At 37.7% G+C, this 223,135-nt stretch overlaps 8 protein-coding genes and 1 pseudogene across 29 annotated transcripts in view; 5 read left to right on the top strand and 4 right to left on the bottom strand.

Moving 5' to 3' along the window:
• Nucleotides 1-261: 261 nt before the first annotated feature.
• LOC127443398 (calcium/calmodulin-dependent protein kinase type II delta 2 chain-like) lies at nucleotides 262-56,962 on the bottom strand. Of its 12 annotated transcripts, none has more exons than XM_051701964.1 (22): nucleotides 56,542-56,948; nucleotides 55,137-55,231; nucleotides 40,028-40,087; nucleotides 39,893-39,947; nucleotides 35,498-35,563; nucleotides 34,437-34,509; nucleotides 33,241-33,343; nucleotides 32,486-32,569; nucleotides 31,011-31,105; nucleotides 24,804-24,926; nucleotides 24,612-24,695; nucleotides 24,309-24,351; nucleotides 22,396-22,436; nucleotides 18,548-18,607; nucleotides 12,578-12,622; nucleotides 10,515-10,563; nucleotides 10,099-10,197; nucleotides 7,809-7,829; nucleotides 7,299-7,374; nucleotides 6,857-6,951; nucleotides 1,997-2,225; nucleotides 262-1,770 (listed from the first exon to the last, which is right to left on the bottom strand). In XM_051701964.1, exons 1-22 carry the CDS (start codon nucleotides 56,601-56,603, stop codon nucleotides 1,767-1,769), a joined length of 1,662 nt encoding a protein of 553 aa, XP_051557924.1. In that variant the 5' UTR covers nucleotides 56,604-56,948; the 3' UTR covers nucleotides 262-1,766. The 12 variants fall into 12 exon arrangements, with proteins under 12 accessions (XP_051557924.1, XP_051557926.1, XP_051557927.1 ...); XM_051701966.1 differs by having other exon boundaries at nucleotides 22,396-22,433; XM_051701967.1 differs by lacking the exon at nucleotides 18,548-18,607 and having other exon boundaries at nucleotides 56,542-56,949.
• Nucleotides 56,963-85,192: 28,230 nt separating this feature from the next.
• cxcl8a (chemokine (C-X-C motif) ligand 8a) lies at nucleotides 85,193-86,492 on the top strand. Its single transcript, XM_051701979.1, has 4 exons — nucleotides 85,193-85,438; nucleotides 85,604-85,736; nucleotides 86,042-86,128; nucleotides 86,341-86,492. Exons 1-4 carry the CDS (start codon nucleotides 85,375-85,377, stop codon nucleotides 86,351-86,353), a joined length of 297 nt encoding a protein of 98 aa, XP_051557939.1. The 5' UTR covers nucleotides 85,193-85,374; the 3' UTR covers nucleotides 86,354-86,492.
• A 192-nt stretch (nucleotides 86,493-86,684) lies between these two features.
• On the bottom strand, nucleotides 86,685-111,020 carry LOC127443576 (cGMP-specific 3',5'-cyclic phosphodiesterase-like; annotated as a pseudogene).
• Nucleotides 111,021-123,676: 12,656 nt separating this feature from the next.
• Nucleotides 123,677-140,572, top strand: LOC127444291 (serine/threonine-protein phosphatase 2A 55 kDa regulatory subunit B gamma isoform-like). The gene is made up of 9 exons (XM_051703562.1): nucleotides 123,677-124,525; nucleotides 125,935-126,032; nucleotides 131,806-131,980; nucleotides 132,318-132,430; nucleotides 132,720-132,897; nucleotides 135,752-135,916; nucleotides 136,684-136,853; nucleotides 137,088-137,179; nucleotides 137,404-140,572. The coding sequence occupies exons 1-9, from the start codon at nucleotides 124,462-124,464 to the stop codon at nucleotides 137,693-137,695; spliced, it is 1,347 nt and encodes a 448-aa protein (XP_051559522.1). The 5' UTR covers nucleotides 123,677-124,461; the 3' UTR covers nucleotides 137,696-140,572.
• On the bottom strand, nucleotides 140,495-152,269 carry LOC127444290 (wolframin-like). Of its 2 annotated transcripts, XM_051703561.1 has the most exons (11): nucleotides 152,136-152,269; nucleotides 151,711-151,821; nucleotides 151,207-151,350; nucleotides 150,661-150,737; nucleotides 149,616-149,760; nucleotides 149,275-149,448; nucleotides 148,655-148,732; nucleotides 148,228-148,388; nucleotides 147,769-147,906; nucleotides 146,953-147,641; nucleotides 140,495-146,742 (listed from the first exon to the last, which is right to left on the bottom strand). In XM_051703561.1, the coding sequence occupies exons 1-11, from the start codon at nucleotides 152,137-152,139 to the stop codon at nucleotides 145,563-145,565; spliced, it is 2,901 nt and encodes a 966-aa protein (XP_051559521.1). In that variant the 5' UTR covers nucleotides 152,140-152,269; the 3' UTR covers nucleotides 140,495-145,562. The 2 variants fall into 2 exon arrangements, with proteins under 2 accessions (XP_051559521.1, XP_051559520.1); XM_051703560.1 differs by having other exon boundaries at nucleotides 151,207-151,821.
• Nucleotides 152,270-153,238: 969 nt separating this feature from the next.
• Nucleotides 153,239-177,739, top strand: LOC127444342 (dihydropyrimidinase-related protein 1-like). 5 transcript variants are annotated; one of them, XM_051703644.1, is made up of 15 exons: nucleotides 155,811-155,959; nucleotides 159,931-160,019; nucleotides 161,174-161,262; nucleotides 161,726-161,906; nucleotides 163,882-164,046; nucleotides 164,979-165,040; nucleotides 165,728-165,808; nucleotides 166,012-166,080; nucleotides 166,204-166,324; nucleotides 169,319-169,475; nucleotides 172,865-173,006; nucleotides 173,100-173,270; nucleotides 173,594-173,773; nucleotides 175,879-176,044; nucleotides 176,173-177,739. In XM_051703644.1, exons 2-15 carry the CDS (start codon nucleotides 159,968-159,970, stop codon nucleotides 176,262-176,264), a joined length of 1,728 nt encoding a protein of 575 aa, XP_051559604.1. In that variant the 5' UTR covers nucleotides 155,811-155,959; nucleotides 159,931-159,967; the 3' UTR covers nucleotides 176,265-177,739. The 5 variants fall into 5 exon arrangements, with proteins under 5 accessions (XP_051559605.1, XP_051559601.1, XP_051559604.1 ...); XM_051703643.1 differs by lacking the exon at nucleotides 155,811-155,959 and adding an exon at nucleotides 157,456-157,689; XM_051703645.1 differs by lacking the exons at nucleotides 155,811-155,959; nucleotides 161,174-161,262 and adding an exon at nucleotides 153,239-153,309 and having other exon boundaries at nucleotides 161,722-161,906.
• A 6,501-nt stretch (nucleotides 177,740-184,240) lies between these two features.
• Nucleotides 184,241-199,695, top strand: LOC127443773 (pre-mRNA 3'-end-processing factor FIP1-like). 4 transcript variants are annotated; one of them, XM_051702642.1, is made up of 17 exons: nucleotides 184,241-184,533; nucleotides 186,681-186,738; nucleotides 187,180-187,264; nucleotides 187,904-188,010; nucleotides 188,189-188,253; nucleotides 189,143-189,250; nucleotides 191,231-191,361; nucleotides 191,508-191,623; nucleotides 193,771-193,824; nucleotides 194,175-194,274; nucleotides 194,393-194,546; nucleotides 195,846-195,872; nucleotides 196,571-196,625; nucleotides 196,931-196,986; nucleotides 197,097-197,277; nucleotides 197,522-197,662; nucleotides 199,355-199,695. In XM_051702642.1, the coding sequence occupies exons 1-17, from the start codon at nucleotides 184,455-184,457 to the stop codon at nucleotides 199,494-199,496; spliced, it is 1,659 nt and encodes a 552-aa protein (XP_051558602.1). In that variant the 5' UTR covers nucleotides 184,241-184,454; the 3' UTR covers nucleotides 199,497-199,695. The 4 variants fall into 4 exon arrangements, with proteins under 4 accessions (XP_051558602.1, XP_051558601.1, XP_051558604.1 ...); XM_051702641.1 differs by having other exon boundaries at nucleotides 196,928-196,986; XM_051702644.1 differs by lacking the exon at nucleotides 193,771-193,824.
• A 3,454-nt stretch (nucleotides 199,696-203,149) lies between these two features.
• On the top strand, nucleotides 203,150-214,175 carry LOC127443775 (cysteine-rich hydrophobic domain-containing protein 2-like). The gene is made up of 6 exons (XM_051702648.1): nucleotides 203,150-203,557; nucleotides 204,029-204,083; nucleotides 208,287-208,442; nucleotides 211,320-211,376; nucleotides 211,470-211,529; nucleotides 212,812-214,175. The coding sequence occupies exons 1-6, from the start codon at nucleotides 203,424-203,426 to the stop codon at nucleotides 212,860-212,862; spliced, it is 513 nt and encodes a 170-aa protein (XP_051558608.1). The 5' UTR covers nucleotides 203,150-203,423; the 3' UTR covers nucleotides 212,863-214,175.
• LOC127443774 (OCIA domain-containing protein 1-like) overlaps nucleotides 214,133-223,135 on the bottom strand; it is a 13,614-nt gene continuing 4,611 nt past the window's right edge. For 2 of the 3 annotated variants that reach the window (XM_051702645.1, XM_051702647.1), the window contains 4 exons: nucleotides 218,717-218,846; nucleotides 217,459-217,616; nucleotides 215,940-216,080; nucleotides 214,133-214,670 (listed from right to left, as the gene is read on the bottom strand). In XM_051702645.1, the coding sequence (XP_051558605.1) occupies nucleotides 214,636-214,670; nucleotides 215,940-216,080; nucleotides 217,459-217,616; nucleotides 218,717-218,846 (464 nt within the window). In that variant the 3' untranslated portion in view covers nucleotides 214,133-214,635. The remainder of the gene's footprint in view (nucleotides 214,671-215,939; nucleotides 216,081-217,458; nucleotides 217,617-218,716; nucleotides 218,847-223,135) is intronic. The other variant, XM_051702646.1, reaches the window with a different exon arrangement.

Below are 223,135 nucleotides of genomic sequence, written 5' to 3'. Positions count from 1 at the left end.
TAGCCATTTTACATGCACGTTACCAGGGACGATCATATTTTTTTTATCAAGAAAATTCACGTTAGATCATAATTTCTTTTCTCTAGAAAGACCTTTGATATTAGGCCAAAAATCATATTCTTGATAATAATTTTTGTATTGTTTTCCTTGGATCTAAAAATCCTTAAAACAAGATCAATTTGATTGATCTTGTTTTAGAAACAACACTGCATAAGATAATTAGGTTTTTTTTTAGAGAAAGCTGACTCATGACATTGTAAATACAGTACATATCACACCTTTATTGTATTTTTCATTAAATATGTTGATTTGCTAGCGCCACCATGGCAACATATTATATATTTCACATCCTCGTATTGGCTTTGAAGTTTCTGTAAGTATCAGCAGAGGAAATGTCTTCTTAAGAAAAGAAAAAAGGAAAATGAAAAAATGGAACGTATATAGTGTTGGCATAGTCCAGTAGTGGTGAGGTTTTTCCTCGAGGAAGACCATTCCATTCTGACATCACCCTCTATTGCATCATCTTCCAATTGAGTGGCGCACAGACGCAATGTGGCCACTAGGGGCAGTGTGCATGCTTGAAACTCAGGATCAGCTCACGTTCTCTCTTCTTTCCATTGGCAAAATAATGTCCGGAAAAATATAAAGCACAAATATGCGTGAACATGATACATGTAGTTTCTCATAAGCTACTTATGTTTCTTTTCTCATACAGCCATGATATAAAGTCAAAGGATAATATTTTCACAGCCACTCAATATAGGAAAATTAAGCTACATTACATCTAAAGGTATAGGGTGATAGTTCTAGATATGTTGGGTCATAATGATGATGGTCACTATCATCATTACATTAACTGATCTTTATGATATTGATAGAAATAAAAACAAACATTTTGATAAGGAAACCATGAATTACACAACATAAACAAGAGAAAAAAATAACAGAATATCATGGTCATACAAAATATAGTCCTCCATGCATTAGTCAATGCTTGTCAGCTTGATGTATCATATATGCTACATTCTCTTTTATATCAGTTTTTTTCTCATATTCTATGACATAAAGGTAAACACACAGTCCGTATTAGTATGCTGCAATTCTTGTAAATCATAGAAAGTAAATCGGAATGTTTAAAGAGCCAAACATTGTAAGCTAGCAAATACAAACAAAGCTTTTTGACAGCATTTACTAAAATGTTCAATTTTGCTGTGAGCCAGAATTTAAAGTACGTAGTTTTAAAAGTTTTTTTAAAAGTTTTTTTTTTTTTTTTTTGCTTTTTATTTTATAATTTTTTTATCTGAATGATCACGACATATGTACATCACCAGAACAATAGCAAGCTCAATATTAACATTCTTATCGTTCAAAATGTGATATATTGCACACACATAAATAGACATAAAAATACAGTACAGACTGTAAGGTGATTCTCTTTACATATCTATACATTTAAAATGCATACCAAAAACAGCTTAAAAAAAGAAATAGGAAATAAAATGTTAAAAATACACTCCTTTTAATAATGTCCATATATGCGAATGGCCCACTGGTTTTGGTGTAGGTGATGACCTTTAGCAAAACATTTGAACGCTCTGGTCCATGTGCGATAACATGTAAACGACCCTCAGAGAGGAAGGGGAAAGGGCGTGGTTGTTGGAAAGCAGGTGTGGCTTAGGAGACACGCCTCCAGCTTGACTGACAGACATTTGGGTTTTTGCTGATGGTTTCTCCTCGATGGGGAAAAACTGAAGCTTAATATTCCATTAACTACAAAATATACACAGACAAAGACACATTACTAAACATTAAAGCAACATAGGAATAGGCATAATAATAAATAGCTATAATTCATGTTCTAACTGTCAAATCATTATTATGCCCAGCAAAGCCACTATGAATCATACTGTATCCACTGTATGATTTGAATTAGAGAGTCATTATTGAATTAAATGATTTATCCCTTTAAATAGTTGAGATGGTCTATAAGTCTTACTTGATGGGCACGCTGGGTGCTCCAGAGCGATGGAAGTGAATGTTCAGCCACTTGCCATCTCGGCGGTGCCAGACACGAGTCTCCTCTGATTGCATGGTGCGTGGCATACCGCCTGCATCCATGTACTGGGTGAGACGTATGTACGCAATACATGCCGCGTCCTCCCCGATCAGGTGCACGTGAGGGTTCAGCAGGATCGTGTGGACAGGTTTATTACCTTTGGACAGTGCTAAAGAGAAATAAAGGCAGACTAGATGTGGCAAGAATGTAAGGAAATACTGCTTATTCTTAAAATCAATAAAGTAGGATTTTATTTATATATTAAGTTATTTTGCTAGATATTGTTCTCAGCGGGGTCACATATTATCAAGGACTTGAGGCAAAACTGCCACCAAAAGTGACAAAAATGCTCCAGATATGAAAAAACTCTGAAAATGCCCTCATAAAGAGTGCCTTTGTTGTTGTAATGTGCTGTTTATTATTTTATATATTTCCTACACTCAAAAAAAATATTTTAGCCTATTTCAAGTTCATAACAAATTTCCATAAAATGCAACTGTTTAATCTTTAACAAAAATAAATAAATAATAATAATGTATATAATATATATATATATATATATACACTATATTGCCAAAAGTATTCGCTCATCTGCCTTTAGACGCATATGAACTTAAATGACATCCCATTCTTAATCCATAGGGTTTAATATGACGTCGGCCCACCCTTTGCAGCTATAACAGCTTCAACTCTTCTGGGAAGGCTTTCCACAAGGTTTAGGAGTGTGTTTATGGGAATTTTTGACCATTCTTCCAGAAGCGCATTTGTGAGGTCAGACACTGATGTTGGACGAGAAGGCCTGGCTCCCAGTCTTCGCTCTAATTCATCCCAAAGGTCCTCTATCGGGTTGAGGTCAGGACTCTGTGCAGGCCAGTCAAGTTCTTCCACATAAACTCGCTCATCCATGTCTTTATGGACCTTGCTTTGTGCACTGGTGCGCAGTCATGTTGGAACAGGAAGGGGCCATCCCCAAACTGTTCCCACAAAGTTGGGAGCATGGAATTGTCCAAAATCTCTTGGTATGCTGAAGCATTCAGAGTTCCTTTCACTGGCACTAAGGGGCCAAGCCCAGCTCCTAAAAACAACCCCACACCATAATCCCCCCTCCACCAAACTTCACAGTTGGCACAATGCAGTCAGACATGTACCGTTCTCCTGGCAACCGCCAAACCCAGACTCGACCATCAGATTGCCAGATGGAGAAGCGTGATTCGTCACTCCAGAGAACGCGTCTCACTGCTCTAGAGTCCAGTGGCAGCGTGCTTTACACCACTGCATCCGACGCTTTGCATTGCACTTGGTGATGTATGGCTTGGATGCAGCTGCTCGGCCATGGAAACCCATTCCATGAAGCTCTCTACGCACTGTTCTTGAGCTAATCTGAAGGCCACATGACCTTTGGAGGTCTGTAGCGATTGACTCTGCAGAAAGTTGGCGACCTCTGCGCACTATGCGCCTCAGCATCCGCTGACCCCGCTCTGTCATTTTACATGGCCTACCACTTCGTGGCTGAGTTTCTGTCATTCCCATTCGCTTCCACTTTGTTATAATACCACTGACAGTTGACTGTAGAATATTTAGTAGCGAGGAAATTTCATGACTGGACTTGTTGCACAGGTGGCATCCTACCACAGTACCACGCTGGAATTCACTGAGCTCCTGAGAGCGGCCCATTCTTTCACAAATGTTTGTAGAAGCAGTCTGCATGCCTAGGTGCTTCATTTTATACACCTGTGGCCATGGAAGTGATTGGAACACCTGAATTCAATTATTTGGATGGGTGAGCGAATACTTTTGGCAATATAGTGTATACATAGTACTGTGCAAAAGTCTTAGGCACATAAGATGTTTAACAAAAACATTTGTCTTAAGATGGTTATTTATATTTTCAGCTTTAGTGTGTCAATAGGAAATATACATTTTAGACTCCCAAATATTTCTTTTGCAAATAGAATAGAATAGAAGAACAGGGAGCCCTGCAACAGATGAACAATTATCCCAACAGAGCTCCCCACTGAACATCGAGTCAGTCTGGGATTACATTAAGAGACAGAAGCAATTGAGACAGCCTAAATAGATAGAAGAACTGTGGTGGATTCTCCAAGAAGCTTTGAACATCCTATCTGCCAACAACCAAAAAAAAAAAAAAACTGTATCCATGTGTACCTAGGAGAATTGGTGCTGTTTTGAAGGCAAAGGTGGTCACACCAAATATTGATTTAGCTTTTTTTATGTTTACTGGACTTTGTATGATGTTAATTGATAAATGAAAACTATTTATGGCATTATTTTTGAAGACATCCTCACTATGCAACATTTTTCCCAAGTGCCTAAAACTTTTGCACAGTACTGTATATATATTTTAAATTTGATGGAAATTTGTTATGAAATTGAAAAAAAAAAAATAAATGTTGAGTGTAATATTTAATTCTAGGATATCTTGTAATGGGTTTAGTGCCTCTGCAGAGACTGTAGTGACCTGTACAGATATACAGTTACCTGTACTTACTGTCTCAGTGGTAAGTGTTGTGGAATCTGCAGCTAATATATCATTTTTTATAAAAAATAATAGTACAATTTTGAAACATCAATTACATCAAGATCTAACATGACAATACAAAAAAATTATAATCTGATATAGACCTTATTTCGGCCAATAATTTAAAATGCTGTCTAGCTCGGCATTGATAGTGTTATGACATCTTGAGCATTATTTAGAGCTACTTTTGTACATGACGTTGATTTGATTTTAGTAAATGTCCATAACTTATTCAACTGAGGTATTTGACATACTGTAACAGGATGACACACTGGCTTTATATGGTTAAAAAAAACAACAACCCTCATGAAAGGTATAAAATGCCCCTGTAAATGTTTTCCATGGGCAAATACTTCCCCTTAAAGAGATAGTTCACCCTAAAATTTTAATTCTTTCTTCCATGGGACACAAAAGATGTCAGGCAGAATGTTAGGGACAGCTTTCGTCAACATTCACTTTCAGTGCATCTTTTAATAGAATGAGTACAGTAAATAGTGACTGAAGCTGTCAGTCCCTAAAATTTTTTTGGTGAACTAACCCTTTAGAAAGAATGTGGTAACACTTTACAATAAGGTTCCATTTGTTAACATTAGGTAACACAAACTAACAATGAACGATACTTAATAAGCATTTATTAATCTTAGTCAATGTTGATTTTAACATACAGTAATACATTTTTTAAATCAAAAGTTGTATTTGTTAACATTAGTTAAAGCTGGACTATGTAAGATTTCTTTTTTCTTTTTGGTTACAATTAACAAAAGTTCATTATTAAGTGTGTACATAAAAAATCCATGTTAAAAAAAACCATATCCCGATTCACTACAGTGAACCTACAATAATGATTTTTATTTTGAAGGAATTTGAGCCGTTGGGTTGGATTTGGCATGAAATCGCAGGCATATGTCATTCGTCCTTGCATGTTTACATCACATCCATAAGCTGAGAAAGAAGATCCGGGCCGGCTGTGTCATGAGAAGCGAGTGTGACAGCAATAGCTGTTCAGTCAAACCAGTCGCAGTTTCAGGAGTCAGGACAGCAGCGGAAGTAATATCACTTTCCTAATGAATTTTACAGTTTTTTAACTGTTTTGGCAAAGTTGTTTACCTGCTATCCTGCTTGGATATGTTTTCTGGTAGGGATGTTGAAGCTTATATCATATGTCATGCTTTAATGAATCGAACATTACTCATGTGTACCGTTTTTTTCAGTGATGTTGCTGTTACATATTTACTAATATTCATGACTTCTGGTTCTGACAGTTTCGAGATTCCCAAATCGTGTCTCTAAATGTGTGTAAGTATTATTTTCATGTTCAATAAAGTATTTAATCATTATGAAATCTTTGCTTTGCATTTTTATATTACAGTCTGTTTACAGTGCATAGACCTACTATTGTAGTATGACGTTCACTTGCATGGTCAACTGAGGCTGTAGACTGTAATATAAAAATTGTCTTCAATTTTATTGAGAAGGATATAGTTGCAGGCATTGCTCCAAAAAGGGGCGTGAGCTCCAAACTGCCACTGAAGATACAGGGAGCCCCTAACCTAACCCTTTCCCTAACCTTACCATGAGTGGAAGTGAAGCCCCATTTTGGAGTTGCTGCCAACCCCCATTTGGAGGTCTCAGGCCTGCAGCTATACCTACTTGCTCATATCAGCCATTTCACAAGTTTCACCTCTTAATATAATATGTGTAGTACAATACAAACATTAATGTGTATTGTGTTGTGGATAAAACACTTTAGTAATCATATTAAAATATAATTAAGAGTGTTGTTTATCTTCCTCAAAGTAAGTAATATATCGGTTATACATTTTTAAGCGAATAACATAAAATCGACATGAAAATAGCTCATTGTGACTACGCTTTGCAGGTAATCTCCCAAATCCTCGCTCAAACCATGAGATTAATCCATCAGAAGACCAGTGCTAATCACAACTCATGTAAATATAAGCATGAATGTATGTTCCTCCGCAAGTAACTTGCAGTTTTATGCTTCAACTGTTAGAGGGCTAAAAGTTACATAGTGTATCTTTAATGCACTATGAACTAACAATGAACAATAGTATTTTTATGAACTAACATTAACAAAGATTAATAAATGATGTCAAAAATATATAGTTCATTGTTTGTTCATGATAACTAATGCATAAACTAATGTTAATGAATGGAACCTTATTGTAAAGTGTTACCAAGAAAGTTCATTTCTGGCACTGGTTCTGAGTGTGAAAAGGTTACATTATTGATCTAGATACCGTTCTCAAAGTAGAACCTGTGGAAATCATGCCCCTCCACCAGGTTTCCCAATGCCTCCGGCTCAAAAGAAGTCAGACCAGGGTCGCAAATCTTTCTGTGAGAAAAAAATGAAGCTAAAAGTTTAGTTTTGTGGTTAACAAATATAGTACAAAAGCACCAGGAGCATTCCATTATTGGAATATCAAAAATCAACACTGCATTCTGGGAACATACAGTATGTGGTAGTTAACTTGACTATATGAATTTCTTTGGATCCCTGTCTGCCAATCAAAAGCTGTAACAAAGTGAGGCTTGGTTCTAATTATAGACGGAGCACCTGTTGTGATGAAGACAGGTGACCATTAAATGTAATCTCCGTAATCAAGAGAAAATAAAGCAATGCATCAGTGTTCTTAAGAGGTGCTGTGGTTGTCATAGAGACGGGTCCGTGTGTTCACTCACGCGTAAACCTCAAAGTCGCCGTTGTTGATGGATTCAATCAGCTGCTCGGTCACCTTTATGATCTCCTGCTTACGAGCTGAAACACACAGAGACGCATCTAGCGTGTGAGTCAGCGACCCTCACACCATGACAATCCAAATTATTAATCAACAACCCATTTAATTTCAACACTTTGTTTTAGGTGTCCGAATTTATGCAATCCACAAAATGCAAACGTTTGTTTAGAAAGTACCAGAAAAAAAATCAAAGATTTACAGAGAACATTTATAGCTTATTTTTGGTCATTACTGACTTGCTAAGAAGTTGTTTGAATATTATATCATGGCTATATGCAATTTTGTTTATTCATTTATTATAAGATAAACATTTTCCACTTGTTATACAATGGGCACCTAAAGGAAAGTATATTCCAGAATTCCTACTTGTCTACATTGATTTTAGAATGAGTAGTGTTTACTGGTAGGAAATCACAGGCAACACTTTCATTCAAAGTATTAAAGTTTAAATTACCTTTATTGATAACTTGGCAAGCTAAGGGACAGTAAAGACATGGCTCATAATTGGTCAAAAAGGCAATTTCTTATAAAAGCACCAAATAAAACTAGTGCAATGTATCTACATCTACTGATGATGACAATAATTCCAGCCCACCGGGCAAAAAGACGTTAAATGTCCTTTGTACTTTTAATATTTAACAGTTAATTTAATGTGAATTCTTAATTAGATCATTAAATCACTCATTCTACAGCACTAAGTTTATAGTGTCTGCAAATTAATAAGTGAAAAGAAAAAAAGGAATGGATACGTTTTCTATCTGATGTCTTTCGCCCGGAAGGCACTGAATGACAAATGAGATGGAAAAGGGTTTGCGGCTTTTAAAAAGAGGACTTTACTTTTCTTCAGAAAAGCATTCCATATAATGCTTGCTCTCTCTTACAATAGACATGCTGTGTAACATGGGGCCTTTGACCTTTTTTCAACATCATTTTCATTATCCAGCATAATGCAGCTGTTAGTGTCTCTGGAAACACAGTTTCCTCTGTGTTTCTTAAGATGATCTCCGGCAAATTTCATGAGAACTGTCAAGCAATGTCTGGCTCATATTTCACTCCAAAATCAAAAGAAAAAAAAATATTTATTTTGCATAAAGAATAAATAAAACAAAGCCAGTTTTTAGGATCATTAAGAATTTTTTGCATGACATTATTTTCAAGACAATTAAGATTGTAATGCAAATACCTCTGTATATAAAATGTATTAAATTATAAAGTTCTTAAAGATATCCATCATGGTAGCTTGTGTTGTGTTAAATTTGATTTATGCTGATTTGAATAAAAACAATACAAAATAATTGTGTCATCATCCAGATTTTTAATACTTGTTAAATTATTATAATTTGTATTTTATTTTATTGTATTTTTAATTTTTGCATATAATTATGAGAATGTGCTTAATTGTCGTGGAAATAATGCAAAAATGCATCTCAGTGGTCCCAAAAATCTGCTTTATTTTCTTTATCCAAAATATTTTTTATGTCTTCTGATCTTGGGGCAAAATATGACCTGGACATGTTTTTGTGAGATTCACCAACCTGGATTTCAAAAATGTCTAAAAAACATTTTCAAGTGAGAAAAACACATGAAAACAATAAAATAAACACATTTTACAAATAGGATTAATCACTTTTTGTATATCAAATGCATTTTATCATATGGTAATGTCAACATTAATATTATGTATAACAGAAATACTGAATCTGACGTTGAAAAAAAGTGTATTGTATTCGATACTGGTTTAGGTCCATTCCATATAATGGAGCTTTAACAAATTCAAATAGTTTCTATTGGTTAAATATTACCAACTTTGAATATGCATAAATGAGGCTATTTTGGTGGTAGGGGATTCTAAATAGGAAGAGCAAACATCAGGCTCTCAGGCAGGATTCTGAAGCAAACACACTCCTTGTACAATATGTCTCTCCTTATAAGGAATGTTGGGTGCAGTACAGGACAAAGCAGAATCAAGTCCTAGGATATGGGGTCAAAATGTCAACTGAGCAGTCTTTTCATTAAAAGGCAGCTTTAGCTGGGTCTCTTGAGGTGACTTGTGGTGCAACCGAAAGGTCTCTAGCACTTTCAGAGAGCTGATGGGCATTCAAAGGATTTTTCTGCCAAGAATGAGAGCTCTAAGGGCAAATGATGGTTCTGCCACACAGAGAGGGCATTTGAGACAAAGCGAGAGTGTCTTTTCATGTAGAGCACATTGTCTATACACTTAAAATATATTTTCCCATTTACTCGAGCATCTCTATATTAATTCAGGGATTTTCTTTTAATCCATCAGGCTTTTCCAACACATGCTACACACATCTGTATCCCCCCCTTCCTTCATAGATTGCGTTTTTTTTTTTTTTTTTTATGGGGTGCTTTTCTGCATGCATTTAAACTCATTAAAAGAAATAAAAAATTTGAAATGCTAATCTGGATTAGATTTGGATATTCCTTCTAAAACTACTATAATAGTCACAGAGAACTTGATGATGTTGTACTTCTTGGGCTTGCAAAATCCTAAAATGCACAGCTGCAGCCCATGAAGGAACAGGGCTACACAAACGTGTGTCTGATAGAACAGCTGGGTGGATTAAAATGTTCCGAGCATTGATGAGGAATGAAGAATATCCTTAACAGGTTAGATTTTAGTAACTGAGGGGCCTCTCGTTCATACAAGGGGGGTCGAAGCATTTGAACGACGTTAGGGGAGGAACGGGGTGATTTTTCTCTCCTGCCCATTACGGACTTACTCAGCACCGAGGAGTTGGGCACCTGCTTGGGCTCGCAGTTTTGCGGGTGGACCGCTGGTTGCCAGATTGAATTAATGCTGAGGTTTCCAAAGCGTCTGGCTGTATATCAAACCAATGAGAGGAAGAAACAACAGGAGCAAGACAAACGAAAAAGAAGGCATTTCAAATAGCACACTCGACAAGAAAAACTGCAACAGATGCCCTGAAGCAGGGAACGAACAAGGGATGGAGGGGAGGAGAGTGTGGAGTGGTCAACAATGGGTTTTGAGTAAATACTGGGTGGGGAAGAAATAAATAAGGAGGAGTGTACAGATGATTGAGGAGAAGCACAAATGGGATAGGTACTTAGGAGGGGAAACAGAGGCAAACGGCACATCTACAGACAGACACACGGGCTGAGAGGTGCTGAGTTTTACCTTTAAGGTCCTCGTCCTCGATAGTAGTGTTGGCACTCTCTGTAGATTCCTGTAGAAATATGGAAGAATCTATATGTCACTTTCCATAAATGGTACAAAATAGAGTATACAAGGTTTACAATTTTTGCAACCCTGTTACCAAAAGTTGGGACATTGATATTTTGTATATATATATATATATATATATTTTTTTAAAGCAACAACATTAAATAAACATAAAAAATATAAAAAAAAATGAATAAAAATCGTATTAATAATATTTTATTTTATTTTATATACACATTATACGAATTTATATACAAATGATTTTTAAAATAAAAATAGAATTATTTTAGAAGATAAATAACAAATAAACCACAATTAAATCACAGTTGTTTAATAACAATAAATTATCTTTTTATTTCTACACTTAAAAAATTATACAATATATATATATATATATATATATATATATATATATATATATATATATATATATATATTTAAACAACAGAAGGGTAGCAAGGTTACAAGTAACAGGGTTGCAGATTTAAACTAAGCTAGATCACTTAAATGAATAATTTACCAAAAAATGTAAATTCTCTCATAATTTACTCACCCTCATGCCATCCCAGATGTGTATGACTTTCTTTCTTCCGCAGAACACAAACAAAGATTTTTAGAAGAATGTTTCATCTCTGTAGGTCCTTTCAATGCAAGTGAATGGTGACCAGACCTTTCAAGTTCCAAAAACCACATAAAGGCAGCACAAAAGTAATGCATACGACTCCAGTGGTTTAATATGTCATCTGAAGCGATGCAGTTGCTTTAGGTGAGAAACAGATCAATATTTAAATAATTTTTTACTATGATTCTCCACTTTCACTTTCAGAATGTGAAAGTGAAAGTCAAGATTTATAGTAAAAAATACTTAAACATTGACCTGTTTCTCACCCACACCTATTAAATCTCTTCTAAAGATATAGATTTAACCTCTAGAGTCGTATGGATTACTTTTATGCTGCCTTTATGTGATTTTTGGAGCTTGAAAGGTCTGGTCACCATTCACTTGCATTTTATGGACTTACAGAGCTGTAATAATCTTCTAAAAATCTTAATTTGTTTTCTGCAGAAGAAAGAAAGTCTGGTGAGAGAATTTTCATTTTTGGGTGAACTATCCCTTTAATAGGGGCTAGCTAGCTGGGACTTATTATTTATTAACTTATATCTACAATAAATTAAAGAAAAATATTTTATATATTTTTCTAAAATAACAGGGCTGAAGGTTGAGCTTGACAAATGTTGTCAACACTACAAGTTAGATTATTTACTTGCCTTCACATCATAAAAGTCTAAATTATATGGATTTCCTGGGAGTCACAATTTAATGATTTGTTCCATTTTTAATGGGGGGAAATCATGTGGGGCATGCCAATTTTGGGGCAAAGCTAGACAAAAAAAAAATTCTCTGGTGACTTTAGGAAATATTTAAAAATATTTTTTGTACAATGAATTGACTAAAAAATGAACAGATTATACCAAAATCATGACACTGTATTGTTTTAAGTCAAGAAGGTCAAGACCACTGAGGAGGCACAGCCCAAAATCACCATTTAAAGGCTATGAATTGTGTCATGTATTGCTTGTGTTGTTGTAAACAATGCTTTAATTAATACTTAAATGTGTTTTATATGGTTATTTCACTTTCTTAGTGATATAGTATCTACAGTATATGAACTATTTATTTCACATATCCATTAAATGTTCTTCTGGTAAAAACTAAATGTAAAAACTAAACAAAAACCAAATGTTACGATTCCATGTTGGGAACCCCTAAAAAGTTCTATATAGAACCTTTTCACCTGGCTCAAAGAACCCTTAAAATGGTTCTATATAGAACCTTTTTGGGGTTCCAAATATGAAGCGAGTGATAGAACCCTTTTGGGTTCTATATGGAACCTAAGAGTGTACTCATCATGTTGAACTTGTGACTTTTTGCCTTTATTGTTAAAAAAGTACTTTAATTTAAACCTTATATATGGAAAATGCAGTAAATCAATATAAAGTTAAATACATTATATTACCTTGTTTCTGTCCACTGGGTTGTGGATAACAGTTGTTTGTGGCTCCTGAAGAAGTGAAAAGGAATGAAGAAAAGATTAACAGAGAAAGAGTATTCTTTCTGCACAAAAAAGTGTGAGTAGGCAAAATGGGTGATAATGGTCATGTACAGTACCACACTCAACATACATGAAATTGGCTTTGTTTTAAGGTAGGCTATTGTGAAGAAACTAAAATACGACCAACATAAGGCAGTCAGAACACAGTAAAATGTTAAAAACATCAACCCATCATTAGTGATGTATTCTGTAGTATGTGCTATTATCTGCATGTCTGCATGTCTGTGGTTTCTGTATTAGGGGGTCACAAGACAAAGACTGAACCTTCACCATGGCACCTTCAGCTCAAACACACACAACATTCACCCTATTTCTTTCACTCGCTACAGACAGTGTACCCTCATAACATTGCCTGCCAGAGCTTTAGCAAACACGGCCTATACATAAACCTGGAGTATTTGAGTCCTCTGTGTATGCTCTGTTTGTCCTCTAATATTTTAGAAGTTGAATGATTGGCTATATATTGATCTTTAGAATGGCTCCTTTTCCAGCTCAGCTGGTTGCCTGAGATGTACAATTGGAACCGTCATTTGCACGTTACCCACTAATTATTTAGTCTAACATAAAAACATTTTTAGCAGACAATTTCTAACCAAAGCAACTTGCAATAAAGTGCCCACATCATGCCTATTACCAAAAGCACAAGAAAGCATTTAGCGCTAACTGTACAGATACAGATATCTGATATGTATGGCATGTATTCCATATACAAGATTGCTCATACTGTATACACTGAAATAGTAATTAGATTATTATATTTTCTTCAGAAAATCTAAGATGTGTGTTCACATGCAAAACCCACTGCCATGATAACACTGCCTGGGTGTTGCTATGCGGTTGTTAAGGTATTCTGAACCTTAAGGACATTAATGTGACCAATCTAAACTAAGAAGTAATAGTAATAATAATAGTAATAGAAATAAAAATAGTAAAACAATACAGTTTACTCTTGTAATATGCATTAGATCTTCTTTTTAAAAAAGATTTCACTGGACCACTGCTATGATGTGATTCCTAGGTGCCCCCCCCCCCCCACACACACATGTTGGTGCGGCTATCCTTATGAGGACTCTCCATAGACATAATGATTTTTATACTGTATGAACTATAGATTCTATCCCCTAACCCTAACCCTACCCCTAAACCTACCCTCACAAAAAACTTTCTGCATTTTCACATTTTCAAAAAAACATCGTTTAGTATGTTTTTTAAGGGACACTAGAAATGTCCTCATAAACCACATTTATAGCATAATACCCTTGTAATTACCGGTTTGTAACCTAAAAAAAAAAGTCCTCGTAAATCACCCAAACCTGTACACACACACACACACACAGTGGCGGATACAATGTAATAAATCAGCCTGGTGGTCTGAGTAGGAATAAACTGAATTTATCATAATGTCTTGTCTAATCACCACCAGATTAAAGAAGATTACATACACACACTTGTCATTTGTCTAAGAAACATCACCCTTTGAGGGTGCAAGTGTATGTGTGTGTGTGTAGGGTTGGGGAGTAATGGAATACATGTAATGTGATTACGTATTTAAAATACAAAATATAAGTAACTGTATTCCACTACAGATACAATTTAAATCACTGGTAATTAAAATACAGTTACATTCAAAAAGTATTTTGATTACTGAAGAGATTACTTTACATTTTATTGTCATTTGTTTCATTTAATATTTAGTCCTTTCAGATGGAAAACATTTATACAGTAGCATCTGGACCAATCAGACACACAATTATTCATTATTTAATTAATAATCCAACAGACGTCTCAAGACCGTAACAAGCAAAGGTCCAAATAGGTCCGAGCAGACTCCGAGATGTCTGCTTTCCCACTGATCATTATCAGCTTTTACTCCCCCTTTGCTGACACTGGTCCAGCAACTAGTGGACCTCAGAGACATTCCAGATGGGGGAAGGTAGCCACATGCAAAAGCAAAGGAATGTGGGGAGAAGTAACTCACTCCATTCCCCCATAGGAAAGACACATAAAGCCCATAAAACAGACTTTTCTTCATTAATTTATAGACAAACTGTTCTATAAATGAACATGCATATCCTCAGGACATTGTGTGTATGATTATTACTGTCTCGTATAGTGTCTTTTGTACTGTATACCATTTTGTGCATGCTTTATGACCGCTAGATAATGTAAAATTATTGGTATCATGCTTCCTATCAAATTAATCCTTGTGTGATTCCCTAAACATTGGTGTATAGCACCGCCTTATAGCGTGCATTGTATGCTTGTTATATTAATCAGAGCATAAAGGGGCACAAACTGCCAGCTTACTCCAATCATGCAAATGAGTCAGCTTCCAAACAAAGGAAATTTTCCCGCTGGAAAATTGCACCTTTCTCATTGGTCAAGCCAAACTCGAAAGGAGTGACCTCCCTTAGGAGTTAAAGGGCACTGTCGGAGTGACCTCCCTCTCCTCTCTCTCTCTTCCCTCTCTCTTTCTCCCTTCTGCTCATGGTTGCTGCTCGTGTGCGACCGGAAACACCCAGTCCAACCGCGTGGTCTCAGGCCGGCAGGCCTCAAACACATCACGCCATGTGTAACTTCCTCGACCATAACAGAGTCAAACTAACACCGCAAGTGCATCATCATTTCTTCATTCAACGCGGATGAAATTGATTGCAACTTCAACACCATCAACTCAAGGAACCATCAAGATTTTCTCCTGAGACTGCATCCGGGCGCTCTATCAACCGCCAAGGCATTGCAAGTATCGTACAATTAACTAACTAAACAGAGGTTTAGTATAAGCTGTGAACCCCTTTGTTAACAAAGGTGCTTTGAAGTAAGAAACTGATGGTTCTTTCAGATGGTTAAATGAATATTTTCATAGCTTTATTCCCCTGTTCTGTTCCTGTTTCATTCAATTCACTTTTCCATTTCCCATGTATGCGTGATTTGTGTGTATGTGTTTGTTTAGATTAGTTATGTGTTCGTGATTTAGTTAAATAAAGCTTTTGTGTACATTCTTGCAAGTTGATTCTGGTCTGCTTGTAAATCAACGTCAGTTTAACGATTTGATCACAGCTACATGCTAAGAAAGAGTTATTTTTCTGTGGCCACGAAAAATATCCTTTCTGAGAGCTGATAGACTATCAATACTGAGTGTTCGCTGGAAGAACAGATTAATTAAATGATTAAATGTTCATTCAGCTACATCAAGTTAATTCTATTAACTGATCCAAATGTTTATAATGAATTATAACAAGTTATGATTAATTATTCATATTTCCATTTGAAAGATAATTTAACTGTGGTATATTTTGATAAATAATCTCATCCCTGTTTTTAAAAGATTTAGTTTCAAAGCTGTACCTAAATATGTGTAATATTATTTTCAATAAGCCATGAGAATAATATTACTCCAATAAGTGAATTAATCATAATTCCCTTATTAAAGCTAATTCCTTACAATAGAAATTGTGAGCGGATACAACGAGATGTTGTATTACGATTTTGATGGTGGAGAATTTTATTCAGACAAATATTCTAGTTATTTGTCATTTATCTAATTTATAATGGTTGTCGAACACGACTAATTCCATTATAAATTTCCTTACATAATAATGTAGAATAAGGACAGTCTAATTGAATTCCTATCTCACACCTACTGTTTCCCTACATATAATGGTGGAGGTACGCAGGCACTTTAACCCAACCCGTGTACATTTATACTACCAAATTCGCTACAATACATATAAACAATGCAATCCAAAGTGCATCTGAACAGCGGTGAAACACTTTCTTATGATGTGTTACATTCATATGAGCAGACAGAAAAGTAAGTTTGAAGTAAGTTTGGAACAGAAGAAATAGAAATAAACCTTGTGTAAATTATCAGCTTTACGCTAAGCTAAAATGCTATTTCTAGCCATTTTACAGGCACGTTACCAGGCACGATCATATTTTTTTATCAAGAAAATTCACGTTGGATCATAATTAATTTTTTTCTAGTAAGACCTTTGATATAGGTCAAAAATCATATTCTTGATAATAATTTTTGTATTGTTTTCCTGTAAAAATATCTAAAAATCCTTCAAACAAGAACAATTTGATTTATCTTGTTTTAGAAACAACACTGCATAAGATATTTAGTTTTTTCAGAGAATGTATTTTTAACGTGTATTTTGTCTTACTGTACTGGCAGAGTTTTTATAGTCAAAACAAGTGAAAAAAATCTACCAGTGCTGAAGAAGTAATCCAAAGTATTTAGAATACGTTACTGACCTTGAGTAATCTAACGGAATACATTACAAATGACATTTTACAGCATGTATTCTTTAATCTGTAGTGGAATACATTTCAAAAGTAACCCTCCCAACCCTGTGTGTGTGTGTGTGTGTGTGTGTGTGAGAGAGAGAGAGAGAGAGAGAGAGAGAGAGAGAGAACAAATTTAACTGTTTAAAGTGTGTCAGTTTGAGTGCATCACCGTGTTGTCAGTCCGAGAGACATGCTTGTTTGTGCATGTCTGCATCATTATACAAATCAAACCATGTCAAGCTACAGACAGTTAGAATCTCTAAGCATATGACCCTACCAAAGCAATACCAATACCAGCCATGCACTGCAAAGCATTCACTCCAAGCATTGAAATTATGCCAGAGAACGACACTCAGAGCCTGATTCGACAAGATTTAAATTTAAACTAAAAGGGTAACAATGAATAGGGAAAACATAGCAGGCTAATGGGAATACACCATGACTGTGCAACCAAAACCAGAAGCGTTGTATGCATTTTTGTACTTGAAATGCTGTAAAGCTACAAAACATCAATGAGTAGTAGTTGCTTTTGATGTTTTTTTTCAGAGACAAATTTATTTAATACACCCCTAAATTTCCTGGAATTCAAAGTTCAAATGGAATCATACCACATATGCGATATAAGGTGACAAATGAGAGGGTCATGCAAGGTCTCAGTTTGAACTTTGGGAAATAGAAACACTAACAACGTCAGATTTACAAACCTTTTGTTTTCCTTTGCAAAGCATACCTTGTCTTAAATTTGCTTTGAGTTGACTATATCACTGTGTGTACTGCCACAGTTTTCAGTTCAACTGGATATTAAGAATATTTGTGAGACCCTAAAATAGTTTAAAGCTAAATCTGTTTTTCTTAAGCTCTTTCATGAACATATGGGGTTTAAATCTTAAATATATTTCAAGTAGAATAAGAGATAAAAGTTATTCAATAGGTCTTTTCCTAAAGCTTGTGAATTGCCTACCTAGACAGCATTTTAAGGCATCATAGGCATACTCCAAATGTAAAAGCTGTTCCAAAACGTAGGCAGCAACATTATTTTGCCATCCAAGATGCCTTGTTTTAGCCAAATTCTAAGGCAGCAAGACATGTGTGCTTCATGGATCTGGCAATCCAAGAATGCATTGTGTCAAACAGTGAAAAAATACATTCAAGTAATGTTGACTAAAAATATAGGCCAACTACATCCACTTCATTCAATACTAAAGTAAATCTATTTAAAATGGACTATTTCACACAATTTACATATCTTTTTTTATCCTCTAAAGTGTTGCATTGTTAGCTTAGCAACATGCTAACCAAATCAATTGTGAGTCCTGTCTCTTGTGTGTTTCACATGAGTGGCACTAGTTTGTGTAGCACTGAGTTTCTAACTCTATAGAGAGTTCCAGATCAGTTAATCATGAGATTAGATGCTGCCTTAGAAGGTAGCAGCCTATGTAGGCTGTAGACAACAGGACACCTCGCTACGCTTTGGTATAGAGCTATTATTATGAAAAGGTAAGTAAATCTGGCTCGTTGTTTAGCAAGGGAGGGTCTAGTGGGGTGATGTCATGCAGGGGGCGGGGTCGTTGTCATGGGTACCAATGCTGGGGCAGGGCCTGTGTCTTTGGGGCTGCTGGCTAGGTTGGTTTTGTTGTTAACCTGTAAGTGGGATGAGGAGCAAATCACACATTACCAAATATCTCACCGACAGGGTCTACTATATCAAACTAGGGTTACAAAATTTCACAAGACTGGGAAAAGAAGTGCAGGAGTTCTGTGACAGAAAACATCCACAACTGGAAATACACAGATACGCTGACAGACACAGATATACATGAGGAAACTGATGATGTCAGTTGATGTGATGAATACAACAACAGCTTACACATGTGATGGACACAAGTGTGAACATATACTGTGCCACAAATAATAAAATAATTAGTCAATAAAGTTGTTTAAGTATCTAATTTTTTTTGCCACTAGCGGCACTAAACGGATTTGCAAAAATAATGACTGTTTTCAAACAGGTTTCCAAAACTCCACCATCTTTTTTTCTTTGGCCAAACAGATAGTCTCGCCTCAAACACTATTGTTTGAGCCAATGTTTCACATTAAGTATTTTAACTAGGGCTGTCGATTAAATGTGTTAATTCAGTGTGATTAATTTTATACAAAAAAACGTGTTTAAAAATTACTGCAATTAATCATGTCCCCAGACCGTAATAAGTAAGATTCCTGAGCAATTCAAGCTTGAAGTACCACCTGTTTTCTTCAGGGGCAGTAAGCGAAACTTCAGCTGTATAGGCAATGTGCAGCTTATACAGAGAACAAACCAACCCTTCAGCAGACAGCACAACACGAGGACACGTTCTTGCGTTCAAACACTGCTAGATGGAGTGCAAATCCGAACTTAGAGACCTCAAGATGTGTTTTTCTAAGTATTAAACTACGTTTAACTTGACACAGCGACCTAAAAATTTTATGTTTATGATGCACCAGAAGCATCCATCTGATGCAGGTGTACAATGACACGTCCTTAGACAAGCCCTCATAATAAATCTCGGACTGACTGACAAATTCAATTGGAAAATGGATTGCTGTGAACTGTTAGCCAATAATTGGCTTATGTTCAATAATATGCATATAAACAATACATTGGATTCTAAAGCCATTTTGTATTGTCTTATCAATGCTTCACTCCTCTGCCACAATAATGTAATGCATTTAAATTTTTATTTTAATTACACTATGTAACACAATTTTTGTTCCTGGGTAGTAAGTGTTATTTCCTAATTGCTTATGCCTCAAAAGTATAGAAAATGGTTTTATTCCCCATAAACTTTGCTTTTGTGTCCAGGACAGTGATATTTTGAAATGTACCTATTTCCAATGAGAAAACGGGTGAATTTGTGTTTTTTCGGTCACATAAAGTCAGAAAAAAACAACAACATATGAATCCAAAATTACATGTATTTATACTAAAGTAATACAAAAATGATTACAAAAGATTTAGAAGTGAGTAGTTTTTCGAGATTTACGATTATACTGTAAATCACTTTCATGAATCAGCCCCCAAATGTACTCGGCATACTTCAAGGCGTCCAGCAAGGTCTAGATGCTGTTGTAATCCTCTTTGAGGTGCACCGATTGAGCCAGGGGAAGAGACGGGTACTTGTTACCATTATGGAGCAGCAGGGCTTTGAGGCTCCTGGATGGGCTGTCAAAGAAGAGGCGCCACTCATTCTGGTAACAGGCGATTCTGATTGCCTCGAACAGACTGGTCACATTGTGGCAGAAGCAGAGCCCATCTTGACGGGTGAAGAAGCTGGAAAAAGGTTGGTGATGCTTCCCCTGATCTGCGACTTGCACACTTTCATCCAACAAGTTCCACTGCTTGAGCCTAGACGTCAAAAGCTCGGCATTGGACTTGGTGAGACCAAGATCTCTAATCAAGTCGTTGAGGTCTTTTTAGTTGGGGTAGTATGGGTTTCTCTCCTCAGCTCCACCTCTGAAATTGTCATCTGGATCTACAATGTCTTCCTCGCTCTCTGACTTGCTGCTCTCTTCTAAAGACGGCTGCTCTCTCTCCAGAGGAGGGGGTACGGGGAGCTTATGGCAGTGTGGCACCGGGGCGATGGATGAAGGAAGGTCCAGATACATGATAGCAGGTGCATTCTTGCCAGTCCGATGTTTGGAAGGGTCCACCATGCAGAAGTAGCAGTTGCTTGAGTGGTCAGTGGGTTCCCGCAAAATTCTTGGGATAGCAAACTTCATGGCTCTCTTTTCCCCTCTGTACCATCCTACAAAAATACATTTATTTCACCCATGACTAATGTGTAAGAGATTTCTGCAACATTTTTCATATATGATATATTTTTTCAATAACATTGAAAATTGTAAAACATTTTACAATTAAAAACCTTTACAATTGTAAAAATTTACAAATTTTATAACAAAATTCCGAGCAACAATTGTCCATCTTACCTTCCAGAGTTTTTTTTGCAGTGCTCGCAGGTGAAATGAGGTGCCCAGGGTTTGTCTTGATCCCCGACAGGCATGTCGAAATATGCCTTGTAGGCCTCACACATCTTAGCAGATTCTTCCACGGAGTACTTTTTCACTCTTGTCTTGATAAATTGTCCGCAGACATAGCAAAATGCATCTGCTGGATGCTTGCAGCCTCTTGATGCCATCTCAGAAAAATGCAGATATGTATCCACTTTGGCAGCTGAAACTAACCTGAACTGGTGGGCTTAAGGGCCCTGTATTTACAGTATACTACTATTTATGTTACTGGAAAGTTCTAGAAAGTTCTAGAAGTTACTCCAAGTTTACTCAGCACTGAATCTATCTGGAATGTTCTGGAAAATAGGTAAATTTCAAAATATCACTGTCCTGGTCACAAAAGCAAAGTTTGTGGGGAATAATAGCCATTTTCTATACTTTTGAGGCATAAGCAATTAGGAAATAACACTTACTACCCAGGAACCAAAAAAATAAATAAATAAATAAATAAATAAAATCGTTGCACGGTGTTATTTTATTTTAATTGTTTAATTTAACTGTATTTATTTAAATATAACTATTATAATTATTTCATCATTATATATTGAATTATTGTTATTTGAGGGGCTTTCTTAGCAAATATTTATGTATGCGATTAATTGCAATTAATTCAATTAAATAATCGGCACACCATGTAACTAATTTGATTAAAAATTGTATTCGATTGACAGCCTTAATTTTAACATTGAAAAAATTTACACAAAGCACCATTAAAGTCCTAATTTTTATTATTTTTGGATTAATTCATAAATTATTTTCTTATTTTGGATTATAATATTGACTTTATAAATTAACTTCATTAACATTAACATCTACCATGTAATATGTCCATAATGTTGGAAATATTATAATGACCACATTTATTTCCAATAGCTTGCTCTTCAATTTTTTCTTAAACTTTAATTAAATCTTTTAAAGACCAAAACATGTAACATTAATAGTGTAAAAGTATATTAAATATTTTATGTGACACATCCACAGTATGTACATAAGTAAACAAGACAAAATAAAAGTGAGAATGAATGGTAATTCCATTTAATTTCCAGCAAATTCAGGATATTAACTAAACATTTCAAGGTCCAAATAGATTTTTGTTTCCAAATTTGTATTTTTTCTAAATGGAACCTGAAAATTGGAATTGAAATGGAATTGATTGAAATGCCACACAGCACTCTAATTGCAACTACATTGTTGTTGTTGAATTGGAAATTGATCCAATTAAAAACCTCAGCATTTTTTGAAAAACAACCAACAAACAACAGTATAAACCTGAACGACGCACAATGATCTAATTTTAGATTATTCTAAGGCATTGCCAAGTACATGTATTTTTTAAATCTTGGTTTTGCAAAAAGGATTAACAGGAAACAAATTTAACCCACCTTCACACCATCTGTCTTCTTGTTCAACAAGCTTTTGGCTGCTGTTGAGTGAAAAATAAGAGGGAACCATAAATATGTACATACTAGAACATTATAAATCCATTAAGGAACATGCAGCAGGCATTCTGGGATTATCGTTCTCCTTATTGTGACAAGACCTCAGGCAGGAAAGACTTTAGACTGTCAAACAAATCATTCATGTATAGGATTGGAACTCTATTGTTTGGCACACACAAAGCAAATCTAAGGGATAAAAAAGATTAATACAGGTCACAATCAAAACCATTCATCAAGCAAATCGTTTCTTAGAGGATAAGTGTGTTTGTGATAAAAAAAATTTTTTTTTTAAAAATGTAATTTAATAGTTCAACTGCTTCCAAGTGTAATTTGTTCCTGAGAATATTTTGAATTGGTTTTGAATGAGTGAAAATTTAGGGAAAATATAGCATTCAAAACATTCCAAATGTACACAATTATTTTTCCAATTATTTCATATTTTGGCAGTTTATATGCGTTTTTTTAAAGTTCAACTCATGCTCATAAACACCCAATTGTAAAATTAAAAACTGCGAGAGTGACAAGAATAGAACTTTATAAATAGTGTGGCATAACTAATGAAAATTGTTTTTAAGTGAAAAAAATAAAATAAATCATATAATATAAACAAAATATTCAATTAAACAAACATGAGTTCTTGTACAATTCTCATACAGTTCTCATACATAGAGCACAAGCTGTAAATGTATCTAAATATCTCATACAGATTTAAAAATATGCAGCAAATATATATTTTAGCATACACTTGGCTACTAAAGTTCATGTTGGTGATAGTATATTTTTCACAATATTGCATGCTAAAATAGTTTAAAGTATTGAAACTTAACACATTTGTCCTCAGAGAAAGAGTTGCTTTGAATTCAGCTTATCACAATGACCATAATGCTATTACAGTATGTTGGCTCAAAGCTTTTCTATCATTCCATTGCAACACAATTTATGGCATTTGTGCATTTGTAAACCTTTGCACTATAGCTTATATATAAATGTAACATTCCAGTAAATGAACATATCCAGATGGAAATGTAACCAGAAAATGCGCAAGCACTCAAGATACTTATTTCATGAGCGAGACAGTATACATTTACTCCCTCAGTAAAATGAAACTAGGAATTATTATTGTGGTTACATTCATAACACACCATATATCATTACATTATTCAAAAGTAACATTTCAGTTATGATTCCTGCTTAATGCGTGACTACATAAACGTTTATGTTTTAAAGATCTTGCATTTTGAAAGATTCAATGTAAGACCTAGACAAATATGACATTATGAATGTAACCTTGATCACATGCAAACAAGGGTAATTAGTATCTCATAGCAACAGGGAAGTGTGTCAAACAAGCAAACCAGTTGACAGACTGGTTAGAGTAAAAACACATCCCCTTCTAACATCTAATCAGATTCTTACCTCACGGGACAAACAGGACACCCCCACCCCCCCACCCCAAACACACACACACACACACACACACACACACACACAAAAAGGAGACAAAGCAATGTTGAACAGGAAGGAAATGTTAAATAAAAAGTCAGGAAAAAAGTTCCACCACACTAAAACAACCTTAGTGCAAAAAAATAAACACCAAATTATATATATATATATATATATATATATATATATATATATATATATATATATATATATATATAAAATATATATATTTAAAGAATAATTACTAATAAGATTACTGAAAAAATAAATAAAATACTATTATAAATCCAGAACACCACACTGTTTATTTGTGACAAAATAAAGTTATAGCTGTAGAAGAAATCAAAACCTTATGTTGCAAACACATACATGAACAACCATTCACACATACAGATCAACAGTGCCAGACATACCTGAGAAGTTTCTTGTGACCAGGAGAGTGGTCAAAATTGCACCCTGATTGCATTTTAAGTTTGGAAAGTGAAAGAGAATGGAAAAAAAGCAAGAGAGAAGTGAAAGGGTGAACCATTAAGAAGCAACAGCAGTAAAATGCATACCCTAATTTTCTTTAAAAATTATTTGCAGGATAACTTGCCCACCACTTGACAAGTGCCTAAAAAATCTTGGCCATTGAAAAATCCATATAATTCTAGCACTAGTAAAAAGGCATATGAAAGAGGTTGACGAAGGGGTAAGAAAACCAGACAAAAGCTAACCTTGAGTTTCCTTCTGGCATTGAACTTCTTCAAGCACTCCACAGTTTCCTGTCTGTGCATCATGGAGGCTACAGTGGAGCGTTGCTGGAGAGAGACAGAAAACAATGATTACAAGTGATTAGTGAGGATTAGGAAATTATTTTGTTGTCGAAAAGGAAGAGTGTGTCTATGTATGTGTATTGAAACACATACGCAGATCCAAGGGTGTTTGAGGGCTTCAGCAGCTGTGATGCGTTTAGAAGGATTGATGGTCAACATCTTATTAATCAGATCTTTAGCTTCAGGGGTCACTGTGTCCCACTCAGGAGAGGGAAACTATAAAAAGAGATAAGACGGTTCCTTATCACAACACAAGAATCATTAATGATTATGTATGACTTGTCAGCCTGAGAACCCAAGGAACCAAGATTAATTATGTCAATTTATCATCAGAGATATCAAATAGATTAAACTATTATCAGCAGATTTATAAGAAATCTTATCTGATTTTTTATTCAGAGGTCTACTCATGGAGCGAGATGCAGAAAAAAACAGCAAAATGATCAAAGACCTCCGTCTAGCATATGTTTACATAGACTAACAACTACAAAATAGCGCAGATGGACAGATCCTGTGTGAAAGACCCCTAAGGCAGCATTGTAACCCGAATGGAACCTCAAAAGTCACTGATTTGAAATTAGGTACCATTTTTTTGAGACAGAGTACAAGTACCATTACTTTTTTTTTGGTATTCGCCGATACTGAGTCCGATACCTGTTTTTTTTTTTTTTTTTTTTTCCTGAACTGTATATCAACAGTTTATTTACATTTTATAATCAAAATGGTGTTTAAATAAATAAACTAATTAAAACTTTAATTAAATGAATAAATGTATAATTAATTTTCAACATGATATTGTATTATTTTTTTCAAACGAAGTGCTTTTTTTCAGAACCTCACATCACAATCTAAAATACATTGGACTGGACTGTGTCTGGAGCATCAATGGAGGGAAGTGACTGTAGTTCAGGAAGTGATCCAGAAATGGAAGATAAAACATATGGTGGGAACATGGAGAGAAAGAATGGTGGAAAATAGTTAGTCGGGAAAGGAAAAGGAAGAAAACTTCCAGTCATGGATCGTGTATTGATAGTGGAAAGGAAGATCAATCTGTCAGGAAATATAGGGAAGAGTTTAAGGTAATGTTGAAATTCACAGACACTGATACTATGATAAACCCTTTCAAACTAACTAAAGCCCTGAAAAAAGCTTTGGGAGATATAGAAAGTGCAAGGAAAATGAGGAACGGAAATTTACAAATCTTGTGTAAGGATGAAAAACAGCAAAAAGCTGCATTGGGCATAAAATCGATGCTAGGCCAAAGAGTTTCATGCACTATACTGTATAAGAAAGCTTGGATAAGATGTGTAATCACTGGAATACCAATGGATGTCTCCAATGACAGAATTAAAATTTGTATTGAAGGTGTTAAGGTGATTGAAGCAAAGCGTCTACAGTGTGTAAGAAACAAAGAAAAAATGGATATATTATCCGTAAGAGAATAAAGGGTATGGTTTAAAAAGGCAAATTGGAAAGCATATAAGTATCTTTGTGAGGTAAGGCTACTAGAATTAGAGTTGGAGTTGGAAGAAGGAATAGAGGAGTCTAATGGGAAAATATGTGGGATTTTTGTATAAAATGGCAGAAGAAACTATAGGTAAAAAGAAAAACTATAAAAAGAAAAAACAGTGCCATGGTGGACGGATGAGTGCAGTAATGTGGTACAAAACAAGAATAAAGCATTTAGAAAGATTAGAAGACCTATACATTTGAAGATTTTATTGCATAGAAGAAAGCCCAAGCTGAAGTAAGAAGGGTAATTCGAGCAGCTAAAAAGAAATATTGGAGAGACTGGTGTGGCAAATAGGGGGGGGGGGGGGGGGACATAGACATCAATGAAGTATGGGGTGCAATCAGGAAAATGGCAGGAATTAAAAGAAGAAGGAAGAATAGCAGTGACAGACATTAAAAAAGAAGAAATGTTGGCAGAAGTATTTGTAAAAGTACATAGTAATGATAATATATCAGAAGATATGAAAAGGAATAGAGAATAGATGATGAGGCAGAATCCAGATGTTCTGATTAAAAGGAGTCCTTCTGATGATGCAATGGATGTAGAATACACTATGTATGAGTTAAAAAGAGCTCTTGGAGGAGTTAAACAATCATCTCCTGGCAAGGATGATATATGTTATGCAATGATTCAACATTTATCAGATAGTTCACTGAGTAAAATATTAAGTTTGTATAATAAGGTGTGGAATTCAGGTAAACTCCCCTCTTCATGGAAGCATGGAATTATTGTGCCTGTTGGAAAACCTGGAAAGGACAAATCTAACCCAAATAACTATAGACCTATTGCTTTAACTGCTAATTTGTGTAAACTCATGGAGAGAACGATTATATATAGGTTAAAGTATGTACTTGAACGGAAAGGACTAATCACACCAAATCAGAGTGGATTTCGGACAGGACGTAGTATTAGATGCTATGTTATGTTTGGAAGCAGACATAAAATAATCACAAGCTGAAAAAGAGACCATGGTAGGTGTGTTCTTTGACATAGAAAAGGCATACGACATGCTATGGAAAGAAGGATTATTAATAAAACTTAAAAATATGGCAATTGGAGGGAAATGTATAATTGGGTTATGGACTTTATATTCGAAAGAATGGTACAAGTTAGGGTAGGATAATGGATAATGGAACTAGGGTAGGATAATAGATATGGAACTTACCAGGGAAGTGTTTGTAGTCCAGTATTATTTAATATAATGATAAATTATGTTTTTAACAATGTTAAAGTAGACATTGGAAGATCACTGTATGCTGAAGACGGGGCAATATGGAAAAGAGGATGTAATATAACTTATGTGGAACGGAGCAAACAGGCAGCAGTGGTTGAAGCAGAGAAATGGGCTAATAAGTGGAGTTTCCACTTGTCAGTGATGTGCTTCACAAGAAAGAAAACTGTCCTAAAGTTTAAACTGAAATTATATAATCAGGTACTAGAACAAGTCCCAGTAATAAAATACCTGGGTATATGTTTGGCATCTAGTAACATTTAGAATACATGCTAAGAATCTGATAGAGAAGTGTAAAAAAGCATAAATATATTAAGATGTTTGGCAGGAGTCGAATGGGTAGCTAGAAGAATATCATTAAGAAGAATATATTGTGCAGTAATCAGGTAATCACTGGACTATGGGAGTATAATGTATGGTTATACCTATCATTTAAAAGAAAGAATCAGTCTAGGCTCAATCCCTAAGAATATGCTGTGGTGCTTTTAAGCCATCTCCAATTCCAGCCTTGCAGGTGGAAATGGGGGAAGTACCTTTATATCTTCGTAGGTAGAAATTGTCAATGACATATTGGATTAATTTAAAAGGACATAATGAGAATCATCTGGTTAAGAGGGTGTTGGAAGAATGTTGGGAGCATGGAAATGGAAAGATTAAAAGTTTTGGATGGTCTGCTATCAGAGATGCTCAAATAATGGGAATTACAGAGTATGTAGTCAGCCCTTCTGTGGTAATATCAAATGTGCCACCATGGCTATATCCTATGCCAATAATCGATCTTCAGCTGCAAAATAAAATAAGAACAAATATAATAAATGTGTCCCTAAGAAGCTTATTGTCCAACAACACCTAGATCAGGGGTATGCTTCAATGCTGCATATTTTTATTGATGGATCTAAAGATCCCTCTTCTGGTCGCACAGTTGCTGCTATGCATATTCCAAAAATGTAATACAGTATTAAGGAAAGAACAACTGATCATATAACTGTGTTTTCAGCTGAATTAATTGCTATTCAGTTAGCCTTTCAATGGGTTGAAGATGCTCAGCCTTCAAGTGTAGTAATATGCACAGACTCCTTCACAGCGTTGACAAGCCTTGCAAGTGAACAAAATTCAGTAAGACAGGACATTACCCATGAGGTCCTTGCAAGTCTGTTAAGAATTCATAATATGCAGGTATTAATATCCTTTTCGTGTGTTCCAGCTCATATGGGAGTGGAGGGCAATGAAATTGTTGACAAATTGGCAAAACAGACCCGAAAACACACAGAATTAGATAAACAAGTATCATTGAGCAAGGCTGAAATAAAAGGAAGAATTAATGCATACATTAATGACAAATGGCAAGAAGCATGGAATAGAGAAATTAAGGGCAGACATTTGTATAATATTCAGAAACAAGTAGGAATTGAGAGGATGGATTATAATAGCAGGAAAGAAGACTGAATAATTACTCGACTTCGAATAGGTAATTTTGGATTTAATCACTCACTTTACATTATAGGAAAACATGATAAGGGTTATCACTGTGGTCAAACAGAGACAGTTGAGTATGTTCTGTTAAAGTGTAGTGAATATGGGAAATAAAGAGCAGAGCTTATTAAAAGTTTAAGAGAAATGAGTGACACCACATTTAATTTACATAGCTGCTTAAAAATTCTGGAGGGGAACGAAAAGCATACAATGCTATTTTAAAATATCTTAAAGCAACTGGGTTGGACAAGAGATTTTAATGGCGTGCATGGTTTAATGTAATTAATGTGTATATGTATGTACATATATAATTATTATGATTATCATTATGATTATTATTATTTTTTTTTTTAAACTTCCTATCCGTTGATGCTCCACACTCCAGTCCAGTTGGTGGCGGTAATGCACCAAAGAAGAAGAAAAAGACAGTAGCTTCCCCCTGAAAAGCCGAATGCTACGTGACTCAAACTGATTATTAAACCACAAAAGGCTGCTATTTAAATTTTAAAAATATGTACTCTGTATGTGCCTCATGCTAAAAAGTGAATTTGCTCTCTGTTCACTGTCATCTGCTACAAACAGAGTTCTCGATGCTCATGATGATGTTTTCCCTGTATGAGCCAAGGAGTAGCTTTAAAAGGTACATGCAGTCAGCATCAGCACCACACTGTCTCCACACATGCTCAAGTGCTCACATTTGCAGCGCGCCGCTCATGCAAACTATATATTTATATCATTAAATCACAGCTTTTGTGGTAAAATAATCTCACTAGGACATAACGTGATTTTAATTTGTGCGCTGAATGTTTATGTAATGACATTTTATGACATATGGTATCGGTTTTTGTTATCTGAGCATTTTTACGAGTACAAGTTCAAGTACATAAGCATGGTATTAGACTCAATTCCGATACCAGTATTGTATCGGGACATCCCTATTTGGAATGTTTTACCTAGGCAGCAACTAGTGCAGCACACAAATAGTGCTCCTAATGAGAAGCACACCAGAGACTCGATCCACAATCGATGCCAATAGAGTTTGGTGTTAGCAAATGTTGCTAAGCTAACAGCATAATAGGCATAAAAATACACAGGCTAAACAAATATAGGGTAAAATAATTTTAATTACATTTAACGTTTATCGATACTTTTCAGTATTGAATAAAATTGTTTTTTTAATGTTTTTTTTTTCTCTTGACCCAACTGCCATCTTGGATGTTAATATTTAGGCAGAGGCTATAGCGATAGATGCTATTTACACTAAGTATAAAAAGCAACAAGAAGCATCTTCTTTGCACTAAGTGCAAATAGCGTTAGATGCTATTTGCACTCTAGTGCAAATAGTGGCAGATACTCTTACACCCCTGTTTAAATACTAACATATAGTGGCATCACTGCAGCACCCTATACCAACCCCTACCCCTAACTCTACCTTACAAAAAATAACCATGGTTTTACTACAGTAACCATAGTATCGCCATGGTATTTTTCTAGTAAAATCACTGTAGTAACTGTTACTAGTTACTGTAGTAACACCATGGTTAGTACATCAGAACTATATTGGTCCCGCCAAAACACATGGTTACTACAATATTACTACAGTAAAACCATGGTTAATTTTATCCAGATCAAATCCTTCTCTCAACTCCCCGACCTTCACTGTGACCAAATCACTGTGAGGAATCTCTTTTTTTATTTTGTATTATTTATATATAGTAGTATTATAGGAAATATTAAGAGTAGAGACATGGGAAAAAGTATGTCAAGGGGTGGGATTCAAACCCAGATCTCCAGCATGACAACACATTCACATACCATTGTTACACCCAGAACTACTACAACAGCTTAGATACCTTTTATTTAAAAAAAGGTATCTAACATGGCAGCATAATTTTACCGCTTACTGTTTGGAACAGCTTTTGCATCAGGAGCACGTCTATGATATAGCATAGACATACTTCAAATATTCCCTAGATAGGCATCTCAGCAGGTTTTTGAACAGAGCTTTAGTCTGTCCCTCTCAGTGAACATTCTGCAGTGAAACAGTGTGCAGATCATCAGAAATATAGTTAGCCAGACTCACATCATAGGCACCAGCCTTGATCTGCTGGTAGAGGCGATGCTGGTCTTCATCCCAAAATGGTGGGTATCCAACCAGCAGAATGTAGAGAATCACACCTATATGAAACAGAGCTCCCATTACTGGCACATTCACATCTTTAAAACAAATACTTAAATCTGAACTCCATTGGGCATAAATTCTGCAAGTATGATGGAATCTAGTCAGTTGAGGATGAGCCAAAGGGTGAACATATGTTATCCTCCTGTTATGATTGCTGTCAATTTAGATGAAAAATCTGAATTTCAAACATTTCTTTAATGTCTAAATGGCTATGTGACGACGAGGAGGGCAGGGCCGGGCCGTGACTACGCATACCCGGCCCCCAATCGGGCTAATCAGCAGAGGAGAGGGATAAGTGCAACAGAATGCAGCAGTTCGAAAGAGAGAGAGCCACATGCAGCTGCAGTGTGTGCATTTGTGTTCTGTGTCTTTTTGTTTAAGTTTTCATTAAACCATTATTTTGACAGTTCAGCCGGCTCCCACCTCCTCCTTTCCCATGAAGCTAGTAACCTTGTTACATTGGTGCCGAAACCCGGGAAGGAGGAGGGATGCGCTGTCGTGGAGTTCTCGCCACTACTAGCCAACTGAGGAACAGCCGCACTCCGAAGCACTTATCCCTCTCCTCGGCTGATTAGCCCGATTGGGGGCCGGACGTCCATAGTCATGGCCAGGCCCTGCCCTCCTTATCACAGGCTACTAAATAACTTCCAAAAGTACCTTGGATCTACCATGGTTTTTAGGACATTATAGTACCATGGTATTATTTGAAGTACCTTAGAGTACCATATAAAAGCCATAGTACAAGAGTATAGTAATCATACAGTACCAGTGCAATATATACTGTAAAAGTACCATGGTACCAGGGCTGTTTCTAACTATAAGTGGTATAAGCGGCCGATTAGGGCCCTCGATCCACAAAGTTGCAAGCAAGGTTTTTTTTTTCTTTTCTTTTTTTATAGTTATTTATTGTTATTTATAGTAATTTGTTGTTAATTTGTATAGTTACTTATTGGTAATTTATTGTTAATTTTTTTACAATAAATAACTTGGAGTTTCAAAGTAGGAATTCACTTAGGGCCCCCATAAGATCAGAAACGGCCCTGCATGGTATTATCATCTGCAACTATAACTTTACCATGGTACCACCTAAGTACTTTTTGGTAAGAGGGAAGAATTTATTCCTGAAGTTAATTCTGAATAACTGTGCAATCACCTTTACATCAAGGCTACATTGAAACATTTACTCATCTGCTTGAAATGAACTAGTTTTAAGCTGAAAAACAGAAAGACAATTTACCAGAAACACTCCATTTAGCTGATTAGATTCAACGCAGCTAAAAGGTTGCAATAATCAGTTAATGAGCTTTAACAATGGCATCCATCAAACCTCAGTGATGAGGCTCATATTTGTGTGACCTGCTCAGTCCTGTACTTACCACAGGCCCACATGTCCACAGGTTTGCCATAAGGATCTTTCCTCAAGACTTCTGGGGAGAGATAACCTGGAGTACCAGCAAAACCTGAATAGGAAGTGGGTAAGAGGAATGAATGCACTTTCTACAATTTTAAATTATTGATTTTAGTATTAAAAGCTGTAGTTTGCCAAGCTGGCAAGAAAAATATATTTTCTAGTCATGCAAAATTGTTGGTGTTAACAATATACTGTAGATTTATAGCAGTGGGTCCTACAGAATTCTGTTTTTGCAGCTCTATACTATACTATACCATACTATACTATACTATACTACTTTACTAATGAATACACATTTCATGTTTTTTTAAATGTAATTATGTGTATCTTAATTCTTTTGGGGATCCTGAAAAATTTTATTCCATCCGGCTAGGAATGTCTGTTATTTCGGTATATAATTTTTTCATCAACACTTCTCATATATTTTGACCTTCGTTGAATACAATAAAGCTACATTTTTCATTTCATTGCCTAGTCATTATGGATTTTTCTGCCAACTTGCTGGGTAAAATAACAGTTGGTGGTTCAAGTACTGCTGGCATCCCATCCAGTTTAAATTAATAAGGACAGCCAGATCCTAGAAACCGAATAGCTATGGTGTGATGCTACCCCTTTAGTAAATAATAATTGTAATTCAAAGTCATTTAGACAACTATTTCTTTTCAAACAGTGCTTAAGCTGGTCTTTTCAGCAGAGATGGGTGTATGGTGTGATACTTACCAAACCATGCCTGCTGATCACCTTGGACCTCTATGGCCAAACCAAAGTCAGCAAGTTTAACTGCAGCCCCCTTCATCTTACTGGCCAACAGCAAATTCTCAGGCTTTGAGTATAACACACACACACACACACACACACACACACACACACACACACACACACACACACACACACATGCACACATATATAAATGAATGATTGTAATTCTCTCTTAGTAAATGGGCTTTCTACTTAAAGGGATAGTTCACCCAAAAATGAAAATTATCTCATCATTTACTCACCCTCATGCCATCCCAGGTGTGTATGACTTTCTTTATTCTACTGAACACAAACGAAGACTTTAGAAGAATATTTCAGCTCTGTAGGTCCGCACAATGCAAGTGAATGGGTACCAACATTTTGACGCTCCAAAAGCACATAAAGGCAGCATAAAAGTAAACCATTTGACTCCAGTGTTTAAATCAATGTCTTCAGAAGTGATATGATAGGTGTGGATGAGAAACAGATTAATATTTATCCTTTATTTATTTGTCCTTTTTTTACTATCAATCCCCAATTTCACTTTCACTTCTTCTTTTGTTTTTGGCGATTCACATTCTTTGTGCATATCGCCACTTACTGGGCAGGGAGGAGAATTTATAGTAAAAAAAAAAAGGGCTAAAATATTGATCTGTTTCTCACCCACACGTGTCATATAGTTTCTGAAGAAACTTATGCTGCTTTTATCTGATTTTTTTTACCTTCAAAGTTCTGGCCACCATTCACTTGCATTGGGTGGACCTACAGAGCTGAAATATTCTTCTAAAAATCTTTGTTTGTGTTCAGCAGAGGAAATAAAGTCATATTTTCATTTTGGGGTGAACTATCCCTTTAAATCAGCTATTTAAGAGAATAACTCTTTCAACATGTTGGATGAAGTACAAGACATTTTGGATGAAGTTCAAAACAGCTAAATCTGCCATAAAGTCTGTATTGTTTCCGCACAAATGTAGATTGATTGTCAGTAGCTAAAAGGCTTTAAGAAGACTAAAGGATAAAATATTAGATTCTCAGACACAGCAGTGTGCTTCATAAGGCAATATTCTGTTAGACAATACCAGATCCGGCTACGTCAGACTGTTCTAAATTTGGCACTGGTCTGTGCTACATTGAGCGCCACTGTCTGGAGCTGAGTGTGTGAGTGTGTTTGCTCTGACCTTCAGATCCCTGTGGACGATCCCATTAACATGACAGTGATGAACGCTCTCCAAAATTTGCTGAATACAGTGACTGGAATAGAGAAAGAGAGAAAGGTAAGACAGAGGGGAAGTATAATTGTGAAAGGCAAGAAACACAATCAGTAAAAAGGGGGAACCTATTGAGAAAAATAAGAATGCAGTATGTTGTGGGTGATTGTACATAGAATTACACATTAATCAGAATGCATGCAGTCATTAATCATTTATAAATAACATGCTGCACGTTGCTCTTTCTTTCCATTATGCCCAGCCCCAAAGAAACATGCACATTTTGCTTTACACATGCAAAATTACACTCATACATGGAAGCAAGACTGAAAAAGGAAGCAGTGTGTAATTTATTATCAGTATAAATAACTTCCTTAGAGACACACAGAGAAACAGACTTGATATCTTGGACCTCACAAAAGAGTCATGTGACCTCAAAAGATCTGTCTGAAAGCAGATTTTATGGAGAGAAACGCTGCCAGTATCAAATTTACTAATGAGCAGGGCCACAAGGAAAAGCTCTGTAAACAGAAAGATCTGCAGATTTTCACCCCATTGGCACGCCTGTCAAGTTCTACACATCCCCCACCCCTTGCATATTTGTTTATTCATTATTTTTTACCAATAGTAGTGTCGTACTCTCAGCTCTGTTTAACGTCTGGTGCACACTGTATGATTTTGGCCACAATTTTGCTGTTTGAGAAAACATTTGTGATCATAAATCTTAATTGCCTTTACAATTAATCTTAGCCTCTGACAGTGTATAAAGTTCTTGGGTTGCAATTTTGGGTCACAGCTCATAAGACTGTATTATTGTACAGTCTGACACAGGTGATAGTTGATGTCGCACAGTCTGTCTTGGCTTACAGTATACCCAAGATCTTACTGGGATCTTATCGTACAATCTGACAAAAAAAAAAAAAAAAAAAATCATAAAGGATACAAAAAAAAAAGAATGGATTTTACATGCATTCTGCAGAAATACAAATATTTTTCAACAAACTTAAAAAAAAGTCTGTGTTAATTCTTACCTGGCATCAGCCTCACTGTAGTACTCCCTTGCTACGATATCTTCAAACAGCTCACCTCCAGTAACCCTGAGGATAAAGTGTCAAATTTAAAGTTACAGAGCTCAAAAGTAAGGTTATAGCTAAATTGATTTGTAGGATTAATGTATAAACTTTTCAGGACAGTATAAGGTACTGTAAATATTAGGAATGCACCGATACCACTTTTTCTCTTCTGATCTGATTCCGATAACGGAAATCTCAGTATCAGCTGATACCGATACCGATCCCGATTCCGATCCGATACCAGTGTTGTTTTTTGCATAATCAGTTTAGAATATCTTTACATTATTGTGTGGAACTAATTGGGTGTGCTCTTTAATATGTAAAGAAACACAAACACTCAACTACACATTATTTCAATATAAATGTATAGCTTAAGAACAACTTTGTTAACTAGTATACTGGATAATGTAGCAGCAGAATTAACAGTAATTCGAGTATAAGTCATCAGTAGAAAAGAAGTCGTTTTTTTTTTTTTTTTTTTTTGCAAAATTTTTCAACTTGTATCTGGACTTTAAAAGATTCAGATCTCTTTTTTGTTCAGTTTTGTCATCAGTCCACTTTTCATTCACACAGTTATTTTTTGGAACCCATTCAAATTAAATATTATTATAATTTGTAAACAAATGATAATAATAATAATACATTACAGTAGTAATATATAGTAATATATCTCAATCGTGCACCTTTAACTTTTAAACCCTCACACTTTTATTTTGACATTCTAAACTCCCCAGGAAGTCCTGTATGTGTCTGTCTGTAGGCAAGTTCACAGTAGTTTTATTAGCTTCTTATTCAAATTCTGGTAAAAAAAAGCACCTCCAGTGCCATTCTAAATGCATATTATAAGTGAACCTATTGAGCATCTACATCTGAGATGTTGTTCGTGAGTAGCGCTCAAATATTGCGCACCGTGTGAAGGCTAAAAATAGGTGCACGTGTGTCAACAGAGCAGCGCCATTCATTTTGTGCATTTTATATATTTACTTATAAAACACAGCATTTTATGATTTACAGAGCTATTGCACATCTTCAGGTGGCTTTGAATAAAATGCACGAGTCATATGAATTACTTTAATTGTGTTTTAATGTTTCTTTTATGTCATTTTTTGAGCTTGACAGTAACGAACATGACTAACACACAGTATCGGATTTGGATCGGGCTCATCGGACCGATACCTGATCCGTTTAAAAACGTCAGTATCGGAGCCGATACCAATCCAGGTACCAGATCAGTGCATCCCTAGTAAATATATAATAATAAAGTATAATAAAGGTTGTTAAAAGATGGTACAGTACAGTACAGCTTCCATGAAGCCATTTACTAAAAAATATATATATAAAAAAATAAAAATGCATGTAAAAATATATAAATATGTGTAATTGCCTTACTCCTAGTGAAGTACAACACTACCCACATTTCACCAATCAGAGACGCAGGTTAGCAAACATTAGCTAACTATTTAGCTAGTTGCCTACCTAATTTTAGTTACTATTAATAAAAAACAAATTAATAACAAAAATAATAATCTCTGTCTTGGCTAGTACTTTACTGGTGCTATTGAAACTTTGTAATGCAGCACTTTTCGTGTTAAGCCTGGTTTATACTTTGGAAGAAGCCAAACTTTTTTTCTCCTGGACGAACTAAAGCACCCATCATACTACGCATGATGTTGTTTTAAAATTAGTTAGTTTAGGGTGATGTCACGGTGTTTAACGTTCTGTTCCAGCCACAAATAAAGCCAATATTGCAGGTTTTTTAAATCATGTAAAAAAGTACATTTCCACACAATCTCTGAGAGACGGGCTTCAAAGTTATCCATTTTAACAACAGTAACCTAGGTAACAACTCCTTAGCTGCCTGGCACGCGTGATTGTAAATAAAAAGCGTCACGTCCAAACCACACCCACAAATAGTTTTAACCAATCATCAACGCTCTTCGACCAGCTGAATTCTTTTGGGTCAAAAATTTCAGAGATGTGCAGGAACAGGAGAAATCTCACCAAACGAACACCTTGGCAGAACAAAAATGTCACTGCATTTCATCATCATTTGTAGGCGAACTAAGCGAAGTCTGTTCTCCCAGTAAGTATAAATTAGCGTTTACTGTCTCCTTAAGATGAATCGCTTATGTTGTACCCCCTCATTTTGTAAGTCGCTTTGGATAAAAGCGTCTGCTAAATGAATAAATGTAAATATGGAAGTAGCATGTTGTAGCATTAGAGCATAAAATACAGTAGTTGTGCTTTATGATATGAAAATGCATTAAGAAGACACAAAAAACAGACTTAATTACATAATCTGCAGTTCTTTGTGCAATAAGTAGTTGATTCATTCCCTCATAAAATATGTTAAGTAAACAGGTTTGTATCTAAGTCTTTTTCTCTAATTTCAAAATAGTTAGCTCACAAATATCTGAGCTAGATATCCAGTCAAGGCTTAGAACTCTTTAATAAAGAATTTTCTGAAATGCCTATTTTGACAATGAATGGGAAATAAAGAAGTTGGCAGTCACTGTTGAGCTCTATTCAGAACCCAAAACAAGTTTAATAAAAAAAAAAAAAAAAAAAAAAAAAATGAAAAGTGATTTTACCTCTTGTAAGGGGTTTTGTTAGGCATGCAATGAAGTAAAATGACAAAAACACCTTAAAGGAATAGTTCACCCAAAAATGAAAATTCTCTCATCATTTACTTGCCCTTATGCCATTTCAGATGTGTATGACTTTCTTTCTTAAGCAGAACACAAATGAAGATTTTTAGAAGAATTTTCAGCTCTTTTGGTCCTTACAATGCAAGTGAATGGGTGCCAAAATTTTTAAGCACCAAAAATCACATAAGTCAGCATGAATAGACTCAAGTGGTTAAATCAATGTCTTCAGAGGCGATTTCATAGGCGTGGGTATATCAATTCTTTACTATAAATTCTCCTCCCTGCTCAGTCAATCTCCACTTTAACTTTAACTTTTAAATTCTTCTTCCTGCGTTTTTAGTGATTCACATTCTTCATGCACATCCCCCTATTGGTCAGGGAAAAGAAATTCTAGCAAAAATGGAATTAAATATTGACCCACACTTATTTAAATTCTGAAGATATGGAACCTCTGAAGTTACTTTTATGCTGCATTTATCTGCTTTTTTGTGTGTCAAAATTTTGGCACCCATCTTCTTGTATTGTATGGACATACAGAGTTGAAATATTCTTCTAAAAATCTTAATTTGTGTTCTGCAGGAGAAAGAAAGTTGTTGTAGTTGACTTTTGATAAAGACTTTCGAAAAGTCGTTGTTTAACCGTTGTAAAATCACTGCCATGTTGTATTGCTTTATACAATGGCAGTTACAAATACTAATGTTCAATAAACAGTAACATTTATTCATAATAATAATAATAATTGGAAAAAAGTAATCTAGTTCTATAGCCTAACTGAAGCAATGTCACAAGTGTGTGTTTATCGCCTTACAACAGCTCTGAATACAGCTCATCCAATCAGAATTCTGAGTCAGAACTGTTTTATAAAACAACATTAAATGTTTCTTTATACAAAACCCAACACTGTTAAAAATAACCGTGAGAATTCGGGTCGCAAACTGTAAGTTGGACATTACTGAATATGACAGCTTATGCCTTCTCTTTTTGCTTTTCTGTCTGTCTGTCCTTGTGTTCTCCTCTGTTTACCTCTTTTTCTCTAACCAGCCACGTCAGCTACTACCAGAGCATCTCATAAACCATTTACGACAGGTGACATGTCTTGACGCCATACACTCAGCCGTCAGCACAATCCATGGCCTGCTCTATTTCTTAGAAAAGCTTTTTATTCCATATACGTCAAGTCCATAAAGTAATGTTGAAAGGAGTGGATGGTCTCAGGTGCTCAGAGTTTTGCCATTGGCTGCCCTCTGGGCACTGTCCTGCTATCACATAAATATCAGTAGCACTTTGTAAATGGGGCAGTCTAGTACTAACCACACAGACTCTGAGACTTAAAGACAAATAAGAAGTGTAAAGAAGAAGATGAAACATCAAAGGAGCGATAGAGACAGATAGAGAGATTTTGAAGGAAAACTTCACACCAAAATGAAAATTCTGTCATCATTTACTCACCCTCATGTCGTTCCAAACCTCAAAATAAGGGAGTTATCTACAGTAGCAGAATGTTTAAGCTGCTCTTTTTCATGCAATAGGGCACAATCAATTTTCATTTTATGAAAAAGAGCTGTTAAATAACTCCTTTTGTGTTCCATGGAACAAAGAAAGTAATACAGTCTTGGAACAACATGGTGATGAGTAAATGACAAAAGAATTTTCATTTGTGGGTGAACTATCCCTTTAATGGCAGGTTACATAGTGATGTACTCACAGATCAAAAACTAGGTAATGGAAGCCCTCCTCCGAAATGCTGTCATGGAGTCGCACTATAAAGAGAATTTTTCTCTGTCATTTCCTCATCTTTAGTCAGCATAATACAAATCTCTAAAAGAATGTCTTTCATTACCAATATTTGGGTGTTTCAATAGACGGCAAATCCTGGCCTCTCTCTCCAGCTTCTGGTGATCTGAAATGGAGTTCAAAAACAGATTTGTTGAGATAATACCCGACATGGGCACATTTTAAGCAATGAAAAATCAACTTAATCTAAATTGCAGGCAGATCAGTTCATGAAACAGACCGTTATCACATATATAAGTCTTTCAGTGAGAGTTTAAAGACATAGAAGGAAGAAACAGAACATTCCATCTCATAAACATGTTGATGTTGAGAGTTCTATGCTGAAAAAAATACTGCAGATCTTTGATGAACCACCAGAGGACAGTGTGCTGAAGCCTGTGAGCGTGTATGCTGGGCAGATGGCACCCTGACCTGCAGAAAACTATAAATAACCACATGCCCTCTTCTCTCTTCTGTACTAATCTGATATAAAAACCTACTAAACTTAACTCACAAGCAGAAAAAACTCAATTCTAGTGTAACAAGTGTAAAAAATAAATTTAAAGGATCTGAAATGAAAAAAAAGATTGAATAATTACAGTTTTTCTCAATCGCTTTGGCTCATTTTTTGAAACAGTCTTAACATTCTTTAAACTGTAAATGCAATTGTCACAACTGTTTTATGGGTCTGCAAAATGTAGTAACTCACCCAAAACATTAAATTCATGTTTCAAAACCTACAGTAGTTATTGTGACAGTAAATTGGCCAATGCCACCAAAATGAAAAGTTTTTTTCTTTTGTCATCTGTGAGCCGTACTGGTCAAAATGTTTTTTCACCATGGCAGTCAACCCTGGTTTGTTATATACAAATTTCATTTCTGTTCTACTTTTTTTGTTGACACTGACTGATTACTGTACTATACAAGTATGTTTGTTTTGTCTAGCTGAATGCTATTGTGTATCACACTGAGCTTTTTAGATACCGATTTCAACAGTAGGTAAAAGTGTACTGGGAAAAGTCAATACTGTACAATACTGTAGTACTCAGAAAAAGGATATGCACATTTGTATGTATACAGTAAATGTATTTTTGTAGCAATGTGTTGCATGTAAACAGAAAATTCACATTTGCATGTCCATTTTTACACATTTCTTATATAGTGAACACAAAATTGCCACAAAATAACATCCATGCAAAAAAAAAAAAAAAAACGCAACAATGAAAAAACCTGCGGTAGTTCTGTAAAAAAACAATAAATTGTACGTCCTCACAGTACGTAACACTACAAGTTACCATCTTCTTGGTGGGCATCCTGTCGCTCTTTTTGGTCTAGCCAGAGATTTAGCAGACATCACAAACTTTCCATGTCATAGATATTTATGGAATATACATGTATTTCTGACAGATTTGGTAACTGAATGGATTATTTTGCATGTGACAGCTCACATGATGAAAGAATGTTTAGAAGCTGTGAAGAGTATGGCAGTTTCACTGAGAATCAACTCATCAGTTTTGATCAGCAAGCCATGTGCATTTAGTTATTGTGCAAATTGTAGACAATTGTACTTACTCTTTTGCACACATGTGCCAAAACGTGCAATTGCTTAAATGAATAAGAAATTCAAATCTGGTGTGAACAAGAATCTAATTGTTCAGAGATTTAAACTTATTGTTTTGAAAAAAATAATTCTCATTCGAGAATTGAGCCAAAGCGACTGAGAAAAACTGTAATAATGGCAAAGTAAAGGCAAAAATAATCATAAATAAGAGAGCAAATTTTGTTTCAGGAACTAGGGTTCGCATCGTTGTCTGATCAACCAGTAAGGTTGTTTTTTTTTTTTTTTTTTGGCAATAATAACTGGCTGACTGTACATTTTGGCACTTTTTAAACACAGCTACCCACCCAATAAATAAATAAATGAATGAAAATGAAAAATTGATATAATTTGAAATAATTTTATTATGTAAGACAAGTTAGACAAGAGTCATGAAACAAACATAGCTATGTAGCAAATCGGTTGCTTGAGACAACGGTCAATTATACAGTTTAACGGTAATTACACAAATATATTTGACCACTAAGATGTTTGTTGTACATTGTTGTCACATGATCTCTTGTTGCATGTTAAAGGGGACCTATTATGCAAAATTAACTTTTACATGGTTTTTGAACATAAATGTGAGTCGGCAGTGTGTGTACACAACCACCCTACAATGTTAAAAGTCCACCAACTCCTCTTTCTTATATTTCTATTAATCAAAAACAGTGTCTCAAAATGACTGGTTTTGGTATCCGCTCTAAAGTGACGTCACTTTAGAGCAGCCCTTGCCCACGACTGTGACGGACTCCACCCTATTATCATAGATCCTCCCCTGAGTGATCGACACACAGTCTGCCATTTTTTTCTGTGCTGGAGCAGCTACATTGAAAAGAATAATGTCTCAGCTTCGAAAGCGTCATAAGTGTTCTGTTGTTGGCTGTAAAAGTGAACATAAGAGTCTTCATGTACTCCCGGCATCAGAGCCACTGAAGACGCAGTGGACAAGTTTTGTTTTTGAAAAAAATGTTCCCCAAAACATACCAAAATTCGTGTATGTTTGAGCAAATCATTTTACACTGGACTGCTTTGTGAATGAGAGTCAATATAAAGCAGGCTTTTCTAAATATTTGATTCTCAAGCATGGATCAGTACCAACTGTGCATGTTCCAGCTTTATATCCTGAAGATGTAAGTATCGCACTTTATATTTTGTGAATGTTTGCAAATCGCATGATGCAAGAAAACCCCCTAAAATGTCATGTCTCTTTATAGCACATAGCTAACGTCATTACAGTTTATTTTTGTGTTGCTCATTCATCGTTGCTAAATGGCTGAAAAACACTCCGGTATTTACGGTGTCAGTCATATTGGTTCTGATTTGTTGTTGCTGTAGTATCCGAAGCATGAGCTGTAAAGGCACAGCCCTGTTCCGGAAAGGTGGTGGGGAGCAGCAGCTCATTTGCATTTAAAGAGACACACACAAAAACAGCGTGTTTTTGATTCCACCCAAAAAGAGGCATTACATTATGGTATAATAAATGATCCTTGGGATATTTTGAGCCGAAACTTCACAGACACATTCTGGGGACACCTGAGGCTTATATTACATCTTGTAAAAAGGGGCATAATAGGTCTCCTTTAAATGTAACAAATGCCATCCAATTATCATCTTAGAAATTAAAAAGGTTATTTTGGATTTTAAATCCAATTTTGTGTTAAAACGCCTTAAATCTTGGCAGTTAATCAAAGAATGAGTCAAGAAGGATATATTAAAGAGCAACTATTATGGTTTTTAAACGTGCCTAATTTTGTTTGAAAGGTCTCATACAATAGATTTACATGCATCTAAGGTCAAAAAACACTTTAATTTGCTCATAATTTAAACTGCAGCATTACCTTTTTTTCCCAGTTTCAAAAACGACTCGTTCAATGATCCCTTCTAAAGGATTAATTCTAAACTCCTCCTTTAAGAGAGCCTACTCTGCTCTGATTGGTCAGCTGTCCCAGTCTGTTGTGATTGGTCTACCGCTTAGTGTAGTGTTTGATGGCGGGTCAAAGCTGTTCGCGAGCAGCCAGTGAAGTCCAGAGGTGGGGTTTTTTTGTTACCAAATTACATAGGTTAGTACAGGAATTAAATCTGGAATTACTAATGACTCGTTTCAGGTGTTCAGAATCGGTTCTTTCTTTTGGGAGTCAATAACTCCATTTGTCGTGCACTCTGATTTTTGAAACTTTGCAGACTTTTTTAGATTCACAAACAGCTATATAACATGAAAGGTCATATTTGAAAAACCATAATACATGCTCTTTAAAATTATGGTTAATATTGCTTCCAGCTCATTTGTCACATTGGAAATGGAATGTCAAATCAAGCAGATTATATTGCCCAGTTACATCTGGGAATGCCATGTATAAAGCCAATTTGCATGCTGTGCTAAATATGCATACTGCAAAAATACTAGGTGTAGTATTGTAGTAGGCTATTCCTAATGTAGCCATAGTTAAAGCTGATTTATAGTGAAAAGTGATTCATTTGAATGAGATGTGGAACAAAATTAAACAGCTCATGTCTTTCCAGCCTTAGGCTGCATTCAGTTTCTTCTCTCATTTCTGCTGAGGTTAAGAGAACAAATTAGGTTGGGAGGGCGATGAGGGTTTGAAAAAGTAGTATTCACATTAGCTCAAATCACTCATCTTTGCATTTTTATGAATGTGTCTCTGTATATTTGAGTTCATTGGGTATTAGCTTAGGGTTATCAGTCTATTTTGTTTCATAAGGTTCCTTTTTTCTTCTTACTTTCAGTCCCCCACAACTCTCTCTTTTTATAACTAATAATCTCCCCCCACCACCCCCCAGCTCCACAGGTAGTCCACATACCAACTGGCCAGACATCTGTTGTCTAGCAACTCCTCCACCAATCAGAACTCAAAGGCCTCTCTTCCTCTCTGCAGTGGAACCAGCCCTGCATGCAAATAGCAGAACCCTCTGGATCCCATAGAACCCTTGTACAGCACAACTCTAAAAAGTTCCACACCAAACTTTGACACAATCTTCTGTCACCTTACAGAAGTAACATCACTAATCAATAAATAATTCCTAATGACCCATGACCATTATGGACCATCTAATCATGGTTAAACTATTAACTTTTTTTTCCTAGTGTTTTATATTGAAATATCATATTATTGTTACAAAAGTTTGGGCACAAGTATTGTGGGCAAATGAATGTGTGCATTCCCAAGAAATGCTCAGACCTACACTAAGAAATATTCATACACTGATCAATGTCAATATTAATCTGGCTCTGGACCAATACTTACCAGCATCTAAATAATTACACATTCAATATGGACAACAGCAATGAAACAATAGATGCAATAGCCAGAGATTATAGATTTTTATATTTAAAGTAAACATACCTATAAATACATACACAGACATACTGTAATTATTTGTAATAGTTAGATATTTCATATTTAGGACACTAATGAAAAATCATAAAAATACTATTAACGTTTTGATGCATAAAGAGAAGGCAATGATGGACGGACGGACGGACGGACGGACGGACGGACAGACAGACAGATAGATAGATAGATAGATAGATTTTGATATACAGACTGATTGACTGATATACAGACAGACAGATTGATATGCATGTGCACTGCTATCGTGTCATTGGCACGCACAATTTGTGTTTACAAGGCTAAACACTAGGGCAATCAATCATTGTGTTACTTCAGATATCCTTCTATACCATCAACAATGGTTTGAATACGTGTGACAAACAGGATGACAGCAGTTATGTTTGTACAGTAGTGTATGGTGGACTATATATGAATTAGGCTTGTCAGCAGTACAGCAGTGTGTGCAGTACAGTATGTTTTTAATGCCGCCTGGTCAGTTGCAGGAAAGGCCTACATTTGACAGTCCCGCCTCCTCCCCTCTTTTCTCTGCTGTTCTCTATTTTACTTGCTATCTGAAGCCTTCCGCACTGCAGCAGTGTGTGTGTGTGTGTGTGTGTGTGTGTATGTGTGTGAAGCTGTGTGTGAGAGTATTCCTTCATGTTTTGTGCTGCTTTTCCAGGAGATTAATGAGAGATTTGAGATCATCAGAGAGAGAGAGAGAGAGTAAAAGCAATAAACCTCTAAAATGAATGGCCAGACCTAGTCCTTTGACTTGGCTATAGCAATCATGCTTGATAAATAAATAAATAAATAAAAAGTTCATAATCTTCTGATCTGTACCCAGCTGCCCATTTTCAGACCAAAGAGAACAAATTTACCCAGTAACTTCATCACCAAGATACAACTCGATTTACATGCCGCACCAGTTAGAACAGAACAAACATTAACAATTTATCAACAGCAATGTTGTAGTTAATATGCTATTAATGTGTAATTAAGGTGTATTGTGTAATAGAAGTACAAACCGCACAAATATCAAAAATAATTACTAGTTGTATTTGCAATTGCGTTTACTTGTTTGACACAATTCAGATACAATTGTAAATTGTTGCAGTCACTTAAAAGGTTGAATTTGATGAAGATTTTTATAAGAATTTCTTAGCTCTGTAGGTCCATACAATGCAAGTGTATGGTGATCAGGACTTTGAAGCCAAAAAAGGAGATAAAGTCAGCATAAAAGTAATCCATAAGACTCCAGTGGTTTAATCAATGTCTTCTGAAGCGATCCCGTTGGTTTTGGGTGAGAACAGACCAAAATGTATCTCCTTTTTTCACTGTACATCATGCCATTGCAGTCTCTAAGCACAATCTTGATTTCAAGCTCGATTACACTTCCTACAGTGTCATCTAGCGCTCTGCACATGCGTCAAGCATTAGGAAGTGTAATCAAGCTTGAAATCATATATTTTTAATTTTAATTATACCAATATTTTTAAGATACTTTCAAATACTGTATATTTTCTGAGTGCAGAGATGTGTGCACAAAGCGCCCTCATGCAACTTTTATACAGTACTAAAGTTATCGATAATGTAACATCCACTGATTATTAGATGAATACGTTGCATACATGTGATAACCAATGAGCGCCCGCTTATTTAGGGCAAATGCGCGCCTAAAGGGGCAGAGCTCAAACATCATTGCCAATCACAAGATTGGCGTTATGATACAAGGGCTTCAACTAGGTCATGGAAATAGTTCAGTAATATCAAATTTGCAATTCCTTTGTGGAGTATACTAACATAATAAGCATCAGCACAAAATAATGCCTGAAATACTTTATAGAGCACATTTAAACTGATTAAAATGTAACTGTATGTACCATACCTTGACTGCAGGCACATTAAAGGCATAGTTCACCCAAAAAAAAAAAAAAAATTCTATCATCATTTACATAATTTACCCATTTTACTTTCTTTTGTCTGTGGAACACAAAGAAGATATTTGTCAATTTTACAGCCTCAGTCACTATACACTGTCATTGCATCTTTTTCCATATAATGAAAGTAAATGGTAAGGCTTACATTCTGCCTAGCATCTCCTTATGTGTTCCACAAAAGAAAGAAAGTCGTACAGGTTTGAAACAACATAAGGGTGAGTAAATGATGACATAATTTTAATTTTTGGATTAAATATCCCTTTGAGTACACACATGCAGTGCTCATGCACAGTACAGGATACACCACACTAAGGATGTGCTTCTGCAACTACACAGACAAGAGCATAGAACAGAACATTCAGTTCTACATGGAAGCATAGGACAGGGTGAAACATTACACAGGCTATTCTGCAAATTATGAGGGTGTTTAGTTCCTTTTGTTTAAGTGTCAGTGACAGAGGAAGCAAGACCTCTGGGTCTCTTCAGGCAAGTGACCCTATAACTCCACAAGCCCATAGACTCTCCTGTGAGTTAAAGCCCACAGACATTAGAGAATCTGAAACGCTGGTCAAAGAGCGAGAAAGAGAGGGACAGGAAACTGAGAGAATGTGTCTAATTAAAAGTGGCCTAGCCATCTCTCCTCAGAATTCTATGGCCTAGTTTTTTAAAGTGGGCATTGAGATTTATCTGTGCTTTACAACAGAGTCTGAGCACTGACCTACTAGTTCTGCACACAGCCTAATCAGAGAGAGGGAGAAGGAGCATGGACCAACATATCAGACAACCATCAACTATATACAGTATATAGGTAATCAGGGGGATGCATTCTTCTTGATTCATGCAGTCTTGCAATTGATTTCAATAGAGCTTGGTCAAAGTAAGAAAATTCACTTGGCGGTCATATTTATAATGCCTCCGGCAGCATTTTTCTATTGATAAAGAACACCTACTATCTACTTGAATGGGGAGGAAAGACTGAAATCTCAAAAACAATTAGCCAAGATTACAATCAAATAACACATTTCAAATCAGCAATAAAATGTGACAAAAAAGCTAACGGCATGATACTCTAATAAGCACAAAAATACATAGCACATACAAATGCTGTGTGACAGTTTTCAGCTGTTTTTATCAAAACTTTTCAGAACTTTTTCATACTCTGGATTTTGGAACGTGGAATTTGCAGGGTAAACTTCGACAGCGATGAATGAGAGTAAATGGGAGACCACAGCAAATATTATTTTCACTTACCCATTTGCTCCAAGAGCAAAAGAAAAAAATCCACTGCTACATTTTAATGACTTTCCGGAAGAAAAAATAATAGAGATGCCAAATTTACTGTCACTCTTTAAGCAGCTGTAATCAAAAACCCCTCGCAACTGTGGTAATTCATTTTTTTAAACTAATTCCAGGGTAATATAACACAGAGCATAATATTATAAACTTACACTCAATATTTAAAAAGATTATCATATAAAAATGTTTGCTAGATTTACACTGCTAAATAAGGCGGAAACGCATCATCACGGTCTGTGAAAAAGATCTATATTAGTATTTTTAAAATCAACATTTCTTTTGACTGTTTTTACATTTCATTTAATTTTTGTATGATTTTTTCATCACATCTTGAAATGCATTCTGGTATTGCCTTATCTTTGAAGTATGCATGTGATGCTGCCTAAGATTTTGGCCAAAATGAGATATCTTAGAAGTATCTTTACATACGGTGACCACCTCTGATGCCTTAAAATGCTGTCTAGGAAGACAACTCACTAGGAATTGGAAAAGAGCTAAATTGTGTGTGTGCATGTGTGTGTGTGTGTGTGTGTGTGTGTGTGTGTGTCTATGGAGGCGTATGAGGTGCTGTCTGAGAAGCCAATGAGTTTATTTTTAGCTTTGCAGCACCATAGCCTCACATGTGATTGTATCCTCACTCTCTCAATCTGTCTCGCTCTCTCTCTTCCCAAGAGTGAATGACTCAACATAGGTCAAGGAGATTCAGAGGTAGTGAACATTCTGTGGTGAAAAGCAGTTCTGACAGGGATCATTTGAAGTCTTTGTTAATACAATAGAATATTATAAAATAGTGTGTCTGTATTCTAACTGAAATGTCCAGCCTCATACCTTACTGTGAATCCTTTATTATGAATTAATTATGTGAAAGAATACAAGAACTATTGCATTTGCCTTTGAACAGACTGCTCTGCAATTTAATTCTCTAAGAATGACTCAGACAGAATAAAATACCTTTGAAATGTGAAACAATCTATGTTCTAAAAATGTCCACTGCAAGGCTGGAAAATGTATCATGTTATAAGAAGAAAATCAATTCTAATGGGACTAATGTGAAAGTCTTTATTAAATTCTTTGCAACTCAACCCAATTATCTAAAGCAATGCTGAAGGTATATTAATAGTTGATGCTGATACCGAGAGGCCACAGTGGCCAATGCCCCATATGATGCCAATATATAGCCTATATAATACAGTTTAATAACAGCCAATTATGACTAATTATACACAACATTTACTTTACATTCACATTCACACTCACAAAAAAAAAAAAAAAAAAAAAAAAACAGAAATGTATTCTTCATTGAGTAACTACTGGTAGATTTAGGAATCGACACCAGTTAATCTGCCCTTTTTCAATGTTTTTTTTTTTTTTATTTAATGTTCAAGGTACACATTACACAACAGTACAACATATTCAACGGACTGTACTTCTATCCCTCATAGCCTTGTTTTTATGGATCAAATTACAGCTGAAGTGTCACCAAAAGGGAATTGCAAAAATAAAGATGGTTTTTAAATAGGTTTCCTCAAACGCTCCCCCCACCTTCCTCTGACTGAAAAAAAAAAACAGTCCTTCTCCAAACTCATGCCATTAGTTGAGCCAGTGTTGCAAACAAACCTATGTTTTGATAGCGCCACAGAGCAACAGTGTTTTAGGGGAAATCAGCATACTACTCAATGGCTTACTTACAGTTGTCTCTGCATATTAAGTTGGGAGAAAGTATTTTATCATTACACTTCACCTTTAAATATGACATAGTAAGGCAAATCAATGAGTATAAGCAAGGTACCACTGAGCACAGCATTGCAATGCTCAAGAGTACTGAATGAGGTCAGATGAGAGGTCAGAGAGTGATGTTTTTCTCAGTTATCCGCACTGAAAGACTAAGGTCTTATTAGTAATTAAGCTTCTTCCTTGTAACATTAACCTGTCCAACATTAACATTAACAGTCCATCTTGACATGAACAAAGACTATCTGGTCTTTCAGGTCTACTGCATTTCTGCTTGCTAATTCCTTATCTTATTCTCTTTACCTACCTCCAACACATTCTGTCTTCTTCCATTCTGTATTCTACCCCCAGTGAGTCACCTTTGACTTACTCACTGGGGATCTAAACACAAATATATATATATATATATATATATATATATATATATATATATATATATATATATAGTTGAAGCCAGAAGTTTACATACACCTTAGGCAAATATATTTAAACTCAGTTTTTCACAATTCCTGATATTTAATCATAGAAAATTTTCCCTGTCTTAGGTCAGTTAGCATCACTACTTTATATTAACAATGTGAAAAGTCAGAATAATAGGAGACAGAGTATGATTTATTTCAGCTTTTATTTCTTTCGTCACATACCCAGTGGGTCAGAAGTTTACATACATTTTCTTAGTATTTGGCAGCATTGCTTTTAAATTGTTTAACTTGGGTCAAATGTTTTGGGTAGCCTTCCACAAGCTTCTCACAATAAGTTGCTGGAATTTTGGCCCATTCCTCCTGACAGAACTGGTGTAACTGAGTCAGGTTTGTATGCCTCCTTACTCACACATGCTTTATCAGACTGAGGTTAGCGCTTTGTGATGGCTACTCCAATACCTTGACTTTGTTGTCCTTAAGCCATTTGCCACAACTTTGGAGGTATGCTTGGGGTCATTGGTCATTTGGAAGACCCATTTGTGACCAAGATTTAACTTCCTGGCTGATGTCTTGAGATGTTGCTTCAATATATCCACATCAATTTCCTTCCTCATGATCCCATCTATTTTGTGAAGTGCACCAGTCCCTCCTGCAGCAAAGCACCCCCCCAACATAATGCTGCCACCCTCATGCTTCAGGGTTGGGATGGTGTTCTTCGGCTTGCAAGCCTCACCCTTTTTCCTCCAAACATAATGATGGTCATTATGGCCAAAAGTTTCCATTTTGTTTCATCAGACCAGAGGAAATTTCTCCAAAAAGTAAGATCTTTGTCCCCATGTGCACTTGCAAACTGTAGTCTGACTTTTTATGGCAGTTTTGCAGCATTGGTTCCTTCCTTGCTGAGCAGCTTTTCAGGTTATTTCAATATAGATCTCATTTTACTGTGGATATAGATACTTGTCTACCTGTTTCCTCCAGCATCTTCACAGGATCCTTTGCTGTTGTTCTGGGATTGATTTGCACTTTTTGCACCAAACTACGTTCATCTCTAGGAGACAGAATGCGTCTCCTTCCTGAGTGGTACGATGGCTGCGTGGTCCAATGGTGTTTATACTTGCATACTATTGATTGTACAGATGAACGTGGTACCTTCAGACTTGTAGAGTCCACACATTTTTTTTCTGAGGTCTTGGCTGATTTCTATTGATTTTACCATGACGTCAAACAAAGAGGCACTGAGTTTGAAGGTAGGCCTTAAAATACATCCACAGGTAGACCTCCGATCAGAAGCAAATTGTCTAATTGTCTAAAGGCTTAACATCATTTTCTGGAATTTTCCAAGCTGCTTAAAGGCAAAGTTAACTTGTAGGTAAACTTCTGACCCACTGGTATTGTGAAATAGTCAATTAAAATTGAAACAATCTGTCTGTAAACAATTGTTGGAAAAATTACTAGTGTCATGCACAAAGTAGATGCCCTAAAAGACTTGCCAAAACTATAGTTTGCTAATATTAAATCTGTGGAGTGGTTAAAAAATGAGTTTTAATGACTGCAACCAAAGTGTATGTAAACTTCTGATTTCAACTGTATATTTATATCTATCTATATCTATATCTATATCTATATATATATATATATATATATATATATATATATATATATATATATATATATATATATTATTATTATTATTATATTATTATTATTATTATTATTATTATTTTAAGGTATAATCTACAATCACGTTTTCATCAGACCGCACAATGATGACTCTAAGACATTACAGCACAATATTCTTTAAAGCTGCTTTGAAACGATGTGTGTTGTGAAAAGCGCTATACAAATAAAAATTACTTGACGACTTCTCGTTGTGTTTTTAACTTTTTCATTGCCCTTCCTTTTCTGGGTGGTATTTCCTAACATTAAACACAATCTGTACTGAGCTTGTCTGTTGACCTCTCTTTTGCCTTTTTCTTGTTCCAGTTATCTCATTTACGAACAATCTTAACCTCGGGTGTTTATTCTTTTCCTCTCTCCTCTGTCTATCTATTTTTACACTGAAAAAAAAAAGTTGTTTTGTCTTATTTTCCAGTAAAAGTATCAAAACATCCTTTAAACAATATCATGAGAAGCACAGCTGCATTAGATATTAACACTTATTAGCCTACATGACTCTGTGGAATACTTGATTCTGATTGGTTAATCACAGCATCCAGAAGTAAAATACTGTATTTCTGAATAATCACCATTGTCCTTCACTACACTTTATAACTGACTGCTCATACAGGAAACCTACAGTATAATGCTTGTTTCACTAATATATACCTGTAAAATATATCAACACAAATCAATATTTCATGTACGTGTTTTTATTTATTTGGTAAGAAGCCGCATAATAAGCTAGATAATGTAGAGTCAGCCAGTCATTATGAGAAAATATCCCCCTTCAGTGAGATACAAGATTACCCTGTCAGTTTATTTTGCGAAAAAAGACAGACTGACTGTACATTATCCCTTAAATAATGACTGAATAATTGACCATTGTCCCATGGCAACTGATTTACTACCTGGCTGTACTAATGTCTATTGAACAATTCCACTGTTTCTTTCTCCCTACATAATAAAATAATTATTCATGTTAATTTATTTATTTATTTGGTAAGTAACTGTGCATGAGATAGGGTAAGTATATTTTGTTTTGCACCACTGGCACAAACCTCACTAAATTTAGACAAAAGCAATTGACAACATCTGCCAATGGAACCACACAAAACACTTGTACCCACAATGCAATTTTTTCAGCCTGATCTTATGAAATGTATGTGGCAATGGCAGCATTTTTGCAAACCAAAATTACATGCTTCATTACAGGTTTGGCTGCAGTTTCCCAGTGAACTGTCCAGTGGGGGGCGCCAAAGAGCGGGTGAAATTATGTTGTAATCAGACAAGGTTTTTGTGGTGAATATAAGATGGATGTTTTAATGAGTAAATGTACCTCCCTAACCTAAAACTATAGCCTAAACCTAACCAATAGTGTCCTAAAAGATATATGAGAGGTGAAAAAACAGACATCCTTACCCTTAACCAATGCCTAAACCTAACCGAATAAACATGACAAGCATATTTTCTGAAGCAACCACGTGATTTTGTGTCGCTTCTATGGCACTTTCACTTCACTTATACTACAAGCATCCTTGACTGGGCTCAAGGCTCAGTCTCCAAGTGCAAAGTCAAACACTCTATTAGGTGAGCTAGAGCGGAAACTATTTATGCTGGAATACGTGCGTAAATGTAGGTGGGTCTGTAATACATGCGTTAAAATATATCGTATTTCAAATAATGCATTAGAGTAAAGTGTTTCGATATCATAGCATAACATGTGTGAGTAATAGAGTGAACAATAAGTGTTTATAAAGTCATAAACAGCCATAGTATCTGTGATTTGTGTGAAAGTGAATAAAACGCATAGTTGTTGTAGTGCCTCTAGTGTTCATTTCAAAACGTAGAAAGCGGCATGTAATGTAGTAATAGTAACGTTCCCTCTATGAGACAAGGTTGAATTTTTAATGCAAATTCTCAGGGAAATGTATCTTGTTCTAAGGATGTTAAGTAATTTTTACTGGAATACACGACAAACATACTGATTAAGAATATGATTCATTGCAGTGTGAAAAAAAAAAACTATTTCCTCCTGAAAGGTGCCTCCTGTAGCCTGCCTTAATCTAGGGCTAGGGGTTACGATCCCATCAACATGGGGTGGGTCTCGTGAGCATGTGCCTATATGTGTCTATGTGTAGTGGCATTTATATCTGAGTGCTCACAGAATCACAATTCCTGAGCTTATCCCGGAAAGAGGTTAAGACCATCTCTGACATGGAACAGAATCCAGTGTAGCAGAGCACTGCAGTGCTCACTGTGTATGAGAGATTGAGAGAGAGAGAGAGAGAGAGAGAGAGAAAGAGAGAGAGAGAGAGAGATATGAATACAACATAAACTGCCACACCACCCAATGCTGTATTTTTGGAAACACTTTCCCAGCATTCATCGTTGCAATGATACTGATCCAGGAATCTAGGTGTCCATTTCAACCCCACGGTGAAAAGGGAGGGAGGTGTTATTCAAGCCTGACAATCCATAAAATATCCTCATTTTGGCATTCAAATCCACAACAAGGTAAAAGGATACAGTTGTTTTAGTTAAAAAAGGGCCACATGACTTATATGTTTGGCTCTTAGGAGAAGAGATGCTGTGTGAGAGGAGAAATGATTGGCTGTACTGAGGGTGGGAAGGTAGCCGATTGGTTGTTTTGCCCTATAGCAGCCGAGCCTGCAGGCAAACAGGCCAACAGCAACAATTACACTGACGGATCTGAAAGAACTGGGTCGTTCTATGCCCACACTTTCCAGCAGGGGATAAGACCAGCCAAAGTCTTTGAAAGCACATACATACACATTACCTATCATTGTGCTTTTATGTGTGCACACATACACACTTAAACAGTAAACGTACTAGACACATATACATCCAACCTCATATACAGCCAGACGGATATGTGGCTATTTGTAGTTCTCATAGGGGAATGTACAATCTCTTCACAGCTACACTTAGATGCAAACAAATGTTATGTCAGCGCACACACATTTTGTTCCAGATGAGGCCCAGATGTGGTCTCTTGCATTATCCAGGTCTAACCGGTTGTATAGCTCTTACATCAGCACGTTGCCATCTTTGGCTACACTAGGCACTCCATTAAATGTACTCAGAACCTTTATTTTCAGGACAATCCTGCCTTACACTTGACAGTAGCACATAAAATAAAAATCCTGCGGTTGTGACCTACCCCTGGCTGACAGCTTCTTAGTGTTGATGATTTTGGCCGCATACTCTTGGCCGGATGATATCTTCACGCATCGCCTCACGACAGAGAACGCTCCCCTGAAGAAGTGGGAAAAAAGAGAAGAAAGAGAAACAGTGATGAAAAAAATGGGCATGAGGCCCTAATGCCGAACAGATAGAGCATATGGCACTGAGAGCAGAATCTGTGCCATCATGGAGGCACAGCCTGAGTGCTTCCAAGGTTACACAACTACAGTTTTCATGGCTGTTTGTCCATGTGTGTGTTTGATGAGCATGCGTGGGTGTTTTCAAAATGCTTAGCATATTCACTGGCCGCATGCACACACCAAATCCATCTGTGTATTCAGAGGAAATGAGGGGGTTAATTACACATCACCTTAAATGCCCCCTATGGAGTGTTTGCTTCTCTCTCATACAAAATGATGCATTTTATTCACGCATTCAACCTAAAATATAACGATAATGTGTATTTTGTGAAATAAAAATTTGGTGCAAATAGGTAGGCTAAAACAGGCATACAGTGTACATCATGCGTCCGCGCAGATGGCGCAGAGACGTTTCGGCAACATCATATTTTTGTACGGACTGTGATTCAAGAGATTGCGCGAACGACGTGGAAGAGTGGGATTTTAAAATGTAAGGTCACAGTGGGCTTAAAAACACACTCAATCCGGGTCAGTGTAGATGCATCAGCACGTCCAAATAAATATATCTCATAATGATCGCAGTTCAAATGAACTAGGGCAATGAACCCCGTATGATACAGATCGGGAAAACTGATGTGGCCCCTCCCTCTGCCTTCGCCAGACGCAGCGCAAGGAATCCCCAACGTGATAATTAAGAGCACGGGAATGTGTGTCTGCACGGTTGTCGCATTGCCTAAGTATTTCTGTCTCCTGGGGGAAATTTTCAAGTCCCACCCCCACGCAAGATATATTCAAATCCCCCCCCCCCCCCATTAACCCAGCTGTTCGGAGATCTGACGTGGTGGTCACAATGGCAGCGTCTCCAAGAGCGGTGCCAAGTGCCAACCTAGACAGCCTTTTTGGGTATCACGTTCCGTTCCGTACCAAACGCGCGCCTGTGATGCCCAAAAATGCTATGTGGGTAGGCAGATCCCTAGCCGATGTAACCAAGCGCTCACGGCAAGGTTATTGTAGCCGTTCGCTGCAGTTAAAAGCGGAGCTGTCAAACTGAAGACGCGTCGCAATCTTATCATTCTATTGTGCGTGCAGCGCGTTCCTGATAAACAATGACATTTCGTGTGCAAGGCAACATCAGACGCGCTCTTGGGCAAATCGTGCATATTATATAACAAATGCACAGAAACAAAATGATCCTGCATTAAAAAAAAAAAAATATATAAAATAAAAAAATACAGCACTCACTTTCCGAGCTCCTCAAAGAGCTGATATTCGTCCGTGAATCTGGTGCAAATGGTCAGAGCCATTGTGATGGGGAATCGGCGGCGCGAGGTAGAGGATGATGCGGAGAAGCGCAGTCAGTCTCCTCTCGTCCCTCCTGTACACCGAAACGAGAGCACTTGAACGATGTTTCTTGGATTCTGCTTCGGGTTGTGGTCTTTTGAACTGGGATGCGGCGATCAATGTCAGCTGATCAGATATGTAAACCTAGGGGTCGATCACCAACGGGAGGAAGAAGCGCGTTTACCTCCGATGGGTCCATGGGCTCATCTTTATGCGTGTTGACGTTGCCATCTCTCTCTTGGACGTGTTCAGATACAGCACCTCGCCCCCTTCTCCCCTCCCTTCAAATCCATGCCCCGCCTTCTCAAAGAACACCCACTTGTTTATTTATTGTACAAATTAATTAGCCTATAAATTAAAATATAAGATGGTGGGGCTGTTTGGTTGGAACATGGCGTATAAAATTCTCCCTACTAGTTAAGCTATTTTAAAATTGTTAAAACCATTACAAACGACTGTAAACATTTTACAAAATAAGCATATAGGCCTATATCATATATGTAATATATTAATCAATACAAATAATTGTATAAGACAACTGTGTGTAAGTGATGTTCGTCTTAAATTGACTAGATGTAATTTGTAGAATATCTAGCCTATTTTGTACATTTTCCTTTTTTAAAACTAAAGCCTTTTAACAACGTGCCAGCCAACCCTCTAAAGCATATTTTTAGTCATGACTTTACAAAATTACGAAATATTTTTTGACGTTGAAATTGTCAGGGTTTTTTTTACCCAAAAACTTAAAGGGACAGTTCTCCCAAAAATGAAAATTCTCTCATAAATTAATTACCCTCATTCCATCCTACTGTGTATGTGTATGACTTACTTTCTTCCGCTAAACACAAATAATGATTTTTAGAAGAATATTTCAGCTCTGTAGGTCCTCACAGTGCAAGTGAATAAAGGCAGCATAAAAGTAATCCATAAGACTCCAGTGGTTAAATCCATAGAAGCGATATGATAGGATATGATGAGAAACAGATAAATATTATGTCCTTTTTTTTTTTTACTATAAATTCTTCTCCCTGCCCCATAGGTGGCGATATGCACAAAGAATGTGAATTGCCAAAAACAAAAGAAGAATGTGAAAGTGAAAGAAAAAGTGGAGACTGATAGTAAATAAATGCTTAAATATTGATCTGTTTCTCACCCACACCTATCATATTACTTCTGAAGACATTGATTTAACCACTGGGGACATATGGATTACTTTTATGCCGCTTTTATGTCCTTTTGGAGCTTAAACATTTTGGTACCCATTGACTTGCATTATGAGGACCTACAGAGCTGAAATGTTCTTCTAAAAATCTTTGTTGTGTTCAGCAGAAAAAAGAAAGGACACACATCTGGGATGGCATGAAGGTGAGTAAATGATTTTCATTTCTGAGTGAACTATCCCTTTAAGTTTTCATTTGCACTTAGTTAGGTTATCCTAATGTATATTCAACCAGAAAGAATGAACACATTTAAATTGTTCTAATCAACCTAAATAGTCTGAACCAACAGTACCAAAATAGTACCAAATAGTAAAGTAGTACCATTACCAAATAGTGTGAACCAACCTCATGTGTCTCCCCACATCTTCTCATCCTTTTGTGGTTGAAGCTGATAATCATAATGCAATAGTGTGCAGGGAGGAAACAATGCAGGTGAATGGATCACAAAGGCTACTAGAAATAAGTAATATATATATATATATATATATATATATACACACACACACATGCCCACTCCGAGATTAATGTATGACCATTTGTTAAAGGTTGCACATACTTCACCGACCACAATCGATAACCTCAAAGCGCACATGCCGCTACAGTGCTCCAAAGTATGACGCACATTTACAGCTGGTATTTACGCGCATGCCCACGTGTGGAGTGCAAATCTCTGTGCAGTTCTCTATTTTGACCACACGAGAGCATTGTTGAAAAAGCAATCATTAAAAAATTCATTCAACCTTACTGATAATTCAATAACACAAAATCTCTTCAGATGTCAATTTGGAATAGGCCTAAGCTTTTTGTAGGCTATTCCTATGCCAAAATGTTCTCAGTCGTTCCCTTTTTTTAAATGGTTTGCCTGCTTATAGGTAAACATGTCAACAACTCATTCATGCAACAGTTTTATTTATCTTTGTAAAAATATCCTCTGGTAATCATGGTAAAATATTATCAACTGATATTGCTAATACATTTTTAGAAATGAAAAGTTGCTTTTTTAATTTAATCACATTTTCCCAGCTAAGTGGGCACATGTATCCAGATGAAACAAACTGTATGCCTTTTGATGTTGTTGTTGTTTTGTTGTTGTTTTTTGTTAGTGAGACGTAGTATGACATTTATTCTTGGTCACAACTGTAACCAGTGGGAAACTACAGAGTTAGTTTACTCAGTTGCTCATAGGATCCAATAGAAAATTGCAAACAATGAAGTTACATCATTTATTTGTTTATTTTTATTTGTATTAGAGTTAAAAGCAATTGTGGGGAAAAGGGGAATGATAAACCAAGAATAACTGGACATTTCTTTTAAATTTGGGAATCTGAAATTTTAGAGTCTATCAGTCACGTCTTGAAACATGTGGCTCTGTGTTTTCCCACTGGCCACAGTTGTAACCGCCTACTCATTTATTTGTCCTGTGAGCATGATTTACATGAGACATAGCAATCTTAGTAATAAATCAATAATACACCCTTTAAACACTATTTGTACAAAATATAGCAGTTGTATGTGTATTATTATAGGTTTTACTTGCCTCATTTCATGGAGATTTGACCCAGACATCATCTTTCAGAGGGACACAGTGGAATTAAATGGCTCTGGTCATGTGACACTCATGTAAAAATGTTCACATGAAATAAAAACACTTTCTGCACATTCATTAACTGTATAATTAATAACTCTTTTTAGACCCTTCAAATAATTTAAAACTAAATTTCGGTCACAATTGTAACCAGTGGGTTAAGGGAGTGTGTGTACTCCCTAGGGTGTTCTCCAAAGAGTTCAGACAAGGAAGAGACATGAGAAAAAATTAAGTGAATGGTTTTCTTTTGCCACCAGTCTGTGCTAAAAACATAACTAATATTTACTAAAATCTTGAAGCTCATTATCATCCTCAAATATAAGGTAAAATTAAAATCAGGAGTACAACAGTCTCAATTGAATTAATAGAATTTATGGTTCCGATAAGGATTTGTTAAAGCAGCAGTAAACTCCAGTAAGGGAATTTGCCCTTTGTGAATTTATTTTTAGTTTCAGTATGAATGTGTCATGTCTGGACCACAGACCGCATCTGAGCTTTTTTTTTTTTTCTATGAAGCTTACCGTCATAGCCTCATCGATATATGTCTTAAATACACCATCATCAACAACAAACCAGGAATGTGCTCATTTAAGTTCATTTTATACTGTAGAACAAATACATCCATACAAGGGCAGACTGGCCAAAGGAAGAACCGTGACTTTTCCCCGTGGGCCAGCCACGAAATGGGGCAGAACGGGTGACGATAAGCTGAAACGGGCCACCGCATTACGCCGGACTGGCTGAAGGGGGCCGCAAAATGGCGCCACGATATGCAGAAAAGGACAACAACTTTTGGGCCAGCGCCACCCCATGTAAGAAGCACTAATGGTTTCATAGAATCACATGATGCCCAGTTTCCCGAAAATACACTTTTAAAGCCAGCTGTCCAATAAAGAGTTATCTGTGCTCCACTAAAACCAAGTTGTCTAAACACTTCTTAGCAACTCATCTTAGCTTGGTTTACAAGTGGAGTCTCTTAAAGCTTAATATTGGCCTTGATAAAATAAACATCACTATTTGTGTTTACATGAAATGCTGTTCAGTTTGGTTACATCCAGCATGCTGCAGTTGCAGCATCTGTAATCACCAATCCTCAGAGGATTCAAGAGCAATTGTTATGGACAAATTATATGTTAGACAGTATTATTACGATCACAGTATGATTTTAGGGCTTACTTAAAATGTTCAGTACTTTTCCCATTTTTTTTAGCATTTGGCCATGTCATTGTGAGTGTTGCTGGTGTGCTTACAATTATGGGCAAACTTTGACAATGATTTCATAAAATGAAGCAGGAAATAAGTGTGTGTCAGATTCTGTACAGATCTGGTTGCATCATGTGAAAATTGGATAGGAAATTACACATGCAGAGTCAACAGTGTTACTTTTAAAGAAAGTGCTGAAGTGGCAAAAAGATACTGAACACAGAATTTGAATAAAACATTTATGAAAGTTATTGTATTAGATGACAAAATATTAAACCAAGTAATATTTATTTCACGAAAGATATCAAAAGCATACTTTTCAAGCAAAATGTTTCATAAAAATGTGTTTGTCAAATTATAAATTACAAATTATAAACCAATAAGGGTATCTCCTGCTTGTCAAACTTAGAGGCACATGTCCATATGTTGCATGCATATGTGACATTAATATTCACAAAAAATTACTTTAGATCCAGTTGGTTAAAAGTGTAATATTGTCCGAACAGGGAGCAAACAAGCACATTCTCTTCCTTGTTTAAGTTTAGTTGTGAGAAAAGCTCATATGTTTGCATATTCCATTTGGACTGATATTTTTTTTTTCTAATGCAATTAAATAAATGCATTTTTTAAATGTGGCTGAAGTGTCCAAATACTTTTTGGGGCCAAAAAAAAAAAAAAAAAAAAAAAAAAAAACATAATAGGTTTCATTTTAATGTATTGTGCAACACACAGAGACACAAACAACATGTCATCTTGAAGGATACAGAATACAGAGTAATTCCAAAGTTTCTTTTTTAAATGACACAATTTTATTAGTACGTTATACAGTATATGTAATCGAGGGAAATTTTTCTTTGTAATGTAGGGTATAGCTCCTATATAAGGTCATTGCCCCACTTTGGATAAAAACATCTGCTAAATGACTAAATGTAAAAATGACTAAATGCAAATAAATCTTCCAGGATTTCACAATCTGGATATGCAGTGGAGACCTTAAACAGAGACAGATATTCTTGGCATGACCCCTTGATATTTGTGCTTTATTGTCGTAATTGACTTCATCTGCAAACACATCAGCTCAGGATTCGAAATAGTTTGTCATGTTGTGTTAATATATATTTTTCTGCAGGTATAGGTCAAGTTATTTGTGTACAATTCCACAAGATTCCCTTACATTAGAATATTTTGTCATTTAAGGGGTTATTCTTTCTTGAAAGAATGTGATACATATTTAAGAATGTGTTGTGTATGAGTATATTTCTTGTAAAGCAGGTATCTCTCAGCCAAACATCTGAACCTTACTTCCTGCATTGTAACACCCACTGAAGAGCTCTTACATCAAGACTACATTATTATCAGATCCTTAATGTCAATATGAAATCAGTACTACTACTTACCACATGGTCACATGCTACAAACACACACACACACACACACACACACACACACACTCGTTGGTGTAGCTATCCTTATGAGGACTCTCCATAGACATAATGATTTTTATACTGTACAAACTATAGATTCTATCCCCTAACCCTAAACCTAACCTTCACAAAAACTTTCTTCATTTTTACATTTTCAAAAAAACATAGTTTAGTTTGTTTTTTAAGTAATTTGATTTATGGGGACACTAGAAATGTCCTCATAAACTACATTTATAGCATAATAACCTTGTTATTACCAATTACAAGGGTAACCTACCAGTAACCTAAAAAATGTCCCCATAAACCACCCAAACCCGCCCACACACACCCACACACACACACATTTGTTTTTCTACATTCACTGTTTACCATCCATTACCTCTATCATTATAGGCTGGCTCCTAAATTGTTGGCAAAACCTCGAAAAGTTTTTCCTGAACATTGCAGTTTCGCATTTCCTCTTCTGAGCATTATCCAAACTTGAAAGTCAAACATGGACATTCTCTTCCTTATCTAGTAGCCTAATATCTAACCTAGGTGAAAGATTGATGATAAAAAATCTTCCCATTGAATTAGTTTTGTACATTAAATTCATTGGTCAGAGCTCTTAAAAAGACTATAAAGAATTTAAAGTATTTATTTCTTTATTATATTTATTTGTTATTTATCTCTTAGAGCAATGTGCTATTGTCAAGAATTTACTTCATTGGACACTGAATTCCTTACTTCATGTGTGATATTAGAAGAAGAAGCCTTTTTTGTCACACATTATACATTTTGAACATATACAGTGAAATTCTTTTTTTTTTTTTTTTGGCATATCCCAGCTAATCTAGGTTCAGACCGCAGGGTCAGCCATGATATGGCGCCCCTGGAGCAGATAGGGTCAAGGGCCTTGCTCAAGTGCCCAATGGTGGCATCTTGGCAGTGCTGGGGTTTGAACCCCCGACCTTCTGGTCAGTAACCCAGAGCCTCAACTATGCACTGAGCCACCACTGTGCACAGATGGCGCTGTGCAGAGAGGCTACTTAGAGATTCACCCACTTCTGCACCTCCTCTTCTGGACTTCTGGAAATCTAAGCCAGTGCTTCTCTCTAAACTGTGTTGACTCACATCCTCATTGGTCACAATTGCTTACACAGGGGCAGGCCAGGCTGGTTCAGCCCTACAAACCATGGCTGTCATGCAGGCCTACCATGCAGACCTTCTGAAGTAAATGGATGAACGCGGACTGGAAGCCAGGTCCTTTAAAATGCTGTGTGGATCCATGGATCTGGCATTTCGGGCTACCAAGATCACTGTCTATTGGCAGATCTATGGGTAACCTGGTGTCTATTGAGCATCATCTCTGGCTGAATTTGTCAGAGATATTTGAAAAAGACACGGCCTTTTTGCTCGACTCTCTGGTGTCTCTGCAGGGACTCTTTGGTGATGCCACAGGTGCCACCACTGAGAGGCTCCGGTTGGCCAAGTAGCAGTCAGTCACCTACAAGCACATCATGCCAAGGGCAAGGTGGTGTTGTAGCAGAGCCTATGAAGCAGAGTTCTCCTGAGGCTCTAGTTCTTCCACAGAAGGTGGAGACTAAGCCAATGGTAAAATCGCAATGACCATGGCCAAGAAAGAAAATTGTGCTTTCTGGACCTCGTCCCGAGCAAAGCATTCCTGATTGTCTGTGGCCCTTGAAATGGGGACTAAAGCCTGCAGAACAGTATCCTCCAGGCCTCAAGAAGCCCCGGAAAACCCTTCTGTTTCCCCGAAATAATTATCTCGCCCTTCCTGCTGTTATTTGCAGGAAACAAGAACTTGATTTCAGTCCTAGGACCAGGGCTTGACATTGGTGTCATGTGGCTCACCGGCCACTGTGGCTAGTGGTATTCCAAAGTCACTAGCCCCTCAGAATTTTTCACTAGCCAAAATCCCCTGCCCCACAAAAGTGATAAAACTAACTGGAGACTGTAACTGCATGCATTTGTTTTGGTCATTTTATTTGAACAAGAATTATATGAGATCAGCAGGACACAAGCCTAAACATTTAGGTCATCTCTTAGAATATCTAAAGGTAAACATGGCAGTAGAAGTAGATCTGGCACTACTTTACCCACTCACAAGGTGCATGGACAAAAACAACAGGAATAGCACAGAGAAATCCAGCAACACTTGCTTTATTAAACCTTTATTAAACTCAAAATGAATAACATTAATCAACGCATTTTGGCACATAGGTCTTCATCAGGGTTAAGATAAAAATACATGACATGCTCATTTAAAACAACTCTGACCAATGAAAGCACACTTAAAAAAAACAATCATATTGGGCTCTGGAATTGAATCCCTGCAAATTATTAGGTTAATTAGGGCCATGCATTATCGCAATCATTCAATCAGTGAAGACATTCATCTAATCACAGTGTCAGAATGGTGTATCAAATACATAACAGTTCACTAGTACACCTCACAATTGACTATATTAAAAATACAGATGTAAAAAAATATGTAAAAAAATAAATAAATAAAATGTATAAATTCAGACACAATTTTTCAACACCAAACATAAAAACATCAGAAATCAACAACATAAGAAACATCATGATTAAAAAAAAAATATTGCAAAAAGATCCCAACATCCTCCAGTCAGCTGGAATTGACCCCTGAACAGACTTCTGTGTTGGAATTGGGACTTTTTGTTCCTACCCCATCTGTAAGTGATTTTGAACTATTTTTAGACTTTTTAGAGTTATTCGTATTGGAAAGCATTTTTCATGGTCTCAAATTTTAAGACTGACAAAATGTCAAATAAATTTTATATACAAATTTCATTAAGTAATTAAGTATTTCAGACACAAAAATTGTGTCTGGATTTATACATTTTTGGGGGATTTACACTTTTTTTTTTTTACATCTGTATTTTTAATATGGTCATTTGTGAGGTGTACTAGTGAATTGTTATCTATCCATTCTGACACTGTGATTAGTTCAGTGTCTTGACTGATTGAATTATTGAGATAATGCTCGGTCCTAAATAAACGAATAATTTGCAGGGATTCAATTCCAGAGCCCAATATGATTGTTTTTGTTTAAGTGTGCTGTCATTGGTCAGAGTTGTTTTAAATGAGCGTGTCATGTATTTTTATCTTAACCCTGATGAAGGCCCATGTGCTGAAATGTGTTGGTTAATGATATTCATTTTAAGTTTAATAAAGATTTTCACTGCAAGTGTTGCTGGATTCCTCTGTGCCATTCCAGTTAGAACAGGAGGAAAACTTTGTGAATAATTTGTCCATTTGTCCATGGAAGTCAAAATTTTAACCCCTTTTACCATTCTAATTTAAACTTGCCAATATGAAAGTTTAAAATGTTCTTCAATTTTGTTTTAACAGTGGCTTTGTTATTATAAGGCCATAAGCACAAGTCAGACCATGGATGGCTCCACATTACTGTGGTTAGGCTAATGTAGATAGGCTTTCTAGAGCAATTGTTATGGACAAATTATATGTTAGACAGTATTATTACGATCACAGTATGATTTTAGGGCTTACTTAAAATGTTCAGTACTTTTCCTTTTTTTTAGCATTTGGCCATGTCATTGTGAGTGTTGCTGGTTTGCTTACAATTATGGGCAAACTTTGACAATGATTTCATAAAATGAAGCAGGAAATAAGTGTGTGTCAGATTCTGTACAGATCTGGTTGCATCACGTGAAAGTTGGATAGGAAATTACACATCCAGAGTCAACAGTGTTACTTTTAAAGAAAGTGCTGAAGTGGCAAAAAGATACTGAACACAGAAACTGAAAACATTTATGAATGTCATTGTATTAGATGACAAAATATTAAACCAAGTAATATTTATTTCACGAAAGATATCAAAAGCATACTTTTCAAGCAAAATGTTTCATAAAAATGTGTTTGTCAAATTATAAATTACAAATTATAAACCAATAAGGGTATCTCCTGCTTGTCAAACTTAGAGGCACATGTCCATATGTTGCATGCATATGTGACATTAATATTCACAAAAAATTACTTTAGATCCAGTTGGTTAAAAGTGTAATATTGTCCGAACAGGGAGCAAACAAGCACATTCTCTTCCTTGTTTAAGTTTAGTTGTGAGAAAAGCTCATATGTTTGCATATTCCATTTGGACTGATATTTTTTTTTCTAATGCAATTAAATAAATGCATTTTTTAAATGTGGCTGAAGTGTCCAAATACTTTAAATAGGTTTCATTTTAATGTATTGTGCAACACACAGAGACACAAACTACATGTCATCTTGAAGGATACAGAATACAGAGTAATTCCAAAGTTTCTTTTTTAAATGACACAATTTTATTAGTATGTTATACAGTATATGTAATCGAGGGAAATTTTTCTTTGTAATGTAGGGTATAGCTCCTATATAAGGTCATTGCCCCACTTTGGATAAAAACATCTGCTAAATGACTAAATGTAAAAATGACTAAATGCAAACAAATCTTCCAGGATTTCACAATCTGGATATGCAGTGGAGACCTTAAACAGAGACAGATATTCTTGGCATGACCCCTTGATATTTGTGCTTTATTGTCGTAATTGACTTCATCTGCAAACACATCAGCTCAGGATTCTAAATAGTTTGTCATGTTATGTCAATATATATTTTTCTGCAGGTATAGGTCAAGTTATTTGTGTACAGTTCCACAAGATTCCCTTACATTAGAGTATTTTGTCATTTAAGGGGTTATTCTTTCTTGAAAGAATGTGATACATATTTAAGAATGTGTTGTGTATGAGTATATTTCTTGTAAAGCAGGTATCTCTCAGCCAAACATCCAAACCTTACTTCCTGCATTGTAACACCCACTGAAGAGCTCTTACATCAAGACTACATTATTATCAGATCCTTAATGTCAATATGAAATCAGTACTACTACTTACCACATGGTCACATGCTACAAACACACAAACACACACACACACACACACACACACACACACACACACACACACGCTGGTGTAGCTATCCTTATGAGGACTCTCCATAGACATAATGATTTTTATACTGTACAAACTATAGATTCTATCCCCTAACCCTAAACCTAACCTTCACAAAAACTTTCTTCATTTTTACCTTTTCAAAAAAACATAGTTTAGTTTGTTTTTTAAGTGATTTGATTTATGGGGACACTAGAAATGTCCTCATAAACTACATTTATAGCATAATAACCTTGTTATTACCAATTACAAGGGTAACCTACCAGTAACCTAAAAAATGTCCCCATAAACCACTCAAACCCGCCCACACACACACACACACAAACACACACACACACACACATTTGTTTTTCTGTCATCACTGTTTACCATCCACTACCTCTATCATCGTAGGCTGGCTCCCAAATTGTTGCCAAATCCTTATTTCTTTATTATATTTATTTTTTATTTATCTCTTAGAGCAATGTGCTATTGTCAGTAATTTACTTCATTGGACACTGAATTCTTTACTTCATGTGCGATATAAGAAGAAGAAGCCTTTTTTGTCACACATTATACATTTTGAACATATACAGTGAAATTCTTTTTTTTTTTTTTTTATTTATTTTTTTTTTTTTTGCATATCCCAGCTAAGCTGGGGTCAGAGCACAAGGTCAGCCATGATATGGCGCCCCTGGAGCAGATAGGGTCAAGGGCCTTGCTCAAGTGCCCAATGGTGGCATCTTGGCAGTGCTGGGGTTTGAACCCCTGACCTTCTGGTCAGTAACCCAGAGCCTCAACTATGCATCGAGCCACCACTATGCACAGATGGTGCTGTGCAGAGAGGCTACTTAGAGATTCACCCACTTCTGCACCTCCTCTGCTGGACTTCTGGAAATCTAAGCCAGTGCTTCTCTCTAAACTGTGTCTACTCACATCCTCATTGGTCGCAATTGCTTACACAGGGGCAGGCCAGGCTGGTTCAGCCCTACAAACCATGGCTGTCATGCAGGCCTATCATGCAGACCTTCTGAAGTAAATGGATGAACGCAGACTGGAAGCCAGGTCCTTTAAAATGCTGTGTGGATCCATGGATCTGGCATTTCGGGCTACCAAGATCACTGTCTATTGGCAGATCTATGGGTAACCTGGTGTCTATTGAGCATCATCTCTGGCTGAATTTGTCAGAGATATTCGAAAAAGACACGGCCTTTTTGCTTGACTCTCTGTTGTCTCTGCAGGGACTCTTTGGTGATGCCACAGGTGCCACCACTGAGAGGCTCCGGTTGGCCAAGAAGCAGTCAGTCGCCTACAAGCACATCATGCCAAGGGCAAGGTGGTGTTGTAGCAGAGCCTATGAAGCAGAGTTCTCCTGAGGCTCTAGTTCTTCCACAGAAGGTGGAGACTAAGCCAATGGTAAAATCGCAATGACCATGGCCAAGAAAGAAAATTGTGCTTTCTGGACCTCGTCCCGAGCAAAGCATTCCTGATAGTCTGTGGACCTTGAAATGGGGACTAAAGCCTGTAGAACAGTATTCTCCAGGCCTCAAGAAGCCCCGGAAAACCCTTCTGTGTCCCTGAAATAATTATCTTGCCCTTCCTGCTGTTATTTGCCGGAAACAAGAACTTGATTTCAGTCCTAGGACCAGGGCTTAACATTGGTGTCATGTGGCTCACCGGCCACTGTGGCTAGTGGTATTCCAAAGTCACTAGTCCCTCAGAATTGTTCACTAGCCAAAATCCCCTGCCCCACAAAAATTGATAAAACTAACTGGAGACTGTAACCGCATGCATTTGTTTTGGTCATTTTATTTGAACAAGAATTATATGAGATCAGCAGGACACAAGCCTAAACATTTAAGTCATCTCTTAAAATATCTAAAGGTAAACATGGCAGTAGAAGTAGATCTGGCACTACTTTACCCACTCACAAGGTGCATGGACAAAAACAACAGGAATAGCACAGAGAAATCCAGCAACACTTCCAGTGAAAACCTTTATTAAACTCAAAATGAATAACATTAATCAACGCATTTTGGCACATAGGCCTTCATCAGGGTTAAGATAAAAATACATTACATGCTCATTTAAAACAACTCTGACCAATGAAAGCACACTTAAAAAAAACAATCATATTGGGCTCTGGAATTGAATCCCTGCTAATTATTAGGTTAATTAGGGCCATGCATTATCTCAATCATTCAAGTGTTGCTGGATTCCTCTGTGCCATTCCAGTTAGAACAGGAGGAAAACTTTGTGAATAATTTGTCCATTTGTCCATGGAAGTCAAAATTTTAACCCCTTTTACCATTCTAAATTAAACTTGGCAATATGAAAGTTTAAAATGTTCTTCAATTTTGTTTTAACAGTGGCTTTGTTATTATAAGGCCATAAGCACAAGTCAGATCATGGATGGCTCCACATTACTGTGGTTAGGCTAATGTAGATAGACTTTCTAAAAAAGAAACAGTATTTGTTATGAAACACTAATAGCCTAAACTTGTTAAGAAAAATTTAACTACAACTTTCAGTTAATAGTTAATTAACAGTTAATAATTCCAGAGTACAAAACGAGATGTTAGGTAGAATAAATTCAGTCACCATTCATTTTCATTGCAACTTTTTCCATAAATAGAAAAATTCATGAATCTTTTTTCCAATCATGGAAGAAAGAAAGTTCTATGGGTTTGGATCAAGATAAAGGTGAGTGAATGATGACTCAATATTATCATATTAATAATATAATTATTAATAATAAAAATTAAGTCTTATAGATTCGCCCTAATCGATTTACTATGCCTCTATATAAATTAATGTTACTTCAGTAAAACCTTTAATTTGGATGATGAGGTGTATTTTAAAAACCTTTTAATCGATGTTGATGCATGCCACACTGATGTCTCTTTAACTCGTCAGTTTGAGAGGTTCAACTTCCTCAATATAGCGCATTAAAGTAGATGATTCTCAGTAGAATTCAAATGGGTCACGTAAGTGCTGTGGTCTCCACAGGCCGCTGCAATATCGAGTAAATCCCAACTGAATCAAACAAGTTTTGTTCTGCGCTGTCCCAGAACTCTGACTGTATCTCTGGAGCACGCTGGTGTGCGCTGCAGCGGTTCACGCATAAGCACGCTTCATTCGCCCTGCACAGATGCACAAATAAGTTAAGAGAAGCATATTTAGTGCTTATAAGGTGCTGAATGCAGGATGAATACAATTAAATTTGAATCGGCTGCAGCCACCCGCCAAAGTGGCTAGTAAGGGTGATGGAGTTACCCACCACTGCTGAATTTCTACCCATATTTGGTGGGTGGGCAGGTGTTAATGTCAAGCCCTGACTGTGACTGATTTTTCAATTCAATACGTTCTTGACCTGAGAACTCCACACATTGGGTCGTCTATCACATGAGAATTTGTTACAGGCACAAAAAGGTCAGTTCCGGCTGTATAACAGGGGAGCTCAGCTACGGGAATTTTTCACCAGGAGATAAGGTCCTTGTATTGCTGCCCACATCGAGCTCAAAATTACTCGTAGTAGCAAGAGCCCTTTGAGGTCACATGGCGAGTTGGGGAAGTCGGCTATGAGGTGGTCCGTACAGATAGGAGTGGGGCACGTCAGATTTACCACCTCAACCTCCTTAAACCATGGAGAGAGGTGGTCCCCGTGTCGTTGGCGATGGTAGTTCCAGAGAGGGAGGAGCTCGGACCAGAGGTGAATCTAAAAGCCAATCACTTCACCCCGGTCACTGGATTCTGCATTCCCCTGACTTCTCTCTCCCTTTTGTTTTGCAGACGGATGAATCGGACAGGGGGCTGGGTGCTGTACTGTCCCAGGTGGTAGAGAGGGAGGAGCGCCCAGTGCTGTACATGAGTCGGAAGCTCTCTATGAGAGATACAAAGTACAGCACCATAGAGGAGTGTTTGACCATCAAGTGGGCAGTCCTCACTCTCCGCTACTATTTGATGAGACAAGCATTCACCCTCTGATCGGACCATGCCCCGCTCCAATGGCTCAACCACATGAAGGATGCCAATGCCTGGATCACCCGTTGGTATCTGGCACTCCAGCCATTTGAGTTCAAGGTGGTCCACATGTCGGGGGCGCAGATGGCTGTCACTGACTTCCTTTCCAGAGGGGAGGGGGGGGCGGGGGGGTCACCTGAGATGCTGGTAATTTCAGTTTCTATGTTCACAGTGAGACATGGGGGAAATAAAAGGTGCCAAGTCCATAGAGTGAGAGAGAAACAGATGCCACAAAGCTGTGTGGGTGCATGTGACTGGGAGAGACACCTGAAGCTATTTTGCGTGTTGGCCATTGCCATATTTGACTTACCTTTGAAGCTTCACCGTTATGCCTTATGCGAACGTGTTTATGTTTATGAGAATAAAGAGTGACATACCAGAGTTGGAATTGCCATCTCCTGCTTCCTCATTTATTGAAACTTGTGACAATAGACTATCAATTAATTACCAACAAAAGCCTTCATCAGCCAACTAACAAAGGACAATGCATCTATGTGAACTTCTGCAGTTAATCCAATATGAACTTCAAAAGACATTAGTCATTAATCTTACAGTTCTTACAAAATCTTTGTTTAAACACTGGCCCTTAACACTTACTTAGTTTACTCATTTTAAACCATGACTTGCACTGCACATAAATAAGCAGGGTTGGGGAGTAACGGAATACATGTAACGGGAATATGTATTTAAAATACAAAATATAAGTAACTGTATTCCACTACAGTTACAGTTTAAATCATTGGTAATTATAATTCAGTTACATTTTAAAAGTATTTTGATTACTGAAGAGATTACTTTGCATTTTATTGTCATTTGTTTCATTTAATATTTAGTCCTTTCAGATGGAAAACATTCATACATATAAATGATGTGATCCAAAGTGCATTTGAACAGCGGTGAAACACTTTCTTATGATGTGTTACATTCATCTGAACAGACCTAGAAGTAAGTTTGAAGTTTGGAGCAGAAGAAATAGAAATAAACCTTGTGTAAATTGTCAGCTTTACACTAAGCTAAAATGCTATTTCAAGCCATTTTACATGCACGATCATATTGTTTTATCAAGAAAATTCACATTGGATCATAATTTATTTTTTTCTAGTAAAACATTTGATATTAGGGCAAAAATCGTATTCCTGATAATAATTTTAACATGTGTATTTTGTCATACTGTACTGGCAGAGTTTTTATAGTCAAAACAAGTGAAAAAATCTACCAGTGCTGAAGAAGCAATCCAAAGTATTTAGAATATGTGACTGACCTTGACCAATCTAACGAAATATGTTACAAATTACATTTTACAGCATGTATTCTGTAATCTGTAGTGGAATACATTTCAAAAGTAACCTTGCCAACCCTGTAAATAAGTAATATTGGCATTATATTCATTCTGTTTAGCCAGAGGGGAACTGGACCCCACAGCGAGCCTGGTTTTTCCCAAGGTTATTTTTCTCCATGGAGTTTTGTGTTCCTTGCCAGTCGCGTTCGGCTTGCTCACTGGGGTTCTTAATACAATTATTATTTATTTATTTTTATACACAATTTACAATCATTTTTAATCAAACAATGATGACTAAGACTTTATACAGATTCCTTCTCTGTTAATGCACAATTGTCTGTAAAGCTGCTTTGAAACAATGCGTGTTGTGAAAAGCGCTATACAAATAAAAATGACTTGACTGCAAAGCTCACAGTTGACTCATAAACAAGTCTGATCAAGCATGGATTTTATCCCATATTTTGAAAACCTACCAGTTTTGTTGAAATTTAAAAAACTTTCCCAGATGCCTGGCTGCAATTGTTTTTGTTTTTGCACTATCCTGTATGTTTTTCTGCTTTTCTTTTGTATTCTGGGCTGTTTATTCAACCGGTTCAAATATTTAAAGTCAGATCTGGAAAAGACTCATTCAAGTCTAAATACATTTGCAGCATTTTGCACCATTTATCTATGCAGAAAGCATGCAATAATCGTCAAAACATTACTACCTGAAATTCCAGTACCACAATATTCACAACCTCAGTGCATAAAAACCATGGCCATGGGAGAGTTCACTTGTTTTGAATGCAAAGAATACAAGAAATTAGATGACATGGAAGAGTAAGAAAATGGAGATAAAAAGAGAACATCACTGATAAGATCTGTGCTATTGTCACTGAACTTCTCCATGAGTGAAAAGTACATGACTGAAACAATTGTGAGCTGAAAATCCTTAATAACGATAGACTGTGAGGATGACTTGACTGATAAGGCATGGAAGGCAAGGGTGTATGTTTGGTTTGAAAGTTGGTAGGTACATATTGCAAGGCGGATAATATTCAAAATGTTGGTTTTAAGAAAATACAAGTACATCAGTCTGGTAATATAAGCAAAACAGCATTATTGCCTCATATACCTAAAAAGTCACAATTCCCATTTCTCTGGCCCACCATAATAAATATTAGCCTGCTTTTATGTTAACATGTATTTTATTTAAATTTATTAATTTTTTTTTTTTTTATTATTATTATTTTTTTACACTGCCTGGCTCAAAAAAAGTTGCTGTTTGGATTTAAATAAGCAGATCCTTAAGAACCAATGACTGGGTCATAATCGCAGTCAATAATATGTTTCAGCTGGCAACAATTCTTTTAACCCTAACTGATGCATTGTGTAGCTTCTCATTTCTTAACCATGTCAGAAGACGTATCATGTGGTCGTGGAAAAGATGTTACTATGCTTCAGAATGGGGAAATTATTGGCCTGCATCAAGCAAAGAAAACAACTAAGGAGACTGCTGAAATCACTGGAATTGGGTTAAGAACCGTCCAAAGCTTTATTAAAACCTGGAAGGATAGTGGTGAACCACCAGCTTCGCAGAAGGAATTTGGTCGGAAAATAAATCTTGATCAGAGATCGCTAAAACGCTTGCTAAAGTCACATCGTAAAAAACAGCTATGTTTAATAGTGAAAGTAAGAGCATTTCCACATGCACAATGTGACAAGAACTTAAAGGACTGGGACTAAAAAGCTGTGTGGCCACAAGAAAACCACTTGTTAGTGAGGCTAATTGGAAAAAATGACTTCAACTTGCTAGGGAGCGTAAAGATCGGACTGTGGTGAAATGAAAAAGGTAATGTGGTCTGATGAGTCCAGATTTACCCTATTCCAAAGCGATGAGCGCATCAGGGTAAGAAGGGAAGCACATGAAGCGATGCGCCCATCATGCATAGTGCCCACTGTACAAGCCTCTGGAGGCAGTGTTATGATCTGAGGTTGCTTCAATTGGTCAGGTCTGTACTGAATGACCAGGTTATCTCATCAATGTTTTTTATCTTCCCTGACGGCATGGGAATATTCCAGGACAACAATGCCAAGTTTCATTGGGCTCAAATTGTGAAAGATTGGTTCAGGGAGCATGAGGAATAATTTTCACACATTGAATACACCCCACTGAAAGTCTTTGGGATGTGCTGGAGAAGACTTTATGGAGTGGTTCAACTCTCCCATCATCAGTACAAGATCTCGGCCAAAATGAATGCAACTCTGGATGGAAATAAATGTAGTGACATTGCATAAGGTTGTCGAAACAATGCCACAACGAATGTGTGCCATAATCAAAGCTAAAGGCGGTCCAATGAAATATTAGAGTATGCTACTTTTTTTTTGGCCAGGCAGTGTGAGATATATATACACACACACACACACATATATATATATATATATATATATATATATATATATATATATATATATATATATATATATATATATATATATATATATATATATATATATATATAAGAATAAACAGGTTTAGATTTGACCACTAAAGCTGCACAATATGTCGGAAAAATGCCATATGTGGAAAAACTTGTTGGATTTTATGAAGATAATATGCGATGCGATAAACCTAATGTGTCAAAATCAAATTAAATTGTTTTTTAGTAGATCTACGTTGAGAAAACAATGATATCCAAGGGATATAAAGTGACTTTCTGTATAATGAATTATACAGAATTAAACAAATGGAAATCTAAACAAAAGGTGGGCTAAATTAAAAAGCTACATGTGCAAAATGATATCTCAAGATGGGGATTTGAATTTTCCCCATTTACTTTCCAACTCCCCTCAATCCCACATATTTTACCCCCTTACCTGGCACAGTCATTTAAATTTGAAGGTGTCTTCCTTTAGTGGGCACTTACCGGCAAAATAAATGAATCCTCCATTGGGTCCTGTCTAGAAGGTAACCCCCCAGTAACCTAAAGTCTTGCAAGAGCTGCACTGAATGTTCACACACAGTTTCTTGTGTTTATTTAGAGTCCTACAGAAACCCTACATCTACCCTAAACTTAACCCTAACTTTAACCCTACCACTAAATCTAACCCTAATGTAATGGGTTGTGTTACTCTCAATTTTGGATCAGAAAACAAATCAGATCAGAAGACATCCAGATTCAGGAAGTGAGGTGGTGGCAATTACTGAATTACTGAGAGATGAAAGGAGACGGTATTAGGGTAAGTGTAAATAACTATTTTACTGAATTTTTCCTTTTTTTTTTTTTTTATTAGGCCTTGTTCTTTAGATATGAAGTATCTCAGAAATAAAAGGAAATAAAATACCCAAAAACCATAAAACAACAACGTAAATTACATCAAATAAAATAAAAGCTCAAGCAACATTGAAAGACAATGTATATCACTGTAAATATACCCTCAAGTATAAGAACAATGCACAATAATATTTTGTTCAGTTTAAACCAAACCAAATTTAGTATTCAAAAGTATTGATCCATTTCAGAAAACACAGGTCAAATATCAAAAGGATTGAAGTTAAGTTTCAAAAGGGTTCAAATACTGATATCAGTTCTTTCCTACTCTGTTCAATTTCTGTATTCAAGATTTAGTCCCATATGACAAGGAACATAGTCTTTGCGATGGAATTCCTTTGACTTTTGCAAAGAAACAGAAAACAAGATTCTGTCCTTTACTGTGTGGTTGAAGCCTTATCTTTCTTCCCAGAGTCCGATTTGGGTTGGCTCACCATCAAACCAAGATCAAAATCCAGTTGGACAAAAAAACCTGACCTGTTTAGAAAGCCAGAAAATGCATATATAGTGCATTTAGTCAGATATAAATCATACATTCATCAAACATCCAGACATTCCGGTAAGTAAAACACATACAAAGTAATTATTTTGTTACAATGGCAAATAATACTCAGTTATTAACTATATCTTTCCTTTCCAGGCACATGTAACCTTCTCAGGCACAAGTAACTCCACGTGACTCAATCATGCTACAGGAGTACAACTGTGCTCACAATAACGAATTTCTTTACAGCATCAACTTCAAAATACAATGTACAAATACCACATATAAATATAACAAACAAAATAAACTTCTATTTCTACAAAGAAAAATGTTATATGCTCTCATTTCAATGTAACTCAGTATACACATGAAATGAACTCACCACGTTTGAATATCCACCATTCGGTAACACAAAGATGTGATAAACCCATCGACTGTCCTAAGTACAAAGATATAAAGATATAGTTTATCCTACCGAATGATCTTCTCTTTCAACTGTTTTGAAGAGTTTTAAAGACTATTCTCGAAGTTATATTCACTATTGTCCATCTGCACATTTAGCTTTCAGCTATCGTTTCTCCCATTTGCTCGCTCTTCTGACCTCTTCAGTCTGCTCCTCTGTTAGCTCAACGAGTGGGCAGGACTAACCAACACACATTCCGATTGGTCAGGACATTAGCTCACTCAAGAATTGAGGTACTCAGAGATAAAATTGAGAAATATTTCTGTTACGTATATATATATATATATATATATATATATATATATATATATATATATATATATATATATATATATTCTGTAATGTTGGGTTCAATAGTGTCATCAACTATTAAATTTCAAATTTCATTCCCCAAATGTCATTAATTTACATTAATGAATATTCATTTCTTTTTACCTCAGTAAACTTGGGTTACATCCTCCCCCCCCAACAGTGCATGTCCCGTAGCACATTTAGAGTGGTTTCATACATTGTGCACTGGGGATGTTGCAGGTAATGCATTCAGATCTTCAACACCACCTAACACACTCACAGCTGCGGTGTTTAATCCTTGGAACAGGGATTGTACAACATGTTTAATGGGATTTCCAAGTTGTGGATAGGTAAGTATCTTAGGTTTCTCTCTTTGTTGAGTAAATCGTCGGGTTAAGTTACTTGAAAAGTTTTCATCTTTCATTTCTGTCATCTGATTATTCTCAACACACTCCTCTTCAACATTACTTCCATTAACCGGTAAGTTTCCTCCATTGTCAACCAGAGTTAATTCAGGATCGCTCACTCCAGGACCTTCTGCAACATGAAGTAGGCATCCCATTTGAGCATCAGCAGGTAAGTGTTCTGCTGCATCACTAATAGGCAAGCATTTCTCGGGAGCATTAACAGATAAGTTGTCGTTTTGCTCCATCAAGAGTTCAGCATCTAATAAAGATGAATTAACAGACTCTGTATCGGGAGGATTCTCCTTTGGGTCACTTTGCTTAAAGACATCATGAACAGTGGTAAATCTTGTTTCCAAGACCAGATGATTTCCACATATTGGATCAGAAACTTCATCTTCTGCCTCAGAAACTGAGTTTAGATCATCAGGATCTTGTACACCAGGATTCAGCCGAGTCCTGGGCCTTGGGGTAGGGGTTTTTACAACAGGATCTGAACCCACAGAAACAGGCAAAAACCCACAGGGAAGTAAAAGATCTCTATGGAGAGTCCCATCTATTTGCTAGCTTGTGTTTCCCACAAATTCAGAATTTCTTACAAGAACACAGTCTCCTACATCCAAGGAAGAGTTGATAACATGTTTGTCAAAACTAGTTTTGTTCCTTTCTGCAACCTTTTTTGTATTTCGCAAAGCAACTTCATAACTCTCTTTTAAATGAGTCTTAAGATGTTGAACTTTATCTACCACCCCTGGAGTCGCGAGTTCAAATCCAGGGTGTGCTGACTGACTCCAGCCAGGTCTCCTAAGCAACCAAATTGGCCTGGTTGCTAGGGAGGGTAGAGTCACATGGGGTAACCTCCTCGTGGTCACGATTAGTGGTTCTCGCTCTGTGCGTGGATTACAGAGAGTAGCATGAGCCTCCACATGCGGAGTCTCCGTGGTGTCATGCACAACGAGCCATGTGATAAGATGTGCAGCTTGACGGTCTCAGAAGTGGAGGCAACTGAGACTTGAGGCGAGTAACCGTGCCACCACGAGGACCTACTAAGTAGTGGGAATTGGGCATTCCAAATTGGGAGAAAAAGGGGATAAAAAAAAGATGTTGAACGTATTGCGAATGAAATGTCTGTGAACTAACTTTACCAGGCAATCCAAAAACAAGATCAACAGGCAACAGGTGTTGAAGTCCAAACATCAACTCATACAGAGAAAAGCCTGTGACTTCATGCGTAGTGCAATTGTACGCATGGACCAATGGCTTGATAAAATCCTTCCAATGGCTTTTGTCTTTGTCCTCCAATGTCCCCAGCATATTCAACAAAGTTCTGTTGAAATGTTCTACAGGGTTTCCCCTAGGATAGATCAAACTATGGCACAAAGTTCCTTGATGGTATGTAACTCGAAGTCTGGACCCTGGTCACTATGAAGGCATACCGGGAAACCGTAATGCACGATAAAGTGATCCCAGAGACATTTTGCAACCGTTCTAACTTTTTGATTGGGCGTTGGTATGGCCACAGCATACTTAGTGAAGAAATCTGTAATCACTAGTATATCCCTGGTACTTCTCCTATCAGACTCAAGTGAAAGAAAGTCCATGCAGAAAAGCTCTAAGTTTCTTGTGGCTTGGATGTTAACTAAAGGTGTGCTCTTCTGAGGTAAAGCTTTTCTGCATACACGACCACATGTCTTCACTTTTTGTTCTACTTCGTTTCCTATCTTTGGCCAAAAGAATCTGAAACGAACCAGATCCAGAGTCCTTTCCATGCCCATGTGGCCCATTTGGTCATGTAAGCTACTCACAGCAAAAGCTCTAAGATCCCCTGGAAGCACCAACTGGTAACTAACAGAGCCTTTATCTTGTCGTCTCCTGTAGAGAACTCCGTCCCTCAACTCAAAATGGTCCCATTCTTGAGAGTAGAAAGGGAGATCAGGAAGTTCCTTCCTTAACATAGGTGGAGGTTTCTCACCCAACTCCATGTGTAATATTACCTCACGAATGACTGGATCAGATTTCTGTTTTTCAACTAAATCTTCCTTCGAAAAGTGGTGTACAACAGGTAACCCACTGAAGCTCTTTTCTTGATCATAACAACCTTGCACCACATCTGGATTGAGAGCAAGGGACTTAATCAATGTAACACCTGGTTTGTCATTTTCCACCTGCTGAACAAAATGCTTCTCACAGATGGCTCTGACTACATCATCATCAGTACCTGTTATATGGTACTGTACACATTTTTGGACCCTCTCGTGCTCTTTTAATGGCAAATGGACTTCCATCAACTCCTCTTGTGGTCACCTTGACAAGCTACCTGCATCAATGTTTTGCTTACCAGCCCTATATCGCAGTTTGAACGAGAACGTGGAAAGAGCAGCAAGCCACCTGTAGGTAGTATTATCTAGCTTGGCTGTAGTGAGGAGGTAAGTCAGAAGATTACTATCGGTTATGCCAGTAAACTGGCTGCCATAAAGATAATCATGAAACTTCTCAGTTACTGCCCATTTAAGGGCAAGAAACCCGAGTTTATGTGCTGGATAACGGGATTCACTACATGATAAGCCTCTGCTAGTGAATGCAATAACACACATTTTCCCATCCTGCTCCTGATACAACGCAGCTCCCAGTCCCGTGGTGCTGGCACTTGTATAAAGGATATAAGGATGACTGGGGTTAGTAAAACCCATGACAGGATCTGTAGTAAGCTTATTAATGATGGTTTCAAACTCTTGCTGACAAAGAAGCATCCATCGACCTCCAAAAGGCTCTTTAGGATTGTAGTATTGACCCTCTTTTTCAGTCTCATTGTTACCTCTTCTCTGCGGTGGATACCCAGAGGTTAGGTCATTCAGAGGCCTTACTGTTTATGAGTAATCCTTGATAAACCTACGGTAGTAGCCTGAAAAACCTAGGAATGACCTTAACTCCTTAAGGTTCATTGGGCATGGCCAGGCTTTTATAGCCTCAATTTTTTCAGGATCTGTTTCCACTCGATGCTCCAACACAATGTGCCAAGTACTTGATGGAGGTCTGGAAGAACAGACACTTCTCTGGTGAGAGTTTTAACCCATACTCTTTTAGACGAGTTAGAAAATGTAGCAACTGTCCCTCATGCTCCTCTAGAGTTTCAGAGAATATGATCAGGTCATCCAAGAACACAAGCACTTCCATCAGATTAATGTCTCCCATACACTTTTCCATTAGCCTTTGGAATGTGCTTGGCACATTGGTTACCTCGTGAGGCATTCAGTTGAATTCCCAAAACCCTAATGGACAAACAAAGTCAGTTTTTGGCTTGTCCGACCTCGATCTGGTAATAGCCAGATTTTAAGTCAAGAACAGAAAACCACTGTGAGCCATTTAAAGCTGAAAAGGTTTCTTCAAGCATCCTTCACTGTTTGAAAATTCAGCTTTCTGTAGTCTATACAGAGTCGTACATCACCGTTCTTCTTCCTCACCACCACTACTGCCGATGAAAAGGGGGACTCTTACTCATGTATGACTCCGCTCACACGAAGTTCCTGAAGATGTTTACTAACTGCTCCAATGTCAGATGGGTGTATTGGTCTGGCTCTGTGTTTAAATGGGGTATCATCATGTAATCTGATACTATGTTTAACTTTCTGTGAGTATCTCAAATCCAGATCATTTTAAGCAAAGACCTCTGGCATCTCACTGAGTTTGCTGGTAATTTGATCTTTCCAGTCTTGGAATAGTGGAGACCCACCAAAATTCAAACTCTGGCTCTTTGAATGGTGTGTATTCAGGACTTGGAGAAGTTGACTTAGATGTAACATTGTCAGGTGAAAGCACTGACCACAATGCATGAATTCCAGCAATAACACACCTCTGAGGAATGGTTATATCATGTTCAGTCCCATTTGTGAGAACTACAGGAAGATGGCTAGACTGCCTATAAGGAAGAGTAAGTAGACGATTCTTCACAAGGACTCCTCCAGATAAAGAAGATACAGATGGGTGTTCCACTATTACCCACTTATCAGTTGGCATTCCAGGCACACTGACAGAACCTTCTAGGACAACGGTTTGGCCTGCAGCCATAACTTCAGGCATCCTGCCCCTCAGTCTGACATGGCCAAGAATACCATTTGTGCCACATCTATGTCGCAATCCAAGGGTTTTCAGGACAACCCTGTAGCTGAATGAAGATGGCTGAAAAGCTGGGGGGGTTACTTTCAAGTGTTCCTCATAGAGGGTGTCTAAAGTATTGGTCCCTATCAGAACTAAGGGTGGCGTATGCGACTTTAGGTTTGGAACAAACAAAGCAATGGTGGGGACCTCAATACTTGTACCAATGAACTCAGCAGAAAAGGTCTAGGGCACCAAGAAACCATTCATGCCAGACAATTGATAGGATATTCAGAAAGACACTGTTTGTAAAAAGACAAGTGAATAGTGGTAACTTTTGAACCAGTGTCTGTCAAGCAGTTACACTCCTGCCCTTCAAAATTGACTTGTGCAACACACTTAGCACCAATCAAACCCTTAGGCAATTTAGCATTTTGCCTTTTGGGACACTGACTATTTATAAAGGTTTTGGTTTTAAGGGGACACATCAATACTTCAGTCCGTTTCTCCCGCAACAGGAACTGTTTCGTGTTTAAAGCATCTTTTGTGGAGTTATTCTGAGACTCCCACTGAAGCTGTCTTTCTATCAACAGTTTGCGCTTTTCAGCCACAAGTGTTGGATTTGGCTCTGAGTCACATAGAGATGCAATATGGCCATCCTCCCCACAGTTGAAACAATACCACAGCCTGGGCTTGTCAGTTTGCTTATGGTTTACAGGCATCATGGTCACATCACCCTGTTTACTTGGCTTCTTTTCTGTTACAGGAGCTTTACAAACCCCTGTCTTTGGGACCTCAGCTTTGGTGATAAGTTTTGGCAGCTTAATCTGGAGGGTGGCTATCTGTTTTCTTAACTCTTTGGCCTCTGTTGCAAATGACAACATGTAAGGGGCTGTTGCTTGCTCAGCTTCATCAGATACTCATGCCCTTTAGGAGTGCATCAGTGCACGATTCTTGGAACAACCTAGATGCTGCTTCATACTCATAGCTTTTGCAGCATGTTTATCCTCTTCAGTACGTAGCAAAAAACAGCAACTGTGCAAATGAAGGAGGATCGTTACGCTTCTGTTCCAATTGCAAATTATTGCAAATCTGCTTCACTGAGTGCAATACCACCAGAAAAACAAAAGCTCAAACAACATTGACAATTTATATCACTGTAAATATACCCTCACAGTATAAGAATAATAAATAATAATACTTTGTACAGTTTAAACCAAACCAAATTTAGAATTTAAAAGTACTGATCCATTTCAGATAACACAGGTAATCTGAAACAATTCAAAGATAAATATAAAAATATTTGAGTTCAATATCAAATGGTTCAATATGAGTTCACAATGGATCAGAGTCAAATATCAAAAGGATTGAAGTTTCAAAAGGGTTCATATACTGATATCAGTTCTTTCCCACTCTGTTCAATTTCTGTATTCAAGATTTAGTCCCATATGACAGCAACATAGTCTTTGTGACAGAATTCCTTTGACTTTTTCAAAGAAACAGAAAACAAGTTACTGTCCTTTACTCTGTGGTTGAAGCCTCTTCTTTCTTCCCAGAGTCTGATTTGGGTTGGCTCACCATCAAACCAAGATCAAAATCCAATTGGACAAAGAACCTGACCTGTTTAGAAGGCCAGAAAATGCATTTATAGTGCATTTAGACAGATATAAATCTTACATTCATCAAAAATCCAGACATTCCTGTAAGTAAAACACAAAGTAATTATTTTGTTACAATATCAAATAATACTCTATTATTAACTATATCTTTCCTTTCTAGGCACATGTAACTCGCAGTGATATCCACGTGACACAATCATGCTACATGAGTACAACTGTGCTCACAAAAACAAATTCTTTACAGCATCAACTTCAAAATACAATGTACAAATACACATATAAATATAATAAACAAAATAAACTTCTGTTTCTACAAAGAAAAATTGTATATGCTCTCATTTCAGTATAACTCAGCAAACACATTATATTAAATCATCAGGTCTGAATATCCACCATTCGGTTACGCAAAGATGTGGGAAACCCATCAACTGTCATAAGTACAAAGTTATAGTTTATCCTACCGAACAAACTTCTCTCTCAACTGTTTTGAAGAGTTTTAAAGACTATTCTCGAAGTTATATTCACTATTTTCCATCTGTACGTTTAGATTTCAGCTATCGTTTCTCCTGTTCACTCTGACCTCTGCAGTCTACAGTTCTGTTAGCTCAACAAGTAGGCGGGACTAACCAACACACATTCTGATTGGTCAGAATATTAGCTCACTCAAGAATTGAGACACTCAACAAAATATTTCTGTTACGTATATGTTCTGTAATGTTGTGTTCAATAGTCTCACCAACTATTATATTTCAAATTTAATTCCCCAAATCTCATTCATTTACATTAATGAATATTAATTTATTTTTACCTCAGTTAACTTGGGTTACACTAAACCTAACCTTAGTAACAGCAAATGAGACTCTCCTGAGACTTAGGCTGCTGGAGGTTACCTTCTAGACACAGCCCCTCCATTGGGGCACATGCAAAACTCAGGATGTTTTGCATGTGCCCAATAGAACATTTGTACAAAAAACATTTGTTCACGAAAAGTATGCTTGTTTAAATCTATTAATTTCAAGGATCTGACCTAAAATATAAATGGAAATTCGCCTGTGTAATCTCTTTTAAAAATTATTTAAAAAATCTTTAAGCAATCACAAATGACTGTGATTGGTGCATCCTGAACAGCGCTGAGAAAAGGAATAGGTTCCATGTGACAACACCTTTTCTGTGCTGCTCCAGAAGAGGTGGGACAATAATTTAAACATGAATTATGATACTGAGGATCTTTAATAGTCATTAAAATTAAAATAAAAACATAGTATAAAGTTAAAGTATTTTTTATGTGGTAAAATTAACCATATGTTGGTGGGGACATTTCTGATTTTCTAAAAATTGGTCGGGACATGTCCATACCATCCCTACCGAAATCTACGCATATGATGGGAGGTACATGATTTTTTGCCTAATTACATGCAGTAACATTGCTTATAATGTAGCAGAAATCCTCTTTCCTTACCAAATATAAGCTGCTGATTTAGAATATTTTTTATTACACATCCTTTATACGAACTTTCTCTTACTGTATTAGGTTAAATATTTAGAGATATATTTTTTACATAACTATTCTTATTTAGAATAACAAACTTTTAAAAAAGATGTAATCCAGCATGAAGTATATTTTTGACATGCAACATTCGATTTTTTCTTTCACATCCACTTACAGTGTATTTCCCCAATAGCAAAGACAACTTTCCTCAAAAGAGGCTCCATTTTTATCAAAACTTAACTATAAGTGCAAAAATACAACATCCATATATCCATTTTCTATAGCTGCTTATACTATGTAGGGTCACAGGGAGTGCTGGAACCTAACCCAGCTGTCAAAAAGACAACAGGAATTGTTTAAAACTTATTAATGCTCATTGATTAATGCTGCTCATAGTTATACAGTAAAACAGAACTATGCAATAAAGCGTAATATGTTTTGACCAATTTGGTTGTCAAAAATAATGTAATGTACAATGTTTTACTTTTTCTATAGCTGAAAAATACCATGTTATGCAATAACACACGTCAGTGTGGATCACCTCTAAAATTCCTCAGGTTCATTCAGTCAGCTGTCACTTTTTTATCACTAAAATTGTGACATGCTCATATGCTTCAGTTAATGACATCAGCACAAACTTTCCCAGATTGGTATTGCACAATTCCCTTTGACTCATTTCCAGGATTGAGCTTTAAAAGAGCTGCAAGATCCACACTGTGGCATCTGCAAATCACTTTCACCTCCAGAGACATCACATATCTAGCTGTGCTAGGCACTTCAGGAGCTTCGGTTCTGTACCATTTACAGCAGTCATAAAACAAACAATACTCAGGAGCTAGTGAATCTAGATTCACTTTAATTCTTTATTTGTAAATCTGAGCTTCGCTTTAGCAGAATGAACAGCAAAATTGTCTACCTGTCTATTATTTTGTTCGTGGCATATCTGACCAGCAGTGAAGGTAAGTGAATTACAAAACCAAATGTTGCTTTGAGAAACTTTTTTCACTTGCAATATGTAAAATAAAAAGGTATAAGTCATAAAATAATAAGTCAATTGCAGTTAGGCATGTATGTGATAATAGGACTTGACTAAATAATAACTGATTCCTATGCTTTTCTTTCAGGAATGAATCTGAGAGGTCTGGGTGTAGATCCACGCTGTCGCTGCATTGAAACAGAGAGTCGGCGCATTGGTAAACTAATCGCGAGTGTGGAAATCTTCCCCCCCAGCCCACACTGCAAAGACACAGAGATCATGTTAGTGTTTACTCTCTTGGTTTAGGAATTGTTTATAACATGTATCATCTTTACTCAGTTCAGATTTGGTGTGTCAACAAAAGAAACAATCGAAAATGTACCTGCTATAATGAATCCATCATACATTATTTCTTTTGCCATGTGTTTTTACGTAACAACACGCTGCATCTAAGATCTAACTATGCCTGAACATTGTTTTAGTTTAATTGATGAAATAATTGAAATAAAAAATAAAATTAATGCAAATATTGTGAATATCCAGCTTGTCAAAAACTTACTGGTTTTTGCCCATTTTTCTATCACAGTGCCACTCTGAAGGGCACCATGGAGGAGATCTGTTTGGACCCTACTGCCCCATGGGTTAAGAAGGTTATTGAGAAGTTTCTTGCCAAGTAAGTGTCAATAAACCCTCATACTGTAACATGTGTTTGGTATAATGACTTGTGCTAACATTTGGTGTTATTGATTTTACAATATTATATATTGAAATATAAAATACATCATTCTCTACTGTTCATGTAGTATTATCTAGATTTTTTTCTTACATGTCTTATCATATTTGTCCAAGAAATAATCATGATTCTTGTTCTGTCTCTGTTTGCAGCAAAGCACCATGAATGTGTAAATCATCTGATGTGTTTTTCGATGCAACCTTGAGCAAGAAGACTATATTTAAAACTGTTTGTTTACATGTTTAATGTTACCTATTTATATATTGTTTTAAGTATGTATCTATTTTGTACTGTATTTGAAAATGTATGTTATTTATTTATTTAAAAAAAAAAATTGTAATAAAAAGCAATATTGCACTTCAATTTCACAACATTACTCTGTTTCATTAAGTATTTTTTTTTTTTTAATTCTGCATATTTACATGATACATACAATATTAGTAATGTACATAGTTAGGCCTTTTTAAAAAAAAAATTACATACACATCATGTGTATTTTGCCCCTTACTCTTCATAAGAAATATAAAAGACCTTTTATTTCAAGATTCATGAATAGCTGTTGATCACTTTCCTTCTTGAGATCACTGGTGGCTAATGTTGATACAAGGTCAAATTGTTTTGTGTTATTCTTCATCTTCAACATAATTTTCAGAGATAACTTGGTTTGTGAGGGCATTACTATAAATGCCACATACTTTTATGCTTTTTGAAGGGTTATGCATTGTAAAATGATAGCAGATCAACAAATCACGTACATCCACATATATGCATGAAAATACATGATCAGTGATTTAACTATATGAAAATTCTCAAAACATTTGCTACATCACTGAGTTGTTAAGTAATATATAATATCATGTTTTCAGTGGTATCAGGGAATGTTATCATAAAGTGTTGCATATACAAATTACCTGAGGGGTTTTATCTGTGTTTGAGAATTAACTGTAGTACTCTCAGTCTCACAGAGCATCGCTCTGCAAATATGTACAGTGCAGCGCCTATAGAACAATACACCTGGCAAACTTGTTTATAAACAAGACTACACTTGTTACCACAGATCATGTGCAGACGTATGACCACATCAAGAGAAAACACCATTCTGTTGCACCATGATTCACTCCCCCGTTATCTCTCGTTAATTTAATTGCACTTTAATCTTTTACTGACTGAGGATGAAACATATCTCAATACATTTGATGGCATGCATTCATGGCCAGGGTTGCTTGATTAGCAAGTCAATGTGTAAGTATTTAATTAAATTAATGCATTACTAATATAATATTAGGTTGTTCTTGAAACACAACTGACTAATTTGTATGTTTAATTATCATTTATAAAATAATCTCCACCAACATCTTTTCTAGCTTTTTCATTACAAGTATATACAATGAATGTATTATAAATGGTGCCTTTTTGGGGAAATAACAACATTATAAAGAATCAAATGACCAACACAAAGTTGTCCTTTCTTGCTGTTCATGTGATGAATAGAAAAAAGAAAAAAAAAAGAAAAAAAAGAAAGAGAAACAATGTTCCAACAAAATGTTCAAACAAATATATTATTATTTAAATTAATTTCTAAAAACATTTAACATTTATTCATTATTCAAATAAGCCCAATTAAAATCTAATCTTGAGCAATTTGTGATATATTCCATACAAAGTCAGGTTGGGCTCATTTGAAAATCATGAATGGAGCCATTATGTATAAATGGGTTTGATAAAATAATAATAAATGTCACATTCAACCTATACTTTATAACAGGTCTTTGTTTCATGTTTGTTTGTTTTAGTGTTGACTGACATCTTAATGGAGAGGATTAATTATTACAGAGTGAATAAGAAATGGAGGGCACAATGATTATTATTTTTATCACATCAGAGTGAATTTAAGAATATGTGGGAATAATCTGAATATCAGACACGACTTTCAGTCTTGATCCTTCTTTTGTTTGTCCACTTTATGAGTGGTCTACTGAAAGAGTCCAGCTTTAACTTGTTTCTCCTCTTTTTCTACATCGTTCATCTTTTGTTTGCTTCATTTTCTTCCTCTTCTCTTCCACTATCTACAAGCCATTTCCAGTTCTTTCTGTTCCTTCTGCAGCCTTTTACCAAAGGGGAACAGGGCCTGAGAAAAAAGAGAGGAGTGAGAAAGAGAGAGAGAAACAATGGGTACCTTGTGAAATTGAAAATGTTTCTTGTCTAAGTTGCAAAACAAAGATAAAGCACTGATACAGAAGTAAGTCTCTTACTCACTAAAGACACATTGCACACATTTCTAACAGGATGTGTGCGGGCATGCACTCAACTCTTAGAGTGGTGAGAAACTCCTGTCTACTCTATATACTCCACCTGCATGTGAGGTAAATGTGTGGAGTTGTCACGGTCCATCACATCCTGTCAGAAAGACAAGAATTTAATATCTGGTTGTATCAAATACCTGTACTATTGGTAACAGAGGTAATCATTTGCTTTTTTGGAAAGTAAAAACCTTAATGCCTCCCTCCCTCTTAAGTATACATTTTAAGTTAAGTAAAAAAAGTAAAATAAGTTTACACATAACTCTCAAATTACAATCGGTTGAGATTCTCTCTGTCTCCTTGTGCAAAGAACTCTGTTGCTACAAGTTCAGCAATCTGTTGAGGTAAAGAAAGGAAACTTTGTGTGAATATGAATATAAGTGTTTTTGTGTGTGTGCTTGGATGCACATGTGGTTGTGGTGTGCATACTGTATGTCTGCATGCATATGTCAGAGTGTGTGTGTGTGGGGGGGTGTGCTCACCCGTTTCTGAACTGGCCATAGTTTGGTTATTTCACATGTCACTTGCTGTCATTAGCATTGACCTCTTTAGTTCAACAACATCAGTTAATATGGGGACAGGAAGTGCTCAAGAACAGAAATGTGGTAAGTGTTTCCTGTTCTTGCGATGTACTGCAGTCAGACAAAATGAGAAATCTTTGTAAAGAAGGAAAAATAATTCTGTGGTATGTTATGTTTACAGAAGAGTGTAAAGGTTTATTCAGATTTATTTTTTTTAAATGATGCTTGTTTATTCATACCCCAGCAGTTCCCTATGTCTCTTATCATTCCATAGGCAGCTGTTAATTTGGGAAAGTTCAAAGAACTTAGTTTTTAGACGGACAGATGGATGGATAGGTAATTTGACTGGGTTGGATGGATAGACGGATGGATAGATGGATGAATGGATAGACGGATGGATGGATGAGTCATTTGAATTGGATGGATGGATGGATGGATGGAGGGACAGATGGATGGATGGATGGATGGATGAGTCATTTGACTGGGATGGATGGATGGATAGACAGATGGATGGAAGATGAATGGATGGAAGGATAGACAGATGGATGGATGAGTCATTTGACTGGGATGGATGATAGACAGAAAGATGGATGGATGGATGATGGATAGACGAATGAATGGATGAGTCATTTGTCTGGGATGGATGGATAGACGGATAGATGGATGGATGGATGGACTGATAGATGGATGATGGATGAGTAATTTGACTGGGATGGATGGATGGATAGATGGATGGATGGATGGATGGATGGATGGATAGATGGATGGATGGATGAGTAATTTGACTGGGATGGATGGATGGAAGGATAGATGGATGGATGGATGAATGAGTAATTTGACTGGGATGGATGGATAGACAGATGGATGGATGATGGACAGATGTACAGATGGACAAGTCATTTGGATGGGACAGATGGACGGATGGGCGGACAGATGGATGGATGGATGGATGGATGGATGGACGGATGGATGGATGAGTAATTTACTGGGATGGATGTATAGATGGATGGAGGTATGGATGAGTCATTTGACTGATGTATGGATGAGTCATTTGACTGGGATGGATGGATGGATGGATGAGTCATTTTATTGGGATGGATGGATGGATGGATGGATGGATGAGTAATTTGACAGGGATGGATGGATAGATTGATGGATGGATGAGTCGTTTGACTGGGATGGATGAGTCATTTGACTGGAATGGATGGATGAGTCATTTGATTGGGATGGATGGATAGAGGGACGGATGGATGGATGGATGAGTAATTTACTGGGATGGATGTATAGATGGATGGATGGAGGTATGGATGAGTCATTTGACTGGGATGGATGGATAGATAGATGGGTGGATGGATGAGTCATTTGACTGGGATGGACGGATGGATGGATGGATGAGTCATTTGAATGGGATGGACGGACGGATGGATGGACGAGTCATTTGACTGGGATGGATGGATAGATGGATGGATGGATGGATGAGTCATTTGACTGGGATGGATGGATAGATGGACAGATGGATGAATGAGTAATTTGACTGGGATGGATGGATGGACGGATGTATGGATGGACGAATAAGTCATTTGACTGGGATGGATGGATGGATGGATGGATAGGTCATTTGACTGGGTTGGATGGATAGACGGATGGATAGATGGTTGAATGGATAGACGGATGGATGGATGAGTCATTTGAATTGGATGGATGGATGGATGGATGGATGGAGGGACAGATGGATGGATGGATGGATGAGTCATTTGACTGGGATGGATGGATGGATGGATGGATGGATGATGAATGGATGGATGGATAGACGGATGGATGGATGAGTCATTTGACTGGGATGGATGATAGACAGAAAGATGGATGGATGCATGGATAGACGAATGGATGGATGAGTCATTTGACTGGGATGGATGATAGACAGAAAGATGGATGGATGCATGGATAGACGAATGAATGGATGAGTCATTTGTCTGGGATGGATGGATAGACGGATAGATGGATGGATGGATGGACTGATAGATGGATGATGGATGAGTAATTTGACTGGGATGGATGGATGGATAGATGGATGGATGGATGGATGGATAGATGGATGGATGGATGAGTAATTTGACTGGGATGGATGGATAGACAGATGGATGGATGATGGACAGATGTACAGATGGACAAGTCATTTGGATGGGACAGATGGACGGATGGATGGATGGATGGATGGATGGATGGATGGATGGACGGATGGATGGATGAGTAATTTACTGGGATGGATGTATAGATGGATGGAGGTATGGATGAGTCATTTGACTGTGATGTATGGATGAGTCATTTGACTGGGATGGATGGATGGATGAGTCATTTTATTGGGATGGATGGATGGATGGATGAGTAATTTGACAGGGATGGATGGATAGATTGATGGATGGATGAGTCGTTTGACTGGGATGGATGAGTCATTTGACTGGAATGGATGGATGAGTCATTTGATTGGGATGGATGGATAGAGGGACGGATGGATGGATGGATGAGTAATTTACTGGGATGGATGTATAGATAGATGGATGGATGGAGGTGTGGATGAGTCATTTGACTGGGATGGATGGATAGATAGATGGGTGGATGGATGAGTCATTTGACTGGGATGGATGGATGGACGGATGGATGAGTCATTTGAATGGGATGGACGGACGGATGGATGGATGAGTCATTTGACTGGGATGGATGGATAGATGGATGGATGGATGGATGGATGAGTCATTTGACTGGGATGGATGGATAGATGGACAGATGGATGAATGAGTAATTTGACTGGGATGGATGGATGGACGGATGTATGGATGGACAAATAAGTCATTTGACTGGGATGGATGGATGGATGGATGGATGGACGGACCATTTGACTGGGATGGATGAGTCATTTGACTGGGATGGATGGATGAGTCATTTGACTGGGACATACGGATGAGTCATTTGACTGGGATGGATTGATAAACGGATAGATGGATGGATGTATGGATGAGTCATTTGACTGGGATGGATGAATAGACGGATGGATGGATGAATAAGTCATTTGACTGGGATGGATGGATGGATGGATGGATGGATGGATGGATGGACAGATGGATGGATGAGTCATTTGACTGGGATGGATGGATGGATGAGTCATTTGACTGGGATGGATGGATAGACCGATGTATGGATGAGTAATTTGACTGGGATGGATGTATAAACGGATAGATGGATGGACATATGGATGAGTCATTTGATTGGGATGGATGGATAGAAGGATGGATGGATGGATGGATGGATGGATGAGTCATTTGACTGGGATGGATGGATAGATGGATGGATGAGTAATTTACTGGGATGGATGTATAGATGGATGTATGGATGTATGGATGAGTCATTTGACTGGAATGGATGGTTGAGTCATTTGACTGGGATGGATAGATGGATGGATGGATGAGTCATTTGACTGGGATGGATGGATGAGTCATTTGACTGGGACGGATAGATGGATGGATGGATGAGTCATTTGACTGGGATAGATGGATGAGTCATATGACTGGGATGGATGATGGAGGAGTCATTTGATTGGGATAGATGGACAGACGGATGGATGGATGGATGGATGAGTAATTTACTGGGATGGATGTATAGATGGATAGATGGATGGATGGATGGATGGAGGTGTGGATGAGTCATTTGACTGGGATGGATGGATGAGTCATTTGACTGGGATGGATGGATATATGGATGGATGGATGAGTCATTTGACTGGGATGAATGGATGAGTCATTTGACTAAGATGGATGGATGAATAAATCATTTGACTGGGATGGATGGATGATTCATTTGACTGTTACGGATGGATGAGTCATTTGACTGGGATGGATGGATAGACCAATGTATGGATGAGTCATTTGAATGGGATGGATGTATAAATGGATAGATGGATGGATATATGGATGAGACATTTGACTAGGATGGATGGATAGATGGATGGATGGATGGATGAGTCATTTGACTGGGATGGATGATGGATGAGTCATTTGACAGGGATGGATGGATAGATGGATGGATGAATGAGTAATTTACTGGGATGGATGTACAGATGGATGGATGGATGGATGGATGAGCAATTAACTGGGATGGATGTATGGATGAGACATTTGGCTGGGATGGATGAGTCATTTGGCTGGGATGGATGAGTCATTTGACTGGGATGGATGGATAGATGGATGGATGGATGAGTCATTTGACTGGGATGGATGGATGAATAATTTGACTGGGATGGATGGATGTGTCATTTGTCTGGGTTGGATAGATAGATGGATGAATGGATGGATGAATGAGTCATTTGACTGGGATGGATGGATGAGTCGTTTGACTAGGATGTATGGATGAGTCATTTGACTGGGATGGATGGAAGGACGGACGTATGGATGGTTAGTTTGATTGGAATAGTCGGAGAGACGGATGGATGGATGGCTGAGTCATTTGGTTGGGATGGATGGATGAGTGATGAATGATGGATGAGTGGGTGGGTGTGGATGGTTGGTTGGATTGATGAATGGGACGGATGGATGGATAATAATAATAAAATAATAATAATAATAATAATAATAATAATAATAATAATAATAATAGTAATAATAATAATATGTTTAATTTATATAGTGCCTTTCCAGAGCTAATACATAAACAATGAACAGTCACAAAAACACAGTTCAGATAGTATAGTCACTGAGTGAATACATAACACATTAAGACAAATAACACTGAGAAAACAAAAAAGTTTTAAGTTGAGATTTAAACTCAGAGATAGAAGAGATGCTGTGAAGAGTCAGAGGGAGTGAATTCCATATATTGGGTGCTACTACACTGAATGACCTGCCACCCATAGTAGAGAGGCGAGATCTAGGGACAGAAAGGAGTCCAGACCCAGAAGACCTGAGCGAGTGTATAGGGATGGATGGGTGGGTGGATGAGTGGGTGGGTGGATGGATGGATGAGAGGGTGGGTGGATGTATGGACGAGTGGGTGGGGATGGATGGATGTACAGATGGATGGATGGACATACAGATGGATGGATGGCTGGACAGATGGATGATTCATTTGATTGGGATGGATGGATGAGTCATTTGATTAGGATGGATGGATGAGTCATTTGATTAGGATGGATGGATGAGTCATTTGACTGGGATGGATGGATAGGTCATTTGACTGGGATGGATGGATGAGTCATTTTACTGGGATGGATGGATGGATGGATGGCTGAATCATTTAGTTGGGATGGAGGGATGAGTGATGAATGATGGATGAGTGGGTGGGTGGGTGTGGTTGGTTGGATGGATGGATGAGTCATTGGAATGGGAAGGATGGATGGATGAGTGGGTGGGTGGATGGATGGACAGACAGATGGATGACTGGGTGGGTATGGTTGGTTGGTTGGATGAATGGTTGGTTGAATGGATGGATGGATGAATTAGGAATGATGGTTGAGTGGGTGGTTGGTTGGTTGGGTGGATGGATGGATGGATGAGTCATTTGACTGGAATGGATGGATATATGGATGATGGATGGATGGACAGACAGATGGATGGATAAGTCATTTGACTGGGATGGATGGATAGGTGGATGGATGGAAGAGTCATTTGACTTGGATGGATGGATAGACAGATGGATGGATGGATGGATGGATGGATGGACAGATTGATTAGTCATTTGACTGGGATGTATGGATAGACGATAGATGGATGGATGGATGAGTCATTTGACTGGGATGGATGAGTCATTTGACTGGGATGGATGGATGAGTCATTTGACTTGGATGGATGGATGGATGGATGGATGGATGGATGGATGAGTCATTTGACTGGGATGGATGGATAGATGGATGATGGATGGATGGATAGACAGATGGATGGATAAGTCATTTGACTGGGATGGATGGATAGACGGATGGATGGAAGAGTCATTTGACTTGGATGGATGGATAGACGGATGGATGGATGGATGGATGGATGGATGGACAGATTGATGAGTCATTTGACTGGGATGTATGGATAGACGATAGATGGATGGATGGATGAGTCATTTGACTGGGATGGATGAGTCATTTGACTGGGATGGATGGATGAGTCATTTGACTTGGATGGATGGATGGATGGATGGATGAGTCATTTGACTGGGATGGATGGACAGATGGATGGATGGTTTGTTTGATTGGGATGGGCGGAGAGACGGATGGACGGATGGATGGCTGAGTTGTTTGATTGGGATGGAGGGATGAGTGGTGAATGATGGATGAGTGGGTGGGTGTGGTTGGTTGGTTGGATGGATGTATGAGTAGCTGGAATGGGACTGATAATGGATGGGTGGGTGGATAGATGGATGATGGATGAGTCATTTGACTGGGATGGATGATTGACGGATGAATGGATGGACAGATATTTGGATGGATGGATGAATAATTTGACTGGGATGGATGGATGATGAATGGATGGATGGATAGACAGATGGATGGATGAGTCATTTGACTGGGATGGATGGATAGATGATGGGTGGATGAGTCATTTGACTGGGACGGATGGAGGAGTCATTTGACTGGGATGGATGAGTCACTTGACTGGGATGGATAGATGAGTCATTTGATTAGGATGGATGGATGAGTCCTTTGACTGGGATGGATGGATAGGTCATTTGATTGGGATGGATGGATGAGTCATTTTACTGGGATGGATGGACAGATGGATGGATGGATGGTTCGTTTGATTGGGATGGGCGGAGAGACGGATGGATGGATGGCTGAGTCATTTGGTTGGAATGGAGGGATGAGTGATGAATGATGGATGAGTGGGTGGGTGGGTGGGTGTGGTTGGTTAGTTGGATGGATGTATGAGTTGATGGAATGGGATGGATGGATGGATGGATGTGTGGATGGATGGATGAGTGGGTGGATGGGTGGGTGGATGGATGAATGGATAAGTGGGTGGGTATGCTTGGTTGGTTGGATGAATGAATTAGGAATAATGGATGAATGGGTGGCTGGTTGGTTGGATGGATGGATAGATGAATCATTTGATTGGGATGGAAGGATAGACGGATGAATGGATGAGTCCTTTGGTTGGGATGGACAGATGAATGATGAATGAATGGGTGGGTGGATGTTTGGTTGTCTGGTAGATTGTTGGATGAATCTATGGATGGATGGATAAGTCATTTGAATGAGATAGATGGATGGATGGATGAGTCACTGGAATGGGACTGATGATGGATGGGTGGGTGGATAGATGGATGAGTCATTTGACTGGGATGGATGGATAGACAGATGGATGGATGGATGGACAGATATTTGGATGGATGGATGGATGAGTCATTTGACTGGGATGGATGGATGATGGATGGATGGATAGACAGATGGATGGATTAATTATTTGACTGGGATGGATGGATGAGTCATTTGACTGGGATGGATGGATAGACAGATGGATGGATGAGTCATTTGACTGGGATGGATGGATGAGTCATTTGATTGGATGGATGGATGAATCCTTTGATTGGGATGGACAGATGAATGGGTGGGTGGATGTTTGGTTGTTTGGTAGATTGTTGGATGAATCTATGGATGGATGGATAAATCATTTGAATGAGATAGATGGATGGATGGATGGATGAGTCGCTGGAATGGGACTGATGATGGATGGGTGGGTGGATAGATGGATGATGGATGAGTCATTTGACTGGGATGGATGGATAGACAGATGGATGGATGGATATTTGGATGGATGGATGAGTCATTTGACTGGGATGGATGGATGGATGGATGGATAGACAGATGGATGGATGAATAATTTGACTGGGATGGATGGATGGATGAGTCATTTGACTGGGATGGATGGATAGACAGATGGATGGATGAGGCATTTGACTGGGACGGATGGAGGAGTCATTTGACTGTGATGGATGAGTCATTTGACTGGGATGGATGGATGAGTCATTTGACTGGGATGGATGGATGAGTCATTTGATTAGGATGGATGGATGAGTCATTTGATTAGGATGGATGGATGAGTCATTTGACTGGGATGGATGGATAGGTCATTTGACTGGGATGGATGGATGAGTCATTTTACTGGGATGGATGGACAGACGGACGGATGGATGGATGGATGGATGGACGGTTTGTTTGATTGGGATGGGCGGAGAGACAGGCAGATGGTTGGTTTGTTTGATTGGGATGGTCAGAGAGACAGATGGATGGATGGCTGAGTCTTTTGGATGGGATGGAGGGATGAGTGATGAATGATGGATGAGTGGGTGGGTGGGTGGTTGGGTGGGTGTGGTTGGTTAGTTGGATGGATGTATGAGTCCTTGGAATGGGACGGATGGATAGGTGGATGGATGGATGAGTGGGTGGGTGGGTGGATGGATGGATGGACGAGTGGGTGGGTATGGTTGGTTGGTTGGATGGATGGATGAATGAATTAGGAATAATGGATGAGTGGGTGGCTGGTTGGTTGGATGGATGGATAGATAGATGAGTCATTTGATTGGGATGGAAGGATAGACGGATGGATGGATGAGTCCTTTGGTTGGGATGGACAGATGAATGATGAATGAGTGTGTGGGTGGCTGGGTGGAAGTTTGGTTGTTTGGTAGATTGTTGGATGAATCTATGGATGGATGGATAAGTCATTTGAATGAGATGGATGAATGGATGGATGGAAGGATGGATGGATGGATGGATGGGTGGATGGATGTTGTAGGAGTGTTGGATGGATGGATGGATGGATGGATGGATGGATGGGTGTTGTCAGAGTGTTGGATGAATGGATGGGTGGGTGAGTTGTTTGGGATATATGGATGGATAGATGAATGAATGGGTGGGTGGGTAGTTGGCTGGTTGGACAAATAGATGAATGGATGAGTGAGTAAGTAAGTGAGTGAGTAATTGGGTGGTAGGGTGAGTGAGTGAGTGAGTGGACAGATGGATGGATGGGATGGATAGATCTTACAGGGTTGTTGAGAATGAGAAGGCACAGGTCAGAATGATGGTGCTCCAGAGACAAGTGACCATACAATTGTGCCAGAGGTTTGTTACTTATATGACACAAAAGACAGAGAGTAAGAGAACGCAGAGAGAGATCTAAACATGTGAGACATAGCTTGAATGAATGTAAGTATCAAACTTTAATTTACCAGGTTTGGATAAATATCGAGGTAATATTGACTTTTTGTTATCAAAGTGTTCACATCATAGCTGAATGCCATCATGGATCCTTAGACAAGCACTAAGAATATCAGCATAGTCAGAGGCAGATATTTTATTTAACAGGATGAAGAAGAAACCTTGTAGTCAATACTGAACTCCTGAAGAAGGTTGAGATCAAAGAACATGCGCACAATAGACTGAGTGGTGGCAGTCTGTGACATCTTAAAATCACTAAAGCCAAAATCTAGTAGACAGAGAGCATCTGCTGATGGGATAGTGGCTTCCTGGAAGAGTGGAAAGAGAGAGAAAATTAAATTAATTACAGAAACGAATTGACAAAAATCATTGATTAAATATTTCAGATGATGCATCAAAAAATATCCAGGTTTGACATGGAATAGAGTAAAATAGTAGCCATCAATTTTTTCAGCAGCCTTGGTTTCCAAAGTATTTTTCCTTGCTAATCTTTCTATAGGGATTTTTAAAAAGAATTCCAGACCAACCAGCTCCGAGATGCATCTTCTTTTTTTTGGGGGGGGGGATTTTTCCCCTTTTTCACCCAATTTGGAATGCCCAATTCCCAGTGCGCTTTTAAGTCCTCGTGGTCGCGTAGTGATTCACCTCAATCCAGGTGGTGGAGGATGAATCCCAGTTGCCTCCACGTCTGAGACCATCAACCCGTGCATCTTATCATGTGGCTTGTTGAGTGTGTTGCCACGGAGACATAGCGCATGTGGAGGCTTCTCGCCACCCACCGCGGCAGCTGCGCTCAACTCACCATGCACCTCACCAAGAACGAACCACATTATAGTGACCACGAGGAGGTTACCCCATGTGACTCTACCCTCCCTAGCAACCGGGCCAATTTGGTTGCTTAGGAGACCTGGCTGGAGTCACTCAGCATGCCCTGGGATTCGAACTAGCGAACTAGCAAACTCCAGGGGTGGTAGCCAGCGTCACTGAGCTACCCAGGCCCCTCTGAGATGCATCTTCATGACAGATTTTGATTTGAAGCAAAAAAATAAAATAATAATAATATGAAAATTGAATAAAAGGACAAATGTACAGACTGTGTACTTAAATACTTTTAAGATGGGATGAACTACTCAACTGATGAAGCATTGTGAATGACTTAATCGAATTAAAAAAGACAGTACTATATAAAACTATTGAATTAGTCATTGATTATAAGTAAAAAAACAATATAATTGTATATATTTTTTTGCTAAATATTCAGCACAAATGTATAAGTAGTGTAAAAATGTAGAGATTCGCAATGCTCCATGGGAGTGGGTGGTTGCTGCTGAGCTCTTTTGCCATAAATTTTGTTTCCATGGTAACAGCAACTTGATTGATTGACCTGATTCTCTAATTGGTGGCTCTCTTCTCAAGATCATGGCAGTGGCGAATTCTCAGGGCCAGCAAAGCCTTCTCTGCTGGCCTAACATGACAAATAAATACATATTTTTCATCATTTCATTCTCAATCACCTTTTTGCCTATGTATTTTTAACTGCTTTCCACTCTTAATTAATCTACAAACAAATAGAGAAAAAAGTGTATCCAGTCAAAATGTATTCCTTGGTGCTTACAAGCAAAGTGTGACAACTGTTTCACAAATCGCATGCCTGAAGTAGCACGTGAATCTGATCTCCACCCCCTCAGGCTTTCAGAATTTCTACAGAATCCCTCAACAGTGGAAATGAATGAGCAACTAAAGTCAGATTGACAGATTCATCAGCCAATCAGATTGATTTATTTGTTCTTGGTGGATGTGATCTTTAGGATATGTCCCGGTCGAGGCCTTCTAGCTGGCCTTGAGTGACGCAATCACGCTTTAAGTGATGTACGTAATTTGAAAGCGAAGAGCACAAGATCTTGCTGACGAGTCGGCTGTCACTTCCACATCACCATTGAGAAAGATATCCTTATGGATTTAAAAACAGGAGATGTTCTGCATGACCGTGTGATTGCTTAATTTATTAAACAGGAAAGGGGGACTGATTTTCACTTCAAGCAAATTGGTAAGTGCTTTTTGCATTGTTATAGCAACATCAAGATTTTTCTGAGTGTAAATTAGGCTGCTTGAGAATTCAGTGTCGGATCAAGTTTTGAAAAGTAGTGCTGTGTTCCGTTCAACTTGGAAAGTCAGATTTTACAACTTCCTACTAGGAAAAGTGCAATGGAATGCATCTTTAAGTCAGAATTACAACTTGTAGGCTCCTGCAGAAATTCTCAACTCCGATTTCGCCGAGATGCAGGTGCATGATGTCACAAGTGATAAACATTCACTTTATTAAGTAATATCAATAAATTAGTTTGTTTCCACATTACATGATATTAAAGCTTGTTTAACAAATGCCTGCAGAAACAGGTGTATAAAATAAGATAAATTATAATCTCTTTTGATAATCGTACACCTGAAGCACAAATGCTAGCGCTGCAGCATTGTTTATCAGTTGGGTTGCTAGGAGACATCTCTAATGAGAGTCAAACCCCTGCTAAGCTTAAGGGAGAGTTGCAGTTTTGTTTCCTTACACGTCATCTTCCGAATAACGGGGAATGGAATGTACTTATGGTCGGAGATATCAAGCAGGAATATCCCACATCCAACTTGAATGGAACGCAGCATAACCGTGTACTCTGACGAAACGAAAATTATTGCAAGCAACATTTAAATCGCAAATATTATTAGATAGATTTTTACAGGTACTATAGACCTCCTTGGTAGATTCATATGAAAAATTATGATTTTTGAATGTCTGTTCAGGAGAAGACTGTTTTGTGCAGCATGACTGTCACAAAACAGTCATGCTGCAGTTAAAATTAGGCTTGCTTGAGCATTAAGTGTCGTTTCAGGTTATGGCTTTCATGCGTGGACGTGTTTTTAAAATGTCAACTGGAATTACTAGTTAGCTGCAACATAATGTATGATGCCCAAAGGCATCTGGGTTAAACTTTGTTTTCTTAATGGCATGAATCACACTGTAGGCCTAGACTTTAATGCATGGCCCACCACTGGTTTATGGGTAGTGTATTTCTTCACCTGGAGTTTGGCAATTAAACACCAGAGTAAAAAATCACATTGACTAATGGCTTCTAAAAAAATTTATTTCTCTATGGAGAAAATTAATGGTTTTTACTTCAGGAACAAAACATAGCCTGTTGTGCTCTATCGCCAAACCACAAACACAGGAATAAATTATCCCATCCACAGGAAGTTGCAAGTTCTCTTTATCAGATAAACAATTACAGGTTTTTGTGCTGTTGCACAACACATTTGCAATTAAGCTGCTGAGTCACTTCCTTCAGGGAACTAGGCTTCAAACATGTAAGCTAATTCCATCATGTATAGATGTAGAACTGGAGTAATTGGAGGTACTTTTCACAAAAGATATAAATAAGTGCCAAAAGAAGAGTTTGTGGTCACCTCCAAGGCTTGAATTTCCTCTTTTGAAGCAGAAATTTGATAAGATAAAACCTGTAGATGCAATACACAAGCATACATGTACATACAGTACACAGCAGAATGAAAAAGTTACAGTATGTTTTTTGCAACAACAACAAAAATATAAATAATAATAATAATAATAATAAATTGTCAGTGAATTCCATAGTTAAGTCAGCATTTAAAAGGTTTCTTCATGACTCATGATGTGAGTTATTTCCACTGACGTTCTGTGACTTAAAAGGGAATGCCTTTAGTAACAGCCAGCTTGGCTCTGTTTTTGTCTGCTGTCTGCTGCATGTTGAACATCTGTAGTCCCAAGGCACAAAAAAACCCACAAAGTCCTCCAGGAGGTGCTCATCATCTCTGCTAAAAACTTCTGTCTCAGCAAAGTCCACAGTTCTTTTATTGACTAACTGGCACACACCTATTTGAAGATTTCAGGAAGCAATAACGTCTCTTAAAATTGTTGTGAATTAAAGTCTTATGCATAAATGCTTAAAATGAGTTTTGTAAATAAATAGAAATTGTGCCTACATAATGAATTTCTTTAAACAACTAAGAATTTATTTTATATTAAATTTTGGAGTGGTTGTGTTCAACTGGATAAAGGAAAAGCAGCCAACAAGTGCCCAACATACATAAGAACTATATACTTTGTAGAAAATCATCCAAGATGGATACCTCATGAAGTTGGTTGAAGAAGCTAATTAAATATAGTTTTGATTTTTGAACAATCTTTGGCATAATTCCATTCTTCAATTTGTGTCATTTAATAATTTTGATTTTAATGACACTATTATTCTAAAATGTGGAAATTAGTAATAATAAAGAATGAATAGGCTCGTCATACCATTGTCATTGTTAACCCTTATGTTTCTGTGTACATTCTTGTAATATAAATATTATCTCAACTGATATATCGTGATGACTGAATGCTTTGATCCTATTGGAAAGAATACACCTGAAGTGCATATTTACCTATGACGTTACCTCTCTGTTTGCCTCTCATAGGTGTGCAGATCAAACTTCACATCTGAAAGGCCTCAGAAATCTGGCCCTTGGAAAGTAACACACCCACCTACAAACAGAGCATGTCAGAAAGGAACAGGGAAAATCCTAGATCAGAGGTACTTTTTGTTCATATGATATGGTATGTTTCCTTATAAAGATACAAGACATAATAAAAAGGAAGAGAAAATATGAAAATGTTAACTTTCCAAGTGGACGTATGGTCTTTTAAGGATGTATTATATAATGGTGCTCCAGTTTTTTTGAATAAGAGTACATGAATAAAATCTTGACCATTTGTGGAAACATCAGGTGAACTTACAGGTATGTTGACATGTTGATCTGTGGTCATTTGTCCAGTGAATTTCGCACATGCATGGCATACGTGTAGCTGATGTAATCTGTGTCACAATCCCTGAAGATTACAGTTATAATTGTCATTTTACATTCATCTATCATAAACATGCTTCAACCACTGTATGCATAAATATTAATGTAAATTTTTATTCTTTTTTGTTTACTAAAGTAATAAGGAACAATACTGAACACAATAACAATCAAAATAACTTTTATAGCCACTGTATAAATTAAACAAGCTTACTCAAAAAAAAACTATTATGAGTTAAACAAACCAAAGTTTTTCGTTATCTTGTGTATATCATGATCAAAGTATTTATATGTATTTAAAATCAACCTTGCGGAATACTGGACAGAGCAATTTGTTTCTTTATGTTCCATATGGACCACCCTTGAGAAAGACCCCTGTGAGACAACAATAAACAGAACTATCAGTAACAACTTTAGTATTTATATACTTTTGCATAATAATGTGTCTGTTCTGCTTTCATACTTTTCTAAGCTATTTTGGATTGTTTTGCAGCACTTCTCATGTTATTGCTTTTTACATTACATTTGGAAAAAGGCATCTGCTAAATTTATAAATGTAAATGTAATGTATGGGTGATACCTGGTTATGTTTTCTTTCTTTTTCAGTGCTCTCAAATAGCTGACTGTTTTCCAGGATCAAGTCATACAATGCTATGTGTGATGACAGCACCTAGAAACAAAATTATAGGTCATTATCTTGACCCATTTAATCAATTATTATTCTGTTTATTATAGATATGTGACCTGTTTTTTGTACTATATTTTCTACATTGGAACTTCATTACAAGCTTTCTTGTACTTTGTGACACCACACTCTGGAAAAAAAAAGTAACAAATCAACTACTTAATTTTAGTCAAGAGCTTGAAATTAAATTAAACATGCTGATTACAAGCAAAGTATTTCATCAATAACTGACACCCTGACACCCTTATATTAAATATTGATTAACACTTACATTTTTCATCCTTTTCTGAGAAATAGCAGTCTGAAAAGGGGCATGGTCTTCTTTTATTCATGCACATGACAACACCTATAACCTGTTTTGCCAAAGCACAAGGCACACTGATTAGTACATAGACCAGTTCAAATAAAAAAAATGTTCATAATTGAGATCATATACTGTATAAAACATATTAAATGTATCATTATAACATATTACAAATAGTGACAAAGATTAAGCATATCAACTTAGAGGCAATTCACCCAAAAATGAAAATTCTGTTGTCATTCACTCACCCTCATGTTGTTCCAAACCAGTTTGACATTATTTCTTCAGTGGAACACAAAATATGTTAGGCAGATTGTTAGTCTCAGTCACCGTTTACTTTCATTGCATCTTATTTCCATACAATGACAGTGAATGGTGAATGGCTTACATTCTAACTACAATCTCCTTTTGGGTTCATACAAATTCATACAGGTTTGGAACAACATGAGGGTGAGTAAATGATGACAAAATTTCCATTTTTGTGTGTACTACCCCTTTAAGGTTTTATTGTAGTACCCAGGCAAAGCTGGACATACTGTGTAGTAATAATGGCAAGACTTATTATACAGTGTTAAATAAATAAATACAAATCTAAAACAGTCTGACTTTCTGTAGTTCAGGATGGGCACACACACAGAATGTTCTTAGGACTGTCATCTGCTCCCACATCCACTTCAGTCTGGAATCACGAATCCTATAAAAGCTAAATTTAAAGTTGAAGTGTGTCATTTCTGCTCTGCTAGGGTCACCAAACAGAATTTAAACAATAATGACTGTTTTCAAACAAGTTTCTCAAATGTGGGCAGTTCACTTGACACCATGCGAGAAGCAGACGTGTGAGACATGAGCTCTGCGAACTTTGCTAGTTTTTTAATTATTTTCATGTTATAATCCGGTGAGATTCGATACACCCAGTTACATACTTGCACTTTGAGGTAAACATGGTAAAGAAGTCAAAATCCTCAGACCCTGGAGACATTAAAAGACACTTACGTGTTCAAGCTGAGGCCTCTGACGGGCCTGCGAGCCGGGGACTCGATTTAGATGGCGCGTCGGGAGATGAAATTCAGTGTCAACTGTCCAACATCTCGGTGATGCTGACTAAGGTTGTTGCTGACTTGGAGGATCTCGCTGTAATACGCCGGTAGATTACGGCGATGGAAACAAAATTCTCTGAGTTGTTTACAAGAGTGACAGAAGTTGAAAGACGATTCGATTATCTTGAGTCATCGGAAAGGGAATTATCCGCTAATCTGCCCATGTCCAAAACAGATTTGGAATTAATTTAGGAAAAACTGGAATATTTTGAAAATATGAGCCGAAGGAATAACATACGAGTTGTTGGAATTCCTGAGCATGAAGAGGGCAGAGATATGGTGAAATTCCTGGACGAGCTCTTCCCGAGTCTGCTCGACATAACAGGCCATAAACTGGAAATCGAGCGAGCTCACAGAGTCCCGGCTTGAAGATCTGCTGAGGGAGATAGGCCCCAATTGATTCTGGCCAAATTTCTGAAATCATCCGATAAAGATCTCGTGTTGCACCAGGCGAGGAGTAAAGGGAAGCTTTCTTGGAAGAACCATAATATTTTCTTGTTCCCGGACTTTGTGAATTCAACAAGAGGGAAATGTGATCGGTTCAGGGAATGCAAGAAACTCTTACACCAACAGAAGATCGCTTTTGCCTCGATGTTCCCGGCCAAACTGAGAATAGAAAAGAAGAATGATCGCAAAGTATTTACATGTCCAAAACAGGCACTCTCCTTCATAAATACATTGGAGTAAGCCATTTAATGTTTCTTATATTAGCGGACTGCCTCGCGGTTGAGAAATTATTATCTGAGAAAGCTGGGTGCCATTTTTGTTTATTTTTGCGCTGGCTCCGCCTAGCAGCCGGAGTTTGTTTTGTGGCATGACTCCAAGAAACTTTTGCATTGACGGAAGATTTTTTTTACACTGAAGTTCCCGGTCAGATCGAGAATGGACACAATGGATGACCGCAAAATATCTACATGCTCACATAAAGGACGTCTTTTATAAAGTTGACGGGCTGAGTAAGTTATGGTGTTTTTTTGTTTTGTTTTTTTGCGCAGCCTCCGAGTTAGTTTGGCTCTTGATCATCTGAGGAACCGGGATGCCGGTTTTGTTTTCATGCTGGCTCCGCCTAGCGGCTGGAGCTTGTTTTGTGGAATTACACTACTTTGGGACAGTTGTGGTTAAATCTGTTCATTCTTTATGCTTATGCCTTCTAGTAGAATGATTACCTCATCTGCTGCACTCATAACAGCCGGCTCACTGAACAATTGTTTGTCTGTCCGAGGAAACTGAACGGCTTTATATCAGCTGGAGTTTATTTTGTGGAGGAACACACCTTCGAGACAGTTCTGTGAATGAATCTACATATTTTTTCTGTTATTCTGCCTGTTGGCTGGGGTCTGTTTTACAAAGTATTTTCTGTTATGTAATTTTGCCTCAGAAAATTTGTGCAGAAACACCGGACTTGAATAATCCGATGGCAAAGTTGTTGCGGGGGTTCTCGTAGGCGTACGTGGACTCTTTGAGTTTTGAGGCATTGATGCCGGTTGGTGCTGTTGTGCGCGGGGTTAAGCGCACGTTTTTCTTTTTTCTGTTTGTTTTGTTCAGGGGGAAGTTTGGGGTTTGATTGTTGCATTAATGGGGAATGTGGTCTGTGTAATCTTGTTTTTGACACACAAATATTTTTATTTTTTATTATATCAATATGTCAGTTGTTAATATGAAGAAGTTGTCTCTCTCCACATGGAATGTGAATGGGTTGGGGCACCCTATAAAAAGAAGGAAGGTTATTTCTTTTCTTAAATGTAAGAAATATGATATTGTGTTTCTTCAAGAAACACATCTTTCCCTGCAGGAAGCTGGACATTTTTTTAAGATATGGGGTGGATATGTTTTCTTTAGTGCTGGTTCAAGTAAGAGCAGGGGAGTCATTACAATGATAAATAAGCAACTACAATTCAAATGTCTCAAACATATTAAAGATAAATTAGGAAGAGTCATTGTTGTTTTAGGAGAAATTCAGGGGCAAAGTTTGATTTTGGCTAATATTTACACACCTAACGTTGATGATCAGGGCTTTTTTATAGATCTTGATGGGATGTTGCAAGCTGCTGGCATCTCTCATGACATAATATTGGGAGGAGACTTTAATCTTTTGATGGACCCAGTCCTTGATCATAGTGAAGCAAAAGTGTGTAAGCCCCCTAGAGCAACACTGATGCTTCATAGGATGTGTAAAAATCTTGGTCTTGCAGATATCTGGCGACTTTTGAACCCATCTGATAGGGATTATACATTTTTTTCATCAGTTCATAAGATTTACTCTAGAATAGATTTTTTATATCGAAGTCCCACATTTCATCTGTTGTGGATTGCTCAATTGAAAAAATTTTAGTCTCAGATCACGCCCTGGTGAACTTAGAGATGTTGCCACATACAGAGAAAAAGAAATCATATAGTTGGCGCTTTAATGTATCCCTTTTGTAAAATCCTGATTTCCAACAAATGTTAAAGACTGAAATCAATGTCTATATGGAGACCATCTGGTCCTCAGTATCTTCTGTGGGCGTGGCTTGGGAGGCACTTAAGGTGGTTCTTAGGGGTATGATCATACAGTATGCCTCATTCACCAAAAAATCCAAAGCACGAGAACTCGTGGAGTTGGAAGGAAATATTAAAAGTACCGTGGCAGAGCTGAAGCGCCGAATGTCGTCTGATGGTCTCAGAGAATTAACCCGATTGAAATACAGATATAATACTATTTTGTCGTGGAAAGTGGAGTTTTGGTTGTTCAGGGCAAGACAGTCATACTTTGAGTCAGGGGACAAAGCAGGGAAGCTTTTGGCTAGATATATAAAGCAGAGAGAGTCTTTTTCTACCATTTCCTCAGTGAAATCTGCTGGTGGTGAAATTTTTACCTCAGCCAATGATATTAATATTGCCTTTAAAGAATTCTATCTTGATCTCTATAGTTCCACGTCTTCGTCTACTGATGAAGATATTAGAAACTTTGTGGAACCATTAGAACTCCCTAAACTGACAAATGAGCAAAAAAACTCTCGATTCTGAGATAACCCTGGAGGAACTTGACGAGGTAATTAAGTCCTTACCTACAGGCAAGGCTCCGGGGCCAGATGGTTTTGCCGCTGAATTTTTTAGATCTTATGCTACAGAACTGGCTCCACTTTTGTTAGAAGTCTATTCTGAATCATTAAAGAATGGGAAGCTTCCGCCAACCATGACACAAGCCCGTATCAGTCTGATTCTTAAAAAAGACAAAGATCCAAACGAGTGTAAAAGTTACCGTCCAATTTCCCTGATCCAGCTAGATGTACAAATTTTGGCTAAAATTTTGGCTAACCGATTAAGTAAAGTTATGACATCTCTTACACATATAGATCAGGTGGGGTTTATTCGGGGTCATAGCTCTTCTGATAATATTAGGTGTTTCATCAATATCATGTGGTCAGTGGCGAATGATCAGACTCCGGTCGCTGCCATCTCACTTGACGCCGAAAAGGCATTTGATATGGTAGAATGGGATTATCTTTTTACGATTTTGGAAATGTATGGGTTCGGGAGTACGTTTATTGGTTGGCTTATTGGTTAATTTTTAGACACCCTGTAGCAGTGGTACAAACAAATGGATTAATTTCAGATTATTTTACTCTGGATAGGGGCACCTGTCAGGGTTGCCCTCTTTCCCAATATTGTTCTGTCTTGCCCTGTAACCATTAGCAGCCGCGATAAGAAAGGAGGATGATTTTCCAGGGGTGACAGCGGGAGGCGTGGTGCATAAACTTCTGCTTTATGCAGATGATATTTTATTATTCGTCTCTGACCCTACTAAATTGCAAGGGGGGTTAATTCACTCGGTGATCTTTATGAGAGCAGTGTGATGAGATCCTTTGAAAATTTGGTTCAGTATTTTGGGATCCCCAGATCTCAGTTTTTTAGGTATCTTCAGTTACGCCATTTGCTCTGTGCTATTTTTGGGAATAGCATACACCCCCCTAAAGCAGCAGATACTCTAGGAGAGGTGATTTCTGCTTTTGGAAAGGGCCATGAGGCATCAGTGTATTACTCCTTATTAATTCAGAGTCTGGGGGATGGAGTCTCAACCACTCTCAAGAGATTATGGGAGAAAGGTTTAAACCTGGAATTGGAGGAGAGAGAATGGGCTAGGATTTAAAAAAAACATAAAAACTGCAACGAGAGATGCAAGGGTGCGCCTTATACAATTCAAGATTTCACATCGGTTCTTTTGGCCCCCCTCTAAATTGTATAGGCTTGGTCTTAAAGACACACCCACCTACTGCCGATGCCAATCAGAGGATGGAGACATGGCCCATGTTTTTTGGTGGTGCGCTGAGATTCAGGAATTTTGGTTGAAGGTACAGAGTGTTCTGTGTGACGTGTTGGGCATTCGGATTTCATTTTGCCCCAGACTCTGTGTTTTGGGTGATGGGGCGGTCATCGACGTAGGTGACAAATACATAAACAATTGGGTCCTCACCAGTGCGATGATTGGCAGGTAGATTGTTTTAAGGGGTTGGAAGTCGCTGGGAGCACCCTCAATTCGGGAGTGGTGCGAGGAGATAGGAAGGGTGGCAGCCTTCGAAGAGGTAACATGTAGAAGGCTGGGGATATGGGATTCTTTTATTAGGAAATGGGGTAGATATTTGATGTTTTTGGGGGGCTCTCGCAGTGGGTCTGTGGAGAGAGCGGTATAGTTTAGAGTTGTATGTTTATTATATGTGTATGTGTGTATGTATGTGTGTGTGTGTGTGTGTGTATATATATATATATATATATATATATATATTCTTTTTAGTTTTAGTTTTTGTTTATTAATTTTTTTTTTTATTCTCTGTATATGTGTGTACTTATGTAAGACCACTGGGATGTTTGTTTGGGGTCGGATGGGTTTCTTGATTGGGGAGGGTAGTGGGAGTTAATGTTGAGTCATTGTATATATGTTTTGTTTTTCTTTGTTTTGAAAAATTAATAAAAATTGTAATCACAAAAAAAGTTTCTCAAATGCTCCCCTTGTATGTTCATGGTTGGCCAAACAGATAGTCCCACCCTAAACTCACACCACTGGTCAAGCCACTGTTCCAGTGTCGTATTGGTTGGGTTGCACCAACAAACAGAGTAGTGTTTTAAAAGCTCCAAGCGAGTCACAATACACTTTTCTACGAGCAGTCGCTCTATGAATGACTTAGGGACCATTCACACCAAACACGTTTTTGCACCATTTTTAAATGTTTTTCTATGTTTGAAATGCATTTTGGCAGACTTACAGTACAGGGTTAAGTGCCTTGCTCAAGCACATAATGGTGGTGGCTGTGGGAATTGAACCACCAACCGTCTGCTTACCAGTTTTGTACTTTAGCCCACTACGCCACCACCCTAACCAAGCCATGTGATGCCAAACCTATGGAGCTTTGGATTAATCCTCAATCTATTATCAGGGCAAAGAATTTGATCAGGCCACTCCTGGACTGACTAAAAAGTCTTAGTATTTTCGGTCATATGGGGGAATCCTGGACCAGAGTCCATCAGTGTCCTGAAGTGACTGTGAGGGAATCTATGAATCTAATAATGGCACAATGTGTAGTGGTCAAAGAGTTAAATCCACTGTTGAGATGCTGTCTAGTTGTAGCAGGCTTCTTTGTTATAAATTCTGTGTTCGGCTGTGAGTCATACCTGTGTTCAATGACGGTGAGAGAGGCAAGCAGGCAGCCAGGCAGGCAGCCAGGCAGGCAGCCAGGCAGGCAGCCAGGCAGGCAGCCAGGCGAGCAAGCAGGCGAGCAAGCAGGCAGGCAGGCCGGCAGGCAGGAAAACAGGCAATAGGCAGGCAGAGTGATAGGCAGGCAGGTATGCAGGCGAGCAAGCAGACAGGCAGGTATGCAGGCAGGCGATACATAGCGGAATCAAATCAATTTGCTCAAGTTGCTCAAAAGATAAAATTTCCAAACAAAACAAAACAAAAAAAGATTCCAATGCAGTAAGCCTTCCAATAACAAATTAAAGAGCAACAGAAGCAATAGAATAGAAGCAGTAGAAAACTGTTTGGTCACCAGCATCTTCAGAATCAGAATGAGCTTTATTGCCAAGTATGCTTACACATACAAGGAATTTGCCTTGGTGACAGGAGCTTCCAGTGTACAACTATACAAAAACAATACAAAAGCAGCAGCAAGACATAGATAATAATACAAAATAAAAAATAATTATACACATACGTACAGACACACATACTTACATACACACATACACATGGGTAGTGCAAATCTAATACAATCTGTTATGTACAGTGTAAATACAAATCTGTTATGTACAGTGCAAATGTTTTTTGTTTTTGAATGAAATGGCAGAGGAGGTTGGATGTGTTGGATAAATGTAAGAAAGACTAAACTGTGTATTGCACATAGTTATTGCTCAGTGGGGCAATTTAACTGTTCATGAGATGGATAGCCTGAGGGAAAAAACTGTTCCTGTGCCTGACAGTTCTGGTGCTCAGTGCTCTGAAGCGTCGGCCAGAAGGCAACAGTTCAAAAAGGTAGTGGGCAGGGGTCTAGAGTGATTTTTCCAGCCTTTTTCCTCACTCTGTAAGTGTATAGTTCTTGAAGGGGGGCAGGGGGCAACCAATAATCCTCTCAGCAGTCTGAACTGTCCTTTGTAGTCTTCTGATATCTGATTTCGTAGTTGAACCAAACCAGACAGTTACTGAAGTGCAGAGGACAGACTCAATGACTGCTGAGTAGAACTGTATCAGCAGCTCCTGTGGCAGGTTGAATTTCCTCAACTGGCGAAGGAAGTACAACCTCTGCTGGGTCTTTTTCACAATGGAGTCAATGTGTGTCTCCCACTTCAGGTCCTGTGAGATGGTAGTGCCCAGGAACCTGAATGACTCCACTGCTGCCACAGTGCTGTTTAGAATGGTGAGGGGGGTCAGTGTTGGGGTGTTTCTCCTAAAGTCCACAATGATCTCTACCGTTTTCAGCTCAAGGTTGTTTTGACTGCACCAGACAGCCAGCTGTTTAACCTCCCTTCTGTATGCAGACTCATTGTCATCTTGGATGAGGCCAGTGACAGTGGTGTCATCTGCAAACTTCAGGAGCTTGACAGAGGGGTCCTTGGCGATGCAGTCACTGGTGTAGAGGGAGAAGAGTAGTGGGGAGAGCACACATCCCTGGGGGGCACCAGTGCTGATTGTACAGGTGCCGGACATGAGTTTCCCCTGTCTCACAAGCTGCTGCCTGTCCATCAGAAAGCTGGTAATCCACTGACAGATAGACAAGGGAACAGAGAGTTGGTGTAATTTATTCTGGAGTATAGCTGGGATGATGGTGTTGAAAGCCAAACTGAAGTCCACAAAAAGGATTCTTGCATATGTCCCTGGTCTGTCCAGATGTTGCAGGATATGATGCAATCCCATGTTGACTGCATCATCCACAGACCTGTTTGCTCGATAAGCAAATTGAAGGGGATCTAGAAAGGGTCCAGTGATGTTCTTCAGGTGGGCCAACACCAGTCTCTCAAATGATTTCATGACCACAGATGTCAGGGCGACAGGTCTGTAGTCATTAATCCTGTGATTTTTGGTTTCTTTGGGATGGGGATGATAGTGGAACGTTTGAAGCAGCATGGGACTTCACACTGCTCCAGTGATCTATTGAAGATCTGTGTGAAGATGGGGGCCAGCTGGTTAGCACAGGATCTAAGACATGCAGGCGAAATGCCATCTGGGCCCTGTGCTTTCCTAATCCTTTGTAGTTGAAATACGCGGCTCACATCATCTTCACAGATCTTAAGTGCAGGTTGAGTAGCAGGAGGGGGGAGGAGGGGGGTTGCAAGAGGTGTTGGTGTTTGTGTGAAGTGAAGGTCAGAGTGGGTGTGGGGTGTGAGATTGGGCCTTTCAAATCTACAGTAGAACATATTCAGGTCGCCAGCCAGTTGTTGGTCCACCACAGGGTTGGGGGCAGGAGTCCTGTAATTCGTAAGTTGTTTCATGCCACTCCACACTGATGCAGGGTCGTTAGCTGAAAACTTGTTTTTCAGCTTCTCAGAGTATCTCTTTTTAGCCACTCTGATTCCCTTATTCAGTGTGTTCCTGGCCTGATTATACAAGACTTTATTCCCAACTCTGTAAGCATCCTCTTTGGCCTGACAAAGCTGCCTGAGTTCCACTGTAAACCATGGTTTGTCATTGTTAAATGTTAAATAAGTCCTAGTAGGAATGCACATATCCTCACAAAAACTGATATATGATGTAACAGTATCTGTGAGCTCGTCCAGATTGGTGTCTGCAGCCTCAACAACACTCCAATCAGTGCAGTCAAAGCAGGCTTGTAGTTCCAGCTCTGCTTCGTTGGTCCATCGCTTTACAGTCCTTAATACAGGCTTAGTAGATTTTAATTTCTGTCTGTAGGTTGGAAGAAGATGAACCAGACAGTGATCAGATAGTCCCAAAGCTGCTCTAGGAACAGAGCGATATGCATCATGTATTGTTGTGTAGCAGTGATCCAATATATTTCTGTCTCTGGTTGGGCATGTAATGTGCTGTTTGTATTTGGGCAGTTCACGTGTGAGGTTTGCTTTGTTAAAATCCCCAAGAATAATAATAACTGAGTTCGGGTATTGTTGTTCCATGTCTGTGATTTGATCAGTCAGCTGTTGCAGCGCTGTGTTCAAACAACGCGTTTGGTGCGATATACACACTCACCAGAATAAACAAGGAAAACTCCCACGGTGAGTAGAAAGGCTTACAGTTAATAAAGAGCGCTTCCAAATTAGGACAGCACATCCTCTTTAACGTTGTTACATCTGTACACCAACTTTCACTGATGTAAATGCATGTTCCACCGCCTCTCGTTTTCCCTGTTAACTCCGCGATGCGATCCGCTCTGAACAGCTGAAAGCCTGGCAGATGTAACGCGCTGTCCGGAATGGATTCACTCAGCCAGGTTTCTGTGAAGCACAAGGCAGCAGAGTTTGAAAAGTCCTTGTTTGTGCGGGTGAGGAGATGTAGTTCATCCGTTTTGTTAGGGAGATAGCGGAGATTTGCTAGATGAATGCTCGGCAGCGCTGTTCGAAAGCCGCACCGACGGAGCCTGAGCAGCGCGCCTGCTCGTCTCCCTCGCCTGCGTCTCATAGCACGTTTAAACAACACAGCCGCGCCTCTGACTAGAATGTCAAACAAAACATCTGTATATTAAAAATCCGGGAAAATATTGACTGGTGTATGCTGTCGAATGTTCAGCAGTTCGTCTCTGGTAAAACTGACTGAAAAAAGATTACTAAACACAGGACAAACAAACAAAAATAACAAAACAATAGAAGCGCTCCACACCGAGGCGGCCATCATGATGTATCTTATATCTGTTCCATTGTCTAACTAAGAGAGTCTACCTGAGCTATGGAAGACACCATATTAACTCCCCAGGGGCCGGCTGCACCAGCTGTGCATAAGTTAAAACTTAGCCTATTTGTGGCATAAATGGGCACTAAGTCACAATTTACGTACTACTAAATATTTGAGCGTTGCACCATTAAACTTAGGTAGGACGTAACCCTACGTATAAACTAAATATTTATGGCAGACTCTGACCAGGAGTAACGGATGGAATAAAAAAGCAGACTCATTTAATGACATCAATGAGCTCATGTTTTGGCTGACAGGCATCAATCCTTATCGACATATATGATGGTGTTGGTATTTACACTAGTTTAAATTTACGAGAGAGTAAACTTACTTAACAGCTCTTCAGCATGAAACCGTTCTAACGGTGCAGTTTTTAGGATGCAACGCCCGGTGTCAAGTTTCAACATATACGAAATATATAAGATATTAAAATGAATAAATGTCTATTTGTCCAGCCTGTTGTATTAGTATTTATTTATCACCCCTTATTTATTTTAGATACAGTTCCTATATATAGTTATTTACACAGGGCAAATATGCTATTTATTAAATCTAATTTTGTTACATATCCTATTTTAATGGGGATATAATTTATTACAGCTGACAGCTACGTGAACAAGCAAGGTTTGAACATCAACCGTAACAAGATCAAATTGAAGCTGATGGCTTTTTAACACTTCTGTGTACAAATTTGAAGGCTGTTTATTGGATCAATACAGGTAATCGTCATATTATGCGACTACGCATTACTTTCCGGAGAGCTTATGACCTACTAGTTAAGTCTTGCCTTAAGAATAGGTTGTGCAACCAAATTAAGCACTGACTTAGTTACAAACTAACTAGTAGTTACTAAGCCCTTAGTGTGAACTTTATGTTAGTGTGAACACCCTACCCAGGTGACCTGGGCAAATGTCAAAATAAAAATCTCAAGCCAAAGGCCAATAAATCCAAACCATAAATACATGTCCCAAAAAAAAAAAACACGATTTTAAATTCAAATATGGCTCCTACACAATGCATTTGTGATTCACACATTTATTTGTTACCTCACGAGCATCCCTGTTGTTTAGAGGCCTCTCTGTGCTGACAACATATCCCATTATGCACATGACCCAGACACTTTATACCTGTCTTGTCCACCGTTGTTATGGAGAGAGAACAGCGCTGAGCCTGAGTGATCTCACAAAGGTGCAGCAAGACTTGAAGATGGATGTCTTTACTCTGCAGAAGACTAACACTACCACCAAAGAGCCTCACCATAAACTCACAGGACTCGCCTCTTCTACACAGTCTCAAAGGTCTTGGGGAGCTCTGAGATTGTGGCAAACACTTTGGCCTTGACAACCAAGGTAACTGAGATTACTCTGTTGGAAATTACAAGCATCTAGACTGTGGTGATCACTGAGAACAACCCCCAATCTGGTCCAAGCAAACAGAATCCTCAAACTGATGGACGGAGAGGCACGAGTGTGGTCTTTCCATTGAAGCAGGATGCATATGTCTCTGAGAGGGTCCACACATAGGGTGGGACGCCCTTCGTCTGGTGAGAAAAGTAATTCTGGACATTTGATCATTTTTTAGGTTTTTAACAGCTTGGACTCTTTCTAAACAGCCATTCACCAAGTGTCTAAGAAGAGAAGGGAGAAAATGACAGATTAAACAGGTAGCACTGCAGGCACTTAGGAAAAACTTAGGAAAAACTTTCAAAAAACACTCCTGTTTATTATATTTATGTGTGTCAGTGAGAATTTCATATACTAATACTCACGGCAGTTTGGCCTCTGAGTGAAAAAAAAATTGCTCTCTGCATTTTACTAATTGAGACCTTTCCAATGATATAACATATGGCCATCTCATCATATTTATGTTTTTACCAATCTAACAAATTTGCAAATTATGAGAACAAAGCAATTCTAATTTGTCAGCAAATTAATTGGTAGGACCAAATATGCATTGTAAAGTCCAGATTCTAGGCTTTAAAATTACACATATTTTGTTTAGATCAAGCAAGTGGATATTAATTTATTCCATAATTATTATTATTTAAAAAAATTCTGCAGGGAGTATCCCCCACTGGCTCCCATTATAAGCTCAGTTCAGTGAATCCTTCTGTCAATATTTAGTTTTTTAAATATGTTCAAAAAAGAAGTACAGAACCTGTCATAATTGTTAAAAAAGAAGATGGCAAAAAGATCTAATGCAATATCTTGGGATAATATATGCAATATGAGAGATTTATTAACAATCTAAGTGGGCCGGTCATTTTTGACCGGGAACACAAAAGGCGTAAGCACAAACAAACACAACGCAATGGTTAAATATATAGCACATCATAAGAATTTTATCAACACTCTTTGAGATCAGATACTGCTCACCTTGATGATCTGCTGAATCTGAGTGGTCATCCAGTCATGCCTTCACCCTCTCACTCTCCATTCCAATCCCAAATCCTTGTCTCTGGGTTTTGACCCTTGGGCTCCAGAAAGGTGAGAAGAACCATGCTGCACTGGTGATCATGTTCTGCTGTTTATCGCTTTCCTTACTCTCCACATGTGCACCCTTCTCTCCACTCTTCTCTTTTTTCCCTGTTCTGAATCGGGACCCTTGAGACCCCCTGCGGGCTGATGTATCTCTATACTGGCCCTCAACTGGAAAGGATGGCAGGGACGTGTGCAGACAAGGCATATTTTTTCACTCCCTTCTCTCTCAGAGTGAAAGAGAAGATGCAGATATGCAAGTTGCTGAAGCATCTACCGTCATGAGGGAGAGATAAACCCTGACACAACGGCTAGCATTCAAGGCAGGGCAAAGGATTATTCCTTGCTGCCACCAGCTATACACTAACATCCTAATGCTGCACAGTGGAGGTTGAGGCAAATCTGTTACATAAAATGTAATCCCTGAGATAACACCAGTATTGCGAGGAGGTTCTATTCTGTCCATTCAGGGAACTGGATTAGTGTCCCAGAAAACTATTAATGACTCGGCACTCTCTCAGTCTCACTGTCATTAACCCACTCTACCTGCCAAAAAGCTATTAGGAAATGTCAGGTGGACATGAACAGACCAACTCCACAATATCCAAACCCAGACAAGAGGACATGCTGATTAATAACTGGAACAGAGCACATAATGACATAGACATAGCGGAAATGTTCAGCAAGAATGCATATTAGCATACTAGCCAATATGGAAATATATACACTATATTGCCAAAAGTATTCGCTCATCTGCCTTTAGACGCATATGAACTTAAGTGACATCCCATTCTTAATCCATAGGGTTTAATATGACGTCGGCCCACCCTTTGCAGCTATAACAGCATCAACTCTTCTGGGAAGGCTTTCCACAAGGTTTAGGAGTGTGTTTATGGGAATTTTTGACCATTCTTCCAGAAGCGCATTTGTGAGGTCAGACACTGATGTTGGACAAGAAGGCCTGGCTCGCAGTCTTCGCTCTAATTCATCCCAAAGGTGCTCTATCGGGTTGAGGTCAGGACTCTGTGCAGGCCAGTCAAGTTCTTCCACACCAAACTCGCTCATCCATGTCTTTATGGATCTTGCTTTGTGCACTGGTGCGCAGTCATGTTGGAACAGGAAGGGGCCATCCCCAAACTGTTCCCACAAAGTTGGGAGCATGGAATTGTCCAAAATCTCTTGGTATGCTGAAGCATTCAGAGTTCCTTTCACTGGAACTAAGGGGCCAAGCCCAGCTCCTGAAAAACAACCCCACACCATAATCCCCCCTCCACCAAACTTCACAGTTGGCACAATGCAGTCAGACAAGTACTGTTCTCCTGGCAACCACCAAACCCAGACTCGTCCATCAGATTGCCAGATGGAGACGCGTGATTCGTCACTCCAGAGAACGCGTCTCCACTGCTCTAGAGTCCGGTGGCGGCGTGCTTTACACCACTGCATCCGACGCTTTGCATTGCACTTGGTGATGTATTGCTTGGATGCAGCTGCTCGGCCATGGAAACCCATTCCATGAAGCTCTCTATGCACTGTTCTTGAGCTAATCTGAAGACCACGTGAACTTTGGAGGTCTGTAGCGATTGACTCTGCAGAAAGTTGGCGACCTCTGCGCACTATGCCCCTCAGCATCCGCTGACCCCGCTCTGTCATTTTACGTGGTTACGAGTTGCTGTCATTCCCAATCGCTTCCACTTTGTTATAATACCACTGACAGTTAACTGTGGAATATTTAGTAGCAAGGAAATTTCACAACTGGACTTGTTGCACAGGTGGCATCCTATCACAGTACCACGCTGGAATTCACTGAGCTCCTGAGAGCGGCCCATTCTTTCACAAATGTTTGTAGAAGCAGTCTGCATGCTTAGGTGCTTCATTTTATACACCTGTGGCCATGGAAGTGATTGGAACACCTGAATTCAATTATTTGGATGGGTGAGTGAATACTTTTGGCAATATAGTGTATTTATATACAGCTCTACTGCAAAATTATCACTTTCTCTGGATTAACTATTTATAGGTGGCATATTGGAGTTGTGGTGGCATAGTGGACTAAAGCACTGAATTGGTAAGCAAAAGGTTGATGGTTTAATCCCCACAGCCACCACCATTGTGTCCTTGAGCAAAGTACTTAACTCCAGGTTTCTCCAGGGGGATTGTCCCTGTAATAAGGGCACTGTAAATTGCTTTGGATTAAGCGTCTGCCAAATGTAAATAGGTATGTGTTTGAGTAAAATGAAAATTTTTGTTTTATTCTATAAAGTACTGACAACATTTCTCCCAAATTCCAAATAAAAATATTGTCATTTAGAGCATTTATTTGCACAAAATGACAACTGGTCAAAATAACCTAAAAGATGCAGTGTTTTCAGACCTCGAATAATGCAAAGAAAACAAGTTTATATTCATTATTAAACAACACAGTACTAATGTATTAACTTGTATTAACTAAGGAAGAGTTCAGAAATCAATATTTAGTGGAATAACCCTGATTTTCAATCACAGCTTTCATGCGTCTTGTTATGCTCTCTTCCAGTCTTTCACATTGCTGTTGGGTGACTTTATGCCACTCCTGGCACAAAAAATTCAAGCAGCTCAGCTTTGTTTGATGGCTTGTGGCCATCCATCTTCCTCTTGATCACATTCCAGAGGTTTTCAATGGGGTTCAGGTCTGGAGATTGGGCTGGCCATGACAGGGTCCGGTTGATCCGGTGGTCCTCCATCCACACCTTGATTGACCTTGCTAAAGCACCCCAAGGTCATCACTGATCCTCCACCAAATTTCACAGTGGGTGTGAGACACTGTAGCTTGAAAGCTTCTCCAGGTCTCCGTCTAACCATTAGACAGCCAGGTGGAGGATCGGTGATGATCTGGGGGTGCTTCAGCAAGGCTGGAATCAGGCAGAGTCGTCTTTGTGATGGACGAATGAATCAAGCCACGTACAAAGTTATCCTGGAAGAAAACTTGCTTCCTTCTGCTCTGACAATGTTCCCCAACTCTGAGGATTGTTTTTTCCAGCAGGACAATGCTCTATGCCACACAGCCTGGTCAATCAATGTGTGGATGGAGGACCACCAGATCAAGACCCTGTCATGTCCAGCCCAATCTCCAGACCTGAACCCCATTGATGGAATGTGATCAAGAGGAACATGGATGGTCACAAGCCATCAAACAATACATCAAACTTGTATTTTTGCACCAGGAGTGGCATAGAGTCACCCAAGAGCAATGTGAAAGACTGGAAGAGAGCATGCCAAGACGCATGAAAACTGTGATTGAAAATCAGGGCTATTCCACCAAATATTGATTTCTGAACTCTTCCTAAGTTAAAACATTAGTATTGTGTTGTTTAAAAATGAATATGAACTTGTTTTCTTTGCATTATTCGAGGTCTGAAAACACTGCATCTTTTAGGTTATTTTGACCAGTTGTCATTTTGTGCAAATAAATGCTCTAAATGACAATATTTTTATTTGGAATTTGGGAGAAATATTGTCAGTTCTTTATAGAATAAAACAAAAATGTTCATTTTACTCAAACACATACCTATAAATAGTTAATCCAGAGAAACTGATAATTTTGCAGTGGTCTCTTTCTTTTTTCTTAATACACACACACACACACACACACACACACACACACACACACACTGTATTAACAATTATAAAAAGTTGTAGTTTGTTCACTACAGGGCCACACACAAAATTTAAGTTAAATTCAACTAAATTCACTAGTTTAAGCATTTGTAAAATATTTAATATCATGTATGACAATAGCAAGTGACTGGCACTGAAAAAGAGTTCAGGGAGTCAATATGCATATTATTAACATTTTTTTATTATACATTTATCTATGACGATACTCAGAAACTGTTGTTTGATAGCATTTTTACATTTTATCTGCATAATGTTTTTCAGACGATGTCATCAGCAGGCATTTTCAAGAATGCAGTGGCTGTAGCAAAAAAAAAAAAAAGAAAAAAGAAAAAAAAGAAAAAAAAAGAGGAATCATCTAGAGGCCTTTGTGGAAAAGTTTTTGTTTTAACCACCATTTACTCAAAAGCTCTTCACCTTCCCATTTCATATAATCTGACCTTATGAACAATGCATTTGCGGTTGATGTATGCTTTGTTTTAAGAATTTTTCTAGACATATGGAAATATGGAACTTCCAACCTCTTGTAAGCCTCTACGAATGTGTCAAAACAAAACAAAAAACTAATACAGTGAAACTTGCCAGAACAGCTCCTTATTTGATATCAGTTATATTAATTAGGCTACTCCACCATATTTTATTTTATTTTTAAATCAAGTCTTAGGTCTATTAATATTTTTGATGCTTTTGCATTTGAAACAGTCATGCCAATAAAGCGCTTATAAATGGAAAATTCCATTTATACTAGCGGCCTCTACTGGCGCTCTCGAAAACAACTGCATACAAAACTCAAACGATCATGTGTATTACTCGATCGTACTGGCGTTAAATTTATAAATGATTTCTCAGACCGCAAATAGAGGTGGTAAGTAAGAAAGTACATTTTAAGCTAAGAACACAATAGCACATCAATAGTTCGAGCATAGATACGCATTTAGTTCAGTCACGAGTCCCAGTAAATTAGTAAAAAAAAATATAGAACCGTACACTGACCAGAGAAACATTTTCCCTGTCGTGTGTCCCGCTTTTCTGTCGGCCGTTTTGAAGAGAAACTAACGCCAAACGATTCGCGAATGAATCACTCTTTTGAGTCGGTTCTTTCCAATTAAAAGGTGCAGCGTGTTTGCAAAACGGTCTAAATCGGTTCGCAATTCAGACTGAATCATTCGGACGGCTCACTCATGCGTTGAATCGTTTGGAGCGGTTTTAGTAAGCGGTAACACAGGATAGTTAAAACACAGAGAACAAAAAGAGGATGATGTGGATATGTATCCACACTTAATTGAAACAAATCCAGCAAAAAAATCCTATCGTTTGGCCGCGAAAGGATGTGCAGCTTTGAACGACTCTGTGTTACAGGTAAAGGCATTTTTTCAACTAAAAGTGTATCACAACACTAACAGTAGATGAACGCAACTTTCTGTTTACATTTTTAAGTAGTTCAAATTACCTGAAATGGTTTTTACCTTAATATAGGCTTTTACTTTTCACACTATGCTTAACTGTGTTTCAAGTCTTTTAAACCCCGAGTTAAATGAATATTACAGGTTCAAAGATAAGCTTAATCAACAGGGTTTGTGGCATAATATTGATTACCTCAAAAATGACCTCCTTTTAAAATAATAATAATAATAAAATAATAAATAAATACATTCTGGGTAAAAATAAATCAGTGAGGCTCTTACAATGGAAGTGAATGGAGCCAATCCATAAACGTTAATAGCCTACACACTGTTTCAAAAGCATAGCCACGACACGTAAACAGTATGTGTGTAAACTAAACTTTTCCGTGAATATAGCCAATATTACTTCGTTGTCATTATGATGGAATGTCAACAAACCCTAAAACCACTTTTTGCTTCTTTTTTAAACCATGAATAAATCAACGTTCCACAACGTTATTATGAAATGGAATTTAAGCAATATTTATGGTTCAATAAGTTAAGCTCAATTAACAGGATTTGTGGCATAATGTTGATTACCACAAACAAATTATTTCAACTTGTCCCTCCTTTTCTATAAAAAAGAAAAAAAGAAAGAAAAAAAAAAGGCACTTATAATGGAAGTGAATGGGGCCAGTTCTTGGAGGGTTCAAAGGCACAGATGTAAAGCTTATAATAATAATAATAATAATAATAATAATAATATTAATAATAATAAAATGGATATAACTTTGCACAAAAAAAAGGTTAGTATGCAATTTGATTACACTTGAATCATGTTAACACACATATTGTTTACGTCTTGTGGCTATACTTTTAAAACAGTGAGTATTTTAACCTTTATCGATTGGCCCTATTTACTTCCATTGTAAGTGCTTCACTGGAACCCAGATTTTTTCTTTTTTTAAAGAAAAGTTTAGACAAGTCGAAATAAATGTTTATGGTGATCAACATTATGCCACAAATGCTGTCGATTGAGCTTAACTTGTATTGAACCCGCAATATTCCTTAAAAATAAGATGACTCCGTATTACATTAACCTAGAAAGTCCAGTGATTGTTTACTTTAAAGTAAAAGTGTTTACTTGTATATTTTTATTTGTTGCCAGTTTGGATTTTGGCTGTTAAAAATCCAATCCTTTCCCATCCTGTTGTGCATTAATATTCACAAACACTTGGGGGAGCCACTCATCAAGTTTTAGATAATTTTTAATACCCACTGTTTCATACCCACCTCCCCCGTTTTCTCCATCTTATCTCCTTTAATTCATTCAAATATGTTTTTACATTCATTTACAGCTCTTTCCTCTTACACCTAAGCTTATTTTCATCCCATTTCATAGTTCCCTCCTCCTTCATCCTTCCCCTCTTTGCTCTCCTACCCTTTAAGCTGCTTTCACCTTGCCCAATTCAGATCAGCAGATTGCACTGATACAGTCTCGCGGTCATGCTTCTCACTCCCCTGAATTGCTCTGCATTCCCGATCCACTTCCTTCCATCTCTCTGGTTCCCTCATCTACTCTCCACTCCAGGCTCATTCCTCTTGTCACCTGCAGTGGGAGGGGCAACCGAAGATAGCTGAGCTCCGATTGGCCGAGCAGGGAGGAGGAGGCTTCTGTGACATTGTGATGCTGTGCAGATGCTCAGCAGCAGTGGTAGTCTAGAAAGACAGGCAAGTGGCATCCTCTCTCTTTTTCCCTCTTTCTCTCCCTCCCCCCTCTTTTTCATCTCTCTCTTTTTCTCTCTCCTTTCCCCACGCGCACACACACACACACACACACACACACGCACACGTACGCATACACACGCGTACTCCGTCACACTGCAGCAGAAGGGAGAGGACACACTGTGAAGCTGTGAGGTTGGATCAGGCCTGTCTGTTCATCTCTCCAGTAGAACACAACCTGTCTCTCTCCTCCGCTCTCCTTCAAGGACTACCGCACCCAGGGAGTGCCTGCTGTCTCTACGCTTGGACTTACTGCAGCACGACGGATCTACCTAGAAGGCCTTCCTCTTTTTTTACTCTTCGTTTCTTGTTGCTAGGCAGTGTTGGCTGAGCATCAGGCCCTCATACATGTGTTTAAGCGTTTATGCATGTATGTGAGTGTATGACAGGGTCCTGTTCTCCACCTGTCTGAGTGTGGGACAGTTTTACATCCCAGCTGTCATTCTTTTAATGGTGGCATCCTTTGCGTCCTTATCACTTGCTGCTTTTCTTCCTCCTGACAAAGGCGGACCGTATCCCAGGATGCCGAGCGGCAGGCCACTCTGCTAGGCCGCAGCAGCATGGGCAAAGCACCGGGGGGGTGGGACAGCACGGATTGGACGGCTCTGTTCAGGACGGGCGCGCTTACGCACTCCGCCGCTTCCGATGGGTGAGGACGGCGAGAGCTCCAAAATCAATCACAGCTTCCTCCGAGACTATGTCACTGAAGGTATATACACATACACACTGGCATGAACACACCCTATTACAAAATCCACAAATACAGTCACTCACACCAGGGAACCAATGTCTCCATTCCCTTGAACACACACTCGCATGTATGTAATTTGATCCAGTTCACCTCTCTGAAGTCCTGAATATAACCTTGGTCTCAGTATCTGTGTGGTAAGTGTTCTTATACAGCTGACTCATCAGATTTTGTTCACCTAGTCCCACCACACTCCTTAAAGCATGTAATTAGTGTGGCTGTGTACAGTAAAACACAGTTACTGTGTCTTATTGTTAGTACGGTAAGGCTGCACTGTCATCCATTCAGAATAATGGAATACTATCTATTCATTGATTGGCTCTGTTTGCACATGCATCTTAAAATGTGAGATGATATGTTTTGATTGTGAAGGATACTAGTATATGCTACTAATTCTGTTTGTAAATTGTCTAAGAGTGATGTGGTTCTTTTCCAGGTTTCTTTTTTTTTTTTTCACTATAATCAAGTTAGAGTGCAGAATTGCTTAATCAAAATCAGGCCAGGCTATTTTTATGTAGTGCCATCATTGTGCTGGAAGACGCTTGTGTTATTTATCAACTTAAAGGGTGTGCACAATGTGAAATCGTAGGTCCCAGATGAAACTCTTGACTAAAAGTGTTTGCATTCACAAAATAACAGCCGTGCAGCTTGTGCAGTGCAAGCACATGTCCATGAACTGCTGTTACTTTAAGTAATTAGTACCATCAAAGTTTTTTTGGTTGAGATTTTCAGGCAAGACTGTTAAGTAAAATTATAAGCATTTTGTTCAGAGTATACTGTTATTCTCCACCTATCTCTTAACATTTTTGTAATGTGTAAATATTGCCAGTGAAAGGCAAAAAATGAAACAATGAAACTGGAAAAAATGAAACATTGAAACTTTGTTGCCACCAGCAGTATCCCTAAAGCCCATAAATATGAGTTATTTGGTATTAATAGCTATTAAACACTACACTTAAACCAATTTAAACTGTGAAACTGTGCAAAGTTTTGTCTTGAATTGATTTATGCTTTATGCTAGCATTGTGATAAAAAAAAAATGGCCTGGACTGCTTTACAGAAAACAACAAAAAGCATATAATTAAAAAAAAAAATGTATTTTGTCACTATTACTGAGAAGATAATAATAGTTATAGTAATAATGATAAATAATAAAATTGTTTGTATTAGTATTACTTCTGTTTTTGCTGTTAATTATTTTATATATTTAAATAATAATAGTAGTGATTATTATTATTATTATTACTATTATAAAAAATATATGAAATAATTATTACAACACAAGTGATAGGAATACTAATTAAAATCATTTTATTATTATTATTATTGTCACTGATAGATTAACACTACCCCTCTCTTTTTCTCTCCAGCTGATGTCATTTCTACAGTTGAGTTTAACCAGACTGGGGATCTGCTGGCCACAGGGGATAAGGGAGGGAGAGTGGTCATCTTCCAGCGAGAGACAGAGGTGGGTCAGAGTGTGAGCAAAGCCCTGCAGTGGGGGATTTATAATCGAGTTTTAGGCAGTGTTTTAATAAGCAGCTTGATGAATTACATGGCAAACAGTTTGACTTTGGGGGGAGGGGAATATCAAAGGCAGGGTTCCCGTGGATCATTAAAAAGTCTTAAAATGTCTTATTCAGTTTTCTAAAATGTAAGGTTCCTGTGGATCCTTAAAAAGTCTTAAATATTTTAGATTATACAACAAAAGTCTTAATCATCATTTAAACAGGTCTTAATTTTGGGGGTGGAAAGACAGGAATCGTGACATGACCTAATGTGATTATCTTATGAGTGTTTTCAGCTGTTGCAGAGCAGTTTTAATTCATTAGGCTATATCGGAAATGTATGACAAGTGATCACTAAAGATCACCTGTTGATGATGATGATGTAGTGTTGATGAAATATGACAATGTTTACTTTTAATTGTTTATATTTTAATACGTTGTAGATTATTGTAGGAGTGCACGTTTTATTTTCCTTATCTGTTTGAATGAGCAGCTAGAAGCAGTGAAGTGCATACATTAGAAGATTAGAGGTGTATTTCAGCCTTTAAAGTTAAAAGTTCCAGGCTATTAATAACATAGTTTTTTCCCCTGTTTATTGGTATTTTGGTTGCACCATAAACTGCATCTGGAATTTAAATCAGTTTGGACTCTTAAAGCCTCTGTCTGGTCCTCCCCATCACAGGAAGGAAAGAATAAGAACATTTAATATAGGCTTCCAATTTTAAAGACTATTGGCAGATTCATTGCCTTTCTTTCTTATTGGCAGATTAATTGCCTTTATTGTAGCGCCGACCAGAGGGCAAGTTCGAAGAGGAAGTGTGCTGGGTGAATGGGGTCAAGAGTGATTTTACCAGCACTTTTCATCACTCTGGATGTGTACAGTCCTAGCAGGGTGGGTAGAGGAGTGCCAATAATCCTCTCAGCAGTCTGAACTATCCTTTTGAAGTCTTCTGATGTCTGACTTGGTAGCTGAACCAAACCAGACAGTTATAGAAGTGCAGAGGACAGACTCAATGACTGCTGAGTAGAACTGTATCAGCAGTGCCTGTGGCAGGTTGAACTTCCTCAACTGGTGAAGAAAGTACAACCTCTGCTGGGCCTTTTTCAAAATGGAGTCAATGTGGGTCTCACACTTCAGGTCCTGTGAGACGGTAGTGCCCAGGAACATGAATGACTCCACTGCTGCCACAGTGCTGTTCAGAATGGTGAGCATGTTCCTCCTAAAGTCCACTATCATTTCCACTGTTCTAAGCGTGTTCAGCTCCAGGTTGTTTTGACTGCAGCAGACAGCCAGCTGTTCAACCTCCCTTCTGTATGTAGACTCATCATCATCTTGGATGAGGCCGATGACTGTAGTGTCATCTGCGAACTTCAGGAGCTTAACAGAGGGGTCCTTGGCAGTGCAGTCATTTGTGTAGAGGGAGAAGAGTAGTGGGGAGACCACACATCCCTAGGTGAATTTCCACATTCTCACTAGCTGCTGTCTGTCTGTCAGAAAGCTGGTGATCCACTGACAGATAGAGCCGGGAACAGAGAGCTGGGTTAATTTAGTCCATAAGAGAGCTGGGTTGATGGCGTTAAAAGCTGAACTGAAGTCAACAAATAATATCCTTGCAGAAGTCCCTGGTCTGTCTAGATGTTGAAGTATGTAATGCAGTCCCATATTGACAGCATCATCCACAGACCTGTTTGCTCTATAAGCAAATTGAAAGGGGATCCAGAAAGGGTTCAGTGATGTCCTTCAGGTGGGCCAACACCAGTCTCTCAATGACTTAATGACCACAGATGTCAGAGAGATGGGTCTGTAGTCATTAAGTCCTTTGATCTTGGGTTTCTTTGGGACGGGGATGATTGTGGAGCATTTGAAGCAGCAGGGAACTTCACACTGCTTCAGTGATCTGTTGAAGATCTGTGTGAAGATGGGGGCCAGCTGGTTAGCACAGGATTTTAGACAAGTGGGTGAAACGCCATCTGGGCCCTGTGCTTTACTTGTCTTCTGTTTCCGGAAGACCCGGCACACATCATCTTCACAGATCTTAAGTGCATGTTGAGAAGCAGGAGAGGGGAGTAGGGTGGTGGCAGGAGGTGTACATTTTTGTGTGCTGTGAAGGTCGGAGCGGGTGTGGGTTGTGTGACTGGGCTTTTCAAATCTGCAGTAAAACACATTCAGGTTGTTAGCAAGTTGTTGATTCCCTACAGTGTTGGGTGATGGTGTCTTGTATAGGGATGTGTGAGACTAGTCGACTAAATGGTTCGGATGCTGCTAGTCGACACTGGAATTACTAGTCGGTTAATATTTCCCCCCATTAAACTGACAATAATTTTTATACATTTACGTTTGGCTTTATATTTTTACAGAGGCTGCACTTAAATGACTGTCATATTAATGTTACATATTTTAAATAGAATTAATAATACAAATATTATTTAAAAAAAGAGGATATCTGGAGCAGATACATACAAAGTTTCATTTTGCCTCAGGCTGCGCGTGCTTCTTCCCTCTCTCTCGCAGCGCGCGCAGGAAAATGTCCTCTTACTAGACAAGCAAACTCAGCAAAGTAGTTATGAAATCACTTCGGTGGTGCGGGAATCGGCTTTCCAAATGTTTGAAAGTCCCTAAGGATGTTTTCACATTTGAGTCTTCTTTACATCTGTGCATCTTCCGCTGAGCAGGCTTTTCAAGCGCAGGACAGGCGCCTCAGGTGAGTCAAGTCCTGTCTTTCACCAGACCATGTCGACGTGTTAATTTTACTCATCAAAAAATTATGCTTTTGAGTTAGTAGCCTAGAAAATAACAGTTTTAGACTAGGTATGCAATTTTTTTAATCTGCTGATTAAGAAGGCTATTTTCAACGAGGTGCCGACTGCTTAACGTGTTAAACTATCTTTTATTCTGTGTGCACATCATGTTTAGAATACATTAGGTTTATTGCAGGCTACATCACAGGCCTATTTTTTCTATCGTATAGCTACTTTGAACTGTTATTGGTTAACGTTCTTTACCGAACAGCTGTCATATTAGATCAATGGCTAATGCACGACTGCACTTTTCAGCACATTTTTTTTCTCTCTCATAGATTTGGCTTACCTGTTAATTATTTTCAACAATGTCCTGACTGTTTTAATATGTTAAGTTACTTTTACTTGGTCATTTCCGTTTAGAACAGGCTTTTAATGGTTGTTCGATTGAACCTGCACTATTCATTCAATTGTTTTCAATAAATATGTCTGTTAAATATTTGCTAACTTTGATTCAGTGAATGCGTGTCATGTTCTATATTTAATGTACAGTGATCATAATTCAAGGCGATCATAATTCATTTCAGTGGAATTTAGCATCGGATTTTGAATAGATTAAGAATTTTAAATGGGTCGCATAAAACATATATTTTTTACTGTTTTCTGAAGGTTGGTTTCTCTTTAGACTAGTCGACTAGTCGGTTATAAAACTTCTGTTTAAACGACAGTCAAATTAGTCGTAGCGCACATCCCTAGTCTTGTAGTTGGTAAAGTCTTTCAGGCCTCTCCACACTGATGCAGGGTTGTTAGCTGAAAATTGATTTTCGACTTTTCAGAATAGCTCCTTTTAGCCGCTCTAATCTCCTTTGTCAGTCTGTATTTGGCCTGATTGATTTTATCCCCACTTCTATAAGCATCCTCTTAGGCCTGACGAAGCTGCCTGAGGTTTGTCGTTGTTGTATGTTAAATAAGTCCTAGTAGGAATGCACATGTCCTCACAGAAACTGATATATGATGCCACAATATCTGTGAACTCGTCCAGGTCTGTTTTTGCAGCTTCAAAAACACTCCAATCAGTGCAGTCAAAGCAGGCTTGAAGTTCCAGCTCTGCTTCATTGATCCATCTTTTTACAGTCTTTACTACAGGTTTAGCTGATTTTAGTTTCTGCCTGTAGGATGGAAGATGAAGATAAACCAGGCAGTGATCAGAGAGTCCTAAAGCTGCACGTTTGACAGAGTGATATGCATCCTTTATTGTTGTGTAGCAATGATCCAGTGTATTTCTGTCTCTGGTGGGGCATGTAATGTGCTGTCTGTATTTGGGCAGTTCACGTGAGAGATTTGCCTTGTTAAAATCTCCATGAATAATAATAAGTGAGTCCGGGTGTTGTTGCTCCATGTCTGTGATCTGATCAGCCAGCTGTCGTAGCGCTGCATTCACACACGCGTGTGGAGGAATATAAACACTCAAAAGAATACACAAGGAAAACCCCCGCAGCATGTAGAAAGGCTTACAGTTTATGAAGTGCCTCTAAATTAGGACAGCACATCTTCAGTGTTGTTACATCTGTACACCAATATTCGTTGACGTAAATGCACGCTCCACTGTCTCTCGTTTTCCCCGTTAACTCCACGGTGCGATCCGCTCTGAACAGCTGGAAGCCCGGCAGATGTAATGCGCTGTAGGTGAGGAGAAGTAATTTGTCAGTTTTAAGCAAATTCCTGTTAGGAAGAGAGCGGAGATTCGCTAGCTGAATGCTTGGCAGCGCGGTTCGAAAGCCATGCTGTCGGAACTTGACCAGCGCGCCGGCTCGCTTCCCACGTTTGCGTCTTTTAGCGCGCTTGTACAGCACCGCAGCTGAACGTCCAACAGAACGTCCGAATAATCAAAAACCGGTAAAAGATTGTCTGGCGTGTGCTGCCGAATATTCAGCAGCTCGTCTCTGGAAAAACTGATCGGAAATAAATTACTAAACAAAGGACAAACAAACAAAAGCAGCAAAAGAAATGTAGAGCTCCATACCGAGGCGGCCATCCACAGCGCCATCTTAGATGTATGATGTAGATGTATGATAATGGTACATAAACTAATTTTAATGTAATATAAATGTGGAAAACATGTCTTGAGTATTTTAAACTTGCATATAGCCTACTCTGTTTTACTGATAAGCAATGTTAAGGTCATGCTGAATGTGTACTCTGCCTGTTTAAGTAAGAGTCTTGAGATGGGTTTGTTTTGGTGTGGGGATACAGTATTCATTTTATTTGTTCAGGTCTTTAAAAAGGTCTTAAAAAGTCTTAAATTTGATTTAAAAAACTCTGCAGCAACTTTGCAAAGGTCATAATGATTTAAAAAATGCTGTGTTGCATAAAAATATTGCAATACACTTTGTTTTTGTAGCTCTACTACAGCACAGAAAACTAAATATGCATGAGGTGATTTTAATTGCCCAAAGAGTTCTCTGACAGAATTTAAATGAATCTGAGTTAAATTGCTTCATAAAGCCACAGTACAAGATATTTACTGTGACATAGTGCCATCTGGTTCTCAGATTACTCTCATGCCTTCACTGCGGAATGCTGTCCCAATATTTATCTGCATTTTCTTTGTATTAACCCAGATTGTAACCTAGAACCATTTTATTGCTACAAACAAAACACTGTTATTATGAGACCCCTCATCTGGAGTATCAGCCACCCAAAGAGAAAATTTGACCCCTAGTTTATTTGTTATTTTGGAAGTAATTCAGTAAAACACAGACCAACTAGATTACTGAAAGGAGAATGTTCTACATTTCTCTTTATACAAGGAGAAGTCATCTTTTTATGCATCATATATTACAAAAACTATACTTTGTTTCATAAAGTAGTTATAATATGTACAATATATATATATATATATATATATATATATATATATATATATATATATATATATATACACACACACTGTATTTCTATGTTTATGCATTTGTGTCTTCTTTCTTGAAACAGTCTAAAGGTGAATCTGAGGAGCTGGGTGAATCAGGTGAGTATAATGTCTACAGTACGTTCCAGAGTCATGAACCAGACTTCGACTATCTGAAGAGTTTAGAGATTGAAGAGAAGATCAACAAGATCCGATGGCTGCCACAGCAAAATGCTGCCCACTTTCTCCTCTCAACCAATGGTAAGAAAACTCTGCCTACCCATCAATGTTTAAAACTTGTCTCATATTTGTCTTGGTAGGCTAATCCTCATGATAAGAAAGAGAAAACATCCATCAGAAGGAAATAGTTCTTGGTCTTTTGATTCATCTGTGCTATAGATAAATATAAAACACTGGACGGAGATAGTAGTTGCATTACAAATTTCCAGTAAATGAGCACTAGCATGAATGTACCACTGAATCATAAGATATTATTAATAGCTTCATAAATATATTAAAATCCCTTGCAAGGCCACCAGTTCTTCTCAGTGATAAAAATTAATGGTTGATTATTGCTCTGGTATGTTAACTCCGACAGATAAAACAATAAAGCTATGGAAGGTGAGCGAGAGAGACAAGCGACCAGAGGGCTACAATCTGAAAGACGAAGAAGGGAGAATAAAGGACATTTCCACCGTGACCTCATTACGGGTATTTTCACAGCTGGCATATTGGGTTAACCATTGAGTGATGGATAGCTTATCAGTGTGTGAATGACTGCCGTGATGTAGCATTTGTTTTAGTCATTGATTTTGGTCACACATAATAACTTTCATAATATTGTTATTAGTTACATTATAGTATAATGCTTTACAAATCAGTAGTTAATAAATCATTAAATACATACAATAAAATGTAATGAAACTTTGCTTCATATGTTTTATATTGACTTGTAAACAAACTTCTGACCTTTCATATTGTTTGTTCACAATTTATCAAGGTGCCAGTCTTGAAGCCCACTGACCTGATGGTTGAGGTGCGGCCCAGGAGAATCTTTGCTAATGGCCACACCTACCACGTTAATTCTATCTCAGTCAATAGCGATGGGGAGACCTATCTGTCTGCAGATGATCTCAGAATCAACATGTGGCACCTGGACATCACAGACAGAAGCTTCAGTATCCTTTATGTGGTCTATTAATTTTTTTATTCTGTTTAGATTTACAGGGACAGTGCACATCAATAAACATTTCTGTATATGCACCAGTTTAGCTATTATAACTAATTTTCAACTGTAGTCCCTGGGCAGGTCATCCAAAAAAAAAAAAAAACAGATAAAAATTTAGGACAAATATTACAATAATAAAACTGATTATAATCTGTAAAATTCAAGTGAAAATAAACATTATAAAACAGTATCATTTACAGTATATATACTTAAAAAATTGTAATATTTTAAAAGCATATTTAATTCAGAATTGAAAATTATGGAGTATGATCTTTTAACCATGATTTTAAAGTGTATATGAATGAGCGATATGTTTTACTGGTCCTGATATGAATAGGCAAAATATTACATGTCTGACTTGCCCTGACAGCAAAACTTGACTGACCAAAAGCTGATCTTTGCATGGGTACTTCACAGACCCCTCTAGCAATAGATCTAGTGGATCTGCCTGTTATTTAATAAACTCTGAAAGAGGAGAAGGAGCTAAACCATGCAAGATGTTATATACAAGACCAGAATCTGTTTGTATAATTAAATTATCCCAGCTTTGTGAGGTTCGTGACACAATTTTTAGTCTCAGCCTCCCATGCACACCCACTGTTGACTGACTGATCATATAATGCATATTACGCATAATAGTGGAAAAAGCTGGCTGAAATAACCAGTTCTAATCCAATTGGTTAGTTGCTACACAATTCCTGGGTGTCAGGGTGCACGGGCCACACATTTAACAGTCAGCCTGGAAACAAAGTTGTGTTATAAGGTTCAAGAGTGCTTCTTAGGAAGAACAAATCGGTGGATTTGCCAAAGTTTGTGAGGTTTGTGACAGAATTTTTGAGAAACATTCAGAGTTTTGTTAGAGGCTCTTAGTAGAAAGTAAACTATAAAAAGTATTAACTCTACAAACTGTAATTGGTCACTTTACATATCACACAAAAGATGGTCTTTTCCTGTCTAAGTGGGCCTTTCTTGGCTGCAAAGTAGACCAGGCTTAATGCAGAGAGTCAAAAGTCTGGCTCTGCACAGACACACAGGCACTGAAAAAAAAACAGCCTACTAATTGTGTAGCCATACACTTCATTGGCACCAAAAAAAGACAAGCTACAGCATATAACAAAATAATTGGGACATAAGCTTGAATTTTGCATCCATGAGATCTATTTGATATGAACTAGGAACTTGATTAATTGTTTTGTGCTTGCACTGGACGGCTTGCATTTCCGTGTATTCAGTCTTGCAACTGGGCCGAAGGTCTTTGTGTTCCAGACTGCGAGCAGGGAGTTGACATAGAAATGAAATATCAATGGAAACAATTAAATAATTCACCAAGGAAACACTCTCCTCTAAAACTCATAATAGCTACCTGCAGGAGATATGTTCGTTGTGTGTGCATGCATGTAATGTGAGTGTGGTTGCATGCGTGCACAGAATAATAACTACAACACAACTGAAATCCCTATACTATTGAGGGAGCCGAACTGTCAGTATGTGCTTTCAGTTGTAAACCCTGTGATCTTAGTTTTACATGAAGCTTATTAAACTCCTCCTTGAGGATTTAGTACTGTATAACTGTATTATAATAAAGGGATAGTTCGCCCAAAAATGAGAATTCTCTCATCCTTTACTCACCCTCGTGCCATCCCATATGTGTATGACTTACTTTCTTCTGCTGAACACAAACAAAGATATTTAGAAGAATATCTCCGCTCTGTTGGTCCATACAATGCAAGTCAATGGCGGCCAGAATTTTGAAGATCCAAAAAAGCACGTAAAGGCAGCATAAAAGTAATCCATAAGACTTGGTGGTTAAATCTATATCTTCAGAAGCAACATGAAAGGTATGGGTGAGAAATAGATCAACATTTAAGATCTTTTTTATTATAAATTTTCCTCCCTGCCCAGTAGGTGGCGATATGCACAAAGAATGCGAATCTTCAAAAACAAAAAAGAAGAAAGTGAAAGTGGAGATTTATAGTAAAAAAGGACTGAAATACTGATCTGTTTCTCACCCACACCTATCATATTGCTTCTGAAAATATGGATTTAACCTTATTTAAATCCTTATTTAGTCAGTCTTATGGATTAATTTTAATGCTTCCTTTATATGCTTTTTGGACCTTCAAAGTTCTGGCCACCATTCACTTTCATTGTATGGACCTACAGAGCTGAAATATTCTTCTAAAAATCTTCGTTTGTTTTCATCCGAAGAAAGAAAGTCTGCACTGGGATAGCATGAGGGTAGGTAAATGATGAGACAATTTTTTATTTATTTTTTTTCTATTGGGTAATGTTGTTCTAGTTAAAGATTTGGGCTGCTGTCGGATACATGGCTAGGTAGTACATGTGCTCTGACTCTTGGTTGCACAAGCAAGTTGAGTCTGACTCTTGTCATTTGCTGATTCCATTCAGCTAATTTTTTCCCTTTTGCTTCCTGTTTCCTCAGACTTTTACAATTAGTTAAATGGCAAAAATGCAAAAGATCTGGGCTTATAAACATTGTAGGTTGAAACCCCTTGAATGCACAGTTTCCACAATCCAAGACCACACAGTTATGAGCAGTTATGGTGAAAAATATTTTATTTCCACCCTGCAGCACATGTGATAAACTTACTTTGTTAAATAAGCAAAAAGAAAACTTTTAGCAAAAATCTTTTCTCCTTTTAGGTTTAGGTCTCAGTTTGAAAACATCTACCCTTGAAAGTACAAATTCACTTGTATATATATTAATTTTCATAAGCGCATTCTTTCCTACACGCTTTCAGAACTGTAAATCAGATGCTTCCCTTGACCACTGCCCCTCCCAGATATTTTGGACATTAAGCCAGCCAATATGGAGGACCTGACAGAGGTTATAACGGCAGCAGAGTTCCACCCGCACCACTGTCACTTGTTTGTTTACAGCAGCAGTAAGGGCACGCTACGCCTCTGTGACATGAGAGAGTCTGCACTCTGTGACAAGCACTCCAAAAGTAAGTATACACCTTTTTTGTAAAAGTATGACTCCAGAGTTTGTTACATATATAGCTGTAATATTACTCTGCAGACTCTGTACTCTCTCATTTCATATGTATTAGTGGTGTTTGCTAGGACCATAACCATTTCTAGGGATCAGAATATCATAGAAACATGGGGGTGGACTCTTATGGCTTGGCCCAGTAAGTTAACTCCTAGTTACCATTTAGAACACCCTAGCAAGCGCATAGTAGTCTCATGGCAAGCACAAAGAACACCCTAGCATTGTGATGGCAAGTACCACTCTCATTTTCTTCAGGAAATTTTCAGAATTAATTTTAAAAGTCTAGTATACATTGCAACTATCTCTAAATCCTGCTTCGAGTTTCTTTATGCCCTTGAAATTTAAAAAAGCTTAATTAAAAAGACAGCGGGGAAGCATTGAAATAGAAAACAATTAAAAGAGAACAGCTGCACTAGCTGTTGGGGAAATTAGCACTGTAGCATTTGTAGCAAGATTCACACTTATAACAGCATTAAAAGACAAGCAGACCACAGTGTTAAAGGCTTTTCATTGCCATCATTAAATGTGAAACCATTGAAACTGTTCCCCAACAGAGTTTGATTGCCACAAAATGCCTACTGTTTGAAGGCTAGAGTGTAAATTTTGAAGCTAGGCTCATCATTGCAAAACCGTTGCTCTGAGATGTGAAAAGCTGCCCTATACTAATTATTTCAAGTGAATTTGAACACTGTTTGAATCTGCATCTTTTCTCCACCTCAGTCTTTGAGGAGCCAGAGGACCCAGGCAATCGTTCTTTCTTCTCTGAGATCATTTCATCGGTTTCTGATGTCAAGTTCAGCCATAGTGGACGATATCTGCTCACCAGAGACTACTTAACTGTAAAGGTATGGGACCTCCATATGGAGAAGGGCCCAGTGGAGACCTACCAGGTGAGAAACACAAAGGGTAACATGCAAATTACACCTTATTCGCTATGATGTTTAGTAGTAGTGCATAGTCATATCCTAGCATTTTGGCTGCGACTTTTGCATTTTCAAGCACCACCCATGTTTTTCAAAAAATGTAAACTTCTTGTTGTCCCTTGTAATCTCAATCTAAACAAAAGAAATGTAGGAAATGTAAGAATGAAGGTGAAATGTAATAGCCTGTTCTTCCTTTCTCAGGTTCATGAGTATCTAAGAAGTAAGCTTTGCTCTCTGTATGAAAACGACTGCATCTTCGACAAGTTTGAGTGTGTCTGGAATAGTACAGACAGGTAAGCATTTCTGAGGCTTCAGATGATTATACAGGTATCTTATTCATTATACAATAGGCATATTTCCTGTCTTCTACTCAAAACTTCTTTCTCTTCCTCCCTTGCATTTCTGTTATGTTCTTTATCATCCACTGATCTCCTCATTTGTTGTTGAACTTTTTCATACTCTTTGTCGCTTCATGCACCCATTATATTTTGCTGTCTTTCATTGTACACCTTCCAAGTGTAATCATGACAGGAGCGTATAACAGTTTTTTCCGGATGTTTGATCGAGAGACCGGTCGTGGTGTGACCCTCGAGGCGTGGCGCGAGAGCAGTAAACCGCGAGCCGTGCTGCGGACTCGCCGCATTTACACCGGGGGGCGTCGGCGCCGGGGCGATGTGGGCGTTGACAGTCTGGACTTCAGTAAAAAGATTCTGCACATGGCTTGGCACCCGGCCGAAAACATCATCGCCATAGCAGCCACTAACAACCTCTATATCTTTCAGGACAGGGTCAACCCAGAAAACCAGTGACATAAGAACTCTAAGGGGCAGCAATAGTGATCTTCACAGAGCCACAACACAAACATATATTCAAACAAAACACACACATATATGCACTAAAATGTATCCTTTAAAAACATCAATTACAAAACAAACATATTATTGTCCCTGTGGAGATGGAAATAGTTGCCAAACTCCTATAGTACACATATGGATTTTACGGTTAAACCGTTCCAACAGAAGAGATCTGCAAAGGTGGAGGAGCGTTTATGTATTGCCAGTGACTTTATCCAATATCTCTCTGGTTAATTACAAGGCAAAAATGTTGCAAATGGTACGTGGAATTTACGTGACGTACATCGAATTTATGATTGACTGCATGCTCAGCCAATCCTGGACTCGATTGATAAGTGACTGATGGTGTTGTCAACCAATCCCAGAATGCGCTGATCTGTGACTGACAGCTAACAGGGATGGTGGAAAGGGCGGTGCCTCTAGGCTGAAGACCAAGAAAGAGACGGCTCCAATTCTCCATGTCAGGTTGCCATGGAGACAGGTTACTCAGCTGTGATGGTAACAAGAGTGCTCTAAGCAGTCTTCCTATCATGTGCTTCCCAAAAACCTATCCCACAATGCATCTGCTAAACGAGCACTCATTTTTCTTCATACTGAATTTATCATTTTTGGAGACATGGATGCAGAGAAGACCGAATTACTATACCACTCTTGGAGGAGGTTCAAATTCCAGAACATGTCTTGAATATACACTAATAGATCGAAAGGATTGCTCCTTCAGGACACTCACTACTTCATTGAAACACTGTTTTAACTGGATTACACCTCACAATGTGTTACATCTACACCTGTGTGGTAAGAAAGGATTGACCGATGTTAAAATGTAGTTATAGCCTCTTTATTTTTGATTGTACTGATCCCTCAAATAAAGTTCAATCATTAGCTGTGCGACACAGCAGAAACGATGAAGACATACAAAATATTGCAATTTATAGAAAGTCAGTTGCAAGAGCATAGATTTGTCTTGAACATTGGGGGGTTGCAGCGTGAAGCATTTTCATGTTTCCATTGATCATGGTATAAATACTGGGGGGGTTGTACTTGCTTGTTTTGATTATTTGGGGGGGTTACTCAATTACCGGATCCTATTGTAGGCATATTTGTCACCTATGATTTATTTATTTACCAACCAAAAGTGTCCAGTAATGGAAGGGTTACACAGATAAAGTGAATGGTATTCGACTTGTCATGTGACAACAAGGTGGCAACCATGATGTAAATAAAACATATTTTTCTTTTCTTTTTCTGTTGTGAAAATGCTGATATAACTGGAGTTTTCATCTCATGTGAAAATACATCAGTTCAATCATTTTTTAAAAGTAGAGGTAAAACTTTTTTTTACGGTTTAAAAAGTTACGAAGTGCACATTTAAATGAAAAATGACATGTACAAAGCAGCTGAAACCTGCTATCTTTAAGACCACACAAGTTTACATGTAACATCCTATTCACTGTAGAAAGTACATGGAAAGTTATTGTTCCACTGAGGTGCCATTCACCTAAAGCGTGACTATTTGTTTGGTGTAGATGTGGTAATGAAGAGTTGGGTGTCTGTGTAGCCTTTATGACACAGAGGTCAGTGATTGTTTTTGCTATATGGCAAAGGTTGATTGAATGTAACTGTCAAACACATGCTTTTAATTAATCCATTTTATAGTGTTATGATGTTAATGGGGTGCTTTAAAATTGACGAGCGATCTTGCTTGCTCGCTTTCTCATTTTTCGTGACTTTATCTGATCGTCCCTTTTCTGTCTTTTCCAGTGTCGTTCACGTGTTTCCATGTCCCATTTTTCTAGTGCTCTTTGCTCTACATATACAGAAGCTGTGCCTCTTACAATCAGTCTCTCCATCTCTTTTCCTGTCTTTATCTCCTCTGAGATTTTTTTACGCTTGATACAGTGCTTGCATGGCAGCACTGTATTGATATTTCTCAAACATTCTCATCAGGGGTTTGTTCTAAACCCCCCAAACCCTAAGTATTAAACTTAAGCAGTTCATTCAGCCACTACTGCTTAATGTAGAGACTCCATTCAAACTTTTTGTTGATAATTTCAGCCTTGTGAATGCTAGCTATTTTTGGTTTTATAAACTTAAGAAATCTATGAATAATGTTTGAAAATGTCCCATTGACTTACACTGACAATCTAACTGACAACAATGACATTTTCGTAATATTTTAAAACTGTATTCATATTGGTCTTCTTTCTTCTTTTTCTATTTGCCTACTGAATTGTGATTGGTCTTGTCCTTTGGACAGGAGCCTTTGCAACGCAAAGATTGTGTCGTGTTGATTCTCATACACAGTTAACATAAAACAAGACACAGATTGAGTGTCACAACAACACCAAAGCGGCTCTGATGCGGCATTTCATTTATGCAGAACTAAGGCCTAAAACCTAAGATTGGCTAAAACTTTAACATTACTCTTGTGCTGCCTTGCAAGCACTGGTATTTCCAGTTTCTTTTTTTTTTTTTTTTTTTTTTTACGTTTTTTAATAACTACAGAATGCTGACATCACCTACTAAAGTTCATATAATTTTTGTAGCTTGAGACAATGCATCTCTTCTTTATCTCTCTCACTTTGTTTCTTTCTCTCTCACTAAATATGATGACCATCTGATGTACTGTTACCATGGCGATAGGCCTTCTGCCATTACACATTCTCTCATGCTCTAGTCTCAGACATGAAGTGAAACACACACTTACATTCACAATGCAACCAGGGAATAATGGCTTGAGTTTTTCAGGGCACTCTCTCTCTCTCTCTCTCACACACACACACACACACACACACACACACACACACACACACACACAAACACACATTCACATATATAGGCCTATACATGCAAGTATACACACAGAAAAGCATGTTTATCACTATCCAGTGTTACTAATGTGTATATCTATGATGCCTAGACATATTCTATTGACACTTAATGAAAAAATAAAAGAGCAAATGGAGGAATATGATTATATGACCTCTGTATACCGCTGATTATGTTCTTCTTTAGATTATAATGTTTTCAGTGTCAGAATTGATTTTTATAGTGTTGTTTCTCACTCTTTCTATCTGTCTGTCACTAATACACATGCACACACACCACACATGATTACAATAACTACATGCAGAAATCCAGCCTTTGACCTTACAGATTGTGAACGTTGAAGGCACTTTAATTATTTTTAACAATTTCACAAAAATAGAGAGAATCCCAGATAAAAATAGCTGAATCCCAGAGATCAGCATGGGACTAAGTACACTGTAAAATACTGTAAACAGGTTTTACACCCACTATCAGAGAGGATTTTCAGGAAAACATCTGTGTGGAAATTTTTCCATGTCAGGTTTTTCCGTATCACACATAGAAACAACAAAAAGGAGTAATATGACTGTGTTGGTGTATGTAAATTAGACTATTGAATGATGTAGACTAATATCTGTATACCATCAAAATAATTCCAGCAAAAGCTTAATTTATAAGATTATCTTTACACAAACACTCCATACATAAATATTCAATGCATTCTGTAATCCATGACTAAATGTGATGTCAGTCAAAAGTCAATAAAGCACACAACATATACACATGTACTGTAAATAATAATCCATCGCACATGGGTCATAGCCATAATTTTGTGGGTATCATTTTGGTTTGCAAAGGTCTGGCTAAAAAAAAGAAAAAACGTACCTAAAAATATCAAACACAACCCTAACTTACATTTGCACAGAACAACATTTTTTAATATCAAAACCTCTGTGACACACTAAAATTACCTTTTTTAAAACATCAAAAACTAGCTATTATCACATTTAGCATAGCTATTTAAAAGTAATATATAGAATATAAGAAAATTTATGTCTGCAGTGTAAATGTATACATGGCACAAAAATTATCATTGCAATTCAGGTTGGCATGAAGTTGGGCAGGCTGCACATTTTATGTGCAATGTTGTGCAGTGCTGTGTGTGGCGATACAGTACCATTTCTGATAAAACCTATCAAACAGCTGACTGCCAGTCTTTAAAATGGTCTGTTTGACTACTGAATTTGACCAGCAGTGTCTAGTATTGTACCATCTATTTCACCATTCCACGACAGTCAAATGCGCATCACAGTTTTATCTTTATTCAAATGTCTTGATTTTTGTCATAGAATGTAATTTCAAGCACATGGCCTCTGTCATTAAAAGCATGCTTCCCCATAACACCATGGGGAAAGTCTTCCCTATTTTTTTCCAACAGGATCCATTAACAATATTTCCTTTTTTACAAACTGCCTTTTCAATTAGTTGCATAAAATTAATATAATATATCGCCACACTAGCGCTACTTAATGGAATTGCACAAATAAACAATGTTTTCAAAACAGCTTTCTGAATACCTCCTTTGTCTGCTGTTGTTTAAAGTCAAATAGTCCCGCCCCTAACTCACACCATTGGTAGAGTAATGTTTTTGGGTGGGGTCTAAGCAGGTTGCTCAGAACAAAAACAGGAATTTTTATAACACCAGAGAGACACAGTGTTATACAGTTTTTGAGAAAATTAACCTCTGAATGGCTTACTCATAGTTGTCTCTGCATATTAAGCTGGGATAGAAGAAAGTATTTTAACTAGAGCTGTCTAAGTTAACGTGTTAATAACCTGTTAACGCAATATTCCCAGGGTTGGGAGGGTTACTTTTTAAATGTATTTCACTACAGATTACAGAATACATGCTGTAAAATGTAATTTGTAATGTATTCCGTTAGATTACTCAAGGTCAGTAACGTATTTTAAATATTTTGGATTACTTCTTCAGCACTGGTAGATTTTTTTCACTTGTTTTGACTATAAAAACTCTGCCAGTACAGTAAGACAAAATACACGTTAAAAATACATTCTCTGAAAAAACTAAATATCTTATGCAGTGTTGTTTCTAAAACAAGATAATTCAAACTGATCTTGTTTTAAGGATTGTTTGATATTTTTACAGGAAAACAATACAAAAATTATTATCAAGAATACAATTTTTGCCCTAATATCAAAGGTCTTACTAGAAAAAAGAAATTAAGATCCAACTTGAATTTTCTTGATAAAAAAATATGATCGTGCCTGGTAACGTGTCTGTAAAATGGCTAGAAATTGCATTTTAGCTTAGCGTAAAGCTGACAATTTACACAAGGTTTATTTCTATTTCTTCTGCTCCAAAATTCTCTGTCTGCTCGTATGAATGTAACACATCATAAGAAAATGTTTCACCGCTGTTCAAATGCACTTTGGATCACATCATTTATATGTATAAATGTTTTCCATCTGAAAGGACTAAATATTAAATGAAACAAATGACAATAAAATGCAAAGTAATCTCTTCAGTAATCAAAATACTTTTTGAATGTAACTGTATTCTAAATACCAATTATTTAAATTGTAACTAGTGGAATACAGTTACTTATATTTTGTATTTTAAATACGAATTCCCATTACATGTATTCCGTTACTCCCCAACCCTGAATATTCCTTTAATTCCACTAGTTTTTATAACGCACCTCCTTATATGACCCTTTTAATAAACCATGCATTGTCCATCGTGAAATCGGATGGTGGGAGACCTGTGCCAAGCATTGTAGAAGATCAATGTAGCAAAGCAGGGGAACATTTAGAATGAAGCAAGCACACAAAAAACACAGTTAGTGCTCTTAAAATAATTGCAGCGACATTTGAACATCTGCTTTGCACTGCGCACCAGTTTTAGTGCTGGCCAACGTGTCCAGGAATGATAACGTTTGCAGGATAAATTGGAAAAAATACGCTCATCTCATCTCTAAGCAAGCACATTTGAAGCTCTGTTAATTCGGGTATTACACTAAATTGCTTTGAATTCTGCTCGTAATATCATGTTTGTGCGTAGATTAAATTCAAGTATAATTAAGAGAAACGGTGCGCGTTTTAAGCGCTTTCTTTTTCTTCTTTTACTTTTTGTGCTATATGATGCAATAATACACTGACATATGCCTAATGATTAATGTGTGATTATACCAGAGTCTCTCCCGCGAAATCCAAACACAAGTGGTCAAAAAAAGAAGCATAATATGACCAGTTATAACGGTGATGTGTCTCGCTTGTCCACTTCTGGTTGTCACCCCAAATGGGTGCGAGCTGTTCTTTTATATTGTTTGTTTACATGTTATCATGAATTAACTCTCCCTTTGATTTTGTGCATGAATTTCGGGATCTACTCACCTGTTAATCAAATGATGCACTAAAGGAAGAATTTTAAACTGGCACACGAGACGGGAATAACACAGGCTGCTTTTTAACTTCGCAAACTGTGGGGAAAGTCCTCGGTGGCAGCGCAAACAATTTTTGAATTTGTCGGACATTTCCAGCTAACGGAAACCCTGCTGCGTACAGTCTCCAAGGTTCTGTCACAGTGTCTCTGCATAATAGTGCATTTGATAGTGCACTATACTGTAGAACATCAGAAGATGCTGGAACCCTGCAGGTAATCTACGCTGACATTAGCCCATTTAATCCCACCGAACAGGGTGAAAGGGGTCTAAAAGGAGTTGTTGATGTATTGTACATAGAGTTGTCAACTGTAAATGACAGTGCAGAATTTTTTCAGAATGAGTGGTGCAAATAATCACATGACCAGAGCTATTTAATTCCACTGTGCTCCTCTAAACATTATGTCGGGTAAAACACCATAAAAAGAAGCAAATATGTCCTGTCATAATACACATACCACTATATATACTGTTTATATATACACTACCGGTCAAAAGTTTTGAAACACTTGACTGAAATGTTTCTCATGATCTTAAAAATCTTTTGATCTGAAAGCATATGTTTAAATGTTTGAAATTAGTTTTGTAGACAAAAATATAATTGTGCCACTATATTAATTTATTTCATTATAAAACTGAAATGTAATTTAAAAAAATAAAAATAAAAAAAACGTTTTTGAAATTGATGACTTGGACCAAATAATAAAGAAAAGCAGCCAATAAGTGCCCAACATAGATGGGAACTCCTTCAATACTGTTTAAAAAGCATCCCAGGGTGATACCTCAAGAAGTTGGTTGAGAAAATGTCAAGAGTACACGTCTGCAAATTCTAGGTAAAGGGTGACTACTTTGAAGATGCTAAAATATAACACAGTTTTGATTTATTTTGGATTTTGTTTAGTCACAACATAATTCCCATAGTTCCATTTATGTTATTCCATAGTTTTGATGACTTTACTATTATTCTAAAATGTGAAGAAAAAAAAATTATAATAAAGAATGAGGAAGTGTTTCAAAACTTTTGACCGGTAGTGTATAAATACATGTATATAGTACATATTTTGAATTGCGCTGTGTTCATTTTCTGTTGTACCAACTCTGTTGGTAGGTTGGGTTGTGTGTAAATGACTGAAAAACAATAAATACATCTGAATGAAGCATATTTTGTCCACTTATGAGATACTGCGATTAATCATGATTAACTAAAAGAAAACGTGATTAATTGCAAGTAAAAAAAAAAAAGAATCGTTTGACAGCCCTAATTTTAACACTGAAAAAGTTACAAACTTCAGCTTTAACTCCATACTTTTTTTATTCTAAATGTGTGTAGTAGATGAAAAGAGGAGTTTTGTGTCTGTTCAGTTCATTACTTGGCCATTTGGAGTGGCAAATTCGCACACACCAGTAAAAGACTGTATACACAGGGTCAAGAGTGTGCAGATGGTGCGAACATATTTACGGCAAGTACATTTTTAATACATCCTTATGGGAAGGATTCTTCCTGGGAAATTTTATATGTTTATACATCAGGCCCCAGATCTCTGCATTCTCCATTATACATTGATTCTAGCATAGAGGAAGGGAGCAAAGAAGAAGTCAAATGCAAATTGAATTGCTTCAAGCATGGTCTTTCTCCAGTTGCGCTCAATCTTGACCTGTCGTCCCTCAGGCACCAGGAATGAGCTGCAGTCCAGGCAGTGTATAGCTTTCAGTTCAAATGCAGGTAGCCTGGCACCCAACTTCCCCTCCAGCTTCGTGCTGAATTCTACCATGCTGCCTGGGTCGAGGTTCAGGAGCACCTGTCTAAACTCATGACTTGCCATCAAGATGATGTCACCTGCTGGATCGTCACTTTTCGTGACCCCATCCTCAGGCATGCCTACCGTCACTTCAAAGCGGTAACTGTCAAAGCGTTTGACATGGCATTGGTGTTTAGCAAAAGCTTTTATTCGACAGAGCTCTTCCTCTTCCTGTTGAAGAAACAGCATGGTGGTGTTGACAAGCACTGAGTCACCTTCCGTTACATTTACAACTGGAGATGTATTATTCCGTGGTACACACTTCGGGTAAACCTCACCATAGAGACATCGCAGCCAGTCTCCCATGAACACTGGTAGCATGCTTATAACAGACTGAGCTCCGTTTTCTGTTTCAGCTACGCGAACACGACGAAATATTCCTTTCCAGGTGACACGATGGCCTTCCAAATGGCTGCAGAGGAGCTGTGTTTGAGCCATGCCACGATCCTGCCAGGCATGTGGGCCACATAATGTACCATATTGTGGCCAGGTGAGTGTGGAGTTATAAACTTTCAGACCTTCAGCATTATAGACATAGACTCCACAGAGTAAAATCAACGTAGTGATGCATAGAAGGATCAGTTTTACCGGGCCTCTGTGGGTGATGGAGCGAAAGACTTTGAGAATGGAGAGGCTGAATCGAGTCCAAAGCCGCAGTGTCACTGGCACAGCACACACTGCTAGCGTTACCAGCATTTTAGTCAACTCCAGTTCCAGGAACCACTTAACCAACTGAATCAACAGCATTGCGACCAGACCCATAGCCAAGACAGGTAATGCAAACAGGAAGAGGAAGTAGGCGACACAAGTGCGAATGAGACCAATGGTGGTTGAGTTCCGGAGCAGAACCACAGAGAACTCACACCACATGAAGCAGACCAGGTACGGCACTAGGAAACAGTACGTCCCTCTGAATCCCCTCATACGTGCCATACTATGAAGCACAAAAAAGGTTATAATCAAGAGGAACTATACTGATGCCAGTGTATGCATTGCTTAAATATTTGAAGCAAATTACTACCAATTTGTTTACTTCTCAGTCTACACCATAGCAGTCATTACCTAAAGAACACTGAATGCTGAAAATTGAAAAATAAAAAGTAAAACTTAGCTAAAACAGGACTTGTGCAACTATTCCCATTACCTGAAAAACAGGAAGAGCAGGTAGATGTAAAGCACACAGGGTACACTAAGCTCCAGCACCACTGACTCTCCAAGAGGGATGGTTGCAAAAGTGTTCCCCAGCATCCTGAACATCACCATCTCCTTGGGCAACCTGCTGGTCAGGGCACATAAAGATGACGCCACCTCGATGATCAGTGCCCTTCGTGCATATGCTGCCGCAGATGGGCTCAGACTCATGTAGCTCAGTACTGTGAAGAAGATGGCCACTGTGGAGAGCTCTGAACATGGGATCCAGCCTTTATCTGCTACTGGGAAAGTGAAGATCACAAATAACACTGATATCATGAAGTAGAGATACTGCTCCAGGTTATTCCAACCGAAGTTTGTCTCCGCTTGTTCCATGTCCAGGCTGGGCTCAAAACGTGTGAGGAGGGCAGTTAAGGCACGGAAGTTGTCCCAGCCTTTGCTGCTCTGGAAGACTCTCAGTGTGCAGATGGCCATGGAGGTAAAAGAGAGGTAGAAGATGAAGAGCGGGATGACAAAAGCAAAGAGATCAATGGTGAGATTGGAGATGATGAAAAAGAAAATAAGGGCATTGACATGTTGCGTAGGGATGATTGTGCTCAGCCACTGGACACCAGCACGAGATGCCCAGTCAATTAAATGTTCCTTCATCTCTATAATGATGTGGAGAGGGTACTGCAAACCCTACGAGAAGAGGATGGACATTTACACAAAGCAGAACACATTTGCAGAGGAAATCTGAAATATTGGCTAACAAAATTGTCATTATGTCAATGAGGGCTAAAATTAATAGGTAATTTATGTAGTTTACCAAGAAGTGAGCTTTTATGTCCAGGGCTCTCTTCATTGCACCACTGCGTCTAGTAGCCAGCATCATCCCACTGCCTCCAATTCCCCAGCTTGACTTTCGTAGGCGCTTATGAGAGACCGGAGCCAATTCATTTTTTCCCTTTTAGAAAATATCAACACAATCAACTTTTTATTTTGTGAAGAACTCTTTTGAAAGCATTGAGCAGTCTAGATTTAACATTTTATTTTGATGTATTAGCAAGCTGTCAGATAGCTGCCACTTTTAACAAATTACAGTATGCTTATTACAGGGACTGTCCCGTTGGAGCACCCTGAGATGCCTTGCTCAAGGTGCCTTGCTCAAGGGCAAAATGATGATTTCCAAATTTGGGAAAGTAAAGGAGCTGAGGTTTAAATAACCTAATAAAATAAAATAAAAAATTATCTGAGCTGATCCTGATATTGTTACATAGCACTTCACCATATCAAATCTGGCTCCATCACCAGGACTTTTCCTTAATGTGTCCTCTTCTCTCTTTGGATCGACACCTGAGGTGCTCAGTGTGGGAGTGCACCCAATGCCTTCTGTAAATTGTTTTGTCATCTCCACAAAATCTTCCACATCCACATACTGAGAGCCAGCTGTATAAGAAGCAGAATAGGCATAGTTGCATTTCTTTGGCTAAAATGCCATACAGTATATGACAGCTAAGTTTGGTAGTCAAATTGAGTGAACAAAATCAGTTCTAACAAATATTAAATACACCACTTTCTTTTATCCTTTTTTTTTATCTCAGAATGACGTCCTATAGATTAATTTGTAAACTGGATTTAGACATCTTGCAGACCTACATTCATACACATTCATATATGCACAAACAACATTCGAACATAGCAAATACACTTACACTCGCTAGACACCATGCTTTCCAGGATTTTCCTTTGAGTATGTACTGTGGGTATTATGCCACATACTGCCGGCTCACCTGATAGGAAGGAGTGATTGATAACATAAGAAGAAACATTGAGTTATTACTGCACTACTTAACTGACCCTATTATGTCCTAACCAGGTGCAACACGATCAAGTGATAAAAGCAAAATATCTTCCATGTAAAACTGAGTTTTTGTCCTAACCAGCCTCAACCCCAGCAGAACATTTTTTCAGTTGCTTAGTGTAAATTTGGGTAGACCAACAGTGAAATCTCATTGGTCTAAAATCCCACAATGTTCTGACTGGCCTTGAATATAATTGAGTTGCTTCACACAGCATTATTTTTATTTATTTTTTTTTTATTTTTTTTGTGGGCAGACAAATTGCTTGTTGTGTCTCGCCTGGATAGGACACGGTGTCCCTACTACTAGTATTAGTCATAAACCGCCTTGAATGTCTTAAATGTTAAAAGTCTTAAATCTATATAACTCCACTGAAAGCTTTTTTTTAAAGGCCACAAGACTGAAGCATACTGCTACCGTGAAAAGAAAACTGCCAGATGAGTAAATGCAACCTTGCAGTTTCTGACCATTACCTGGTACAGCATTGACCTGGCTAACATTTTCCAGCATCTCAGACATGGCTACTCTCTTCTTCCTATCGGGATTGAGTTTCCAGTACATCGTCATTGCAGCCCTTCTCACTGCCTGTTCAAACTTACTCTCTGAGGAGAGCCTTCTTGCCTCTTGTGCATTCTCTGCTGTGATGCCTGCCAGTAGAGAATCAGATTTGATCATTTTGTTCAGGTTTTGTTTCAACAGTTTGTGATTATTTCCAATTATTTATTCATTAACATTAACATTTGGGAAACTTAAGGTTATGTACATAAGCTACAATAAAGACAAGTACTCAGAGTTCCACATTCCTTTCCCTCACCTTTCTGTTGGATCCAGCACTTCTGAAGTAGTTTGGCTGCATCTCTCCGTCCTTGCTTTGCTGCCTTCATCAGCCATTCAACAGCTGTATGGTTATTTACCTCTGCATCTTTCTCTTCTCCCAGTTTAAGGTAATATTTACCAAGCTACAGCAAACATATAGATTAAAATACTAAACCACATGATCTAAAAATTAATTGGATCTTTTTGTCCTTTTTATGAGAGTACATTAACTAAAACGTACTTGACTACAGGATAATGGAGAATTGACTACATTACACACCAGCCCTGTGCCATTCTGATAAACAATAACAGCTGGCCTAATATCCCAGAGGCTCAAAGCCAGACTAAGTATCATATAACCATAGCTAATCTTAGCCTTTCTAATGTTAAACTCTAAATTACTTTTCCATGAAAATAGCCATTGAAGTGGTGTTAAGAAACAAACAAACAAATTCTAATTACTAAACTAAAGGAATAGATTTAAAGTGTGCTTTTAAAAGCAATTGCAAAATGAATCATTAACACAGAGGAAGCTATAGTACAACAACTTTGCTGTAAAATGTAAAAGTCAGGAGGGCTCATCTTTCAATGTACTGTATACGTGTGTGTTTATCTGTGTCAACTGGGTCTGTATATCCAGACACGTTTGCTCTGACTGTGAGAGTGTATGTGTGAGAATGTGTTCATGCAGGAGCAGTTGAGTTATATTGCGAGAGTGGGCTCATCTTCCAGAAAGCTAAAATTAGACACTCATGGCCAGGCCAAGATGGACACTCTGTTAACTGCAGGGTCAGAAAACACTAAAGAATTTAATCTGTACTTGATAATACACTGTAGATAGTTTAAAATCTTTAAGCCACAACCACTATTGTGTTATAAACATTTAACGAATAGTCAGCACAAGCATGTTTTGCACTTTTTATGTCATCTATAAACCACAACAATCACACAATGAATTGCATAACTATTAAACAGATCTTCCTTGATTATAATGGCCCATTCTACAAATAATGTGTGTGAAATTCTATATGTAATGGACTCACTCTACTCTGTGCTTTGGGGTCTCCAGCCTCAGCTTTCTCCAGTAGCTCCTCAAAAGGCAGCTCCTCATCAGCATCATCTAGAAGAGGAAATAAACAAAAGGTGATTCAATTTCTATTTCTTCAGATCAACATTAGTTTCCTCAGAGGTGCATGTTGCTGGACATTGGTTTGTGATAAAAATAGGATTTATGTGCTTGTATTACCACACATGTTCCTGGGCATAACACTGCTAGTACACTTTACTGCCTCAACATGTCTCACTGGTGCCTGTCTTTGAGATAAATTCCTGTAGTGTACTACATATTGCTCAGAATATAGAAATAAGAATGTAATGAGACATTTAAATCAATATTATCAAAAAATAAACAACCCAAAGCTAGACAGAATTAAGTCTTGTTTTGCATGGTAAGGAGACTAAAAAAATGTGACATTTAAACATGAACATACAACGGTAATGCAATAACAACATAACAGGCCCATCTCTCAGGAATCCCAAGTGGGCTCAATCTAATTTCTTTTAGCTTTTCTAAGCAAAACTTCTCTTACCAGACTCCTCAGCTTTGTCCTGCTCATCAGCCTTTCTTATTTTCTCCTGTATTATCACCTGCTTGGCTGCAGCCAAGAAGCTTCGTTGACGAGGGAGCTTACTGGTGCCCGCTGCAGGTGCCGTGGTGGTGCAATGTGAACCCTCTGGAAGAGGTGTAGATGAGACATGGTCAGCAGAAATGGTGATGTTGGGTGTTAATGTGTCACTGCGAGAAGATAATATTAATGGTGCTGCAGAGGGTTTAGAAGAAAAGCCTGTCAGCGATGTTGATGATGATGGTGTTGGAGCTGGCATAGCTGGAGTAGTTTTAGAAATATTAAATGATTCAGGGATAGATTTAGGTGTTGTTGGGTTATCGGGTGTTGGTCTGAGCGGAACAGAGGTTTTAACTTTAGTGTGTTTTGATGTAGTATCTTGAGTTGCAGAAGGGGGCAGTTTAGGTGGTTGATCAGCACTGTCAGAGCTGGAAAGAGTAGGACCAGCCGTCTCAGAGAGGTCAGTACCTGGAATGGATTTGGTCAGGGGAACAGGATAGTTTAGATGTTTGCGGGTTGCACCATCCTCCCTGAGAGTCTCTGGGGGTGATGGTGGGTTGGCACTGAGGTCCATCTCACCTAGAGAAAAAGAAACATAACAGGCTTTTATTTATTTATTTTTTTATTAATGCGTTTAATGTAAAATGTATAATAAATGTAATATATATATATATATATATATATATATATATATATATATATATATATATATATATATATATATATATATATATATTAATTTTTTTTTTTTTTTTTGCATGCATGCATGCATGCATGCATGCATACGTTTACTGGCGAATAAAGAGTTTAAAAATAATAGAATATCGAGAACAACTGATCTGAGATTAATTTTACCGCTCAAAATGTAAGAAACCAAAATCGAAACAACTTACTCATTTAGGCAGAATCAAAAGACGGTCTGCAGACATGCTATACGTATGACATGGCACAGCAAAAACAAATTCTTTAAAGTTTTTGTTCCGTCCTCATAACCACCCCGTGAAACCAAAGCCCCAGTGAAGGATCGCAGTTGAAGTCCACACTACCTCCAAGGAACGGAGGTTCAATTGGGTTATTCAAGTGCCAGTCAAACAAAAAACGTGTTATTTGATTGGCTAAGAATGAAAGTAGCGCATGGCATTGCACAGCGGCTTTTTGTCATGGCACTTATTTGGGATTCACATGTCAGAACACATTATAGTTGGCACCTCATAAAGCAGCTGCACGGGACTAATGGGTATACTTAGCATAGACGAAATAAACATTTAACATGTGCAGTTCTTTCTTGTAATCATGATAAAGTCATTATAGAACCAATTAAATCCAGTGAGGGTACCTCGTCATGCAGCCACTAGATGTCAACGGAGTGATACGAGATAGCAGCTTTTTTGACACGCACGGTGGTTTATGCATGACCTTCTGTTTATAGGCAATCATTCATCTGTTAAAACAGAAAACTGTAGCTAACGCACTCTTATTAATTAGTCCAAACGCTACTAATGGGAACACGAATGCGTATTACTCAGACATTGTTTTTCAGTGTCTGGTCGTTTTGTAGTGCTGAAAGACAGCTCCATGTTCAGGCAACACACTAATGTCGTGAAACAAAACTGAAAGAATAGACACCTAAGGGGCCGTTCACACCGAACACGTCCTTGCGCTAAAATAGCTAGACGCAGTGCAAATAGAGCAGATATCTTGTCTCGAGATGCGTTTTTAAAGGGGTCATGAACTGCCTTTTTTTATAATTATTTTGTACTGTTCTCTTAGGTCCACTTATAATGTTATCAAGATTTTTTACATAAAAACCATTATAATTTAGAAGTAATAGGCTATTTTCTGTCCTGCTTTGACCCCCCTCATCGTAACACACCGTTTGAATAGGCGTGGCGGAGTGTAGACTCGGAAGTAAACGCCCACTGGTTTGATTGGCTAACAGTTTTGCATATTTAAAAATTTTCAACGCCGCCGTCAGTACACCTGTGGAATTGTTTTGAAAATGGCCGAATCAGAAGACAACGAACCTGCACCTCAAATGGCAAGGATACTACAGCCTGCGACAGCATGGTAAATAATCATCTTTATTTATATTTATACTTTATGTATTTGTGAGGTAGTTAGCCTATTACATTATATTAGAGTTTAGCCGAAGACGCTACAGAAAGCTGTTTGTGTCGTTGTTTTTTTTAACATTTATGCATATTACACGTTTTATATTTCATTGGTTGTTGCATATAAAGTATAGATACTAGGCGTTAATACAGTTATAGCTGACAAAGGATAATTCGCGTTGCTTCATGTAAACGAACTATAAATGAATGAACCATCGTTTGTCAAGCTGTCCTTCTTATATTCGTCGTCCATCATTTTCATTAAAGTAAAAAACTTGTGCCAGCTGTGCCCACCGATGTAAACTTCTGCATGTATGTTTGACAGCCTACATCCTTCATAGATGGACGCTGCTGTGATTTAGGTTAAAAACGTATAAATATCAAACCATCTCTAGACAAAGCAATAGTGACCACGTAATAAAAACAGTTACTCACACTTGTGTGGTGCGACATTACTGTCAGATCCAATATAGTCGGCACAGCATCTTCTTTTAGTTTCAATCAAGTTCTTACTGATGCGGTCTGGAATTTCATTAAAAATAAAGTTCATCCACTGTTTCCTAATGTTGGGATCAGAAGGAAGGCAATGCAAAGACTGTGTTTTTCCACAACTTGGTAATGCACAGCCTCTTGTTGTCTTCGGAGCTATCTTTATCCTTTGGTTTCTGCGTAGACCTGCATTTGCCTTTCTCGTTATTTACCTACTACATGCGTGAATCGGTGGGCGGGGCTAAACAGGCAGTGATGTAGAAGCAGGCGTTGATCTTCTTCTGCGGCGGTGTTTAGCCACACTATTACGTAACAAAGTGGCACATTCCACATCCTGTCGTTTTGGCAGATTGGCTTCAATATATAAGCTGTTTTTAGACTAATGAGAAAGTTTTGAGTTCTGAAACTTACAGGATGTTTTTATAGTACAATGACCTCTTATGTCAAAAGATCAAGGGAATTTTGATTTCTCAGTTCATGACCCCTTTAAGTCATTTTTAACATGACACGGAGTCTTAAAGGGATAGTTCACCCCAAAACAAAAATGTTCTCATCATTAACTCATCCTCATGCCATCCCAGATGTGTATGACTTTCTTTCTTCTGGTGAACCCAAACGAAGATTTTTAGAAAAATAGTTCAGCTCTGTAGGTCCATACAATGCAAGTGAATGGGTACCAATATTTTGAAGCTCCAAAAATCACATAAAGGCAGCATAAAAGTAATCCATACGACTTTAGTGGTTAAATCTATATCTTTAGAAGCAATATGATAGCTGTGGGTGAGAAACAGTTCAATATTTAAGTCCTTTTTTTATATAAATTCTCCTCCCTGCCCAGTAGGTGGCGATATGCATGAAGAATGTGAATTGCCAAACACAAAAGTAGAAGAATGTGAAAGTGAAAATTGATAGAGGAAAATATATTGATCCGTTTCTCACCCACACTATCATATCACTTCTGAATACATGGATTTATCCACTGGAGTTGTATGAATTACTTTTAAGCTGCCTTTATGTCCTTTTGGGGCTTAACATTTTGGTACCCATTAACTTGCATTGTGAAGACATGCAGAGCTGAAATATTCTTCTAAAAATCTTTGTGTTCAGCAGAAGAAAGTCATACACATCTGGGATGGCATGAGGGTGAGGAAATTGTTCATTTTTGGGTTCACTTTCCATTTAATAATGCGGCGCTCATGCGTGCGCGGGAGACGGTGAAAAAACAGATGTGGCGCAACGACCAAGGATGTCCGTCTAACGCATATTTAGGAAAACATCTGAAAAAACAAACAGACGGACGCCAAAATGCGTTCGGTGTGAACGCCCCCTAAGACCGTAGACTGCATGCATGCGAACAGAGTCAGACCACCAAACTTACTTGCGTTTGCCCAGACTGGTAGTTTTATGCAAGTCAGGGCCGTTCACTGCAGTCTTTTTGCGCATCTTGCACGCACTTTCAGGAGGGGTGGCTATTACTGCGTTGCCTAACTCTTTAACCCAACAAAATGCAGAGAACAAGCTTTGATAAAGTGAAGTATATTTGTTTTAACCTGTGTACATGGAAGTCCAGTTTTGTATGTGGATTTGAGCATGCATTGTTGCTTAACTCGGACTAGCTCATCTGTCTGAAAGTAGATTAACGCATCATTCGCTTTATCAGTGTGCGTGCTGTGACCTCCGCTCTGCATCGTCTGGCAAACCAAGCTTGACCTGGTTTTCAGCACTGGCATATTGCTTCATCACTGTATTTGAGTATCATCCCCCCGCTGTATGTGATGTCGGACTGCAGGCGACAGTGGAACCGGGAAGATGAGCTCCCTGTGTACCTGGCTAAACCCATCTCTGGACCTAACCAGCGGCACAAGTCTCAAGGAATGTTTAGCTCCGTCGAGGGCGCATATGATAGCAAGACTATAGATTTTGATCAGTATGCGGTGGGAAGGAAAGGAAACAGGACGCCACGGAGCTGTAGCAGAGAGTGCATTGTGGATGGGGACATTGGAGCCTATGAGATCGGCGGGGGTTCCCTGATCAGCTCCACGGGCGAGAAAGACTGCGGTTGTATGGATGTCGAAGTCACCGATCAGACTGTAAAATATGGGCAAAACAACGGGAAGGTGGGTTATTTATTTATTCTAAATAATTTTATTTTGTTAATGCTTAAGTGAAAAGGCGTCTGTGGAGGTTTGATTGAGGGAAATCTTGAAGTGCGAATTTATTTTCCTTAAAAATATTTGCTCATAGTAATTAGAACTTCATCTCTTTATTAAGCACAGAGGGAGCAGTTAGGGGCTCTTCAGCTGGAACGCGTTATTTATTTCTACATATAATTAAATGCTCTATATATATCTACTATAATTAAGTACTGCACTAATGTGATGCCTTGTTGTCTATCAACATCTGTGCACCGTTTCTAAAAAAATGATGAAAAATAAAACCAAAAAATAACCATTCGATAACGTTCTGTATACGTTCTTGTTAGGTTGTCACAAAAACCTCCCTGCAATGTTCTGATAAGTCAAATTTATTGTTATCAAAATAAAACCTAAAAATAACTATTAGAGAACGTTCTGTATAAGTTCATGTTAGTTTGTCACACAAAAACTTCCCTGCAACATTCTGGGAATGTTGTTTTATGGTTATAAATAATAGAACCTAAAGTAAACATTCTTAGAACGTTATAATTGGTTCCCAAAAAATAGGCTATCAATTTGGGAATCAAACGCTAATGTTAGCATAATAATATTTCTTGCGCTAAAAAAAGAAAGAAGCTACAAGCAGTGAAATGAATGGAACTGAACGCAGGTGTCTTGAGATGCCTTTCTATTTCTTTTTTTTTTCCTTTTACTTTTTTTGATTTTCTCCCCAGTTTGGAATGCCCAATTCCCAATGCGCTAAGTGCTCGAGGTGGCGTAGCGAATCGCCTCAATCCGGGTGGCGGAGGACGAATCTCATTTGCCTCTGCGTCTGAGACAGTCAATCCGCATCTTATCAAGTGGCTTGTTGAGCACGTTACCGCGGGGACCTAGCGCGTGTGGAGACTTCATGCTATTCTCAGCTGCATCCATGCACAGCTCACTACAGGCCCCACCCAGAGCGAGAACCACATTATAGCGACCATGAGGAGGTTAACTCAACTTGACTCTACCCACCCTAGCAACCGGGCCATTTGGTTGCTTAGGAAGCCTGACTGGATTCACTCAGTAGGCCTTGGATTCAAACTTGCCACTCCAAGTTTGGTAGTCAGCATCTTTGTTTACTGAGCTACCCAGGCTCCCAAGAAGCGTTTTTGTTCCTGTAGCCTGACGGTGCTCCTGCACGAGACGCGGAAAAAACAGCGGAACGCGGCGCAGCGGCCAAATACGTCTATGTTTACCTAGGAAAACGTTCGAAAAACAGCACAAACCCTTAGCATTTGATGGGTTTTTACTTGAACCAGATTTTGCCCATTTATGCAATTACCTATTAATTTAATACACTGTACAACATACAAAACCATCGGTTGACTACACTGTCTTCTCTGCCTCTCTCTCCCTCTCTTTGTTTCACGTGAGGGGGGCGCTCCAACATACAATCCAACACAAAACACGTCTCGCGCAGCCGAACATACGAATACACACGTACACACACACACACACATATATACGCTCAAACACACACCCCTTGGGAGATCCGCTCGCTTATCTTGCTCTAAGGGAGCGCTGGTTCGTTAAGAGGATTGGTTGCACAAAAGTAGCGGGTGACTGCTTATTTTTCATCACTTTGTATCCGTAATTTACTCTGGACTGATAAAGAAGAGATGTCTGGGACGGGTTACCAGGGAAAGAAGAATATCCCGCATTTGACGGTAAGATATTGGCTGCGAGGCGACCCTCCGCTACCCGGTAAATCCCTGCTCATGGAGAAACGAGTAGGGATTAAATTCTTAGTGAGACAACAAAGCATAAACTAAACCCGCTTAGAAGAGCAATCGACCAACGGGAAGGTGACCATTACTGCTACAATGTGTCGAAGGCAGGCGCACATTCCTGCCATGCCTAAAGCGAGGAGGCGTTTCATATAGATGCAGATATAAATAATGAATCAGTGCTTGAATCTGGCTTTGTTGTGCGCGTTTCATTTGACAAATCATAGCGAGTGCATTTGCAGCAACAAGGGCTGTCGACAAGTACAGAGATCTGCCACACTTTTTATGACAATGCACAAAAATTGGAGAAATTCATGCCTTGCTTGTGTTTGTCTTCGCATGTTATGACTAATGGATTACAAGCGTTCCTAATCCTTGTCAAAAGCAATCTTTGCTATCTAAGCCAGTGATTTTAAACATAATCTGGTGCGCATCTAGGAATAGTGTGTAGTAAATGAATGTTGGATTACTATGCCCTTGCTCTGAATTCAGATCCCAGAGACTACCAAGAAAGGCACACTGGTATGTGTCTATCTGACAGTTGGATGCGAGGTTGCCATGGCAACCAAACATTTTCCTACACTGGCCAATGCTCTCTTCATTGAACCCCACCCATTCTCAGAGTGTGAGGCGGAAACCTTGTTTAAAATTATATATATATATATATATAAGTGAAAGGGCAGTTGCTATATTAAAGGAGTAGTTCACCCAAAGATGAAAACTCACCCTTATGCCATCTCAAATGTGTATGACTTTCTTTCTTCTGCAGAACACAATGATTTTTTAGAAGAATATCTCAGCTCTGTTGCTCCAAACAATGCAAGTGAATGGTGATCTAAATTTGAAGCTCCAAAAAGCACATAAAAGCAGCATAAAAGTAATCCATAAGATTCCAGTGGTTTAATCCAAGTCTTCTGAAGCAATCCAATCGTGTTCTGGGTGAGAAGAGACCAAAATGTAACTCCTTTTTCACTATGCATCTTGACATCAGCATACTCTTTAACGATCATGATTTCAAGCTTGATTACACTTCTGAGAGCCATCTAGCGCCAAGCACTAGCTTGAAATCATGATCATGCCTAGAGACTGCAATGGCAAGATGTACAGTGAAAAGGAGTTACATTTTGGTCTGTTCTCACCCAAAATCGATTAGATCACTTCAGAAGACATAAATTAAACCATTAGAGTGATATGGATTACTTTTATGCTGCCTTTATGTGCTTTTCTCTCAAATTTTTGGTCACCATTCACTTGCATTGTATGGACCTACAGAGCTGAAATATTCTGCTATAAATTGTCGTTTATTTTCTGTAGAAGAAAGAAAGTCATACGCATCTGGGATGGCATGAGGGTGAGTAAATTATTGAAGAATTTTTCTTTTGGGTGAACTACTCCTTTAAAGGTGCTATATGTAAGATCAACAACAAGCATTTGAAATGGGCATTGCAGTCCAAATTCAAAATATTGGAGAGTTGTCGGCCCCGCCCCAGACTCGAAGGTCATGCCAGAATGTTTACATGCAAATTAGCCAACTCAGCATCTGTTTTAAAGGATTTCTGAGCTTTAAGCTGTCTCCATCTTCCAAAGGCATCTCCAGTATTTATCCTTTTAGATGGATGGCGAGGCTTTTTAGGTCGGGTGGAATCTGTTATCTCTGATCCAGTTCGTTTGCTGGCTTCCATGGTTGTTTGCCTGCAAACTTGTTCAAATCGGGCAACCCGGCGGTGTCGAAATACTATTGGTGAGTGGGCAGTGGGCGGGATCACACAGGCCAAAACATAAACAGAAATTCCGGCCTGGAATGGAAACTTAAAAGTAGAATATACTGGCTGTAGCATTGTTATCGGAGAAGCCAATATTTCAACTTAGCATGTTTCCTAATTCTCTAATGACATATTATGGTCATTTTATTATTTAGTACATTAAAAATATTACATATAGCACCTTTAAAGAGCCATTTCTGCCCTGCCTGACCATTTACAATTATCTATGATGGTATAACCCAATGTATTCAAGTTGTTTCAGGCATATTAAATCATATTTTTTGGCTTGAAATGAAAGGTAACCACTTGGATCACATTTAGGTTACCTGAGAAAACATTCCACAGTGTATATTTTTTTTCTCTCTTTATCTGTGGTTTTTACATTTCACTGATCTATAAACGTTTTTCTCTTCTTCAGAGTGAGCGGCTGCTGATTAAAGGAGGAAGAGTAGTTAATGACGATCAGTCCCTCTATGCGGATGTCTATGTTGAAGATGGACTTATTAAGTAAGACACCACTCCCAGAGACACACACACAATCAAATGTAATGTTTTACATGCATTAACTATTTAATCAGTAACACTTTGCAATAAGGTTGTATTCGTTAACATAGGTTAAAGCTGAAATATGTAATTTCTGCGACACTATAGTGCCACCGAACAGAATTGAAAAAAATAAACAATGTTTTTAAAACGGCTTTCTGAATACGCCCTTCGTCTTCAGTTGCTCAAACAGTCAGATATTCACTCAAAACAAACACAGGAATTTTTATAGCGCCACAGAGATACAGTGTTTACTGTTTTTGAGAAAATTAACCTATTAATGACTTACCTATAGTTGTCTCTGCATATTAAGCTGGGATTGAAGAATATTTGAACACTGAAAACATTACATACTTCAGATTTAATGCATAAGGTATAATGAACAAACAATGAGCAGTAATGTTTTTACAGCATGTATTAATCTTGGCTAATTTTAGTTTAAAAGTAGTCTACTATTTTTCATTGTTTGTTTTTGTTAGTTCATTATGCATGCAACTAATATTAACGTTTAAAACATTTAATGTAAAAAATGGATTAGTGCGGATGTAACCAGCCTAGAATGGCCTTTTTTACCGCCGTGTTTGCCATGGTAAATGTACTCTAAACAGCTACAGTAAGCAAGTAGGTATAGCTGCAGGCTGGAGACCTCCAAATGGGGGCGGAATCTCCAAAAGAGGGTGGGTTTACTCCAGAAGGGGACATGGTTACTCCAAAAGGGGTTACGCCAACTCCAAAAGGGGGCGTCACTGCCACTCACGGTTAAGGTTAGGGAAAGGGTTAGGTAAGGGGCTCCCTATATCTTTAATGGCAGTATGGAGCTCCCGCCCCTTTTTGGAACAATGCCTGCAGCTATATCCTTCTCACAATAAGTGGCGCTATAACCATACTCTTTCAGGAGGCGGGAGCTGAATGCATCAAGTCTCATTCTTTCGAGAAGCAAACTGTGCATGTTGTTGTTTGCTTTTATAGAAGAAATTTGCTAGTAAATGTAGAAATGAACATTAACCAAGATTAATAAGTGTTGTAAAAATATTGTTCATTGTTAGTGTTAACCGTTCCGTTAACTAATGTTAACAAATACAACTTAATTTTAAAGTGTTTGTTTTTTATGTTTGAAGAAAAAAAAATATTTCTGCTGTTGCACAAGATGAAGACTGAAGATCCACATAACCCACCAATCCCAGTCATATGCCAAGGTTCTTTAATGGTACTTTGCATCACCTTTCTTCAGCAAAGAACCCTCTTCTTTTCAAGAGCCATTTTGTTATATTCTTGATGTTACTGTACATTATGAATTCTTCATTCATTAATGAGAAAAAAAGGGAAATCCTCCTGGGTTATTAGAAACACCAGTAGGCCTAGATAGATGGTTTTCAAAAGAACGATTAATTTAAAACAAGGTTATCCTATGGCCTCATTGGAACTCAGAAACTTTTTAATGTGGCTTCAGGCTGCAAAACACTTTTTGGAACTCTTAAGTGTGTGTATTTTATACCAAAATTAAGATTTTTTTCATTTAATATATTACATTTGTATTGTTGCATAACCTAAACTGAAGGCTATAGGAAGCATAAGTTAATTTGATAACTTTACTCCCAAAAATGTTTTTCTCCTTTTCTTTTCTGACCCTCTCTGCTCTACATCAATCCCTCCATCTTTCCTTCAGACAGGTTGGGGAGAACCTGATTGTGCCGGGGGGTGTGAAGGTAATTGAGACTAATGGGTGTATGGTGATACCTGGAGGCATTGATGTGAACACATGCCTGCTTAAGCCCTACCTGGGCACCCCACCTGTGGATGACTTCTACCAGGGCACCAAAGCTGCACTGGCAGGAGGAACAACAATGATCAGTGAGTTTGGATGGACTGTTAACTTGATGCAAATGTTAAACATAGATATTTATAGTTTGTTGAAAAAAACTTGCACTTAAAATGATAAGGTTGTTTTATTTGATCATTGGTAAGTGTATGTTGAACATTTAGGATACAGTGCCAAATGCTCTGGTTTGGAACATCCTCCCTAACAGGGACTTCACTTGTACTCACTTGTATCTTTCTCTAAAGTAAATCTGTGTCGCAAAGAGCTGTTCATGTAGTAGAATAGAATAGAATAGAATAGAATAGAATGTCTTATTGCCACATGCAGGGTCGGTGGAAACTGTTGTTGGTAAAGCTATGTAACATGCATGGGACAGTGTGTAAAAGTGCAAATGTAAAATACTATAATAATAATAATAATAATAATAATAATAATAATACGCTTAACCTTTGTGTTGTGTCTGTTTGTGCTAACACCTTTTGTCTTCCCGGTCAAAAATGACCAGCCCACTAAAATTGTTAATAAATATATTTATTGCATTTATTATCCCAATATAATGAATTTGATTTTTTTTGTCAACTTTTTTTAGTAATTATGACAGGTTTTGTACTTCTTTTTTGAACATATTTTAAATATATATGTATTTTTGTATTGATAGAAGGATTCATTGAACTGAGCTTATACCAGGTTAATGAGTGGCACTCCCTGCAGAATGTTTTTTTAACAATAATTAATATGTAATAAATGAATAACCACTTGTTTGATCTAAACAAAATAGATGTCATTTTAAAACTTAGAGTCTGGACTTTACAATGCATATAGCTGGTCCTACCAATTCTTAAAAGATTTGCTTACAAAGTAGAACTGTTTTGACCTCATAATTTGCAAATTTGTTATCACAACAATTATATTCAGAGTTGGTAAAAATATAAAAAAGATGCGATAGCCACATGTTATATATCGTTGGAAAGGTCTCAATTAGTAAAATGCAATGAGCAAATTTCACTCAGAGGCCAAAGTGCTGTGAGTATTAGTGTAACGTTTTTCCTTATTACTTCCTGAAAAATACATATAACATAGACAATGACATATTGCAACTTAACAGCAGACTATCCCGATTCAAACGAGCCCAAACACAACATAATATGATAAGTAGATCTTGAAATAATCCTCGAAGAGTGCATATTGTGAAAGACAATACACAAAAGGGCACTCAACACGTGTGTGTGTGTGTGTGTGTGTGTGTGGTGTGTGTGCCCGCACGCACATGTCCGAGGACTTTGTGTGTGCAAACACATATCCACATATGTGCTCATCTAAAGGATTGGGATGCTCCTGAACACTTAATATTTCTGCATTCATTTCTAATGGCCGGTCACTTCAGACCGGGAACATCACAGGTGTAACAAAGTAAAACAAAACCAATAAAGTTTTATGAAAATTATAAAAATAAAAAATGCCCTATGTGAACAAAGTCATGGAATTTTATTCCAACTGGATGAAATAAACTACAGAAAAAAAAGTTAATCGGTCAGTTTTTACCACAAAACAATAGTGCCTTTCCTAAAACTCAATGTCGCTTTACAAGAAGATTACATCATATACAATTGTCAATGACAATTTTACAAACTTGATAAAATATGGTAAATGTTACATGGCACATAGTATTTTACATACAGTATGTTACTATGTAAAATACTATGTACAATGTACACAATAATACAATATATATAAAATTATACAGTATGCAATACACAATAAAATCAAACTATGCAATACAGTGCAAATTACAATACACAAACTGTGAGAGAGTACAGACAGATTAAAGATGGATAAGGGTAACATGTAAAGGGAACAAGATCTATACCTGTGATTTGAGGTTTTGGTGTTCCTATTTTGTTCTTTGACAAGAAAACTTAAAAAGATAAACCTATCAAATCAGAAAAATCCTTGATATTATAGTGTATAGAAAATCACAAGAACATTCTGAACTGTCTTCGGTTTCAGTCGACCATGTGAGTCCACTGCCAGGGGACAGTGTATTGGAGGTCTTTGAGAAGTGGCAGGAAGCAGCCGATAAGAAGTCTTGCTGTGATTATTCACTCCATGTGGATATCCCACAGTGGCATGAAGGTGTAAAGAAAGAGCTTGAGCTGCTGGTACAGGAAAAAGGTAAACATACATGTTGTTTATACATTACTGTGGGTTCGTCTCAATCAGCTTCCTAGTTCACTAGTCAGGGCACTGATCAGGGAGTCGGCCATTGCGAATACGTTTCAGTACACTGAAACGTTCACTCCCTAAAAATTCCCAGAAAGCACTGTAAAAACCAGGGAGCATCATTGCTCACTACAGCATGTTCCCTTATCAGAAACGTCATCATGTCTTCTGAAGTCTTTCAAGTCGTTAGAAGACGAGCACAAGTGTAAAAATGATTTTCTCTTGAAAAGAGATGTTCTTTGTAATGTCTTTCATCCATAACGACCATGAAAGGCAATCAATCTTTTAGATATTAGAGTTGTTAGAAGAAGGTTAAAAATACTCTCCATTATGGTTTAAATATTTTGTCCATCATAACATTATTGTTCTAACAAACTCTAGTCTGTTGTCAAATGCAACTCCTCACATGCCCACAAAATGATGCTTTTTTGCATTTCTATTTCTTTATTTATGTCATTTATTTTTCATAATAACACTGTATGTTTGAATTTCTACCACAAAAACACTCAACAGTGTCATTTATACAGCTAAGTTGTTTATTAATTCCAGTTGCGTTTAAAAGCTCAAACACATACGCATGTGGCAGGTGATTGAGTCATAAGTGTCCCAATGCTCAGTGGATGAACACCCTTGCCAGTGCCCAATTTGTTTACTATATACTGATTCACGACATGTGGAGCTACAGAGCTGATTGAGACACACCCAGAGACATTTATTAATTTCATACATGTGCAAAACTCAAAATATATTTTTCAAGCCTTAATCAGTTCCTTCAGAATCATAATGTTCTTTTACAACTTGACTTTTATATGATTATTAACATGTCTTTGAAAATACTTTCAAAAATGATCAGTTATCTTATTAATGTTATCTTCTTTTGGCAGGAATCAACTCTTTCCAAGTGTACATGGCTTACAAAGATTTATTCCAAATGACTGACTCTCAGGTTAGTTAAAGAAATATCCAGAGTTCAACACGATTTAAGCTCAATTGACAGCATTTATGGTATAATATTGATTACCACAAAAAAATAAAAAATAAGCAAAAATCATGATTAAAGTAAAGCACTTACAATGGAAGTGAATGGGGCCAGTCCAAAAACATTAAAATACACACTGTTTCAAAAGTATAGCCACAAGATGTAAGCATTATGCATGCTAATGTGATTTTAATGTGATAAAGTCACTTATTAAACTTATATGTGTAAAGCTTTGTCCAATATTTCAACTTGTTTGTTGCCATAACGACCCAACGCTGGTAAACCCTATAAGCTATTTTACCACACTAAAATCATGCAGAACAGAGATTTTATCCCTCTAAAATATTTTTAACATGTATATGTTTACATCTTATGACTATAGTTTTGAAATGTTTATGGAATGGCCCCATTAACCTCCATTCTGAGTGCTTTACTCTAACCCATGATTTTTAAATAAACGAGGGACTAGCTGAAAATATTTTCTGTGGTAATCGACAATATGGTACAAATGCTGTCGATTGGGCTTAACGTGTATTGAACCAGGAACTGTAACTATGTAAAAACTATTGTATTGAACAGTAACTATCTTCCTATGTTTCTATGTTCACAGCCATTAAATAACTCATAGGATCTCTCTCTTTCTCACTTCTTCAGTTGTATGAAGTATTTTCATTCCTTAAGGAGCTAGGGGCGGTGGTGCTGGTCCATGCAGAGAATGGAGACCTCATAGCCCAGGTAGCCATCAACATATAAGTGTACTGTCATCCCGTATTCAAAAACACGATCATACAGTATAGTTGTTGTGACTGTGATGTTATGACAGTAACAAAGGCTTCATAATCATTTATAATTAAGTTATTGCAGTTGCAAAGGGAAAACTTTTACTTTTATTATCTGTGCACACAATATGACATTATTGTTACATTATTGTGTTCCAGGAGCAAAGCAAAATTTTGGGAATGGGCATTACTGGTCCAGAGGGCCACCCACTGAGCCGCCCAGAGGAGGTGGTATCGATAAGCAAATTGATTGATGAATTCATTAGAAGAATAACCAGACTAATTGTTTATCCAGTCAGATTCTGATTGGTGAATAAAGTACTCTGAAGTAGCTGGTTGTTTGTTTCTCAGCTGGAGGCGGAGGCTGTTTTCCGTGCCATCACCCTCGGCAACCGAGTCAATTGCCCAGTCTACATCACCAAAGTGATGAGTAAGAGTGCAGCTGAGACTGTGACCCAGGCTCGGAGGAAAGGTGACTCTATGTAATCTGCTTATAAGTTTAATTAAAGGAATATTCCCAGTTCAATACAAGTTAAACTCAATCGACAGCATTTGTGGCTTAATGTTGATTACCAAAGAAAATATTTTCAGCTAGTCTGCAAAGTCAATGGGAAAGGCCATGAAGTTTTGTTATTTTCGTGCAAGCATGCGATAAGTCTAGGCGCAAGTGGGTTTGGCAAAATCACCCGTGCATCACGTAAAAAAGGCGTGACCAATTGCAATTTAATACTGAGGTTCTTCTCTGGTTATTCCAGCCTCTGTGTTCTATTATATAGTCCATTACCTCAAGCACCAATGATTTAAACAAAGACAGCACATTCATAAGATGTTGGTAGTGTAAATGGTCAGGCACATTTCTATAACAGTGATACACGCTCCTTTTATATGCATGGAAAATGCATATACATTTTCTTTCACATTTAAGAGAATGAAAGTATTATTATTATTATTATTATTATTATTATTATTTTTTTCTCCCAATTTGGAATGCCCAATTCCCAATGTGCTTTTTAAGTCCTCGTGGTCGCGTAGTGACTCGCCTCAGTCCGGGTGGCGGAGGACGAATCCCAGTTGCCTCTGCGTCTGAGACTGTCAACCTGTGCATCTTATCACGTGGTTTGTTGAGCGCATTGCCACGGAGACATAGCATGTGTGGAGGCTTCACGCCATCCTCTGCGGCAATCACGCTCAACTCACCACGCGCCCCACCGAGAATGAACCACATTATAGCAACCACAAGGAGGTTACCCCATGTGAATCTACCCTTCCTAGCAACCGGGCCAATTTGGTTGCTTAGGAGACCTGGCTGGAGTCACTCAGCATGCCCTGGGATTCGAACTAGCGAGCTCCAGGGGTGGTAGCCAGCGTGTTTTACCACTGAGCTACCCAGGTCCCGAGAATGAAAGTATTATTAATCATTTTTGTCTGCTGACAACAAATCATGGCAAGTGTTAACCGTGATTGTATCGTGAAATTCACTTCTACCGGTCGATTTTGATTTTGAAAAAATAAATTCATTTATTGAAACATGAACAAATTAAACCAATTATATTTCTAAATTCAAATTACACTTCAAACGAAACAAAAATTTAATCAAAATAACGAAGTGGTCAAAAAAATCATACCAAATCCAAACATTTTACTCTGTCCAACTTGTGCCCCTTTTGCAGTGACCTTAAAAATCACTCCAAAAAATAAATAAAATACCAATATAAATTAGATCATAAATAGAATTGTAAATATAAACATAATGATAATAATTGAAAATAAGTCATGACCGAAAGATAGTTTAACACAATCTCATAATTATAATTTTTTCTCAAAACGGCTACGACATTGATTGTCAGGGACTTAATTTAATGTTCCACTAAATGGAATTTGGACTTTGCACTGAGTTAAGACTTGGTATTGAAACATCTTGGCGCAACAACCAAATTCTTAGGAAAATAGCTAGTTGCACTTTGCGCCGCTTCGTTTACATACAATACACCCACAGTTTGCACGCCTACACCCACAGTAGCGCAAACACTCCCACCCACACCCCTTTGTGCTGGTGCAAAATTGCACTTAGAATTAGCGCTATCACAAAAATTGGATAAGACGTTGTGCACGCTTTGCGCACTCATGAAAATAGAGCCTTACAGCTGTAATAATACACAAGTTTTAACAGAAGAATTAATGCAAATGCTTTTATTAAATTATAAGCTTCACATTTTTGCCTTTAAACCCTCCAAAAATTGGCTTCCATTGCAAGTGCCTCACTGTAACCTCCACTTGAAAATGAGGGACGAGTTAAATTAAGTTTTTGTGGTAATCAGCATTATGTCAGAAATGCTGTTGATTGAGGTTAACTTGTATTGAACCCAGAATATTCCTTTTAGACATTTAAAGTCTAAACTGGAAAAATAAGTGTTGCATGTTGTAATCCTTCCTTTCCATGAATAAATAGATGATATTACATCAAGGTTTACCAAAATCATACCAAAAAACAAATTTATTTTTTATTGACATGTCTAGCATGCCTGTCTATTTTGATCAAACTTCAATACATCATTTCTGTAACTGATTTGAATACAAACAGATTTTTTCTTAAAGGAAGACGAAAATTCCAGACTGATCACACTTTGAATTCGGTAACAGGAGGTCGAAAGTACTACTACTGAAATCTGTCTCAGTTTACCAAAATTCAAACCACTGCCCCCAGTGGTCACATCTGGAATTGTTGTTTAGGTGAAATGTCCACAGGGTGGTGCCAAAAGCGAGTTGTATTTTTGTTGTAAATTATGTAATACAGTCCACAGGAATTCTAGTAAGCCCACCTTCTAACCCAAAACCTGAACCTAAACGTCAGTGGAGTAAAAATGTAATTTTAGAGCCAAAACACAACTGTCCGAATCACACTCACCATTGTTTATGTGAATGCGATTACTACTTTGTTTCTGTGGGTCCAAAACCCTTGTCTCTGAGATTGATTGCACAACGCGCTATCAGTAGTGCGACAGGGGAAGGTGAACACAACTGAATTGAAGCAAAAATGTGTAATGGGGTATACGGTCGATATCAGGGTACATTCAGAAGCAGCAAGCAGATTTCCTGTGTGATTATGTTATCATTGTTTACTCACCCTCATGTCACTCCGAATCTGTATGAATTTCTTTCTTCCATGGAACACAAAGGAGATATTTAGTAGAATGTACAGGCTGCTTGTTCCAATTTTGTCATTGGGGATGTTAAGCTACAAAATGCACAAAGCACCTTAAAAGAGCTGCATATGACTTGTGCACTGCATTCCAAATCTCTTGAAGCTATACAATATCTTTGTGTGAGGCAAAGAGTTGTTATAATCTGAAAACCTTCCCATGTGACATAGCTCTCAAATCTCATTCGGTTTTGTAATGACATGAAGATGAGTAAATAACTGATTTGATTTTGGGATAAATTGTTTCTTTAATTGTTCTGTCTTCAGGCTCTGTTGTTTTTGGTGAGCCAATCACAGCCAGCTTGGCAACAGATGGGTCACATTATTGGAGCAAAAACTGGGCAAAAGCAGCAGCCTATGTGACCTCTCCACCCCTCAGCCCTGACCCAACGACACCTGACCATCTTCACTCTCTACTGGCCAGGTAGAAAACTATTGACTTTAGTTTCACCAGAACACAGAAAATTAAAATTTGTGATTTAATTTTCTGTGTTATGGTGAAAATAATGTCAATAGATTCAAATCTTGATCAAGTATTATTGATTGAAATTAGTAAATATTTTCAAACTCTTGATTAAATGTAAATTATACATTTAAACAGAGTTTGAAAATATTTACTAGTTTAGATCAATCATATTTTGATCAAGATATGAATGAAAATTCAAAAAGGTAACTTTGAGACATGTGTAGGATTTCAGATGCATAAGTATGTAGATTCTACACATTTGGATTGCAATGTAACTAGATGCAGTTTCTGTACAGACTTATTGGGGCCAATGTCTCAATCTAGCAATTTTGTATCTTCTCTCTTCATTACATTGGCTCTGTGCTATACCCTGCACTGCAGACACACCTTTCCCTGGCCCTGTTTCTAAATATAGAGCTGACTTTCATCTCCTGTTGCCATGGTTACAGAGCACACCCTCCTCCCCACCACACACTCTCACTTGTAGACTTGCAGCCAGGCTGTTAGACTATAGGAGAGATGTTACTGTGTTGACATTCACTCTGCAAAGCAGACACACATACTTTCACATGCACACACACCCTCAAATGCACAGAGTTTCTTGCACACAAACGCACACACACACTGCCACACAGGGCCAATCACATACAGACTGGCACAGCTGGAGAGAGGACATTTATTTTTATCATTGATAAATTGATCCATTAAGAGTGTAGAACATCTTTAAAGGCTGAAATGGAAAGAAAAGCTTTAGAGTTATTGTCTAGATGTGTAGTGCTGCATTTTGTGGATTTAAAGCATATTGCTTCAACTGTCTGGACTACTTTTTCTTTTTCTTTTTTTGTGCATCTTTTGGCCACATGACAGCTACACTTAAAATCATTATGGATGTAAAGTGACAAAAAAGGTATGTGAACCCTTTGGAATAAGCAGTTTTTTTTTTTATTTTATTTATTTATTTATTTTTTTGCATTAATTGGATTTATGTGATCTCATCTTCATCAGTGTCACAAGTATAAACAAACACAATGTGCTTAAGGTAAAAACACACAAACAGTTGTAATATTTCACTTCTTTACTGAACACATCCCATTAAACATTAACAGTGCTGTGGAAAAATTAAGTGAACCCTTGGATTTAATAACTGGTCCATCCTCCTTTGGCAGCCATAACCTCAACCAAGCATTATTGTGTTTAGCTGCGGACTAAACATGAACAACGTTCAGAAGGAATTTTGGACCATTCTTCCTTACAGAACTGCTTCAGCTCAGCCATATTCTTAGGATGTCTGGTGTGTACGGCTCTCTTGAGGTCATTCCACAGTATCTCTATTGGGTTAAGGTCTGGCCTCTGACTGGGCCACTCCAAAAGGTGGATTTTCTTTTTTTGAAGCCATTCTGTAGTGGATTTACTTTGATGTTTAAGATCATTGTCCTGTTGCATCACCCAACTTCTACTGAGCTTCACCTGGCACACAGCCACCCAGACATTATCCTGTATGATATCTTGGTAAACTTGGGAATTCATTTTTCCCTCGATGATGGCAAGAGATCCAGGCCCCAGGGCAGCAAAGCAGTCCCAATTCACAATACTCCCTATCGTACTTCACCGTCGGGATGATGTTTTCATGTTGGTACGTGGTGCCATTTTTACGCCATACGTAGTACTGCGTGTTCTTCCAAAACAATTCAAACTTAGATTCATCAGTCCACAAAACATTTTCCCAGTAAATTTCAGGCACGCAGCAATGCTGTTGGAAAGCAGCGGCTTCCTTCGTGGTGTTCTGCCATGGACACCATGCCTATTTAATGTTTTCTGTATAGTAGACTCAATTACAGAGATGTTAACCAGTTCCAATGATTCTTTCAAGTCTTTGGCTGTCACTCTAGGGTTCTTCTTTACCTCATTGAGCATTCTGTGTTGTGCCCTTTGAGTCATTGTGGCTGGACGGCCACTTATAGATAGAGTAGCCACTAGCCACAGTACTATATTTATAGACAATTTGTGTATCTGTGGACAGATGAATATCTAAGCTCTTCGAGATAACTTTGTAACCCTTTCCAGCTTTATGCAAAGCAACAATTTGATCGTAGGTCTTCTGATATATCTATTTTTGCGAGACATGGTCCACGTCAGCAGATTGTTCTTGTGAATACCAAACTCAAACAAAAATTTTGTGCTTTTTATAAGTAAAAGTAGCTCTAACCCAAACCTTCAATCTCGTTTAATTAATTGGATGCCAGGTTTGCCAACTCCTGACTGTATTTAGCTTTTGTTCACGTCATTAGCCTGTGGGTTCAAATACTTTTTCCAACCTACACTGTGAATGTTTGAATTATGTATTCAGTATGTAAAAGAACAATACAATAATTTGTGTGTTATTAGTTAAAACAGATTCTGTTTGTTGATTATTGTAACTTAGATGAAGATCAAACCAGATTTTAAGACAAATTTATACATAAATCCAGGTAATTACAAAGGGTTCACATACTTTTTCTTGCCACTGTATTTATAAATTCTTAATAGTAATTTCTTTGAGTATTATAGTCTGTAATCCATTTGTTCTCTGGCCTGTAATAAGCAAGACTAGTGGCAATCGATGGAAATGCCTCAAGTACTTTACATGTTGAATCTTCATGATCTTCGAGCTGGAAGGTTATGGGATAAAAGAGATATTAGAGGATATGAGCAATTAGCTGGACAAAGAGTTATCACACAGTACCTACCCTTTGAAGTATAATGTAAATGATGCTTGCAAATATAAAGAATTTGAAAAGTGATCAGAAAATGGTAAAGTTAGTCGACTCATCCAACAAGAAGGTACTGATTTTGTTTGTAAGTACATTTCTATGACCATGAAGCATTATGCAACCTTCAAAAATAATAGTCAAAGCCATATCTACAGGAACAGGAGTCAAATAATTGGTTTAGCAGCTGCTTAAAATACTACTTAGCTGAAGACATCTTAGTAATTATATATATATATATATATATATATATATACTAAACATAAAGGGAGTTGTATAAGTAACTCTTGTAAAACTATTAAAAAACAGCTCGGGTCAAAACACTCCACTGTCCAATAGATTGTAAATATTACACCAGTTAAAGACAATAATCATATTTCCAGCCAGGGGAGTTGGCAGGATGGGTGGGCATCAAAATAAATTATTTGACATAGACACCCATTTATAATTTGTTAAATTTATTTTTATACAAAATTGTGTACTGTGATTGGGTAGGCATTAGTGCCGACTCTCCTGACCCCCTGTGGCCTTCACGAGAGACAGGTTATCCATCAGCCCATGAGCTTTTTCAAGAAGTCTAATTTCATTGACTTTCTTTAGTGGGGACCTGCAGGTCGTGGGTAGTGGACATTGTGCTTATAGCACTTCTCAAAAGGCTATAGGGAAGGACAACTTTACCCTTATACCCGAGGGAACCAATGGAGTAGAGGAGAGAATGGGCTTTGTTTGGGACAAAGCTGTGGTAAGTGTATTAGTATGTGTGTTTAAATAAATTGAGGCAAGGGTTACATGTCATTAGTTATAGTTAAGTCACAACTCAATTTACTCTGCACAGGTCATGGGGAAGATGGATGAAAATCAGTTTGTAGCCGTTACCAGCACCAATGCAGCCAAAATCTTTAACCTGTACCCCCGTAAGGGTCGGATAGCAGTGGGTTCAGATGCTGATATTGTCATCTGGGATCCCAACAAGATGAAGACCATCACAGCTAAAGCACAGCAGTCGGTAAGACAGACTCAAAACATCTTTGCTAAACGGTATATTGTTGGATGATCCTATATAGTGCTGATATTTAGTAATACAAGACTGCTTTTTTCACTTTTGTAATGGGTTGTATAATTTTCCATTATGCTTTCACTTTTTTAGTAGCACAGATGTTTTTGCAAAACTTTTGGAAACTTTCAAAATGTTACCTAATCCAAAACAGTAATTGCCATTCTGTCCATAAAATTGCTAACATTGGAATTTGTTTGAAAATATTAGAATACAGCCATAGATACCATGTTTAGAATAATTTTTAGCATGTCTCTCTCTTCTTTTCTTTCTAGGCTCTGGAGTATAATATATTTGAGGGAATGGAGTGTCACGGTGGACCCGTGTATGTGGTCAGTCAGGGCAGGATTGTGTTTGAGGACGGGAAGCTTCAGGTTCAGCAGGGCACTGGACGCTTCATCTCCCGCAAACCCTTCCCTGACCACGCCTACCAGCGCATTAAGATGCGTGACAAGGTCTGACTCTATTTTAAGCTGTAGAAAGCAGCAATGGCTTAGTCCGTAACCGCATGGGACTGTCCCAGCAGTTAGCAAACCAAAAGTTCCTTGGGATGCAAAGCATTTGCAAATTAATTAATAAATTGAAAAAAAAAAAAAAAACTAGACGTGAGTTAGTTCAAGTACAATGCAAAACATGCAAGGACTAGTAAGTAATGAGGTGCATTACTTACATGTGTATATAGTAAATGTAGCAAACATTTGTTTTAACCTCCATTACATTACTAAGTTCTGCATCTTTATTTCATTAAGCTGATAATCAGCTGACCAAGGGCCTATACTGTACCATGAAGCCGGTTTAGGTGGCTAGCCATGTAAGTTTTAGTTTAGTTTGATTCAACCTTGGGTTTTAGGTACCATGAAAGTGGGTCGGCCTTTTCCGGTGTTCATCGCCATAGTAACAGATTGCTAACAGATACTAAACCGATCAGCTGTGAATAAAGTGGCATCTCTGATGCAGTAAAGTCACTCCCCTGTGTCACTTAAAGCACACTTTACAGAAGAAAAATATATATATATATATATATTATATATATATAATATATATTTTTATATATTTATTAGGATTTCTAATATCTATCAAAATATAAAATATCTATCAAAATATAAACATAATAAAATATTAGGATATCTATAAAACATCTAGTAAGATTGATTAATATAATACCTGTAAATAATGATTGATTTTAAAATATTAAAAACTTAATCATGCCACTCAAACCCCTTTATTTCATGGACTAGAGATGAACGTTCAGTATTTAACTTAAAGTTCGAAATAAGTGGTACACAAAATAAAAAAAAAAAAGAGCAAATACATCTTATTATTACATATCAAGAAATGCATACAGTATTTTGAGTGCTCACCTTTTAATTATTTAATGGTAGCCTATATTAATTTGTAATAGTATAAAATTATTATTATTTTTATTCACCCAATTTGGAATGCCCAATTCCCTATGCGCTTTTAAGTCCTCATGGTCGCGTAGTGATTCGCCTTAATCTCAGTTGCCTCTGTGTCTGAGACCGCCAACCCACGCATCTTATCACGTGGCTTGTTGAGCGCGTTGCCACGGACACCGCGGCATCCATGCACAACTCACCAAGCATATAGCGACCACAAGGAGGTTACCCCATGTGACTTTACCCTCCCTAGCAACCGGGCCAATTTGGTTGTCATTCAGCACACCCTGGGATTTGAACTAGCGAACTAGCGAACTCCAGGGGTGGTAGCCAGCGTCTTTTACCACTGAGCTATCCAGGTCCCCTAGTATTAAATTATATTAAGCTTACAGTGTAAATTTATACAAAAGCTATATTTAAACCTCCTGAGCCCCGAGACTGCTGTGTGCATTTTCCATTTCCCTTTTTAATTTGTAACTAGTAGCACCTAATTGACAAGCAAATAAACAACAAAAAAAAACATTCTAGAGCAAATACTTTTCCTAAAAACTGATGTCCACATATGTGTGGACATATGTCAAAGCCTTGCTGTTGTGTCATGTGACTCGGTGCAGCAGAAGTTTAACCCTTAAAAGACAGTCTAGAGTCTTGTAAACAGCATTCAGTCAGTTTAAATTAATTTAAATTATGCATTGCGTATAATGAAGCCAAAATACAACGTACATGCATGTGGATGCGGAGTCGCACGAGGTTAAATAACGTTTTTAAGCTTTTAAAATTAATAAGCCTGTGTGTTCTTGTTGTGGACTGCTAAATACACTTACAGCTGTTTAATATTTTTATCACATTCAGAATTAGTTTCCAGCAGTCCTCTTGAGCTCTCGCAGCAGCCGCTGTGTTTCTTCTTGCTGTGTAAATATCTTTGATTTCTTCATAATTGTACAGTGATCCCTCGTACTGTGTAAATCATGTGTTTCTTCTTTCTCTCAAAAAACTTTATTCCCATTGAAGACCGCAAAAAAAATGCTTTTTTCTCCAGAATATAGTAACAGGCAATGTTATGCTATAGACAATTATAAATCATCAGAAACAGAAAAGATAGTGTGCTTAGTAAAATAGGAGCTGAACAGCACCAAACCTATCCTTTAACTGTCATTTGACAGATGATGAGCAAGCAGGGAGTGTCACGTGGGATGTATGATGGTCCAGTATACGATGTTCCATCAACGCCCAAATACATAACCCCAGCACCCTCAGCCAAAACCTCACCCACTTTACACCAGCCACCACCAATCAGAAACTTGCATCAGTCTAACTTTAGTCTATCAGGTAAGATGAGGTCAGGCTTTCCAATTATTCTGAAATGAGACTATGAAATGATTTTTTTATTTATTTATCTGCATTACAGTAATATACGTATATATTTTTGCTCTTTATTATTTTTTAATGATTTCTAGGGGCACAAGTTGACGACAACATTCCTCGGCGCTCTGGCCATCGCATTGTTGCACCCCCTGGTGGTCGCTCCAACATCACCAGCCTTGGTTGAGCCTTTAGCAGCTCCCAACTGACTTTGAGTGTGTACGTTAGTGTGTGTTTGTGAGACTGTGTGTGTCTGAATTAATAGAGTTGGATCTGTTGACAAACCATCAGTACTCTCCTCACATAGGGCCATGCTATGAACTGATTTTTTAAGCAATTCTTACTCGTGCATGTTAAAAATGGTCCTTAATATATTGGTCACCTTAACTTACCAGTGAAGTAAAACTGATAAAGCATACATAGACTTATACGTAGAGACATGCATAGACAATCACCAAAATATTCTATATCAAAAGCATCTAAACAATGACAAAATAACTGCACAAAAGTTTTGAATTTAATCACTGAGCTTTTTATTCTTCTGATGTAACCCCAGTGTTTGTGAAAGTGTTGAAAATGTCCTATTCTAAAGCCTTGTGATGCTTAGCATTGTCGCCCTCTTTTGCTGGTTGTCCCGCAAAATGGTGCTCCTTCTACTGGACAACTGGCAGGACTACCAGTCACTTAACTGGTAGTGACAATCGGGGTAAAAGTGCTTCAGAATGCATGTCTGAAGTCAGTTTTAGGCACAGTTGTACTGCTAATAATTATTCTAAAGCTGAGCTAAGAGCTGCATTCATAAGCACTTTTGACTCTCCTGTTCTCTGTGCACTGAAATATTTGTTCTGATAATAAATCTGTGTAATCAGTCTCTTTGTGGTAAAGAGTGTGGATAAACTGCATGATTTCACTTGTAGATGTTGGTATTGCTCACATCTGGGTAGTTAACTGAGCTATATACTTAATGTTTCTTATTCTTTATACTTTAAAAGACTGTTTTATTTTTCACCACATCTAAATTAAATAGTTTTAAAACAATGCAATATTTGAGTAATATCACATTTCATTGCTGCATGTGATGTATTAGGTACACTCTCTCAAGCTCTTCCTAGCTGTGTAGATTTTGCTTATTGGCAAAACTAGATGTAGACTAGAGAACCTAAGGTATTCACATTACCTCAATACCACAAATGCAAAATCAGAGAAAAAAAAAACACCTTCTGTATATGCAAGCTGCAATTATTTTTTTTTTAATTATTTTTTTTTGACACATGCACTCGAAGAGCTGTGGTCTTACTGAGTATGCTGGCAATTTTTTTCACCTACTGTGAGATTTTTACAGTATTGCTCCATATGCATCCTGCACTATACCTGTTGCCTAGTCACTGTGTAAGCTGAAAGTCTTAATAATGAACTTCCACTGCTTAAAGGGTGATAGTCCCCGAAGTTCTAGACCAATACACTGCCATTTTCAAGCCTTCTGTATTTCTTTACCTGCCCTTTTGTGATTTTTGTATTGCCTATGGTATTTATAGTGTTTATGATCAATGTCATTTTAGTTTTTGTAGGCTGATATCCACTAATGCACTCATTTGCTGTTATCAATGATATTCACTTTGCTATGGTGAATAAAAATAAAGTCTATGAATTGATGTTGTTGAAGCTGGTGCTGTTTATGACTATTTTTGAATGGAAATGTATTTATAAAATTTACATTACAAACAACTCATTAAAAATTCCAAGACAAATTGAGAAAGTAAAATGCATTCATTTTGACTTTCAAATATGATTAGATCTGGAACAGATACCACTTCTTAGAGAGGGTGTTTTCTACAAAGTTTGGCTGATCATATGTTCCCACCAGCGTCTCTCCTTTGCCTCTTTTTAGGGAAGATACAAGCAAAAGATTCCTTTCAATTTGATTGTTGAGGAAATAATGAATTTAAGTAATAAAACAAATTAATAAAAAAAACTGCCTAGTGAATTAAACCATTGACGTGATAGAAATGAAACAAACATTTTCTCAACACGCATCACTGCCCAGAAAAGTCTGTATCTTATATTTAAACAGTATTAACAGGACCCTATTTTGGAATTCATTTCAAACCTCATTCAAAGTCTCATCCATATGATAAATCTTTCCATATTTGTCCACAACTTTCACCAGCTCAGAGAACAGTGGAGAGCCATGTTGTGGGTGTCTGTTAGCATATTTCCCAGTGAAGAAAATGAAAATGGAATGAATTTAAGGAAGAAATGTTTAGAAATTCTTGCATGCCAAAAGCTCGTAAAGAATTACCTGGTTGAGTACACTATCATTCAATCAGACATTGTGGGTAGTTTTGTCTCAAGGCGGCATGGGGCAGAAAATTCATTTGCATAGAAAGCAAAACTGCGCAACAGTGGAAATGAAATGAATCCTGTGAATATTTATGCAGACACTACAGAGAATATTGCAGTTATCATAAGTTTTGCTTTTATTTAGATTTGTGTACCATCTATTGTTAAAGTATCAGCCTGTATAGTATTTATTTAACATTTAAAGGAATATTTCACTCAAAAATAAAAATGTTGTCCTCATTTACAAACCCTCTTGTTGTTCCAAACCGGTGTGCGTTTCATTCCTCTGATGAACACAAGAGGAGATTAGGCAGAATGTTTGCCTCTGTTTCCTTTTCCTTTTATTGTATGGGGAAAAGATGCAATGGAAAGTGAATGGTGACTGAGACTAACATTCTTACAAAAGGAAAGAATGTCATACAAGTTTGGAACAACATAAAGGTGACTAAATATTGTCCCTTTAACCTTTAAAGTGATAGTTCACCCCAGAATGAAAATTCTCTCATCATTTACTCATGCCGTCCCAGATGTGTGACTTTCTTTCTTCTGCAGAACACAAATGAAGATTTTTAGAAGAATATTTCAATTCAAGTGAATGGTGACCAAAAATATGCAGGTCCAAAAAGCACATAAAAGCAGCATAAAAGTAATCTATAAGACTCCAGTGGTTAAATCCATATCTTCAAAAGCGATATGATAGGTGTGGGTGAGAAACAGATCAGTATTTATGTTCTTTTTATTATAAATCTCCACTTTCACATCAGATTTCTGGCCACCATTCTCCTGCATTGAAAGGACCAACAAAGTTGAGATATTCTTCTACAAATCTTCACTTGTGTTCAGCAGAAGAAAGAAAGTCATGCACATCTGGGATGGCATGAGGGTGATTAATGATGTGAGAATTTTCATTTTTGGGTGAACTATCACGTTTGCTTGCTCACGAAATTTCACTACAAATATTAAAATAAATAACAACATGTCTTAGATTGTTTTATTCCTTTGTCGCACTGTATTGCCAGCAGGCAGCATACCAAAAAAGGCCATGCCAAACATTGTTTTTAGAATCTTATTTTGATTTCAGTTTTCTGATGTTTGATTAATGAGGTCTGGAATGATTTTAATGATTTCCATTTTATGCAAGAAAGGTGAAATGAACATAAAACAAAAAAAACAAAAAACAAAAAAAAAAACAGGCAACCTTTAATACAACTTTAAAATCTGTTGAAAATGCTCAAGTAGATGGTATTGTTTTGGTGGGGGGGGGGGGTTTACACTGGGCGTCTGTTGGCATATACTGGGCTTTTTTCAGGGTACTTTTTAGATGTTCTTTGACATCTTCATGGAATGCTCAAGGAGTGCCAGTGGCTTACATATTGCTCGGATTTCCTCTTTGCTCGTGTTGTGGACAATTTTGGAATTTCATGGTGTGTGCCGCAGTTTTGCGCTTTCCATCACCTGAGAGGAAATGTGACCAACATCTTCATCATGCCTGTGAAATACTAATAAAACAATAAACAAATACTAAAAAAAACAATAGGTACATTCTCCTAAAGTAAAACAAAAAGTATTTTGACACTTTCTGGTTATCAAACCTGGTGGAACATGTCTATAATTAGACTATACAGCATGGACACTGTGTGAACTTGATTGGTACATGAATTCAAACATCCACAACAAATGACACTGGAGCCAGTTGGTTAAAAGTATTTGCAGAAATGGCTTAAAACGTTCTGAGAAAATGTTTAGCATCATTTATTTAATGTAGTGAAATTCATGCACATGTTTTAAGTGTGGCTTAAGTATCTAAATAATTTTTGGGGACCATTGCATATGCATGCTTAGTGAAAAAGAAAGTGTATCTTTCTGTCTGAGTGTGTGGTTATCAAACATTCACAGTAATGCAAGCCTGCACACAGCTCATTGAGTTTCCTGTAACTGGTCAAAGAGGTTAACCTGTACACATAGTGTTAGGAGACCAGTCACCAAGGGAGGAAACACAAACAACACAGGAATCAAGTGTATGATATTTGCATACAACTTTATATATATAGAGGACAAAGAACTTGTTAAATCTTTATTTATTCATATTAATATTAATTTGCCAGGTGGTAAGTGTTTGGGTGAGTATGTTGGGAGAGCACTGATGGTTTAGTGTGTTTCCTAAAAAAATATGTACTTGCATGAAGACATATGCACTCTCCTCAAATTTACACATTTGTTTATTGAAAAGATAGCCACACAGACTGGGAGCAAAACTGTATGTGCAAGTATCAAGTTGCTGAAATACAGCTGGAACTATTACTGAAAAATGCATTTGATCTGAGAACTGGTTAAGGTAATACAGTATGTCACAGTATATATACACTACATGAGACTGTCAGTCAAGCTCCCACACCAAGTGAGATTTCAACTCTAAACTGTCCAGACATGAGCAACCTAACACCGTTCTGAACTGGTAACACATGATGCCTGATTTCAGCATACAAATGATCATTTATATATACGTGTATATATAAATATATATATATATATATATATATATATATATATATATATATATATATATATATGTATGATATACAGAACGTATATCATACATATATATATGTATGATATTGTTTATTAAAAAAGTCCATGGTTAAGCTAACACCTTCCTTCATTCAACATGTATGAAAATGAGATATGAATGTAGTTGTAATCAAAACTTTGAGGTTAATTGCAGGAACTGTGATAAAATAAAGCGTTTGTTGTCATGAGAGAGCATCTAGACCTATTTTAGAATTTATTATTTTTATATCATATTTTCTTTCATCAATTCATATTCTGATATAAAAAATGTCATATTTAAAACATTAATTTCATGGCATTATTCCTGCATTTATGCAGCCTCTGTGTAGCATGAAACGGTGTAATTGCACCTCTTCGTGATATTTATTTATGCTGTTTCAGATACAGGGAGCTCGTGCCCTCCTTAAAATATAGTGGGATCCCACTAGACCTCTGAGCTATTTAGATCACTGACAACAGGTATATTAACATTTTTACACACAATAAAAACTGCTTACTTGGATGTTTTTAATCATTTTTAATTGTATTTCATTTTTGGGCCTTTGACTCTTTATTTTACATTTGTATTAGAAAGAGAATGGAATCGGGACACGTCCAGGGTGGACTCGAACCAGCCTCCGGTGAATGATAGGTAGGGGGGTTGCTGTCCTTTTCTGCATATCACTGTCCCCTTCTGCATAACGCGGCACCGTTTTGTTGTGCATTCTGCATAACGTGGCGGCCCCATTTCGTGGCCGGCCCACTAGGAAAAGTCCCAGTTCTCCCAATGGCCAGTCCACCACTGACCTCCACTTGTGCCCTTAAAAAATGTAAAGGTATTTACTCAGCGAGTGCTTTTTGACACCGAGGACGCTTTGGGCAACAGACTTTTTACCTGTTGCCAGGGGCGGACTAGGACTAAAAAGTGGCCCTGGACTTTCTGACCAAGAGCAGCCCACCAAACCTGGCCCACAACACACCACACCAGCTCACTGATTTCATTTTCTAGTTCAATTTCAAAATTTTGTTTGGAAAACAAATACATGACAACAGGCCCCACCAGTGCAAAAAATGTCAACTTTAAAACATAGGGCCTGGGTAGCTCAGCGAGTACTGATGCTGACTACCACCTGTGGAGTCGCGAGTTTGAATCCAGGGTGTGCTGAGTGACTCCAGCCAGGTCTCCTAAGCAACCAAATTGGCCCGGTTGCTAGGGAGGGTAGAGATCACATGGGGTAACCTCCTCGTGGTCGCAATAAGTGGTTCTGGCTCTCAATGGGGTGCATGGTAAATTGTGCGTGGATCGCAGAGAATAGCATGAGCCTCCACATGCGGAGTTTCCACGGTGTCATGCACAACGGGCCACGTGACAAGATGCTTGCGGATTGACAGTCTCAGAAGCGGAGGCAACTGAGACTTGTCCTCCACCACCTAGTTTGAGGAGAGTAACCACGCCACCACGAGGATGGCTTACAGTTTTTGCCATATACTTTTAGGGCAAAAAAGGAGATTAAGAATAGTACAAAGAAAATCTTGACAAATTCAATAGGGTTCTAGCACCTTTGGTGCTTGGCCCCCTAAAAATAAACATACCTCTTAAAGTGTAGATCTTTGCAGATATTTTGCAGATTAATTGCTCATATTTTCACTCAAAGTGAGTTTGTTGCATCTTTGTATCTGCAGTGTTTTAATTTCTTCCCAAGATTATTCTTGAGAAAAAGTGACAAGCCCATTGCTTTGACAAGCGCTGTTTATGATATCCTTTAAACAAAGTAAGCCTCAAAGCCTCAAATAGCCACAAAGTAATATTTTTTTAAAGACTTATTTTCTGGATTTTTATCATGCATGAGCATTATTTAGCAAGCGGCACTTCTGCTCCCAGTAATGCTTTGCAGTATGAATAAATTATGCAAATGACTATGTACAGCTCATAGCTTTACTGTTTGCAGATTTTATTTACGCTGCTGTTACTTGCAGTTATTTGTCATTTTGTGATTATTCAGAGCTCCTCTTATACTTAATATGTTGTTTTTGGTGATTTGTATGTCAAATAATGAGGTCCACATGAGGTATGGCGTTAATGCGCTGGATGTGTAAGTAATTTCAAAATAAAAGGCATTATATTATTTCAAAATAAAAGTCTTTGTATTGGCTCTATCTTGCAGTGTTTTTTTGAATTTTCACTTTGTTATGTGGTCCGCGCAGGCATGTTGGAGCACAGGGCAGCCACTTATACCACCTGTAGGACAGGCCGGTACTTGTGCAGCAGCGGGTCAGCCCAAATACCCAGCGGCCTGGTGCTCCCGATGGCCAGTCTGCCCCTGCCTGTTGCCATGATGACATCAAGAGCAAACAGTCTATATTTCATTTTATATTTATTTTGAAGTTTCTTTTTATACTGCTACCATGTGTCTCTTTTTTCTTAAATGATATTAGTGATCGTGTGAACATAAATCCAATAGTGTACAGTTTGCCAAGTACTGCTTTGATATTCAGTCAATCAAGTTTTGTTTTTTTATAGGCTTCACGTAACAGCTCATTTGCATATCAAAGATTCTAAATGATATTTTTGGCCATTTTGGTAAAGTTTTGCTTCAGTTCTGTGTTTTTCACAACATTTTGGATCAAGTTATAACCTGTACGTTGCTTCAGACAAAGTCAAAAACCCCGGAACTGACTAGTCTGCCTATGGAATAATAGTTAATAGTAACCAGTGGCATGTGGAGAGCACTTTTTTTTTTTTTTTTTTTTATCATGCATGAACTCACTTTCAGTCTTTACACTTTCATTTTATATATATTTGTAACCTAATGGTGAATGAACAGTTAATGAAGTGTTGTCATATTTGACCATATGTGCAGGGGCAGTTCTAGAGAGGAGGGCCCAGACAGAAGCCTGGCCCCCACTCAAATTGTTTTACATTTATAGTGTAACATTTTTTTTAAAAAAAGTGTTTAATAAAGTAACTTAAAAGTAATTAGTAATGTGATTACTTTTTCAATTAGGTAATCAGTAAAGTCAGTTACCTGATTACAATATCAGAGTAGTTATTAGTCATTTGTAGTGAATTACTTACCAACACTGATTATAGTGCATAAGAGAAACCATTTACTTTACTCTTTAATATAGTACTTGGACCACGCTTTGACATCACTATCCATAAGGATAATGTGCCAGTCATTTTATTTTATTTTATTTTATTTTATTTTATTTTATTTTATTCGCACACTACATTTTTAAAAATAGCAACTTTTATTTTGTACTTCCTCGAACCGGAACTTCTATCGTCAAGTCTGTAAGAACATCCTACAGAGATTGTAGCAAGTGTGTTGAGCTCCTTAATACATCATTTAATAGTTTGGTTCAGTATAGACGAATGTGCGGTTCTGTTCTTCCCACCGAATTATTCTTGCGTCTTTTCGGAACTGGTGGGTTTTGTTCTTGCGCTTTCTTTGGGTTCTGGAGCGAATTTTAGGGCCCAAAGGAGAAGATGTCTGCTGAGGAGGCGGATAAAACCACCACCACTGATGCGAGCGCAGGAGACGAGGAGGAGGAATGGCTGTACGGGGGTCAGTGAGCGCCAGATCTACTCTACGCAAACATATAAAAAACTGTGGTTATTAAAGTGCAGTAGTGTACTAAATGTGGTTATTAGTGTGCAGCAGTATGCTGAGATGGATAATTAGTGCATCGGTGAGGGCCTTTAGACGGCAGTGTTGTATTGTGCCTGTCTTTAGATTCAACGGAGTGGTTTTAGAAGTATTTGTCTTTACGAGAGGACTGAAATGGAATCTGTTCGTTCTATTCGAGATTCTATTTGATTCATTTGGGATGCTATTCGATCCTATTTTATATTCAGTTCTTCACTGCTTTTATAATTTTATGAGGGTAATTTATGTAGAATCTGTTCAAAAATTCTAGTCGATTTCAGATTCTATTCTTTACTACTTTTAAATAATTCTATTTCCGAGGGAAAATTGATGTGTATATATTAGTCATACTTTGGTATGTGTGTGTGTGAGTGTGTGTGTGAGAGAGAGAGAGAGAGAGAGAGAGTGAAGGTAGTTCGTACAGTTGAAGTCAGAAGTTTATATACACTTAGGTTGAAGTAATGAAAACTCATTTGTTAACCACTCCACAGATTTAATATTAGCAAACGTCATTTAGGATATCTACTTTGTGCACGACACAAGTAATTTTTCCAACAATAGTTTACAGACAATACAAAACAGTCACAATTTCAGTGGGTCAGAAGTTTACATACACTAAGTTAACTGTGCCTTTAAGCAGCTTGGAAAATTCCAGAAAATGGTGTTAAGCCTTTAGACAATTAGCTTCTGATAGGAGGTGTACTGAATTGGAGGTGTACCTGTGGATGTATTTTAAGGCCTACCTTCAAACTCAGTGCCTCTTTTCTTGACATCATGGGAAAATCAAAAGAAATCAGCCAAGACCTCAGAAAAACAATTGTGGACCTCAACAAGTCTCGTTCATCCTTGGGAGCAGTTTCTAAATGCCAGAAGGTACCTCGTTCATCTGTACAAACAATAGTACGCAAGTATAAACACCATGGTACCATGCAGCCATCATACCGCTCAGGAAGGAGACACATTATTTCTCCTAGAGATGAACATAGTTTGGTGCAAAAAGTGCAAATCAATCCCAGAACAACAGCAAAGGACCTTGTGAAGATGCTGGAGGAAACAGGTGGACATGTATCTATATCCACAGTAAAACGAGTCCTATATCGACATAATAAGGCTGCTCAGCAAGGAAGAAGACACTGCTCCGAAACCACCATAAAAAAGCCAGACTACAGTTTGCAAGTGCACTTGGGGACAAAGATCTTTCTATTTGTCCTCTGGTTTAATGAAACAAAAATGGAACTGTTTGGCCATAATGACCATTGTTATGTTTGGAGGAAAAAGGGTGAGGCTTGCAAGCTAAAGAACACCATCCAAACCGTGAAGCATGGGGGTGGCAGCATCATATTGTGGGGCTTCTTTGCTGCAGGAGGGACTGGTGCACTTCACAAAACAGATGGCATCATGAGGAAGGAAAATTATGTGGATATATTGAAGCAACATCTCAAGACAACAGCCAGGAAGTTAAAGCTCGGTTGCAAATGGGTCTTCCAAATGGACCCCAAGCATACCACCAAATTTGTGGCAAAATGGCTTAAGAACAAGAAATTCAAGGTATTGGAGTGGCCATCACAAAGCTCTGACCTCAATCCGATAGAAAATTTGTGGGCAGAACTGAAAAAGCGTGTGCGAGCAAGGAGGCCTACAAACCTGACTTAGTTACACCAGTTCTGTCTGGAGGAATGGGCCAAAATTCCAGTAACTTATTGTAAGAAGCTTGTGGAAGGCTACCCAAAATGTTTGACCCAAGTTAAACAATTTAAAGGCAATGCTACCAAATACTGACAAAGTGTATGTAAACTTCTGACCTACTGGGAATGTGATGAAAGAAATAAAAGCTGAAATAAATCATTCTCTCTACTATTATTCTGACATTTCACATTCTTAATATAAAGTAGTGATCCTCACTGACCTAAGAAAGGGAAAGTTTTCTTCGATTAAATGTCAGAAATTGTGAAAAATTGAGATTAAATGTATTTGGCTAAGGTGTATGTAAACTTCTGACTTCATCTGTATGGTAAGGGTCTAGAATGTCACCAGTTTGTAATTCATGAAGAATGTCTTTCTTACAGAGGAGGATGAAAGTAAGGACACTGAAGAAGAAGAGGCCAAATTGACAGAAGCTATCAGGTGAGAGATGATTTGAAGTTGCTCTGTCCTACTGTCAGTGGTGTTTAGATGATCATTAGAAGACGTAAGGTGATGAGTGAAGAAAAATACATTTGTTTATACTTAAAGTCATTTTCTAGAAATAAGCAAGCATCTCTATGTAGGGCAGGGCTTTTCAACTACTGTTTTCCTGGGCTCAGATTACCAGATGAAAATTAATTATTATGTAATAATAATTTTTCAGAGTAATGAATATATTTTAGAAATTTCATTGTAAGTAACATGAGCACCATGTCATCATATACACATGTGCTGATGCATGTATACACTGCTTTGGTTTTTTTGTGTCTTCTGCTAAGTATTTTGCATAAATACACTTGATAGTATATGGGTTGTGCTCCACTGTATTGATCTGCATTTATTATCCTTTTCATTATAATGCTGATCCGTCTATATTTGCAGTGCAACCCCTTCCACTCCTGTTACAGAGGAGGCCCCAACTACTACTGAAAATGGAGAGGCCAGTCAGGTAACAAGCAAGGCCACCGTAAGTATCCTCATTCAGTTTTGATGTCATAAGCAGTCGTTTTATTGTTTAACTGTAAGACCAAGGTTTAAAGGAAATATATGGAAATGTGTGGTTAATAGGGGATAATTTATGGTCTCATCCTAGATTTCCGGTCATCTTATTTTGATAAGATTTAAAATGCTCTTCAGTAAATTTCCATTGAGAAGCAATTTACATTATACTGCATTGATTGTCAGTTTTGTGTGGCAAAAGTTGCAGATATGTGTGTTTTCAGTGACTGATTTGACAAGTATTTTTCTTCCCTCTTTAGGCTTTTCAGTATAGCCACTATTTACAAAATTCCGTAAAATCCCTCTGTTCAAATAAAATAAATTGCTCTGCTCAAAAGCCTAATAATAGTAAAAAAAAAGTAACCAGTTCTCAAGTCAGTCCTATTGTGGAAATAAGCTTGCCAGATCATTAAGTATTTTGATACTCCCACCATATATGCTATCATATCATTTGAAACATTTCTGCTAAATACATTTTTTTTTCTTTTTAAAGTTTTGCTTAAATGTGCAAATTTGAGCTAAATGTTACAGACGTTTGCAACTGTTAGTTGAGGAATAAGATGGCAATTATTGTTATTCATTCTACAAAGTAAGATGTTTGTCTTAGGAGGAAGCACCTGGAGATGATGAAGACAGTGAAAGTGATAGTGATGATGACGATGATGATGTCCGCGTCACCATTGGAGACATCAAAACAGGAGCTCCACAGTACACGTAAGTGTACAGTCATTAAACTGACTTAGTCATCCTCCTGAAGATTGTTGGGTTTGCATTGAGAGTCGGATTAAACAATGGCTGTGTTTCAGGGTGGCTAAACCAATGTGTGTTATTTATTCTAAGACTTTGTCGATGTGTTGATATATAACTGTAGAAATTATGTTTTATTGTGCAGAGCATATGGAGGAGCTCCAGTGAATCTGAACATAAAGACAGCTGGCAGCAGACCATATGGAGCAGGTAAGTCTATGAGTGTTGAAGGACTCAATTTATTCTCAAAACTTGTTGGGTAAATCTCACGAAGAGGAATCCAGGTCACATTGTAGTCCAAAAATCCAAAGAAAAAAAATCTAATATGTTGCATGAAGAAAATAAGTCTTAATTAAAACCATTAAGATTTTTAGCGATGTGACATAATTTATTCAGGACAGTTATGCTCATTTTACATTATTAAAAAAATAAAGTATTTAAAATATGTATACATAAAGGGAAAATTATTTGTACTGCATTTAATTAGAAATATATATATATATATATATATATATATAGATAGATAGATAGATAGATATTTTAATTGCAAAACAAAAATTGTAATACAGTAAAAAAAAACAAAAAAAAGACTGTAAAAATTACTGTATTACAGTTATGAGAATCTTCAATAAAAATGAGAAAGACAATACTACTTGCATAACAGTAATCAGAATTAGGGAGTAAAATATGCTTGGTTGTCCTGAAAATAATGTCACAATGCAAAACCGTTCTAAGGGTAACAATATTAGACAACATTTTCTTTATGCAAAATATTATTTCTTATTTTTAGTTTTGGGGTGAAATGTGACCTGCTCATTTCTTGGCAGGTTTTGCGAGGTTCACCCTCAAATTCACAGAACTGCAGTTAGATAGCTCCTTATAGCTGTGTAGAAGCCTTTTCATCCACTCATTTGAATTCATGAAGTTTCCATATTTAAAGAAACAATGGAACAGTTATTGTAACAAATAGTTATAATTGTCCATCAAGTTAACATCACCTTAAAGAATTGTAAAACATCAATCACCAACTACATTTGACTTTCACCCGCCTGGTCAAGATGATGGGTCTACTGACATAATTTCTGTGAATGTTCTGCAGGAACCAAAGTGAAGGGTGTGGACCTCGAAGCTCCAGGCAGCATCAATGGCGTTCCAGTTCTGGAAGTGGACATGGAGTCCTTTGAGGAGAAACCATGGAGAAAGCCAGGTGTGTATTAACTAGAGGTCGACCGATAGTGGATTTTGCCTATACCAATAACTAAGGTGGTGGAAAAGGTCGATAACCGATTAATCAGCCGATAGTTTTTAAATTTGATTTGAAGAATTTTAAAAAAATTACAATACTATAATGGGCACAGGAGGCCAAAATGAATACAATTCCAGATTCATTGTATTGTTCAACCAAAATCTCAATAATAACAAAAACAAAAAAATTTATATTTGGTGTATAATGTGGGACTTTTAACTGTAAACAAGCCCGAAACACACAAGGGACTCATTTTGCAATGACGGACACTTGGCTCCGTTAAAATGCTCTATATACAAGTATTTACCAAATTAAGCTTTTAAAGCCTATACAGTATATTCACCAGATGAAGAATTTGTATATATACACTGGTGGCCAAAAGTTTGGAATAATTTACAGATTTTGATCTTATGGAAAGAAATTGGTACTTTTATTCACCAAAGTGGCATTCAACTGATCACAATGTATAATAAGGACATTAATAACTTGAAAAATTAAGATTTCAATTTGAAAAAAATGTTCAGAACTTCTTAAACTACTTCAAAGTGTGCTCATCAAAAATGTGCAGCAATGACAGCTTTGTCAGTTTGTCCAGATACTCAGGTGACATTTCACCCCACGCTTCCTGTAGCACTTGCCATAGATGTGGCACGCACCTTACAGTCTAGCTGATCCCACAAAAGCTCAATGGGGTTAAGATCCATAACACTCTTTTCCAATTATCAGTTGTCCAATGTCTGTGTTTCTTTGCCCACTCTAACATTTTGTTTTTCTGTTTCAAAAGTTACTTTTTTTGCAATTCTTCCCATAAGGCCTGCACCCCTGAGTCTTCCCTTTACTCTTGTACATGAAACTGGTGTTGAGCAGGTAGAATTCAATGAAGCTGTCAGCTGAGGACATGTGAGGCATCAATTTCTCAAACTAGAGACTCTGATGTACTTATCCTCTCATTTAGTTGTACATCTGGCCTTCCACATCTCTTTCTGTCCTTGTTAGAGCAGTTGTCCTTTGTCTTTGAAGACTATAGTGTGCACTTTTGTATGAAAGCTTCAGTTTTTTGGCTATTTCAAGCATTGTATAGCCTGCAGTCCTCAAAACAATGATTGACAGACGAGTTTCTAGAGAAAGCTGTTTCTTTTTTTTTTTGCCATTTTTGACCTAATATTGACCTTAAGACATGCCAGTCTATTGCATACTGTGGCAACTCAAAAACAAACACAAAGACAATGTTAAGCTTTATTTAACAAACCAAATAGCTTTCAGCTGTGTTTGATATAATGGCAAGTGATTTTCTAGTACCAAATTAGCAATTTAGCATGATTACTCAAGGATAAGGTGTTGGAGTGATGGCTGCTGGAAATGGGGCCTGTCTAGATTTGATCAATAATTACTTTTTTCAAATAGTGATGGTGCTGTTTTTTACATCAGTAATGTCCTGACTATACTTTGTGATCAGTTGAATGCCACTTTGGTGAATTAAAGTACCAATTTCCTTCTGAAACAGCAAAGTCTGTGCATTATTCCAAACTTTTGGCCGCCAGTGTATATTTCGCCAGATGAGGTTTAATGAGGAATATATTATTCAAGATATGAAGTTGGAGACACAATGTATGTGCTGATAGGGCATGTTTCCATATAGTCAAATTTTTCTTTACATGCCATCGCTTCTATTTAGATTACTTGATTATCTAATCAAAATAGAGCTGACCACAGGGGAACATTGAGGAATAATAAAAAAAACTATCGGTAACTATCAGCATAGATTTTTGCCAATAACCGATAGTTCCAAAAAGCAGCTATCGGCACTGATTAATGGGTAAAACCTAAATATCTGTAGTATTAACATGTGAACGTGTGAACAAGTCTTTTTTTTTGTGGCTTTGGTATCTAATGCTCTGTATATGTTCCTTCAGTTGTTTAGTTGTGCTTGTATGCTTACAGGTGCTGACTTGTCTGACTATTTTAACTATGGTTTTAATGAGGACACATGGAAAGCATACTGTGAAAAGCAGAAGAGGCTGCGCATGGGCCTCGACATTCTCAACATTGGATCCACCACCAGCAAGATCTCTGTAAGCAGTGTCACCAGTTACTAGGGATGGGACAGGGGTCACTTCTAAAAAAAAAACACCTTTATTCAACTAATTACTAGTTAAGTCTGTATTTTAATAAATGCATAATTATTGTCATAATTCCATCATTTTTACCTTTTCTTCAGGTTCAACAGGGTCGCACAGGTAACATTGAGAAGGAGATCACACTACCAGCTCATGCATCTAAAACAGACTTTACCTCTCCATCCACCCTATATAAAACAGGATTGAACCCGGCTAGGTAAATGTTAACACACATTAAACAGGGCAAAAATATAAATGGGAGGTCATTAAAATGACCAGTATAAATGCAGAGAAGGCACTTTGACTCAGGTTGTTAAACGTTCTCTCAAACATTGTCATCTATTAACCTGCTGCAGGTTTATACTAGAGCCCGACCGATATGGAATTTTTGAGACCGTTACCGGTTTTAGAGGGGGAAAATTCACCGATTACCGATATGGTGACCAATATAGCACATTTTTGAGCTGGAATGAAAACAGACCTTTTCTATGTGGATTGTGCACCGATTTTGCACCAATATGACTGTGCAAAGGTACTCAGAAGGCTGGTTTCTTAAACAAATGTTTTTATCAAAGAATATTTTACATTATTATTATACATTGTCAACAAATTCTAGAAATGAACACTGAGAAAATAAAGAATAAATAAAAATACAATAAATAGCTTAAACATCAGTACTGTTAGCACAAGTCAATTGCTGACCATTTAAATAAAGAATAAATAAAATAAAAATCAGTACTGTATGTTAAGTATAAGTCTATGGCTGACCATTAAAATAAAGAATAAATTCAAATAAAATAAATAGCTAAATAAACATCAGTACTGTTTAGTATCAGTCAGTGGCTGACCATTAAAATGAAGAATAAATAAAAATACAATAAATAGCTAAATAAACATCAGGGGCCGGTTGCACGAGCTATATGTACGTTACAACTTAGCCTAGTTGAGGCGTAATTGGGCACTAAGTCAAAATTTATGCACTGCTAAATATTTGAGTGTTGCACCATTAAATTTATGTAGGACGTAACACTACGTATAAACTAAATATATACGGAAGCCTCCGACCAGGAGTAACTGTTGGAATAAAAAAGCAGACTCATTTAATGACATCAATGAGCTCATGTTTTGGTTGACAGGCATCAATCCTTTCAACATATATGATGATGTTGGCATTTACACTCGTGTACATTTACAAGAGAGAAAAAAAAAAATGTACTTTTAAGCGGCTCTTCAGCATGAAACTGATCTAATGGTGCTGTTTTTAGGGTGTGTTGCCCGGTGTCATGTTTCAACACATTCAAAATATATATAATAGGATAGTAAAATGAATAAATGTCTATTTTTCCAGCCTGTTGTATTAGTATTTTTCACCCCTCATTTATTTTAGATACAGTTCCTATATATTATTATTTACACAGGGCAAATATACTATTTATTAAATCTACTTTTATTACGTATCCTATTTTAATGTCTGGAAAACCAGACTTTTAAATATTACATTTTATAAATGCAATGACTGGAATTGTTCGGTTGAAGGGGTACCAAACTGTGAATCCTGAACAAAACAGTTTGGTGAATACATGTTTACATGCTGACAACAATGAAAGTAGCTACGTGATTAACTAGTTAGCTGTAACCTCGTTGCCATGGAGAATAAATGATGGACTTTATTTACTTTCCGGCATTGCGTCTCACCAACTAGGTAACAGCGAAGCGTGAAATCAACATTCAGTGCACACAATCCATCACCGCACCGTTGTCTGCTGAGCTGCAAAAAGACGCACTGATGTTTACCTTTCAATCTGCTACATTACTGAGTGCACTGACAAACTATAGCTGGCTAACAGAAAACAGATGTGATAAACAGGAGTGACATGGTTGTCAGGGAAAAGGTTAACGTTATATTAGTTATATAAAATGATGGGGTCATTTTTTAATTAACTTTCCAGTATGTATTTCACAAACTAGTTAGCAGTTTAACGAGAAGAGACCGCTCAAATCCGCAACATTTAACTCCGCCCTGTCTACAGAACCACCGTCAGTTTAGAGTCAGCTCTGTAAACAATGGAGTCGGAGCGTGCTCTACTGGACAAACTACGCTATGACACCAATTCTAAAGCATTGTTTTCTGCATTATATGTTCTGAACAAAGTTTTCATATCTGCGCATATCGGTAAAATGTACGGCGAAAGGCTAATATCGGCCGACTGATATATCGGTCGGGCACTAGTTTATACACACACTCCAGTTTCATAGTCTTCATGTTTGGGAATGCATGTGCATGTTTGTTCCGCATCTGTCATGTGGGAGAGAGGGGATTAGTAACTCATGTTTGCCTGTTTCCCCTTACCCATGCCCTCATAGGATATCCCCTCCACAGTGGGCGGGGCCTGCCACCCAAGAAATGCCCTATTATACGTAAGTGGATGTGGTCATGGGCGTGGTTTGTCTCATAAGGCCTGAGCAGTCATTTCTTATACTGTTTTATTGAAGACCACACTTCTTTTATGTTGGTGAAATTTTAATGTGCAGAACACTAAGAGAAAATGCCAAGATAAAATCATTTGCTATGACATCAGACTCTGGACTGTTTCTTTCTCTAGCCTAGTGTCTTATGTTGTTTTTTTTTTGTGTGTGTGTCATCTAATTAGTCATGACACTTTGAGGTGTGTGTGAATGTATGTGTCTGCAAATGAACAACACTTGAATGCATGGATTCTCAGATTTTGTAAACCGTATATGTGTGTATGTGTATGCTTTTGTTGCAGAAAGACAAGTGGTACTATAGATGTGATTGGCGGAGGATGTGCCACCATTAGCAGAGTGGAGGGACGGCGTCGCCACAATTTGGAGGGGAATAACATCCAGGTATGCATTATCACTTTCCTTAGTCTCTCTCTCTTTTATCGCTCTTAAATGCAGGCAACCGTATCCTATACAGTATACAGTATCTTTAAACATGTAATATGACCTTTTATACTTGTAGGTGATCTCGGAACACCCCAGCTCAGATACTGAACCTGCAGTGGCTAAGATGCCGCCTCCTTTCTTTCCCCCGGGGCCACTCCCCCCAAATATGCCCCCTCCTCCATTCCTCCCGCCTCCTGTCAGCCAAGCTCCACCCCTAATTCCGCCTCCACGTGAGTGATGACCATTCATCACAGGACCACAGTATAGTCTAAAGTTTGGATACATCAACTCAGTACTACTTTCCAAATTTTAGAATAATAGTAAAGTCATCTGAACTATGAAATCACACAAATGGAAGTATGGGAATTGTACAGTGACCAAAAAAATCACAACTACCTAATATTGAAGCTTCCTCAAAGTATCCACTCTCTGCCTAGTTTAAGGATAATTCGAGGTTCAATGCAAGTTAAGCTCAATTGACAGCATTTGTGGCATAATGTTGATTACCACAAAAAATTATTTTGTCTCGTGTTGGCACTTACAATGGAAGTTAATGGGGCCAATTTTTGGAGGGTTTTAAGACAGAAATGTGAAGCATATAATTTTATAAAACCAATTGCAGTAATTCTTCTGTTAAAACTTTGTAAAGTTTTTAAAGAAAAAAAAAAGTTGTTTAAATTGCCGTTTTACAGTAATTATAGGGTTTGTTGACATTACGTCATCATGGCAATGAAGTTGTAAAATTGGCTATAACTTTACACAGAAAAGGTTAGCAAGCGATTTTATCACACTAAAATCATGTTAACACACATATTGTTTATGTCTTGTGGCTATACTTTTGAAACAGTGAGTATGAGTTAACGTTTACGGATTGACTCCATTGTAAGTGCCTCACTGGAACCCTCTGTTTAAAGAAAAAGAGGGGCAAGTCAATTTATTTTTGTGGTAATCAACATTATGCCACAAATGCTGTCGATTGAGCTTAACTTGTTCTGAACCTGGAATATTCCTTTAATGTCCTGAAAACTTTGGGCATTCTCAGGTGCCATCTGGGATGCTTGTCCAACAGTGTTGGAGTTTTCATGTATGTTAGGAATTTGTTGACTGATTTTTCATCACTATATGGTCCAAAGCATTCCATTTAAATAAAGGAAAATATACATTTTAGTTTATTTTTGTAAAGAAATTCTTATATTGGCACAATTGATGTTTGTTTACTATACTAATGTCAAGCGTTTAACTACATGCCTTTAGATTTAAACATAAATTCAGTCAGGTCTGTCTAAAAGCAAAAGGATGTGTATGAGAACAGAAAATCCCTGAATGCAGGAAATGTAAAAAGGCACTCCGTGAAACATTTTCTTCTTTTAAGATGAAATAACTATGTTCAGGCTTGTGTACAACAAAATGATTTGAATTAAGTTTCAACAGCACCAGAGTTGTGTTTTCTCATAGCAGCAGTTCACATGTCTGTCATATTTTCTGTCCTGATTTGGAAGCATTTATTTTGATCTCTCTCATTTCCACAGGGATGCCCATCACTGTTCCTCCACCCAGTAAGTTTATCTTTCTTTTCTGTTGAAAACAGTAAAGATTAGTGCTTTGGATGTTATGATCAATGAAAGAAACTTACGATAAAGATCTTGAATGGTTCAGCAGATACAGTTCATGAATGTTTTGCAGATATTTTCACTGATTGTTTTAATATCTAAAAGTATTCATGTTTCCTGTGTCTTTTTATATATTTATTTATTTTCTCCCCTTTTCTCCCCAATTTTGTAATGCCCAATTTTGTAATGCCCAATTTCCACTACTTACTAGGTCCTCGTAGTGGCACGGTTACCTCAATCCAGGTGGCGAAGGACGAGTCTCAGTTGCCTCCGCTTCTGAGACCGTCAATCCGTGCATCTTATCACATGGCTTGCTGTGCATGACACCGTGGAGACTCCCAGCATGTGGAGGCTCATGCTACTCTCCGCGATACATGCACAACTTTCCACGTGCCCCATTGAGAGCGAGAACCACTTAATCGCGACCACGAGGAGGTTACCCCATGTAACTCTACGCTCCCTAGCAACCGGGCCAATTTGGTTGCTTAGGAGACCAGGCTGGAGTCACTCAGCATGCCCTGGATTCGAACTCGCGACTCCAGGGGTGGTAGTCAGCGTCAATACTCGCTGAGCTACCCAGGCCAACGTGTTTCCTGTGTCTTTATCTTGATTCTGTTTAACTCTTGTTTCTGTTTGTGTTTTAGATTTTCCCCCTCCCACAGGAGGACCTCCTCCTTCACTTATTCCAACTATGGACAAGTAGGTGTAGCCTAATACCCCTGTCAATAGACAATCAACATGTGGGTGGATCTGTCAGTCAGTATTGCACAATAGATTCTTGCTCTCCTCTTGTGGATCTGATTAATGCCCTGATCCTCCTGAAGATATCACAGAGAAAATTTTGCATGGCATTCATTCACATGTGTTTAGTATCCCATCATGTTGGTTGTGCTTATGTCCTGTCAGAAGAAAGAGAAAAGTTAACCCAGTTAGTGGAGAGATAGTTCAGTTTTTTTTGCATAAATATAATCAACACTACATTTACATGGTGTTCTGTTTAGCAGTGTGCATCAAGGAGGATATGATGGACGTCCTGTTGCTCCATACCCTTTTCCGACAGGTAAGTGTGGGAGTAACTACTAGAAACTATATATTAACCTGAAGAACAAATCACATCACAAGTATTTAAGGATACAGTGCACATAAGGATTTCTTTTTTTTTTTTCCCAGGTGGGTTTCCTCCACCTATGCAAGGAGCTATGAACCCCTGGCCTGGTATGATGGACAACTCTAAGCAGTGGGATTACTACCCTCGGCGAGAAAAGGAGAGGGAAAAAGAGCGAGACAGGGACAGGCAGAGGGAGCGGGGCCACGAGAGAGACCACAGTCCCTCCTCAGTGGCTTATAATAGGTGAGGTAGAACTTGAATTTTTCTGTAAACTATTCCCTTAACTGTGAAATTGAACCCCGGACATGGTGTAACACCTTCAAGATATACAACACTGTGGCATGGTATCTCTGTTTGTAATCATGTCATTCTTCTAAATGGAGACTTATAGTTTAACAGATTATTTCACAAGGATGGGTTTGAAAATGTAATCTCTGTTTCCAAGCACAAAGTCTTGATAACCTATATAAAGTATTGATTTTTGCAGTGATGAAGAGCGGTATCGTTACCGTGACTATGGCGACAGAGGGTACGAGAGGCATCGGGAGCGGACTAGCCGTGAGAAAGAGCATCATAGGGAGAGGAGGCACAGAGAGAAGGAGGAGGGGAGGCACAAGTCATCACGGAGGTATTAAACTCTTATTCACAATCACATACATAAATACTCTGAAGTGGTGGTTGGAGTTAATAAGATCGTAGTCCTATATTGGAAAAGACCATGTTGATTAATAGGTTTGCAGTGCATTTCCCCATATTTTCTATTTAGCATGGGATGTGCAGCAAAAATAGGCTTGACACCCAAACTCTACTTGTTTTGCTGTGCTACTTCTACTACGCAGCGCTGTACTAAAATTAAAACAGGTAATTAAAAATAGTATATATATTAGGTGGCCATGTGCTATGTCAGGGATAATGTACAGTCAACCAGTCGTTATCACCCTGAAGGGGTTTATTTTGTGATAATGATAGGCTGATTGTGCATTATCCTGCTTATTACACAGCTACCTTCCAAACAAATAACTAAATGAACATGAAATATTTACTTTTGTTATAATTCTATCATTATGTAAGAAGAAAGAGAGAGCGGAGTCTCCAGAAACACTGAATTCCATCTTGGGTTTGCAGAGTTCTGACGATCCTTGTGTTTATTTTACGTAAACGACCGTCTGTCTGCTCATTATCCTGCATATTTTAAGACTACTTGCCAAATAAATATAGTAAATAAATGGATATGAAATACTGTTTTGTGTTGAAATTATTTTATTAGCTTACTTGTAGGGATCACAGAGTGTTACAAAAAATAGGAAAGGTAGTAATAATAATAAAGTGAACTGCATTAAAATAAATTATTTTAAAAAATAAGAATGAAAACAATAATATGAAAACGTAAAATGGTTTCATAATACCCGCGTGATCAGTCTGATATCACTTTATACCCGGATGTGAGGTCATTATTCAGAAATATCAATATGGCTGGATGACCAATCAGAATCAAGTATTCCAGAGAGCCACGTAATAATTTTGGATAATCCAGGTAATTAAATACTTTAGGAATAAAAGTTACATCATTTCATTATTGTCTCTCTTCATTTGGACCTTGATGGATTTTTTAAATTTTTTATAACAAATAAATGAGATGTCTAGCGTCTGTGCAGAAACATCTTGCGTCAGGGGCCTGAGTAGCTCAGCGCGTATTGAAGCTGACTACCACCCCTGGAGTCATGAGTTTGAATCCAGGGTGTGCTGAGTGACTCCAGCCAGGTCTCCTAAGCATCCAAATTGGCTGGGTTGCTAGGGAGGGTAGAGTCACATGGGTTAACCTCCTCGTGGTCGCGATTAGTGGTTCTCGCTCTCAATGGGGCGTGTGGTAAGTTGTGCGTGGATCGTGGAGAGTAGCATGAGCCTCCACATGCTGTGAGTCTCCACGGTGTCATGCACAACGAGCCACGTGATAAGATGCGTGGATTGACTGTCTCGGAAGCGTTGGCAACTGAGACTTGTCCTCCACCACCCGGATTGAGGCGAGTAACCGCGCCACCACAGGGACCTACTAAGTAGTGGGAATTAGGCATTCAAAATTGGGGAGAAAAGGGGATTAAAAAAAAAAATGTATCTTGCGTCTTAACATTTAATGTAACCATATTTAATTGCTCCATGTTTCTTTGTCACTGTCTTTCTCTGTAAATAATGTAAAGCAGTCCTGCTCACTGATAATTGCAAATATGTCTACTGGTGTTTCTGTAGCTCAGTGGGTAGAAAATAGCCATGTTTTACTGTTAAACTACATATAACATTATGATCTGTTCCTTTTCTCTCACAGCAGTAGCAGACGGAGACATGACAGCGAGGAGGGTGACGGTCACCGGCGCCACAAGCACAAGAAGTCCAAGAGGAGCAAAGAGGGCAAGGAGCCCAGCGAGGAGCATTCTGTTGACCAGGAGAACCAAGAGGCCATGGAGTAACTCCTGTCCCTCCTGTCTGCTCTTCTTCCTTTCACTTGTCAGAGCGCTGGTTATCAACCAAATCATGCTAAATGAAACTATAATCCAGTTTACCTTCCTTTCATTTTCATGTTTCCTTTTAGTTTTTGTTCTGTTTTTTTCCAGTGCAGTTGTACAATGTAGATGTTGATTTGTTAGATTAAAAAAGAGCATTTGGTAATGTTTGTTGTGTCTGTCATAATTGTGAATATTAGTTGTGGAAGATATGAATGCATTATTCCATGGTGGTGTTAAATTCTTGATTTTGATTGGTTGACACACATTCCAAGGTCCTACAATACCATCATGGGTGTACATAAATTTTCAATAATTAAATGATATGTTATCATTCATTACTAACATAAACTGCAATCACATTCACCAGTACTGTTAGGACATAGGAAATCAAGCATATATTGTGTGTCTGTCTGTCTATACACACATCTCTCTCTCTCTCTCTCTCTCTCTCTCTCTCTCTCTCTCTCTCTCTCTCTCTCTCTATATATATATATAAAATAGGTTCACTAAGCAAGGTATTTTACTATGTATTGCAAATGTTTAGATACTAGGATACATATATATATATATATATATATATATAGTTGCAATCAAATGTATTCAACCCCCCTGACTAGCAGTACGTTCTGGTGCTGTGAATTAAAACACATCAACTAAAACCTCAGTAAACAACGTAAGTCTTTAATAACATTTGAATGATTTTGAGAACAAAGAGTTCAGTTTACCCAAATTTTAAAATAAAAAATAACTAATTCTCTCCACAAATGTCATGTGAAAAATGTTCAACCCCCAGAGTCAATCATTTGTGGAGCATCCTTTACCCTTAATAACATCAAATAAATGTTTCAGGTAAGTGTTCTCAGGCTTCGGACACCTCTCTATTGGAATTTCTACACATTTCTTAGAGCAAAAGCTTCCAGCTCATTGACATTATTTGGTTTCTGTGCTGCCACTGCTTCCTTGAAATCCTAGCAAAGTTTTTCAATTGGATTTTAATGATAGACTGAAAGGGCCAGTCAAGGACATTCCACGACCTATCCCTGAACTAGATTTTGGACAGCTTGGATGTATCCTTGGTGTTATTGTCTTGCTGGAAAGTCCAGTGTTCACGAGCTTCAATTTGCACACTGAAGGCATCACGTTTTTTGCCAAAATGGCCTGATACCTGAAAGAATCCATGGCTTCAGTCACAGTCAGGATAGCCGTTTCCTGCAGCCGCAAAACACCCCCATAACAGGACTGTCCCACCTCCATGCATGACTGTGGGGATGGTGTCGTTCTTGTCATCACCTTGCTTTTCTTACTCCAGACGTACTGCTAACCCATGGGTCTAAAACTCATTTTCAGTTTAGTATCATACATCCAAAAAATCTTCTTCTAGGGCTCCACAAGTCTTATTCTAATATTCAAATCAATATTTCCATTGGTGAAGTTTTGCTTTCTTCCACACCCAAAAAGGTTGCTGTTTTACCATATTTTAAAAAATGTATGAATGATGCTGCCAACTTTGTCTATTGGAAATTGAAGTGCCTTGGAAATGTACTTTTAGCCATGGCTTTTCTTGTGTAATGAAAATCTCCTCATTTAGCTTTTGTGACAGCTTATTTTTAATTGCATTTTTTTTGCATAGAAATACATTTTTGATTATGACATTAAACTTAAATTTTAAAACTTAAGTGTCATTGTAGAGTGAAGGCTTAATTTTGTTTTAAAACAATTACTTGTGTAGCCTTACATTTTTAAGAAATGGCTACATGCAATAGGGGTTGATTATTATGACATGGCTGCATTTTTTTTTTTCAAATCCTGCTATTTAGAAATATTAGGTTATATATTCACACTATGACTATGAATGCGTCACTCAACTGATATAGATGTAATGTTTACAATTGTGTGTGTGTGTGTGTGTATATACAGATATATATATATATATATATATATATATATATATATATATATATATATATACACACCAATCAGCCACAACATTAAAACCACCTGCCTAATATTGTGTAGGTCCCCGTCGTGCCGCCAAAACAGCGCCTACCTGCATCTCACAATAGCATTCTGAGATTACCACAATTGTATGAAGTGGTTATCTGAGTTACCATAGACTTTGTCAGTTCGAACCAGTCTGGCCATTCTCTACTGACCTCTCTCATCAACAAGGCATTTCTGTCCACAGAACTGCCACTCACTGGATTTTTTGTTTTTGGCAACATTCGGAGTAAATTCTAGAGACTGTTGCATGTGAAAATCCCAGGAGATCAGCAGTTACAGAAATACTCAAACCCATCTGGCACCAACAATCGTCCATGCAATTATCTAATCAACCAATCGTGTGGCAGCAGTGCAGTGCATAAAATAATACAGATACGGGTCAGGAGCTTCAGTTAATGTTCACATCAACCAACAGAATGGGGAAAAAATCTGATCTCAGTGATTTGGAGTGTGGCATGATTGTTGATGCCAGGCGGGCTGGTTTGAGTGTTTCTGTAACTGCTGATCTCGCAACAGTCTCTAGAATTTACTCAGAATGGTGCCAAAAACAAAAAATATCCATTGAGCGGCAGTTCTGTGGACAGAAATGTCTTGTTGATGAGAGAGGTCAACAGAGAATGGCCAGACTGGTTTGCAGAATGCTATTCTGAGATGCGGGTTAGTGGTGTTTTGGCGGCACGAGGGAGACTTACACAATATTAGGCAGGTGGTTTTAATGTTGTGGCTGAATGGTGTATATATATATATATATATAGTACATATATATGTGTACTATAGGTTTCCTAAGCAAGGTATTTTACTACATACTAATTACTGTAAATGTTTAGAAATTCTAGGATATGATGAGTAATATTTATACTGCTCTTCGTTTATTTTATTCAATCATTTTACATTAGTTTACTTATTTTACAGTATGCTGTCTTTGTATATTATGATGTTCCCTTGACTAAGTAAATGCAAGCCAAGAGGAAAAGCCTGTTTTAATAATTATAATAATGAACTTTTTCATTTACAATTTCAAATTCTATTTTTTTTTCTCCATTTCCTAATTATTTATTAAAACACTAACCCATTTAGAAAACAGGGAGGAATATGTCTGTAATTTTCAGACAAGTTATGGGTGCCTTAAGATCAAAGAGCTAATTATTTTTCGTTAGAGTGATTGCAGAAAACACCAAAGTCTAGCAAGTCAGTTCACTGTCGGCCATGTTTGTAACGCTCTCGGGAGGCTATTTCCATTCATGCTAGTGCAGCTCCTATCTACTTGAATGGAGAAAGACCTAATTCTCAACAACGGTTAGTCAAGATTAAGATGAAGGAACATATTTCAAATCAACAATAAAATCTGACAATACGGGAATCATAAATTGTGATTTTGTACCTCATGTTACGCTAAAAAACGCAATTTTCCCGGCTTGTTTAGCTATTACGCATGCGTGTTCTAAAGTTGATTGACAGGTTATATCTGTAGCTAAAAGGTGATTGGCTCTTTTAACTGTAAGGCGGGACTTCCTTTCTACGTGTGTTGATCGTTGGGCGCTCAGAACTTCTTGGTTGAGCGTTCCGGTTTCTCCCATTCATTTAAATAGAAGTGGCCGGTCTCTGCTAAAAAACTCTCGGGTAACACTCAGATAACAAATTCAGACATAAAAAAGCCCCGAGCAGTCTCCCAAAATGTGATTTCCATAATCTCGCGTTACAAACCGAGATCAACTCGCACGAGATTTGCGGCGGATGTTGATGTTTTGATCCGGATTTCTGTATCGCCTCAGTGGTCGTTTTTCACCGCGTCGTGCGAACTGCGTTATTGCCAATATTCCCGTAACGTGTGAGAAACGCGGTCTTTCTCGGCGCTTCTCTCGGGAAGCATAGAGGCCGAGGCGGAAGGCAATGATGGAGGACTTCGACGAGATTTATGAGGAGGAGGAAGAGGAAGAGGAGGACGAGGACAGGGCCGCGGAGGAGCAGCTGCTTAAATACGCTCCGGACCCGGTGGTAGTGCACGGATCCGGACACGTCACTGTGTAAGACTCCCTGTGGCTGTAATATATATTTATTTAGATTATCAATCAACAGTGTGCAAATCAAAACCTCCAGAAGCGCAGTGCTTTTTTTCTTTCTTTTTTTTTTTTTTAATACAGATACAGGAGACATACTGGAGTCGTTGATCTGTATCATCAGTGTGAATACACAACAGCAAACGTAGTAGTGTGGTTAGTCTCCAAACCTTGTGAGTTTCCTACCTAGGCAACATTTTTTTAACTTTAGATAAGCCTACTATGCCCCATAATGCTGTCTAGGTAGGCAGACCACTAGAGTTTGAGACCCAATCTGGCACATTTATTGCATGAGTTTAAATTGAAGTTACCAGATATACAGTAATCCACGATAGTCATGTGAGAAAGTGACATTGTTGACTTTAATGTATAGACATCAGCTCACATTTAAGAAAGTGGGATTCAGTATATTTTAACGTGGGTTTTCTCTCCCCGCAGGTTTGGACTGAGCAATAAATTTGAGTCGGAGTTTCCCTCAGCCCTTACGGGAAAGGTGAGTGTCATTTTGATGCCTTTCCACCTTCAGGAAATGATAAACGCGTTCTAATAAATTCAGTCAGAAGCTTGCAGAAATTATTCAATCCCATTGAGATGAAACATGCCTCGGATTATAGCCATCATACAGTGATTCCTTCATTAATGTTTATAAATAGGCTATAAACTCTTACTAGCTCATGTAACGGAGTTAAACTAGATGTGAAACGAAAGGGAGAGTTGTAAACTGCTGCCCTGCTGATTCTTCAAAGATCGCTTTCAGAATAAAAGGGAAATATGGCTAACAGGCTGTGGTTAATAACGTTAAGCAATATATAATGTCATAATATTTAGTAAACGAGTGGTTCATTTATAAAAGGACAATTCTGTCAGTCATCTTTTCACCCTCATATCTGTTTAATTTGACAAATTCAAATAGAAATGTCATGAAATGCACCTGAACTACCTGATCTGTTGAACGTTATATGATGTTTAGCCATTTATGAATGGAAGTGAGTATACAGTGATGCCAGTAGGTTCAGTCAGGCACCTTAAAGTGAATTTGCACACTGAACATTTAAATGTTTTAAAATGTATAAATATACATAACTTTGTAGTTCATACATATATAAAGTAAAAAAATAAATGTACATTTAAATCAAATAAATGGACATAAACATGCCCTCTTACAAATATTTTCAAGATTTACACGTTTCAATTTCATAAAAAATTTCCATCAGATTTGTTTTGTTAAAAAAATAACAAAATGTTATTAATGAGAGAGCGCAACAAAAATCCATCTTCCAAACCATGTCTTTACCCAAGTACACTTTGATAAACCTATAATAATGGTATTATATTATAAATATTTTAGAGCTGTCGGGACGGATTTCGCAGGAAATTGCATATATACGTCATTCGCCTGTGCATGTTGACATCATATCTGTACACAGAGAAAATAAGATCCGGCTACTGTAGCGCATATGTGGTTTGGGAGTAGCAGAAGCAGAAAGTTTGTTGTCAAAACAAATGAGAAAAACTGACCATAGATCATTCAAAATGGCAAACCTCCAGGGAATCACTTTGTAAAAACAAAGAAACCCAGAACAGAGCACAGTCTACAAGCAAAAAGGGAAAGCGACAGAGTCTGTAATAAAACCCGAATCAACATCGGCTTGGCTTTTCATATGTGGCGACAACTCCGAGATCCGAAAGGATTTAAAAGCGACCCAGAGATGGCTTTTTTCTTACTCAACAGGTAAGATATTTTATTGCTATGGTTTCTGTATAGTTGTGTAATCACAAACGTGTGTGTGTTTGTAGTGAAATAAAATATGTATACTGTAATCGGTGCCGAACATTTAACTTGCTAGCACACGTGTTTTTCTTTATAAAGGCAATAATTTATATAAATAAATCCTTTAGTTCTAGGCATGCCAAGGACATGTGAGTCTTGAAATGATGTTGACCACTGGTTGGTAACATTAACTACGTTTTCCTCCAAGGATTTTTTGCGAAAAAAGTTTTAGCGCATCAAAATATAGCTGATGAAAACATAAATTATTGCTAAAATTTCACAAGTGTCGACATAATATTTTTCCGTTTAACTCTAGCGCATAAACTCTATGTCGATACTTCAAATGTCGCGAAAAACTGGTTTGGAAACACTTTTTGTCGAGAAAATTGTCATTAACGCAAAAATATATTGTTACATGACAGAATTTACCCCAGTCGTTAGCCTGTGTTAATCATGATGACAATATACTTCCTTGAAAGCCAATTTATTGTACGTGATTATGAATTGATCTTAACGGCATATAGATCTGATGCTGAAAATATGACACTTCCAGGAGTGGCAACAAAAATATATCGTATCATGCACCTGTAATCGACAAGTGCACGGAGAACAAATGAATGGCCACTGTTTGCGATTAATTTAATCCATCTGTTTATTTATTAAAGTTACTTTTCCACACCATTCAAAATAATAGACGGCAGTCATGGAATTAGCCCACAATACAAAAAATTATATAATTTCTATGCACAAAGATGTTTTAAATTAAAAATAAATACACAATACTAGGAGAAAAGCATAAGTGTGCTTTTTTTGAACCCTAACATATAGCCCAATTCTATAAACTTATTGTTTAGCTTTTGAAAAAATGCCGGCAAAATTCCCTGTATTAAATTAAATAAATTAGCCTACCAAATGAATAAAGCATTAAATAAAATAAATAATTACCAAACGAAAAAAATAATATTGTTAGGCCTATATACTTGCCTTTTCTTTACACAAACTTAAATTAGCCGTAGCCTGTCCTGTAGACAAAAAAAGTCGGCTGAATGACATTCTCAGAATGTTCTACACTTTTATGCAAGACTATAAACGATCAGAACTATTTCTCCAATGCTTAGTTCACTTTCAGAAAACGAGCTTTTGAACATTTTAATACTTGTAAATATTTTAAATCTAACCCTCTGTAGGCTACCTCGGATCGCATTTGTTGAGCTTCTTCTCAACTTCTTCTAAAATTGCATTATGACGCCAAAATAAATTTTAGATGACAATCAAGGACAGTTGGTCGTTAAAAGTTGCTGGACGATATGCGGGACATAATGTAGCTGTGATGGCGATGCTTTAGATTAGATGATTGTTCAAAATAGCCTTTTGAATATCAGGAATGTATCATATGTAAACACTGATATTACACCGCATACATTTTTCTCTAATAGTTGTGCACACAGCATATACACATCGATGGATGGTCTTTATACTAAGGCTGAAAGTTTGCCCCACACTTGGTGCAGGTTGCCAGCTTGAACAGGGCCATGACGATTCGCTTTCGGGTCAGAACCGGTGGCAACCTGCGATAGGCGCAATATCAGGACCAATATTACAGTCCTATCAGAAGGGCAACTGCTCCCTTTTGATTGCAATTCCTCATCTTCTGATTGCATTTATTTATGAAATTAAAATGACAGTAAGCTGTCTAATTTCAATGAATTGTCTCAAAACTCTCCCCATTTTACCAAAACACACATTTCTGTATGGAAACGGCTTAAGAGCAGATTTATTTTGCAATAAACCAAAACTTATGCAACAAATTTAATTTAATTTTTAAGCATGACGTCATCACGCACACCATTTCTATCAATAAAAGGTAATTTGAATGGAAACAGGCTGAAGATGGCAAATTTCGCAGAAAAAATTGTACGCATTTTCACTTTGTTGATAACAAAATAGCACGAAAAGTGGATGGAAACTAGGTTAATGACAATCTTTAAATTAGTTACTATTGTGGTCTATTTGGCCAGAATATCCTGCAGTTATAAAAACTCTTCAATGTTTGACCTTATAAGACTAGCAATCAGACAAGTGTCTAATGTTAACAAATGTTGCCTAACTTTTGTAATGTCATTTATTTCAAAACATCAAGTCAACAATAGCATAAGATATGGCACTTATCTGCTCAGATGACGTTTTCGGATATCCGCCTTTCCTTTCTTTCGTTATTTATTTGTCCATTCGCTCTGATAAGATGTCCACCGGTGCCACCGTTTCATCCGCGCAGAGGAGCAGAGCCAAACCACAACCAAAACAATGATTTTCCGCAAGACACATGCAGTTTTATTTTTTAACTGCTAGAGTGCCAAAAGTTACATAGTGTAGCTTTAAGTAAAAAAAAAAATAATAATAATAATTTTTGATTTTTTAAAGTTTTACCAGTTACATACATTTACATACATACATACATTTAGTTTACAAAATTTTATTTGATGGAAATTTGTAATGAAATCGAAATGCGTAAATCTTAAAAATAGGCTTCTTTTTTTTTTTTCTGTGGCATAATGAACCCAAGAGATCTTACAGTGAAAGGAAAGACATTCCTTTTTGGACATGTTTTCCAAAACATTAAAGCAATATAGTAAGTAGACTTAAGTTTAAATAATTGTTCAAAGTGCAAATCTCAATCAATTCTGAACAAACCAGTTCACTAAAATTAATCAGAATTTCTTATTCATTTGAGAATGCGTTTCATTCTCCTCCTTGTATAGTGTCCTGATAAACAAGTGTGTCTGGAAAATATTGAAATTCTGGGACATTTTGCGTCCTGGAATGGAATAAAAATTTTCCTGGAGAAATGGAACCTGGAATATCTTGGATGAGTGCCAACCCTAGGTAAGAGAGATTCTAACAAATGCATCATTCATTCATGTCTAGGTAGCACCAGAGGAGTACAAAGCCAGCATAAACCATGTGAACGGCTGTCTGAGGAAGGCTCTACCGGTGAATGTGCGCTGGCTGCTTTGTGGCTGTCTGTGCTGTTGCTGTACTCTGGGCTTTAGTCTGTGGCCGGTCATTTGTCTTAGCAAAAGGGTGAGTTTGCGTGAAGTTCATATTCACTTAAAGAAGTGTTCAGAGTTGAATACAAGAAAAGCTTTATCAATGGCATCTGAGACATGTTGTTGATTACCACAGAAATTGATTTACATGTGTCCCTCAGTTTGTAAAAACAAAGAACAATTACATGTAAAGTAATGCACTGTTGGAAGTGTAATGGAAGTGTAAGGGACAAGCATTGCGCTGGAACAAAATGTTAAAATACACACTGTTTAGAAGATACATTCTATCCACTAGACTTAAACATTATGCATGTTAAAACGAGACTAGTGTGATAAAATAATAATGTGCAATTTCTAAACCACAGCAAGCTGCATTTTTATAATTATTTTGCAGTAACTAATGTTAACATATACAATTTTTAATTTTAAAATGTATTAGCATAGTATGTTGAATAGAGCCCGACCGATATGGGATTTTTGAGACCGATACCGATTTTAGAGGGGGGAAATTCACCGATAACCGATATGGTGAGTGATATAGCACATTTTTGAGCTGGAATGAAAACAGACCTTTTCTATGTGGATTGTGCACCGATTTTGCACCGATATGAATTGTCAACAAATTCTAGAAATGAACACTGAGAAAATAATCAATAAAAATAAAACAAATAGCTAAATAAACATCAGTACTGTATGTTTAGTATCAGTCAAATGCTGACCATTAAAATAAAGAATAAATAAAAATAAAACAAATAGCTAAATAAACATCAGTACTGTTTAGTATCAGTCAATGGCTGATCATTTAAGTAAAGAATAAATAAAAATAAAATAAATAGCTAAATAAACATCAGGGGCCGGTTGCACCAGCTATATGTACGTTACAGCTTAGCCTAGTTGTGGCGTAAATGGGCACTAAGTCACAATTTACACTCTACAAAATATCTGACCATTGCACCATCAAATTTACACTACTGTTCAAAAGTTTGGGGTCGCTTGCCTGAAATGTTTCTCATGATCTTAAAAATCTTTTGATCTGAAGGCGTAAGCTTAAATGTTAGACAAAAATATAATTGTGCCACTATATTAATTTATTTAATTACAAAACAAAAATTTTATTTAAAAAATAACCGAATAATTAAGAAAAGCAGCCAATAAGTGCCCAACATAGATGGGAACTCCTTCAGTACTGTTTAAAAAGCATCCCAGGGTGATACCTCAAGAAGCAGGTTGAGAAAATGTCAAGAGTACATGTCTGCAAATTCTAGGCAAAGTGTGGCCACTTTGAAGATGCTAAAATATAACACAGTTTTGATTTATTTGGGATTTTTTTAGTCACAACATAATACCCATAGTTCCATTCGTTATTCCAAAGTTGTGATGCCTTTACTATTATTCTAAAATGTGAAAAAATAATAAAAAATAAATAAAGAATGAGTAAGTGTCCCTAAACTTTTGAACGGTAGTGTAGGTAGGACGTAACACTAGGTATAAACTAAATATATACGGAAGCCTCCGACCAGGAGTAACTGATGGAATAAAAAAGCAGACTCATTTAATGACATCAATGAGCTCATGTTTTGGTTGACAGGCATCAGTCCTTTCAACATATATGATGATGTTGGCATTTACACTTGTTTACATTTACGGGAGAGAAAAAAAAAACGTACTTTTAAGCAGATCTTCAGTATGAAACCGTTCTAACGGTGCTGTTTTTAGGGTGCGTTGCCCGGTGTCATGTTTCAACACATTCAAAATATATATAATAGGATATTAAATGAATAAATGTCTATTTTTCCAGCCTGTTGTATTAGTATTTATCACCCCTCATTTATTTTAGATACAGTTCCTATAAATTATTATTTACACAGGGCAAATATACTATTTATTAAATCTACTTTTATTACGTTTCCTATTTTAATGTCTGGAAAGCCAGACTTTTAAATATTACATTTTATAAATGCAATGACTGGAACTGTTCGGTTGAAGGGGTACCAAACTGTGAATCCTGAACAAAACAGTTTGGTGAATACATGTTTACACACTGACAACAATGAAAGTAGCTACGTGATTAACTAGTTAGCTATAATCTCGTTGCCACGGAGAGTAAAAGATGGACTTTATTTATTTTCCAGCATTGTGTCTCACCAACTAGGTAACAGCGAAGCGTGAAATCAACACTCGCCACACACAATCCACCACCGCACCGTTGTTTGCTGAGCTGCAAAAAGACGCACTGATGTTTACCTTTCAATCTGCTACATTACTGAGTGCACTGACAAACTATAGCTGGCTAACAGAAAACAGATGTGATAAACAGGAGTGACATGGTTGTCAGGGAAAGGGTTAATGTTATATAAAATGATGGGGTCATTTTTTATTAACTTTCCAGTATGTATTTCACAACCTAGTTAGCAGTTTAACAAGAAGAGACCGTTTAACTCCGCCATGTCTGCAGAGCCACCGTCAGTTCAGAGTCAGCTCTGTAAACAATGGAGTCGTAGCCCGCTCTGCTGGACAAACTACGCTATGACACCAAATCTAAAGCATTGTTTTCTGCATTATATGTTCTGAAAAAAAGTTTTCATATCGGCGCTTATCGGTAAAATATACGCCGATACCGATATATCGGTGAAAGGCTAATATCGGCCAACCGATATATTGGTCGGGCATTAATGTGAAACTACCATTAACCAAAACTACTAAGTGCTGAAAAAAATATTGTTCATTGTTAACTAATGTTATGAATAGAACCTTATTGTAAAGTGTTACCAAGATTTCTTTAACAACCTTTTATTCAGCAAGAACAGATCAGTGAAGTTCACAAATAAAAACACACTAGTCATTAATAACAGGCCATCTTGTTGAAATGTATGAATTATATGATAAATAAATGAATCTCTTTGATTTGTAGACACGCAAGTCCATAGAGAAGTTATTGGAGTGGGAAAACAGCCGATTGTATCACAAGGTATGTACATATTTGTATCGTGCTTGTGTGCTATTTGTCATTTCCATCCAGAGCTAATTTTGCTACCTTCTCATGTCTCTTCCTTTCGTTTAGCTGTGTTTGCATTGGAGGCTAAGCAAAAGGAAGTGTGAAACCAACAACATGATGGAATATGTAAGCAAACTATAAACACACACACACACACAGCCAAAGCTAGTTGGGCAGTAACGTAGTTCATAGTGTCAAATAAATTATATGCAACTTAAAATGTAAAGTGTTTAATTTCTGCACCACTATAGGTACTAAACAGATTTTTAATAAATATTGTTTCCATACAGAAACCCACAGAGGCTATAATATAAGTTGTGATCCAAGTCAGCATGGCATGACAGAGGCCCAGCGAAATGTTAAGCCCTGGGGCCCAGGAGCACCTTAATGGCCCTGCTCATGCCATCCCAGATGTGACTTTCTTGCTTCTGTTCAAGCTGGCAACCTGCACCAAGTGTGGGGCAAACTTTCAGTCTTAGTATAAGGACCATCCATCTATGTGTATATGCTGTGTGCACAGCTATTACAGAAAAATGTATGCGGTGTAATATCAGGGTTTACATATGTACATTCCTGAACACAAACAAAGATTTTTAGGAGAAAATCATTGATGCTTTGTAGGTCTATTCAATGCAAGTGCATGGTGGCCAGAACTTTGAAAGTAAAAAAAATCACATAAAGGTAGCATAAAAGTAATTTATAAGACTCCAGTGGTTAAATCCATATCTTCAGAAGCCATATGATAGGTGTGGCTGAGAAACCGATCAATATTTAAGTATAAATTCTCCTTCCTGCCCAGTAGGTGGCGATGTGCGCAAAGAATGTGAATCGCCAAAAACAAAAGAAGAATGTGAAAGTTAAAATTTATAGTAAAAAAGGACCTGCATATTGATTTGTTTGTTACCTACACCTATCATATCACTTCTAAAGACATGGATTTAACCACTGGAGTTGTATGGATTACTTTCATGCTGCCTTTATGTGCTTTTTGGACCTTCAAAGTTCTGGCCACCATTCACTTGCATTGTATAGACCTACAGACCTAAAAATCTTCGTTTGTGTTCAGCAGAAGCATCTGGGATGGCATGAGGGTGAGTAAATGATTAGAGAATTTTCATTTGCGGGTGAACTATCCCTTTAAATATCACATTTCACTACATTACAGAAGTCAAATGGCCCTGTCATGTTGACTTGACAGAAACAAGAAAAAAATAAGTATTTCATTGGATACCTATTTCGATAACGAGTATTGAGTCCGTACTTGGTACTGCAGAAACACTATCATTTAATCTTTCCTTCTTTCTTTTTTGTCTCGAGTACCAGTACTTTTGACATCCCTAGTTTCCGATAGTGGCTCCAGAAATGACACACTTCACAACTTTTCACTATTTCTTTCTCCCATGTACAGGTCATCCTAATAGAGTTTCTACCCAAGATACCCATCTTCAGGCCGGATTAGCAGAGGCAGGCCAGAACTCAAGCCTCTGGCGTGGTCTTCCTGAGGTGCCTTTCTCTGGTACTGTCATGGTTTTATCATGTGGCCTTGTCCTCTTTCCTTTCACACACTGAGCAAGAGACTCACATCACACCCAAAGGGCCACTACAGCACTCCTCACTGAGAAAGCACTGTTTACAACCCACACACACATTTGCACAGGCTAGCGCACACATCTGTGCTGTTCTAGTTTCGTGAGTGCATGAATACACACAGAGGGACCTTTACTGTCACATGATTACACAAAACCTGTGAGGAGGCCATGGAAAGAAAGCTCCAAACTGGACCGTCTACTCTCCCTTAATCACACAATCTACACACAAGATAAGTAACTTCTTGATGCCTACAACTTTCTGAATCACTGTGGAATGGAGCAGGACGATCTTAGGAAGTGGCATCTTTGTGAAATAATCTGTCGAAATAAACTCTGTTACTGTATTGGTTAAAAGATAATTTTTTTTATTAAGGACGCATAAGGAATGGTTGAGTCAACCCAGGATCAGATAGCTGAGAGCCAAAAGGACACGGTCACTGCACAATGCATAGTTTTCCTGTCTCTCCTCCTCACAAATTATCAAGCATACTCGAAGACAGCCAAACACTGACGGTGCCGCCCACCGACTAGACTCCGTTGGGACTTTTGTGAGTCTAGTTAAGTTCACGGACCTGATTCGGTCCAGGTGCACCAATGGGCAGTGATGCAGCACAGAATTCGTTTTGCTGTTCTCTTTTTTGTTTACTTGCTCAGTTTTAAAAGATGAGCATCAAAAGTTTGTCTCTTGATTTGTGTGCGTGGGTGATTGTTTCTGTCTGTCCCTATGACATACCTTGGTTGTCATTTGCTCAAATGTAAGGCAAATCAAAAACAATACTAAATATATAGGTCATATTGAAAATGTTAAAAGACACATTATAGCATCAATTATTGTGGGCCAAACTATATATATAATATTATTTTTCTTTATTTAAAAAAAAGTGTAAACTCACATTTGTTGGAGCTTCACCAAGGCAGAAAGACATCTTTTTTTTCATTTCATGTTTTTCATCTCTTTCAATCCTGGGTACGGTGTGAATATTTTTTTGTGAAGACTGTTTATGCAGGCCTTTTCTCTTTAGTGAACTATACTTGTGTAAATGTATCTAAATGTAGGTTTATAAGGCAGCAATGTCCCATTACTCTTAAGACATTTGGTCCTATTAGATCTCAAAACATAAAAAGTACAAAGTGTGCGTGATTATATTACTTAAATTACAGTGTCCTTCAAGTTCTTGTTTGATGTCACCCCAAATGCCAGGGACATCTTTTTTTTTTTTTTTTTTCTTAAAAATGATTTCTGTGTATTTATGTACAATGTGTGTACAGAAATAAAATATGCCCAGCTTGACTTTTATGGCATGTCACTTATAGGTAATTTAGCATACATTTGTTTTATTTTGTTGTATGACTGAATCAACCAAGTCTTTATAGTCAGATTAGATTCAATGCACAATTAGTGACATAGTACATGATTTTAAAGTCTCAACATCCACTTAGTTTTACCCCCATAGCTGAGGTGTAATTCAATATTTTTGATAAATCAAATAAAACAAACAGCTGCATCTTTAACTAATGATCCTTGACATGGAGTCATTGGCAGGACATCTCATAGACACAGTTAAACATCTATATTTTAAAAGACATCAGTTACAAGTGCAGTCAGCGATTCTAGACCAAATCAGTGTGTATCAGGGTAGCTCTCACTCCTCCCATGCGTCTCCATATATATTCTTTCCTGTTTACCAAAGAAAGGGGGTTAAAAAAAAAATTCTTATGGCACCCTCTTATATTATTACCAGTAAAAACATTTCTCAATACATAAATTTTAACCCATGTTACTCAACAGGCGATATTTTTGTGGCCCACATGATGTCATCACACAATTATTGAATGTGTATGAATTGAGTCCTCAATTTTCTAGAGCATTTACAGTAATTCTCAGTATTGCTAAACCGTTATAGAGGAAAAGAAATGGCAAACTAATAAAAGTAATTAATTAAACTACAAATCCGTGAATATATATATATATGAGAATAAGCCACTTTATATAACAGGAGTACAGGGTCAGTCTGCACATGCGCGTTTATAACAGTTTGTGCGTGCTCTCAGTCACTTTACACTCTCTTCCACACCTGCTCGTCACTGCCATACTGCGCATCAACCCAGTGTCGGGTGACAAACGAACTCCAAGGTATACTGTATGGTTGTCGCAAACAGAAATAACAGGAAAAAAGGGTAATCCTGCAATAACGGAGTTGAGACATCTCCCAAATGCTTTATTTTTAGTGATTTGTGTTACCTAAAATAACTCTCTGAAAAGTGGGTAATAGATAATGATGTCTCATTAAAGCACTTTTCTGAGCTAGTATTGGATATAAATGTCTTGTTCTGAGGGCACTGTATCTCTGGTGTGTGTGTGTGTTCACTAGGCGGCCAGTGTGTCATGACAGTCTTTGACAGTGACAACAGAACAGATAATCATTCTAATCATTTATGGCAAAAAAATATTGACTTTTCTCAAAATGTACATTTTAATTGTACATTGTCATTTTTTAGAGTGGTGTATTCTGCTGCAGTATATGGCCTGCTTGTAAAGGTGTGGATCTTTTAAAACAAACAAACAAAAAATATATTGGCCTGTATATGATCATTATAATAATTGGTATATCACAGTTTTTATTTTTGAAAGAACACACTTTTACAAGAATTTTGCTATATATCTATGAATAATGTTTTATTTTACTTGTGTTAATTACATGTGTCCATTATGTATTAAATAGCATAGTCTGCTCACCTCATTTATATAAAAAATTAATTAAACTATGTTTTAATAATAAAAAATAAAAAAAAGAGTGCAGCCCTCGAGGCTAAAGGGATCCTGTTTTCCGGCTTTCCAAAGTTGAGTACCCATGATTTAAATAACTGAATCTACCCCTAATTATAGTAATTTTATTGACTCACTTGAAAAGTGAATTAACAAGTGAAATGTTTTAAAAGGTCTTACCTCTATCAGTTTGCGGCTTCAGCAATGTGTCTGCTTTCTGAATCATTGTGACTTCATAAATTTCCTTGTTTTTACTCTGCAGTTCTTCGTACAGAACAGGATGCTGCTTCTGTTCGTCCTCCTCAATGTTAGATAGTTCTGCTGGATTTAAAGTGATAGTTCACCCAAAAGTGAAAATTCTCTCATCATTTATTCACCCTCATGCCATCTCAGATGTGTATGACTTTCTTTCTTCACCAGAACACAAAGATGTTTAGAAGAATATCTAAGCTCTGTAGGTCCATACAATGCAAGTGCATGGTGGCCAGAATGTTGAAGCTCCAAAAAACACAAAGTAAACAAAAGTAATCCATATGACTTCAGGGGTTCAATCCAAATCTTCAGAAGCAATATAATAGATGTGGGTAAGAAACAGGTCAAAGTCCTTTTTACTCTAAATTGCCACTTTCACTTTTACATCTGAAAGTCACATGTGGTGCCTGATTAGTCTCACTTTCACATCTGAAAGTGAAAGTGGAGATTTAGAATAAAAAAAGACTTAAATATTTATCTTTTTCTCACCCACACATATCATATAGCTTCTAAAGATTTGGATTTAACCACTGAGACTTACGGATTTCTATGTTTACTTTATGTGATTTTTGGAGCTTCAAAGGTCTGGCCACCATTCACTTGCATTGTATGGACCTACAGAGCTGAGATATTCTTCTATAAATCTTCATTTGTGTTCTGCAGAAGAAAGTAACTCATACACATCTGGGATGGCATAAGGGTGAGTAAATGATGAGAGAATTTTCATATTTGGGTGAACTATCCCTTTAAGGCGTTTTTAAAAACCAATGTATTGTTCAGCTTAGCTTCAGCTCCTACTCCTAGTTATGCTGTATGTTCCTCCCTTTCTAGCTCTTAATCTATATTTATATAAAAAAAAAACTATGAAAGTACAAATACAGATACATTGCCCCATTTCCACCATGTCATCATTAGGGATGTGCACAAGTAATCGATTAATCGAGTACTCATTCGGCTTTAAATATTTGACCAGTAAAAACAATACTTGAATACTACAATTTGATTTTACTTTGTGCCTTTGCCTTTGACAACATTGAAACTGCTTCTCACCTAAATCCTGCCTTTAGTTCTCCCACAAAGAAAATTCTGCCATTATTTAAAGTGATCGTATCAAAATGTGATGTTTTAGTTTTTTTTTGTCATTTTTGAATCTAGATCTTGTTGTTTATGCATAGTGCATAGTTTCATAAAAAAAAATAATAAAAAAAAAAAAACAGGTTCAAAAGTTGAAGGTTGAAATGAAATTCTAAATTTCAAGTAATCGATTACTCGTTTTTTATGTGTTCGAGTACTCGACTACAAAAATTACTCGAAATGCCCATCCCTAGTTATTATTGTGTTTAGACATTATAACCAGCATGCATCAATGTCCTGCACTGGGTAAAATTATCTGTAGCCATACAGTGTAGCAAGCTTTTTATCTAAACAGATAAAGGCGTTTACTTACCTTGAAGCTGGCTGTCATACTTGGATGGTGAGGGCATGTCACTGTAAGTGAAATCTCTGGTATAGGAGAACGATTGATCTCTCTGATCATCAAGCTGAAAGGCCTGATCAAAATTGGCTTTGTTCGGATCACTTAACTCAGACTGCTCGCGGGTAAACCTGAGAGAAAAACAGAGAATAGAAATCACATTTAGTGTTTAGGTGTTTTCACATACAAAAAATGCATTTAGTTATAGCTGTAGGGCACAATTTGATTCTTTTAATCAAGTTATTAGGAATTAAAATTATTTTGTATTTCATACTATTTAAATGAAGCAGATCAGGGGACCAAATATTCCAGGATATAGATATTAAAAAAAGAGGAGCGTTAGCCATCTACTTAAAGGAATGGTTTACCCAAAAATGTAAATTCTCTCATTATTTAATTATGTATGACTTCCTTTATTCTACAGAACACAAAACAAAGATTTTTAGAAGAATATTTCAGCTCTGTAGATCCTTACAATGCAAGTGAATGGTGGCCAGAAATTTGAAGCTCCAAAAAGCACATAAAGGTAGCATAAAAATAATCTATACGACTCCAGTGGTTTAATCAATGTCTTCTGAAGTGATCCAATCGATTTTGGGTGAGAACGGATTAAAATCTAGCTCCTATTTTACTATAAATTTTGCCATTGCAGTCTCTAGGCACAATCGTGATTTCAAGCTCAATTACACTTCCTTGTGCTTGACGCATGTGCAGAGAGCTAGATGGCGCTAGGAAGTGTAATCGAACTTGAAATCTTGACCACCAAGGAGACTGCAGATGTCAAGATTTATAGTGAAAAAGGAGTTACATTTTGATTCATTATTACCCAAAACCAACAGGATTGCTTCAGAAGACATGGATTAAACCACTGAAGTCTTATGGATTACTTTTATGCTGGCTTTATGTGCATTTTTGGACCTTCAAAGTTTGTCACCATGCACTTGCATTGTATGGATCTACAGAGCTGAGCTATTCTTCTAAAAATCTTTGTTTGTGTTCTGCAGAAGAAAGTCATAAACATCTGAGATGGCATGAGGGTGGATAAATGATGAGAGGATTATCATTTTTGGGTGAACTATTACTTTGAGGTAAGAACAAAACACTTATCTTGGTCAAACCCTTGGAAATAAAACTCAGAACAATAATTAAGTCCAAAAGTACCATTGGCTAAACCTATCCAAATATCAGTCTTGTGAAAGCTGGTTAAGCCCTTTTGTGTCTGTGTGCTCACATTGGTTGTTGCTGGTGCTGTCTCTGTCTCAGCGCCTCCCCCAGTGGAGAATTCTCCAGGCTCTTAAACTTCTCCTGACATGTCTTCATATATGACATCTTCCCTCCGAGGTACCCAAAAACACCAGCAACTAGCACACACACACATACCCATACAAATGTTAATTTAGTGTCCAGTCAGACAATAAACAATCACATATGTACACTACATTAAGTATTACTTTGTTCAGGCTACTTTGGGCAGAGAGCCGAATCTACCGGAGGCTGTAAGTAGACCTAATACAATATAACAAAACATTTATATTATCTTGAGTACATCACTAGCAGAAAATCATTAAGATTATTCAGCATTTAACAACCAAATTTCATAGTGACCCCCAAAATATTTTGAAAACCAAGCCACACTTAAAATATATTTTTAATTGTATTGCATTACAGTAGATAATAATACAAATCTGCAAACAAATTAACCTCGACCTATTGTCAGAACTAACTTTTTCATTTTTTTTGCCGTGTTTTTCAATTATTCGAACTGATGTTATTTTATTTTTTTAGTGAATGTATGAAGTCAGTTCGCCTTAAGTTCGCACAGGTGCCCTAGCAGAGTAACAACAAGTGTAATTCATCACATTGGTTGTGCCTGGAATAGCATACTATTATATTACTCTTATTATTTCTGGAGTATATAGCATGTATACTGTTTTCTGTATGCATGGAATACGATCCATCATATTTGCAGAAATGTGCAGTATACAACAGAGCACATTGCATTGGGATACAGTAATGCATGCGATCTACTGCAGTGCCATTAATACAAGTTAAAGTGTGGCTTAAGTGTCCAAATACTTTTTGGAAACATTTCCTGTTATAAAAGGAAGAGTATCCATGTATGTATATATATACAGCTCTGGAAAAATTAAGTGACCACTGCAAAATTATAAGTTTCTCTGTATTTACTATTTATACTGTATGTATGTTAGTAAAATGAAAATTTTTGTTTTATTCTATAAACTACTGACAACATTACTCCCAAATTCCAAATACAAATTTTGTCATTTAGAGCATTTATTTGCATAAAATGACAACTGGTCAAAATAACAAAAAAGATGCAGTGTTTTCAGACCTCGAATAATGCAAAAAAAAAAATCATATTCATTTTTAAACAACACAATACTAATGTTTTAACCTATAAAGTGTACAGAAATCAATATTTGGTGGAATAACACTGATTTGCAATCACAGCTATCATGTGTCTTGGCATGGTCTCTACCAGTCTTTCACATTGCTGCTGGGTGACTTTATGCCACTCCTGGCACAAAAATTCAAGCAGCTCGACTTTGTTTGATGTCTTGTGTTCATCCATCTTCCTCTTGATCACATTCCAGAGGTTTTCAATGGGGTTCAGGTCTGGAGATTGGGCTGGCCATGACAGAGTCTTGATCCGGTGGTCCTCCATCCACATCTTGATTGACCTGGCTGTGTGGCATGGAGCTGGAAAAACTAATCCTCAGAGTTGGGGAACATTGTCAGAGCAGAAGGAAGCAAGTTTTCTTCCAGGATAACCTTGTACGTGGCTTGATTCATGCGTCCTTCACGCATGGTGTTGGTTACAAGAGTGGGGGATGTCGAGAAATGGATCGATTATCTGGAGTCATCGGAGAGGGAATTATCTGCTAATCTGCTGGCGACCAAGGTGGATTTGGAGCATGTCTGGGAGAAGTTGGAAAATATGGAGAACGGTAGCCGGCAAAATAACTTCCATATTGTTGGAATTCCTGAGGGAGCAGAGGGTCAGGATATGGTGAAATTCCTGGACGGGCTCTTTCTGAGTCTGCTCGATATAACAGGCCATAAGTTGGAAATCAGGTGAGCTCACAGGGTTCCGGCTCAGTGATCCGCTGAGGGAGACAGGCCCCGATCAATTTTGGCCAAATTTCTGAGATCATCCGATAAAGATCTCGTGTTACACAAGTGAGGAGTAAAGGAAGGCTTTCTTGGAAGAACCACAGCATTTTCTTGTTCCCAGTCTTTGCGAATTTGACAAGAGAGAAACGTTATCGTTTCAAGGAATGCAAGAAACTCATACATCAATGGAAAGTCGCTTTGCACTGATGTTCCCGGCCAAATTGAGAATAGATGCTAAGGATTTCCGTGAAATATTTACATGTCCCCAGCAAGCGATGTACTTCATAAAGTCAATGGACTGAGTAAGTTATTTTGTGGTACTCATGTTGCAGCCGAATGGACCGACTCACTGAACATCCACTTGACTGTCCGAGGAAACTGAGCACCTTTTTTGTTTCTTTTTGTGCTGGTTCCGCCTAGTGGCTGGAGTTTGTTTTGTGGAGGAACACACCTTCGAGACAGTTATGTGGATGAATCTACACGTTCTTTGTGTTTATTCCACCTATTGGCTGGAGTTTGCAAAATTTTTATAGAAACACCGGACTTGAGCAATCTGACGGCAAAGTTGTCACGGGGGCTCTTGTGGGCGTACATGCACTGTCTGAGTTTAGAAGGATGGACGCCAGTTGGCGCTGTCATGCATAGGGTTAATGTGCACGTTTTCTTTTTTCTGTTTGTTTGGTTTGGGGGGATGTTTGGGGTTTGATTGTTGCACTAATGTTGGAATGTGGTCTTTATAATTTTGTTTGTGACCCACAATCTATTTTTTCTAATATATCAAAATGTCAAATGTTAATATGAGCAGATTGTCTCTCATCAACGTGGAATGTGAATGGGTTGGGGCACTCCATAAAAAGAAGGAAGGTTTTTTCTCTTCTTACATGTAAGAAATATGATGTAGTGTTTCTTCAAGAAAGAAACTTTCCCCGCAGGAAGCTGAAACATTTGGGAAGATATGGGGTGGACAATGTTTTCTTTAGTGCTGGATCAAGTAAGAGCAGGGGAGTCATTATACTAAGTAAGCATCTACAATTCAAATGTCTCAAACACATTAAAGATAAATTAGGAAGAGTCATTATAGTTTTAGCAGAAATTCAGGGGCAAAGTCTTATTTTGGCTAATATTTACACACCTAACATTGATGATAAGGCCTTTTTTATAGATCTTGAAAGGAAGTTGCAAGCCGCTGGCACCCTTCATGATATAATACTGGGAGGAGACTTTAATCTTTTGATGGACTCAGTCCTTGATCATAGTGAAGCAAAAGTGCATAAGCCCCCTAGAGAAACACTGACGCTTCACAGGATGTGTAAAAATCTTGGTCACAGATATTTGGAGACTTTTGAACCCATGTGGTAGGAACTATAAATTTTTTTCAGCAGTCTATAAGATTTATTCTAGAATAGATTTTTTTCCCCCTCATTTCATCTGTTGTTGATTGCTCAAATGGAAACATTTTAGTCTCAGATCACGCCTGGTGAGTTTAGAAGTGTTGCCACATATGGAGAAAAGGAAATCATATAGTTGGTGCTTTAATGTATCCCTTTTTCAAAATCCTGAATTCCAACAAATGCTAAAGGCTGAAATCAATGTTTATATGGAGACCAACTGGTCCTCTGTGTCCTCTGTGGGTGTGGCTTGGAAGGCAGTTAAGGCAGTTCTTAGGGGTCGGATCATACAGTATGCCTCATTCACCAAAAAATCCAAAGCACGAGAACTCGTGGAGTTGGAAGGGAATATTTAAAGTGCCGAGGCAGAGCTGAAGCGCCGAATGTCGTCTGATGGCCTTAGAGAATTGACCCAATTGAAATACAGATAAATTACTATTTTGTCGCGGAAGTTGAAGTTTTGGCTATTCAAGAAATACAGTCATAATTTGAGTCTGGGGACAAGGCAGGAAAACTTCTGGCTAGATAAATATATTACACAGAGAAAGTCTTTTTCTACCATTCCCTCAGTGAAATCTGCTGGTGGTGAAATATTTACCCCAGCCATTGATATTAATAATGCTTTTAAAGAATTCTATCTTGATCTTTATAGTTCCACGTCTTCGTCTACTGATGAGGATATTAGAAACTTTGTGGAACCATTAGAACTTCCTAAACTGACGGCTGAAAATTCTCCTGATTCTAAGATAACCTTGGAGGAGCTTTGCGAGGTAATTAAGGCCAGGCCTACATGCAAGGCTCCAGGGCCAGATGGCTTTGCCACTGAGTTTTTTAGATCTTATGCTACAGAACTGGATCCACTTTTGCTAGAAGTTTATACGGAATCATTAAAGAATGGAAAGCTTTGCCAACCATGACGCAAGCCCGGATCAGTCTGATTCTTAAAAAGGACAAGGATCCAAGCGAGTGTAAGAGTTACCGTCCAATTTCCCTGATCCAGCTAGACGTTAAAATATTATCAAAACCTTTGGCTAACTGATTAAGCAAAGCTATGACATCTCTTATGCATATAGATCAGGTGGGGTTTATTCAGGGCCATAGCTCTTCTGATAACATTAGGCATTTCA

The sequence above is a fragment of the Myxocyprinus asiaticus genome, chromosome 7 (genome assembly GCF_019703515.2).
Source record: "Myxocyprinus asiaticus isolate MX2 ecotype Aquarium Trade chromosome 7, UBuf_Myxa_2, whole genome shotgun sequence".
Lineage (NCBI taxonomy): Eukaryota > Metazoa > Chordata > Actinopteri > Cypriniformes > Catostomidae > Myxocyprinus > Myxocyprinus asiaticus.
Note: the sequence above shows the minus strand (reverse complement) of the source record. Positions and strands in the feature narration are given on the sequence as shown.

What these genes read in the sequence shown, in the direction of transcription:
- LOC127443398 (XM_051701965.1), bottom strand. Translation starts at nt 56,603, where the DNA reads ATGGCTCTGACCATTTGCACCAGATTCACGGACGAATATCAGCTCTTT. An exon ending in CAGGCCCTGCCCCAGCATTG is followed by an intron (nt 12,623 to 18,547) that starts GTACCCATGACA and finishes TCACTTCTTCAG; the next exon opens with GAGCCACAAACAACTGTTAT. An exon ending in CAGGTTCTACTTTGAGAACG is followed by an intron (nt 2,226 to 6,856) that starts GTATCTAGATCA and finishes ATTTCTCTTTAG; the next exon opens with CACTGTCCAAAGGTAATAAA.
- cxcl8a (XM_051701979.1), top strand. Translation starts at nt 85,375, where the DNA reads ATGAACAGCAAAATTGTCTACCTGTCTATTATTTTGTTCGTGGCATAT. An exon ending in ATATCTGACCAGCAGTGAAG is followed by an intron (nt 85,439 to 85,603) that starts GTAAGTGAATTA and finishes CTTTTCTTTCAG; the next exon opens with GAATGAATCTGAGAGGTCTG. An exon ending in TGCAAAGACACAGAGATCAT is followed by an intron (nt 85,737 to 86,041) that starts GTTAGTGTTTAC and finishes TTTCTATCACAG; the next exon opens with TGCCACTCTGAAGGGCACCA.
- LOC127444291 (XM_051703562.1), top strand. Translation starts at nt 124,462, where the DNA reads ATGGGTGAGGACGGCGAGAGCTCCAAAATCAATCACAGCTTCCTCCGA. An exon ending in TCTTCCAGCGAGAGACAGAG is followed by an intron (nt 126,033 to 131,805) that starts GTGGGTCAGAGT and finishes TTCTTGAAACAG; the next exon opens with TCTAAAGGTGAATCTGAGGA. An exon ending in CCACCGTGACCTCATTACGG is followed by an intron (nt 132,431 to 132,719) that starts GTATTTTCACAG and finishes CAATTTATCAAG; the next exon opens with GTGCCAGTCTTGAAGCCCAC.
- LOC127444290 (XM_051703560.1), bottom strand. An exon ending in AAGCATGGTGTCTAGCGAGT is followed by an intron (nt 148,389 to 148,654) that starts GTAAGTGTATTT and finishes CTTCTTATACAG; the next exon opens with CTGGCTCTCAGTATGTGGAT. An exon ending in CTGCTCTTCCTGTTTTTCAG is followed by an intron (nt 146,743 to 146,952) that starts GTAATGGGAATA and finishes TGTGCTTCATAG; the next exon opens with TATGGCACGTATGAGGGGAT.
- LOC127444342 (XM_051703641.1), top strand. Translation starts at nt 155,618, where the DNA reads ATGTCGGACTGCAGGCGACAGTGGAACCGGGAAGATGAGCTCCCTGTG. An exon ending in GCTGCTGGTACAGGAAAAAG is followed by an intron (nt 164,047 to 164,978) that starts GTAAACATACAT and finishes TTCTTTTGGCAG; the next exon opens with GAATCAACTCTTTCCAAGTG. An exon ending in TTGTTTGGGACAAAGCTGTG is followed by an intron (nt 173,007 to 173,099) that starts GTAAGTGTATTA and finishes TACTCTGCACAG; the next exon opens with GTCATGGGGAAGATGGATGA.
- LOC127443773 (XM_051702641.1), top strand. Translation starts at nt 184,455, where the DNA reads ATGTCTGCTGAGGAGGCGGATAAAACCACCACCACTGATGCGAGCGCA. An exon ending in AGGTAACAAGCAAGGCCACC is followed by an intron (nt 187,265 to 187,903) that starts GTAAGTATCCTC and finishes TGTTTGTCTTAG; the next exon opens with GAGGAAGCACCTGGAGATGA. An exon ending in CATCACTGTTCCTCCACCCA is followed by an intron (nt 195,873 to 196,570) that starts GTAAGTTTATCT and finishes TTTGTGTTTTAG; the next exon opens with ATTTTCCCCCTCCCACAGGA.
- LOC127443775 (XM_051702648.1), top strand. Translation starts at nt 203,424, where the DNA reads ATGATGGAGGACTTCGACGAGATTTATGAGGAGGAGGAAGAGGAAGAG. An exon ending in CCTCAGCCCTTACGGGAAAG is followed by an intron (nt 204,084 to 208,286) that starts GTGAGTGTCATT and finishes ATTCATGTCTAG; the next exon opens with GTAGCACCAGAGGAGTACAA. An exon ending in CCAACAACATGATGGAATAT is followed by an intron (nt 211,530 to 212,811) that starts GTAAGCAAACTA and finishes TCCCATGTACAG; the next exon opens with GTCATCCTAATAGAGTTTCT.